Source organism: Falco biarmicus, chromosome Z, assembly GCF_023638135.1.
Source record: "Falco biarmicus isolate bFalBia1 chromosome Z, bFalBia1.pri, whole genome shotgun sequence".
Taxonomy (NCBI): Eukaryota; Metazoa; Chordata; class Aves; order Falconiformes; family Falconidae; genus Falco; species Falco biarmicus.
The window spans coordinates 12,268,388-12,524,773 of record NC_079311.1 but is presented as its reverse complement, the minus strand read 5'-3'; the positions used below and the strand labels follow the sequence as shown (position 1 = coordinate 12,524,773).

The 256,386-nt window shown below is 43.2% G+C and overlaps 3 protein-coding genes across 3 annotated transcripts; 2 read left to right on the top strand and 1 right to left on the bottom strand.

Annotated features, from left to right (window-relative positions):
• Positions 1-47,686: 47,686 nt before the first annotated feature.
• SVEP1 (sushi, von Willebrand factor type A, EGF and pentraxin domain containing 1) lies at positions 47,687-176,428 on the top strand. Its single transcript, XM_056325171.1, has 50 exons — positions 47,687-48,362; positions 63,850-64,105; positions 65,272-65,448; positions 90,180-90,338; positions 90,584-90,763; positions 95,659-95,838; positions 100,126-100,323; positions 102,826-102,944; positions 104,390-104,519; positions 105,185-105,292; positions 105,524-105,655; positions 107,018-107,212; positions 108,292-108,413; positions 110,304-110,412; positions 112,308-112,496; positions 112,828-113,061; positions 113,580-113,741; positions 114,483-114,644; positions 115,503-115,664; positions 116,305-116,399; positions 117,562-117,658; positions 118,321-118,434; positions 119,302-119,415; positions 120,270-120,471; positions 121,503-121,660; positions 122,840-123,041; positions 123,658-123,833; positions 125,158-125,282; positions 129,444-129,567; positions 130,094-130,264; positions 132,333-132,506; positions 135,501-135,620; positions 136,353-136,529; positions 137,331-137,415; positions 137,719-137,910; positions 139,930-140,097; positions 142,015-142,687; positions 144,085-146,864; positions 148,073-148,298; positions 149,399-149,554; positions 151,463-151,526; positions 152,220-152,393; positions 153,472-153,645; positions 155,582-155,755; positions 157,466-157,642; positions 158,530-158,700; positions 163,717-163,812; positions 168,921-169,016; positions 171,787-171,880; positions 173,903-176,428. The coding sequence occupies exons 1-50, from the start codon at positions 47,838-47,840 to the stop codon at positions 173,931-173,933; spliced, it is 11,079 nt and encodes a 3,692-aa protein (XP_056181146.1). The 5' UTR covers positions 47,687-47,837; the 3' UTR covers positions 173,934-176,428.
• Positions 176,429-211,376: 34,948 nt separating this feature from the next.
• Positions 211,377-219,672, top strand: LOC130142752 (thioredoxin). The gene is made up of 5 exons (XM_056325106.1): positions 211,377-211,557; positions 216,351-216,455; positions 217,129-217,188; positions 217,882-217,947; positions 219,466-219,672. The coding sequence occupies exons 1-5, from the start codon at positions 211,534-211,536 to the stop codon at positions 219,526-219,528; spliced, it is 318 nt and encodes a 105-aa protein (XP_056181081.1). The 5' UTR covers positions 211,377-211,533; the 3' UTR covers positions 219,529-219,672.
• Positions 219,673-224,762: 5,090 nt separating this feature from the next.
• Positions 224,763-251,200, bottom strand: PTGR1 (prostaglandin reductase 1). Its single transcript, XM_056325108.1, is given in 14 exon segments — positions 224,763-227,948; positions 228,883-229,022; positions 230,046-230,101; positions 230,103-230,146; positions 231,712-231,793; positions 231,795-231,853; positions 232,132-232,241; positions 239,488-239,491; positions 242,215-242,330; positions 242,333-242,376; positions 243,603-243,662; positions 244,342-244,387; positions 250,550-250,586; positions 250,588-251,200. Coding segments are annotated over 14 exon segments (972 nt in total). The 5' UTR covers positions 250,657-251,200; the 3' UTR covers positions 224,763-227,843.
• Positions 251,201-256,386: the final 5,186 nt, after the last annotated feature.

The following is a 256,386-nucleotide window of genomic DNA, read 5'->3' as shown; positions in this document are numbered from 1 at the left end:
TATACCTTGGGAGAAAGGGAGAATTTAATTTCAACATCAGCAGAGCCCAGGGTATTTGGGCATAGATAGAGGCATTGCTGTAGGGAAATATGACTGTTGGGTACTGACATTATTGAATGCTCAGAAATATATTTTCCACTAGGTTTCAACCTAAAGTGAAAGACTGAAAGTCAGAGCTCATTTCCTAGGAAGATTTAGAGGACCATCAGACTTGAGGCGATCTCCTGACTAACTGTGTCTTGCCCCATCCTAGCACAGCAGTCTACATGACATCATCTTTTTCAAAAATTTCATTTGTACTCCCTTTTTTTCAAAGTAAATATTTATACGAAAAGTGTTTGCAATCAGTCCTACCACCATGGAAACACCAATGTGGGGGCAACACGTGCATGAGCAGAAAAGCAAAAGATGAAGAATCATGCTGAGGAGGATTAAACTGATGTTGAAGCCCTGGGATCATGACTCCAGATACTTTTCATCATGTTATCAGAAGAATGGATATGAGCTTTGCGCTAAAAGGCATGGTTTGAGGAAAGGGAGTGTGCAGTCATAACATGTCACGGTAAAAGATATTTTGAGATCTCTGGAATTTCCTTTATTTGCTGAACCTCTCAGTTCCAACTACTTCTTAACAGTCATTTCTGCAGTGAACATACATAGTTCGGCAGTGCTTTGTCTGAGGAGCACATGGAGTAAAGCTGGGCAGAATTGGGTGAATCTCAATGGTTTGGCATGGTGTGATAATTGCAACGGGGACATGCAATGGCTGATTAGGAGCAAAGAACCCTAGACAAGTTCTCATCTGAAGATGAATAAAGACAGAAGCACTCACTGAACATATGTTAAAGATCTTCCAGGAATTCTGGAGCTAGCAACAACAACAAAGCAAAACAACAACACAGCAATTGAAACAATAACCTTACCAGGGAACAGAGAAATCCTGACTTACAGCTGAACTCACAAATATTTTTTTTGTTTTGTTTAAGTCCAATCACATCCAATTAATCTGTTCCATAGAAATGCAACTTTGTCTTTTAGGGTAAATTTCTCTCCGTGGAGGGACTTGACCAAAGATCTCTGCATCACTGTATTCCTGCCTGGGCTGTGTTACAAGGACGTTGAAAATGTACCATCCCATTCAAGTAAGAAAATTAATCTTTCCCTTTTATTTTCCAACTACAGCATTTAGAAATTACACTGACAGTGATGACTGTTAAATGTTAATAATTCCTTTGCATTTTTAGGATTAACAAACTACTCCTAACCTGTAATTTCCTCTGCTTTGTGATTTTTTTTATTAAGGACCACAGTGAGTTCACTTGCTCTAAGCTGGAAGAATGTAAATTATATTATAAATCGGAGTACACAGGATACACATGCACAAGGTGGTTATTTTGTTCTCCAACCATACAGCTAACAAACAATATATATGGGAAGCTGGTGGTGATCATCTGTGTCCATCATGGAAACATGTTTCTGTATAGAGTAGAATCAGTGGAAATGAAATACTGGTGACACCAAATTTTCAATGAATCCAAGCATTCTCCAGATTTACCTTATAAAAATAAAATACTCCTTTAATTTTTACTTCAAGTAGTTATGAGTTTGCTGTTTGTTGGTTGTTGGGGTCTGTTTTTTCCAACAAAGCTGAGATGCATGCGGTTTACAGCTAATTGTTATTTAAAGCTGTTGTTACTTGTAGTCATGCCCCAAGGCCTCTGCCAAAATGAGGTCCCAGCAGCCTACACAACTGGTAAGAGGAAGCAGTCTCTGGCTTCCAGGCAGGCAAAGTTTTGTTCTTACAAAGTCTGTGCATCAGCAAACATCTCCACAGAGGCTGGTTCATGAAGTTCAGTGCACAAAGACAAGGTGTGCTGGAGCATTCTCATTTTTACCCTTTGCAAATTATTTGCAGAGTGAGTTTTAAAAAAGAACATACTTTTTAATAAAAGCATAAATACAAAGAAGAGAAAGTTAGATTATATTTATGACATTTTCCTGAATAATTTATATAACTGTCTTCCAGTTAATTCATTGCTTGGCATCTCCCCACCACGATGAGGGAAATGTTGCTCCTCACTGCAGGACAGGAGCATGTGGGACCTTTTCTCTATACACCTCTTCTCTTCCTCCTTCTTCCAAATGTTCTACCTGAGGCTGACAGTTTTACACACTAAATGCAACATGGTTTCACCACTGGAAACTTTGAAAACTGCCTTTTGCCCCTCATCACCATCTAAGATGTCTTCTCCCTATGTACTCCCAGATGTTCACCCATGTAGACAACCCAGGGCAGGTATTTCCAGCAGAAAGCATCCAGACAGGGAAAAACTCCTTCAGGGGAGGTACCCAATGAAGTTGCTTTAGCAATGACTCCGGTCACCCAGCATGTGCTGATTCACACAGAAATATCCAAGTCACGACTAACCCAGCCCGACCAGTGTCTTTTTTAATGCAATGTTGTGAATGTTGGTGCAGGTAACCTACGTAAGCAAATACAGGGGTCACCACTTTTCAACTTTGGTGCTGCTGGTACTGCAGTTACCCTTTTGAATGCAACACAGACATAGTCTCTGAAGCATGAGACCAGATCTGCAGCCTTATACAACAGGCTATTTTATTTGCTTCTCAGAAGCAACAAGAATCCCTAAAAATGACTACTCTATAGTATTCAGGTCAATTTGTATATGGAACAATCAAGCCAGAAAAAGAAAAAGCCCTAACCTGCAGAGGTAACAGAGGAGTACAGACACAAAAGACAAGTGGTCTTCAAACCTCAAGATCCCACGTCAGAGCTCCAAGCTTCTTCCAGTCAGCACAGAGCCCAGAAGGACATATACTGTGCGGTCTTTCCCTGAGATGTATGTACGCACATGCCCTTGCATGCACTAACCTTGTGTCTAGTGTGTCCTTGCTGCTCCCCTCCTCAAAGCTGCTTACCCTCAGATACAGGTGTCCTCACAAAACATTTGACAGTGAAACCCATCTGACCACCTGGGCCTGCATGTGTGCCTTCCTACACAGAAATATATCAAGGTCACATTACTGTAGGGTTATGGGCTCATCAGTTCTCACAGTCCACCCTGCCCACATTGCCAACAGTGCCTAAATGCGACACACACCTCTGGGTGTATGCCATGGAAAAAAGCATCTCTGACAATGCATGCCAGCATTTGGGGAGGAGGTAAACATCATTTTAGCTCTTTGTTACACATTGCAACTTGCTTCTTTGCAATGATCCTGAGTGGAAGCAGCTGTTGCAGCCACCAGCTCCAAGGGATTTAACCAAACCTGCAACACACATATGGCCAGTAAGGTATAATTGCTTCTGTCAGTAACAGCAAATGCTGCATTCAGTGTAAAGTGTGAGGGAATAAGCTATGCTGCTGCTGTTCTTTACCCTGCATTTATGGTTTTTTTTGGGGGGGTTGGGATTTTTTTTGTCAAAATGAAGGGAAGACTTCTCTTTGAAGTCCTTTAAGAAACACAGACCCATCCCAAAGCCCCACTCATCACATTTAAGTTGCAGGGTTTCAGGCACACTTAGTTTGACCTCTGCCCACAGCCATCTGGACTAGTCTCTGATCTTCTACTAATATTTCAATACTCACCCAGCTCTGATGCCTGAATCTAAAATGGTTCCCTTTTCTTCTCTTGAGATCTTGTGGGTACTGAGAAGCCTATGATTGGCATTAATTTCTTGCTATCATCTTGCTGTAAAGTTTCCTGTAAGTTTTCAGCTCACAGGATCTGCCTGTACTGACTAAGGCCAATCTAATCTGCTCTCCTGTGAGGCGGGGCAAAATTACGTGGTATTATGAGTTGTAATTACTGTAGTGAAATAGTGTAAATACTGTAGTGAAAGAGCAAGATCCCTTGTAATGTGGCTAGCTAACTGTGCACTGGTGTCTATAGCACAGAGTGTGAGCTGAATGCAGGTTTTTCATAATATATAAAATTAATTGCTCTACAGAGAGATCAGGCCTCTATTTCACCTCACTGCCCACAGCAGCCAGCCCCATCCTGTAATGTGGGAAAAGCTCCCACCCTCCATAGCCCTCTCCTCTCTGCAACAATAATGCTGTTGCTATGCTGAGCTGGGGGGAGTCTGAGATGCCCATGTTCAGCCAAACAGGGATGACAAAGGCAAGCACACCCTTTGCTCCCCAGCCTCTGACTTCAGACCTTTATCCTCCAGCTGCCATCAGAAGAGTGCAGTCTGTGGGGCCAGGGTGGCTGCCGACACATGAGACCTGCTCTCCATCACATGGTATCACAACCTGGGCAAGCAAGAAACAAGACCCGTATTTGGAAATTGTTATAGCAGAGCCCTGAGTGAAACCTCCAAGAAAGGTGTGGACTTCCAGGCCATAGGGACTGTGCAAAGGAGAACATCTCCCTACAGAATCCATTTCTGCAGAAATGAGGAGGTGCTTCAGGACAGGAATGTGTTAGGGATATAACATACCCTGTTCGTTTCGACCTCAGAATACTATACCTTGTTAAATCTCACTCTCACCAAGAAGTAAATTCAACTTCAGATTGATCCAATATAATGTTAGCAGTTACTACATGAATACAGGCACTACAAAATTGAATCTATTTCACACCAGAACTCCTGTGAGTAATATTTCGATTCTTGTCAACAAATCTTTAAAACAACCAGAACTAAAACCAAGGGAAATCACAATGAAATAAATCTATGTACTGTGATGCCTCATCTGTCAGGTGACTGAAAAATAACCGATTTTCAAGTCTTGATCATCATTATTTGTTGTTCCTGATTGCTGTTTTAGAGTTTGTAGGAGCAAAAGCCAAGAAGAAAGAGTTTATAGGTGTGCCACAAGCAAACAACTAGTTAGGTTTCAAACACACAGCCTCTAGCACAACTGGCTTCAAGTGGAAGATTGTGGCCCTGTACACAGCGTACAAATTAGCTTTGCTAAGTGATTTGTATTCATAGGCTTGTAAATACCTTTCCCACCCATCACTATGGCATCTCTGAAATGCCACAGCATCTGTCTGGAGCCAAATGGGATCTGGGAGGTGTTACAACATATGGGCGTGATATGAGGAAACGCTCAAGTTTCAAAAGTACCTGCACCCATGCAATAGAGTGTCTGCCAGTGGAACAGGACACCTGAAACGGAGCTGCCATGTCCTGCCAGCTGATGGCGGGTTGCCATGACCGGCTGCAGGAGGTGGGCAACACACAAGTCCCAGGGGCATCCTATTCCCTTTCATTTTACTGAACCATGCACAGCGTGCTGCAACATGTGAAACAGCTCCACAAGCTTTTTCTGGATGAGATAGTCTTTTTCTGTTGCTGTGATAGGAAGACGAACTTTGCAACATGTGTAGCGCAGGAGTAACTGGTGACGTTTTTAGACACTGTACCATATGCTGAAAAACATTTTGGGGGGCTTCAGCCATATTTATTAAAAACAAGGAACTAAATTCTGCTCTGAGTTAACCCCAGGCAACCCCGCTGACGTCAATGGAGTGTAACTGAGAGCAGAATGTTGCCTGTGATCTTTATTTCTTAGAGTTCACCTGCTGCTCATTTGAAGCCATAATCCTTGGTGACATCCCAGTCATTCCTATGAAAGAGAGGCTTGCATTGCAGAGATCAGGTCCCAGTGTGAACTTCACTCAATGCAGCATTCTTGGCTATAGCGTTTTGGACCATCCCAATACCTACCTGCTACGGTAGTCTCATTGGCTGCTATTTAAACACTGCTGCCTATTATTTGGAAGCACCACAGTTAGCATGGCAATATGTGTGGATATGTCTCCTTAGTCAAATGGCAGGTCTTTAGTCAAAAGGTGCATGGAACACGCTCAGCACATATAACAGCAAACACTGCAATAGTAACATGATGACTGACATGAGGCAAGAAATGAGAGCAGAACCAAAGATCCAAGCCTCAGGAAAATGTCCCTAGTGATGCACAGCCCTCCGTGGACAATTGGTCCTGCACCAGCTGAGGAGGGAGTGCAGCCGTGGCACTACTTTCTGCAGGAACCACAGTGCAGGGTTTCCTTAGGAACTGGTTTGGTTCTCAAAAAGAGCTACAACATAGAAAATCTGATTCTAAACACTGGCATATCCACAGGATTAGTCCTTTTAACTTCAGTGAACTTGGCCTGAGGCTCCTGTCTTTGCCTGTTGTTGATGTAGCATCATTAAACCTGTTTGAAACAAGGGCAATGTCTGCAGTTTTGGTGTCTGGCCCTACAGCCTAAGTGTTTGGCCAGCACTATGTGCTTTTGACACTTTAGATATTGTGAATAATTAATGAATGGTGGTGTTGTGGTTTAACCTCAGCCCACAAGCTGGCTAAGCACCATACAACCTCTTGCTTACCCTCTGCCCTGCCGGTGGAATTAGGAGGAGAATCAGAAAAAGGTAAAGCCTGTAGGATGAGATAAGAACAGTATAATAGTTGAATTAAGTATAAAAGAAATAATAATAATAATAATAATAATAATAATAATAATAATAATAATAATAATAATAATAATAATAATAATATAATGAAGAGGAGAGGAAGAGAGAGGAATAAAATCCAAAGGAAAAAAAAACCCACAAGTGATGCATAATACAATTTCTCACCACCTGCTGACTGATGCCCAGACAGTCCCAGAGCAGCAATCGGCCCCCTTTGGCCAACGACCCCCACTTTACATACTGACTATGACATTCTATGGTATGGAATATCCTTGTGGCTAGTTTGGGTCAGCTGTCCTGGCTCTGCTCTCTCCTGGCTTCTTCTGTACCTCCTCACTGGTAAAGTATGGGAAACTGAAAAATCCTTGATTAGTAAGCACTACTTAGCAACAAATGAAACGTCAGTGTGTTATCAACATTGTTCTCATGCTAAATCCAAAACACAGCATTGTACCAGCTATTAAGAAGAAAATTAACTCTATCCCAGCCAAAATCAAGACAGGTAGATCAGCAGTACAGCTGGTCAGGAGATGAGGGTCAAGGGGTTGCACCACAACCTAAACTGAAATTGCCTTGTGGCTAACTGCTTCACCATTCAATACCCACCTGTTGGGGAGGGAGTGGCAAAGGACAGAATTCATGTTATGCTCTGAAAAGATGGTCATAAAGCAAAATACCTTGACTCAAAAACCATACAGGTATGTAGCAGAAACCACCCTGGGTAATTCTGTGAGAGGTTGATACTCCAAAGATGGGCTAAGAGCCCTTCCCAAGAGCCACAGCTGCTGCTGCCAAGGGTTGAGTGACTTCTACATACACCTGCCCTGATGAGCTGTCCCCAAAGGGCAGATAGAGGGGGATGTTTTTCCAGGTGAAGATCCTTTTTCCCCTTCACCTCCTCCATCCCACCCTGGATGGAGAGGGGGCTTTGGTTGCTGCTTCAGCACTTTTCCACCTTGGACTTTCTTCCCCACCAACAGATTTGCTGCAGGTGGGTGGTCTCTGGGAGAGGAGGTCATGCTAGGGAAACCCACATGGGTTTAAGCAATGCAGATGTTCCCCAGGAGTGGTAAGATACCTGAGCATCTTTGCAGTGGTGGCCAAGACTGCCTGTCCCAGATTTCACAGCTGGCAAGGGAAACCAGACTCCAGGCCTCAAAATAGCTTACAATCAGTCAGCTGTGAGTGTCAGTGCTTCCATTTTTTCTGGGACATTTTCATAGTATTTGCTTTTTTTCCATAAGTATCAGTGGCAGCTCTGGAGAATCTGGATGAAAACATGCATCAGGCCAAATTAATCTCTGAGGTGTCTCCTCTGAACGCCACAGCAGGTGGGCAGCAGGGCTGGATTGCTGAATTTTTCCCTCCCCAGAGCTGCACTTATTGCACCACAGCAGCCAAGCCGTGCCTGCTGGCATGTCGGGAGCAAGCAGGAGTTTTGCCACAGTGGGCTCCTCATCTCACTGCAGACCAGGTCCACCAAACTGCAATATTATTCATGCACACTTGGACAGGCCACACAGGTCCACAGGGTGCCATCAGCTGTGTCTTGGGGCCCCCCCTGCCCTACATAAAGGGATGGATCATCACATACCAAATCCATGATTCTTCCCCAGCTGTTCAGGGACACAGAAGATGGTCCACAAGGGGTGAGCAAAGACCTGGTCCTCCCTCAGCAGGGCTGGAAATCCCGCTTCCACTGACACCAGAGGCACAATTCTTACTGTTGTCGATAAGACAGTTGATGTTGCAAGACAGAAAAAGCAGGATGGACTTGAATTTCCACAAAACATCTGCAGACTTCCAGCTGATGTAAATTGTTATCATTCCCTTGGCAATAGTGGAGCTATGCCAGTTTGCCCTTGCTGCAGAACTGGGTCTGTAATTCATATTTGATTAGTATCACTGAGACTTCAGCTGTTTGTCTTATCTGCACATCAGAGGTTCCCTGTGCAGCTGCTGTGCTCTTTAAACTGCTCTGCTCTCCCGAGCCATATCTCCAGCCGCAAAAAGAAGTATTTTAGCCTATGGAGACATTTTAAATTAAGCCGCTGTGAAGATTGGTGCCACAGAGGCTGTGTATAGCATCTAAGTTACAACTTCAGTGGATGTATCTTCCTACTTCAACCAAATCATAACAGTCAGATTCTGCATTTTGAATGTGAAGTTTCTGTTAAAAGTCTGAATCTTTTATAACATGTTAAACCCATGTGTGAGTGTGGTGGGTTGACCTTGGCTGGATGCCAGCTGCCCACCAAGCTGCTCTACCACCCCATCTTCAGCAGAACATCGGGAGTAAAAAATAAGATGAAAAAATCTTGTGGGTCAACATAAAGGCAGTTTAATTAAGCAACAGCAAAAGTTGTGTGCTTGGAAGCAAAGGAAGACAAAAGAAGTTGCTCTCTACTTCCCATCAGCAGGTGACGTTCTGCCAGAACCCTGGAAGCAGGGCTGCAGTACACATAGCAGTTGCTCTAGAAGACAAATGTCATAAATAACGAATGCCTGCCACTCCCCGCCCCCCCCCCCCCCCCCCCCTTTCTCTTAGCTTTTATACCTGAGCAGATGTTATATGGTGTGGAATATCCCTTTGGTCAGTTTGGGTCAGCTGTCCTGGCTGTGTCCCCTCCGAGATCTCACCCACCCCCAGCCTAATGGGGGCGGGGGGAAGGCTGAAGGGGCAGCCTTGGTGCTGTGCGAGCGCTGCTCAGCAGCAGCCAAAACACCAGTGTGTTACCACCGCCTTTCCAGCTACCAGTGCAGGCACAGCACCGTGAGGGATGCTGTGGGGCTCAGCCAGGCCCAATACAGTGAGGCAAAATGCAATTTCTCTTCACCAGGTCAAGAAGTGAGAAGTCTCTGTCTTATAACAGCAACCGCCACCCACCAGTTTATATCCATGCTGTTGAAACACGAGGTGGACAAATGAATGACTGACTGCTGGTTAGGGTCTATCCTAAAACCCAGGCCACCCCCGAGGACTGTTTTAACAAGGCCCGAAACTGTGCCAGAGTTCGTAAAGCATCAGATAGTATGGACCTGAAGCTTCGAGTGCTGGGCATTTCCTGTTGATGTGCAATCTAAGGTGTACACAGGGCTACAACATCCAACCAAAGACAGAGACCCCATTTTAGTGCAGCAAGTAAAGCCTAGTACTTCAGTCCAGGCAAAAAAAAATATCTTTGGAGTATCTGTTTTTTTGGCACTTCCCCAGCCTATATGGACCCTAGAGCTGCTCTCCCACTCATGCCAGCGTGCTTTCCACAGCAGCAGGAGCAAATCTAGACAGCCTTTCACAAACACAGTCACTTTCCTTTCTACTCCCAGCTGAGTTGGGCAGTTATTAAGCAACTGTCTACAGCTCTCTGTAGAGAGCCTAGCCCTAGCTCTGGGGGCTGTTGTCACCAGTGCCATCTGGCAATGCTTGTCCATGCCATGCACTCATCCCAGTAAACCCCTCCCAAACACTGCTGCCTAACCCCTTTAGCCTGGAGCTCTAGCACAATAATTCATGGTGTCACATTTTGATTGAAGCACTTCTTCCCACCCAGTTCTCTCCTTTGCCTCCTACAAAGGAGAAGCATTGCACAGTCCATCACTGATTGCAAGTGGCAACACCACCCATCAGCACTGTCAGGCGTCAGACATCAGGGGATGCTTTTTATTCCAGGAGCCACCTCAGGGTAAGGAGGACATGCTTTTGGGGCAATAGACAATACAAACTCCCCAGATACTGGCCAGCAAAAGAAGGAATCAATTGCAACTGTAAAGTCACAAAAGCATGTGGGATGGCTGCACATAAAGTCAATGTACCCATACATGGTACTTCACAGCTGTTGTGTCTGTGCTTTCGGACACTGGAAAAAGAAAGATCACTATCAAGGATGATAGAATTTGCATTGTGAAGAAAGTTTCATCATGGAAATTGTGCCAAAAGTGACATATCTAGCAACCACATTTTTGCAGACAAGCATGATTTTGAAACAATAAACGTGTAGTAGGACATTTGTTAAGGCACCTCCAACAACAGACTCATGTCAGAGGCTCCTGGGGGCTTGCTTCTGGAATGTCAGAAATGCATTACAGAGCTACAGCATTCAAAACATTCAGAGAAACAAAAATCCTTGAATTAGGTAATGTTGCCAGGCTGAAGAAATAAGAAATCTAGCCGAAAAGCTGAACAATAGTTGTACTTCTGAAAATGCACTAGGGTCCCTCAGGCATTCAAAAATTATGAGTCAGGTCTTAAAAAAATCCTAGTTGGTTTAAACTGGGGGGGAGACGGGGGGAACGGGGACACGGGGACACGGGGTGTGTAGTAACCTTGCATTGTCTGCACTATTGAGGGTTACATTTCTAAGTTCTCCTGGAAAAGCTAGAAAATTAACTTTATTTTGCAATAAAAGCAGAGATTCATACATAATCTTATAGCCCTAGAGGCTAAGGCATTAAGCAGAACATCAGATAATGTGATAAAATCCCAATGGTTGGAAATGCTGGAGCAAAACTAGCTTGTGTAGCCCTGGCAATAGGTTTGGGACCTGGTTCAAGAACCCACATCCACACGAGTAGTGTGCTCTGGTAGAGTGATTCACAACCATAATTTTTCCAGGGTGCAGTTTTTGGATGGTGGCTGTCAGAAAGTACATGACAGCCCTGTTCCAGTCAATGGAAAAAGTCTATCTGAATAAAAGAAAAGAAAAGCCCACAAGGGACAGACTTCTGCAGTGACAAATTAAGTAGCACAACAAAGTGTCGAGTTTCAAAGGACTTTCTGAGGTTTTAGGGGCTTTACAGGGAGAATGTGTCCCATTGTATTTCAATAGATGCACTGGGCTCCTCTAAAACTTGTCTCCTGTGTTTCACATTATGGTGCCATTTGTGTGTAGCATAAGGTTTGGCTCAAACACATTTACTTATTTGCTAACAATTTGGCTTTTAAGGGGACCTAAAGTTTTGTTCAAAAGCAAGAAAAATTCTCAGGTTCTGACCATTCAGCAAACCCTTACAGAAGCCCAGCCTGTCCTAGCACATATCAGAACTCTTTCCATTAACCAGCCCCTCATGCTGAAAGATGGCCTGGGAACCCTGAGTCTCTACCATCACACTGAAGATGGACCTGGAATGAGGTCCCAGTCCTTAAGGATGTCACCATGCCCTTTGCATGGGGAGGAACAGTTCCTATATTTGACTGGGAACAACTCCATATTTAGAAACAATTGCAGCATGGACTTAGGCTGAGAATCACATCCTCCACATTTGTTTATTTTACTAGAATATAGGTAACTATAACCCTCTGCCAAACCTTTCATTCACCCCCTCAAATCCACCCACCTTCAGTTGGCTAACATATGTCACACAGTGACCAAACATACAGCATGGTTTTTTTTTTTCAGAAAGTGTGTATCAACATTTCCAGCAAGTGCACTTCATTACAATTTTTGGTGCTGCATCTGGCCATGGCTCTGTTATAAAAGACAGAGTACTATATTTGTTTGCTAAGAAAAGGGATGCGGCTCTTCCTTATCAGACTTTGCCTTTAAAAGCAAAGGTGCTGCCCGTAGAGCACTTGCAATGAAGCCATCCCCATCTGCTGCTCCCTGCCTGTCAAAAGCACAAAATTACACAATTCTTTTCTGTGCAGCTGGTATTTGAGCAACTGTGGTAACATCTAGACTCTCTTCTGTCTTACATGGTCTCAGAGGCATCACAGACACAGGCTTTGCCCCAGTTCAAGTTCTTGCAAAGCTTGATAAAAAGGTTTGTGGCCCTTCTTGTGTGCCAGCCAAGAACTTACACCCATCAATCCTATCCTCTGGCATAGGAGTCTTTAGACTGTCACATACAGTACCTCATATTCAGTTAGGTAAGAGAAGTTGGTGGAGGTCTAAAGAAGACCTCTCTGAGGCTGTAGTACCTGTCTGTGGCAGTGCACAGCCTTCACTGATGAGAAGGTGGAATGGGAAACACTCCTTTTGTCTCCATCCTGCAACTACTTGACCTCAACATCAGTGTTGGGGGAAAGGAACAGGGACACGTAACCAGAGATGAAGCTAGATATAAAAGTGCAAAGACTGAAGTAACTCTAGCTACTGCTACTGCCAGTGGCATACACAAGCTACAAACAGCAAGAAAGGAGTTAGTACAGGCAGCAGTAAAAAAAGCAAGAGAGAAACAATCCCAGCCACAGCAGACAGAAAGGGAATTTATGGATCCTAAAAGATATGGAGTTGGCCTGGGGTGTGGGGTGAAGCAGAGGTTGGCCTTGCAAGATGGAGACACTTGGTGGGCTGGAAGTAGGTCTTACAGACCAAGGAGGATTGTGCTAGTGGAGAGGATCAGTACTTGGTGATGTCTGGCAGAATGAGACTTGGTGTGGTTACCCTTACCTCACCACTGCATGGAACCTGCCCGCTGTTTGGAAATTGCATCCCTAGAATGCAAGCAGGCTCATATAGACTTTCCCACCAAGTGGCTGCACATTGCACATTTCCAATTCTATCTGCATTAGGAAGTCAGAAACCCATGCTGAACACCACTGTAAAAAGAGCAACTTAATTTCTTCTTATCAAAAGTTCAGAGGGTGATGAAGAGAATTCCCTTGTTTGTTGCACACAAACTAAAAAGTATAACCTAGGGATCTCAAATAGAGAAACTAAGGACAAATCAAGGGTGCAAAGACAGTAAAAAGTCCATTACAGAACGAACTACAATACACCTTGTCCCTTTCTCACCATCTTTGTGCTGGCAGTCTAAGCCTGCTGCCAGCCTGCTGGCTTAGCAATAGTCTTTTAAACCCTTGCTCCTGTATGGAGGCATTAATCTGTAAGTATCCACACCAAACACTGGGCACCAGCAACAACCAAGTGACTGTACAACCAGTCAAAGAGGCAATGATTAAATCTTGCCAGAATAATAGCTTCTCCATTTGTTAGCAGCTGTCCTGTAATTCACCTTGTGAGAAGCCATTTTAGTACTAGACAAAGAGCATGGAATAAGAAATCTAGCCAGAAAATCCCTGCCTGCTGTGGCCCGATGCATTTCCCTAGCGGTACCCAGCAACATGAGACAGCAGAACCAGAGGGCGCAGGGAGTATGCATCACACAAGGGTCACACAACACTAGGTGGGAGGACAGAGCAGCAATGAACAGGACCAGCAGATTTTAGCCCTGTTGGAGTTAACTGGTGACCTGGGAGCCAGTGTAAGTGGCTTGTACCTCTTGCAAGATTTTCCAGGGGACACCCTTCCCCCTCGCAGTATGGCCACAATGGTATGAAGCCTTGCAGTGCTACCCAGCATGGGAGGAGCTATATCACATAAAAAGCACACATAGTGAGCAAACCCTGAACCTGGACAAAGGGATAGTCCTAACATGATTGCCAAGGTGCAAAGAATTTTGTTCTAGTGATGCAACTTAATTCTAATATCTTTATTCATTGTGAGTATATTGGAGAAGTTTAACACCTGTAATAAAAAAAGGATAAGTTTTTGCTCAGAAATGGATTACAAAGATCTGTTCCACTTCTTTTGCAGAGATACGCATTAATTTCAAAAGGTTTTGAATTACAACTAGAAGTCATCTAGAAAAACTTTTCCTACATAAGTTTTTCTGCGCATTGAATATTGGTCCTATAGATCCTCATATAAAGAATTGGTAATGAATGAAAATGTAAAGAAAGTCTCCAGATTTTTGGTTGGATTCTTAGCCAATCTTCAGATAATCATTCTTTAATACTGTGTGAAGTGTCTGATTTTATCTAGATGCTATTACTTTTTTCAAGTCAGTTAATAGGGATCATTGAACATGGACAAGTTAAACTCTCCCAAGCACTAGGAAAAATAAGTGAGGACTTAAAAAGAAAAATGCAGTCTGGGACTAATTCCCAGGATATTTTTGGTATACAAAGCCTCTATTACCATCAAAGTACTGGTAATTCACAGGAATAAGCAATGTATAATCTTCCTTTGAAAGAATTATGGTCTGATTCATGGTAGGTCAAATCTGAGCTTGGGCTACTAAGCATCTGCAGAAGGGTTTCACGTTTGAGGAAAAGCAACACAAATGGGATTCCGTGGTGCAGTGCCCACTTGCTAATATGAATAATACCCTTACTTAGCACAAAATGCAACATCCCTTGTGGTATGGTTTTAAAACTTAGTCCCTGGCAATTGCAAGTGCAAAGGCTGAAGTAACTAACTCTGTGCACCACAATAAGGCAGCACCACAGGAACGTGCAAGCTTGCTGTTTCAGCAAGAAACTTCCGTGGTCAAGGCATCTGAATTTCCAGGGACAGAGGTTTGTAAGAGCAGTAAATTGGAGATATGCAAGTTACTGAACTAAAGACCATTTTAATAAGCATTGAGTTGGAGCTTTTGAGCACCAACTCAAAAGCAGGTGAGAAGTTCAATTGTGCAATAAGGTCATTTTGAAAGGAAAATTCTGTCTATAGCCACAAAGAGTCATTGCTGTGTGAGTTCCCTCACGTGTGCCTGTGTTGGCTAGACACGGACACGGAATAATCTGCTTCCTTTGCACATGCCGTCCACTACAAGGACAGGAATAGGGCTTGGATGTCATTAAATATTCATTAAACACCCAGAGAGCAATAAATTCATCTCCAAAAATGGATCAAACTTGGTTGAAGACATTTAACAGGGAGCGCTCAGACTCGGTCATGGTTTTGCCCTGTTAGGCATCATAGTCCTTAAGAAATACTGTTCTGTGATGTGAAATTACATATAGTCTGATGGGTGTTATAAATGTCTCTTTTGAACATGCAGTCTTAAGACCCTCCAGTAGTCCTAGAAACCAGCACCTGGCGACTGGATACTATTGAACATCCACAATAAAAGGATTAAATTTAAACTATTAAGATAATTGTTCTGGGGCCCTTTTGTCTCAGAATTGGTCATTATTACGAATTTTCATTAAGAAAGACTGTTTTCCTATGACAATTTCTTTGTCAGGGCATGTTCTGTTTAATTTCTTACTGGATGATCCTGAATACTCTGGTATGAAACCACAAGGAAACCCATCCACAGGCTCCAGCAGATAATTCTACTCCTCACGGCTGAAAAGACAGGGCACCAATGGCACACAAAATTGTGAAAAATTAACACAATTCAATAGGTCTAACAGGAAATAGAAAATCTTGGCTGTCGGGGCACCAGTTTCCCCCAATTTGCCATTGTAACAACATACAGGAAAAAACAGAGAGTTGACTTGGACTGCATGGGACTTTTTTGGGGACCTACTCTTGCAGTTTCCATCTGCGGTGGGCCTGGCAAAACAAGACCATGGCCTTTCTGACACTGAATTAAATGCTGCTGAAAACCTGGTGCAACTCCTTACTGGGATTTTTCATGAGCTGATTTCATGTCTCCATCTCGTGATTTCCTTCACATTCACAAGGCATGATTCTGGCATGGGCACAGACGGGGAAGAAGTCCATTCTTTCAAAAGTAGAGAATCTGGTGTGTTTCTATATTGCTGTTTATTTTATAACAGTGGAACAAAGCCTGTAAATGCTGTTAAGCCAGAGACAGTATTAGCAATGGAAATAATTACTACCACTTTAACTGACGTTTTGTTAATGTTACTGTAGTGCTGTCTCATGAGTCATAACAGGATGGAAATTAATCTGTCACTGCTGTAGGTCTCTCTACTATAGACAGTTTCTCCTCTTACATTCATCTGCTTGAGTGTCTGTAATAGAACTAATAAACCAAAAACATGCTTGAACATCCCTGTACGCGCTGCCTTCTTTGTGGCCAAGGCATTTTAAATGTCATTTTGCTTAGGTAATGGAACAGTGAAAACTGAGGCCCTGGAGAAGGCACCTCTGAAATTCATGGAAAGGCTCTGGACCCCTTCAGGCTTTGAAAAGATATATCTTTACAGTCTTCACGAAGAAAATTTGCTTCTGAAGACTTTGTGGAAAAAAGTTGTTCCTCCACAAAATGGAACTCATACTCTATCAGTTTACAGCAAAGCCAGCTGTCCTCTGCCCAAACTCACCTGCCAGCATGACAGCACATGAAGCCTATGTGGTCGCCTTGGCAGCTGGCAGCAGTTCTACATTCCTTCACATTCTTTCCAAGATGCTTCCTTCTTGTGATTCAAAGCCTTCTTGAAAGTCCAGTGAAACTGTATATAAAGAATAAGCAAAAAGCAAGGTGTGTATTCTACCTGGCGACCACAGGAAGTTCTGCAGTGGTTGGGGCTGGAGCGTAGGGCATATGAAGGAAGGTAGAGGGTGCTGGGCTGGTTCAGCCTGGAGAAGAGGAGGGCAAGGACAGACCTTATGTCAGCCATTCCATGGTACACAACAGGCAAGAGGACACAATTTGCAAGGGTTATTTTGATTTAGTTATTAAGGAAAGGTTTTCATCATCAAGGTGGTCAGTCACTAGTAAAGGAACTTGGAGATATTGCGGGATCTCCAGCCTTGGAAATACTCAGATTTTGGCTGTACAAGGCACAGAGCAACCTGCTTTAACAGTGCCTGTTTTATGCAGGTGGTTGCACAGCCAGAAGTCTCTTCCTACCTCAGATATTCCATGAGTTAATGAAGTCTTTGGAAGGCTTGCTGGTTTGTTTTTTATTTGAAGAACTGGCTTCTAATCCCTGTTTGGTTTCTCTGCCTTGAATTTAGCAAATTCACAATGTTTCAAACAAAGTCTTTGACCAGCTTTTCATTCCATATAAGGGGTTTTTATTCTAAAACATCCAGTAAGAGAAAATAGGTAGATTCCTAGACAAAAAATATTTCAAGCAAAAATTCCTCTTCACTTTTATTTTGCCTGTTGAAACAGGAACTTGTTCTATGTGTGCATCCATTTTGGCATTACCTGTGGATATGTTCAGTCCTTTCTGCAACACACCCAGACTTCAGCAGCCTGTTCAGTCTTTAGCTGACGGCATAACTTGCATTTCCCAGTGTGGATTATGACTGAGCCAGCTCCAAATGTAGCCGACTTCATTTGGCACCCTCCAGATCTGTTTCCAAACTCTCTTTCTGAAGAGTGAATAAGTAGGAGTGCTAATGTTAAACTGTTTCTACTGAGGAGCTTTTTCTTGGGTTTGGAGCCCAAAGAAGCCTTTCTCTGTTCTTAAGTGATTTTATTTCATATATTAAATTTAGCCCTAACTGAAACTTGAATTTGTTGTAAGTTGGAGGAGCATACTTGTGGGGGGAGGGGTGGGTACGCATGGCATTTTAATGTCTGAAGTGATGCAGTCAGAAAAGCTGGAAGAAATTAGACTTACGATGAAAAACAACTTTCTTGAAAAGAAACTCCAGCAGTGAGGTCGGAGGAAGCCTGAGGCTCTCGTCCCCACGTGCAGGAATCCAGCTTTGTCCCTGGAAAAGTATGTCTACTTTCTGTGACCAATAGCTTTCCTGCTTTACACTTAAAGGGTAAGACCCAAGTCCACAGCACACCTCCATCTGCTACCTTCACCCAGGCTGGTGCACTGCTCCATGGCCCAAGCATCTTTGGGAAAATGATAGTTTATTTTCAGCACCATGCTATACTCCCCTAGCAGCTTGCACACAGCACGTACACATCCGCCTGTGAAAGGACCTGTGGACATAGGAAATGTCAGACTTCTTTTCATTGCTTCAAACATGTAGTTTAACACTTAAATGTTTCATTAGCCCAGGATGTGCTTTGACAATACACAGAGGAAATAACAGTGGGCTTTCTGTCTGCAAATTCCATTTTTCAGGTGAAATTTCAGCTCTTGAAACCAGATCCTATTGTGAAATTCCTTCCAAAGGGCTTTCTGCAAGACTGATGCATATTCCTTAAGTTCTGAAACAATACAATACCTGCCTCATGACACAGATAAACTACACCATTTTCCTCATTTTACCATGGCTGTCTGGTTTTTAACACTGCAACAATACAGATGCATATTTAAGACTTGAGAAAAAACAGAACCTTGATAGTCAGCACAGTATATTGGCCAACAACAAGGCTCTCTCTTGCATCAGGCAGAGCAGTCTGATCAGAGAAGGGCCTGAGGAGGGGAACACACACTAAAACGTGCCAAACACAGCTGCTCACCTTGGGGGTTAGGAGAAGCTGGCATGACTTCTTTCTATCCCAGCGGCAGCTTCATTTAATTCAGTTCTACTGGAAGATGTTTGGGGTTTGTTCCCCAAATTGCACCGTTTCTCTAACCACAGCCTGAGAAAAGCATGACCACACACAATGCCAGTATGTTATCCACAGCTTTCACAGCACCCACAAATTAAGACTCGAAAGGCATTTTCTCAGATTCGCTGAACAAGATCCCAAACAGCTGGTAGCAAACTTGAAAAGGCATCATATCTAGGCTGTTTCCTATCTCCCCCTCCATCTCTCAGACCTTCAGTCTCTTGACCCATAACTTTCACAGCATATACCCACATATCTTTTCCTAAATGAATGGATCTCATCATTTGGCAAAACAACACGTAGCAGAAAGTGGAGGAAAGCTGCAAATGTCTTTCAGTAGATGGTGCATTTTAGCATCTGGACTCATCACAGGTCAAATGTTATGCTGCAGTGCCAATGGAAGCCAACAGTGTGCCCCCATGAACACATGAATATTTGCTTAACTAAGTAAAATGAGGAAAGCTGAATTCTTCCTGTAGATCATAGGTGATTTCTGTTGACTTGGCACGAACTGCAACAAAGAGCTTTAAAACAAACAGGATTTGGCTCCTGACAGATTATTCAGGAATATATTATCTTGCCTCCATTAAATACAGGGAGGCTTAGCCACTCACGTATCTAAGCAGTATAGCTGAGCACATTCAGTCTGAGATCATTCCAAAAGCTCTTGAGATATCTGTTTTTCAGAGGTGCTTTACTTTTTCATGGGTGTATAGATGCTATAGGTGAATGACATATGGAAATCCGTCCAGTCAAGGAAAGCTCTCTTGCAAGTTTGACTAGACAAAATAAATAAGTCCTATTTGTCATCCTCAATTTTATCAACTTGGAAAATGTTCTCCTGGGTGAGAGAGAATAGGAGGACTGCCTAAGACATGAACAAGGTCTGCAATTGTCCCTATCGCTTCCTCAAGCTGCCTGTAAGCAAGCAGCTTGTTTTTTGTGACTGTCACTTCTTGGTTTCTTTGACACACTTGCTTTGGCTGTTTTTAGCAGCATTGATTTATGAGATCGGGGATTTCTGTTCACAAGGAATTACATGGACGTCTTTAAATCAAAGGCACAAAACACTTGTCAAATGTTAACAGTATCCAATCAATAAAATCTGATACAGGAGTGAGCCAGCAACCTGGAGGTCACAAGCATTTTCAGTGAAGACCAGATCTGATTTTCAGCTCTTCTTCTGGTTTCTCTTTACTTTCAGCCTTTTCATGGAGTATGAGCTATGGAGGGGAAGCAAACTCTTGTATTTTGGAAATAGCATAGCCACTGGTTGACCTTGTCCCTGGGTGAAAACACAGGTGCAGTTGTGCTAGTAGCTTTCCCATGCGAATACTGAACAATTTTAATTCTCGAGAAAGAGTACGTTCTCTAAGACATGTCATATATAAAAGATATCATGCTAATACTAAACTTCTCAAAGGAAACTAAGCATCTGTTTCTTAGGGGTTTCTGCACTGCTGTTTGTTCCTTGTGAGCATACTGACATCTCCTGGTTGCATCTGAAACTGTGACCAGCTCATTTACAAAAGACTAGTTTCTGCATGGATACTCTTTTTACATAAATTCCATTGTTTTGGCTGATTTCAGGAAGACAGACCATTAAGAGGGAAAAAATTAGATGTGAAACTTGAAAAGGAGAAGGATGAGTTTTTTAAAGACAATTGTTTCCAAAGTGCCTGAACAGATTCTGAAGCCTGGAGTACTGCAGTCCAGGGATTCACAGTTCCTGGCAAAGCCACCAGTGGCAAGACTCAAATCTGTTACCACCCTTCACTGTCTTCAGATAGAGATAGGTGAAGTGATTGTCTGGGGGTTGCTGACTCAGTGTGATCTGGCTTTGTCCTTCTCTCCAGACCCTTGCAAAGGCACTTACGCGTGCTCTGACCCAGACCACTGGCGTGATCATGCATGCCTAGAAGATCAGTTCTGTTCATGCCAGAGAGCATTTCCAAAAAGTTGGCTGAATCGAGACAAAGGACAGCTGAGTAACATGCAAATTTCAACCCACAAATTATTCCTTTTGTCACTAAAACCTGAACTTCTCCAGACAAGGAGCTTTAACAAAGTCTGTGTTTGGTATGTAGATGCAATTTTTATTGTGGTTTTGGTTTCAGGAAGTTCCAAGCAAAACCAAAATCCCTTAGTGTGAACACCTGAAATATTTCATCAAAAAAATACTGAAAGAAGATAGTCTGAGTTTTCATCCTTCTTCTCTCTGTGTTCCTCATAGCAGAGCTCATACTGATCTTTAACTGCTTTTCTGGTAAGTAAAATGTCCAGACTTTTCAGCTGCTTTGTTATATTACTTTATTCGATCAGTAAATATACTCAGCTTCTCCATAAAGCATTGCTTAGGTCTAAACCTTCTAACTATGCCTGTCTTGGTTGAATTTTCTGCAATTCTAGTTAATGAAATCCTATTATGCAACAATTACACTGGAAGTGAGAAGAAAGCAAGAAATGTAATTTAAAACCCCCCACAACTCTCTGCATATAGGGGTAAGTCACATTCATGTAGCTAGTTCCCAGCCATTCTGTGTAAGATAAAAAAAGCTTAGCAAGCAGGCTGACTCTGAGCTCACCAAGGCATATTCACCACCTGCCCGGTGAAGGGCACTGTGGAAAACCTTCTTGAGTCTGACTTTAGTTACTTAATCTGTTTCAAGCAAATGTAACCATGGGAGCTGGTCCCTGATCATCTCCCATATGTCTGAGGGGTGGCTCTTGTCCTTCTTGGGGTCCCAGTGGTGCTGGAGGCTTGTAGAGAGTGAGAGAAGACTGAGATGGCCATATCTCCTCCCCCCGCAAATCCAGAAATAAGCAGAGCTGGAACACTGCGGAGAGATGAGGAGAGCACTGGCACTGATTTTGAGGCTGCAGACAGCTCAGTGAGGGATTTTTCACCAAAGACCTGAAGAGGAAGGCCTGGTTAAAAGGCTCTGCAAGAAGCAAGCCTGGGAGCTGATACGCTATGTGTTAGTGCTGACCCTCCTCTAGACCTAGTGCTGAGAGGGGCATTCCCACCGAGCAGCGACCCCAAGGGTGAGTCCCACAGGGATGGCCAGGCTTCCCTTTCCTCCCCCCTTGGCAGGAGATGGACTCCACAGCAATAACAAAAGCCAACACAGGACTGGCATCAGTGGAATCTGTCATGAAAGGGAATAGACAGGGATATAAGGAGGAAGCCCAGCAGATAGGATGCTTGGCTGTGAAAGTTATTCACACGCTATTCATTTGTCATGGAGCTATTCCAACTCAGCCATGCAAGGTGTCTCTTGTGGACTTCATGGAAAAAGACCTTTTTCCCCATGAGAGTGGTACTCACAGGGAGTGGAGGAAATAAGAAATAGGGATGCTCTTAACACAAGCAAAGATGACCAATTTCCAAGACTGTTAAGCAGTAAAAAGTGGATTAAGTGTTCACAAAACAGTCATACAATATGCATGCAGACATCGTATAACAACAGCTGCTGTGTCCATGTGTGGAGCTTGTGGCTGAACAGCAGCACTTGGTAAAGACTAAGCCTGCGGAGGCTATAGCCACCCACCATGGGGCACAGCACCTCCCTTGTGGAGGAATGCCAAGCAATCAATGCATGGTTAGTTACATCTTTCATTAGCTAAAGGATATTGCCTGCCTCCCCAGAAAAGTGTATTCCAGCTGCACACAGTTAAAATTAACTATTCATGGCTGGAAAGGTTAAAGTATTTATCCCAGAGGAAAAGGCTGGATATTGTACCTCTGGTCATTCCTATTAGTGCTGAGGGTGTGTTGCTCTCAAGTCCAGCCTTTCAGAAGTTGTGAGGTGTATTGTACTCCAAGGAAGAGGGTTGCTGCAATCCCCAGCAAGATCTGCACAGTGCCTCAGATCACACCATGTCTGTTGCATCTTAGTTACTTTGTGATGAGTTCTCCTCACTTGCAGACTTGGAGAGATGTGAGCAGCCTTTAGAGGATGGGCAGGTTTCCCTCAGAAACATGTATCTTCTCTGTTTAAAACCCATGTTTATAACGTGTCACAAAATCCACCCCAGCCCCTCTCCCCAGTTTTCCTTCCCAGCTTGGCTGAACCTTAAAGATGCCCACACAGGAGAGGCTCTGGCAGGGTGCATGGCCACCCACAGCAGATTGCCATGTGTGGGCTGCTTTGATCTGGATGGTGGGCAGACTTTGTGACAGAGGGAGCGACAAGCAAATGTCAAGCTGTCAGCTCTGGCCAGAAATAAGCCTTGTGGGGAGTGGAGTGCGTAGCTGGGTGGAGAGGCTGCCCTGCAGGTTTGGCCTCTCTCGGGTCTCTGAGGTGCTCTCCCCAGCTCTGTAATGTAGTTTCTCATCCTTCCCTAGGCAATCTTACAGGCCTGGGGGGTAAGGAATCAAAGTAAATTTACTATGAAATGTTTCAACTCATAGTCCCTGAGAAGGTGGAAGTAAGAGCAGAAAACAGAAGTGTTACCAAATTGGGACTGGGAAATGATCTTATCTGTTTCAATGGATTTTGAATCAGCTCTTTAAAGCCCTTCATAACTAGACTTTGTCCTCATCGCTTTCAACATAATTACACCTAAAACATTGTGACACTACCATTTCTAATGGATATATCTGCTTGTTCACCTACCAGGGCCTCAACTGCAAGGCCACCTCCTGTGGCTCAGTTGTCATGCAGTTGATCATGGATGCTGCAACTGGACAGACAGAAGAGGGGATGAGAAAAGATAGGTATAATGTATTACTTTCTACCATCCTGAAATGGAGAGGAAAAGATCTCAAACTTACCATAGAATCACAGAATGGTTTGGGATAGAACAGACCTTAAAGATCACCTAGTTCCAACCCCCTGCCATGGGGGATTGCTCAGGTTGCTCAGAGCCCCATCCAGCCTGGCCTTGAACACTGCCAGGGATGGGGCATCCACAGCTGCTCTGGGCAGCCTGTGTCTTCCTAACACCTAATCCAAATCTACCCTCTTTCATCTTAAAACCATCCCGCTCTCTCCTATCACTACAAGACCTTGTAAAAAGTCCCTCTCCAGCTTTCTTGTAGGCCCCCTTTACGCGCTGGAAGGCTGCTATAGGATTTTCTTGGAGCCTTCTCTTCTTCATGTCGAAAAACCCCAACTCTCAGCCTGTGTTCGTAGGAGAGGTCCAGCTCCCTGATCATCTTCATGGCCCTCCTCTGGACTCCCTCCAACAGGTCCATGCCCTTCTTATGCTGGCGTCCCCAGAGCTGGACACAGAACTCTAGATGGGGTCTCACGAGAGCAGAGTAGAAGGGGAGAATCACCTCCCTTGACCTGCTGGCCATGCTGCTTGTGATGCAGCCCAGGATTTGGTTGGCTTTCTGGGCTGCAAGCACACATTGTCAGGTCATGTTGAGCTTGTCCGTCAGCACCGCCAGGTCCTTCTCCTCAGGGCTGCTCTCAATCCATTCTCTGCCCAGCCTGTATCGATACTGAGGGTTGCCCCAACCCAGGTGGAGGACTTTGCACTTGGCCTTGTTGAACTTCATGATGAGTTTCTGAAATTTCTGAAAAACAGCAATATTGAGCTGAAACAGAAACAAAACCTTACTGATCTTTGAATGGAACTTAGCATTTGCGGAGTCAGATTCCCTTTGCATAAACATAATTTATAAAGTGCTAAAGTGTCACAGTCTGGCATTTCAAACAACAAGCGTTTCTGGGGAAGTTGCTTTAAACCATCTATTTTCTTGCTGTCTCAAAACAGGCTAATCTTTCTGGAAAAGACTTCGTTGTCAAACTGCCACTTATTGTTGTCTATTGGTCAGTGCAGGGCTCTTTCCTGCCTCTCAAACAATGAGGAGACATAAGATTATGCCTGCAGGCAGAAATGACTGGCTGCTTGGTTTATTGACTTCCTTTTCCTCATTTGTGCCACTTATTTCAAATCACTGGTGGGTGGAATAAAAATGCTTGAAAATCTCAGTAACTGGTGGGTACTCAGATTGTGCTCAGAGCTCCTGAGCCCTAGAGCAGTTTCAAATGTCATTATGTCTATAGTATGCAAATATTTGTAGCCTGCATAATTTTAAGCCTTTCTTGTATCCATCTCCACACCTTGAGTCCTGGATATGCAAAAAGACCATACAGAATGCAGCAATATCTTTAAAATGCCTTTTGAATTTATTTAAGTATATTGCAAAGCACAGCTTTGAATTACTCCTTAATCAGTCTTCACCAGTAGATTCAAGCACACTCTGTTGCACAGAACCAGATGGGCAATCACATAAATTGGTCTTTTTCAGGTCTGGATCACGTTTTAAGTGAGCAATTGTGTTTGTGACCGCCCGAGAAACGGCCGTTGTTTGTAAATTGTCTGCAGTTTCAGCAGAGCATCACCAGAGGGTAGCACGACACTTCGCCGAGGTCGGCGTTCCTGGGGTTTGATACAGCCTTTGCAGCGCTGAGCTTGTACGGACCTCCCTTGCCCTGCATTTGTTCTCTTCATCCACGAGAGATATTAATTTCCTGAAACAGTAAACGTTATTTACTGTCTTTATTCTTTTGAAAGACAGCAAGGAAAATCGGGACAGAAATCCCCACCAGGAAAGTCTTAGTTGTCACTTCTGCATGGTAATTGTGCAACACCACTCAGCTTTAGTGGGTAGACTCAGTCTTCTCACCCACTAGCAACAGCAGTTACTGTTTTGTGAACTTCTAACTTCAAGAGCAAAATCACTGAAATAGGACTCTGTCTTCTGCACATTTCAGAGTTGCCTCTATGGAAAGTAGTTGCTAAAATGCTGGTTTCCAGGATGCAGTTTGCTACAGCTTTGTACAATTGCTGCTTAGTTGTGAGTTCTTGCAGGACCCAAGGTGCATGCATCTACACAACAGTGCAGATTTGTTTTCTTCTTGGCATTGACGGTCATTGAGGGCTTTCCAGCTAGGACCAAAGCGGTTCTTTCAAGAGTAAGAAAGCGAGCAAAAAAAGAAAGTCATGTATGTCCCTCAAGAACCTTAATGCACTTAAAACACTTTCCTCCCATTGGAAATAAAGAACCAAGGTATTCACAACTGCACTGGCATGTTTTTCTACACTGCTGCCTTTTCAGGCTTAATTTGGGAGTGTCTTAGGAACAGCTCTGCAGAAGGAGAGGACCACCCTGGGTGGAGATACTCACTTGATGTAGCAGCTACTATACCAGGCTGTGTGTGGCTTGGCTGGACCAAGTTCTTGGTCCTGCTGTTCTTTATAGGTAACCTTTTCTTCCTGGAGGAAAGGGGACAGTATTTTCTGCCCCATGTCAAAAATGCTATGTGCATGAGTTGATGTTTGACAGCTGGATCATACAACCATGACCTGAATAGTTTTGGTCTGGTTTCTATTAGATGCTACTGTAGCCACTCTAGGAAACAGAGGCCGTTCCTGTTACAAGGAGGAAAAATACATTTTTAATTTAACTACAAATATAGCTGAAGCAACTGTTTCTGCTCATCAATTCACATCCAAACCCTACTGTTCAATTTTATCCTTAGGGTACTCTAAAGTGAGGTAAACAACAGAGGTTTCAGCCCAGATGACCACCCAGCTACTTTACACTGAGGATAACCAAGCTTGTGTGGCAACAGACTTCCAGTGCTAGTCTGCAGTTCCAGCTGTCTTTCATCTTTTTACTTCCTTCTGCATGGGACATTATCTAGGGTATCCTAACATCAGAGCTTGGTGGTCTATTTCCATCTTATGTCTGTCTGCAGCAGCAAAGCAAGGCAGATGTAAAAAAATCCCGCCTCATTTAGCTGGAAGCTGAAATTACTATTCTGGTAAATATGTGATGTAGTAGCAATGGTATATAATAAATAAAAAGTAATTTTAGGAAAACAAACCCAAATTGTCATCTTTCATGTTGTAGTGGTTGGGGAAAAAATGAGAGGGAGGGGAGTTGTGCACACAGCCTCTGTGGAGTCACTTTCTTAATTACATTCTCATTAAGAGTGACTTCTGCCAAATGCTGTTTACTTTTTGCTGTCATATCTGTCTGAATTAACCACAAGAAACTCGACTTGAAAGTGAGACTTGTTCTCCACTGCTTGCTGAGTGACACACAGACCTAGTGTGAGAAACTGCCTGCCAATGGCTCCATCAGGCAGCCTGCTTCAGTACAACATCTAAAAAATAAAAGATACCTTGTCAAGTCTCCACCTTAGCTCATGATCTCTCCTACTGCCCTCCCATGGATGCTGTTACATGACAGTGGTGTGGAGAAGGCTTTGGTCTACAGAATTCTCATCTGTGGAGCTGGTATTGCACTGATGACAGGTTCAGAAGATAAATAATGCAAGAATATTATGCCAGCACAGACTGGTCACACACATCTTAGGAATGAGAGAAATCAAGACTAGATGGCAATAGGGCATGTGAAGTCACACTGATGGACTAGGAAAGTATGAGGGAGTAGTACACCAGATTACATTAATTGTGTGTGTTATGAGCATCACAAAAACAGTTACAGGCTTTAATGCAGTGTATTCATGGGGTAGCTGGACTCCTAGAGAAGCAGACCTCGGGTCTCTCATCTTGTGACCACTACCCTTTTTCTACAGTATCTGGTCAGTATGTATTGGTGGTATTTACTCTGCCTTTACATATTAATTAAGGAATTATTTCTACCACACTTACTTACACTTACATCACAAAATACAACTGCCCTCTGAAACACAGGCTGTGGCTTTAGTTTCCCCTTCTTTTCTCAAGACATCTGAGATTAAGCCAAATGTGCTTACACCAAAGTTGACATGTCTGATTTGTCCTTGGCCTTCCAGGTACTTCACGGGAAGTAGTCAGATCCAGAGTTGGCCAGGTCACATGGTCAGTACTGTAACTTTCAGGGTCTGGTTACAGTGGTGAAGATCTTAGCTGACAATCCTCGATGATGTACAAACTCTCTGCTCTTGACAAAATAGATGACTTCTTGGTGCTCCAATTCACACAGCTGCAAAAAGTGAAGAACTCAAGTGAAAGCAAACCACCTTCTTTGAGCTAGTGGTCCCTGGATAAACTGTTGACAAATGGGAAGGAGATACAGTATTTTAAAACTGTGAACACAACAGGAGAAAATTATCATGGTCAAGTGACGTCAGATGTTTCCACATGAACAGCCAAAGCAGTGCTCAGAAAGCACTTGGTTTCCCCTGTGGTTACATATGTCCTAGTCAACCACCATTGCTTTTTTATACCCACCCACCCCCCATGCACCTACAGCATAGAGTTCTGTGGATGGATGAATAATAGGAGAGAAAAGCTTTGGGCCAACTTCTCTCCACTTGATGCCCATGGGGAGGACATTACTATCTGTGTGCTGTCCCTTCCCTACCTGCCTGACTCCTTTCTTTAAAAGAAAGGAACAAAGAAACTTCATGAACTGACATGTTAATCCAGAAACATTGTCTCTCCATCAGGTATGTTACAGTCAGCAAGAAAATGCACACCTGTAAAAAAGGCTCGGGAGTATGTGGTCGAAAAAGAATTCCTAGCAGACAGAGCAAACAGAAGGGAAATATCAGCATGTGTCTGCCTGCAATTAATTGAATCACACCCTTTATGCTATTGCTTTTACATAACAGTGATATGGTGGTAGTAGTACTGCAAAAGTGCGTATAATACTTTGCTCTCTGAGCTGAAAAACAACTGTCCTCGTGCTCTGTGTCCTCTGGAGAGAATCGCCAGCCCCTAAGAAATGCCCACTGTGAACACCATGTGTTTTGTTTTGCTGGGGGTTCCCTCTGTGCAATTTGGCTTCCCTGATGTCTAATAGAGGTTAAACTTGTACAGCTGTCTTCCCTTCTTCAGGTGTCTCATTGTTCCCATGAAGCTTACAGTAATTTAGTATCTGTTAGTGTCTTTGAGACTCTGTAGTACTCTATCATGAAGAGCTGTCCTCAGCTTCAGAGACTATGTGTGATGCACGCATGTTGTATTCACCTCCACTTAGTTTCCTTATGCTGAAAAGGTGATAAACAACATGTTAGAAGTAGTTATTGACTTCTTTATAATCAGAATGCGTGCAGTTCAGTTCCCAAGGCTGTAAGATGCATGCATGTGAAAACAAAAACCTGATCTTCAAAGCTGCTCATGATACAAGAAGTTAGTCAGAAGAGCTGATTATTGCTGTTGTGGCCCAGGGTGGAACATGCGATCTACATGTGTGCATGCTGGGAAGGCAAATGGACTAACCGCTAGTGAGGTATCTTAACATATGGCCCTGATTCTAGGCTGCAACCACACCACACCTGAAGTTTCACTGTCTAAAGTTGATAGAAATGGGTGTAATTCAAGGAGAAGTTTGCAATAGATGATGGATCATTTTTACAGCCAAACAAAGGAACTGTCCCACAAGCTCCTTTGCTTAGGTTGCAAATGAAGGGGGCTGAATAGATTGCAGTTGGTAGTCCTTGGTTCTCATCATGGGGATTAACTGTATCACAGTCTTAGAGATCTAGGGGATTTTGCACAGCCATCCTCTGCCTTAGTGCTGCTAATGCTTTGTCTAAAAAATCCTTCTCAGTCTGACAGAAAGAGCTAATTCTATGCAAAGTTACTTTATGATTTAACTGACGCTAGTATGGTGAAAATCTGTTCTCTGGCACCTCAAAATCTCTAAGCCAAGTATCATGGCTGTGATCCAGCAAAGTCTTTAGCATGAATGCTCTCTCTAAGCACATGCATTGTCTTATCAGATGCAAGCACTAGCAACAGAGCCATCATAACATAAATTGATTGCCTGTATAATAATTCACCTCTTCAAAATGGATGTTTAATATCCTCTTCACATGTGCTTTTCATTTTTCCTCATCTTGAATAGAAAGCTTCTTCAAGATTTTTTTGCAATCAAGGAAGTGGGAGCAAAGCTAAACAGATTAAGAAATGTTCCTGCAAACACGAACAATGACAATTTCAAGTTACCATGAACTTGTACACAGTCTGTACAAACCTTCCATAAGTTTGCATATTGAGGCTTGTTCAGTATTATTTTTGGAAGCTGGGTGGGGTTCCTCCTCTGTCAGGTATTTCCAAATCTCTTCTGCTCTCTGTACAGGGTTCTCAGGCTATCTCATCTCTTGGGTGGTATCTCTAGGTCTGTCTTCTGTCCCAAGGCTCTGGCCTAACAATTGTTATGTTTAAACAATGCCTCTGGGAGTGAGCTTTCCCCCTCTGCCTGTCTTTAAGATGGGTGGGAAACAGACTTTGAGCTCTCAGATATGCACTGTGCTCTGTCCTTGCTGACTCTGTCCAGGTTAGCAAGATGCACAAACACACTCAAGAACACAACTCCTGCAGCAGCAGCTAGATATGGCTTACAACAGAACATGTCCTGCTGCATTAGTAAGTGACTTGCTCTCTGATAAATTGTAAAGCTGCTTTGTCATGTTTGTTGTACTTTGAGGTACCTGAAGGAAACAAGATTTTCCATCTTGGCACTGTTGAAAAGCCATGATAAAAGTATTGACCTGCTTACAAGTGAGGAAACATTCCAGTTATGCAAACAGCAGAGAAATTTTTTTTTTTTCTCTGCATTCCTAGAGTAAGCTGGCTTTAGCTTAGTCCATAACTTCTGTGTGCTGTTCTCTTTGCTGCCTCCACACACATAAACTGATTTCTTTAGAACCACAGGCTGTTGGCTCCTGAAACACGGGGTTTCATTGCATTCTTGTAAATGCCAGCAGAAGATCTTGAAAAGATCTCAAGTGTCCAGCCCTGAAATGCATTTCCAAAAGATGTAAAAACTACCATGCTGGGTGAGGCCAAATGCTGCTTTGAGGAGCATTCGTTTCCAACAGTGGCTGCTAATGACAGGTTAAGAAAACCATACAAGAGGGAAAGTTAAAACCTCTTCTTTTTCTTCTTCTTGTAAAAAGCCTCAGCTTCCAGTGTCTAACATTGTAAGAACTTTCTGGAATGGCAGCTACGGAGTTTAGACTTGAAGTACTGAGTTCAATAGAGTTTAATATCCATATATAATTATCTTCCTTGGATCTATTGAACCTATTTTAACCCATTCATATCACTGTCCTCTACAATATTCCATGCTACATGAATTTCAGAGTCTAACTTGTGTAGTGTATATAGCAGAGAAGAGGTCGAAACCCAGGGAAGGAACTTATGTTTGTTGGTTTAAATTGACTGCCTCACATTTCAAGTCTGTTGCCTTTAGCCCTTGAATTATTAACAGTAGTAATTCTCAATCCTCTGCACTTAATGCTTCATATAGTTGCATTCTCAATCATCGCATTCCCCGGAGCAAAGAGTTATTTCACACATTTGACATTTTTTCTGCTCTTTTGTTTAGTTTGACGTTGAGATGAGGCAAGAGAACAGGCATATAATAATATTGGTGTGGCTACAGGACAGGTCTATACAGGGCTGCAGTGCTTTTTATTCTGTTCTCTCTATATATCTACAAGAGGAAGCTGAATGGATTCCTTGCCACACACACCCCAACACATATAGGGACTTGAAATTAACGAAGCGCAAGAATATTGTCACAGCATAATGCATAGTGGGCTCTTTTTTCCGCTTTTCTTTCATTTGGACTGGACCTCCATCTGGACCACAACAGCAGAAGGCAGGTGGAAATAACGCTTGAAGTAAAAATACAAATCTGAGAGTCATCTAGATTTCCATTTCTTCTGCAGCTCAGGCTCATTTCTTTACTCATCCATTCAGGAATGCTTTCTGTAATGGACGCTGCAGCCAGTCCAATTCTACCTCCATCCAACTAAACTGACTGCACCCTGTTAACAAAGATGTCAGAAATTTTATGGTTCGTTTCCTTTTGAAAATCAGCTTTAATGAACAACTGCTGGACTCCTGTCCTGCAGTGCAGCTACTTCATCTTGTCTTCATTCTTTCAGATATATTTCAGGCAAAAGACAGAAAGCACAACAGACAGCTTAATTCACCTATTTGCTAACTAGCATCAGCACAGTCCTCAAACTAAGACTGCTCTGGAATGCCAGAGATAGTGAAAGCCACACATAACTAAACAAACAGCTCAGAATAATAAACTGATCCACGCAATTTCCTGCATTGTCTCTTTGGAGTCAGCAGGATCATGCGGCTCCTAAGTGAGCAGCAAAAGGACAACCAGCTCAGCCAATAAAAGAGGTACTGACATAAAGCAAACACTCTGCAAGAGCTGTGTTAGCTGCAGTGGGTGTTACTTCACCTTTTCAACCTTCAAACAAAATTGAGACTACCAGGAAAAAGCAGCAGTTCAGGAAGTTTGGTGGATGTGGGTGTCAGATCATGCTCAGAAGTAGCAGTTCTACTTTAGCCCCAGCATTAGCATTTCTTCTGTAAATAAATGTGGACAATACATTATGAAAACCTACTTTTCAGGTGCAGACCAGAGGTTCATTTGGCATAAATGTATGAAGTGGGGGACATGTTCTCAAAGGTTAAATATTGCCCTCTTTCTACTGAGGGCAGGGAAAGCTGCAGTGGTGGGTGCATTACTTCGCGTGATGGAGCTTAGCTGAGTAGCATGTAGCATTATATATGCACCTATTTGCACTGATCATTGCAAAATTCCTGGATTTGTGGAATCGTAGTGAGATGCTTCCTCCCTATGTCTCTTCTATTCCTGTTGGATTTTCTATTTAAAATAATTACATGACAAAAAAACCTGATCCCTTTTCCAATTTGGAGCTGAAGTCTGACACTTTTTAAAATTAGTAGTAAATGCTCACTTTCTACAATGTGTTCAGCATTTGGGTGTAAGAGTAAACCTCATCTTCGGCTTAAGCTGGACATCCAGATAAGGCTGAATCTTCATTAAGAGTAACTTTCTAAACAAAGTCAGAAGAACAGCACGAAACCAATAGACCTGCAAGCCCCATGATCCTGTTTCTATCCACAGGCATGTTTGTTAATTGTTTGGTAAGCTACTAAGAATATTTCTTGGTTCATTTGAAGAATCCAGCAATATTTGTAAGGAGTAGCTGGCCATGTGAGAGGCACAGACTTCATTCAGACTCATCTGGGTGTGTGCATGTGTGGAACAAAACTAATTATGTCAGCACTCCCTACTCATGCTGCTGCTGCTGCCTTGCTCAATGCAAGCAGTTGTGTCCAAAGGGTCAAAAAGACAACATAGTTGTGTTATTTCCCAGCCTCAGAGTAACCACTTTTGCAACCTGAATGTATCCCTCAAACTTTTCAAGTGGTCTTAAATATAGGATTAAGGTAACAGACAGAGATTGCATGTTTCCCATGACTCTCTGGCAAAGTGGTGTGCTAGGCACAATATAAATTTTAAAATATTTGGAAAGCAAAAGTAGCAGCACCTGCCAGTGGATGACTGTTTCACAACAGCTCTCAAGGTTTCAAAACTTGTTTTCAATGTTTATTAGAGGAAAAACAAAGCTCTTCCAATGCTTTCAGGAAGTGGAGTCATGACAAAATGGCTCTGCCCAGACACAGAAGTCCAGGACACACAATTTCCACCTCTCAGCAGCAGATCTGTCACTTACAGTTCAAGAATCCTCTCAAATTTTATGTAAGACTTTATAAAAAATTATGTTTTGTTAAACGAGGACAGTATTTTCCTTATTTTGAAAGCCTTTGGGTAAACCTAGTGGATCTATCAGCATTAAAGCAAGTGTCACCTTGTGGATCTGACAGAAACTGAATGTTCCAGCACACAATCCCTGACCTAAAGGCCAAAGTGACAATAGAAACACAGTAACTTTTCCAGGTTGTGAATTTTTCTTGTTATATTACTTTAAGTCTTAGTCACACATTCTGTTTCTTTTGCTGAATAAACCCCAAATCCTGTGATGAGGAGAGCATATAGAAAAATCATGTCAGAAGAGCAGAGCCGTAAGTTTTCCAGAAAGACACATGCTCTTCATGCTGCTTTATTAGTACTTGAAGTGTAGGAGCACAGCAACACATACATTTTCTGTGTTTGTACATTCATCCATTCTATGCCAGAACCTTTACTGGTGAACCAAGCATCTTGCCATTCAACCTTTTGCAACAATCATGCAGACTAACAATCCAGGCCAAGTAAGTTAATGGTTCTAGGCATACTTGTACAGTGATCTTAGCATTTTAATGTGTAAGTGGTCAACTCCTTCTATATTCAAAACCCAGAAAAATAAATGAGCTTTCCCATTTTGCTTCATCTGACCATTTAAGATTGTTTTATGAAACAATAACCAAAGTGACTTTCCAAGGTCATTTGCATGTTAGTGACAGAATTCAAATATAAAATGTCAATGCACTCTTAATTAGGTCAAGATGTCTGAGCAATATCCCTTCTGTCCAAAGCATCCTTTTTTTCCATGTGTAGGATAATTAAAATAAATTATGTTCATGAGAAAAGCTATGCTCTAACATCAAAATCCCATTTATCTAGATAACCTTCAAATCCCTCCTTGTTTTGTTCCGTTAAAGTTCATCTGTCTTTATTTTTAATTGATCTGACTTTCCTTAAGATTAACGCAATGGTTTGGGGGTTTTTGCCTCTGTAGCCTCTATGATTGGGTTTACATCATTGAAAAAAGGTATCCTTAGTCCCTTCTGTTTTCCAGCTGCCCTCACACTCTTCATCTTAACTCTGTTAGTGACCATATAGGCCTCTCTATTGGGCTATCCTTAAGAAGCAATAATACAAAGTGCCATCATCAAGTCCTTCTTCACCCTGATGTTATAAGGTGAGGCAATAGTTGATGGCAGGGAAACACCACAGTTTTCTCAAAGGTATAGCAGTGGACAGCCCACCTCACTCCAGCTGCACACTGAGGAGAAGGCTTGAGACAGGCAGCTGTGCCAGAGACAAAGGAAGAGGATTAAATGCTCCAGTATTTATTTTTGCAATAGATCCTTCAGTTCATGTTCTTCCTTTCCAATATTTACATTAGAAAGCCCTATTGCTTTCTATGGGATAGCTCATGAGTAGTAATCATATCCACACATAATGGTACATTCAACACCAAAAAGGATGGTTGGCCCTAGCCTTTAAAACTAGAAAATCATCGTCCCCTTCTTCACTATCACCTGGAGCAAGAAAACTAGCCTCCACACCTAAGGGAAACTGTTTCCTTTACCCTTCACAGCTTTCCAAGAATTCATCATCCTTCTACTCTGGATCTTTCTGAGCTGTTCTCTGTGGTGACTTTTTCCCCTGAGTTTTAACACCCTAGAAAAATGTTCCCTTACTGTAAACTTTTATATGCGCTTGCAGGAGAGAGAAGTAGAAGTAAATAGAGAAGTGAAAGGGATGAAACAAAGAAGAAAAGATATTTTCTTCCCTCTGTGTCAGGGGTCCTCAAACTACGGCCTGCGGGCTGGATATGACCCCCCAGGGTCCTCAATCCAGCCCCCGGTATTAACAGACCCCCCCGCCGGGGGCTGGGGGGAAACCAAGCAGCCGCAGATGGCTGCCTGCCACTGCATCCGCGCCGGCCCCTGGTTAAACAGTTTGAGGACCCCTGCTCAATGTAATGGAAGGGGGAAAAATTCTAATGCTCAACTAGGTCCTAGCTACATTTGTTATTTTAAAAGGTTCTTGCTTGCTGGTCTGCAACATAGGCAGCTGGTAATAATAAAATTTAGAACATGAAATTAGCAAGTTTCAAACCTCAGACGATTATTTTATGGAAAGGAACATTTTTGTATTCTGTTACCCTTTCATTAAGGATAAAAAGCGATTTCCACTATTACCTCCCTCTCAGTTCTGCAGACTTTATTTTGGGAGTTGAAACTTTCCATTCTTTTTCTAAATCCAACTATTTAATGACTTCAGTGTGAATCTGAGCTGTCACAGAACTTGACTTAAACTTTGAGCTTTTTATCATATATGTCTTTCTTGACCAGGGTTACATACCTGAACTAGAGAATCAAATGCATGTCAATTTCTTCATGACCTTCTGTAGGCATGCTTGCAACTCCTGCAGCTGTGAGCTACAGATTGTACAGGACAGAACAAAGGAAAGAAGAGAAATTTATAATTTTGGTCTTCATCAAGCTACGACAGTTTAAGAAACATGTGCAGTACCATAAAAAATTATTTTTTTAAGGACACCACAGTAGTAAAACTCACTTTTAGACCTAATGCAGCATTAAGTTTCCTCTTCCTTCTTGTCTATATAGCCTTTTTTTCAATATTTGACAAAAATCAGGAAACTTTAAAAAAATGTATGTGAATGTACTTTATGCTTCATTTTTTAACATTAAACTTTCCCAAACTGTAATAAACAATGTAGATTTGTGATATACTGTATTCCTTTTTCTTACATTTATTTAAACACAATAATGGTACACTGCTAGTCAGTTTATTTCTGCAAGTGGAACACAAAAGCCTGCAAAAGTTCCTGGTCATGGTAACTGCAAAATTCTTAGAAGGAACAAAATACTTTGACTTTTCATAGTTCCTGAAGGGCTTATCACCTAATGAGAAGAAATTTCCAGGAAAAGGAAGAATTTTTTTCCACTGATTATGGTAAGAGGTCTGGAAATATATTTGGCACTAAACTGCCATTTTTTTGTTCCTCTAATCTTAAGTAAATAGGATATGTTCTGAATTTTTTTAGCTAAATCACCATGTCTCCTTGGAAGTTAAAATTCTTATCAACACTGATGAGAAAGGGAAAGAGAGAGAAAGTAAACTTCTGCTAGCATGGCTCTAACACACAGAAGCTGAGGGGAAAAAGTGAACTTATCTTTCACAAAAAGCAACATTTTATGGTGGTGTCCTAGTGAAGCTGTTGTGCTTTAAGGTGATTAATTTACTTAAATGACCAGCTGCTACAAATACCAACTCAGTCAATTATCTTTGAAGAGTTTACATATACTGTGCTAATTTGGAAAGGTGGTGACAGTCACTGCTGGGAGTCTGCCCATTCTTAAAGACATTGAAGATTCTGTGTGGACCCATTATTTTTATTAATAAAATAATCGTTTTTTAAAATGTCACTCTTTCCTTTTGAAATTTTTTGATGTGATACAACTTTTCAACACCTCAACCAGCTGTACCAAACAGGAGTGACCCTGACCCTATGGGCTGGCACTTGCACATGCACAAACAAAACAATGTAGCAATGAAAAGAGAAGCGATTCTTGTACTTCCAGACAAAAAACTCTTCTTTCTGGAATAATTTTAAAAGTATGTGCAAGTAATTGTAAATAAATAGGCAAAATCAGTGTTCATAAACAAGCAGCTTTGAGTGTAAAAGATACTTCAGTTTGGGGTGAAACAAGCCATTGCTTCTATTCACTAATAGAGGATTCAAACCAATGGCATTCTCTTATGACACTTCTGGTGGTGTCAAGACCAGAAGTGTCATAGAAGTGTCAAGAAGACATTTTAAGGACTGTATCTAACAAGGAATTCTGCCATTTCATTGGCTCCTTCTGTGAATAATGGTGTCTTAAAGGTATGAACAGAAATTGTCACCATCTGCTTAGTGTATAAACGAGAATATTCTGGGTCTACTCCATGTAGAAGCCTGTACAGATGCCATCTGGTATTTGGAGACCTGAAGGAGTTCTTCAAAAGATCAGAATACAATCTGGTTATTATATACTGATATCAGGGTATTACACTAATATGTGTAAAGGAAGAAGTAAAGTCTAGAGTGTGTGTTTTGTGTGTACATACAAATGATGAGGAGGGAAAATACAAACATTAAATTTGGAAGGAGAACTGAAACCATCAACAGGCAGGAAAGAAAATAATGAAAGAGGGCCAAAGTGCCTCTTTACACACAGCGGATGATCCAGGACTTTCAGTTCCTACCTAATGGCTACTAACAAGTCCTGGTGTTTCCCTCCCAACGTGTCAGTAGGTATTTATAAAAGCTATTTATATCCTGTTGGATATAAACAACTTCTCCATACTGCCCTAAGTGATTCCATCCCATGTTTCTGGTAAAAACATGTGCTTAAAGCTTCACTCCTATGATTTTAAGAGGCTTGATCTAAGCCAACTTTAAGTTGATTGACTCTTAGAAGTCCAGGAGCCATGGTACTTTTATCAGGATCCACCAGGATATTATAACTCACCTAAAAAATAGGGCTGTGACATCCCTGATGATGAAGACTGCAAAGTTGCAAACAGCAGTAGATTCTAGTTGAAACTGAGCTTGGTCATGCAGTGGTATTTAGTGCATGGCCCTGACAACAGCTCAGTAACCTCAGCTGTCTGAGAATGAGACACTACTGAAGTGTGAATGAAGGTTCACTCTACTGGCTATCCTCAGCCAAAGCTTTTCTGAGGAGATCAAGGCACGGACTCCTGAATCTGACCAGAAGACCCTTTATTAGTCCAAAACCCATGCTTATATATACTTGTTTGATGTTCACGCGCAACACTAAAATATCATTGGTTAATCAATACTGTTCACACACGTCTTGACTACATATAACTGGTTAATTAATAAGATACAAACACACTGAACTTGTATTTTTTTTTTCTCTCTTCTTTCTTCCCTCTGTGAGTTTCATGTTCTCAGCCAGCTGCCGACGTGGCATCGCGCATCCGCTCCAGCCTCGCTTCATATCCCATTTTTCTTCCAGGCGTTCAGCCAACCTTATCTTACTTTCTTTCTTCTTTAGCTTTCAACATCCTTCACAGGCATTGTGGCCTCCAGCACCTGCCACAAAGCTCTCTACACTCTTCCCTCCCTAAGCATCTCTTTCCTTCCCCACAGCACTTGGTAAAGAGAAGGTCTTTGCCTTCAATGGTGACAGAGACTATATCACAGCAAGAGAATGGAGATCCTTAGACAAAATCTATTCAAAAACCTGGTGTCTAATGCAAAGTAAATCATTGGATGAAGTCACATAAGCTTCAGTGAACAAAGGACTGAAGGCCAAAATGGAATCATAATTTCTTTAAAGCATAGTTTCAGTTAACTGTGCCTAAAACAAGAACAGAGCACCAAGGTACAGGTAAGTAGAACAGCCTTATAAAATGGAAGAGTACTAGCACTAAGTTGACTAGACATGACTCTCCAACATGACTTAATTCTTGCACAGCTCTAGTAATTGCGGCGGAGGGTGGGGGTGGGGAATTCATTTATTCTTGGTTAGGACAAAAATAAGCTTGTACAAGATACAGTAAAATATAAATAAATTTATTGTATGTCTTTTTCCCAAGATTTGTCTATGAGTGGTGATAGTGCCAAATTTTTTTCAGATTTTTTCAGAAATTGTTTCAAAGTAGTATGCGAGCTTTTAGTACAAGTTGTCTACGGACAAAAACTTCACAACAACCTTCATCTTCTACCATACACTCTGTAAAGAGGTAGTAATTAACTTCATTGTTTGCTTTTCTGGTTATAATTATCCTTGCTTCATCCCCTGTTACAAGAAAGGATGAAGTCTACTTCTTGGATTAGGAAAAGTTGGGATCATGAAGAAAAAGAAAGATCTGAATGTCCTTTAATGGAAATTACAAGAAGCAGAGGTAGGCAGGTTTACCAGTCACAATATTCATTAACATACTTCTCTGAAGGTTGGAAATACAGGCAATATGTGAGAAACTCACTGTGTAACCCTTTAGAAGACATTTTCCCTTTATGTTTTTATTAAACTGTAAAAGTAATCAAATCTTACAAACTAATTCCCAAGTTTATAATAGTTCATGAAAAAGGAGTTGGTAATAAAATGTAAGAAACCAGGTATTTGTAATAGAATATAAAACCATGGGAAGCAAATTTTTAAATGGTCAGATTCTTCTTTTATTTCAGTTAAGGATCATGCTTTACTTCTTGAGAAAGTTCATTTAATGGCAAACATCAAAAGTGATAGAAGTGAGAGCATATGTAACTGAACTAGGTTCATCTAACTCCCTCTTCCTTTATAGCATGCAATACTGGTCTGCTGACACAAAGCAAATCTTTGTGACAATTAGACAAAATACAAGACTATGGAAAAGGTAAATAGCAAGATACATGATTGCCGTACAGAGTCCAGACAATGAGAGAGGGACGCACACAAAGCATCATGGTTCATCATGGTGCTGATGTGTCTTCATGTACCAGGCAAAGAGCCTTAGGGCCATCACTTACATGGACATACGCATGTCAAGACAGAAAGACAGCTTTTCCACTACACATCAGAATGAAGGTATAACATTAAGATGATATGCTTCAGACTCCCATTTGGGATTCTGAAATAGTGTCAACTATCATGGCTCCGCTGATTTCACTGATTTCCAGAGTTAGTCCAGATTTTGGGGTCTTTCTTAGCCCTTTCTCTGTCAAAATTTCCATTGGTAAAAATAAATGGGAATTATGCTTGAATATGCATGGAAGGATTAGGTCCAGGACACTCAGTCTCAGTTTGAATTCCCTGATGTTTATTTTTGGTTTGCTGAAAGTTCAGTATTATCTAGCTTTTGTTAAACAGACAGAGAAGGAGACGCTTTGGACTGTTAACAATAAAAGGATATAACCTGGATGTCACTTCAACCGGAAACAAAGTCTCATGAACCAAATGGGTCAGACTGCTAAAAGAAGCACTAAGTTTAACCTAAACACTTTTTTGATATAACTGCTGCAAATATATACCATTAGTGTGATTTCAAGTGGGCAAAGGAGCCAAATCCAAAACACAGCACATCTTCCTTTCTGTTTGCCTTCTGGACACGGCAGGGTTGTATGTGTGACTTCAAACAAGTGTTTGTAAGCCCTTGAGGTGCTGAGTGTACCTGCTTTTAGGACCAAAAAGATGCAGCAGATGTCTGGAAAAGGAGACGATGGAGACTGATGCTCTTCCAGCTGTCCCAGTATCGTGACATGACTGTTGGCTGGGATGTCCCAATGCTGTCCTAGTTAATGTGCAAAGGAAGAGGTAACTGGACCTTCCTGCTGTTCTAGCTCTCATTTCAGGTTTTTCATGCTCCCATGTTAACATACTGAGCTCAGTATTAATTATTTCTGCTGTCCCTGAAGCTACTGACAGAATTAATACTTTTTTCTGCGGGAGAAAAGAGAGCACATTCTCTTCCCAATCTTGTATATTTTCTTTCTCTCAGCACTGTGTTTTTAAGAGCTCTTTGTCCTAGATGTGCATCACAGCAATTTTGAAAGCATTTCTACTTCTCATGTCTTCAGTCCTGGGTTGGCTTGATTTCAAAATAATATTTTGAGTAGCGTGTATGAACTCTCATACAGAGAGTGAGATTATATGAATATAGTATGAGCAACACCAGACTAGACTAAGGATCTGTCTATGTTTAAATCTTTTTAACTTCTGCATGTTAGGAAACATTTTAAAGCTAGGCAAATGTAGATAATACTCTCTTAAAATCTGGGATATGCAACTCCAAGTTGTCAGAGGTGGAAGAGATACCTTTGTACTGTGTTAAAACATTGGATGGACTTTTTTATCCACAGTTTTTCTGCATACTAACTTTTAGTAACCACTTTATTATTATTATATGGCTTGGAGTTCAATTGCTTATGTACACACCATTGTGTGAAGTATCTCCTTTTAAAAGGGGTCCCTGTCATTTTCACTTAATGGCATGTAATCTTTGTGTTGGAAACAATAGGGAAGTCACTCCGTACTCATCACCTCTTGTTTTTCTTCATGACTTACTAACATATTCTTTTCCGTATCACATTTCTTTTCAGTTATCTCTTTTCCAGGCTGAAGATAATTTCCTGTCTGAGAGTAGTATTTTCATCGTAATATCCTAAAGTAAAATATTTTCTACTCATAGGTGATACTAAAACTTGTGTGAATTTTAATGAGGAACCTAAATCCCTGGAGACTGGAGTCCTTTCTTATCCACAGGCAAAAGTCACATTTCTCCTACTTGCAAGTTTCAGTTGCAATTGGGAAGAACTGTTCCACGCGCCCCAAACCTTCTCTCCTTGACTCCTTAAACTTTGGTACCTCTGGAAATGACAGAATTGAAATCCTCATTCAGAAAAGGACTTTCCAAACATGCTTTTCAAGACTGGTTCTTAGGTTCTTTGAGAGCTTTTTCATATAGGGAAGAGAGTTTAGAAATTTAATCTTATTATTCCAGAGCACCGTTCTACTTTGCTGGGTTAGAGCAGAACACCCTGTGAAGCAGATACTCACAACTGTGAAGCAGTACCTGTGCATTGTAAGCAAGCACAATCAAAAACTGCCAGTGCTTTTGTGTTTCAAGGTTACAATACACAGTAAGTTTTGAAAAAGCAACCTGGAATGGCCTGTCTACCAAACCCGGTTTTTAATTGCACCAGATTATTCAGGAGCCAAAAACACCCTAAACAGACTTCACCCTATAGACTTTGCCTGTATCCTCTGACCTACCACACCAGAGCTTTCAGTCTCCAGTTTCCCTGCATTTTTTGATCCCTGACTTTTATGATCAAAGAAGCCTTCCACAGTTTTCTCACATTCAATGTTTGCCTAGATCTTTACAGAAAATCGTATAGCACATACTTTGGGGTGTAGAATATGGCAAAATATACTCACTTTATCATTAATATACTAGCCCAACGACAGACTGACTTTGTGCTTATGGACAAAGTATGTTTCATGAACTCACATGAGCTTAACTTTAAAGTATATTCAACATCTGCTGTGCAGACAGTGACCAGCAGATGTTTTGATTTTGCCTACCCTTTTTTTTCATCTTGGAAGCTAGCCATATGATACTCTTAGTGTGCACTGGGCTTGTCCACAAGTGAAGATGAAATTCCTATGGCTAAACTTTGTCATTGTCTAAATACTGCAGAGCAATATGAATCTTGTTTTTCTTTTTTATAGCTTGAACTAATAACCCATAGCTTGGATCATTCAAATACTCGTTTGCTCTGCTGAAGACTAAAACACCCAGACCTCTGCCTGGAAGAGGAAACTTTTGGCAGAGTGACTATTCTCCTCCTACGTAATAATCTTTTTCCAAAGTCATGTGGACAGACATTTTGCTCTCATTTAAGAGCCATGTACTCTCTTCAGTCTGTGTCAGAACTCCCAGAGGTGTCAATGGGATTTGTATGTATAAATCAAAACTGACTGGTCTCAATTTGTGTGTGTTTAAACAATTTATGTGGGAAGTCTGAACTTCAAGTTTCTAGCCCTGAACAATTTCTCTTAAAATAATTAAAGCCAATGAATTATTGCTATTTGAAAGGATTGCAAACTACCTATCCTAGCTTTTAATGATGAAACAAGTGATAATTTCAGAGATTAATCTCCTTTTTTTTCTCATTTTTGAGAGTACTCTTTTTTACAGAAAATTCTTCATTTCCTCCATGCATGTTGCTTCATGTTCTGTTTAAGCCAAGAGCTGAGACCTAAAAGGGCCAAAAAAACCCACTCGTTTTTTATGACTAAAACCTTGACTGCCTAGCTTTGGTACCTCAATACCAAACGTAAAATACATCCTGATCTCTCCTCCATGCTCCTTTCGCTATTGCCACTAGAAAAATATTAATTAGTCGGAAACTGCTGAGGCTGCCTGTTCCAGCAACACATCCTACTATAGGAAGCTTTCAGGGGCAGACTGCTCTGCAGCAAGACTGCAGTCCTGCCTGGTCCTGGTCATGGTTTGGTGGCAGTGAATGAAAAGCGAGGCTAGAGCTGCAGGCAGGTAAGGCACTGGCAGCGCTGGGAGGTGAAGGTTCTCAGGGGTTAGGAGATTAACTCCCATGCCAGGACTCAGGAGCTGGACCAGTTCTCTCTGCCCTTCCTTCCAAAACATACAGGACGAAAGAGGAAGAAGCAACTTCCCAAAGCCCCTTCTTTTTTCTGAGGGCTGGCATTTTCTGAGAATGGAAGTATTTCTCCTCCCACTCTAGAAATACTATTCCTGCTAGCTTTGCTCCTAATAAAGACTCTTAAACACCCCAAGCTGAAATACTGCCCGATGTCTGCAAAGCGCAGTGGACAGCACAGAGCAATCCTGTACCCTGCCAATAGCTGAAATGGAAGAAAGAACTCTGGCTTTGCTAGCTCCGTGTTTTAGCTCTCTGAGGTTTCCCCAGATGGATGCTCTGTGCTTGAGCACAAAGAGAGGCTTAGAACAACCTTAAGTAACATCAGGTTCTGATTTCTGTTCTTAAGCTGTCGATTTATCTCTAGTTTAGATAAAATTTAGAATGCTGCAAGATCCCTTCAGAAGACTTAACATTTCAGTTGCAGCTGTGTTTCCAGCGTGGCATGAAGTCGCTAACAGAATATCTTTACTGTAAAAATAAAAATGACCTGCATTCCTTCAAAAATTGTAGGGTATGTGATACTGCGGCATTGTCTCTGCAGGCACAAATACTGTGTGGGTTGAGTACAAGGATGTATTCTGTCCAGCTGTATTTGGGGGAACACGAAGGGGAAGGAATATAATGCTTTTCTTCTCCATATTTGGAAAGATGCTTGGCCGTGTTTCATTGAGTAATTCAACCAAAAAGCTATTTGGCTAAAGGACAACAATCTTCAGACTGTTTGTTTGCAGAAGGGTTTTTAACCAGGGGTAAAGATTTCCCTTTTGTTTAGTAAGCAGGGTGGTGTTAGATGACCATATGATCTTGCAGGGAGACAGTAAAGAATTACTGGAATTTGTGAAGTCTGTGGATTTTAATAAGACAATTAAAGAGATACAGCAGCGCGATTGTAAAAGCAGTTGAAGTACTGCTCTTAAGCTTTCCTTTTCAGGACCAGTCAGCCCTTTTCTGTCACATGCCAAAGGCAATTTATTCACAAAATCTAGTGAGTTTTGTTACCCGCCGTTTTGTAATGGAATAGAGTCACAGTCCAGCACCACCTTCTGGTGCACACTGTCATCAGAAGCCACAAGAAACCTGCATTTTCTGTTCAAGTAGCAAAACCCAGGGCAGATATTTTCACCTTCAGGGATGCCTGAAGTGGGAAACACTCCTTCTGCTCTCCACTTCCCCATCTGCTACAGATCACTATGAACCAAAGCACAAATAACATGCACGAATACAACAGGGAAAAGACCATCAAAAGCAGAGGGCTTAAGCGCATCAACATGGAAAGGATTTGTAAAGAGCTGGCAGGCAGGTTTGGAGAAGGCAATTTCATTACAACAGAGATTTACCCTGGAAATGCTGCTTTCAGAAAAGCTTAGCAAACATACAGCAAGCAAAATATTTGCTGCTTACACACACACACACGACCTCCACCATCTGAGAGATGACTGTTTCTCTTGCAAGCACAACCCCATGAATAAAATACCTTCCTGAAGATTTCACAGGCTGAATCAAAGCTTTTTAAGTTTCAGTTTATTCCAGAAATTATTCCATATGTTTTTCAGATCACATTGGGAACACACTGGAATAGTTTGGATGCTCTCACTCTTTCTCTCATACCATTAGATAATGTTTATTATGGGTGCTGACACATATTTCTCATAGTATCTTGCTTATTTACTGTCCCCTCTCTGCACAACTAGGTTGAATGCCAACGATGTTAAAGAGGGCTACCTGTGTTGTACACAAAGGAGAATATATGAGAAGAGTTAGACACTATTTACAGGTCACTGATTCTGTTTTAAGTCTTTTGCACACTAATAATTTATGGACTGAAAGGGAAGTTCCCATCACTACTTCAATTTTCCTGGATTTTGCTTCACATCAGTACCACACTAGGGTCTCAGTCTTGCATCCACAGTCTGCACTTAGCTGTTCACCTATTTTCTCCTTTTCTACTGTGAAGTCCCTGTGTGACAGATGTATTTACATCTTGGTGACTTCATGCTGCTGCCCTGACACATACAAATACAGCTTTCTGTTGAACCAGGAAGAGCTTCTGTGCATCATGACTGCAGGGCCCGCGTGACCTAGAAGAATATGCATTTTCACAAATTGTGTTAGTATCAAGGACTAGTTTATAACTGCCCTGTTATTTTTTGCATTCACAATTGTGATAAGATCACTAAGACTGAAATTGACTGCTGTATTCTCACAGTTAGTCATACCAGATTGCGGCCTCCCACACTGGCAGTACAGGAGGCACATAAGAAAATTGGCCATTGGCACGAATTGTTCTTCTTTTGCTAAAAATGTTTCAAATTCATCCTGCTTTCCTTTGCTTCTGAGTTCTCAAATGTGTGGCATTTACAAGTCTAGGTCTGGTGTTATGAAAACATGGGGAAAACAAGGGAACTGACAGCTTTCCAACAAACTAAACCAGCCTAGAGAAAATGACTTTTTATGACCTGGACATTCAGGAATAACAGCAGCACATCGTAACTGCAATGATCCACTTCAGTTAGGAGCACCTTGCAGAAACCAAGCATTTCCTCCATTTCCACCTTCTCTTCTTGGCTATACTTTTCCATTCTTTCACTCTGGTCTGTGCAGAGACTGACATGACCTCTAGCCCAGCACAATGTAGATGAAGAGCATTATTAGTATACTACTGGCATCACTCAGACCCCAGTGAATGCAATTATGGCATCATTTCTTTAATCCTCCAAAGACGAACAGTACAGATCAAGACTGAGGACCGTGGTGGTTGTAGCAACTTTAGTCTACCGCTTTCAAGACAAAAAGGTTACAGAGTAGCCCAAGTATGATGTTGTAGCCTTTATTTCACTGTCACACGCATGAGCAGAAACAGGTTAACTGATCCAGCCCATCAGCTGCCCATCCTCCAATACCAAAACTCTTCAACATATGCCTCTGAAAGTGTCTGATCGCTATCTTCTCTTCAAACACCAAGTGGCAAAGGTATACCCAAGAAACAGATTTTTGTGAAGCACTTAGACTACTACATAAATATAAAAGCATGCTGAAACTGTTTATTAAATACATAATTTCCCTAACTAAATAATATCTTCTATTACTTAGTCTCTTGGTATTTATCATGGAATTTGAGTATTCCTGAGAAGTCAAAGGGACAGTATTGGATCAGTTTTCCACCAGCTGACACCTCAGTGAAGAAAGAGTAAATAATTCAATTAGATGTAAATGTGGGGTTTGACTTGCAAATACATCAATGTACTCTGTATTCCATGGCACTGTGGAATGTCGCCAAAAGTAAACTAAAGCAGAGATGAGGACTAGAAATTCAATAAAGGAAGGAAAAATACCCGTGAAAGGCAAAAGTTGCAATCAACAGGTTTACACAGCTGATCTATCCCAAGAGAATTTTTCTGAGACATGAGTTATTCCTGGAAATGGAGTTGACCAGCTAAAGAACTGTTTAATACTAAACTAGTGGCTAAAATGAACCCGAGTTATTGCCTCACAACAGTCTAGAGAATTAAATCTGTACAGAGGTTGGCTGAAGGGGGAGCGGGTTCTGAATTTGGGCAGGAGGTGTCTTTGACACTGTTTCTCACTCCCGAAGTGATTCACAGCCAGCCAGCCAGCCAGCCAGCCAGCCAGCATGGGAACCCTTCCAAGCAATACCTTGTAACCTCACGCTTGGCTACCCTGAATTTTTCACAAGGACAAAAGATATTGTCACTGTTGATACATTCATGCATACATGTGTTTACATATACATGTAGATGTACGTATGCAGGTGCTGTCACTGCCTTTCATGCACCGACCCTTGTGCACACTCTTCCTATATATCCAGACACCTCGCCATTGCTTCAGTGAGATGCACATCAGTAAGGTATTGCTACATCGTCAAAGCTGGAAAACTGAGTCCACAGGCGGATGAAGTGGCCCCTTGAACAAGACAGGGAGACGGTCACAGAGCCAGGAGCGGGACCAGCGCACACCCCCCCGCCAAACAACGGGCTAAATTAACACTGATTAATGTAGCACGTGTCAGGACCAGCCCTTGCTCCGTCCCTGGGAGCAGCAGCTCCGGCTCCCGCGGCGGGGGAGCGGAAAAGCCGCTCCTCGCTTTTGGGGTTTCTTCCCGCCTACCCCCACCCCCGCCACCCCCCCGGAGCCCGGCACCGCGCCGCTTCGGCTCGGCGCCTTTCCAGCGACCGCCCCCCCCCCCGCTGCCGGGCTGGCCCCCGCCGGCCGTGCGGGACCCATCGGGGCGGGACGGGGCGGCGGGGGGCGGGGAGGGATCGGGGCGGGGGGGCCGTTACCGAAAGGCGAGGGGCCGGGGGGGAGGGGGCTGCCGAGAGGGGGGCGTGCGAGGGGCAGCGCCTCAGCCGTGGGGGGATTAAAGGGCGCGGGTACCTGCGGGGGCCGGCAGGCGGGCGGGCAGGCAGGCCGGCCGCCCCTCCGAGCAGAGAGGAGGTGGGGCGTCAGGGGGCGACCAGCCGCTCTCTTCCCGCGGCTTGCCGGCGTCTCTCCGCGCCCGCCGCCCCGCGATGTGGCCCCTGGTGGCTCTTTGCTGCTGGGGGGGGCTGTCGCTGTCGTTGTCGCTGTCGCCGTCGGCGCCGCAGGGGCGGGCGGGCGGCCCGCCGGGCGCCCTCTCCCGCGCCCCCACCTTCGCCTCGCCCGCCCTGGCGGCCCCGCCGCTGCCCGACACGACGGAGAGCAAAGTGGAGAAGCTGGGCCGCGCCTTCAAGCGCCAGGTGCGGCGGCTGCGGGCGCGCAGCGGGCGGCTGGAGCTGGTCTTCCTGGTGGACGAGTCGTCGAGCGTGGGGCCGGCCAACTTCCTCAGCGAGCTGCGCTTCGTCAAGAAGCTGCTCTCCGACTTCCCCGTGGTGCCCGCGGCCACGCGCGTCGCCATCGTCACCTTCTCCTCGCGCAGCAACGTGGTGCCACGCGTGGACTACATCTCGCGGCGGCGGCCGCAGCAGCACAAGTGCGCCCTGCTGGGGCGCGAGATCCCCGCCATCGCCTACCGCGGCGGCGGCACCTACACCAAGGGCGCCTTCCAGCAGGCGGCGGTGAGCCCGGCGCGGCGGGCGGGAGGACGGGGGGGGGGCGCCGCGCTGTGCGGAGGGCTGGGGTGCGTAGCCGCGGGGTGCGGTGAGGAGCGCCGTGCGCCTGTGGCTGTGAGGGAAGGGGAGCGGTGCCGGGTGCGGTGAAAAGCGCCGTGTGTGTGCGTGTGTGTGTGTGTGGCCGTGAGGTGCGGGGTGCGGTGAAGAGCGTCGTGTGGCCCCTGAGGTGTGCGGTGCCCCGTGTGCCGGCTGTGGTGCAGGCCGTGGGGAGGCCAGGTGTGTGGGGAGGGCCATGCGGTGGCAAGCTCTCAGCGGCCAGGCCTGGTGGCTCCGTGCGCAACATGGCAGGGTGGCTCCGCGTGCCGTGCGGACAGTGTTCACTGTCAAGGGGTGTAGGGCTGTGTGGTGGGATTGAGACGGCATGGCATGGGATGTGGGATAGCCCAGTCAGAGCAGCTAGTCACCATCTTCCTGTGCTGTCTGCGCCAGCGGCTCCCATGTTTTCCACTGCCCTTAAAACAAATGTGTGAAATTCACTCTTTGAAGGGGCATGGAGCCTATGTCCTGATTTCAGAAGTGATATTTTTGAGTCAAGTTTGGCATCTGAAATGCCTGCCTTGTTTCTTGTCAGCAGGACTTGGGTGCCCGATAGCTGTCAGCAGTCAGAGATATCTACATACTGTCGCCAGGTGACTCTTTTAATTGCTGATGACAAAGCATGCACAGCTATTGGGCACCTATACCAATAAATAGAAGCATGTCCAGGAATGTTTCCAAACACTGGAACACAGTCATCTGCTGTGTTGTTGCACTGTTCCAAGGCACAAATTTGATCTGGGCAGCTCCTGGGCACGTGTTAATACTTGAGCATGCCATCCCAGTAGATGGCTTATGGACAGCCAGTCTGCTCTGGAACGTTTTTTACAAGGCTAGACAGACAGCTCCTTGCCATTTGGCCACTGTGTGTGGGAGCATTCCCAAAGCAAATACAATCTTCTGTTACTTTTATGTGTAATTTCTAGTCATGTGCTATAGCTGAGCATTGGGTGTACTTCTCTTGAAACATCTTACGCACTCTCATTTGGAGCTGATGAGTGAGACAGCAAGAGGTGTGTCAGTGCTGGGCATATGAAGCTGGCAAAGATTGCTCTCGTCTTTATATTTGGCAGAAAGCAAGACCATCGTCTAATGTGCTCAGAGTTGCACATGGAAAACCTGCTTTAGGAAAACACATCCCTGTATTGGATCTTCCACTGTGAAGTCGGGTTTTAATATAGATCCATCCCAGGGGTGCTGTGTGAAAGTTATTGATACAAGTTTAAAATAACAATTTCAAATAAAACATAAACTTAAGAAATACTGTTTGTTTTCTTGATATGGAGTCTTGACTAATCACATCTCTCAAATTGAATAAACAAAAATTCACTTCAGAAACATACAATTTACTTTCACAAGCCCAGCTAAACCTTGCGGCTACCACTGCATCACTGTCATTTTACACTGTGGTCTCATAAGAATGCAGGAAGAAAAATATTCTCATGGTGGCAGGGCAAATTGCAATAGATGACAAGGTTAAATTTCAGGCTGCTTGGTGGCTCTTGGTTAAAGATACTCTGCTGTGGTTTTGTTCGGTATGTCTTCTTCATGTGAGACAAATTACAGCTTCAGGGAATACCCTTCTTTTTTAGAGACTCTTCAGAAAATGACTTATAAGTAGTTATACTACTACTGGAATAAATCTAGAGAAGTATTTAACAGAATTGTCTCCTCTGGACTCTTAGGCTGCTGTCCTCTGTTTTTAACTGACTTTTACTGAAACTGCAATTATTTCTTCTTTCCTTTCTCTAAAACATCTTTTCTTTCTTCTTACGTTTTAATGTGGGGTTTCTTCTGCTTCTAACCAGAATTCTCTGCTTCTTTTCCAAAACCAAAAGTGTCTACAAAGCATGACAAACTCCCAGGAATAGTATCAGTTATGTGTTGTAGTAACAAAGTGAAGGAAAGTGTGTTGTTAGAATAATCCCAGCACTTAAGCTGTCTTGCAGCACTCTTCATGGGTAGGTCTCACAGTGATTAATTCAAGTCTGTGACAGTTCTACAGAAGCTATGGAGGCAGAGAGATAAGTGAATTCTGCAAGGTCATCAGGCCAGTCAGTGGCTGACCTGGAAATGTCAGTGAACAGGAGCAGGATTTAGTTAGCAGTTACTGTTTTACAACCTGTGGCAGTAAAAACATCCTCCTAAAAGAAGAGCTACTCAGTTTGTCAGGCTGTTGCACATCCATGCAATGCCCATCTTTTTTGAAAAAACAAGTTAGTTCTCCTTGGCACTGCAGTTTTGCATTGTTTCCAAAGGTGCTTTGCAGAGTGGTTTACTGTGGAGTTTCTGTGTTTTGTCAAAGCTGTCCATGCTTACCTTTGCCCCAAGGAGCACACTTTGACATTCCTGCCCAGCAGCTTAAAGATAAATTATATGAGGTACACAGAAATATAGAGGATGCATGACAAGAGACAGTGGCAAGAGACAGCGCCCTGATGAGGAAGGCTGAACTGCTATCAGTGTTCAGTTTTGTGACTCTGTTTTGGTATTTCATGCCACAGTTGAGTGAGGAAGTGCTGATGTTCAGCAGTCTTTCTTTTAAACACTCTTAGATTTGTAAACAGCCTAAAAAGGGGGAAGAAACTAAGCTCATTTATTCAAGACTCTTCAGCTTCAATTTTTCACAGAATGAGTTAGTGGGACAGCACAAACTATATGTATTTTATGTTGAACAGATTGCTTATTGCATTATGGAAAGCTGCAGAGCTGTTGTGACAGCAAGCGAGAACTGAAGCAGAACTGAAGAAAGTACAGAGAGGTTTGAGCAAGCATTGCTGCTGATGATCAAGGAACTCATCTAAAGCCCACATTGCTCGGTAGTGTGAAGTGCTGAATTTTGCAGCTGTAGGCACCTGGATTGGATCTTCTGATCCTGAGAGAGAACCATAGCACCCCATTGCACCTTGTGAGAGGGATGTGCATTCATTGCCAGATCCATAATAAAATAGAAATGAGGGATTGTCATACAGCAGTGGAAATTTAATGGTGTGTTCTTGTCTTGGCACCCAAGAGTCATAGTTATACATGTGCCAGCACTGATGTGCCATCTTTGTTGATGGACAATTTAAACATCCTGAAACTGCAGTGATGGTTGTGGGGTAAAAAAGATGAAAATATAAATTATTTGGACTACTTTGTGTGGCAGCCTCTTGACAAAATAATAATGGCTGCTTCTAAGAAGACTGGGTGGTTTCTGTCTTCCAGTGGGAAGACTTTTCTCAAATGGGAAGTGTTTCTCTTCAAAACTGAACTTGGAAGTCGCAGGTGTGCACTACTCTTGAGCTGAAGTCAGAGGTAGCACGCAGGCAGCCTTAAACAGACAAGTCAGTAGTTCTAAATGACTTGGCAAAGCAGTAGCTGAAGGAGGCTTTGGGAGTTGCTCTGTGTTATTGTAATAATTGTTGTATTAAAAAGCCGGTCTTTTTGTTTTTGTAATTCATCTTCACTCCATTGAACTAAGTGATGTATTTAAGTGGAAAGTCTGTCTGTCCCAGCATCTATAGTGCTATGTACACCTATAATGTACATAGAATCAGGTGATGCGTTTTCTGAATATCTGGTCTTTAAAATCTGGCTTTTGTATCTAATCTGATCTTGAGGGACCATGATGAATGGCCAACCAACATGTTAGATTCAGCGTTCTGTTGTCGTCCATTTAACAAACATGAAAAAACTGGCTCTCAAAAGAAGCTAAGCACATACCAATTTAGTATAAACAGTTCTAATGCTTTTATTTAATGCTTCTTTAAATAAGTAATTATGCTTTTGTTTCTTCTGTATGTCAAAAGCACAGAAGTGCAAGATGCATCATTGTTACTCACTAGAATAACCAGCTTTAATGTCAATGCATTTTCAGATTCAGAATCTCATTTTGAAATAAAAACAAAAGAATAGTTGAAACAAAATTGAAAATCTTTTCTTACCATCTAAGAGGTCTAATTATTTTTATTTGAAAATGTAGTACCCTCTTACTGAGAAGATGGGCATTTAGCATCGTGTATGTTGTCTGTTTATCAAGAATGTGTTTATGGAGTTTTATTCCTATGATCTCTGCAAAATCAGCAGCTAATAATAAGAAAGCAGCAGATTCTAGCCTATCTCCACCATTGTGCTCTAAATATCTGATGATGGCTTAGGTCAGTCAGAGCTAACTGGTTAGTAGAAGTGAGCCTAGGTTCTGATATGGCCTTGGAGTTTGTATTAAAGATTACGGTGAAAAAAAATGAAGCCAACCTGATTTGCCTCTGTGGTCACCTTTGAAATTGCAGAGCTGGTAGCTAACGATTACTGAGCAAATTGAGAGTGGAGTTCCTGTCAACCACCATTAGTGTCAGCTCTGAATCACCACTTTTGATCAGCGTAGTGTTTGTGAAAAGTTTGTCCTGCATGCCGCAGTCCTGCATAGGATTTGCTCACAAGATTAATACAGGAGGGTCAGAGGCAAGGTACACATCTGCACATTGTTCATTGTCTTTAAACCTAGCCTGAAATAGGGCTTAAGAAGTTACTAAGTAGTTCATTTTTCTGCAGCTTTTTGGCTGGGACAGACAAAAAGTGGTCTGTTTAGCATCATATATGGGGCTAAGCAGGGTTAAGATTTTCTTTGGTTGAAAAATCTGGAAATTGATCTGTTTGTGCTCCCAAAATTGTGTTCTGCATTTTGGTCTAAGCAGAAGTGTGTGGTTTGGCAGTCTGGTATTTAGCAGATTAGCTATTTACTATCTTCCCTTCAAATGAAGTGTAATTTGTGTTTAAAATGCTAAAATACTTGCCTTACAAGAAGCACTGTAGGATATAGTCCTGCATAGCCTTTTGCCTCATTAATTCAGCAAGGCAAACTGTGCTCATCAGTGTGAGGTACAGAAGAGAGACAGCCTGGCTTTGGGAGACTAAAGTGCCTCATCCTGGGAGTCTGTATCCCAGTGGAGACCACTGGTGGGGTCATCCCCATGTGCAGTGCCTCTACATGGCAGTTCTGCATTAGGTGTGCTGAAGTCCTTTATTCTGGTGTCCCGCTCTCCTTGAGTACGTAGGAAGCTGTGCATGCATAGATACACCTCCTGACTCTGTCAGGGGTCCTCAAACTACGGCCCACAGGTCAGATACGGCCCCCCAGGGTCCTCAATCCGGCCCCCGGTATTTACAGAACCCCCCGCCCCTCCCCCCGCCCCCGCTGGGGGCTGGGGGGGAAACCAAGCAGCCGCAGATGGCTGCCTGCCACTGCATCCGCGCCGGCCCCTGGTTAAACAGTTTAAGGACCCCTGCTCTAGACCCTGAATTAAACACCTGCTTCCTCTCCCTTACTGATGTTCTTTCTCCAGTATCCCTAGAACCAATACACTTGGTAGTTCTGATTTTAAAAGGGCAAAAATACCTAGTGAGTATTTGGTTCTTCATTTGTTTTTAAAGAATTGTTTTCCATGTCTTGAAAAAGTCACTTGTCAGTACTCTTCAACAATTTGTGCTGCGTGCCCTCCCAAACCATAGTTTTTCTACCTTTGAATATATTCCAACAATATGTTCATGCTCACACTAGGGATAAGTACCAGCAATGCAAAATGTTGTATAAAAAGAATTATCGGATGGAATGGTTTACAATATTTTCATGAAGAGTTTATGGATTACTAAAACTTGGCTCGAAGGCATTCGGATTACTGTCTATGCTTGTGCTTTTGCACAATTCCTGGCCAAGCAGTTTGCTCATACCACTTGAGAGCAGCAAATGAGCCCACAAAAGAACTTGAAGTTACGGTTCTTTTTTCGTTCTTCAGGTTTTGATGTGCTCATTTTGGCATATAGTTTATTGCTTGTTGCACTACTGTGAGTTTGATCAGCAGTATTCAAAGATGTTTGGTTTTAGGCAGCAGAAGGTAGAATTTTGAAGACATGTTAGATTTAATGCATTTCCATGAAAATCTTGGAAGTTCCATGGAAAGTGCATCAGGTCCTATTAGTTTCCAGTTGACTGACTGTGCTTTCTGAATGTCCTTCATGAAGTTTTAAGGCTGAAATGATCTTTATGAGTATACTGTTTGATCCTGTGCATAACTGCATAGAGTGCTTTATGACTTCCACCTGTAAAGAGTACCTGTTGGTGATGCTGTGTAAGACTAGTTAAATGGTACAGTGATGAGCTGATGTTTTCTGACTTTCCCATTCACTTTGAACAGGGGATGCCATATGTGCACTGGGAGCTGTTCAGGAGACTATTACAGTGTTTAGGTGACATCCCAAGGGACTGTGCAAATGGCCAGTACATTTTAGTAATGGTGTAGGTTGTACTAAAGTTTTGGAAGTCAATCATCTGAAGTCTTGTTTTCCGTTTCTATAAAAGACCATTTCATTTTGATCCATTCCACCAGTGTTAATGTATTCTAGCCTTGCTGATGTTCTGAAGTCGTTGTTACACATAAAAAGGAAAAGAACTATAACTTTCTGGAAAAAGGGGGTAGTTGTAGGAGAATATGCTCCTTTCAGCACAAAGAGAATGTTCTGAAGAGCATTCTGTGTGTCCCATTGCTGAGTTGGGCACTACCAGTAAGGAAAGTCATATTACTGGGTAGTTGTTCTGTGTCCTGCCATTGTGTACCTGTCTCAGCCTGTTTCCCTGGACTACAGGGAAAACATGAAAAAAAAAAATCATCTTTCTGTAGACATAGTCCATGAAGTTGATGGGGACTAGTTAAATACATGCACTGCATAGTGTATGGCAACCTTCCTGACCCGTCTGCTGTCAAACATCCATGCACGAGCTAAGGAGGTTTGGGGATAGAAAGAGAGGTGTTCTACCATCCACGGTGTTGCCTATCTGCCAAGACAGGCCTCCCTTAGCTGGCACAGTCTTTATTTACAGCATAGTACCACGAAGGCTTTAGCCATTTCCCTGTGTATCATACAGAGGCAGAGGAAAGGTGAGAAACATGAGACATTGCTGCAGGAATTAACACAAATCTTACCGATACAATAGCAGAACTAACAGTGCACTGAATGAAACCTTTCATCACTATCCTATCTGGATGATGTTTCCATAAATATTTCAGGAATAGAGATTACTTTTCCTGAGAAAACCAATTTTTTTGTCCTCTTGTCTCAGAGCCTTTGCTGGAGGGGTCTGACAGTTAGTCCTTTAGAGTTAGCACCTTCGCAGAGAAATAAGTCTTAGCACGTGCTTTGCTCCAGAGATACAAAGACAAACCAGAAAAGCCACCTGGCTTTGTTCCAAGAGTAGGAAATAGAGTCCAGGCATTAAAATTCTGAATAAGGTAGGACTAAAGAAGTTGTTTTATTTTTAGACCATTTCCTGGACTTAAGAGAGGCCTTACCAGCAAAATACACCATATTTAGCAGTATTTCCTGACATGAACCCCAGCATTAATACTCTGTATGTAATAGGTTTTGCACATTCTGTGACACATTTTTAACATTTTTCCTCCAGTTCCACTTGTTACTGGAATTTGAAAGTTAGATTTTGCAGGCGAGACACAATGTTTGTGGTATTCAGAATTTTCTGACTGTCCTAGGTGCAGAAATTAAAAGCATTATTGCTTGCCTTTAGCAACAGGTACACTCTTTGGGTGACCAGGACCCTGTTCAAATGTTTGAGCTACTTACTTCTCCATGAGGTTAACACAATTCAAAATGGAAGCTCCTGTTAAAATTGTGATGTTCCCTCTGAGTCTCTCTGGTAACCTCACCCAGTAAGAAGAACCTCCTTGAATCTGACAGGCAGTCTGAAAAAGCTTTAGCATTCAGAGCTGTGGCGCTCTGCTGAGTGTGTGCAGCATAACTAGTGAAGCAGGGAGTCCAGCTGTCTGTCCTATTTCTCTCCCAAATGCTCCCCCAAAGCCATTTGATGTGGGACAGTTGTAATCAGCACTAACTATAAGATTGTGTTGCTCAATTCTAACAGTTCTGGAGCAAAAGAAGATATTCAGAAAATAACTGAGCAGTGACAGCTGGCAGTAGACAGGTCAGGTCATTAATTGTGTTTGCCCTTTTGGAATTCATTATTCTGTTAAGCTTTTTTCCCTGCTTTTTTGAAGTAATGAATGTTTAAAACAAACACAAAAGAAACAGATATTTGGCAGATGCACTGGTCAATAGTGGTGCGAGTGCTTGGTCTGAAAACACATGAAGATTAATTACATATTTGGTAAAATATTTTTTAGTCCCTTTTTTATTATTAGGCAAAGACCAGGGCAGTATTGGAGGAGTAAAGTAAAGTCTTGGTTATATTAATGATGGAATTTGCTCACACACAAAGAAAACTAGGATGAAGGCAAAGGATGAACTTCGCAAAAGGATTTAGCATTGCCGTTTTGCTTTGTGAATGACATGCAGGTTCACTTCTAAAGCCATCCGTAAAAAATAAAGACATACTGTTTAAATATTCTGCTGAATATATAGATCAAATCTATGCAATGATTTTTGTAATAAAGTATGGTTTATTTTAATACACATTTAATAGTGATTATATTGTATTATATGGTTATATTAATTCTGTAATATTGTAAGATGGGAACTGTTTCTTTGATAATGAATAAGTGATCGTCTGGGAAAAAAGAGTTGCCTTGTTCTACTCAGAGCTCATCCCATGGTGTGGAAGTTTGATGTAATTCCTAAGGTGAAAACAAATTCAGTGTAAGTGGTCTACTGGTATAGCAGACCTGAATGGCTCTTTAATAGAGGGCCTTCTGGTTTGCTTCTGAGGTGCAGAGATGGTTCTTCGTGACCTATAACAAATAATACTCCCTTTGTAGCCCTTTGATAGTGTATTCCCTACAAGGTATACAAGGAGCAGTGTAGTTTTTGTGATGAATGCTTGGATAATGTTGTTTTGAAAGCTAGATTCCAAGTTAAACCTTTTAAGGCAAGCTTCTCCTGGCAAGGATCCTGGGGCTGTCTGATGTTATCTAAGGCTTAGTTTGTAAAGTGAGACAGATTAACCCGTTTCAGTTTGTTTCCCTTTAGACAGATATATGAATAGCTAATTCTGTATGGTCATAATCTTCTTTAAAAGCCAGACACTGAGTAAGATCAGGCCCAAGATCAAATGTTTACAGATTAGATGTAGAACATGTACTGGAGGCAGTAACTGAGAACCTTTGATGGCATCGTTGCTGTGGCTAGCAAATGGCTGAAGAAGTTTTTGGTCTTGGATGCTACTCCGCCCCTGATTTTGTTTTACAAACTCAATATTAAAAACACAGAAGTTAGAGGTTTACCTGGTTTTGTGACTGTACTGATAGGATTTCATTTTGGTTTACAATAGTGAATTTCTAGAGCAGGATTTTGTACAACTTTTTTGTTGCACAAGACTTCATTTTTTAATTCTAAGGACAGTTATTGGCACAGAGAAAATGGCGAGTCTGCCAGATATTTGTACACACTAAATAGAGACTGAATATAATACAGATGTTAATAACTTTTTGCTAATGTGAAAAGAATGTTTTATTTAAGATCTGGTAGGATTACCTACCAGATTACCAGTAGGATTGACTATCTATCACTCCCATGAAAGAAGTATAGACAAGAGAATAGGTTCTAAAACAGTCAAAAATGAGGTATTTCTCATGGCCTCATGCATTTTTTTGCAATCATAAGGAGCATTAATTGTTTTGTTTTTACTTATCCATTATTATTAATTTATAGTAGTGATCAAATAGGCTGTGTTCTCAAACAGGTCATTCAGCCCCTTATTTTGAGTTATGTCTGGTGCTTAGTTTCATTTGATCGTAAAATCGGAAGCAGATGTGGATGTTTATACCAAAGAAACAGGTTCTCAGAATTTTTTCAACTTCTAAGCACTGTTTAGTGGGCTTCTAAGCTTTATTTATGGAAGAACCTGACGATTTACAAAAGGACTGCAGAGTCTTGTCATGAAAAAAACTCATCTTTATGTAGACATAGTCCATGAAGTTGTTGGGGACTAGTTAAAAACATGGAACCACCTCTGTATGTGCTTGCAAGTTTAGGGGTTAAGTGAAGAGATGTTTTTAAATACATTAAATTTCTGTTGGGGAAAAAAAACGGCTTTCAAAATTACTTTCTGGAGAGGGAAGGAAAGACATGTCTTGGAATAGAGGAATGTGAGTCAGGGTTAAAGGAAACAGAAATGATGTGAAATGCCACACAAATGTTGGAGAGAAAAGGCAGAGCAATGCAGACTGTTACTTGGATTGTCTGCAGCTCTGGATGTTGGCCTGTCCCTTATGTCGCTGTGATTTCACAGAAAGAAGCAAAACACTAACTGGACCACTGGACATACACAGATGATCAGATAATTTAAAAATAGGGTTACGTCTTCACCCCCACCCCACCCCAAGCGTTGGTTTCTTTCCATTGTTCTTCTCCTCTGCTGTTATACAGCAGGGATTCTGTGTCTAGGGTTACAGCTGCAAGACATGAGGGCCAAGCTGTTCAGTGGCTTTGTTTTGTTTTGATTTCTAGGAGCAATATGTAGCAATCTTGTCTGTTCATCTGTTTCTCTACTGAGATCCACTGGTGCCTGAATATTCAAGTCTATGAGGTAGCAGGAAGACAGCTTCGTGCTCTCTTACTTGTTCGCTCAATTTGTGTCTGTGTGCCGCGAAGAGGAGAGTGCCCTTTCAGATGCAGAGAACAAAAGAGCTGTTGGCTGCTTGTCGTATCTCAGGGTCATGTAGCTAAGGGATATTTGCCCCTCTAAAATGGTCTTTTCCTGATGCTTCCCACTTACTCTAACCGATGACCCACATTTTTAAAGCAAACCAGGTAAGCTGTTGTTCACAGGACCCTGCAGCCAGGGAACCTTTCTCGATCTCACAGAAAGCTGGTGAAGGGTTTGTGTACTCTGCACAGCAATTTCAGAGGGCATTGGTGGAGTCTGATTTTGTAAAGCAGAGATCCCTCCTGATTTGCTGATCAGAATTAAATAGTCTGTTCTGAGATGTGTGCTGTCCTGGATAGACTACTGGGGCTTAAGATTGTTCATTGGCCACGCAGATATGTCCCTGTATTTAGGGAAAATGTAGAGATTTGATGGCTACCTATTATGAGTATTACTTGCTGAAAAAGCAGGGCAGTGTGTAATGATGTCCACTGCCTTCATCTGCAAAATTTGTGCATCTTTGTGCTATGCAGAGGGAAACAGTGCTGAAAGGGTATTACTGAAATTGCAAAGCTATGTCCTGCAAAATTAAGCTTTGTTCCCCCTTCTGTACATATTATGACATAATTGCAAATTGAAATCATGTTCTGCTAGACCAAGCTGCGTGCAGGTGGGATCTTCAGAGAATTGCATTGGCAATCTCTGTTATGTCTTTTAACTCTGTGCAAGTTGTGATTTCTTCCTCAGTTACACAAGTTCCACAACTTGCATGTACTTGGGGCATGTTTGTCTCCCTTTATTACAAATGTGATTTGCAGATTGAAAGTTCCTTGGGCAAAGCTCGGAGATGCTAAAGTTGTGAAAATCAAGTAAGTATGGATGGAGCATAGGTTTTTCCGTGTCTTGTTTTTCGAATTAAAAGCTATTTTCACTGAAACAGCTTGAGGCAAATATCCTGAGTGTACAATTTCAGCCTGGATACTTAAGAAGTTGGATAGAAGTTTGTTGCTTACATTCTATTTTAAAATAGCACAGTTAACTCTAAATATGTTATTTATGCGTGTTAATTGTGAATACCTGCAGTGCCACTTGTCTTGGAGCATCTGTTTCAGAATGCATTTTGAAATCAAGCATTTTTATTTTTTGGCTACTGTTTGTCAGCATATTGTCTTTTGCTTTGTATTCTATCTTCCTGATTCTTTTCATTCTAGTTTACCACTTCGTTCTGGTTTTCCACTTACAACTTATGCAACATGAGGAACAATAGCTTTGGTTTGTGAAGGGTATTTGTGTCTGCAAGAGAATTCGGTTTCACTCCTTTTGGGTTTTGCATACAAGTAATAATAAAATCAAGCCCAACAGCAACACATTGCTTGGCAGTCTTTCAAACCATGGTGCCAATGGTCTGTGCTTTGGTTTGTGATGTGTGTGCTTGTTTTTGTTTAGTATCTACCTGAAATCAATGAATTGCCAAATCAAAATAAAATTGTCTTAATATCTGGCCTGGCTTACTGAGAAAGTCAAAAGAACCTGCAGAGATTTTATAGCCTGGGCTAACTTGCATGCTTTTGATTGAGCTGAAAGCCAGACAATGTAACTGTTTTAAGTCTTACTTCGAGGTTTTGTAACAAAACTACTCAACTCAGTTCATCTCCTTTTTGGAATTTGTTGAGGGTGGCTTAAATATGTTTAGTTCTCATCATACAATGATCTGATTTTTGCAGCATCATTCAGAGGTCTGTTGTACTGATTGTAGCATGGTGCAATCTATTATCGAAACAAACATGGTAGTAATTTGCCTGCTACCAAGTTGAAAATCTGCATCTAATTCTTTCTACATAAATTCACAGAGGAATGAGAAAGTACATCTTCACAATCCCCTCCTTTAGGACCATCCCTATTTACTCACGCTCGGACAGACTGTGGCCAATCATGAGTGCGCTAACTCCATAGGGTGGTTTCTAGTCCACAGCACGTTAACATCACACTTTTGCAGGTGCTTTGCCTGTTGGCTAGTTATGAACATACCCGGGGAGTAGTTAGCTCTAGTGCACTGTCGAACTGCAAGAATGAAATGGGCAGGAATCTGTGGGGGTTATCTTCACTCACGCACTACTGAGTGTTGTCACAAATGTTTTGTATGAAGTATTAGAAGGAATGACCCTTAAATCTGTAAATGGCAGCAGGATGGAAAGGACTATGGGGCACTTCTTGTGGTCAGGACAGACAAGCTACAGTGATCTTGGAAAAATGCTGTAAGGGAGAAAAGCACAATTCAACAGGGACAAATGGGGAATGGCGTGCTGGGGTTAAAATAACCATAATCCAAACGCTTTTGGGGAGGAGACTAGCAATAAATAGGAAGTGTGCCTTATAATTTAGTGGGTCAAAACATAAAGTGAATTAGAATAAGTTAGATCATATTTGTTACCTCAGACTTGCAAGAAAAACAAGAATGTTTCACCAGCAGAAAAGTGGTCACCACCGTAAGGATTTTGCTCTTAGGAGCAAGCAGTTTGTGCGCAATAAAGAAAACTAAGTGTTCTTTTAGTCACTTTTTTCTCTTTCTTCAACTGATTACCTCTGTTATCCCAAATCTGGGTTCTTCACCTGTGTGCAAGATCCAAGTCACACACAAGAATCAATACACTTGTTTGTTGCATGTCTGTGCAGAGGTGGGTGCTATGTGGTAGGTCCACAAAGCTAGCACACCTCTTAGCATACAGTAGAACATTTAATGCACTCTGAACAATTGTTTATAATTACGTTTAGTCATAGTTAATTGTCATTGTCTCTTACCGGCCTCATCTCCATTTAAAGGTACAGCATTCTTTTTTCTCACTGGCTTGTTCTGTGGGGAGGGGGCTTTGTTAGTAGGGAGCTTTCTTTGCTCTAGAGTGAATCTTTTAGTATGCTAATTATGACAGTTCATACATAGTTCCAGTAATTTTTGTTTAGTGTCATTAACCATTTGGTTCTCCTTGAGCTTGTCTTGTGCCCCACCACATATCTATGGTGTCTATTCCTTCACGCACAGCCATGTGTTGTTAACTGTTTGTATGGATTTAACTAATATCCTCTGTTTTTCAAATTATTTCTTGTTATTCACTATAGATATTTATATTTTTCCCTCTCTCTTTTTCTCTTTTTAAAGTAAATAATTCTTGTACCACCTGGTTAAACCTCCTAACTGTTGTCTCTGATCTGACAATCAATCCTTGAATGCATGGTACTATAGGAAACTAATGATTGTTGTCACATTTTGGGTTTTGTTCTCCATGCAAAAAATTACCGGTTTGAGGACTTCTTATTTTTCCAGGTTCCAGCTTCCAAGTGCAGTTGCGCTGGCAGCAAAGATTCAGTAGCTAACTGTAGGAGGCATGCTGAGGGTGCGTTTAGGGAAGCAAGTCACCCTGCGCATGGTCACTCTTTTGAAGCTTGTTTAATAGGATATATACCCAAAGTTTTGGGGTTTTATTTATAATTTACTATCCTGGCAATTCGTAGGAACTTGTTTCTAACTGATTGCATGTTCTCATCTGTTTCTAAAACCTGTTCAACTTTCCTTCATAGTGAGGCTTATGACTCCTCATCGGGCACAGCTATATTTTTGCATTACCCATCAGGTATGTGAGATGCTTTTTTTTTAAAGACTAATGTTCCTGACAGAACCTCTTCCATCTCACCAGCTTTTCCTTCATACCCATACAGATGTATGTACGTGCTCTGTGGCATGTTCTCTGTCTGTGCATACACTACTACGTTTCTTGTGGTCTTACTGGGTAAAAACACTTTTTTCCATTTGCCTTACATGGGAAGAAAATGACACAGCCACAGTTTTGTTTTCCAGAGGTTCAGTATATTTCACCTTTTAGAAAGGAAATGTTAAGAGGGAAGGTGGGAAGGAACATGTGTAACTACAAAAGTTGTGGGCTTGTGGTCAGATAACCACACTGAAAGCTTTAACTGCTCATGGATTCCTCATAAAAGTTGACACTGTGTGTGAGAGCTGTTTTCAACATAGCTATTTGTGGGTTTGAATGATTCTTCACATTTCATTGATCTGTCAGTCCCTACAATTTTTCCAATAGATCTGTGGAATTTTTTGAGTAAAATAATCCTTAATAAAATACTTCTTGTTCTTAGTTGACCCTTAGAAGCCATATAGGATTTGTCCATAAATGACATACTGAAAGACATGATAATGAGAGCAGGTGTGCCACCATTTGTAGGTACATTTGTAGCGCATATTCTTGGTGAGATTTGCTAAGTTTTTCACCTACCTGAATGGTCAAGCAAGTTTGGAACTGAATGTCATTCATGTGCTTGAATGGAAAAGCAACATGGACCGAACTGGGAGCTGATAGGTTTCCATATCACTCCCATGGCACTGAGACAGTTGGCAGCATCTGAACTTTGGTCCCACAGATCTTGCACTAGATTTTCAATGTTTGTATTACCTGTTCAAACTGCAGTCTGAATGAAGTTGCTAAAGCACTGATGAGGATCATTGCTGTCTGAGGCATGGGTGACTTTATCAGTCCGTGTGCAAGTGTCTCATTTCAGATCCTGTCATGATTTCTGTGATTGTGCAGACTGACCGTCTGAGGTGCGACTCAGTGGTTGGCCGTGTCTAACCAGAGGCTCTGCTTGCAGGTGGTTGATCTTCATTACAGTGGGTGGTCTTGCAAGGACTTAGTCTAGCTGCATAATTCAAGGAAAAGGAGCCACGTCATGGAGGAAGTAGTGTACAGATCAACGACTGCTACCCTTTGCTGAGGTGTACAATTTCATTTTCTCTTCCAGCAAATATTACGGCATGCCCGTGGAAATGCCACAAAGGTGATATTTCTCATTACTGATGGATATTCCAATGGGGGAGACCCAAGACCCATTGCAGCATCCTTGCGTGAATTTGGAGTGGAGATCTTCACCTTCGGGATATGGCAGGGGAATATCCGAGAACTGAATGACATGGCGTCCCATCCAAAAGAAGATCACTGTTACCTTCTTCACAGTTTTACTGAGTTTGAAGCTCTGGCACGCAGGGCTCTTCATGAAGGTATTAATGTACTAACCTTAGAAGTCTACAGAGAGCAGAGAGGTCTGCACAGAAACATCTCCAGTACTGGCTTCTAATTACATTTCATGTAGTGTTGATTCCTTCTTTCATATTTCTTTTATTTTTCATCTTACTTTCTAGCAGAAGTGTTCACCCTTCAGGTAAAAGGATAAACTGTTTGTTTGACTAACTTATCAACAAAATGGGAGCCAAATTCTCATCCTGATATACATTCTTTCCATTTTGTCCACAAAGAACAAGATCATGGGCTTGGCCTAGTGTAACTCTGCTTGAATGGATGAACCTTGTAGTCAGATATATGGTTGTCCAGAAGAGGTGTATAGTACATACCTTAGGACTAGCCTTAATACGTGTTGGTATTTTACACAGCAACAAAAGCCAGCCTGTTCAGAACTGATCTAGATCTTTGTATATAAGGGTAAATACAATTTATGTTTATAACATAATACCTTCAGTAAAACTGGAAAGAGCAAGGAGTGGGAAGAGTTTGGACTGTTGTTTTATCCTTTTTTAAATCTACCATATACTAAAAAAAAAAAAAAAAAAAATTCTTCCTGAAAAATAGAGTAATTTTAGACTAGCAAGTGAGGACACATGACTAGACTTTCATTTGTAAGCCAGTGCATCAGACTAGCCATTAGTATTTATTTGCTATATTTAATTTTAAAAAGCTTACTTTTACATAAATGGTGTGGTTTGCTGACATTCTGTTTGTTTCCAGTAAGGTTTAATTGGTCTATGTGAATGTGCCAAAGGAAAGATTTTTTTTTTAAATATAATGAACTGGTTACACATGCCATGACCAAATGCGCTCCTGATGCCAAAGATGGCATCCACCAAAGCTGTCTCAGCAGCATCTGTTGGGAGTGAGACTGCATTCTGGCGGTGTTAGACTCAAATGAAGCTGAGTGAGAAAATCTGAGGATCTTTGCACCATGGATTTCGGTGACCTTTTTTCCAGAATAAGAACACCAGTGTGGTTTTTGTCACACTACAAGTGTGGCAAGGCTCTGCTTCATGCTGCCATTACAACTGCTTAGAACTGTGATGTACGTTTTTTAAGAAACATTTCACTAGTCACATAGTATGAGACTGTGGGGGGAAATTTGTTTGGATTTTTTGTTAATAAATTGATACTATTTCAGATCTGCCCTCTGGCAGCTATATCCAAGAAGATATATCTCATTGTTCCTATCTCTGTGAGGCAAACGAAAACTGCTGCGACATCATGGCAAGCTGTAAATGTGGCACTCACACTGGCCAGTTTGAGTGCATCTGTGAAAAAGGATACTATGGGAAAGGACTACAGCATGAATGTACAGGTGAGTCGCACATCTCAGTGCTCTGCTTTCTCTTGGTGTCCTGAATACACGGTTGATCTATCTGAGAGTGAAAAGTTCTGTTTGGGTTTATGGCTATGAACCTGGATCATAATGCATTTGAAGCTGTTGAAAACTCTCTAGCTGAAGACATAGAATAGCTCTAGCAGTCAAACTCACGTCATACCTTGTCTCCAAGGTATGGCCCAAACTGATGCACAGAAAAGAAGTAAGAATAGGGCAAATGTTCTGACACAGTAAAACTTCCCTAAAACACAGCTCACAAGTAATTTGTGATTAGAGTTTACCAAGTATGAGGTAATGACTTCTGTTTTTAGTAAATTTTCCTTCATTGGTTTTGTTGATCGCTAGTTGAACTTCCATAAACTTTCTTGTTTGGAGAGGGGCTGTGTTACACAGGTCTCTGCAGGATAAATCCTTGGTGAACCTTACAGTCAATTAAATGTTCTTTAATTCTCTTTTGTTGACTTTCTGTTGCTAAAGAGAAAGAACACATTTGGATCACTAAACAGAAACTTGTCACATTTTGCTAAGATTGTTGTTGTTGTTACTGCTTTTTGGACGTTTTTTTACTAGTGTGCTTTCAAAATCTACAGTTGAAATAACAACAATATACAGTTCTTTATTGTCAGAGAAGGTATGCAGGTTTTATCCAACTCCATTGATTTTTCTAGGACAAAAGTTTCAAAATTGCTAGAGCATATCTGAACTCTGTTACATTTGCTTTGTAAGCTGGACAAAAGGAGTATTTATAATCAAGTATTTATCAACTAAAAACAAAATACAGTATTTATATTAATCTTGTTTGTATTTGCATGTTATCACTTACATTATGCATATCACAGTTCTCATGGGATGTTTCCCCATGAGATGTGAACCCAGTGTGCTGGATATATGGATTATGGTTGTACAGCTGTTTATGAGGACCATGCTGCTTTTTTAAATGTGATTTTCATTACATGTAGGGAGTCTCTTGATGTAACTTGTAAAGAGTTGATAGTTCTGTTCAGAGAATAGACACAGGCAGGTTTATGGCTAAGAAGCTGAAGAATTCCTCCAGGGGAAGGTGTGATGGAGATTGTGATGGCTGTATTCCTGCACAAGGAGGATTATAAGGATACACTGAGGGATCCAGACTTTACATAAGCACATGACAGGGTAAAGGTGTTGTCTGTCACCAGGGCAAGAAAGGTCTGAGATACCCCAGTGTTTGTGTTGGGAAGTTGACCATTATACTCCCTACCAATTCACAACTTGTAATTCACGTTGTGCCCTTGGAGTATCTTTCTATTGTTCTGTATTAAGAGAAGTAGGTAAGCAGGAATTCGTTGGGTTTTGAGTGCAACATGAGTAAAGGAAAGGAGAGTCAATCTCAGCACTGACACATTGGATCAGATTTCTGTTCTATGTAAGTGGGTGCAGCTTCCTTGTGTGCTTAATTAAGTCTAAATGAAGATAGACTGTTCCATTTTGCTTATTTTCAGTTGTAATTGTTTCAGACAAAATAAAATTTTCATCATAACTTTTTCTTTTGTATTTCAAGTAATTTCCTCCACCTTGAGTCCTCTAGTAGCCTATTGAACAAAATAAATGCAGCACTTCTGCCTTTGTCAGTAGTTTGTATCATTAAATATTGTTCCGAGCTATTCCTAAAGATAGTGGGCCTATCATTTTAGAGTTACCCTTTCTACATGAAAGGATGTTTTGATGGGGTGAGCATACCTTTTCAGTGCCATCAAAAATGATAAAAGTCTGATTTCTTTAAGTGGGTACTCTGCAGCTGCAGAGGAAAGTTTCATTTTGACAGGTGCTTCTAAACTAATTTTGTAAAAGGGGTTGGTGCTAGATACACAGCAAATAAGCTGATGATTGCAGCCATCTGTTGTATATTTGAAGATAATTGAAGATGCATACATATATTTTAGGGAAAATACAACCTGAATAACTCCAGCCCATTCTTTAAAATGTGTCTGCTTTGCTCAGCTGTTGTATTCTCCTTTAAGACAGGCAGAAACAAAAGGTGTTCCTTAAACGATAAACAGCATATTTTGAATTATTTTATTCTGAAAAGCATTCCAACCTTTTTTTTAAACATTTCTCAGCTGAGCATATCTGTGGATTTGTAAAGCATGAGGAATCTTAAGAATGCATCTTAACTTATCTTCACTATATAATGTGCAGGATGACTTTTGGCAAGTTAACAGTGACAGGACTTACATTTTAATTGGACTGCTTTTAGCTTTTGATTGATTAAACTGTGGTTTACTATGTTTACCTAATATAGTACGGCTTTTTTTAAGGAGTTTTCATTAGGACAGGAGAATGTTCTTCTGCAGTGTATCTGTTGTTTTTGCTATTTTAGTTATTTTCTGTATGCTCTTGTGTATACCACCTTACTGTTTGTGGTTTTGGATGTGAGGCATCAGGGTAACTATGTAAAAATCTTAAACAGTTTTTTAGTTTCCTGATTACTTGAAAACATTGTCTAGAAAGCCTCCATAAAATAAACAGGAGTCACATACTTTGTTTAGTGATCCAAAAAGCAGAAATGGTCTTCAGTGTCCCCCTCCTGTTTTTTCTAATATTGTTGTTGATGTGCCACAGAAAGAAGAACAGACTGACTGTTCTCTACTTTAAAAAAGCAAACCATACAAAAACTTCTTGGCCCATGCTAGGAGCCTCATGCAGCAAGAAACAGCTGTGACAATGTGACAAAGGAAGGGAGGAAGAGGAAGAACAGAGGCAGTGTCAAAACTGGTCCCAAGTACTGTAGAGTACATGAACACCTCCTCTTCAAAACCACTTTTTTTGACTCCTTCCTTTCCTTGATTACAAATGTTGACTGTCAAATTAGAGACAACCAAGTAAAAATAAGTCTGTGATTTCCACTAAGACTTTGTATTCCATTCCACCAATAAAAAGGTGGGCTGCTCAAATCAACTGCTTGTTCCATGGTAAAGTAAAACAAATGTCCAGATCTCCGTTTATATCTTCTTCCCTGTCTTAGGAAGTTAAGGAATATGTCTTTAACACAGCCCTTTCACAATTTTTTTTCAGCAAGATTCCAGAGAAAGTTCTTTTTTAAGTGGGCTCTTGGCTTTTGGATGGCCTTTTAGATTCATGATGATGCAACTAAAGGATGCACATTGTGTTTCTCATCAGTTACATCCTAAGCAGAACAACAGTTACTGGGGAGTTCAGAAAACTGTTGTCTTACAACCACTTCTTCTACAGTTAACAACTTTACAATCACTTTCTTTTATCTAACATGTGGACCCCATTTTTTGAAGATGATGTGCAGTTGGTGGGGCAGAACTAATACATTAAATGCTTGTAGTCTATTTTAGTTATTCCTTCTATTATTTATTTTTGTTCCTCTACCTGGGCATAATTACTCAAGTGTAGAATTTCACCATATATTTGAGTATTCAATAGGTTGCCTAAGCTTTGATTTAGGAGCATGCAGCATACCAGTTATCATCTGCACAGCCACTAGGGCAACAGTTTTGTCTACAAAACAGCACACAAAGAACCTTTCCAATGAAAACTGAAATAACATGAAAACTTTTACGAATTTTAATTCAGAACACATTCACTGAAAAGACTTTAAACTCTGAGGAAATTTAGATCCAGCAAGGCAGGGGAGATTTGCATTTTGTGGTTTGTTGGATTTTGGACCCAATTTTCAGCTGAGCATTTTATTCCATGAAATTTTCAGGATTGTTCCTATGGAGAATGCAAAACAAAACCTGATGTTCATGAGTTGGATAGCTTTCTAGTTAGAAAAAGAGTATATAGTTTTTTATTTAAGATACTGCTGCAAGTTCTTTTCTTAGTCAGACAGGAAGCACTTTAATTCTAGGGGTGATTCTAGTGGCCTAATTAAAGAAAGCTAAACATCTGTTCTGCCATGCTGTATCCTTCCTCCCTTTTCATAGGAGGTTCTACCCCCTCTGAGTCTGGGTCACCCTTTCTCAACACTCTGTTTCAGGAGGTGTTTCTTTAGCTACCCTATAGGAATTACTAGCTTAATGAAGCTTTGCTAACCATCCTGAACTTGTCATAGTATATGTGGAAATTCTTCATAAGTTTACAAGATCTCTCCAAGCCCCAAGGCATCCAGGATTAAGAACACATACCATAACATACACTATGCTCTTCAGCAGGTGCCTGTCATGGATCTGAAGGAGAACCACCAGGAACACTCTGAGATTCCACTAGTAGTTGATAGACAGGGAGGGGAAAAAAGAGCAAGAAAGGGAGTGTGAAAAAGATGGTGTATAAAGTTTCTCCAGCTATGGTAAAATCTTAGGCTAAATTTGCCTGTTGAATGTGAAGGTTTGAATTGGTTCACAGAACCGCACATTTTCAAGCAGTAGAACTTAGTCTTGCTGTCTCACAAGGCAGTGCCATTTCATGTTTTCTTCTATTGAATCTGCATCTTAAAACAGGACAGGAGTTTGTTTTAGTTTGTCTTCTCTCATTTGTTTTTAATTTCTAAATTTTAAAAAATACTTTTCAGTTTTTGCCTAGCTCTCACAAAAAGAAGGCTTCTCCTGAGACACACAGCCATTAAAAACTGGCTAAATCAAAGGAGCATCTCCTTGAGGAAAATGTCAAATGGTTGCTAATGTGTTTTGTGCCACATCAACCTGCAGATCTTGATAACCAAAAGAAGAAAGTAAATAAGATTTTTAAGCAATTAAAATAACTTTGATTACAGCTGGACAAGGAAGCTGGGATGTACACACGTAAGGAAGCATTAATGCCTATAAAACCTGAGCAGTTTGGAGAGACTTGGTGTTGGACTCACCTACTGTAGAGACAGAAAAGCTTGACTGGAGAGTCTTTGCTCTGTATACAACACCTGGCAGTCCATAATTCTCCCCTTTTGCTTAACAGCTCTCTAATAATGAACGCTTTCTGTAACCCGTTTGGAGGATGGGATACCTTTGTATATGTTACTGTTTTATTTTTAATTAATTTTAAAAGTGCTTCTCCCAAGTGGAGCCTTCCTCTGTTACAGCCTCTCTTCAGTGGCTTTTTGTTTGTGATAATACGCACAGGTTCTATTGTGAATATATTGTGTTAATCATGACTGGCTGTCATGTAAGAATAAGAGAAAACAAGAAAGCAGGGATCAAAACCAGAAGGAAGGATGCAAAATACCCATGACTAAGCAACAGTGAATGGATGTTTAATTAATACTGGCAAAAACATTCCTTACTGGCATTCTGTATAATTTTTCTTTTTCTTATAAATCTTGTTTGACTCATTATGGGCAGCAATTTGAGCATAACATCGTGATGGTTAAATACAGAAGAAATATAAATAAGTGTGTTTTTCTAGTGAGGTTATCATAACATCAAGAGGGGTAAGTACAGGAGAAATGTAAACTGATCTGGTTTTCCACTGAGGATACTGGAAGACAAGTAGATGAGGAAGGTAGATATAGGAGGCAAGTGCTATAGAAAAAGCTGTGGAGATTTATTAGGTTAATTATCCTTAAAAAAAACTTTTTAAGACTCCAAAAAATTATGCAAGAATATTCATAATTGTTGTTTGCACAAAGACTAAAGGAAATGGCTTTTACAGCTATTTTGTGTGGAAAATAAGTGAGTCTGGAAGCATGCAGACATACTCCTCCAGACATTTTTACATTGAAATCTGCTTTCTCAAAGATTTCTTCCTTGAAGCCCAGTATTTCCTGTTTTGCTTTTGAACATCCAGGTAGAGATTCTCCTACTTGTTGCTATAGGAAGCAAAGAAAAGGCTGAGTGAAAAATGGATTTGGGTGCTGCAAGATTTTTCAAAGAGGAGCACACAAAGAGGAGAGAAATTCTTTGTTTTGGTAATTTAAAAGTATGATGTCCATAAATTCTTCATGTCAGGAGGGGTTTTTTGGTAGGAATGACTGACTCTGAGGTTTACGTTAGCTTGCCTGATACTACGGTAGTTTTGTTTGCATTTTAAGTGGCTTCTGGCACCAAAGTATTTTGTTTCCCACCTGTACAACCTGCTTGATGAAGATGGGACATTTCTGGCAGTGGAAGCTTCTTTTGTTCCTTGAAGCCTTATGACTTTATACCCACAGAGTGATACTGAAAAGGTTCCTGAGACACAGTGTGTATGAAGCGATAGATTTTGTCAGGTACTGAAGTGTTTCTTACTGCACTGTGAAAACCTCAATGATCTGCTTTCCCCATGTGAAGCCTGTGAAGTGAAACAGTAGCAAAATATTTTTTCAAGTATATGTTTTATAAATATAAGTAGGAAAAAACCTGATGAGGTTGGGATTTTATTTATCTTTCTTTAGGGATCTAAGTATTCACAACTCAGGTGGAGCAAATCATGAGACTTGCTTGGGGTTTTTCCTTCATTTTGGTGGAGTATTGTTGTTTTGTTTAAGATTGTGAAGCTCATCATTTCCAAAATGGAATTTTAATCCAGATACAGTCCATCAGAAAAACTCTTTAATAATCTCTAGAGTGAGGCAGGGAGCTTTCCAAACCATCATAGAAATGTTGAAGTTTTAAAATCTAACCAATGGCATTGCTTGCAAAATTGTAGAAAAAGAGCTTTTCTTCATCAGTTTGGTACAAGTTTTTTCACCTTAACAAATGACATGTCCAGCTACTGGTGTTTTTTAACCGTATCCATGTTTTTGATAAGCCTGTTGAAGTAAATGAGTGCTTCCTCTTATAATACTGTTAATGAGTTTTGGATCAAGTCCTTGGAAAGGAGTGACTCATTTTTCTGTCTTCTTCAGGCTTGATGTGTCAACTTATACATATCTTCTGTTGCAAAAATAAATATTTTAAGTAACATGATAAGTAATATGGATAATTATTATTTCACTGATATATGATTTTTCTAACTCTGCATGATATAGCTTGTTTCCTTTGCATTTAAAACTGAACTGTCATGAAGAAAGAAAACCCTGAAAACCTGTGTATACAGGCACCGTTTCTGAGGAAATCCTTTCAAAACAAAGTTATAGGTTAGAGATTAAAACCCAGATTCAATTTTGACATGTGCAGACCAGAAAAGGAGAGGTGTAATTTTACATCTGTATACAGTATTGAAAAACATCTTGTCCTTTGCAACTAGATGTCATCTGAGGCTTTAGAAAATAAGTCTCTGTGCTTTCTTTTGTATTCAGTACAGAGCTATTTCTGAAATAAATTTGATGAAAAGTTGGAAAGTGATGCACAAGTTACCCTTTTTTCCTTATCTTGGAAGTGACTTGTCCTGGTCACCTCAGGATGAAAATAATGCTTCTGGCAAGTATATATATATACTTTATATATATATATATATATATATATATAAAAATACATATATAAAGTATCTGGCAAGTTCATAGGTGCAATTCAAGGAGAAAAATCAACCATGTGGAGGGCTTGAGAGGAGCAGAAACTGTGCTCTGAATAGAAATAGACATGACATAGGAATAGTCTCTAGCTTTGTGTGCCTTAGGCACAGACTTAGGCTTCCCCTTGAGCGCCTAAGCTTTCCTTTGGCCACAGTGCAGCCATTGCAGGTGGCCATCACAATGAAAAAGGCTCCAAGTGTAAATACAGCACCAGCTAGGTTTAGCCGTTAGTTAAATGACTGTAAAACCTCTACCGTTAAGCCTGGCTTTGCCTTGAGTCTCTAGACAAGATAAAAAGCAGGCTGTCTTACCTTACCTTGAGATTTTACATGGTTTGAAAACATCTTTCCTTTTCCAGCTGTGCAATCCTTTAATAAGCCTTTGTCTGGTCTTGCAGATTTGGAAATCATTTTCAAGATTAGGACTTGCATCATACCAGGCACTTACTGAAATAATTGTATGTCCATGGAATCCCTTAATTAAAAGGTTTTTACTGCAACATTCTTTGGTCACCCCTATGGATTACATGGTGTCATCTTGCCTTCAATACCTTTTCAGGAACACATAGCCAGGATGTTTTCACAGGCACACATGCACACATATTATTCCTGAACTTGTGCCAGTTTTGCAAATTAAAAGCAGACATTTTAGCATTCTGTGAACTTCTAAGTAGCTTTTGTCCTGGAAAAGGAAAACCAAAAGTACTTGAAAGAGTGCATCACGGATAAAATAAGATGGCAGTATACAGCAAAGGGTGTTAATTACTGAAATGAGGAGAGAGGTTAAGAGACTTAGAGCTTGTTTTAATTAACTGTTTGGTTCCTAGTGGCTCTTCAAGGCTCCAGAGCATCACCTTTAAGTACTTAAGTCATTCCCAGGATGTAATTTGCACTACAATTAACTCTAAAGGTTTAATAACCTTAGTGCCTGTGCCTCTGAGGTTGTGAATAGGTATCAGGATTCCTAGCTTCTTTAAGTTGCTCACAAAGTCTTGTCAAAGCTGATCCATTTAACCAGAATGGAGCACAGCACTCTTAAGGTGACAGACTCGTGCAGTCACTGTGTCCCTGCATTTGGAGTTTGATGGATTGCACATGGTGTGTTTGTCATTTGGTCAAACAAATTTGAGTCTTAGCTCCCAGGATCAGTTTCCAATTGAATGTGGAATGTAGGATTTTTTTTAATTTTATTTTATTTTAAAATCTTTGCCTTGATGTGTGCTGTGATAGTTACTCAACCCAGGCCAGTGATTATTGCAGAGTGTGTTCTCTGTAAGAATGAGTACTATTCCTTTCAGCATTATAAGTAAAATTGTCTATTTCTCTTCCAATAGGAAGCAAATACTTTGTATGAAATGCAGCTTGCATAATTTAGCAAATGTTCAGAAATGGTCATTTGTTAATTGCCGTGGGTTTGCTGAGGGGGAGAAGAAAAATGTAGAAGCAAAGGTGCTTCTACACCTTCTATATGTTCTACATGTAGAACAAAGGTGCTTATCAGGTCATAACCCACAGCTAAATAAGTCTTTGGAGATTTTGACCTAAAGAAGGTCTTTCAAGGGATATTTACCCAAAAGGCAATATAGATGTTGCTTCTACTACCTTCTATTTGGCTGCCACCATTATAAAACAGTAAAGACAGTAGCAAGAAGGGGTATGATGGCTTTTCTGTTGCCTCTCCTATTCACTCCTGTCCAGCTGCCCTGTGCTCTGTATGGAAGATTGGCAGGTTCCACAGATCATTTCACAGTCAGTTCCCCGGGAAGAAGCCTTCTCTTTGTCATCTGCAGCTATGCTCCTCACTTCTCCCACTGTGCAGATTCTATGTTTCTCCATTCTCAAGGGTCCAGAAGTACTTCAGATGCTGGTACCAGTCCAGCAAAGGCAGCAGGCAGCCAGTAGAGTATGCTGGAAAAAACACCGTGATGAAAAGATGGCAAAAGCCTACTCAGCTTGGAGAAGAATTAGGGCAAATAGATTGCAGACATTTTATGATAAGCTCAATCTATCTGCCAGATATTCAACAGCCAGAATGGACAGGAGCAGTTTGGTCTGCTGTCTTCTAATCAGCCTCATTTTCTTCTGTCACTCTAAAATCTACTGCAGATGTTCCAGCCTTCTCACCCAGAAACAGTGCTGACTGCCTGGTGGAGTGTGACCAGGTTCCTTGAGAATGAGAGAGCAGCAACACAGATCAGTTTCATCAAACAGGAAATTGGTTTCTTCTGGTTCTTGTTGGTGTTTTGATGAAAACAGAAATCAGGACTTTGCACAGAAATGGGAACGTCTTCAGGCCAAAACCCTAGGGTTTAATTTGTTACCATGCAAAACAAAGCCAGACCAGCAACTCACACTTCCAGTGCAGATGTTTTAGTAGGGCTGACATCTGAAGGTAGTTTGAGGAGTTGAATTTTTCTCCCTGTCTGAAATCTATTAAGTATAAATTGTTTTCCTCCACAAGAATGGGAAGAATGAATGGACCTTTTTTTTTTTTGGGGGGGGGGGGTAGGTGGGGTAACATTGGGGTGGGGGTGGAGTTGAGAAACATTGATTTTACAGAAGTGTGTGTAATATAATCAATTGGTCTAGTTATAATCATGTTGTTTAGTTTGGACCTGACAGATCTGAAACAAAACCCAATACAATTAAGCACTAAGTTGCAGTTTTTCGTTGTTGAAAAGCATAGCGGAATGGCAAAATCTCCATCTGTGTAGGTGTGTGCAGCTGTATTGATTTTATGCAGAGTTGCACCCTATTGTGACAACCTAAAATCTGGCTCCTTCTCTTGGCCATGAGGCAAATCTGCTGGGTTTTTCTCCATGAGAGCAAAAGAGACATTCTGAGGATAGATAAAAAAATAAGCAGATTTTTGGCCCCAAAAGTTCAAGCAAAGGGTGTTCCCTTGTAAATGCCATAGTAAATACCCATGCAAAGTTTCCATCTTCTTCTGGTGTGTAGTTTGTTTCTCAAAAAAGAATGCCAGAAGATAAAGTACAAGAACTTTCCTACATTGGGGCTGCTAATGCTGCATGGTTTTTTTCTCAGATCATTGCTATTAATTCCAGCCTGTTTTGTTGGCTGGGGCTTCATGGAATAGTCTAGAGTATAACATTCCTATTACTATTCTCAGGCTTCTCTTCAGCTCCAGTTTTTGTGATTTTATGACAGAAAAGTGCTTGCTGTATTCTGACTGTGTTCCCCTAGAAAAACTCTTTTATCTGGAAATACACATAGGTGGTATTAAAAACGGCTAAGAGATAGAGACAGGAAATGCCAGTGTTCTGGTGAAATGCAGAAACACCTACATCTACACAGGCTGGGAATACTCTTTAAGTCACATTAATTTAAAGGCATATATTTATATTCTGAGTTTAATGTCTGTAAAAACACCTGGAGCTTTGGAGGAAAATGTTGACCCGTTTTTTTTCTTCCTGTGCCTTGTTTCACACTTTGCCCATCTGCTGCCCACAGAGCATCCCACAAAGCCTAGTAGGTCTGGGAGCAGCAGTCTGCTAAAGCCTGCTGCAATAACTTTAGCATCGTAGGAGACAAGCCCAGTGGGTCTTAACAGTAGCGACGGTGTGTGTACTCTGGGGAGTCCAGGCCAGTGTAGCGGTACTCTAGTACCTTTAAATACAGCAGCTAACTAATTTAAATCTTATGTATCTTTTTTATATCTGTGGCACAGAGGTGCCGTAGGTCTCAAGACAGACGGTATGGGAGAAAGGGTTGCATGCAGGAATATGAAGTGCTGCAGAAGATGCTCTTTCAAGTAATTGAGTTCACAGGACTAGGTGTTTCGAAGTGCAAAAAGGAGAATGGAGGGCTTAGTAGCCTTATTCTGAGGAGTCTTGGTATCAACACAGAACATAAGGAATGCTTGCCAAACCTTGTGATTATACACCAGAAGAGCTACATGTAGTTTCTTTTGGACTTCCATTACTATCTGTCTCACAGAAGCATTACTTTGTACACCTAAATATACTCTGGTCCTTTAGACCTGTCAGCTTAGCAAAGAAATATCACCTGAGGTGCAAATACATAGGTTCCCTCTTTTGAGAGTTTATGTCTCTGCCTCGGCATAGTGAGGATCAAAACATGCTGTCATTTGCAAATTCCTTCACTTCAATTTTTATGTCATAGTGAATTGTAGAGGAGTAAAACACGTATGTAAATATTGCTCTTTTATTTCTGAGTGGAAATTCAAAATATAATGCCTTACAAAATACAACACCATTTTTAAAACATGGCACTTCTCTGAGTACCCATATTCTTCCTGGTTAGCCAAAAACACTTCAAAAAACTGTCCCAGTGGCAGTGCAGGGTGGTGGTTAGGTCATGGCATAGGAGTACACAAAGGCAATGGCAGCTGGTCTTCACTAGTGACTTGATTTCAGCAGTGGGAGTAGCAAAGTTATATATGGCTTTTTTAGGTGGACCAGTAGCCCACCTTGTGTCCACAGTCCCAACTCATGAGAACAGAAGTAATGTGATTACAAAAAATGAGGAGTATATCAGACTCGGACACTGAGGCACCATCTGCCAGTGTCTCTTCAATGTAGCAGTAGCTGAGGGTTACCTACATTCCTATTTTTTCCACCACTTAGCACTGACGCTCCTTTTCAGTACTTATCCATGATAATGGTTGTCCTAGCCTAGGTGCCAGTTTGGCCTAGAAGCAGTACTAAGCTGTGCTATGGCCCCAGGAGCACAGTTTGCATGGCCCTCAGTTCCATTTGACAAATGAGATGTTACGTTCTGCCAGCCTCCAGGATTCTGCTGTCTTCACTGTCCTAATAGCTTTTCACCATCACCAGCAGTTCTTCAGCAGCTGCCTGAGCACTTCCCACTATGTCACAGGCAAGATGGCAAATTGTACCCTGAGAACATAAGGGAAGCCCCTTATTGTACTTTGGTTGCCTCACTCCTTTTTAACTACCTATCCCTCAAGATGCAGGTAATAATTACAGCTGTTACTTGTCTGGTTTTTGCCTCAAGGCTGAAGCACAGACAAGGATGAAAGCTAACAAGTTCAAAGTCTGTGAATGTGATGCTTCACAAAATTGCCTGTAATGCCTTAAATTTCACTCCCAGTGATGCTGGTTTAATTTATTTTCACTGCTTTTAAGGTCATTTTTGGGAGGCCTCCTGTGTTGAAATAGAAAGTGCAGTGCCTCATACATTCCTACATCAGAGAGATAGTTTGTCATCTGTTGCTTGCATCCCTCACTGTTTCACAGTCTGCAAAAGTGCAAGAAATTAGCCAAGAATTTGGCTCCAGCTCAGGAGAAACTGGGGTATTTTTAGACAGCGTTAATTATCTGTGAACCTAACTAATTGGAATCAAGCGCTGTTTAGGAATAGAATTTCTAGTTAAAAATCAGTGGTTTAATAATCATAAGTCCTAGGTCCATTACACAGTGATTTAATTGTTACTGCTGCTTGCCTTTTCTTCATTTTTTTTTTTTTTTTTTTTTTGCTTCAGGTTGCAGTTAAGAATGTTTCTCTTCCTTATTCTCCATCTCTGCAGGTGTAGATGGCCTTGTTTATGGCAGAGGAGATCAGAAAAAAGGCATGCATTTAGAAACAGTAGGACCAGAAGTGTGGCAGACCTTTTTCCTCCTGAAACATACAAAGGATCTCTCACTGCCCTTTAGAAAAAGAACAGGTGATTCTGCTTCTCCAGGGTGTAAAAATACCTTTGAAGCTGCAAAGAGGATACAGAAGTGGGACACAAAGCACAGTTTCACTTTGTTGTACCTTGGGAGTTCTTGAAAGAATCTCACTCTGCTGTTTCTCTGCTCCCTTTCTGGCAGCAGCAGCAGACTATTTCGTTCTAGTTTAAACAACTGAACTTCACTAAAGCCTTCAGATGTTACAGGTTGCTACTTTAGCAAATGTTTGGTCAGTACTGATAGCAAGAAGAGGCCTTATGAACACATGACTCACAAGCCAGGGATACCTACTTTATGAGAGAACTCCTGCATTGCAGAAGGTTATTTGCAGAGAGGCTAAGCAATGAAGACCAGGTCAGTGCTCTTCAGTGTGGGATGCAAACATGTTGTTCAGAAATGTTTTAATGGAGGTTCTTGACGGAAGGAAGCTTTGTTAGACAGAGGAGTAAGGCTTTGTGTAAGGTTGTGGTACTGCAACGTAGTATTTTTTGCCTTTAATCTTTTTACCATAGCTTTTGGAGTAGCAAAGTTCACTTCCTTGGCAGGCACAGGACTTAGTACTTAAAACATGTTGCTTCAGTTCAAATCTGAGATGACCCTTTTGCTCGCAGCTGACTTGCTTTTGCAAGAGTCAGATCCATCCTTAAGAATTTGCTTTATGGCTTGCAAAGAAATGAGAGAGGAGAAGGAAAGGGAAAATGGGGGAAATGAAGTGAGAAGCAATCACTTTTCCAAATGTTTCTTAAGCAAGCAGCAGTTAATAGTGAGCACAGTTATCTAGTTGTTCTCTCAGTGCTCTTGCTTTCTGTAAACAAGACTCTGTTTTGATCTGCATATTGAGATAATGTTGAAAGAATTCAGGAGATCCTGTCAGTTTCCATAGGAGTTTTGCATGAGGAACGGAGAATGGGATTTATGGCATTTTTCACAGTAAGTCATGGGTATCAGTAGTGATTCCAGGAATCAAGTAGAAACTATAACATTGAGATTACAACAGTTTACTGAACTCTGCATGGGGATAGCTGAGCTAGTTTCACAATATGTAAAAAAAAAAATAAAAAAAATTGGCAAACCAACCACTTTTTATTGTCTGATTACTGGCCTGAGCCATTGCATGTGCTTCAGTTCTCTTAAGTTAATCAAAAACTGTCTGACTTCTACCCTGGGCTGCTAAGTAAATAAACGTGGAAATAGTGACATATGTTCTCCATCTGCACAGTCATGTGCTATATCTTCAGTGCTCAGAAATGTTACTTAATAGGAGTATAATCACTGTTGTTGAAAAGTATATTTAATGATAAAAATAAGGGATGTGGAAAAGAGGCCAAGTTTGGCACCTAATGCAGTAGTGACAGTTTATTGAGGGTCTGGCAGAAATGGCTTCACTTTCCTGTTTATAATAGATTTTACTTGCTGCATTCCCCATCTGTTATTCAGCAACTGGAACTACTCTGATCTGCAGAGAAAGGAGACAGGAATAGGTATCTTTTTTTTTCCTTTTCTTCATGATCATATATACTGACAGCTGGTGAGAGTGGGTGTTGGAAACAACAGCAGAAAGGGAGCATTTCATATTAGACTAGGAAATAATTCAGGACCATACAGGGTTCTGTTAATATTTTGCCAGAGAGCATATTCACAATTTGTGCTTGGATGCGAAAATCTGAGGATGTGGAGTCTCTGACTTCCTGGATTCCTCATGCAACTTGCAGTTCTCAGGAAGGCCAGTTTACTGATTCAGTTTGACCAGAGAGTCATTTTTAGTTACACTTTTAAGTTCCAAGAATCATTGAACACAAAACTGTTCAAGTTGCTGAGCAGGTGAACACAATGGATATGGATCTTGAACCACCAGGCATATTCTTTACTGCAGAAACCTATCAGTGTTGTGAAGCTTGGGATGCTTTTGTTGACTTCTAAACTCTAGTCCCTAATAATTACCTTTCAAGGTGTCCCAGGAGAAGGTGATCTGCTGAGTTATCTCTGTAACTCGAGGCTGTTGCTCCCTGCTTCTGGAGTAGAGTGTAGGCTGTGCTGAGCAAGTGCTGCCTGAGTTGTGGTAAAAAAAAAAAAAAAGCATGTCCCAAGAGTTGTAGACAGTGGAGCAGATTCTCACTTCTGTCCATCTTTCTCTGGGTGTAACAGATCAGGAGCTGTTAACCAATTGTTTTTTACCCAGCCCCATCTCAGATGTCTCTCAGATCTCCAAGTAGTCACTCTTCCCAGTTGTGGATAAAGGAGGACTATTTCTTGCGTGCCAGTGTGTGCATCTAGCTCACGTGAAAGTTAACCAAGCAGCCCATAGCGCAGCCCAGATGGAGGTTTTTCACTTTTCTGATGCATCTAACTAACATCACTGGAGATTTGGTCTACCAATAATTTTGGCTCTTTGGGCATCTAGTCCAACCTGTTAGGGAGGTGATGGACTGGTGGATTTGTTGGTACAATGAGTAGTAATGAGAAAGTAAGAAAAAGTATGACATGACTTTGCTCCCTGCATCTGATTTGAATCCCTACCCTGCATATTCATCGTTTTCTTGGCCCTCCCTTTTCCTCCTTTACCCAGAATCCTTTTTGTCAGCTGAAAAGAGGAGTTACTTGTTACATGGTACGATGGTTGAACCAGGCCTAGAGAAAACTGGGCCTGCAGTGCCTTCATATGAGACAGGTACTAGATCTCTGAAACAGCTATTTGCTCATCTCTGTGTAGCACAAACTAATTAAGATTTTGGGGTTCTTTTTAATGGCACTGGCTTTACTTCAGCCTGTCTGTATTTTTTTACAGTTTTGTAAAAGCAAAAATATAACTTCACAGCAAGTATATTAAAATCGCAAATAAGTGCACCTAGGACAGGATGGTGATGTTCCTTTTCAGTGTTGATGAATTTAAATAGCAGGAAGCTATCCAGAGATGCAAGTAATTTTTAACAGTACTAGTTAGAACAACATGTGCTGTCACATCAGCAGTGATCAAGGTTTACTGAGGAATGTGTGTCTGTGATTATGGTGAAGACCATGTCCAGAGAAGCCTACTATATAGTAGTTCTGCTCTGAGCAAAGCATTTTCAGAATTTAATTTCCACTTGTAATTAAGGGTCTGATGGTGTGCAAACTTTTGGACCCAAAGTCTTCACTTGCATGTAAACTCATAAATAATCTCTAGTTGAATGGCAAACTTTACACAATCAACTAAGTTTCCCAGAAGGACCTTTTTGTATTTTCAGAATTCGTTGTACACTTTTAGCATGATAGGTTTTAGAAATATGCAGGGACATGAGGACATAAATAAGTATCCAAGCTCTAAAATCAAAAGTGCTGGTATAAGCTGATATCCACAGCTAATAAGCATATTTATGTTTGTGTTGGGTATGCCCTCCGAATGTGTCACTAAGGCTAGATTTGATGTGTATGCAAACAGCTCACCTATAAACACTATTTAAAATGCCAGTGAAATTTAAGCCAAAATAGCTTCATTTTAATTCAGTACATGAATGCCATTTGTGTGTATACAAATTGCACAAGTTGTCAGGATATATCTTGTAAATTTGTGGCTTGAAATGAAGCATTGGTAGGCTTCTTTTTAAATTACAATACAGTACATGGAATCAGAATTTTCTTTTTTTATTCCTGAGTAAGCCCCATGCTTTGGAGACAAAGAGAGAAGTTACCTTCTGTAAAAGTGTACATGGTAGTCTTTATTTTTATGTTTGTAAAACATTTAAAATAGTTTTCAAAGCTCTGTGTCCTTGCAATGGACATGTGTGGGTGACTGCCTTAAACAGAGTCATCCTTCAACATGTTTTTAACATATATTAGTTGGTCTGCTTTTTATAAATTTTAAAACTGGGCATAAATGGTTTCTTTATACATTCCCAGTACAACTGGTATTACCAAGGAGGATATTTTGTAGTCAGAATCATTGCTTTGCAGTGATCCTGTCTAAATATGCTAGACCAGGGGTCCTTGAACTATGGCCCATGGGCTGGATATGGCCCCCCAGGGTCCTCAATGCGGCCCCCGGTATTTACAGACACACACACCCCACCCCCCCCCGGGGGCTGGGGGGGAAACCAAGCAGCTGCAGATGGCTGCCTGCCACTGCATCCGCGCCGGCCCCCTGGTTAAACAGTTTGAAGACCCCTGTGCTAGACCCAAGCCTACTCAAGGATGGTCAGCACAGTTGCGGCTCACAACCAGATCTCCCTGTGAAAGAAGGTCCTTTTTGGCATCCTAACTTTTACAAGTTGTCATATCTTTTGGGCTTATATACTTCAGCAGGCAGATTGTTCCCCACACTGGGTATGCTTCAGGTACTGAGATAGGATGTTCACCCAAGGGACTACATCTCCTTCCAGGCAACTTTGCAGTTCTGTCCCATGGGAGAGGATCCAAATTTCTCATTTTTACTGTGAACAAGTTATTGCTGCTGAAAGTTTGTTGTGATTGTTCAAATTACTTAAAGATCTAGAGCTAGATCATCTGAAAGTGGCATTCCAAAAGCTGCAGCCTACTTGGTAGTAGAATGTTACAGTTTTGATACCTGAAAACTCAATAAAAAGATTTGAGTGAACCCTTCCCTATGTATCATATCTATAGCTAAACTTTGGACTTATTTCAGCCTGCTGTCCCCAGTGAGAGGAAATTTGTAAATCTAATAAAGACATGGAGTAAAATACATGTCTTCTCTGTTCCTATTTGATGTAGCTTGTTAAATTGCTAATCATGTTGCTGTGAGAAGGGTGTTTAAGGAATACTGACAAAGAGCAGATGGATGAGCAGGTTCAGTGTTTGAAATTAATGCAGAGCACATGCTGGGGATAACAGGAAATACTAAAGACTTAGCAAATCCTTCCCTGATCTCCACAACTTAAAGGCAAGCACAAGGTTTTCCTTTACAGTTCCTTTCTTTGTACAAGTCTTACATGTCAAATATTTATTTAACTAAAGCCACATCTTTGCCTATTTTTTGTAATCCTAGCATGCTCCTGACTCATGTTTTTTTTTATGGCACCATACATGTTGCAAACTGCAGAAAGGTGGATTACAGCATCTGCCAAAGGTTTAGATTTTTTTTCTCCTTAGCTTTCTGAAGGCATTTCATGGGCACAAAGTGCCTGTTCTGACAAAACTACAATATAGGAGATTTAAAAAAAAAGTACCTTCCCAGATAATTTAAATGTGACAAGAGCTGTAGCTTCTGGAGGCAGTCTCTACACTAGAGACCCAGAGCGTGGAAAGTCTTTGAGAAGCACGCTTAAAGATCTTCATGTTCAGGTCCAGTGAGGTACATTCCAGAGGCCAGGGTGGACTGTTTTTCTTCTGGCCCAAGCTGAGTATTTACTGGCTTGTTTAAATTCCAGGAGAGAAACCGACAACTGGTTGATTGTTTGGTTTAGTAGAATAGACCTGAAAATTACAGAATCCTGTATTTTTGCAGGTATTCGCAGAATACAGTATTTACAGCAATAGCCAAGAGTTATCACTATGAAATACATGGACAGGGCAGGGACTGCTGAGTTTCGTGCAGTCATGGTTTCCATTATGCTTCCCATGTTATTCATGTTCTTCCCTTGCAGAGGCCACTCGCAAATGAACTGTGCAGCAGCAGAAGAATGTTTTTTTGAGGCAGGAAGGAGGGTTGGGCAGCACTGCATGCTAGTACTACAAGACATCCCGAAGTCTTTCTCATCTGCAGCAACAGGTGGAAAAGCATCAGGAAGTCTAGCTGCTTGGTGTGGAACAGGGACCTCTATTTCTTCCTTGACACCATGCATTATCTTTGTAAAGCGTATTCTATTTGGTAGGCCATTGTCACAGGGAATACATAACAGCCCCTTGTTCCTAGTGCTGATTCTATAGAGGGTACATGCAGGCCTTGGACAAATCTGATTGTGTAGTACATTGTCATAATGAAAGACACAGATACCAGGGTAGAAAGATGCAGCATACGGTAATGTACTGTAACTTCTTTGTACTTCCTTCCTCGTGAAAGTTTTTTACTTCTATTTAGTCAAATAACTAAGCTTTATATAAAGGCCCATTCATGGTGGCAAATCTAAAGCATAGCTGATGGCAAATACACCTACCACAGCCCTTTTTTCACACACGTGAAGATCAGAGTGACATATTTTCTAATTTTCGTGTTATTTTTGCTGTTGCCAAGGCGTAAGAATCTTTGATGAAGTAAAGCAGAGGGAGAAAGAGCCCTCATCTTCAGGCTGTAGTTCTCCTCCAAGGGCATAAATGTAAGTTGATTTGAGGGTTTGGTTGTCCTGATGTTGTGGACTATAGTTTGAAGTAGTTCTAGGCACACAGTGGATCTTCCACATAACTTCCAATGAATGAATGAAAGTACAAGACCGCATATGCCAGGTCAAAAGATCCACATCAACAAAAATCTCCTGTCCTAGTATGTTGAGTAACAAAAACTGAGGAAATAGGGAAAGAACTGAATACAACACCCAGTAATTGTTGTTCAGAGATTCTGTGACCTGTGGATTAAATCATTTTAGTAGACACCAGCAAACCAAAATAAGAACAGATATTCATGGTATACTCTCTGACTGTGGGACAGGTTTACCGCTTCCTTAGGCTGAATGTGTATCCGTGTAATCAGTGTCATAAAAGTAATTACAGTAGCGTGAAATCAGTTTGATTAAATGGAAGACTAGGCTTTCTTCCTCATTTATAAAGTTTGAGGATTGAGTTATAAAGTCTATTTATATATTTGTAATTTGCATCATGGTGTCATTTCATTTAGGCTTTACATATATGGGGGGAAAATGAAAATTAGAGACTACGGTCATCACAGTAGCAGTGTATGAATAGAGCTCAGGTTGATGCAGGAGACAGCAGGATATTTTCTATGTGATTCCTGCCATATCCCACAAAAGATAAACCATTAATCGGATCCTTCATTAGCATCAAGTGTAGAAAAAAATGCTCATGCCAGGGATTACTTAGTATATGTAGTTAGCGGGAGAAATTATGCACCGAAGAAAACACAAAATCCCTCAAATTAATCTTTGAAATACATGGAGTTTGACTCTCCTCTGTCTTACGCTGGAATCAGTGAAGAACAGTTCCATTTCAGTGACTTAGATACACCAGAGTAGTTGGAGAGGAAACTGAGCTTGCCTGCTCTCCCAGGATTTTACAAGATTTACATTTTTAAATACATACAATTTGTACTTGTACATTCAGAGGAATAGTTGTGGTCCTGTGTCTGAGTAGAATCCTTTGACACATGATCTCTACCTGTTTAAATCCAGACTAGAGTCTTTATGCTGTCGAGTGGGTTCAACACCGCGTGGCTTAACTTTGCCACTGGCTTTAGTATTTGCAGTCTAAAAAAAGCCAAACTGGATAATACAGGTTAAGTGTTTGGTGAATCTCTGAAATACCCTTTGTTTTATGTTGTCACTTTTACGATACTAAATTCTTCTTGCTTGAAGATTATAATATGAGATTTGTTATTATTGTAAGCAGGCAGAGCAGAAGAATTTCACCTGAATTTGAAAGTGTCCTTTGATGTTTGGTGGACTCTCCTAATTTCCCATGTCTATTGTTCAGCTTCAGGCAATGTCTTAAACATACAGTTAATGCTATCAATACATATGTGTTGACTGAAGTGTTTTTATGTCTACCCTTTGGGTCTTTGTTTCTAGCAGACCTGTGTCATATTTCCTTTCTAGTGATTTCTTTTGTACACACAACTTAATTGTTTTTGATAGATAAAAGATTAAGAAAGTGTATTCCATTGGTGACCTAAGAAGTCATCAAGCCCTGTAGTGCTCAAAACCAGAAGAGACCTGCTGGATTTTCTTCCATTTTTTCAGTTAGTTGTATATCCTAGGAGAGCATAACCGAGGAAGAAAGTGCAGGAGGCATGCTGAAGTAAGCCTGTATTATTTCTTTCCCCTTTCTGATCAGAGGGTTATTGTACTGTCATTAACATGGACAACAGAATCTGCATGTTGGTGAGTATCTACCATTTCATTAGAGCAGGTTATTGTTGATGACAGCTTCAATGTGAGCCACCTTTGTGTGCGTGGGGGAGTTTGGGGCTTGTGCTTGTTTTAGTTAGCACACTAATCCTGCTTCCAGATATCCTTTCATTCCTGTATCAAAGAGGTAATCCTCTGGTGTAGCTCAGTGTTCACTATTCTGGTCTCAAGAGGAGAATTACGTTAAAGAATAAGCATTTCCTTGCGAACAATACGGTTCAAATACAGGCAGTATTTAAATCTTTTGTTGAGAAGATCATACATGCAGATATACATATAAGTGTCTTCTCTGTTTAAAGGCTGATACCGTTTCCCCATTTTAAGATTCTTGCCTTTTTTGTCATTCTTGACAGTGCTGGATTGATGCTTATTTACACTGGGGTTCATTTGTATGTGTTTTGAGCCTTTTTATACCATTGCATTGTTGGCAAGGGGAAGCGAACCTTGAAAAAAAATTAAATTGTTTTTACAGATTAGCACTGGAGAACATGATCTCTCCCTGCAGTCAGGTTTTGTGGGTATAAAGGGATGTTAGTGAGTGCAAACCGGTGACTAGAATGCAATGAAAATTTGGCACTGCTTGATTTTCTGAAGACACCCTAAGGAGACACATGTATGATCAGTCATGGATATGGCCATGTGTGCTTTTCAGAGTGCTTGCCCCTCAAGTTCTTTCTTGCCTCTGAATGCATCGCTGTCTGTTGACTTGGGCCATGCTGTAGTATTTTCTGGAGCAGGAGGGGATGGGTCTGCACTCTGACTGGGTCAGGTATAGACAAGTGCAGACTGCAGCAGATGACCAAAGCTCTGCTTTTCCATCAGTGATTTTGGATGGTTTTAACCTAAGCTGTGGCCATGCTAACCATGCTAATATGGCTCTGATGAAAATGCACAGAGGTCAGCATGCTTATGCTCTGTTCTAAAACCAGTCAGGATAGATTGTGTGATCTCACACACTTAGAAATAGTTCTGTAACCGAGTGTTATCTTGTGGAAATTCTGAATGTAGGTTGCGTAGAGTTTTGTAGCTAAATATATCTAAGGGATAGGTAAGGTCAATGAGGAATTCCGGAAGTCAGGCTTGGAGACAATTCTACATAAAAAGCCAGGATAGGATGTAATTCGACTTTTTGGAAAGGCAGTGGGAAGCATTTGAAGCATACAAGAAGAGTCAGGACATTTGCGGAAACTTGTCTTTCCCAGCAGACATAACCATTCTAACAGTATTATTTGCCTCCTGTTGCTTCACTGGAAAGAAGAAATTGTAAGTGTAGTTTCAGAATGAACAATTTTTGTCAAAGCCAGACTGATTCAAAGCCCTAAGTATATTACAGGGTTTCTTGTTAAAAATGCCCACATCATAGAAAGGGTGATTATTTTTATCCCATAGTTTTCAAAACAGAAACAGAAAAGAGCTGCTGCTTCTTCATCTAAGGTGAGGTTGCAAGAAAGAGAGAACTTAGGGGTTTTTTTTTGTTGTTTTGTTGGGTTTTTTAATTAAACACTTCTTTTAGGTGTCATTTTTTATGGTGCTTATAGAACAGAAGAGACTGATTGACTTCAGCTGGCACATGGAGAGCCACTTTGTCATACAGTAGGTCCCTGTATGTACTTCATCACTTTGTGCTAGATAGAATTGGTTTTTAGCAAGCATGCACAGAGACTTCCACAAAGTGCCACAGGGAAGTATTTAATACCTCTGATATTTAGACAGTTTGGAGGTGATCATCTGAAGCATGAGAGAGTGTTTTGGAGAGATCTAATGTCCAATGCGGGATTTCTGCACAGAAGAGAACAAAGAAGCGGTAGCAGTCCAAAAGGAATGTCTTGGGTGGGAAAAGCAGATGAGCTATAGGAAAGGAATCTTTTTGCAGATGCTTTTCCAAAAGTCTCAGAACAAAAATGAAAAATTCCCAGCTCTAATTCTGTTTGGATTTTTCAGCCCTTTTTCCTTCCTGAAATGCTTTGATTTGTACTTATATCTTTTACTGCCTAGCTTAGGCATTTTCACTGTCTTTTTAAACATGAAATCTTTTAAAAAAAAAAGATTTGTAAAGCCAATTTACAGCACACAAAATCACCTTTTAACTGCTAGCCACTCAGTTGCTTTCTTCAAAATAAAACTGCAAATTTTTCTGAAAATGAAACAAAAATAACATCTCTGGAAGCCTTTTGAAAGAATCTGCTCCTTCTGGAAAAAAGTACTAACTGTTCATATGGGTTGATTTTTTTTTTTAAGGTTTAATTCATAAAATTTGGCTTATGAAAGTCAATTCTCCCATGACAGGTGAGAAAAAGGAGGTTAAGGTTTCTTTTGGTATCGTTTTTTGGTTGGATTTTTTTTTCCAGTTGTCTAGAAAGCAGGAAGTTGTTTCCATTATTAAGACAAGAGTTAGAGTATGTTAGCAGTCACAGAACAAACAGAGCTGGCCCAATATCTACCAAAGAAAAGACTGATACTGCCAGGATCTCTGAACTCCAGGAAATATGCCTCAACAGGAGAGATTTTCTCCAGAAGCCAATCACATCTGACTATGTAAGGAGGAAGGCACTTGAGAGTGTTTACAGTTGGTCAGTTCTTTATACCACCCAGAGCTACACCAGATGGTACAAAGTGACTGTACTGAGGGGAGGAAATAAGAGGCTGACTTGCAGTCTGCAAGAGAAAGTGTGGCCATTAGGAAAATGCATAGACAGTGAAATTAATGAAATGAGAGCTTTTTTGGCTGGATTTCAGTGTTAATATTGCATAACCTTCTCAAAATATTTCCTGAACTTTCCTTACATCAGGAGGTCCTTTTTTCAACCCAGCTGTCTTTCAGTTCTGTTTCAAGTGGTAACCTGATCAAGCAATACTTCACTTTACCAGCACCTGTTGATTAGTCACTCCCCTGTTTCTTACATCATCCTTGTGAAATAAACGATTATGGTGGTTTCCTGAAGAATAGAATTCAAGGCAGAGAGAGATAAGACTCAGACTTATCCAACCAATCTGAAGTTCTCAGGTGAGAGGGCCTTTTCTCTATGCATTTTCCCTGTCTCTGAAGACATCTCCTGAATCTCTTTAGGGCTTGTGCGTTAACAGAGTTAAAAATATTAAATGGGATATAAATGAGTGCAAAATCTTCAAGGAGCAGTTGCTTTGATTAATTGCTTCATTGTTTGTGGTTTCATATATTTTAGCAAACGTAGTGTGTAGATCATGTATAATCATGATGTATAAATCAAGGGCAGGGTTTTTTGCTAGCTTCTGTTAGCTTGTTACTAGAATTTGAATGCATTAAATGTCAGTGAAGTTTTAAATGGCAAGGATTTTTTTACACCTCTAAATCAAAAATCTCTTCATGAGGTCAGCACAGCTTTTATTAATGAAAATCTGGTGTGTGTTCTGGGACTGGGCTTCTTTTCAAGAAGATTAATCATGGACTTAATATTGAGTCTCCAAGACAGTCACTGGAGGGACCTCCACCAACGTTGGTGGGCTTTATTCAACCCTGTAAGCATTCTGCAGCACTTCAAGCAGAGAAAGCTCCTGCCCTAAGTAACACTGGACATATTAGGTAAAAAAAGTAGTAAAACAACACACCTGAAAAATTATGCTACCTGCGAAAGTTGTCTATCCTGAACTCCTTTCTGTCATGTTTTCTTTTGCTCAACAGCTTGCCCACCAGGAACATACAAACCTGAGGGTTCACCAGGTGGAATCAGCACTTGCATCTCATGTCCTGATGAGAATCACAGTTCTCCACCAGGAAGTACCTCTATTGAGGATTGTACATGCCGGGAGGGTTATCATGCTGTAGGACAAACCTGTGAAGGTAAGCGTTTCCATCTAGGAACGGAATAGCCCGGGAACGCACAATGCAGTACTGGGACAATGTTTTTATTTGTGTTTGCTCTGTGAAGTACATGTCAACTTGCGTGCAAGTTTTCTGTGTCATTCCAAAACAACAAAAGTACCAAGATGCAAGTTGAGTTGAAAATGAAAAAAACTGTTTTCCTTCAGCAGCCTATTGCACTCCAGCTAGCATCATAACTCTGTTGTGGTTGTTTAATTATTTAGTTGTTCACTGCCCTGAACTGAAGCCCCCTGAAAATGGTTACTTTGTCCAGAATGTCTGCAACAATTACTTTAATGCTGCCTGTGGGATCCGTTGCAAAGCAGGATTTGATCTTGTGGGAACCAGCATCCGGCTTTGTCAGCCAAATGGCCAATGGTCTGGATCAGAGGCTACTTGCAGAGGTATGGGTGCTGGGTGTTTGAAAAGTCTTTTTCTATTGGATTAGTTTGTTCTTAACAGTGGTTTTCTCTGCTCACTACATAGTTGGGCATGCAGATCTGATCCTGTTAACTCCTGTGTGAAAGAAAGTTCCAAAGGTAAACTCTCACTCCAATCACTGTTTCCCTCCTTCCTAAAATGGAAGGCAGACATCTACAATAGAAAATGCAGAGTGGTATTTACTAGGCAGACAGTTTTTTGCAAATGAATCTTCATTCTCTTTACGTTCTCCTTCTTTAAACCTCTCTCTACCTAATTTCTATGAATTTTGTATCTACATTATGTAAATCCAGTGAACCTACCAAGCAGTCAAATATATAACAAGACCTTACCACATGGATGTTTTAGAGTATCCACCAGTCTCCTGGCACAGATGGGCATTGGAGTTGGGAGGCAGTAGCAATGGAAGAATTCCATCTTGCTTTCTTCCGATTCCTTCTTTGGGATTTGGGCCTTGAGCGCAGTCTTCAGAAGAATTGAGTGGAGTTTCACTAGGGAACAACTGGTAGTATCCTAGAAGTTCACTGTAAAAGACTGTCAGCTGGAAAAGAAATAAACAGGTGTGAAAGGGAGGAGACAGGGGAAAGACCATCCTGAAAAACATTATTTCTCAAGCTTTTACAAGTACATAGGAACACACTTTTGTTATCACTTGTCTCTGCCTGAGGTTGGGTTCTTGGTGATTTAGAAGGGGAGCAGCATCCCCATGTAGTTCTATCGGGTATGTCTTCCAAGGAGGGCCTAAAAAAACAGGTAGCAGCCCTCACCTCCTTGGCAGCTACAGGTTGTAATTCAACATGTTTAACTTGAGTTGAATGCACTTGACATTGGTAAACTGCACTGGAAGCTAATAAACAAGAAGTTTGTTTGAGTTCAGGGAAAGAGTCAGGATAGATCTCTGGAGGCATTAGCACTATATGCCACTACAGCAAACACTGAAGCCCTTAAAGAAATAGCAAGTCATGTTTCTGAAAGGAGGCATCTGAGATAAAGATCCATTGCTCAGGACATTCTTATATAGCAGTTCACTTGTGCTTACATTGCAGGACTTTCCTTCAGATAATCCTGGAAAACTTTTATAACTTCCAGTAACAGAAGGCAGGAAGAAGCTTTCAGTAGGAAATTAAATGGCTGGCCAGTACCTTGTGGGTGTTGAGAAGCTAGACTTCAAGCTGTTGACATTCCAGCGGTCAAAACATAGACTGAAGTTGCATGCTAGTTTAGGTAAACTGGGATACTGGGGAAGAGCACCTGCCTGTCAAATCTTGTCTGACAGGAGTCTCCGGTGCAAAAAATCTGGGGAAAGCTGCAGTCAGCCACAAAGAAAGGATCCTTCATCCTCGTTTTCTGTAGAGAAGTGGAAGATTCTAGTACTTGGAGAACTTTCTGGAGCACTTAAAAATATTCACCTATTGGGTGTTGGTGCGCGTTCTTCCTTTAACAGGGAATTTGTCTGGAAGTTTGGGGAAAAGTCTGTCTTGATAATGAGTTAATATCCTTTGAAGCACTGAAAGGATAAGTTTTTGCTTTTCTTCTGCCATTCTTCATCATACTGAAGACTTCCAGTTAAAAAAAACACATTAAAAAATCCTACCTTTACATTTGCTGGATCTGCTCATCTCAATTCACTCAGACTGCGACAGGGAGTGAGATCAAAGCCACAGTTTATAGCTTTCTTGTTAATCCCAGGAGTATTTTATCAAATAAATTAGGAATGGAGAGTGAAGGAAAATCCCTTTGCACTGCTTTGGATTTTGACATTAAACACTCCTCCGTTGTTCTGCTAGCTGGAATCTGCTTTGTGTATTGGAAAGTGATTAATGCGGTCGTGTCATGCAATTAACAGTGACCCATGAAAAAAAAACAACTACAAAGCATGTATTTAATCCAGAAATATTTATTAAGACGTCTTACACCAGAGGAGGTTTAGATTGGATATTAGAAAATACTTCTTCAACAAAGGAGTGGTCAAGCATTGGAACAGGCTGCGCAGGGAGGTGGTGTTATCACCATCCCTGGAGGTGTTCAAAAAATGTGTAGATGCAGTGCTTAGGGACATGGATTAGTGGTGGATTTGGCAGTGTTAGGTTAATGGCTGGACGTAATGATCTCAAAGGCTTTTCCAACCTGAATGATTTTATGTTTCTAGGAGAAAACGCAGAGCAAGCAGAATATACCGTTGTTTTCACTGGCTTTATGGAAATACTTCTTCATCATGGAAAATACCTTATTCACAAGGGGATGGTTTTGTGTTTAATACATGGAACCATAACCAGAATGACATGGGCTCAGTTACAGGTTCCTTCCAGAGCCATACTGAGACACTGAGTGTTTGAACACTGAGGAGGCAGGAGCACTACAATTATGCATATTCTGGACCTTCCAGAAGAGATGGCTAGACTTACAAGGTAGTGGAAGGAAGTGCCTTCTCTGTAAGCACATTAACATTTCTGAGAGCCTACTCAGTGCTCTTAATTCATTCAGCCTTCCTCAATAATGCCATAATTTGGTAGGATTTGCTTCCTTTTACCACAGATTGCGTATTTAAAGGCTTCCATAGAAACCATAAAAGAGAAAGCCTATTCTCGTCTGTATAAAGCATGTGTGATTCAGCTGTAAAAATGTTTTTCTTGCTCGTTCTACTACAGTTAAGATACAGCATATTAGGAAGCTGCTCTGATGCTCAGAATGCCTCGTGCAAGATGGAAGTTTCAAGTACACTTCCTAGAGGATGCTTGTGTATATGCAAGCACAAGAGGAATAGTACTTTCAGAGAGTAAATGTGAGGCAGTGATAATGCAAAGATATATGAGGTACATCTGAATGGCTTTTTTCTTTCTTTCCTATCCAATACACATAGGTTAGGTTTTGCTACAGACTTTTTTCCATTCAAGTGCCACTATACCTGTTTTCAAAAAAGACATTACTTAACGTGTGGGGATTTTGTAGCTTAGAGGGGTGTGTGGTTATTGGCATTTATACAGCTGGCTTTCATTTGAGGAGGGAGCACTCAGGGTATCTACCCATTTATTAGTTTGAGGGTGTATAGGGATCAGTTCAGTCTGTGTGTCCACTTACAGTTGTGTCCTGTCTCATCAGCATGCAGAGTAAATAACTGCTAGTATATGTAGAGAAAGCTGCCAAGCTGACTTACTTCCAAATGCATTTGGAGAGGAGCTTGTGGTTTGCCCCCTACCTGGCAGCAGCAAGGATGGGTTAGTTGGTAAATCTGGCGTCCCAAACCACAGTGGAGAAGTCATCCAGATCTCTGAAGCCACCTGTCAGCAAAGCTTGCCCTGCTGCCAGCAAGGTCAACAGAAACTGTGAAAAATAATCCTGGGAGAATAGAGTTTAGGGAGCTGCAGTCTTCTTCATTATGCGTTTGAGCGGTTACGCTGTTTGCCATTGTGTGTTTTTTCTCCCCCTAATAACTATTGCGTATACCGAGCAGTATCTACCAGCTTCAGCTGAGGGCAGGGTTTTCAACCATACGAGTTTTCCGCTGGTTTTAGAAAATCAGTAGCTGGTTATTGAAGAGAGGCACAAATTATTGAAGAAAAAGGTGCACTAGGACCCCAGCAGGCATCTACACATTTGGGCTTGCTATCAGCCAGTTGTCATACTTGTATTATCATCTCATAGTCATGACCAGACAGTAGGTGGGTACAGCTTAGCTGTTGAAGGGACCCAAAGGCCAGGCAGTGTCTGTGTAGCTGAGAGTCTTGTCCAGAGGTGAAGAAGGGGACAAATGCGAAACCATACTGGCTGAAAAGGAGAGGTGGAGGCAGTGCAAAGGAGAGAGGTCGTAGTAGAAACCTTGAGGTTATGACTGAAACAAAGAACACAAATCCAGGCCGTACCAGTGCTACTACTTTTTTCTTCTGTTTTGGTTTCTTCAGCTGTTTTGGTACAGTCTTAATTACAGTATAGCTTTTTGTTAAATTGCAGCTTCAGGATTCAGTAACAAAACCATAAGACCATCTTGAGGATCACTGTCTGTGCCCCACTTCCCTTTCTGCACACCTGTCCTGCAGAGGACTGCATTCTCCTTGGCATCACACTGCTTGCAGCATTTGTGAGACATATCAGGAGAAAGACCTCTGTGCTGAGCAGCGGCCAAGACTGTCTCCATGGGAAGCCCAACACTTGAAGGGTGTTTTTTGTCTCAGCGACAGCCTAATTTGTTCCTTTTCATCTCCTGTGGTCCTGTTGTCTATATCAATACCTTGTAGTCCTTCTTCCTCTCTCTCTCTCCCTCCTACCATGATGAATGCTGCCATTCTGATTTGTGGAGGCTCACGTGTGTCTGTGTCTACATCGATACACTCCAGAGCACCTGAAAATGTTCTTGAGCACTGGGACACTGTCATCTGCCCTGTTAATAAACTTTTAGCTTCTTCCCTGTGCACTTAGTCCATATCAGGCTACTAGCTGGAAATCCCCCAAAGAAGTCTCAGGCGTGGCTGGGGGATTAGAAACTTCCAGAGACAAACACTTTTCCACAAGATTCCATTTGCCTGTACCTATCCCATTTTAAAGGCTGATAGACATTACTAGCACAGGTCACACATTGTGTGCCAGATGCCTTCCATGGCTAGGAGCATTTCTGAGCACAATTAGATTGCTAGCCTGGACTTATGTGAGCTTGGAAGCGTGTGTATATAAGACTGCTTCAGGAAGAGGAAGGCATCAGCTTTTGAAAAAAAATCAGCCCTGTTCCAGCCCTGTTCCGTAGATCTGTACAAACTTCTGTAACTGGTGTACAACCCAGTAACTGTCTCACCCCTGAAAACCTGGGAAAACTAGTGCAACTCCACAGTACTGAAGAGTTAACTGGTGGGTTTTTTTTCCTTTGCAGTTCGAACATGTCCCAAACTTCAGGCTCCTGAAAATGGACACATTAATTGTTCAACAGCTGATATCTCCTATAATACAGTATGCTTTGTGACCTGCAATGAGGGCTATGAAATAGAAGGAAACACCAAACTCACCTGCCAGGGAACCTCACAGTGGGATTCAAAGGAGCCAAAGTGTGTGGGTAGGTATCTGATCACACTCTTGTCTGTTCGTGTCAGTGCCACCTATTTTGACATGCTGTCATGAGTGAGAAACTCTCCCTTTGGTAAAGCTGAGATCAGGATGAGGATTTTTCTGTGGATGTTTTATACAGGTCTTAGAAGTTGGGGAGGGGCAAAGAAATTTGTGAGTGGAGAAAGGGGACATATTGTCATTGAAATCAAGCACAAACAGCTGATAACTAAAAGGTTGTTGCATCTGGTGAGTGTTAAGACACTGTCACACAATGCATTGTAGGAAACACGCAAGTTGTCCCTCTATAGTGTGAATTAAATGTGAACAAGCAGGAGTTTCAGTTACCATCTTAAAGCTAAAGTTGACCTCCAAACAAGGACTAAGGTATGTTAGCCAGGCACTGTGAATGCCAAGCAGAGATGTGGTAGTTGTCCCTTTTGCTGAACTGCCAGCAGGAAATAAGTTTAGGCAAGTTAAGGACCAAGCACCTCTAAATCAGGATTCAGAGGTCACACCACCTGTGCAGGGGTAGGTAAGCATATATTGCTGTTCCAGAAATGAAGGATTGTAGATTTCAGAAGTACCCACTTAGAACTATTGACAAGTATTAAATTAACTTAGAAAGGTAAGAGGAAAAAGTACAGTCGAAATAATTCCAAGGGTACAGAGCAAAGAAATAGCACAAGCTTGAAGTCCAGCAATTTGGAAGCCAATGCAGCACTGACTAAAGTCAGGGTGAAGTATATGTCACCTGGGCCAAGTAAATGTGATGCCAGTACAGTGACTCAACTTGAACCTATGGCTATGTTTTACTGTTCTACTGCAGGCTTGAAAATGTGGACTTTGTGTGAGACAAGAATAATTTTCTAATGGTAGATATTTTCTCTTAAATGATGAAAATAATCCAAAAGTATTAATTTACCAAGAGAGTTTGTTAAGAGATCCTAATCTTTCTTCTCTTGAAGTCAGTGGAAAAACTTCAATTAACTTCAAAAGGAAGGGACTCTGAAATCCTGTTGGAAGATTATAATTGGAAGATTAACTGTATTCATCAGTTGAATTCATCCTTCCTAGCTTAGCATTTTGATTATTAAAATCCAGCTCTACTGTGTATCAGAAGATTTCTTCACACCATGGAATATTGCCTCCATTCCTGGATTACCCATGGCAATAGCTTATTTTTGCCGAGTCTGAAAATCTAGTATAAAAGTTACCTTTCATTGTCACAGAGGGAAGAGTGTTAGCTGGAAAATGTCTCTGATGCTTCTTCTTGTGGCTGGTGTTTAGAACAGGCTTGCTGGGAGTCTTGTTTAATATAGATGTGCTGCAGAATTTTATTCAGGGAAGGATGCAAATCAGAAGACTAAAACTGTGTCCTCAAAAACTACCCTTTGTACTCTTTTTCTGAATATTCATCATTATCGTGGAGGTATTCTCCATTTATTTTTAGTCTGTTCCGCTCAGATTATTTATCATGTGCTACATGACAGATAGGAGAAATTCTGCTGTATTTAAACATTTGTAATTGAATATTTATTAATTTACTACCCTTCTGTTACAAAAATGAAGTGGAATTGGATGCAGTATCTTACCTTTAAACAGATTTCTTGAATGAATCTCAGGATACTCTCCTTGCTCTTTTTCTGAATGCTAAAAGTAAGCGCATTAAGACTACTAAAACCATCTGTACTCATATAACTGACAGTGTATCATAACATAGCTTGGAATGTTTACAGTCACTTCTGAGAGTTCTGTTGTCAGTCGCTTCTGTGAGTTCTGTTGTCATATGCATCTTTTTCCAAGAGACTAGAAGTTAATGCAAGTTTGGCTATTACAAATTTTTACATTTTTTTTCTTTTCATGAGAGATGCTGTTAGCAGAGTTGCTTTTGAGCAGGTTACATATGTAACAGATTGCTTACAAACAAAACATCTGCTGAAAAGGGATGCTTTGTTATTTGTCGAATTTGGGGAGGGGGGGGAACCCGCCAAAACTCCACAGTCATGTTCTTGTGTTTGCTACCCCATTGGCAAAAGACTAATATCCAGCACGCTAAAATCAATGAATTTTGCAAGACTGTTCTTGCTTTGTTCAGGGATCGGTGAAGAAAGGTAAAAATACAGATGGCATCCAGGGTGTTGATGCCATCTAGTGCTGAAAGAATTAATACGCCATACGTCTGAGTGCAGCTGGCCAGTCCTTTCACTGAAACATTGTGTTTGCAAAGGGATTGAAGGAAAGAAGCATGATTTGTTTGGTAATCTTTTCATTTTTTACAATATTGAAGGCCCTCTTGATGTTGAGAATTATAACACGATGTTGTAGATCATCACAGGCAGTTGCAGATGAAAGCAGATTCTTGTCTTTCCTTAGAACGACTTTTTTTTCCTCTTTCTTTATTAATTCTTTATCCATGTGACTTACATGGAGATCACTCTGCTCCTCATGAAGTCCAGACTTCCTGGGTCAGCTTGATCAAATTCTGGAATTGAGCACAGTTAAAAGAGCTAAACAACACTGTCCAAAGGGGTTTTCTTTCTGGTAAAAACCTGTCCCACTTAGAAGATATTCCCTCAGGCTAGCTATATCAAAGGTTATCTTGAATGTTTGTCTAATGTTTCAGGATTGTGCTCTACTAGGGTTTTGCTAGTGTAGTTGGAGGTGTCTCAACCAGGAGGGCTGTTACTGATTCCTGAAGAGCTGTAGTTTTCTCTGGTTTACATGCTTACACCTTTCACAGCCTTTATTCTACTTGTTCCATGACCAGTATACATTTCAATGCTTTTACCTTGCCTTTTTAAACACTGCTTTTCCAATTTCTGATATTTCTGCTATTAGTCAATTACCATCCTGTGGAGAGCAACCAAAAGTTAGGGGTTTGGGTTTTGTTTCTGCTGGAGCTGTTTTACATTGCATAGCCAAGTGTCTGCCTGAAGCGAACAAATGTGTGAAAATTTGTGATCTTTGCATCCTGTTTAAATGAAGTGCAGTTATTAATTGCTTGGACTTTAAACACAATTTCAGTATTGATAGTTTAAAAGGCAGGAAATACTTAGAACGTTTAGACTCTTCAAATTTTATTTCACGCAGAAGAACCAGTTTTAAGTTACTTACTCCATATTTTGGGGAATGAAAGGAAAAAGATATTACATGTTCTATATACAAATCACTTCCGTGTCATTAAAACATTGCTAAGAGATGAACAGAGCTTTCTCTTCTCTAACTAGGCTGTTCTTTTTGTTCCCTTTGTGTAAAGACCTGTCTGATTTCTTCATTTGACTAGCTAAAGAGATACAAGTCTTCTCATTGGCTAGAAATAACGATGTATTTTTCTTGTGTGTTTGTCTATTATCTGTTGTAAGAAATACTGCTGAAGGTCTATGAACTGCATTCATGGGATATCCCTTTTTGCCCTGTTTAATGCCTCCATGTTTGAAGTAAAAATAACATTCTTTGCTCACATGCTAAAAGCAACAGCTCAAAAATGAAACAAAGCTTTTGTGACATTTGAACTTGTTCACATATATTGTGGTCTTTGAAAGTTCACACTTTGCAAATGGTCTTCACAGTTTGTAGTGAATTCTCTTAATAAAATTGTTCAAATCTTCCATTTTAAGCCTGTAAGCAACCATCAGCCATTCCTGACTTTACAGAGGTCAGCTGCCACTTACAGTGGCCCTGAATCTTTGCATCTGCATTTGAACATAGTCAAGCCCAAGTCCAGTTTCATTCAGTTTGGAATACGGTAGGCAAAATCATATGCCATGTCCCTAACCTACAGTGAGCTTATGGCAGGATGTCCTTTTTCTTCACTCATTATTACTTCAAGAGACAGTGCAAAAGCTGTAGAAGTCAATAGATACAGGACTATCACCTCTCTCCTCCTATGAAGGTCTGGTTTCCATAGAAGGCAAGGGAATGCGGCTACAAAGCAACCATGAAAAGTGAAGTTATAAAGGAGAAAAAAAAAAAAAGAAAAACCACCCAAAAAATGGAGAGACATAAGATACAGTGGAGCCACATGAAAAATACCATCCTTCTGTCCCAGAGAAAAGTGTGAGCAAGAAAATAGAAGACGTGATATCCTGGGTGCTGTTCACTTCAGTCAGCATTGGAGTACAAAGCTTCACCAGGTCTTACTCTTTTGATGATGCACTCATAGCACATGCAGACTCATTAAAAAGTTTGTATATTTTGTGTTTCCTCTGAGTTGACATATAACTTTATTTGCAGGTTTTTCTGAAAGTATACTTCGTGTATGTCAGTTAAAAGACGTCTTACTGGTCTCTCGTAGAAATGCGTTGCCCCATCTTCCAGAAACCAGTAGGTGTAACAGTTCTCCCTCCCAGATGTGGGCTGGAGCCTGCCGTTCCTGGGACTGTGTGCCAGCTGAGCTGTCCTCAAGGATTCATCTTGTCTGGAGCTAGAGAAGAACTAAGGTGCATTTCATTTGGGAGATGGAGTGCAAACATCCAGGAGGCTCTGTGTAAAGGTAGAGACCAGCACAAAATCATTTCTGTGTACATATGTGTGCAGGGTTGAAGGGAAGCACACAGCAAATAACTGAGTGAAGGAGGACAGATCTGAACTGCAGAAAGCATGATTTAAACAGCCTGTAAGAAGTGTTGCCTATACCATTATAGCTTGGCCGTCAGGCCTACTTGTAGTTTGTAAAACAAAAAAGTGGAATTCAGAGGTTGCTTGGGTGCCATCTTACAGTGCACATCATCAACTGTCTCTCCATCTCATAAGTCTGTTCTTGGGAAGCTGCCTGCTAAAAGGCCTGATGTGCAGGTAAATTTGAAATTTCAGAGTAGAAGTGAAAGCTCTTGGCTTAAAGATAGTCAAAGTGGAAGTCACACTGCTGGTAAAACGATGATAATACTGGTTTAGCACAGTTTTATGTAAGCCCTTTAGTCAGAACAAATCTGTAAACACTGTGTAAATTCTGGCTGGTAGACAGACTATAGAGGGATGATTCATTTCAGTTGTCTTTGAACTGACTATAGCTGTTGACATGCCCCAAACAACAGTGCACAAGTCTTAAGGCCAAAACTGGCTGACATAAGCACACAGAATATAAAGACGGGCAGAAGATGGTTATGTGCATTTATGTATGGTTCTGCCATGTTCACCCACCTCTTCTAGTACTATTAGGTTATTTGTTCCCTTACACATACACGTACACTGAATTGTAAGGAGTTTGGCTTTGGATTATAGGAGGATATAAGCAAAAGTGCAGTTTGTCTGGGAATATGTTACTTGCCTCTTCATGAACTATTGTGCTGCTAGAGCTAATGCTTCCACCCCAAACTGGGGCCCTCACTGGCCACTGAGTGAAAGAACAGTACAGTTATGGCAGTCATTGTGCCAGGTCACTAAAGAAACTGAGGTGGGAACTTGTTTCTCTGAAATGATGAGTAAGATTTTATCCCTCTCTTTAAACATATTATTTCCCACTCTGTGATGTACCACATTGTTTTGCTGAATCTTTTGTGTAAACCTGTGCCAAATCACAGATTTTAATATTTGATGGGATCCCAGCACAAGGCTACAAGCTGAAGTGTTTGGATCAAGATAAAGCAGCATGGCTTGTGTTCAAGCTTTTAGATATTACCAGTGCATAAACCCCTAAAATAAGAGGCACCAAGAAACTCTGAAGATTATTCTTCTCTAGTTAAAATGAACAGTTGCATTCCGCTTGCTTTCATTCTTGTTATTGTCTCCCTTTTGCTGCCAGCATATTTGGCCAGTTCAAAACAGCCATTTTCTTTCTGACTTATTTATTAGTCATTTTACAGAATTTCACTTTTAAATGGAATTTGCCCCAGCCTGAAGGTTGTGGTCAGATGAGTGTGAACCATAACTGGTGGTTATCTTATAAAGTGCGTTCTAATACAATTTTCATCAGAATGAGTTCAGAGGAAGGCAAAATCACTTGTATTTATTGCTTTGCACTCTTAATTACAGAGGTTTAATTGCCTGAGTTATGTCTTTACTGGAACTATTTAGTAATAAAAATATAACTGATATCAGTTCTGAGTTGTTTTAAGGCCTCCTGGGCATAGATGAGTTCAGAGCTGAATGCCTCCTTGTCTCATGAGTCTAGAGAACATTTATCAAACAACACTACAGCAATAAAACAACCTGACCACAGATGTTTTGGGAGGCCTTGTGCCAGGGAATGAAGTATTGTAAGTTTGTCGTACAAACTTGAGGCTTAAATTTTGGTGGTGGTGTTACCCATATTGTACCACCAGTCCTTTGAAACCTTGCAGCATTGTCATATATGTCACAAGAAGACTCCATTTGTCCTACATAATCATAAAATCATAGAATGGTTTGGATTTGAAGGGACCTTAAAGATCATCTAGTTCCAGCCCCCCTGCCATAATATCTTGTAGCAGTAGTTTATTAAAGAACTTCTCCAGCAGCTGCTGCCAGGAATCTTGCCATTGTTTCCTTCAGATTGGTTCCATACCATGCTCCAGGGAACTTAAGAGTCACTACTGTCTTTTCATAGTATATATATCATGTCACAAATACTTTTTTTTTTCTACATCACTGATAATCAGAAACAAGTGTTTTCATCTGTATGTGTCATGTGTGTGGGCAGTGAAAGAACAGAGAAGCCATTCCTTCTTAATGAAGGATGTGTGTAATGAAGGGATAAATAACAAGAGAAACAAATTCATTCTGTCTTATTTATCCCTTGTTTTGTGGTTGCATGTAGAAACCAGAGTCTTATTGTGCTCAGTGATGTACAAAAATGCAGCAAAAAATAGTCCTTTGCCCAGGAGAATTCACTGTTTATGTGTGAGCCTGTAGGCAAGAACGGAAAAGGGGCAGAGAGAGGAAGTTTGCAAAAATATGTGCATTTGTATTCCAGGCAGCATAAAAAACAGTGGTTATAAAAAAACTGCAGTCTAACCATTATAGAGGTTTTATTTCTATAATCCCACACATAAAACTAGTTTGTCTTTTTCTGGATCAGATATTGAAGCTCCTCAGATCCACTGTCCAGAAAATATTGAGACTGAGACTCTGGACCATCATAACTCTGCTAATATCAGCTGGCAGGTACCAACAGCTGAGGATAACTCTGGAGATGAGGCAAGTTAAAATCTATACACTTGACTGGAGGCAGTCTTTCTGTAGCTAGCTATCTCATATTAGTTTTATGATATGCTAGAATTTCCTTCTTCTGATAAGCAGGAATAGAAGAAAAAATCTGCTGAAAACTTTATATCTTGAGAATTCAGCTTTTTCTGTCTTGGTTAGCATTATGCAGTCACAGGACATTCTGTATGGTGTTTAAATGCATAAAATCTCATATGGTTATGTGGTCAAAAGAAAGAATGTGCCCTTGTTTACAAGATGGAGACAGCTGCTTTAAAAATGAGCTCTTAGAATGTGAAGAAGTTTAATAAATTGTTCTCAGAAGGAAGTAAACCAGTTCATTAATCTAAAAGACTAGCAAGAACACACTGTGATAAGTAAAAACTCATTTCAGCTTCTCAAGTGAGAAAGGAAAATCTCATTTTCCTATCCAATGCAAAGATCAGACATGGGCCTTTGATTACTATGGGTTTCAGCAGTCTGGAAGTGGAGTTACACGGAAAATTGCTCCAGAGCTGTTTCATAAAGACTAGCATTCCCTACACAGGCTCAGACATGATCAAGTTACAGCAACAGCTTTATCATGAGTCAGCAGAGGAACAGTGACTCTGTGTGTGCTTGTAATTTGTTGCAAACACAGGAGATTTGCACTTGGAAACTGTGAGGTATCCCAGTAAAAGAGGTTTAAATTCACACTTTTTTTGCTGTAGCGTAGCCTTGGTCAGGTACTGTAGCTCTGCTGACACAGGGTCATTCATTGACTGTAGAAACCAAGTGCCTTAGCTCTTATTTGTAGCTGGTTTGTTTAAGCCACAGTTGTCAGGTAAACTGCTTTGTTCACATGAAACCAGCTCTTCTAAAAAGAAGTTCCTTCAGACAGTTTCAACCCATATGAAAGAAACACAGAAAGCATGCAAATGTGATTTACTCCAAATCTAGTGTTTCCTTGCCGTGCCAGAATGTTTTGAAGTATTTTGTAGTGGGCGATTGACTTATAAACATACATAGATTAAATCTGGATATGTAAGTACTTATAGCTCACAACTGTCTGCTCCAGTTATCTCCCAAGTCTGCTGCACTTGCATCTGGAGAGCTGAACTGCAGACAGAGCAGGTTCTGAGCCGGTGTAGTGTGTGATCAGTTCAATGAGACAAACAACAGTCAGTCTTGAGCTTTCTTAACGTGCAGTGCTGTAAGCTGTAGCAGGTCAAGGTCCAAATCTTGACTGAGTAAATCCCTGTTGGTATAAAGAAGGCAGTCTTGAGAGAAGGGGAGCAGAGCACTCTGTTGTGAAGTCTGCCCTCATTACTTGAAGGGGCCATTTGCATTGAGTAGGTTTGACATTGAAGGATACTGTTTTGTGCCCATTTCTTGAAACATGAGTGTCATGATCAGTAACCAGCTTTGTTTTTTAAGTAACAAGTGTTTTCCTATAAAAGGTCTCAGTTCACGTTACCCCAGCTTTCATACCACCGTTTCTTCTCCCAATTGGCGAAGTTGCCATTACTTACACAGCGACTGATAAGTCGGGCAATGAGGCAAGCTGTACGTTCAATGTCAAGGTTATTGGTAAGTGCTGGTAAAAATCTGGGGAAGAGTCTGTCGTGGTTGAAACCTTCTAATTCTGTGCAGAAAGAGACTGTGAGTCACTGTGACCTTTGTGTGTGTCAGTACAAGCCCAGGAGTAATACCATCTCCGTAAATGCTTTCCTGGTCTTGGGTCACAGTTTGCCTAGTACGCAGTCGTTGCTCTCAGATGTTCAGTTTGGGTTGTGTTTTGTTCTGTTGTTCATTCTGAATGTTAAGATTTCTCCTCACGTTGGTAGATTGAATGCTTTATTGTGTTGTCACTTACTGCCTTCATCTCAGATATGTTTGGGGTTTTTTCTTGAAAAACTCCAAGAAATTTCCAAGGTTCCCACACACTGCTGATGCAAAACATTGTTCAAGTATTTCTGTCAGTCAGTTGCATTACTCAGTAGTCCCATTAAACAAAGTTTACTCTGTAGAAAGCACACAGAATGCAGAAACCATGAGTTCAGTGGAAGAATTAATCTTGTCCATTCCCTTAGCATCTACCAGTAGCAGCATCTTAAGTGTGCACCTAATTTTGTTGTATCTTCTGATGTGAACTTAAAACTGCTGTTTCCTTGACTTCTGCTGACCACAGATTTCATTTGAGTGTGGTGGCAGTTCAGTAACATAATGTCATGCCATCCCTTCAAATTCTGCAGATGCAGAACCTCCTGTAATTGACAGGTGCAGATCTCCTCCCCCCATGCAAGCAGTAGAGAATGAGTACCCAGCGACATGGGAAGAACCTCAATTTTCAGACAATTCAGGTAAGATGGTACACCCCAAAACATGCATGCAACAGTGGAAAGCTAGGGAACTCCAACCCATTCACCCTTGATCCCTTGGAGTTTAGGACTTTTTGAGGGGATTTTTACCTATTTATTTTTAAGAACACATGATTTGGAAGATATGCCATTTCCTTCTCCATTTGTCAAGGTTGGGTATGAGCAACCCTCTTTTACTTATTGATGTTTTAGGTTGTCTTTTAACTCTTCTAGGTGCTCCACTGACTGTCACTAGGAGTCATGCACCTGGAGATCTCTTTCCCAAAGGAGAGACAACAGTTCAATACACAGCGGTGGATCCCTCTGGCAATAACAGGACATGCGAGATCCACATTGTCATCAAAGGTTTGTTGTCTTAATTTTCTGGTCAATAGTGTATGGCATATCATATCATAAAGGATGCAATGCTACTCCACTTTTTCACTTAGTCTCCACTTTTAGTTATTCCCATTTTATATTGGAGTAACTTGAAGGCAGACAATATTTGTTAGTACCAATGAATAAATCATCTAAGACTGAAGCAGCACAGCAGTGAATTTGGTCCTATAAATTCAAATTAGGTGTAAAAGCACTGAAATTATGATTCATTACACAGTAAAATTTACGGTAACAGATCCATATTTTTTTTCTCACCAACAGATGCCATGAGAAATGAATTAATAGGTGTTACTGAAGTCTTGCTTCAAATCTGTAGTTAAAAAGGAAAACTATGGGAATATTTCTGTAATGCCCTACAAAGATTGTAACAGATAGCAGAACACTCTTCAGATTTTAGAAGCTGTCTGTACCTATAGATATACTGATGCATTGTGTTTATTGGAGAGACACCTTTTCTCCACACTTTACTTTCTTCTTTAAAGGCTGAACAGTAATTTGGCAGATAAAGTATTAAGTATGAAAATTCTATTTCATCCCTGAGCTCTAGTGATTATGTCTTAGTTAGACATCTGTGTAAAAAAATGTTAGCAAAGAGATAATTTAAAATCATGCAGACTGGAATTTTGGTAATAGCTTTTAGAAAAGGTAGGTTACAAATGGATGTGCTGACTTCTCATTTACTATAAATGTTAGCAGGAGCAAGCCAATGTTTAGCATTATTTCAAGTTCTACATCACCTCAGACTTTAGTGACTCGGTGTTTATAACTATGTTTTCAAACATTCATAATCTCCTTCACAATTGGCCTGTAAAATAAATCATAAGTGAGGTTTTGCAGTCAGTTCCTCCTAAGGTGATTCTGACAAGTCATGTGTTGTTGCAGTAGTGCGGAATGGATGATACTTTCAGAATTCAAAATGTATTATAGTTTACTAGAATTGATTGCGTGAAAGTTCATGTAAAAATTTAGGTTAACGTTTTGTATTTTTTTTATAAGTACTTGCTTGAGCCATGCACCTTTGCAGAAGATGTACAGAAGGGTTTGGGGTATGCATTTCTGAGGTTTTTTAATTTCTCATATGTATTACGAATAAATTTTCTTAAGTCTTCACATTTCTGGATTTCAAAATCCAGTGGCTACGTTTGAGAATAACTACTGCTGAAAGTAACCTGCCTTTACGGAATTAACAAATAATACTTCCACAGACTTCAACAGAGGCAAGATCAGGTTGATAATAGGTACTTTTGGAAATCCTATCAGTGCTGTTTTCCTCTGTGCTTGCTTACTTCACCAATTTGATCATTATGTAAATTTTTGTATTTTTCATAGGTTCTCCTTGTGAAATCTCCTTTGAGCCTGTGAATGGTCATTTTACATGCATCTCAGATGAAGTGGGAGTTAATTGCACATTGCACTGTTCAGAGGGTTACAGCTTTTCAGAAGGATCAAGTGAAAACTACTATTGTGCATATGAGGATGGTGTCTGGAAGCCACATTATTCTCCAGAGTGGCCTGGTTGCTCTTGTAAGTCTTACTGTTACTAAAATGAAACTGAAATTCATCAAACACTATGTTTAATGAAGAAGTAAATGAAAATATCTTAGAAATTATGACTTCTATTTAATGATAACAAATCTTCTCTGTCCTCTGCCTCCAAATTGTTACAAATGCTATGAAAGAATGCCTGGAAGTCCCTAAATGTGTTATTTCAGAAGCTGTCTAAAACATAAAAATGGCAGTGAATTTTAATCCTGGGAGTCACGAAATAGCAAAGATGGCAAAGTAGACAAGGTCTGTCATTGTTTTGAATCAGTATTTGAAACTGTTTACAAACACTGTATTTTCAATAGGAATTTCAACAGTATTTGCAACTTACTGATCTAAATGCACAGTGCATTCTGTACTAACATATCTAATTATCACCAAATCAGAAGCATTTATCTATTTTCTTTGAAGCGGACGCAAGCAAAACTTCAACTGTGGAATTTACCAGCTTTGGTGACATCTTAATAATAAATGTTTTGGAGTAACTTACAAAGTCAATCTTGGCACCATGTTTCATCCACTTCCATCAGAGCAGATTTCTTCATTTCAGCAAATGAGAGCAGTGGTTCAGCTAATAAGCAAATGAGAGTTCTGTTTCAGAGCTATCTGTCAATTCAAAATCTGTAACTTGGACACTTAGGAATGTTGATTTAATTAAATCCTGGATGAGAATTTTTCATATTTAGCCTAGCAGCATTAGTAGTAAGATTTTAAATCTTAATTACTTCTCTCTCAGTAAAAAGCAAGCATGGAGTTTAGTTGACAGTTCACAGGTTTCTTCCATTATGAAAATGCTGAAATAGATATATGACAGATTTTTTTTGATGTCTGTTAGCTTTCCGAATAAAGTTGATGACTAACAAGGGTTCATATTCAACTGCATTGTCTGAGGTATGAGTGATCCATTTTCAGGAACACAACGCTGGAAAATTAGGTTGTTGATTTAAAGGCAATAATTTTTAGCTTGGTATATTCCAGTTTTAGCCTGAACGATTGTGCTTTTAGCTCTGAAACTCTTGCACTGATCAGTAAAAATGTATTTCTCCAACATTTTTCAGTAAATCGTTTTGCAAACCATGGGTTTAAATCTTTTGAGATGCTCTACAAAGCAACACGATGTGATGACAACAATCTTCTAAATGGCTTTACTGATGCATTCCAGAGTGCACTTGGTAAAATGGTAGGTTAGTAAATACTCCTTCATTTTATGTACTTTTTAAAAAATATACCTCATTTTGCTTTTCCTGGCTGATTTTATTTATATAAGGAAAATACAACAGAAACCCATAAACGAAGTGTGTGCTTTTTCAGAAGATGACAAGTCTCCTTTAAAAATACAGATGGGCATTTTAGTGTAATTCAGTCTTCAATGTGGAGTTATATAGGACAGAATTTACAGAAGCACCCAAGTAGCTTAGGGATGTGGCACTCAGATTTTCAGTAGGCTTTCAAAGAGAACCTGTACAGTTTTGAAAACTCTAGTTGTGCCCTAACCTCAGCTTTTGAAAGTTGGATGTGATTATAAAATATACATATTTTAAGTAGACTACATATAGCATATAATATATATCAATACACATGTATTCAAATAGATAAATTCCACATTTGGTGCCTAAGTCCAGGCACTTAAATGCTGTAGCAGTGATTTAAGTAATTTCCTTGAGTTTCTGAGTTCACAGTCATGGTAAGAGCTACGTGGCACTGAATTTGAAGAGGTACTGTGTTCCTTCTCTGACATGTCTCTTGCTTTCCACTCCAGTATCACAGTCTGCCTTTATAATCCGCAAGTCTGTCCTCAGCTGCATATCAGAAGCAGCAGGACTTTGAGTTGTGGTCTTAGGAGTGGATGTCCAGGCTTAGTATGATAGAATTGCATCAGAAGAGAAAGTGGCCATTTACAGATGTTTTGCAGGCCAAGGCCCATATGCTAAAAGCTTCTCTACTAACTAAAAATCATTGTTAGCACATGCAGCTAATGGACAGACTTCTGCAATTTAGGAATATATGTCAGTATCCCTTGTCTGGCTGAAAACTTACTTAGCACTTCAGGCAATTTATGACACTTGGACCTAAATATGTATTACTCACTTGCCTGGCTTCAGTTTTGTTCTCTTCCAGTAAAGTAATCTTGCCTGATTTTATTTCTGTTCCTTTCCCCTAAGAGCCAGCTACCACCAGGTTCCAGTGCTTAGGCTATTATTAGCAAGCAAAAGATAATGAAAAAAAGTTTAGTGACCTGCCGAAGCAGTTACATAAAAATGCAACAATCAGGGAAAACAGTCAAAAAGGCTGTTTTGAATAGGCCTATTCCTATTCACAAGAATTTGAAATTCTAGCAGAGATCTGTGAAGTGGGGAGGAATCAGCAGGAGCCATCTTTCCAATGGAAACAGATACAGAAAAAAGCAAAGAACTCAACTTGCTTGAAACCTTTCCGGAAAAAGCAAGAAATACAGATTTTATAAAAGATCATGCATTCATCTGTTCTTATCTAATCTCCACTGCTTTTGTAGACAGAAGACATCAACAATACCGGAAAGGTTTCTGTCAAGTTTTCTGTTCTGTGGTTTCTGTCCTTCTCAGATGATTTTCCCTGTCCTGGGAGGGGGAGAGGTGGGTATGAAGAAACAAGGTTTGAAAACCAGAAACAACGTAACAGCATTGTTGTAAACATGACAGAAATGCAAGTTACATGGCTGGAAAAACCAACGTTTTCCAACCTGTGAGCTCTGCTGATAATCTTCGGCAGAGAGAAACAATCCTGAACTTACTTCTGTATTTTGGAATTCCACATGCAAGAGTGGTTAACTGAATGGACATCTTCCCTTATAAAAAACCTTTTCTCTAACAGAGAGCTTTTATGCCTACAAGTTGCCTTCTTATTTCCCAGCTGTTATCAGTAGAACATACTTCTTTCAGCTGACCTTGCCAGGATTATAAGAGACATGAAAGTTGAAATCTAGTGGCACTGGCAGGGCCAGTGCTTTACATTGTAACTAGAAATCTTTATAAATTGCGGAGAGGGCTACCTGGTTTTATTTTTTTAATGTTACTTTTCTTTGTGTTGGAAGGTCCCATCATTCTGTAATGATGTTGATGATATTGACTGCAGATTGGAGGACAAGACACAGAAACACTGTTTGGAGTATAATTACGATTACGAAAATGGATTTGGCATTGGTAATTATTGATTGCATAAATTCTTAGCTATCCAGGTTTAACGCGACATAATTCTTTTTGTTCTGAAATACAGAATGTCTTGTGTGAAACGTTTTTTAGAAATAATTATAGAGCCCTTAAGATAGTAAGCAATTACATAACAGGTTTTATAACAATAGATACTATTCGTAGTCTGATTATGATACTGCTTCCCATATAGTGTAGAGGAAAAGTTTACTGAGATGACTTATGATAGGGAAAGGGAAAAAAAAACCACACAGAGAATCCTACAAACCAGTTTGGTTAGCCTGGAAGAAAGCAATTTTGTAAAAACACAATGTTTTGAACGAAAATACTGAAAAGGTACAATACATGATTCTGGAGATTGTTGAGAAAATGAGGAACATCCTTGATGCTGGTTCAGATCAGCACAAAACCCCCACAGTGTTAAAGCTTAAGTTTGCCCATTAGCTGTGCAATTACTTCCTGTATGCAAGGGCAGAATTTGCAGGATGACTGTGGCTATATCAGAGTGAAAGCCGTGACAGTCCTAGTGATTGCTCCCACTGTGCTTGATGCCAAGTAAGTTGTTGTTTTCAGTCCATTTTTGAACAGGTTAGTGTCTGCGTTGTACTGCTGTTGTCCTTGGCATTTCTGAGTCCATGGGGGTGCCCAGAGCATAAAGGCTAAAAACAGGTAACTTAGATTAGCTGTCTGCAGGAGGCATTTTAGCAGATCAGCATCAGAATATGTACCCTGTCATAGGACTGTGGCTCTTTTACAGGTTTATAGTGGAGTTAGTTGGTTCCTACTTATTCTTACCTTTTAGACACGCTTCACTGAGTCTGAGAGCACATTTGTTTGGAATCAGACACAGGGGGCTGCGTGTTCAGTTTGCAGTTGTCATCAGGGTAGGGATGAATACTGACGACAGCTGGATCTGACTTGTAAAGGCACTTGGAGGAAACAGTGTTGAGGCCATGGGATGTATGATCCTATTCTGTTGTGGTTCGTGTCAACCTCTTATCGGAGTTACGTTGTTGCTATTTTTCTGGAGTTTCTCGTGATTTTATACTGGAGAGGCAGAAGAAGAGAGAGGACTCTCCTCAGGTCATAAGAGACAGTTTAGAAAACTAGTTGTGGAATACTTGCACAGTATTAACCGCAAAGCTGTGGGGTTGATTTGCCCTAGTTTCCACAAATAAAGTGTAGGCTAGGTGACTGCTAACAGATAATTGGCAGAATTCTTTTCTGTCTTCATGTTTTCTTTGAAAAGAGCTAGGTCATTGAAATAGACCATGCACTTCTACATTTAGTCATTATGAAAAGGTAGATTATGTGCAATTGTTTAATTGTTTCTGGTTGAAATAGTTCTGGTGTTATAGGTGGAAGACATTACACAGGAGGTGAATTTGACTCACTATGTGTAACAGGAAATGTCTGTCAGGGTGATGCTACCAGCTTTTTCTGAGAGGGCAGATGATGGTAGAACTATTCAGGAGTTGTGAGAAGAAGATGCAGTGGGGACATGCAGCATAGGCAGTGATTTCTGTAACTGAGCAGGAGGAGGAAGAGAGCAGTATGAAGATGTTCCTGGGAGGTGAGGGTCCATGCAAGACAGGAGAAGAGAAAGACTTGCAACCTGTATCTTTTGTAGAAGTATTTCTTTAATGTTTCAGCTAACTGCATGAGATTCAGGATCTCTAGGATATCAGTTAAGTGTGAAGCTGGTTTTTTCCTTTTTCTTTAGTCAAAGAACTGGTGCAGTAGGCACTTGTGCAGAGGCAAAGCCAGCACATATCATCTGGAGCTTCAAACAGACCCCATGCTACTGGGCATGTATTTTAGAAATAAGTACAGCCTATTCTTTTCCACATGGCTTGCTTCTCTTTTTGTTCTTTCTTAATGCCTCACAGGACCTGCCGGCTGGGGGACAGCAAACCAGCTGGATTATTCCTATGATGATTTTGTTGATGCAGCGCAAGAAGAAGACTTATCCAAGCATTTCTCTGCCTCTGTAAAGGCAGCACCTGCTCGAGTCAAAAGGCATAAGCTGAATGTTCCAATGACTGACCACAAAATCAAGTTAATATTTAACATCACAGGTGAGAAAAGTCAAAATACCCTCCTTTTCCTGTTCCTTCTTTTTAACAAATGTTTTGAATATCTCAGTAAAATTTAGCCTTCAGTTCACAAAGCCTGCTGGAGATGCAGGTGATAGTTTTCTGGAGACATTCATAGCCCCGTTTCATCACAGACGTTCTGCTTGGGGGAAAGATCACAGCCTCATGCTCAAGGAGAGCATTGTGCGCATGGCCTACTTTCCACTTTCCACTGGCAAGTTTGAGTGTTGTACTCTTGATATACTCCAGAGTATACTGAAAGTGCTGACTGTAAAATCTGTGTGCTTTTTTGTATTTTCTGTTTATATCCCAGCTAGCGTGCCACTGCCTGATGAAAGAAATGATACACTGGAACTGGAAAACCAGCGACGGCTCCTTAAAACTCTGGAGATGATCACAAACAGACTGAATAGGACTCTCAATAAGGAACCCATGTATTCTTTTCAGTTTGCATCTGAACTCATTGTAGCTGACAGCAACTCACTGGAGACGGAGAAGGCCTTCCTTTTCTGCAGGCCCGGTTCTGTGCTGAGGGGGAGGATGTGTGGTAAGCTAGATTACTTACTCCTTACATGTATTCAGAATCCTTTGAAAAGCAAGGTTTTGGAGGATGTTTGCAGAGGGTTATGGTTTGACACAGTCCAGTGCTTGTGGTCTCGCAGAACAATAAACTGCAAAAATGTGCAGTTTGACTTCCAGAAGGTGTTTATGTTCCTAACCAAGGCCTGGGGAAAAAGGACACTTTTGTAACCAGGATTCCACTCCCATGGGTTAATCAGGCATATAGACACATGGTGATACACAGGAAAACAGTGCTTGGTATGCAGTCTTTTAACCCTATTAGTCTTGTGGGTGATGTGTAGCTGAGATAGGGAATTGGATTCCATTTCCTGTGTGAGCTTTGCAGTGTTCCAGAGAAATACAACATTTGCTGAGGAGCAGATCCACATTTCACATAAACAAGGTTTGACTAAATGGGGACTCCAGAGGCAAGACAGGTATGTATGATTGTGCAGTCTGAGGGGAACCCACTCTGAGGGGAACCTTATGTTTCCAATGTTACAGTCAACTGCCCTTTGGGTACCTATTTCTCCCTGGAGCATCATACCTGTGAAAGCTGCTGGACTGGATCCTACCAAGATGAGGAAGGGCAGCTGGAATGCAAAAGTTGTCCATCTGGTAGCTATACCGAGTATCTACACTCTAGGAGCATCTCTGAATGCAAAGGTGAGAACTTGGTCTACTTCATACAGCCACTTCTGTATGTCTGGTGACATCCTTTTGGATCCTGTGGTGGGACGATTGGAATGAAGTTAGCCTGTGAAATGAGGAGCAGTCCTAACTGCCCCTTCATGCATATGCAAAGAGAAAAATCCAGGTTTTCATCAGTGCTGTGGCATGCAGGATGCCTGGTAGATGTTTTAAGAAGAGTTGGCCTTTGAAGCTTTGTTGCATTTCTGTCTTCATTCTATGAGATTGTAAGCCCATTTTACAGGGACTAATACACTTAAAATAATGCCATTCTTGCCTTTGCCAATCCTCTTCCTACCTCAATCAAAGATAAAATGTTTGCATCCTACACTACAGTGCTGGGACACTGAGCACCTCAGCACCACTACTGTGACTTTTTCTGAAAAAGCAGTTGCTAGTTTTATTTCCTGTTTATTGTCTTTTCATTAATTTTGTTGATTAAAAATGAGTAACTGAGTTGCAATAAATCATCTGTGAAGCTGATTGGAAGATAATTAACTGGTTAATAATTCACAAGTGCACTATCTGTAACTTACCCCAATTCTTTTTTTTTCACTCTTTTGCTCTTTGCACCCATGAAGTCCTTCAGAGTAGAGTAAACTCTAGAAATAAAAGTTCTTGTGATGTGTGTTGTTATTTCAGCATTACTTTCAGATGTCAAGAGCCATGTTTCCTGTTGGACATTGCTTGATATTTATGAATTCTTCTGCCTTATAGCTCAGTGCAAGCAGGGAACGTATTCACCTAATGGTCTTGAGACCTGTGAAACTTGCCCACTTGGCACATATCAACCAGCATTTGGATCCAGAAATTGCATCTCTTGCCCAGAGAATACATCAACAGTAAAAAGAGGTGCAGTGGATGTCTCAGCTTGTGGAGGTTTGTAACAAAAGGGGCTAGACTTTTTTTAATCCAATTCTAAATGCTTCTAAATGTTGCTTAAACATCAGCTAGTGTAATCCAGTTCATCTGTCTGAGATTGAATTCTACTTCTGATTGAGTGTGGACCAAGCAGCATTTCCCAGCAAAATGATAGGTCATTCCCTGGTAGCTTATTTCAAATGCCTTCCTTCTGATGTCCAACATGGATTCTTTTCTAGACATGAATAAAATGAGACATGTGATGGTTACCTACATGAAAATGAAACTTTTTTTCTTACAGAAGAGAAAAGGAATGACAGGATGTTTCTCACTATTATCTCCAGAAGGGGCTTCCACATCTTCTGTACAAAAATAATGAATTTTAACAGTATTTGTTCCATCACATTTTTCAAGAAATCATCTTCAGCTGTCTTTGGGAAGCTTTGTCAGAAAGATTCCTAGAGGAAATAGTCTGCAGGGATTAATGTCCAAAAATCACTTGTCTTTCATCCTTTACTCCTTCTTGAAGGGAAAGGGGAAAAACGAGAGAGGGTGGGGGGTAAGTGTGGGTAAGGTAGTGATAAACGGGAAAGGAAGTTGCATTTGAAAGCTGCCCCCAGAGCAGCACAACAGCAAAAGGAATAGACAGAAATACTTCCCAGATATTTCCATAGTCCTTTGAAAAACCACTTCACCTAACAGCACAATTTAAATAAGCTTCTCCTAGAGTTGTGAATTCCTGGCAGGTTTCATCCTATTCCTTTAAGTCTGAGGAGGGACTATGAGGGGAAGAGAGAAAATGATCTGAAAGAGTTGGGGGCAGGTAGGGTGGCAGTGCAAGTGATCACTCCAAAAAATTTCCTTTTTTTCTTGCAGTACCATGTGTTGCAGGGGAGTTCTCTCGTACAGGTTTGACACCTTGCTACCCTTGTCCCAGAGACTACTATCAACCAGACCCAGGAAAGTCCTATTGCTTGTCTTGTCCCTTTTATGGAACAACAACTGTCGTTGGTGCCAGATCCATCACAGATTGTTCAAGTAAGCCAAATTATCTCTGCTGGAGAAAGTGAACAAACGGAATATCTAAAGGATGACTGCCAGTAGTCTTAACAGAAAACATCCCACTGACTCTCCTAACAAATGCAGACCTTCCATTTCAACCAGTGAAGTTCACAGATGGTTTTGCCTACTGGTTGTTGCCTCTGTGTTATGTAGGAGTGACAGTGTGATACATGCCAAGGCTCAGTAACGGTGTATACATATACAGAGTGTGGATACACAGACACACACACACAGAGCATATTTACTATATAGATACTATACAGAGTTTTATATATATACAAGTATGTATATGCATGTATGTGTGTAAGTATAAATACATATAAAACATATTTTATGTGTATACCCACATGTATGTGTCTTAGAAACATATGTGCTTAAAAATATATATTTGTAAAATATATATATTCATATATACTATGAATATATATGGTATATAATATAATATATATATAAAATAATACTATGGTTACTGTAAAGTTTGCTTTTTATTCCCATAAATTCACTTTCTTCAGCATATCTTTAGATACATTACTAACATGCAATTATTATGCCTTCACAGAACAGGAACATTGCCACAGAGTGTTGTTAACAACACTTTCATATCGTTCCTCTTTAGGTTTCGGCTCTACTTTTTCAGCAGCTGAGGAAAGCGTAATGATGGTACCAGCCTCTCCAGAAAATATCAGCAAGCAGTACAAAGTCAGCAGTCAGGCAAGGACAAAATATATTTTCCGATGTTATCTCAAATGAAAGAAAGAGTGTCTTATGCAACAGGATATGGCTATGGCCTTTTTAAATGTAGTCATTACGCTGACTATTTCCTGAAGAGATGAGAGCGATGATCATGAGGGGAACACTTAAACTCTCTTCGTAATCATAGAAGCACTCTCACTGAACAGAGGAGACTGCATCAGCTATTAGCAATCTTAAATTCTGGACTTGAAGCCTTCACCTGATATATGAAATATTTATCACACTTACAAAAGAAATGTAAACTCCATGGAGGAAGTTCAGCTAGTCTATAAAATGTAGGTTGACCACACTCAGTCATCCAATGTCTTCCATATGCTGAATTCCAGAAAAATGCTACCAGGCTTCTAAGTCCCGGTTGTAGAATCTTTGTCCTACTTACTGCAACACAGATACACTTGAGAGGAGGCAAGCGGAGCTCCCTTCTGCTGCAAGTACCCAATTTGAAATACAAGCAAGTCCTGATGAGAAAAAACTGTAGTGACATTTGCCAGAGATGCTCCCTTACCCCAGCCATCGCCCCCCCCAGCCTGTAACTCTGGCAAGACTGCTTTGTTTGAATCTGAAGTTAGGAGATGGTATAAACAGAAGCAAAGTTGACTGATGATAAATTTGGCCTGAACCATTATATAACACATGGACAAGTGACAAACTGATCTCCTGTGGCTTTAGTTGACCATTTACTGAAGGGCTTTGGTGAATTCAGATTTGCTACATTAGAAAAAACAGTGAAGTTTGCCACCAGCTCACCTGATGACTAGCAGCAGGAAGTGATGAGCCAGTGTAAAAAGATAAGAAGTGAGAACTCTCATAGAAAAGCATAGTATAAAATGTCACCTGTGAATCATAGCTAAGACAGTTCTAAAGAAACAACTGTGATGATCACATTTTGCTAAGTAAAAGGTCATTTTAAAATAGTAATTCAGATTCCTGGTATTTTTCTGTAGAAGGAAAGAATGGTTGGTTTGCTGAGGAGGCAAAGAGGAAGAGCTAGAAGTTAATGCCAGTGACTTTTTTCCCAGCTTTCCAAAGTGACTATAGGGCATGCAGTTTAAAATTAGAATATTTTGTTCTACCTGTATTTCCACCTTTACTGCAATTGCATCGTTCTTGCCTCTGGCAGGTCTTTCATGAGTGTTTCCTGGAACCATGCCACAATAATGGGACATGCAAACAGTTGGGAAGTGGATATATCTGCATATGCCCACTTGGATATACAGGTAAAAAATTGAGAAGCAGGTGGAGGAGCTAACATGTCTCCATGCCCTTAACATGAGCAAGCATAAAGGAGCAAAACATTTCAGTGCAAGAATATAGCCTAACTAATTGGAATCTCCACCACAGATTTAACATACATAAGCATTACAAAAAGGAATAGTTTCTCATGTTCTCACTGAATTATATTGTGTTTAGCAGAAAAGGATTTTGCATGGGGTTTCTGTTAGTGGAGTTAGTGGGTTTGAAAATCCTATCACTTGGCAATATTTACAATTAGAAAAAGCTGGGAATTTGCACTCTAAATGGCTAATTCCACCAGATCTGTCTGTACTCCTCTTCAGTGTTAACTTCCCAGTTGCTTCAAAGCAAACAGGTGATTTATTACTCAGCTACTATCAAGAAGTGATCTCTGTTACTTGTGATAAGTATTAAGTGCCACTGTCTGGAACTGGTAAGTCAGTTGCCCAGTGTGCATCATACCTTTCTAATAACATTTTATCTCAGGTCTGTGTTAAAACACAATCTAAAAAGAAGATATTAAACCTGAATGTCTGGTAGCGTATGCAACTAATGCATCGTGTTTTCCTAGTAGTCATGGATTCTGTGTTTCTGAATAATTTCAAATTTTGTCTCTCTATTCTCAGTCCTTTATTTTGCATTCTAGGCTTGAAATGTGAAACAGAAGTTGATGAGTGTAAATCATCTCCTTGTCGCAACAATGGAATGTGTAAAGATGGCATTGGGACCTTTGTTTGCCATTGTCAACCAGGCTATTCAGGTAATCTGTTTCACTTCATAGCTCTTCTTCAGACAGGCATTGTTTCTATGCCCAGTAGATAACAAAAAACACAAGGGCTGTATAATTCCACAGATGTGGAATTATAACAGGAAAGCAATCTCATTTACAGGTTAGAGCAAGGTTCCACTGTATGTGAACAGGGTTTGAAATAAAAGGATGAGCATTCAAGGACAGTCGATGTGCATGTGTGTGCCTGTATGGCTTCTGTTTTGTGACAGTTCTGGAAAGAAATGAGGTTTGGGGAATTAGTACATACTCACAAGCGAAGTGCTTATGAGACTGAATATGGCCTGACTAGACAGATCATTTACACAGTTGCTTTACGGCAGCCCTGTGAGTGAGTGGAATTTTTTTAGCTTTTTTCTCTCTGTTTTTAACTCTCACTTGTATGTACGTTGAAGGTATTGAAATCTGTGCAAAAACTGGCATGCTTGAGTACTTTCCCAAAACAGCACCTAATTTCTAAATGTTGAAATAAACTACTGAGGAGATAACTTCATGTGATTAAAAAAAAATCTCTATTTTTTCCACCAGAAATGGTCTCCCTCCCCTCATTTTTCGTGTTTATGGCTATACATTTGTCGACAGCAACCCATGCTGGATATTTTTTAAGCTTGAAGGCAAACTATGAACTTCACATCTTTCACATCCCAGCATCTAAATAACACAGCTGATCTCTGTAAATGTTTGTAGTAGTGCAGTTAAACATGGAATTTTACCGCCTGCTCTTGGAGGCATTTTGTTATGCAAGCAGTATGGTGCTGTTCTGTCTTCCACGTTCAGTCACTGCACCATTCAGACCTTGACTATGTCTTGATCATGCCTTGTAACCCTTGCTGTTTGAAGGTCTCTTGTGTGAGGAAGACATAAATGAATGTAGCTCCAGTCCATGTTTGAATGGGGCCCATTGTGTTGATGGCAAGAACAGTTACCGCTGCACTTGTGCAAAGGGGTTTGCAGGTACACATTTCTCTGTTTAAGTCAACCCTCACTCTTTCAGACCAAAAAAGATGTCTTCCTTCCATGTCTAGAGTATTTCAATCTCTTTGCTATATATTACAGTTGATATGGATGTCCTAGATTCCTTAGGTTGATCTCATCTCTCAGAGTCCCTGTAGCGTAAGTGTGGCTTCAGAAGTAAATGTCTTTCAGACATTTCAGACTTTCAGAAGTAAAAAAAATTTAGTAAATGATTGATCTTACTGATTTTGTCATGAACATACTGTGTGATGTTGAGGAAAGAATAAGGACATTCATACGGGTGCAAATTGTTATGTTTAATTTTATTTGGAAAAGAAAAATACTATTACAGTAAACAAGACTATTTATATTAAAACTACTCTTCATCCTCATACTCTGCTTCCTACTGCTTTCCTAGATTTATGTAACAGCTAGGCATATCCATTGATTATCATGTTGCCAAAGAGCTACACCCTAAAATCACAACGCAGTTTTTTCATTCTGCAGTGCTTGTAACATAGAGCCTCTTGTACAGCAGAAATCCCAGAATCATGTGTTTTCTGGCTTTCATTTTCTGCCTTTAGAGTTAAGGTTCCAGCTAAATGTCTTTTGTAGTAGCTTTTCATTAGTAGCTCAAAACAGTTTCTCAGGGGATTTCCTGATTCAGCCCAAATTACTCATATAATGGACAATATCCATTTAAATTTGCCACCATTTGCAAAGTGTTAATTTCTACAATTGCAAAGATTGTTCCTGTAATTCTTCTATGACTACTTAACCTCAGTTAATGAGTAAATCCCAGACCTGCAATGGCTATTCAGAGCAGAGCTGTGACTTTCTTCTTTTCTTCTCAGGTGCTCACTGTGAAATGGAGGTCAATGAATGCCTTTCAAACCCGTGTCTTAATAGGGCTATTTGTGAAGATCGAGTTGGCAGTTTCTCCTGCAAGTGCCTCCCAGGTTTTACTGGTGTCTTATGCGAAAGAAACATGGATGAGTGTCTCAGCAGACCCTGTAGGAATGGAGCTACATGCAAAGATGGTATCAACAGCTTCAGGTGAAAAACAGATGTATGATTAATGTAATACAATGTGGAAAGTCAGATCTGTTGTGGTGCTTCAGCCTTCTTAGATTTCAGCAAAGCATTTGGCAGGCTGATCCAGTATGAATTGTCCCCTTACGGGCACTAAAGGAGATTTTAAAATGCAGGAAAATAAATCCTCATGTCCTCACTCTTAAAAAATTCCAAGATAGACAGCAAAGAAAATATACAGAGTTTGAATTGTAAGCATGGTAGAACTGCATGGTTTTAATAATCATCTTCCAAAAGAAATCCACTTTCCCAAGCCTCAAGGGCTTGTCTTGCTTTCCACTAGAAGAATATGTGATGATGAGTTATGTATCTGATAATATTACATTTCTATACCCTAGAAGACAGGGATATCTGTACATATTGAGAATATAGAGATTAAAATACGAATGCTGATGTAATCTTCTGAATATTTATTATATGCTTTAGGGTATCTGGACTCCAATCAGAAGTTACAAATACCAATAGAAGTGTCATATCCTAGGTCACTGCAGAGATAGATGTACCAGCTGTTACTGCCTGGGGTTAATAACTCTCTCCCTCCCCAAAGCCCCAGAAGTTGTGGTGCCTTTCAAAAACCTTGGTTTTCCAAGTACCAGAAGTTTTGGTGCCTTTCTACTGCCTTGGTTTTCCCTCTATGTAAGCATACCTGCCTGAAAAGTCAAGTACCTCTTGTCTATAATTCTGTGGACCTAAAAGGCATGCTTCACTCACGGGATTGCAATGATTGCCTCTCCCAATTTCATATGAAGAAACTCAGGCACTTTGTTTAAATATTGTATTGTCTTTATCAAGAAGAACTACTACACAGCTAATAGAATACAAGCATACTTAAAGGATCAATGAGAATAAAATGCCATTAATTCTGTAGTATCTCTGCTGTTGATATTTTATTTTTTTTTAAGTATATGTCATTCCCATTGGCAGATCTGACCTCGTGGCCAGGATTCTTTGTCATGACAGTAGCCACCTTTGAAGTGTGCTTTTTTCCTCTGTAGGTGTCTGTGTGTGACAGGGTACACAGGACTAAACTGTGAAGTGAACATCGATGACTGTGACTCCAGTCCCTGCTTAAACCAAGCCACCTGTGTGGATGCCTTGAACTCGTACATTTGTAAATGTCCCCCTGGCTTTACAGGCAGCAGGTGTGAAACAGGTACACAGGACCAAGTGTCAGAAAAAGGTGGCTTGACTAAGTCTCTGGGCAAGATTTGCACTGGCTGGGCTGGTTTCATACAGCTTTGCCAGAATACAGCTCGGGTGGGGGGACTCTCAGGGGCTGAGTGGAAGCTGTGTGACAGCAGTGTTAATACATGTAATTGCAGACTAGTAACAGCATGTGTGCTATGTCATATTTACATTCATTTTTCTAAGGAACAGTTCTTGCTTTTATTACCTGGTGGGTCTGTCAAGTTTTATTTGTATTTGCCATGTATATTTGAGTTAATTAGCTCTTTCTGTTTCATGTGTTCCATGTAGGGGTTTGCATCACAGGGTCAGAGATTAGTATGTGGTAGTCTCGGCTTTAGAAGTTGAAAAGACATAAAGTTCCCTATGGTTGAGCAAAGTAGGTCACAACTACTGCAACTTGCTAGATGATGCTGGAGTTATGCGACGCAGCCACAAGGCTCAAATCCATTTGTCCTTTAGTCACTCCATGAAAATGATGAAGTGTTACACTAGTAGCTGGTGAATCTTTAAGCAGAGGCTGAAGAGCCCATGTTGGTTTTACAGAGACAGTGGAAGGCATACAGGTCAATTAGACTTGCTATCTTGTTTTAAAGTTTAATAACACCCAGCTTTCAGGAGAGGCTGCATTTGATAGGTGTACATGTAGTATCCTTGTAAAGCATGTCACTCTGTATTGAAGAGCAGCACAGAAGTCCTGTTCCATACCAGTGCAGTGTATTTCAGTAAGTCCAGAACAGGAAAAAATCTTGTGGGTTTGGTGTTTTGTTTTTTTTTTTTAATTAGACTGTTGTGAATAAAATGGAACCAGCTGATCGCATCTCTTTGGGTTATTGGATGGCAGGTGGATATGTCATTTCATTGATAGTGTACTGAAAAGCAAGGTTCATGTTCTGTGTTTGTTAGATAATCAGCTTCTTTTCCAGTCATTTGTCTTCAAACCCTGTGTGTTTTCTAGACTCAGAAAGTTCTATATGCTGGCTGATGTTAGACTGCTATACATTCTGTCTACATCTGATCAATTTAAAGTGAATAACTTTTACAGATGGGTTGCAATCCATTTTATTGCATTTTCTTAGATTCAGTTTGATTCTTTTTTGTAGGTTTTCAGGAATATAGCTCTGAAAATTCTTTGTCTTTGTTGCAGAACAGTCCTCTGGTTTCAATCTTGATTTTGAAGTCTCTGGTATCTATGGGTACGTCATGCTTGATGGTGTTTTCCCATCTCTTGGTGACATCACCTGTACATTCTGGATGAAATCCACTGACACTACAAACTATGGAACTCCCATTTCTTATGCAGTGGAGAATGGAAGCGATAATGCATTTCTTCTTACTGATTACAATGGGTAAATCACAGTTTTGCTTTTCTGTAGCTTACAGATGTGTTGAATTGGTAAAGGAAGTGTAGACCAGAAGTCTGAATATCAGCCTTGCCTACTTTGGAGTAAAAAAACCTGCATCCAAACTCAATGGCTGGAGTTGTCTCTCTGTTTTGTTTTTCTCCTTCGTTTCCTTCACTTTTTGCCAAATAGAGTAATGGCAAGAAAGAGAAGTTTAGAAAGCCTGGCATTTTTGTCTGGACTATGTTTACATCATATTTGAATGACACATTGAGACAATTATTTGATAAAATGGAGCTCAGCACTCAGAGTACTTGTAATGTGACTCCAGACACAGGGGTGGACCCAAGGGGCAAGTGTAAGAATCCATTATTCAGCTGTGACTAGAGTCTTGGTATAAAAACACATTACTTATTTCACCATGCTTTGGATATGATAACCGTAACTTCTAAGTTCTTTGAGAGACACATATCTTGTACGATGATCTTTCAAGAGATATTTCTTGTATAATGTAGACAGAGTTACTTCAGCAAGTAACATTTCTTTTGAGTCATGTGGGACAGGCTATGCTTTTAAAGTTGCTGTGTGCAAGTGAGTATGCTTTCATCTTCCTTCCATGCAGCTGGGTTCTTTATGTAAATGGTAAAGAGAGGATCACAGACTGTCCTTCAGTGAACGATGGTAACTGGCATCACATTGCAGTCACATGGACGTGCACAGATGGGGCATGGAAAGTGTACATTGATGGAAAACTGTCTGATGGAGGCAGCGGGCTCTCTGTTGGCTCAAAAATCCCTGGTATGCTTTATTTATATTACACCAGATCTGTTGCCTTCATTCTGTTTTTATTGCAGAATTTGCTGTGCCTGCAAGGAAATGTTTATTTTGGTGGTTTTAGTATGTTTTCACATTTTCAAAGTTTATGCAGGGCTCACGTTTGCTGTTCTTGTTTATGAGAACAGTTCCCTCACTGAGCCTTGCTGAAGGCAAAGTGCACATTTCTAAGGCAAACTAGTAAGTAACTTGTTTGTCAGAGTTTAGTCCAAAGGAGCCTGTGCTGAGCTAATTTTGGAATGCTTTGTGAGAACAGGTTTATCATGCAACAGACTTAACTGGCATTTCCCTTACAAATCTGTGCTCAGAATTGATTGACTTAGCCTTCTCCTGTCACTTTCAGACATGTTTTTAAAGTTATATTTGCATTTTTTCCTAACAAGGAAGATTTTGCTATTTCATTGTTTCCTGTGATCAGCAGTCTTTCCAGTAATATCAAAGGTATGAAACGGGATACCTTCAGCACTGAAGAGTTGTGAAAGGCCTGACATTAGATTGCTGCAAAGAAATTCGGTTTTGACAGTGTTTTCATACTACCACCATCTGGATTTACATAAAGTTTCAGAAAGCTACCATATTAAAATAAAGAATAAAATAGTGAAGTTTTAGTCTGTGTACTTTATGCTTGCCCCATCTTTCCCAATTATATTGGATTTATCTCTAGAGATGAGGCCTAAGTCTGCAGTCTTGATTACTTTTTGCCCTTGTCCACACACCCTGTGACATACAAAATGCATGCCCATATCATCTGTGCTGCTGGTTGAGGAGAGGAAATTGAACCTGTGTGGCATGTCAGAATGTTGACTGTCTAATCACCAATGTACTTCTGAGGATTTTGAATCAAATTTGTCCTATCTGACTTTCTACATTTTTGTTTAAAGCTGGAAGTGCAAGCTAGCATTGTAAAGTATGCCCCGCCTGCTCAAAACTGCATTTGCATTGCTCTGTAATATGCTTCAAATACTGAGCCTAGAAGTGGTCTCTTAGAGGCAATGCCATTCCTGAAGTAGCCACGTGAATTTTCTGCTGTCATCGGTATGAGTTTAATATTAATGTTTATTTGAGAATCACTTACAAATTGTTACGCTTACTTACCTCAGTCTAGTATAAAGCTTCCCAGAGGTTTTTTCTGAGACAATTTGTTGAAGGTGCCTGGTCTCCTGCACTACAAAATCTTAGCAACATAGAGTAGCAAAAGTTTGGGTTTGCTTAGTTTTTGATCTTCCTATGGAGTTCCCTGCTGTAAGGCTTTGTTTCCCATCCCTGGTCTCATTCTCTCTGAGTCTAGGTGGTGGTGCACTTGTACTGGGTCAAGAGCAAGATCAGAAAGGAGAAGGGTTCAACCCAGCTGAATCTTTTGTGGGCTCCATCAGCCAGCTCAACATTTGGGACCATGTCCTGTCTCCACAGCAGGTAAGTGGAGCTGGAGCACAGGGCTCTGAGTGTAGGATGATTCCAGATTAGCATACTGGATAGACCTCTGTTCCCACCAAAGTGTGTGGGGACCAGATGAAGCTCTGGTTTAGGGTAATAAGCTTAGCATAGTAAGTAGATAAGATACCTTTAAGCAAAACTAGGTGTGATAAAATAGCAGTCACCTTCTATTTTAACTGAGCCTTCCTGCATTATGTAACTTTGAAATGAAGGTGTGCACAAAAGCTGTCAGTCCTCTTAAAAGAGGGAGGAAACCCAATGAAACAAGCTAAGGGCTTATTTTACAAGTTATGGTTCCCTCATCCTGCTGTGTGAAGTCACCTGTAAAACTTCAGAAGAGAGGCATCAGATTTTCTGTCAATGCATTAGACACTATGAAAAATCAGACCTGTATGGTCCCAGGAAAAGTCTGAATGGGCAGCTTAAATGACTGTCAGGCTACTTTTATTCAGGTACCAAGAATAAAGTTTGGCACTAAATTTTCACAGAGGTAAAAGACTAGTGAAGATCAAAAGATGTGTGTGAGTGCAGTGATCCCTCAGCTTCTCTGGGAGACAAGCTTCAATGTCCAGCTATCTTCAGAATGAGGGTTTTTTTCATTGTAACTAGTTGGGTTCTCCCACTTCTACTGATGACTACTGTTTCTGGCTCCCACCATGCACTGCTGTGAAGAGCCTGACTATATACTTGCCTACCTCTCCATAGGTACCAGGGACTGCTGTTAGGTGTCCCCAAGGCTTTCTCTGCTCCAGGCTGAACCAGCTTTTTTCCCACAGTCTCTCCTCACAGTTTAAAAGTTCCAGCCCATCATCACCTTTCTGGTACCCTCCCCTGAACTTGTTCCAGCTTGTTAATGTCTTTCTTGTACTGATGAGCCCAAAATGAAATTCAGTACTCCAGATGTGTTCTAATAAGCACTGAGAAGAAGGAATAATCCCATCCTTGGTTTTCTGGTTGTGACACTATTCACACAGCCAAGGATGCTGTTGGTTCTCATTATTGCCAGGGTGCACAGCTGGCCAGTATTTAGCTCACTGCCTGCCAGAGACCCAGGTCCTTTTCCACAGAGCTGCTCCCTCTCCAAGCTTTCCCCAGCCTGCATTCCAAGCTTTCTCCTTCCCATTTGTTCTTGTTGAATTTGATGACATCTATGTTGGCCCATTCCTCCAGCTTGTCAAGGTCCCCTATAGATGCAGCTCTGTCCTTAAGCATATTATCACCATTTGTAATGCATGATTCAAATATGAAATAATGAAATTAATAGACAATAGAAGTAAAGCAGAATCTTTGCTGCCAGCATCCAAATGTCTCTTCTGCTTCTCTTTTTCTCTGCTACTTTGGCTTTCTGCTACATTTAGAACAGCCCAACAATCCACTACTCTTCCTGGCTTTTGGGGTTACAATTGTTGCATTGCCAAGTCAAATCTTCAGGGTTTTGTTCCCTAGCAGTTCTGAAGCTGATAAGCATGCATGTGATCTTACAAGACACACTGATGAAGAGGTTAAGTGTGATTTTCTGAATCTTTCTCAGTAGTCACCTGTCTTTAATGACAGGCTTGATTAAATTCCCATTTGCTTCAAATGCAGTACAGTTAGGACAAGGAAGAAAATCATGCCTTTCATTTATGGTATCTGTAGTACTCATCTGAAAAGACAGATATGAGACCAGACAGGGAGCTAAGCCAAGTAAGCGTCCTATTAAATTTTTACCTCACTCTTTTCAGTGCTTGAGATAGTAAATCACTATCATTATATGTTATTACCAGTTTTGTTGTGGCCACCTGGAACTATTCAGTAAGTCTTACATTCCTCTTCTCAGCCATAAAGGAAAGCAGGGTGATAGAATATGTAGCCCAGTGAGTAACATAAAGACAAAGTCCGTTCTTTAAGATTTTTATTTGTGTACTTTCACTGCTCATGCACTTGCATATTGATTTTATGTAGGTAAACCAGCAGTCTTGTTGGTCTGTTGCTGAGTAGACAGCAGCAGAAATATGAGTTGTCTATATGGGACTGCAAGGTCCTTTCTGGCCATCCATTCTCCATCATACGGCTGGGAAAAACTGATTCCCAAACCTACCTTTCCCACACCAAGGAGGTTTTCCCTGCAGATTCCTTGCAGCTTGTTTGCAGCCGTTGACGTAAGCAGTTTCCATCAGTACATACTGTTGAAATGAGATCTTCGAAAAGGCCTCAGAGTAAGTAAAAGCACGTTGTTGTCTTCTCCAGCTAAGCTGGCTCTAGAGGAGTCTGATCCACCTCACTGAAGTCGGGGGAATGTAAGAGCAACTCAGTCTGAGGTTCATGGCATACCTTCCTTCTCACAGACAGTATAGCACGTTATTCTTATAGTTGATTTCATCCACTAGAGACTTAACAGAAGCCAGGTCACCCTTTTAAGAATGGCAGTTTCTCAACTGTTTGGCATAAACTGGGCACACCTGTGCTTTCTTAACCAGTTAGCTGTGCCTTGAAGGCATGCTACATGTATTGTATGGGTAGGCTGACTGTGCTGAGATGTACACAGCCCACTGGGCTGCTCATCTTTGTTCTGAATTAATTTTTTCATGCTGATGAGGGAAACATTCTCTCTGCCAGGGAATTACTGGAATGACCCTCCAGCACAGAAGAGCCAAAGAGCAAGAAGTAGTCTCCGTAGCCCAATTACTAACATGTTCTCTTAATTGAATAACCATCTTTCCTCCATAGACTACTTCCCTCTTGTGATACCTTAAAAGAAAAGAAAATCCTTAATTATCCCTTTATTGCGCGTTTATCTTCCTCAGGGCACATATAATTTCTTCCAGCAGTTCATGGCTGAGATACGATTGCATCTACCCTGATAGGGAGAAACATAATGGGGAGTACTGTGCCAATAATCCACCTTCGTCCCAGTCACCTCTGGGACTATGTTTCTATTTTCCTGGAGTTACAGTGAACAAAGGCAGTGCAGAGTGAATCCAAAGCCCTGGTCTTTCATTTGCAGTTTTGAAACACTTTCACGTAGCAGAAATCTCCCTGAGCATCCAGCAGAACTGGGAGGCTGCCTTTTTCACAAATGTTGGGGTCAGGACATCCAGGCTCTTTCCAGGGGACCACTATGGAATATTGATATGACATCCCACCATTAAGGGTCTGTCTGTGTATACTTACTATTGCATATAATTTACACTGGGGTCTGAATAGCTTCCAAGTGCTGTGCCATCAGGGACTGTCATCCCCAAGTTCCTTGTATTGGTGGCCAGACAGAAATATAATGATGTTACTATGTTTACTAGATTCTGAGACTCAGTGAAGAACCTTATTGAAATACATACTTTTTATAGTAAAGTACAGAACTGAAACAGCTTAAGAATTCCTCTTTGCATTTCAGTTTCTTGTAGTAAGAATGCAAAATAAACTTCTAGTGGTGCCATTAAAGGAGTTATGTTTTAAATGGAAAACTTTTCCATCGAAGGTATTTGACTAAGTCTGTTCTCAAGATACTGATCTGCTGTTGATCTAACAGTGTGTTGCTTTCTCTCTCCTATCGTTAGTTTGCCCATGTAATTCTTGTTTCGGTACCTGGTTAGTTATGGCCCTGTCCTGCTTTGGTGAAGTCCATGCCAATTCTATTTTTAGTATTGTTGTGGCTAGGCCTTGCGTGCAGTGTTTTGACGAGCCTAGTGCATTGAATTCACAAAACTCATTTGTGTTTCTGCTCCTTAAATGCGGTGCAGTGCTAGCAGAGTTTGTGGAATGCAGATCTTCAACATTAAGTTCCTTTTGGCTCCTTTTTGATATTTTTCTGCAAATACATCAAGTTTTCCGATTGCATTCTTCTATCTGCCTTTGTCTGTGACATAATTTTCTTTCATGCTAAAAAAATCAATTGTGTTTTAAGAACTATGTTTTATATTTTGCTTGTATAACAAGTATTCCTTCAAGTATTGCCTCAGTACATGCCTGTCCACAGCTAGCTGGCTTCTAAGTAAGTATAACAAGCAGTTCAACCAGAAGCCTCTTGTGCTAGAAAGGATGAATATCGCTTATTCAATAATTTGTTGTAGTGTTGCATGCAGACATGGAAGGAATATTTTTTTACATTCTTCTCCTACATGGTCCTTAAACAGCACCTAATCAACTGTTTTAAATCCATAGGTAAAATCTCTGGCTACATCCTGTCCAGAAGAACTCCAAAAAGGAAATGTACTAGCCTGGCCAGATTTCCTGCCAGGAGTTGTTGGAAGAGTGAAGATAGATTACAAGAGTATATTTTGTGCTGGTTAGAACTTTATTTCCTAGAACCTTTTTTTTCTGAACAGTATTATTAGACTCTTTTACGAGGTCAAACATGCTAGCTTTCAGCCTTTGCCCTACTAACCTTGAATAAATTATTTTGATAATTTGACAGTTAGAACATTCAGTCCTTCATTCCTTGAATTCCAGGGTTTTGTAACAAAAGTTCAATGGAATCTCTGACAGAGATTTATTGCTTCCTGAATTGAGATGGGGAAAGAGTGAAGATGGTGGTGGGTCAGAAGGAAATTTTTCTTGTCTTTTATTCTAAAAATAATTGAATGGTATTAAAATAACTACTGCTTCTTCACCTCTTTTCCTATGCATTCCTTTTCTGATGGTACATGTTGATGATTCTCAAAACCCTTTGAACCCGAGCAGGTTCAGTAACATACATAACACTTCCCAAAGCTTTCTCCTGGATAAATACAGGATCAAACAGTCAGATAACAAATTTATTCATTTCAGCACATAGCTGTATCTCTTACTGTATGCATATATTTTGTCCACAGACTGTCCATCTTTGCAAGGATCCATACCACATCTGCGGGCCTCTTCTGCTGATTTAAAGCCAGGGTCAAAAGTGAGCCTTTCCTGTGACCCAGGCTTCCAGATAGTGGGAAACTCTGTTCAACACTGCCTTAACCTGGGACAGTGGACACGGCCTTTTCCCCGCTGTGAAAGTGAGTTGTCTCAGTGGGCTAGCAGGATTAGGAAACCCTAGCTTTTATTTGGACTCTGTCACTATTTGTGGCCTGTTTATCCCTGCAGCTGTGAGGCACTTGAATCCATCCATGTTACAGCATATACATACATGCTTAAAACTAAACTTATGTTTTACTGAGCAGGAACTACATTCTGCCACCTTTTTCAGTCAGTTTCTAATGCTCGTGGCAGAAATTAGTCTATTTGGATCAGCAATCTGATATTCCAGACTTTCCTCCCTCATGGCACCAAGAGTGTGGAAGATGCACAAGAAATGCTAGAATATTTCTGTGATTTTTAAGTGTAACTGAGAACATCTGGTTTGAAGTAAAATGTTATAATTTCTTTAAAGGTAGGTAGTAGGTATTTCTGTCAGGACTTAGAAGTGCTCCAAGACTTACAGAATTTCTTAAGAAACTGGGCTATATACATTCAGGTTGCCAAGGTTCTTTGATTCCTGCTCCTGCCTTCTCCTTTCCTTTGTTTTTTCTCTGCTGTGACTGCATAGGTGACTGCAGTTGCATGTGTTGGAGCTGACTAGTAAATCAGGTCCCAGAGTAGGCGTGGCATGATCCCAAAATTGATCAGTAGTTAGGGGGAAATCATCAAATTAATTATAAATACCTTAAACCAGTTTGATCTAGATTTGATGCAATGTTTGTGCCTTCTTCTTTATTCAGTTGTTCATAGCACAAATCCAGGATCTGTCTCCTGTTCTGCGTAAGGAATAGCATGCATGTGAGGATTCACCCAAAAGCAAGTCCTGCTGGGCAGAGCATGAGTTCACTGACAGAGGCAGATTTGCTTTGCCTTGCTTTGTTATCAGTGACAAGCTGCCAGAATCCTGTTAGTATTGTCATCTGATTTCTCTGTATCCAGCGAGGCAGTTTCACCTGTTGAGCACAATGCTCAGACAGGACAGGGTTGACCTGCCACAAATGTGCTAAGTGAACTAGGGCCAGACTTGCCCACTGGCCTTGTTCAGCCTGTTCCACAAGTACCTGGTGAATGAAAGTCAGTCGGAGATCGCTGTTTCCTGCAGAAAGAACTACAAGGTTTATGGTAGAAGGTATGGTACAGGAAAGGTTCTTCTACGGACTGAATCAGGCTCATTGTAATCACTGCTTTCACCCACCAGGATCGTTTTCTGCTTCCTGCTACCAGAAACATCCAAAACCACAGGGCGCCATCCCATGACAGCCTGTCTTTGTTACAGGCTCTTCAGTTCTATCACTCTACAGCAAGTACTCAGCTCCTATTACTAAACATTTCACAGTGTCTTACTGTGCAATCCTTGCACATGGCTGATTAGCAAGGAGTTGCTACGATCCATGTAGTCGCAAAGATGAGCTATGTAGCTGTTGCATTAAATTCATGTAATGTTGATTGAAATGAAGATGCACAGAAGCAGCTCTCCTAAAATAAATGGCAGCCTCCGCCAGGCGGGTACGGTGATGCCTTCTGCTGGCATAGCTGGGGTCAAAAGGGCTTATTTACTATATTTGAAGTCAAGGTGATGCCTAAGGTTGTATGTGAGATCAGTTCCCATCTCTCCATTGTTAATGCACTCTCTGGTCTCATACCAGTACTGTAACCTCTTAGCAGTAACCTGTTTCCTAGTTTTGCAACACTGAAACAGTTACATTGAACTTGTCTTTCAGTGAAGGGAAATAACAGGAACTTCCACGGAGGCAAAACTTACTTTTCATTTTTCCTTAAAACTCACCAAGGATCATTGATAGTTAGGGGAGGTGTCCTGTGACTGAAGTGCATCTGCTCAGATCTTGGTGACAGATGTCTCCTCCAGAGCTAGCAGAATAGTGGGAGCTGGAGAGTCCGGCTCAGTCTCTGACTGACAAGTGACCACAAAACAAGGCACTCCACAGGACCTGGAATTAATTAGCAACTTCAGAAATGGTCTGGGCCCTCTTGCAGATGGGATTCCACAGTTGCAGACAAAAAAATCTGCAGTGCTGGCTCTCATGGAATTACTTGATCTGTGTATTCTCTGCTAACTTCTGTGCCCTCTTTTCACTCATGTTGCAGGAATCAGCTGCGGAGTGCCTCCATCTTTAGAAAATGGATTTTATTCAGCTGAGGACTTTTTTGCTGGCAGTACGATTACCTACCACTGCAACAATGGCTACTATTTGTTGGGTGACTCCAGGATGTTGTGCCTGGACAATGGGAGCTGGAACAGCATATCACCATCTTGCCTTGGTGAGATGTGCCATACATGTGGCTGCGTGGGCTGGCAGTCTTGTACTTCTCCTGTGCCCTTGGGTTTGGGTGGGATTTCATTCTGAATTTGTGAAGGCTGACAAGAGTCTCAGAAATCACACTCCAAAATATTCACAGTTTTGAAATACTGTGCTCAGCATTATGTGAAACCAGAACTACATTCTGGCGCCTTTCTCTGTCAGTCCTCTTGCATGCCCCACACTCTATACTTAATAAGCCTGCATTGTACTCCCAGCCTCTCCCCTTCCAGGCTCATTTAGCCCTGGAGTCCCTGCATTCTCTGCTTCTAACCTGTGCATTTTCCTGTGCTTCAGCACACTGTCAGTGTCCCATACTGTCTGACCAGGTTCTTTTAGGAGTTCATTACACTGGAGGTTGTAATGTTTAATATTAACTTTACTTATTTGAAGATAGTTGATGCTGCACAGAATTTCTGATTCAGAAGAGCGATACAAAATATTCTGTATAACACAGCACAAATAATTGCAAGTTACACTTAGCAAAATATAACAATTTCAGTACACAGTTCAATCACAAAACCGATGTGTTTCCCATTACTAGTCTTTATAATATACTCACCACCATGACACTGGGAATCCCCAATAGCCGGGAATGAGTATGTGGCTTGAAGACAGCTCAAGCCCATTGCTAGTTGTATGGTTTTTATACACCACGTTGGCCTGAGCCATGTATTCAGTTCCCCCCTCCTCGGTGCACTGGCACTGGTCTGGCTGATTCGAGGAGACATTCATACTCTTCCAATGAACTCGGGGAGAAGCATTTATACCACCAGTTGATCCACTTAGCTATTGATAGCTGTTTACCTAAAACAAAGGCCACCTTTCTGTCAGCTTCTTTGTAACACCAGTGGTCAGTCACACCTCGTGTTATTCCCTGGGCTTCATGGGCAGGTCACCTTTGCCCATCTCCTCTGAGCCTTCTTCCGTTGTGAGGGTTTATTGGTCAGTCACACATGCCTGTCAGCAAGCAGCTGCAGCGGTGAGGGGTCTGGGAGTGCACATACCGACGCAGTTCATGTAGTTGCCACACTATAACTTACTTCCTGGTCACCTGGGTCTGATGTACCAGATGCAGCTGCAGGAGCTGAAACGTGAAACAAGCCAGCATTGTGCTGTGTATGGGAACTGGGTGTGACTGTTCTTGTAGGGCCATGTCTCCAGCAGGCCCCTTCTGGAATCCACTAGCTAGTTGTACTTGGATTGCTGTTTAGTCATGGGTAACATGGGAGTTGTGGGGTGACAACCTGGCAATGCTTGTGTTTGGTTTGACTCTTAATTTTAAGTAGGTATAGCACATAATTTTTTCAGTCAAGACAAGTAAAAGAAAACCCAAGTCTTTTAGTTCTGACAGAATTCACTTTGGAGTAGGATCCATCTGGTTTCATAGTGTACTGTCTATGGGGACTCCATCAGAACCTCCAAAAAGACCATCCATTGTGTTGTTCCTCTCTTTGCTTTTCTCCTTTGCACTTTACACCAAGGCCTAAAGATAAGCAAGCTCAGAGCAGATGCTGCAAGGCTCTCCACATAGTTTGACATCTGTTCATCAGGAAGCATGATGTTGAGAAGGAAAACCCCTGTGCCTTACCTTCCAGCTCACCTTGTCTCTCATGCAGTAAAGTAGTAGACTAAGGGGAAAATGAAGACAAGAATGGCTTTGCTACCGTGACCCAACCTTTACCTTTCTAATTCATGCTCCAGGCAGGTGCTAACAAAGCCTGGAACACCTATGCTCTGGGGCGTTCCTTTTGCCCTGTTATGGATCTGGTTCATATTGTCCTTCCACTGTTCCTTACCTTACAAGACATTACAGGAGAAGCAGTCATTCCAGTTCTGCTGTGGTAGCACTTTGCATTCTCCTGATGCTTGTGTAATTGGCAACTGGTTTGATTTTTACATGCAGCTTTCATTCTGTATGTCAGAAGGAAACTCCTTTTCAGAACACTGTTGTGTTCTTTTCATGCTGGCTGGACTCATTCAACAGTGAAGAATAAACACACCAATTCAGGAAATTTTGTTGCTTATTTAACCAAGTTGCTTTTTTGCTTGGAAATGGGCAAAGAAGATGTCTGCATGGTATACCTAGTTCGACAACTGCCCTGTAGCAGGGCTTTTAAATGAAGAATTGTTCTTCACTAACAGTCTGGGTTATATAAAGAATAATCCCTGAATCTTTCAATTAGATACTTGAAAATGACCCTTTGCAATTTATGATTCATTGTTTACATACCAAGGACACTTCTGTAGAGTCCGGATTTGAAAACTGATATGAAGTATTCTGGAGTGAGGGATTATTTTTTTTTTTGCTGTACAGTACCAAGCCCCATGGAAAATAAATCATCAGTTGGCATTTCTAGGCACAACTGTCATGGAAGTAGTTAATTATAATAACTAATATATTTTGAACTAATTTTAAATTTTGTGGCAACTGCAGACACTTCTCATTCCTTGTCTAATATATTTCTCTTCAGCAAATGTGGGGTTGTAATCATATTTTATATTCAAAGTGTTTCCTTTCTTGGCTAAGTTTTCAAGTCTTACAGGTGGGAGGTTTGAGATAAAGAGGTTTTCCCAAGCAAGCGTTTAATGCAGAAGTCTTCCCTTATAGTCTCTGTCCAAACTAGTAGTAACAGCATATGAATTACAATATCTGTTCTTTTACTACTTGGAAACAAGATACTTTTTGTGGAAGTACTGACTGAAAGTTAGTAGGATTTGTCTCTAATTTTCTCACATTTCACAATACTATATAGTAATTTGTATAGAAATCATAAATATTAAATAAAATATTCGATTTTTAATAGTGCATCAAAAATGTGATTGAAGTAAGAGTGATTTTTGATTATACTAATTAAAGCAATTCCTCTTGAAAGTTAGTGAGACAGAAATCTAAAGCGGATTCTTACTATAAATAATACCCTATAGACACCTTTTTTGCATTTCTTTTTCATAGATGTTGATGAGTGCGCTGTTGGATCAGACTGTGATGAACATGCATCTTGTCTCAACACAAATGGATCCTATGTTTGCACTTGCATCCCTCCTTACACAGGAGATGGTAAAAAATGTTCAGGTATGGATTAAAAATCAGGCTAGAGTTTCCAAGGTTCTGTATAGGCCAGTATCCTGCCTCCCACTGTGGAAGACAGTTGCTGATATTTAGGGAGGGACAGAGCAGGCATGCTTTCATCTCCAGATCACTTTGGCCTTGAATGAGGCTGTGATGAAGTGTCTCCTTTTGTTTTTGGGAACTCAGCTCTCCCTGCAGAGACAGCTGTCATTGGGATTCTGCTCCAAGACATAAATACATGCAAAATCCTCTTGCACATGGAACATGTGTGCTGGAGACCTGGGAAATGAAGAAATATTTTAATACAGGCATCTGAGTAGGGCTTGAGCTGCCTGGAAACATTAAGCAAGGTAAATTTGCTTGAAGATAACAAGAAAGTGGCATAGGCTGCAAGAAAAGGTAGCTGAGCTGTTGTAGTGTTCAAGGCTGGACATGCTGGAATGGGCTTTCCCTCACAGAGGGAAAAATGACTATGAGATCTGTTTGCTTCTGACAATGAATGCAGACTCAGTTACGAAAGACTCTTCGATATCAAGATTAGCTTACTTGCATAAGCCTTCAGTGCCTGGCACATACAGAACAGAGACAAGCTGGTAAGGCTGTAAGCTACTTATGAATGTTTTCCACATGCTCTGCCTTCCTACTTTCAGAAAACTCCTGAGGATATCTCCTGCCACTTGTTTATAAAACCTGGTACTTAGTTATGTTATTGATAGTTTCTCTCTTCCCTCCCAGAACCAGTGAAGTGCCGTAACCCAGGAAATCCAGAGCATAGCCATTTATATGGGGACAGTTACAGTGTTGGCAGTGAAGTAACATTTTCCTGTGAAGAAGGGTTTCAGCTGACAGGAGTGGCTAAACTTACATGCATGGAGTCTGGAGAGTGGAGCCACGCAGTACCGTATTGTAAAGGTGTGGTTCCTGAGGAGTGGGGAGATTACATATTGTAATGTGTGTTGTTAGAGAGACGGGAGGGGGAAAGTAGTAGTGTGGAGCCTTTAAAGACCATGGCAGCTAATGAAAACCTGTCCTAGCAGACATGGGTCTCAGTGTAGAAGTATCTGTTGTCTTAAGAGATACAAGCCCCAGTTGAAGCTTTTCCAACAGTTATCATATTCATAGTAGTATTCTCTTATGCAGATTGTCTGAAGTGTCAAAGGTGTAGACTCACCTCATTTTAATGCAAGTATTAAAAGTGTCTTTCTTTTGCACCTAGCTTCCCATTTGCAAGGAACTTGTGGGAACATAATGTCTGTAATGGATCATTAACTGTGTTTCAGTGGATAAAAAGCAACCACAGAGGACAGGCTATTGCATGTAGATATATATATGATATAATTGCAGAAAATTTTTTGTTAGAAACCCAGAATTAAGAAGATGAAGCAACAGGTGACAGGTGAATGAAGGGGTGACAAAAACAATGTCAAAAAACAATTACTTTGTCCATAATGGGGGTTGTGGTGAATATGGAGTCCTCTTGGTAGTCATGTGCTTTGTAGAACAGTTCCAACTACCTGTTTCCAGTTAGTCCAATTTCTCAGTAAAGTCAGATAAAGAGCCCTAAATGTCAGTTATAGGTTAGTCAAGGATCCAGTGTCATCTAGGGCTTTACACCTCGTCAAACCTATTTAGAGAAAATAAGGCAAATCCTGATTTTCTGTTCTTTTTTGTTTGTGTTGTATCAACCTCTCTTCTGATCCTGTCTTTTTTAAGCTATATCCTGTGGTCGTCCAGTTATTCCAGAGAACAGTACCATTTTGGGCTCAAATTTTACATACCAAAATAAGGTGCTATACAGGTAGGAATTCAGTAAGTTTCAAGTGCTGTATTAATAATCGCTTGAGAATCTGGCAATGAGAGTATGGCTGAATTGAGAGAATGGTTGAAATGAAAGAAAGGAACCAGATGGGATTAAAGTAATGGAAAGACGTTTGGTTACAGCTGTGGCTATTCACTAGCAGAACATACTCCAGTACTGCTCTCTATGCCCTGCAGAGTGAGGTGTTGTATGCAGGTGTGAATGAAGAGAGAAAAAGGGTGGCTGATTACGCTGTGCATAAAAGGCTCAGTGTTTGATAGCAGTTCTTTTCTTTTAACTCAGATGCCATGATGGATATAACTTAGTGGGTGAAAAGGAAATTCTGTGCCTTGCTAGTGGCATTTGGAATCATCCTCCCCCTTCCTGTGAAATGGTGACTTGTCCTAGCCCACGGGATATCAGCAATGGAAAATACACACTCACTGGCACAACCTACCTTTCCTCTGTATCTTACACCTGTGAGAATGGATACAGGTAAATGCAGGAACGTTTCTGAACCAAATGCAGGCGGCATGCCTGCTGGCAGGTCTATCTTATGTCTGAAAGAGATAAAGCTGGGATCACTGCTCAAAGATAAAATACTGAAATGGAATTTAAAAAGATTTCTTTATATCTTGAAAGTATTTTCTGTATTTCGTCATAAATTGGAGCAGTTCAAGAAGGTAATTCAGGATTTTACATAGATATAGATATAGATGCAGATGTGCAATGCTTTCATTTTACCATTAAGCTCAAAGACTTATTTTGGATATTGAGAAAAATAGTTGTCATTTTTGAAAGCTCTTATTTGTCTTTACAGCTCTTATTTGTCTTTACAGATTGTCATACTCCTACAGCTTTAGTACATACCCAGTATTCTTTTTGCTATTGTTCTACAATGTCTTTGGTGAAAGAACCTTCTAGAAGTTACTAATTTCCTCCTTGAACTCTTTGTAGTAGTAATCTATTCTAGGCTTTTATTCTGTTTTCCATTTGTAAGCAATTATATTGGAAACACGTTTTTAATATGCTGCCATTAAAAATACAGTAACGCTATATCCAAGGATGTGGCTTTAAGTGCAGGTTTCTGCCTCTCCTGGTATCTGCTTGTACCTCTAGCAGATTTACTCTGACATAAGCGGTCTCATACGGACCTCTTGAAGTCTGAATTTTTTCTGTATTTTCCTGCTGCAAGCATTCCCTTGTCCAGATGAAGGCAGGTAGGTGGGGTGTGCTCATTTGGTGAATGTTTTAATCATGTTAATACAAATGCATACCTTGGCTGCATACAATGTACTGTTAAGACATAGATCCACAGACCCACAGTGTGAGCTTATGTGTACCCCGCTAAACCAGCTAGTGTTCTTAGCAATGTCAGCAAGTTTTTTGACCATGGACTTAGGACATACAGGCAGCAAATACCACATCAGTTGTGACTCTTTCCCTTTACCTGTCTTCTATAGCTTGGTGAGAGATGTCCTCTCTCCTGTGGTGACCACTCCAGGGGAAGCCCTCCCAAACAGTGTCCCTCTTATGCATTATTTCTGGACCTAAATGTGGAACCAGTCTCTTCCTTCAAGCACCTCTTATGTGCTTTTTGTCTTAACTTATTGCCACAGGTAGGCAAAGCCCACTGCCCTGACAAGGGCTGGTGCCATATCTGTACGGGCTTTACAGGTCAGTGTTGTTCTCTTCCATTAACTCCCGAGTTCATTTCAGTCAACTAAACATGGGGGTCTAATACTATTTGAGACAAAATTGTAGGAATCAGAGACACCTGTGTAAGGCTCTCAGATATGACATGGGATCTACTGGGAATCCATAGCCAGATGACAGCAGCTGGAGGCCAAGGCATTCACCCTGGACATCTCAGGGTGGTGTGGAATACCTGTTTAGACAACTGAGTGACACCTTCTGTACCAATGCTTTGCTGTTTCCTCAGCTAAGGAAACAAAAAAATACCATCAACTTCAAATGTATGTGGTCATTCACTTAAGCAATCCTTTACCTCCTGAAGGAACCAAATGCCTTTTTGTAAACAAACCTGAAAACTGGAGCATTTCCTTCAGTTTTCTGAGAGAAGACAGTGTTTAAGACCTTGAGTGAATCAGGTCTCAGGCTGAGGTCTAGTTGCTAGTCTCAAGATTGGCATGGTGTTGATGGCATACAAGTCAGGCTTTAAGCTTAAATATTTCAGCACCCAGTGAGTTTCTTTTGTGGATCAAAGATGGGCAAAGCTACAGCAGAAGTTATGTCTTATCTGCACAGTGCACTGAGGCCCCGCATGAATTCCACCAGCTCTCTCTTCAAAATCTGAAGACCAGCTTTTTTGACAGCATCAGCAGTGCTTTTTGATGAACAGAGGGTGAGATTCTGGCCTTTACTGAAGTCAGTGAGAGACTCCCCTTGGTTTCACTGGGGCCGGGAAGTCAGTGAGAAGCAAAGCACCTCTTTCCCTCGCTGTTCTTCACCTGGACTGAAATGGCAGCCTTAATAATGGTCTTTGTGTCTCAGCCTTCAGGGACCTTCTGTACTTGTCTGTGCATCTTCAGGGAACTGGAACAGCACTCCTCCAGCTTGCAACATTGTCTCTTGTGGATCCCCTCCTGCCATCAAAGATGCGGTCATCAGTGGAAATAACTTTACCTTTGGAAACACGGTCTCTTACACGTGTAAGGAAGGGTATGTAGATTAGCACTACTGAACTAATAGTCAGGATGAGTAAAACCGGTCCATTGCTTCGCAAGGCCTTTATAACTGCACACTAATTAATTTTTACTGCTTCTGTCTTAACTTTCTGGAAATTAAATATGATGGAGATGTTTTTTGTGGACCGTCAAGTTAGTACAGGACACATAGACGTGCCTTAAAGTAGCTTCACGGCAGCTGAATACACTCTAGAAGAGAAGAATGGAAAGGAGTTGTGGGGAATAATAGACCAATTCAGTAGGAAACCCTCTCCCTTGAATTTACTACAGAAGTAGTACTTCTGTGATAAATTCAAGGCCCTGATCATAAAGAATTCCTTATGTCTCCTCAGGCTGTAAGAAAGCTGTGTGGTGTGTTTTAAGAACTATCTGTTCTAGTGTTATAAATTCAGCTTCCTTAAAACTGACTCCTCATTTATTGAGGTGAATTATTTTTCTTTGATTTCTGTCTGCTCAGTGTAGTGATCATTTCAGACCGTATTCCATCGAAGATGAGGCTCCGTTTTGATGATTTCTAACGTGAATGTAATGCTGGACTCTGATCCTGCAAGAACCTTTGCACATGCTTATCTCTACAGCCTGTGAGCGGTCCCATAGAATTTCTTGAAACTGTTCTGTCCAGAAGGCAGAGCAGGTATACAGAGATTTTGCCAGGTCAGGCCCTAAGCGACTGGAGGATTTTCGGCTCCTACTTGCTGTAAAAAGCTAGATTGATAAGACAGCATTTTTCTTATAAATGGGCTTTGCAGTATTATTTGAAACATAATTGAAGCAAAGCATCCTTATTCTGTTTTTTTGACTGCATTATGATTTTAAAAGCTGCTTCTCTTTCCTATAAAAGCATTTTAAATGGGATAAGATAGCATCATTTAAAGAGGGTCACAGCTGTCTGTGTCAGTGAATAGAGTGGATCATATTAAACGATGACACATAATAGGCTCTTTTTCTGGAGTCCAGTCGTAAGGCTTTGAAAACAAATCCTGCAAACAAGCCAAAGCACTTTTATAAATGTTGCAATCAAAATCTGGACAACCAGTTTCCAGCTGAAAGAGTCAATGGGAATTTTGCAGTAGTTACTGTTTCTTTGCTTTTTGTGAGAGCACACCACAGAGATTTCAAAACTGAGGCAGGTAGTCACAGGTACTGTGACTCCACTGTTGCATGTTTAAGCAGCACGGTTCCAAGTGGGGTGGTGAGCAGCTTGTAGTAATGCTGTCACTGTATCCAAGAGACAGAGAAGTACAACTACACTGACAGTAATCATGTGGTAGAATTTCATTGTAAAAAGTGATACTTTTTTTTCTACTCAGCATTAATCTTTTTTATTGACTTTTATAACAGTTTTTACAGTGTTTTTTTAGGAAGTTGTTATAAAAGAGCCATGTGCATTATTGGCAAGAACATCTCTGGGTAACTCACTAAGGAGTTTCTCATTGCTTGCAAGTATGAAAATAGATTGATAGGGCTGATACAGGAACCCAAAAGGCCTTTACGGGCTTTTCATCTCTTTCTTCTCCATTCAGCTCTGCTGAAAGGGAAGAATTTGTTGGTGGGATCATTTCTTTGAGGATTGTATGGACTGTCACAGCATAATATTAGGTTTGTTGTAGTAGTTTCAACCAAAATGGAAGTTCAATAATAGTAATCAGATGGACAGCTGAGAGACAAGCAATATACACAGGTGTGCTAGGCTACCCCTAGTTGTGACACCTCACTCATGGACATGTAGGCCCTAGAATTTTCCTTTTGAAGTTTATCATAGCTTTTGTAAAGGATCCTGTTCTTCTGGGTGCTAGCAATTAGGCTTGTACTGCAGGGGCTTCAGGAAACTGTAGGTAACATTAGACAGTGCTTGTCTTTTTGACTTCCTGTGTGGTTTCCTTATCCACAGTTACACGTTAGTTGGCCCTGCAACCATAGAGTGCTTAGCCAGCGGCGAGTGGAGTGTGAGCCACCAGCAGTGCCTGGCAGTATCCTGTGATGAACCACCACATGTGGAAAATGCATCACCAGAGAGTGGCCACCGCCTCTTTGGCGACGTAGCTTATTACTTCTGCTCGGATGGCTACAGCCTGGCTGATAACTCTCAGCTGCTTTGCAATGCAGAAGGGAAGTGGGTGCCTCCAGAGGGCAGGGAGATGCCCCGTTGCATAGCTGATTTCTGTGAAAAGCCATCTGCCGTCTCATACAGCATCCTGGAATCCATTAGTAAAGCCAGGTTTGCAGCTGGCTCCATCGTGAGCTTCAAGTGCATGGAAGGCTTTGTTCTGAACACTTCTGCCAAGATCGAGTGCCTTCGAGGGGGCCAGTGGAATCCTACTCCTTTGAGCATCCAGTGCATTCCCGTTCGCTGCGGAGAGCCTCCCCACATTAGCAATGGCTATGCCAGTGGGGCCAACTACAGCTTCGGAGCAGTGGTGGCTTACAGCTGCAACAAGGGGTTCTACATCAAGGGAGAGAAGAAGCGGACCTGCGAGGCCACTGGCAACTGGAGTGGCAGTTTGCCCACATGCCACCCAGTGTCCTGTGGAGAACCACCACAGCTTGAGAATGGCTTTATTAAGGTACAGAGTAAGTTTTCTCATCTGCCTGGTACCATAGCAAACCAAATGTCTGTCTTCATAATTGTTGCTGTTGGAGTTTTCTTTCTTCTGTTTTGCTCTCCTAATAAAATTGAGGAAGTATGTGGCTGGATGAAATAAGCAAAGGGAAAAATGGGTGGATTTCCAGCAGAGCCATGTCTGGAAAACATGAAGACCTCCAAGGAATTTCCTGTCTTAAAGTGGGTTTTCAGTTAGGAGACTCCAGATGCCATTTGACAATCAGCTGATTTCCTTAATGTCTTCCTTTTCATTTTTTTTGGTTCATGGGTGGTTTTCCGGTGCCATCTAGAGGCATTTGAAGTACCATTTCCAGTTCACAAGCCTTGCTGTTTTCACTGCTATGAAAAAAAATCTGATGTGCGACAGAAAAATCACCTTGGGATAATTTCTCTCCTTTCAACGCAAGCACACTTTACTGAAGCCCCTTTCCTTATCAGATTACATTGCAACAATGCCTGAGGTCAAAAATCTCCTTGTGGCAGCCCAGACCTGTAACAACTACTTAACCTATGTTGTGCTTTGATGCACAAGGGTAATACTGTGGTAAGGATGATCAAAACCACTATTGTAAAAATTTAACTTTGAATTTTTAAAACATTATTCTTCTGAATACCCCCCCTCGTTACATCTGCAGGGAATCGGCATTTGCTGAAGGTTGGGGGTGGGGGGTTGCATCCCAGTTCCTCCATTGGTTTCCAGCAGTAATAGCAACAATTTCTGTTCGGACTTCCACACAGGTACATCCTCTAATTAATGCATATCACTGTGTGTTGTCTTTCTTAGGTAGGATCACTCCTCCAGATCCTCCTTCCAGTTAGAGACATTTTTTAATACCTCAGTCAGAGCTCAGCCGCAACTTTACGAGGCTCCTCAGCTGCCTGCTCAAGACCCTGTGGCTGCATATGTGGCACTTCTAAATGTCTCTTAGTGGCAGTACATCTGGGGGCTCCGGCCTTGAATACACCTGTAAGCTAAAGAACCACAACAACAATAGGCCATTTCATGGCAGCTTCTCCTGAGCCGTTTTTTACTTCCTGTCTACACAGCTTTTGGCCTCATATGTCAATGTCAGAAAGGGGTAAAGCAGAGCAAATATTTTCTAGCTTTTACCTTTTAAGCCCTAAATCCTCTATTTTGTTTTGATAGTGCTCTCGGAATTCCTAACAGCAGAGTGCATTGTTTGAGGGAAGACCTTCTGTGTAAGTTATTTGCATTCATTTCTTTGCAGACAGCCTTTACTGCTGTCAGGGATGCAGCTAGAAGGTAGACCAAGAGAACACAAGGAGCTAAATCAGTCTTCTATTGCCACAATCATGCATCTTCATTTCAGACATGTCCCCGTCTTACCTGTTTTGCAGGAAACAACTGGACACTTCTTTGAGAATCAAGCAAATTATCAGTGTGAGTCTGGCTACCAGATGGTTGGGAGCTCAGTGTTTACCTGTCAAGCCAATCGGCAGTGGTACAGTGAATCACCTCCTTACTGCATTCCCCTCAGCTGTGGAAAACCACCACCCATCCAGCATGGCTACTCCAAGGGAGAAACTTTTGATATGGGATCCAAAGTTGATTTCTTCTGTGATGAAGGCTATGAGCTGATTGGAGATGTTTCTTGGACGTGTCAGAAGTCTGGGAAATGGAGCAAAAAGCAAAGCCCAAAGTGTGTCCCAACAAAATGTCCAGAACCACCCCTGGCAGAAAACCAGCTGGTCTTAAGGGAAGTAACTTATCAAGTTGGTGTTGTACAGTTCTCCTGCAAGGAGGGTTATGTTTTGCATGGCTCCTCTGTACTGAAGTGCTTGCCTTCCCAACAGTGGAATGATTCCTTTCCCTTCTGCAAGGTTGTACAGTGTCCTGCACCTCCATACATCCCCTTTGGTGACCCCTTGACTTCATCCCTTCATTTTGGTAGCACTGTGAAATACATCTGTGTAGATGGGTTTTTACTGAAGGGTGAGTCTATCATCAGATGCCAGGCTGATGGCTCATGGAGCTTGCCTTTGCCAGAATGTATTCCTGTGGAGTGCCCCCACCCAGAAGAAATTCAGAATGGCATTGTTGATGTCCAGGGCCTCACCTTCCTCAGCACAGCTCTCTATACCTGTAAACCAGGCTTTGAACTGGTGGGGAACACAACTATTCTCTGTGGAGAAGATGGTCAGTGGCTTGGAGGAAAGCCAGCTTGCAAACCTATTCAATGCTCAAGGCCTAAGAAGATCCTCAATGGCAAATACTCATTCACAAACTTCCATTATGGGCAGAGTGTCAGGTATTCTTGTGACAGAGGTTTCCAGCTCCAAGGGGAGGAAACGCTGAGGTGCCTAGAGACAGGGGAGTGGAGTACAGAGGTTCCCTCCTGCAAAGCTATAAATTGCCAGCCCCCCCAGCCCATTGAGAATGGCTTTGTGGAGGGTGCAGATTATAGCTATGGGGCCATGGTCATTTACAGCTGTGTGCCAGGCTTCCAGCTGTCTGGCCTTGCCATGCAGACCTGTGAAGAATCAGGCTGGTCCAGCTCCACACCAACCTGCCTTCCAACAGACTGCGGCCTGCCTCCTCACATTGACTTTGGGGAGTACGTGCAGGTGAGACATGGGGAAAGACGTTCTGACCAGGAGAGTGTTACAGAGAGTTCCTCCCTTTCACATATGTTACTGGCTGACAATTTTAAAGACTTCAAAAGTTCCTTGAAGGAGGACAGTGCAGTGCAGCTCACCACTTTCTTATTTGGAACTATCATTTTATACACATGTTACTCTGGCTATGAGCTGCTGGGAAACCCAGTTCTAGCTTGCCAAGAAGATGGGGCTTGGAATGGCACTGCCCCTGCCTGCGTTTCAATAGAGTGCACCTTGCTGTCACCCCCAGAGAATGGTTTTTTACATTTCACTGAGAACACACTCGGTAGTGCGGTGCAGTACACTTGTAAGCCAGGGTTCACGCTTGTTGGCTCCAACACACGACTATGTTTGCCAAGTCGGCAGTGGAGTAACACTACTCCATACTGCAAAGCAATAACATGCAACTCGCCTACCCAGCTTATGAATGGGAACATAAGAGGGGAAAACTACACATATGGGAGTGTTGTCTACTATGAGTGTGATCCTGGATACCAGTTAAATGGCCCCACAGAGAGGCGATGCCAAGAAAACCAGAAGTGGGATGGCAGTGAACCGATTTGCATTCCTGTTTCCTGCAGCCCACCACCAGTTTTGGAAAATGGTCGGGTGACTGGAGAGGAGCACACATTCCAGAGACACACAGAGTACAGCTGCAATGAAGGTTTCCTGTTAGATGGAGACAGGATTAGAGTCTGCCTTGCAAACGGAAGCTGGAGTGGAATTGCTCCAGTCTGCAAAGCTGTGGCCTGCCCTGTGCCACCGCCTCTTCCCAATGGGAGAACTAGGGGCTCCGATTTTGGCTTCAAGAAAGAAGTGCACTATTACTGCAATGAAGGCTATAGCCTGCAAGGAGTGTCAATGCTGACCTGTCAGAGTGATGGTACCTGGGATTCAGAAGCTCCACACTGTAAGCCAGTTATTTGTGGACCTCCTGAAGACATCTCCCATGGCTTTCTGAATGGCTCAGGCTTTACCTATGGGGAATTTGCCGAGTATGTGTGCTTCCCTGGTTATGAGCTGCATGGCAATCCTTTACGGCAATGTTTGTCCAATGGCTCCTGGAGTGGAAGCCTTCCATCTTGCCTACCCTGCCTGTGTCCTACACCACAGATTCAAAATGGGGTGGTTCTTGGTACAGATTTCAGCTGTGGGAAAAGCGCCCAGTTTCAGTGCCTGGAAGGCTTCAAACTGCTAGGGCCTTCTGAAGTCACCTGTGAGGCAGCTGGCAAGTGGAGTTCTGGGTTTCCTCGCTGCGGGCAGATTTCCTGTGGCTCTCCACCCATCATCCCCAACACATTTATCAATGGGAGCAGCCCTGCAGATGAGAACACCATCATCTATACCTGCTTGACAGGTTTTGTCATGCGGGGGAGTCCAGAACTGACTTGTGTGGAGACTGGTGTCTGGAAGAAGCCATACCCAAGCTGTGAGCTGTTAAGCTGTGGCCCACCACCTTCTGTCCTAAATGCAGAGGTTCTTGGGAACACTTACACCTATGGGAGCAAGGTCCAGTACAGGTAAGAATGCTGCTGCCATTCTGTTTCCATCAAATCTCTGAAGGAAAGAAGATGGAAGGTGCATGCACCCTCAGTGCAAGTTTTCAAAAGGCCTGGAAGAAAAATTACGCCCTGTCACATGCTCAGATTCACAAAGCCATGTTCCCATGTACCCTAAATATTATTTGGTCCACTGTCAAAATTCCAGCAAGGTATTTCAGCCTTTTGGGCTGCACTCTTCCATTGCCTTTAATTTCCCATTCCCTTTTGCATTCCTCTTCTCCTCCTCTGTAACACTGTTCAGGACATTCAGGTTTTCTTTGCAGATGGCAGCAACAGTCGGCAGGATGTGCGATTTTTCGCCCCTTTTGGCACCCCATTTACATCTTCCTACTTCAGGTGCCTGTTGTAATACAGAAGGGCTGATCTCCCTCTTGTCCCATTTTCTGCACTGCAACACTGCACTGTCAGCAAGTGTTGCTGATACAAAGTTACTCCTTTGTCAGATACAAGAGAAAGGGGGTTTTGTTGATTTCCTGAAGTGTGCACACTGGAGATCTTTCTCCAAGGTGACTTCTTTGGCAGAAGGGGAGGGTTTTTTAGCAGTAAAAGCAAATGGTAGTATGGGATAGAGTCTGGACATGGCATGCAGATTAATTTAGCAGTATCAGTCATTTCCTTGCATCTTTAACAAGGCAAAGGGGTGCTTGAGTCTGCCTTTTTACAAGTGAACCCACTTTTGCGAGCCAATTGAGTTGCTCTTGGTGAAGGTCCATGTGGAACAGAACAAATCAGCCTTAAATATCTTAAGTAAGTGCCCTGTGGTCAGCATAAGGCTTGGTTTGTTCTTGGAAGAGAGTGAGATCATCTTTAAATTGCTTGGCAGTCACATACTGTTTACCTAACCAACAGCACTCCTTGCAAAAGGGCAGCACAGGAGCTACGCTAAAGCGTTCAGTACCCTCCCCCCACTAAAAGCCACCAACTCACTTTCCCTTGTGGTGCTGCAGCAGCATGAGGCAGCTGGAGATGAAGTCTGAAGCTTCGAGCTCTTGCAACAGAATAAACTCAGTCCAGACATGCTTCTGGGTTACCTTGAAGTAACAGAGAAATCCCAACGTGTGCTTACAAACAACTTGTGCTGAAAAATGGCTGTCTGACTTTGTAATTTATGGGTTAGCTTATCCCTAGCTGTGTGTCTGTGGTCAGGTCTTCATGCTGTGTTGCAGATGCCTGGAAGGCTACACAATGGTGACAGAGGTGGATGTATGCATTTGCCAGGAAGATGGACAGTGGTCTCCTCAAAATATTTCCTGTTGCCCCAGAAAGTGTCCCCTCCCAGGAAATATCACCCATGTAATCGTACTTGGGGACAACTTCACTGTGAACGCAAACATCACTTTGTCATGTGTGGAAGGCTATAATCTGGTGGGAACAAGTACATCTGCGTGCAAGGTATAGTGTTATTTGCAATCTTTTGTTTTGCCAGCTTTGTTGAATTCAAGAGTCCTCCTCATGCCCTCATTAGCTTTTGGCCCTTAATTGCACACAGCAAAAAAATTTAAAGCATGCCCTGCAAAATATAATGTGCTTCCTTGCTGTCCAGTAAGAACAATTACTAGTTTTCAGAACTAGAAATTACTGATTCCTTCTTCCATTGAAAATTAATGTTGTCCTTTAGAAAAGCATTCCTTTTTTCACATTTCAGGGAGTAAATCATGTCCAAGAATTTAAAAAGATGTAGCTAAGATTTCTAATGTATTTTGAGGGTTGTGTGCAGAGCTCTTTTTCTCCAGAATAACAGGCAGCACACATTTTAATCCGCTTTGCAGCTGTAGAAACTTGAATCTACAGTATGTTAAAGCGCAAACATCTTCATCAGTTCTGCTACTAACCTGCTGTCACATTAGCTGTGGACAACCTTCACTTAAGCTTGTAAATAGACTCTTTGAAGTCACTAAGTCCGCTTGTATGAGAAAAGCTGAGCATGTGTGGTTTTGCTCCATCAGCACTTCATAAGGAGAAGTTTTCCTGTTATTTTGCTGTTTCAAAAATCTGTGGAAGTAGGAGTAGGTGCATTTGATGAGTGTCTCTTCAGGTATCGGACTTCCCTTGGAGAGCCTGGGAAGGCAGCTGGAGCACTTAGTCATGCTGTTAGACATGCAGCCAGGGGACAACTACAAGTCCAGAACATGGTATCAGGCATCTGTAATTTCATTCTTCTGGTGTGTTCCCTGAGCTATTAGGTAACCTTGTACAAGTGAACTACCCTTTCCAAGCTTCTGTTACCCCATTTACTTTTTCTTCCTTCTGTCTTGTAACTCTAAGCTGAATGTTTCTGCCAAAGCTGAGCTCCTGTCTATGTTGCCATCTTAAAAGTGTTGCTTAAATTACTGAGTTTTATTAAGGATTGCACAGATAATATTACATTACCCATATCTGTACACCCACAGCCATTGGATGCTTCTACTATGATTTTCCTAACTTTTTCATTTAAACATGAATTAAGCATATAAAGTGGTGCCTTCACACTTCAAACTACATCTGTTTTTCAGGAGAGTGGATTTTGGGTGCCACCATTTTCTGATGACATCTGCATTCCTGTGTCCTGTGGGACCCCAGAGTCTCCAAAGCATGGATTTGTGGTTGGCACTAAATACAAATACAAAGATGTGGTTCTTTATAAATGTGATTCTGGCTATGAATTACAAGTAAGCAAGCTCAAATCTTCAGTGCTCTAAACCTTTAGTTGTCATTTTCAGTTCTTATGTGATTGCGAGAATGTATTATTTCTGGTCTGTACTGATATATTCCCTTAACTGCCGCAGAAGTTAGGTATCTGCTGTTGTTGTTATTGTCTGTAGAAGGTTCCTGGTATGTCTGGGAGAGTACTTAAATGACTTAAGAGTATATTTGAAGCAAATAGAAGCATCCTGTTCAGAGATACATGTTCAGCAGATACCTTTCACTGTTGTTTTTTTTAAATGGAAAGTTGTTTCAAGCCCTTTGCAAATACAGCATTATATATGCTTGTGACCATAAACCATGGAAGAATTAGTTTTTCATGTATTGCTCTCTTGAACGGGTTCTTTGGCCAGAATTAGATTGCATTCTTCCCTCTATTTCATAATGTCCCAAGCATTATTATGTCTGCTGCATTGTGCCTTTCAGACACAAAGCTCCTGAAAAACTCCGCTGCCCTCAGTTCTATGACATAGCTAGATGGTACCAAAGTGATATCTCTTCTTTTAGTAAGGCAAAGGGATTCCAGTTTGTTCAATGGCAGCTTTATTCCCTGACAGAGAAAGGAACAAAGTTCGTTCCTGTCCAGTACTTTTTATTATGAGTATTGGGCTCTTATCCCCACCTGAGCCCTGGATCAGCACTGCAGTCCCATTTCAGGACTCAGGCTAGCCAATTTAGAGCTGCCTCAGGTGCGTTTTCAAAAGCTGCAGTGAATTCAGAAATGAAAGTATGTTGCTGAGGCACAGCATGGCCTCAGCCATCCCCAGGTGATGGCAGAGTACAGCCCAGTCACATCCGGAGGCATGAGGTGGTGGAGGTGTCACCAGGACAGAGGCTGGCTCTTAATGCTATGTTTTGTGAATACTAAGCAGAATGCAAGTCTGCTTCCTTTGTGCTGTTGTAAGACCAGTAATAAAGTGAGTACTTCGTGAATGGGAATTTACCCAGTCAGGAGGGAATTCACTCAGTATAGAATAAAAAAGAGAGTTTAGAGAATGCTTAGGTAACAATAAATTTAATTTGCATTTTGTTGCCACGTATGTAATATCACTGAGGATGGAGGGGCGGGTTGCTATTTAGACAGATAGGTAGAATTGTTGTTTCAAGTAAATTTTGGAGGTAATAAGCTAGTGCTTTCATACCGTAAAAAGTCCTTCCAAGCTTTGTATTCCCGCTTCGCCACCTAGCGTCAATCTGTCTCCTTGAAGTCCTGATTTTTTTCCTTTGGGAAGCAAAGTCCATTGGGTGTGATGCCATATGATCCTCATGTCAAACAGCTGCCCTTGTCAGTGGGTTTGCTTTGTAATGAAAGTACATTAGTTCAAGGGACACATTTGGATGTTGTTCTCCATGTCTTGGAATAAAGTAAGAAATCAATTCTGGGCTATTACACTGGCTATAAAACCGGTACCTAAGAAAGGTTATTTATAAACAAATTTAAAGAATTGAGTGTTTGGGATGTGGTTAAAATCAGTAGGTTACATTTATAAAACACAAGCTTGTGCTGTTATTGAAAAAAATGCTAGTTAGATTTTCTGTGAGTGAGTCCTGGGAGGAGAAAATCTGTCATCATAACACATTCCTGGGAACAAGAGTGGTAGAACTGACAAGAAAGATAATATACCAGGGAGAAGGATGAGAGAACTGACTAGCTGGCCCCACAAATTTTTGATTTATAAAAATACCCATCACTTTGCAGGAAAGAGTGCTACCCTAAACTCTGCTGATAGACTTGGGCGGCAGCAATTAGCTGTCTCTTTTTGTGGGTTGCACTTGGAGGGAAAATGTCCTGGCCTTGCTGGGTACTAGAGTTGATGGGAGAAAAGAACGGACTAGGTAAAGTTGTTCTTTGAGCATTCTCTTTTGTTTCACAGGGTGACGCAGAGCGGACTTGCCAAGAAGACAGGCTTTGGAGTGGCTCAGTGCCTGTGTGCAGAAGTACGTTCCACCTCAGTTTATCACTTAGCGTTGGTCAAGGGTGATTTTACACAACAGAAAACACTAATACTTACTTTGCTTTATAACTCATACGGTCTGCATTTGCCTAAAAATTTTGGCAAGTACCACTGATAACATCCTCGTAGAGCTGCAGAATAGCTGGTGCGTGCAGGTAATAGTGTGAAGGAAATTACTACACCTTGCTGCTGTATCCCTAAGAAAGCTGTGCAGGCAGCTTCCAAGTTGAAATAGGTCTGACAGTTGATGTTATGATTTCTGGGGTTACTGGGGACCTCTGAACACGTTAGTTGCTAGCAGTCACAGGTACTTAGCATCCTCAAAAGTGGATACTTGTTCCCAAAGGTGCTTCACTTCTGTGAGATGTCTGATGCCCACTGACTGCAATGCCAAAATAGAAGTTGTCTGCATAAGTATTTACCAGCTGTTGGGTGTAAGTGGCAATAGTGGACTCTCCCAAGACTTCCTGCCAGCATAGCCACAATAGATTTTTGTCTTTTAGTAGGAACTGGAAGCAGAAAGTATGATACTGTTCTGCTGCTCGGGGGTAAATATCTGGGAATGCCCAGATACATGCTGTGTTCTTTGCCCATTTCTCAGAGTAAAACCTGTGGAGGTAGGTCCTGAACAGGGCAGGACATTATGGCTGATAGTAACATATTCCTTGTGTTATAGGAGTATCATGTGGACCCCCAGACATGATAGAAAATGGATCAGTTCAGGGAGAAGAGTTCCTGTTTGCCAGTGAGGTTTTTTACAGTTGTGACCCTGGCTTTGAGCTGCAGGGACCAAGCCGAAGGATTTGCCACGTTGACAAGAAGTGGAGCCCCTCCACCCCTTCGTGCACCCGTAAGTAGCAAGAAGAGCAACACGGTGGCAGTTTTCCAGGACATCTTGGGAACAAACAGAGTGCTTTTGCTGGCTTCCTCCCAGTCTCCCCCTCCAGCTGGAGGGCTGTAACAGGAGGAGCCAGAGGAGAAGCCAGCAGAGAAATTGTCATTGGCAGTTCCTCTCTGGTCTGAAGGGAGCTCCTTTTGGCACATTAAAATGGCATAAGCATAGAGTTGTGCTTAGGTCGGTAGGGGAGGAGTGTGTCTTGCTGTATTTGATTTGCCTTGCATTGCAGTCAGGGGCCTTGGACATCATGTGCTGTGATGGTTAATCTCTGCCATGCCAAGGATGCCAAGGCTAATATATCCTGGCCACTCTGTATGTCTGGAGATGGAAGACTGTGCTCCCTAGTAACAAATCTTGGCTGTCTGTGCAGCAGAAGGTCATTAATGGTAGGAACATGGAAGGAAGGATTTATGACTTATTTCATACAGGTTATAAATAAAATGCTAATATTTTATAATCTTTACCAATAAATCATTTTTCATCTTCTCATGGTGATGTCATAGTCCTAATCTTTGCATTCTTCTCTCTCACCTCTCACGAATTTGCCTTGTCTCCACAGTAAGTGTGGGACAGGGGGCAAGATCCTTCTTAACCACTGTCATTTTTCTTGAGGACATCTTGCGATCACCTTCAACTGTAGAGGGAGCAAAGGAGACTGCAAATGCAACCTCTGGCCTGCTCAGAAGAAACAATCTGGATCGCTGATTGAACACACCTCATAGCTCACAACACCATCAGATACATTTGGACACGTTCTCTCTCAGGTGTCCGAAGCCTGAACCCCAAGAGAGAGGGCAGGCAAGGCATCATATAACCCCTCGCCATATAATACTTCACTGCTTCTTTCTTCCTATCTTTCCATTAATTCAGTGTGTGAACAGAGCTGTCAGACAGTGTGTAACAGATAGAGAGAATGGCCTTCATTGTCTGTAAAAAAACAAAACGTTTTCTCTTCTAGGAATTACTTGTGGGCTGCATCCCTCAGTAGAAAAAGCAGAGGCCATTTAAACCAAAACGTTTTCTCTTCTAGGAATTACTTGTGGGCTGCATCCCTCAGTAGAAAAAGCAGAGGCCATTTCTACAGGAAGCACATATAGAAGTAATGTAACTTTTGTGTGCAACTCCGGATACCATCTTGTTGGGCCCCAGAATATCACATGTCTTGCCAATGGGAGCTGGAGTATACCCTTGCCATTGTGTGAAGGTAACCGTTTCATGTCTAGCCTGGCACGTTTCATGACCTAGCACATTCCAATCTGGGATAAACAATATCTCTTCCTTCATGCCTGCATATCATATGATCCAGGGATTGAGCTGATTTTGGGAAATCATTCTGTAATGTGCATTAAAAATGGTGCCTGAAAAATGAGATGTGTCACCATGAGCACTGCCTGTTACCAAGCCAGAAAGAGCTTAGACATCATTTTTCCTAAGGTTGCAATCTGCAGTTTAACAAGTTTAATGAGAGATGAGTTTACTTGCCATCTCAGAAAATCAAACCCCTACCAAAGGTAGTAGCTGCATGGACAAGTGACTTTTCGCCCAGCGGTCTCCTGTAGTCAATTAAGTTGATACTCTTGTTTCTGAACTTTGGGCCCCAAAGACAATCTCAACAGCTCAGCCTTTAACCTCCACTCTCCTCACATGAACAAACACCATGAATGTGTACCATTTTGCAAATCACCACTTTCAGGTGCTCCCTCAGCAGGTCCTGTCACTTGTGTCACAAAGCAGAATGAATGCCAAGTGAGAACTGTCTGTGTCACATGGAGTGTGCAGTGGTGGGTGGAAACAAGGCTGTCAACACATAAAGAGAACAAAAACTTAAGATCACGAGTTTGCATAGATAGCCAGTGTTGTTGGGTGATTGTTCAAAATGTAAAGCATATAGAAGCTTACTAAATTGCAGTGTCATTAACTTCTGAGTGCACTTCATTCTTGGCCTCTTTGCCATAAAAACACAAAATCTGGGCTTCGTGCTTTTCTTTTCCTCGAAACACACTAACTTGTTTCCTGCCCATCTACTTCCTTTCAGGCCGTTCTTGTCCCTGCTGCATATACCTCAGGTCTCCCAGGCTGAACTGTAGACCCAGCATCCTGCTTGCTTTTCATAGCTGCTCTTGCCACTTTTACATGGGGCTGACATGATGATGTCTCCACGCCCAGCTGCACACACAGATTCAGAGGCAACCAACATGTTGTGACAGCTTCACCGAACTAAGACAGATAATGATCTTCCACTCAAGACAGGTGTTAGGTTCCTGTCACCAGAGCCATGAAAAGTGCATGAATGCTAGGGATCATCAGGTGTGCAGTGTTGGGCAGCCACACAATGCACAGATCACTGTGCGCTACAGTGCCCTGATACTTTACAGACCTTATAGCAGCAACCTGGAAAGCTGATAGGGGACATCCACATCAGAGAGGAGGTCTCTAGCACCTAGCCAGCCACCTGAGAAAAGTCACACACTAGCAGTGCTGAAAATACATCTTGAACAGGGTTGAGCACAGCCACTTCACCAACTCCTGTCTTCCTCTCCTGATGACCTTATGTCTGTCTGATAGTTTAATCTTCGGTCATCCCATTACACAGACCACCTAGGAAAATCAACTGGAAAATGGGATGCAGAACAGAGTCTCTTTTGTAGCAGTGGTAACCCAGCTTGGACTGTTAGCCTGACAGTGTCAGAAACACAGCTGAGATTCTTAAGGGGAGCGATTGGTAATGTCAGTGTTGGCATCTTGCACCAAACCCCCATCCTTCATCTCTCTGGTATTGTCAGATGAAAAGGAAGGTGCAAAGGGCTGCAAGTTTCTGGGGTATCTCTCAGTGGCAAGAAAGAACCATGTCCATGTTCTGCGCCACTTTGATATGAAGTCATAAATGTGTCCTCTGCTCTCCAGCACTGCCACATTTTGCTGACCTGAAAAACACGCGGCTGTGGCTTTTTTCTGTCACTGGGAGGAGCTCCTTTCCTAGCTTGGCTACATTTCCTTCCCAGGGCTACTGAACTCTCCTTCAATGCTCTTCATGATTAATTGTTCTGTGGCTGCTACTTTAAGCATACTGTGTAATGCAGGAATTGTTAGAAGTCCAAGTCTAATATCCAGCTGTATTAATGTGAGTTCTTCCTTTGCAGAGACCAGATGCAAAGTTCCAGTTTCCTTACTGAATGGGAAGGCGACTTACGAAAACAATACAGTTGGCAGTACAATAGCATATTTCTGTGAGAGGGGATACAGCTTGGAAGGGGAACCTGCAGCAGAGTGCACAAGAGATGGAAGATGGAGTAATCCCTTGCCTCTCTGTAAACGTGTGTGTTTTCTTTGTGATGAAAAATTGGTCTCAATTTGTAAGCACTGAAGTCTAGGCTGCTTTTCATTTAAACTGACAGAAAGAGAGAGCAACTTCTGCAGATCTCTGTGGAAATGTACTGCAATTTTCTTCTGGAGTGGCCATGAGCGGATTTTGTCACTTGTAGTTTAAAAATATGTAGTTTAAAAAATTGGTTTGGCCTACATGAGGAGATTTGTTGGTGTGCATTCCATTTTTACGGAGGAACAAAGGGAGCAGTTACTAAGATACGTTAAAGCATTAACTTGTCTGAGTGCGGTTTTGTGACAGTAGAACAACAAAGTGTGTTCTGCCTGGCTTCCCGTAGTTGGAAGGTTGACATAAAATGGAGTCAATTGTAGTCAACCACTCGATATATAAGGAGCAGATGAGATAAAAGTTTGGAGGACAAGGCAGAAAGGCGACTTTATTGTTGTCTATAGCTGACTGTTGGGAGGGTGTAAAGAAAAAGAAGCCAGACTCTTCTCAGAGGTGCACAGTGGTAGGATGAGAGGCAATAGACACAAGTTGCAACAAAGGAAATTCCAGTTAAGTATTCGAAGAAACTTTTCACCATCATAGTAGTCAAACACAGGAACAGAGACCCAGAGAGGACACGAAATCTCCATCCTTGGAGATACTCAAATCTCAGCTCGTCAAGTCCCAGAGCAATCTCTGACCTAGTTGACCCTGCTTTGAGAGGGAGGTTGGACTTAACAGCTATATAAATGATTCTGTGATTCTGTGAAATGGCACCTCACATACATGTGCGCTGTGCCACACACACACAGTAGCCTTCCTTGTTGCTCTGTGTCTGTAACAAATTTTAAGATCTGCTGTAGTTTTAGGGTGGTTGATTTGAGATACTTATTTTTTGTATTACAAAGGACTCAGGATTTTAGTTTTCAGGAAACTGGCCTCAATGTCTGCTGTATATAGAGTCCAGCCTTTTCCGCAATCATAATGAAATCAACGGACTATGCAAAAATAGCTCAGCAAGCTTACAGCCAGCAATAAATAAGATTATCAGAGAAATTCTAAACTCTAATGCAGGGGTCCTCAAACTGTTTAACCAGGGGGCCGGCGCGGATGCAGTGGCAGGCAGCCATCTGCGGCTGCTTGGTTTCCCCCCCCACAACCCCCAGCGGGGGGACGGGGGGGTCTGTAAATACCGGGGGCCGGACTGAGGACCCTGGGGGGCCGTATGCGGCCCACGGGCTGTAGTTTGAGGACCCCTGATCTAATGGATGTTATTGTTAAGTCTCTGCTCAAACACCTGGGTTTTTGCTGCTCTTCCTTGACCCAGCCCCTCAGAACAAGAAATAGGATAGGTCTGGGTCTTTTTTAGAGTTACATTAAACAGGAAGGACATGAGCAAATGGTTTGATAGTAACAGGTAGGATATTTCCCACTTAAATACTTGATATGTCTTCTACTGGCATCAGTAGAGTATGGTGGCAAGCTATGTGACAGCAGAGAATCAAACAGTAATAGTAGCAGTAGTATTTTATTACCTTAATCTCATAACGTTACATCGTTATAAATTGGACTTGTGTGCAGCATCTATTTCTATTGCTTTTCATATTATTTGATTTTGAAGTTTGCAGAAACTATTCTAAAGTATTTGCTTCCTTCCTTCCTTCCCTTTTCCCTCCCTTCTCCTTTTCCCTTACACCCTTTCTTGGAACAGCAAACCCTTGTCCTGTGCCTTTCGTAATCCCAGAGAATGCCCTTCTTTCCGAGGTGGATTTTTATGTTGGTCAGAATGTATCCATCAGGTGCAGGGAAGGCTACCAGCTGAAAGGGCAGTCTGTGATCACCTGTAATGCTGATGAGACCTGGACTCCAGCAACAGCCAAGTGTGAAAGTAAGTAGCTGATATACAGTTCCACAGGGGTTTGGTACTTTCCAGAGGGCTGGTGACCACAGGTGTATCACACAAAAGTGTGACAGCACAGATGTGTCAGCAGAGCTCTCCATCTAGATGCAGTTATTCTGGAAGCAGAGAACTTTTGTCAGCTGTTGCCATTTGGAGAGGTGGGTTGGTCCAAGAGATCCTGACACATAAAGGTGACCTAAGAAGCTCCACAGAAGAGCTATTTGATTTTCTTTCTGACAAAGTTGTTTCTTTAAAAGGATCCAGAATATACCTATGTGGGTTGATACCCCAACAGCATTCATCCTACTGTCTACTAGGCCCTACTGTAATTTTATTTTCAATTTACCTTTTGCAAGCACTGGAGCTGGGATTAGCTGTTGTATACACTAAATATCCTGAGAATGATTCCTGTGAGATTATGGGTGATGATGAGGGTTGTAGGGACATGCTGCCTTTTATTATATTTATTGGCACTGACAGAAGGCATAGTGTCTTTTTGCAGACATGTCTGAAAGCTTTTGGCTTCTTGCAAGCAGTATTGATTAATTTGAACAGTGACATCACCTCACTCTATAAATCCAGTATTATGAATATCCTGGGACCATCTGAAAGTTTCTGGTCTATGTGGTGGATAGAGCCATTGTTGCATTACCTGAAACTGCTGTTTCTGGCCATCTCAGTGTTCACTGCATGTACGTACAGGTTCTCCCTGTGAGTGTCTGCACCATGAAGAAGTCCTACTCACTAATTTCCCATTAGAAGTGTCTCTCTGGCACCTCGCAGGTCCTTTGTGCAAAGTGCTGTGTCCATGGTTAGAAACTGTATCGTGTAGGCACTGCAGCTTACCAGGCTCTGGGTGGTTTCTTTTTGTTTAGAGATATCTTGCGGCCCCCCAGCACACACAGAGAATGCTCTGATTCGTGGTAGCTTCTATCAGTATGGAGACATGATCACCTATTCATGCTACAGTGGGTACATGCTGGAGGGGCCCTTGCGGAGCATTTGCTTAGAAAATGGAACATGGACAACACCACCTACCTGCAAAGGTAAGTCTTTTTTATGAACAGAAGCATATCTTAACTTGCCATAAGGGCAGACTTATCATCCTAACTGCAATAAAAATGAAAATGAATTTTTGCTAGTTTCAGTGCAGTCACAATTTCACCCAGGGCATTTAAAGTGCAGAGTGTTGCTTTATTTCCAAGTGAAACAGAAGGCTTCCACAATTTTTCTCTTTAGTCTTTTCTAACCTTAGAGTTTCTTTTGCTACAGTGTTGTATCCCACACCTAAGATCCTCTCTCCTCACATCTTTTTTGAGAAAGTGATGGAACCAGTCATCTTTCTTACATGCTGAGCTCTTTCAGATAAGCACTGCCACTCAGTCATTCCCAGTCAAAGATCAAGCACTGCCGAAAACAAATGAGATGAGTGCTTAGTCTCTCACTGTGTCTAGAGCTTGGCAGCTTCTGAGAATTGTTTTGCAATATAATATTTAAGGATATGTTGATCAGCTCACTAAATAACACACACTAAGTACTGCAGAAAAAATACCAAAGACAAAGTCTAGCCTTTCCACCCTTGGTATGCTGGCAGGAAGATGTCACTTCTTGATTTGCTGAGCTAAAATTCACCTGTTTAAATTACAGAATTAACTCTTCTACACAGAAGATTGAAATAAATAAAAAGTTTTGAGCAGAAGATGGGGGAAACTGTTAAAAACATATATGAGCATCTTCAAACAGTAACTTAAAACCAAGGATGAGGCATAGCAAAAGGGTTCCAGGGTCACAGGGCTTTGATGGAAGAGACCTTGCTATGTGCCATTTCTGCATCAGAAGCTTGACTAGCCTTCTGCCATGAGGTAGCTATAAAGCTGTGAGTTACCTTCACCCTTAGGTCTTACCTCAGATGGTGTGACAGCAACCATACTACAAACTGAGCCTTAGGTATTTTGTTTAGAAATTTAAGTATTAAAAGCAATGAAACCTTAGGGCAGATCTGTGGCCAGTCATAAGCAGCCCCATTGCCTAAGCTTGAGAACTCCCACAAAGAGGAAAGGTGCCAGAATGCTCTGGGAACATTGGATCCATCATCAAAGTTGTCTTCTCCTTCTCCTGCAAGTCTCAGCTCCCTGTGTTGAAAATGGAAGTGACAGTACCTCCTGTTGGAGATTCTCTGTTTAGGTTAGAAGCCCTTTGGAGATGGAAGATTCTATACCGTGCTAAGCCTGACTAATCAGGGTCCTCTCGTCAGTTTTTTAATATGAATTCTGTCAGCAGAATACCATAATGTTAAGACATAGACAAGCTGAGTTGTCCTACACTATGAAAGCACACACTCTGTTGAAATGCTGTATCTAATAGTTATAATGGCCTTGCCTAAAAATCATGGATCAGTAGATCATTTTGAGGAGACTCAAAACCAAAGAAGTGGGCTCGTAACTCCTGAGTATTTCAGGAATAGAAAAGCTGCTCCTGAAAAAGAGGTTTCTCCTGGTTCTGTGACCATGGCTTGCAATTGCCATGAAGAATCACCTGTCAAGTAGCCAATTAGAGAAGATTTACAGTAAAACCACCTCAGTTACTTCAGATGTCAAGAGGTATCCAAAAGTTATGCTAGAAATTTACACCGCCAGAGCACTGAGACCTTTCTGAAAAGTTTGCCAAGTATCTTGTCATGTCTTTCTAAACTGTGGTGGCTGCAGGATTCGAGGGATCTCTGGATAATAGCTACTCTATCTAGCTAGAATTCATTAGCAAAATTATTTCAATATTGTCTCTTCAGATTGTAACACTTTTGATTCTTCAACTGCCCCTTTAATATTGCTAGCTTTACTTTTTATTCTTATTTAATATTTCTTAGTTACACAGAACCCTACTTTATGCCAAAGGCTGTAGGCTTCTGCTGAGGAAGGTTCTTGCCACTGGTTACTAGGAACCTGGAAGGGCTGATCTGAAAAGCACTGTCAAACATGTGTCCTGTCTGCAACACCATGGAGTCTACTGGGACTGTTCAGAGGAATAAATATTAGGGAAAATCATTTCAAAAAATGAAGTGGTGAGGTAGACAGATGATCAAGGTGTAGTGTAGGAAAACGAAGAACAAATAACGTGCTTTTTTGTGTATTTGGGGAGAGGAACAATTTCCCCCACTCTTTTTGCCTGAAAGGGGAGCTAAAAAGGACTAAAGATGTTTCTGAGAGGACAGACCTGTGTTTTCATGACACATGTCAAAATAATCTTTCAAAACTGCTTTACAATTCATTTGGGGGATTTGCCTAACAAAAGGCCTACAGGACCCAAGCCTTTGTGGTCTACATCAGAAGTGACATGAAAGCACTCTTTGTAGTGACTCATGCTGCATTTCTTGTTTTTGGCTCTGTGAGTTGATTATTAATGCGTTCTAAACCTGCTTGAAATGTTCTGGCCCGGTTGAACAGGTTAGTTAATGCAAATTTTATAATTAAAAAGCAGACTTCGTTAGCTTCTTTGGGAGAGCTCTCACCACCGCTGCACTTGCCTGAATCAGTGCTGGTTAGAGGTTGCAGACCAGATTCTGATCTGAGTTTCAGGGGTGAGAAGTGTTAGGCTGGATCTGCCAGTCATAAACACCTGCAGGACTCAGCAGGCTGCACGCAGCTTGTTTGACACCAGTTTTTTCTCTCTGAAATGCTCTAAAATCTGTGTTGTCTGCACCTTGCTGACTGGGAATGGTAGTGTGGGGACCTGCCAACCAAAAAGTTCATACCCCATCATCAAACAAAAGCATTGCGAGAGGGCAGCTGAAGCATGGAGGAAATTGTTCACTTGCAACCACAGGGAAGATTTTTGGCAAAGCTGAAAACAAATATCAGAAATTATTTCTTCCCCTTATTACCGCTGTTTGTCTTGCAGCAGCACAATAATTTTGTGTCCTGTGGAGATAACTCTCAGGTATGGATTTACAAGAGGATCTCAAAGATGAGATTGATACCATGGATGTGAGATTTACTACTACTAACTGAAGTCATGCTTAATGGTTCCCGTTCTCTCCCCAGCACATCAGGACTGCATTTGCCATGCTTGCTTTTACAATAGCAATGAAAGAGAATGAGATCCCAGCTTAACTTCCCACCCCAAGCCTTTCTGTAGTCTTATCTGTTGAGTGAAGAATAATCTCCACAACTACAGACACAAAGTCTCTGCCCGCCTAAATTGGTGTGTAACAGGTGCACACGTAGTGAGATACTGTCTTACTCGTTTTCACAACCAGGGCCTGGGCAGTAATCCAGGAAGAGCCTACCTCTGCCCAAGATCCTGGATCGCTGAGCGGGATGGAGTTGCCATCCAAAGCAATTTCTGTAACTCATGAAATATCTACATCTTATCCACTGACAGAGGGAGAGAAAATACATTTCAGAGACCATGGGCTTTGAATTTAGGGTGGGATATCATCTATACACAAACCTTTTAACTCCCATTCCTTTATACTTTCATGGAATATTGTTTCAGTGGTGTGGATCACATAAAGCTTTAAATGGTTTTTGATTAAACTTTCATAATATTTCATTGCACAAAGGACATCTGGTTAGCACACTTTTCTACTTTAGTCAGCACGCGGAGACAAGCTCTCTGCATAGTCATCGCTATCTTTACAACAGAAATTGTTCAAAACCTGTTAAAATATTGCAAGTTCTCTGAACCTGCCAGGGTCTAAGGTCTCTTCCCATTCTTATTATTAGCTGATGTTTGATGAGAAGGCTCTTGAGACTGAAAAATAAAATGGCAAAAGCTTTGACCTCATTTCAACAGATCCAAGCTGCAGCTCGCAGCTTGGATCTGTTAGCTGCAAGAGTGACTCGAGTTTGGCTCTGTCAGAGGAAGATTTGCACTCTTTCCAATGTTGAGCTCAAGTCTGAATGGTGTTTCCATGTGCTAAACCACTGTTTGTATTTAATACTAACACTGAACAAGATATGAAACACTCAAAGCCTAAACTCACATTTTGCTCACCTAGTAACTAATTAAAGATAGGATGCAATTAACAGTTCAGACTGAGTTTACTGTGGTTACTCTGTGTTCATAGCTACCACTAATTAGAAGTTAGTCTGATTACTTACTTGTACTGTAGTATCATCTCGAAGCCACAATTTTTGATCTTCTGTATATATTATGTACACCAACATGACAAGGATTATACTTCCTCCAGTGATCTTTAAGTCTACCATGTTTGTACTTAGCTTGCCACCTGATTTTGTAAAGTCATCCAGGTTTCCCTGCATGTAGTAGCCAAGATGCAGTGCAGTGTTATAGAAGCAACAGTGAGTCCAAAGCCTGTCCAGTCCAGGCAACATATTGGGCTAACGTGACAGAGTCCACTTCAAATTCCTCACTGCCGTGATCGGAGGCTTATTACAGGTGTGCAAGCCAAGGAGCACCAGTCAGCGTGAATGCTAACTGAGGTTTATAATCACACTTTGGGTTCCACAGGTGAATGTTTCACTGTGCCACTGTTGCACCCTGTTGGTCACTCCTCCTTATGGTGGATGATAGTGCAGTAAAAATTGCTCATTTTACCACAGCATTTAATCTTACTTTTGACGAACCCTATATTATGCCAGATGATACTATCTTGGTGTTTCATACCAAGGTTAGAAGAAAGCTTGATTTTATTTTAGAGTTAATTTAGAAGAGGGAGGAAGAAAAGCTTAATAGTTTTTGTTTGGGGTGGGTTTGTTTGTTTTGTTTTAAAATATGAGTGGGGAAAAGCAGACAAAGGATAGCATCAGCTTTGAAACATCATGCAGATAATTTACCCGACTGTACTAAAAACTTTTAAGTTTTCATTCTTGCCATGGACAATTTTTGATTCTCTTGATATTGTCATACTCTTGCTCACAGTACTTAGACACACAGAGCCAGAAAACAATGTAGCCCTTGAAATCACAGCCATGTTTCTATAATTCACTGCCTTTGTTTGTTCTACTCTAAACTTTACAACTGCACAGATCTGTGCAAGATACTGAATTATTATGCTTCTAATGAACCATCTTGAGTTTGTAATGAAATTTTATTGTTTTCAGCTGTCTGTCGGTTCCCATGTCAGAATGGTGGCATCTGTGAGCGACCAAATGCCTGCTCATGTCCAAATGGCTGGATGGGTCGTCTCTGTGAAGAGCGTATGTACATCATCCCTAAGCATAGTTTTAAGTGTGTTGTAGGTAAGACAAGTGAATTTAGTGCAGTGAACCAGGTAGGAAAATTACAAAGGCATAAGAACGAAAAACATAAAAATCATTGCTTTATTCTGCTTGATGAATTAGAGGGAGTAAAAAGGCCAACTTCTTGCTTGTTTCTAGACAAAAAACCATCACCTGACATCTCCAAACCAAAACAAGCACTTTTTTTAGTTGATGCAATTTTGTTTGTGGGTGCTCTTTCACTATGGTTGAAGAACAGCCTGCTTCAGTGCTCTGAAGTCTGGTTCTAATAGCAATACATGATAGTTTCAGGGGGGAAAATGGGCTGGAACAGAGAAGATGTGTGTTCTGCTGGTGACTGCATTTGTTTCTTGGCTTCCTTTTCTATCAGTCTCTGGTTATAAACCTGATCAATTAATGGTCAAATAATACAGTTGTGTCACCTTTTCCATGCTGTCCTTCCTGACCTGTGTACCTGTACCCCACAAATTCTGGCCTGGTCTTGCCTCGCCTGGATCCCTGAATAGTTAGAGAACTGGATCTATTCTGATTGAAAAGAGCCAAATCTGACTCTTGAGTCTCTCTGAGATTTCCTGAGGAACACTGGGGATGCGGGTTTGTGCTGTGTTTCCCATCTTCTTTGTGATGGTTTTAGTACAAGGAATTTGAGAGGGCTAACCCTTTCATGCTGCCATAGCTGCTGTATGAGAAGCCTTATGACTGCACACATAGTTAGGCATGGGTCTGTGTGGATAGAAAAGTATTTAGCCTTGACATAAAGCTTTCGTGTGTCCAACATGTAGCTGAGGTGGTGTCACTGTCCCTGGCTGTGAGTGTACATGGAGATCTACAAAAATATGTGGCACCTCCTCCTGTAGTTCTTGGAGAGGAATGTGGTTCAAGCATTTTGCTAGGTAGATGTATCACATCTGAAAATGGTCCTCTGAATCTGCCTCTGCAGCTTTCAGGTCTTCTCTGTGGCAGTGTCAGTTCCACATGGCACAAGTTAGCTGTGGATACAGAATGAGGAGAAGAGATCTGGCAAGTTTTGTCCTTCTGCATTTACAGAAACTCCACCTACATGGTGCATTCACATAGCCCTTCTTTTGCTGTTCCTATGCCTCTCAGTACCACCACAGCCAGACATGCAAGCGCAGCCCTGTATGTATCCCAGTGTCAGCAGAAGAGGACTGAGCCCTGTGTCTGGCAGAATTGTGGGTTTTGTATGCCACCGTTGATTTCCTTACCTTACCATTAGTAATGATATTCTAATGTATACTTCAGGACCAGAGGATATATTTTATGCCCCCAGCCTTTTTGTTCTGTCAGCCCATTTCAGACCCTGTTTTCCTGTATGAGGAAAGTGAACAGACAGCTGACAAGCCAGATCACTCTTCATGCGGATACAGGCACTAGCTCTCTCTTTTTTTTTTTTTTTTTTTCACTTTAGCATAGGTATTGAGGAGAGAGGAAAAGGATTCCCACAACTGGTTAGTGCCACCTCAGTTTTCCAGCATTATTTGTCAAACAAGGTGCACCAGTGAACAGAAAAGATAAGTTTAATATTTGAAGTTGAGGACCTGCTGTGGAAGTCAAAGGGATTTTTGAGTCCTAGCATTGAGCACAGATCCAAGTGTTCCTTCTGCAAGTGATAGAGGAGCCAACGAGGAGAGGTGCGATCTTGGACCTTGTTCTCACCACCAAGGAGGGGCTGGTGGGGAATGTGAAGCTCAAGGGCAGCCTTGGCTGCAGTGACCATGAAATGGTGGAGTTGAAGATCTTTAGGGCAGTGAGGAGGGCACACAGCAAGTTTGCAACCCTGGACTTCAGGAGAGCAAACCTTGGCCTCTTCAGGGATCTGCTTGGTAGAGGGCCCATAGGATAGAGCCCTGGAGCAAAGAGGGGCCCAAGAAATCTGGTTAATACTCAGATTTCTCCAAGCCCAGCAGCGATGCACCCCAGCAAAGAGGAAGTCGGGCAAAAACACCAGGAGGCCTGCATGGATGAACAAGGAGCTCCTGGACAAAGTCAAACACAAAGAGGAAGCTTACGGGGGGTGGAAGCAAGGACAGGTAGCCTGGGAAGAATAGAGAGAAAGTGTCCAAGCAGCCAGGGATCAGGTTAGGAAAGCTAAAGCCCTGATAGAATTAAATCTGGCCAGGGATATCAAGGGCAACAAGAAAAGCTCCCACAGGTATGCTGGTGATAAAAGGAAAACTAAGGAAAACATGGGTCCTCTCCAGAAGGAAACAAGAGACCTGATTACCCAGGATGTGGAGGAGGCTGAGGTACTGAACAACTTTTTTGCCTTGGTCTTCACCAGCAAGCTCTTCAGCCACACTGTCCCAAGTTGCAGAAGGCAAAGGCAGGGACTGGGAGAATGAAGAACCACCCACTGTAGGACAAGATGAGGTTTGAGACCATTTAAGGAACCCGAAGGTACACCAGTCCATGGGTCCCGATGAGGTGCATCTGTATGTCCTGAGGGAACTGACAGATGAAGTGGCTAAGCCACTATCCATCATATTTGAGAAGTTGTAGCAGTCCAGTGAAGTTCCCACTGACTTCAAACAGGGAAACATAGCCCCCATTTTTAAAAAGAGAAGAAGAGAAGACCTAGGGAACTACAGGCCAGTCTCACCTCTGTGCCCAGCAAGATCATGGAGCAGATCCTCCTGGAAACTGTGCTAAGGCACATGGAAAATAAGGAGGTGATTTTTGACAGCCAACATGGCTTCACTAAGGGCAAGTCATGCCTGACAAATCTGGTGGCATTCTACAATGGGATTACAGTATGGGTGAATAAGGGAAGAGTGACTGATGTCATCTACCCGGACTTATGCAAAGCATTTGATGCTGTCCCGTACAACATCCTTGTCTCTAAACTAGAGAAACATGGATTTGATGGATGGACCACTGGATGGTTGCACTCAAAGAGTTGTGGTCAATGGCTCAGTGCCCGAGTGGAGACCAGTGATGAGTGGTGTTCCTCAAGGGTCTGTGGTGGGACCAGCGCTGTTTAACATCTTTGTGAGCAAGAGGGACAGTGGGATGGAGTGCACCCTTAGCAGGTTTGCTGACAACACCAAGCTGTGTAGTGCTGTTGACACACTGGAGGGAAGCGTTGCCATCCAGAGGGACCTTGACAGGCTTGAGAGGTGAGCCTGTGTGAACATCATGAAGTTCAGCAAAGCCAAGTATGAGGTCCTGTACCTGGTTCGGGGCAACCCTCAGTATCAATACAGGCTGAGCAGAGACTGCATTGAGAGCAGCCCTGAGGAGCTGGCGGTACTGGTGGACAAGAAGCTCAACATGACCCAGCGATGTGCGTTTGCAGCCCAGAAAGCCAACCGTCTCCTGGGCTGCATCACAAGCAGCATGGCCAGCAGGTCAAGGGAGGTGATTCTCCCCTTCTACTCTGCTCTCATGAGAACCCACCTGGAGTTCTGTGTCCAGCTCTGGGGCCCTTGGCATAAGAAAGACATGGACCTGCTGGAGGGAGTCCAGAGGAGGGCCATGAAAGCGATCAGAGGGCTGGAGCACCTCTGCTATGAAGACAGGCTGAGAGAGCTGGTCTTGTTCAGCCTGGAGAAGGGTCTGAGGAGACCTTATAGCAGCCTTGCAGTACCTAAAGGGGGCCTACAGGAAAACTGGAGAGGGACTTTTTACAAGGGCTTGTAATAGGACAAGGGGGAATGGTTTTAAGCTGAAAGAGGGTAGATTTAGATTAGTTATTGGGAAGAAACTATTTACTGTGAGGGTGGCGAGACACTGGCACAGGTTGCCCAGAGCAGCTGTGCATGCTCCATCCCTGGACATGTTCAAGGCCAGGCTGGATGGGGCTTTGAGGAGCCTGGTCTAGCGGAAGGTGTCCCTGCCCATGGCAGAGGGGCTGGGACGAGATGTCTTTTCTAACCCAAACCATCCTATGATCTGTCAGGATCAGGCCACACTGAGACCACTCAGCTCTGACAAAATTCGGTCACCTAGTAGTTCACAGTGCATTTCACAGATAGCAAGATAGATTCATCTTCCTGAGAGAGGCCTGACCACTCTAAAAAACAGGCATTACTAGTTTAATGACATAGATAATTACTGTTGATATGGCTTAGTCCTGTGAGCTCTGTGGAAGTCCGCTATTCTTTTCTTATCCAGGCTGACTGTACCTGCTCAGCTTGACCTCTGCTATGCAGCAGAAAAGGAAGAACCCCTGCACCGGTCCCCCACAGCCCCCCATCCACCCTCCCAGTATGAAACTCCATTGGAAGTGCTACTTAGGGGTCCAAATTTGAGACCCAGCTCAACTGTTGCTCTTCTTAGAGCATCTTCACACAAGTAGTACTTCATTCAGTTAGGGTAGCAGAGGTGGCAGTTTTGTAAAGGTGCTTAAGTCGTGAAATTGTGCACATTGGACAAGTGTGTAGATCTGCTCACAGAAGCAGTATAGCTTGATTGGTGCTCAGTCCAAAGGCCATCAGCTGCTTGGTAGCTGCTTTGTTCCCTCCCCAGAGTTTCCAGCCACAGCCAATCTGTTGCATCCAAAATGCCTTATACCAAAGCTGTCTTTCTGTGGCAGGCTTGTGGTGTCACCTGTCTCAGCATGTTTTCATGGGCCCAGATCAAGTGCTTTTCTATGGGTAGTGCATAGATGAACACGTTTTGCATGTTACATTTTGGGACCCCAGGGAATCGACAAACAATCCAGTTTTTTGTAATTAAAGCATGAACTGGGTTTGTTAGCCACCATCACAGAAGTGGGTAGTGTCTGTGGGCATTATGCATGAGAAGCAAGCAAACAGCTCTGCTCATTTCCAGTGAGCACAGAGCCTACAGGCATCTGAAGGACTCTAGCAACTGCACCAGTCTGTGCATTTGTTTGTCATCATTCCTTCTCGTTTCTGGCAGTTATGCCAGTTGTATTTGTTGCTCGTGCCTTGTGGGTAGATGCTACTCAGCTCTGCTGATACTGCATGCAAACAGTCAAGGGACAGTAAGAGTTTCTAATTAAATGTAAGTTCTTTTCTTGCACACTTTATTCTTTGTTTTCATGGAGGTAATTCTTTTCACTGGTTCTCTTCTCCCCTTAGCGATATGCATTCTGCCATGTCTCAATGGAGGTCGCTGTGTGGCCCCTTACAAGTGTGACTGCCCCGCTGGATGGACTGGATCACGCTGCCATATAGGTAAAACTCCTTTCACCTGCATTTTTTTTCTCGCTTTTTGTGACTGCTGTCAATACCTAGCACAGTTCACTAAGGACTCTGTAGAACTACTAAGCTTCTCATAGGAAAACCCAGGCCTGCAATAATATTCCTGGAGGATTTACTGTCCCCAGCTGCAGACTATTTTCCAAGTAGTCCCTGATGAGTCTTTCAAATCCTCGGAAGAGTTTGCTCCCAGAAAGGACAGACAGCCTTCACAGGAGTGCTCTCTGCAAAAAGCAGAGAGGAGAGTATTTCCAAACAGAATAAAACTAGATTGTCCATTCCAAGAAGAGTTTGAATTTTATTTTCATCTTCAGCACATGCAGATCACCACAACTCACAAACAAGCTGCAGGTACTATAGAGGTTTTTCACCGCATAGCTGTCTACTTTGGGGGCTTCCCACATACTGCTTGAGTTCTGAGCAGTGCAAGGATTTGTTTAAAGATGTCTGAGTTTAATGGGTACGTGGTACCCATGTAAGGTACTGTGTACATGGTATGTAGGTACCTTACATCAGGTATCATCTACATTCTCTGAACAAACGCAACACGCTCTGCATTTTACTAGATCTCTCACTTGCACCTAACCAAGGCTGAAGGGCATGTAGCACACCAAAACAGCGAGGGGAGTGATTCTAGGCTCCAGACCTGTGTTCTGGCAAGTCAGCTTGTGTCAGATGAGGCTGGTTTGCAGTTAGGGATAATATTTGAACCCAGGTTTGGGATATATGGTTCCACATCAAGACTAACCAATTTTTGAAAGGCTTGTCCCTCTGTAAATAGACAGTAAAACTCATAGTATTTGAGTGATGATTGAAATGTCTTTCCATCATTATCTAATCTCATATTAAATATTTTTTAAATTGTTTTATGGTTTGTGCGCTGTATTTTTATTGTCCAGGTGCACCTTAACTGATTGTTGACAGGACCTTAACGTGAAAGCCCGGTTTTGCCTTCCCGCAAGACTTTGGAGTGGCTGGTTGGGTGAACTGGAGGAGGATTTCATGCTTTTGTTAATGAACGCTCATATTATTTGTTCATCTGATAAGAATAGTGAGTCGGGGCGTTAAGCTCTGTGACACACTGCAAACCCAACTGTCCTTCAGCAAATTGAAATTCCAGAATGAACAGTGCCACTCAGAACTGCTGTCTTTTAAAGGGACACTTGCCTAGCACGTGTATCATTTCTTCTCATATTTCACAAACTTTGCAACTATAACAGCATAGGTAGTAGAGGAGGATAAATGACTTCTTCACTTTTGGACCAGCCATTCAAATCTGTTCAGGCTGATATGCTTTTCAGTTGCTAAAGAAAAAGTTCTAGTGAACAAGTGCATCTGTGCCAAAGCCTGTTCATAATAGCTCATAGCCACTGCTTATGAAGCTATTAAACCAGTTCTCATTTTACTTACTGGGTTTGACCTTTTGCCATGACAGAGCAAAGTGAAATGAGAAATATTTGGATTAACTACTGGTCCCACAGGAATAATGATGTGCATAAAGAAAGAGCTAAAGATGTTTCATTCACATGCTTCATTCCAGAATCAGAAGTCATTTTCAACACAGCAAATTTGGTGCACTTAATGTCACAGGGATGGTCCATCTCTATAACCTCCTGCCATTGTTTGTTGATGTTTGGCCCGGAGGAATGAGAGTAGTGTATTTCCGTATCCTTTCGCATTCCTGTGGTTGTTCAGTTCCGTTTCCTGTAATTCCATTTTATCAGTGTTTCCTGATAGATATTCCTTCGAAAAGTATTACGCAGCATTTGTCCTCACTGGTATCTTTAGGTCCATTCTCTAGATATAACATTACCTGCTTAAAAGACTTAACGTATTTCAGCTTTCCTGTGATACAAATGTCTGCATTTGAAGGACATCACTAAGTGTTCTCTAAATCTGTTCTGTAAATTGTATGATGCTTTGTCTTCCAGTCTCAAAATTGATAGGAAGACTTGAAGGTTTGACTTTTGTTTGGTTACTTGATATTCTTGGGTTAGGCTGTGTGGATGTGGCTGTGCAGATGTGGCCATTTCACAGCTGGCATGGCACAACCCTATCAGGCAGGCTAGTGTTTGTTCTCTAGTTCACATGTCCTGTTCCACCTAGTAACATCTCTTATGGCTATCCAGTTTCTTTCAGGAATGTACTGATGTTCTGTGCTTCCTTTCCTTGACTCTATACAGGTGCCATTGTGTAAAGTCTTACTGCTTGCCTGCCATTGACCTGTAAATGGCTTTCTGACCTTTACTTTCTCTGTTTATGCTGCCACTCTCTGTACTGTTTTACCATGCCTGGTGTCTGCTTGTCCTGAGTACGCTTAGCCATCACATTCCTTTCAAATAAACACCCACATTTTCTTCCTAGAAATAAGGCCTACTCTCCTGTTGGTCTTCTGACTCTGCTTTTCTAGTTCCTCCACTTGCTTCAACTTGAGACAGAAAGAACAGAGTTTTTAAGGCAACATAAAATAATATACTGTCTGTTTCATGTGGGTTATACACTGTAGCAGGTGGCAAAAGCAGCAGAGAGGGTCAAATGACGTACAGCAGAGATGTGCTTCTAAGGCTGCACTTTCCAGAACAAACTGTCTTTTACGGCAGACTGACAGCTGATGTTTATTATTGTAGTTTTGAGAGTAGTTCATTCTTAACAGAATAGTGCAGGCTGGATTTTCAGTGCTTTGTTCCTTAGCTTGTTGTGGGTGTGCTCATTAATGCGTCTCTTACGTGTGTGTATTTCTATGCAGCTGTTTGCCAGCTGCCTTGCTTAAACGGTGGGAAGTGCATACGACCAAATCGGTGCTATTGTCCCTCATCATGGACCGGACATGACTGCTCTAGGTAAGTGTTGCTGAGCACTGTCCCATAGCTAGGCTGAATCACACTAAATCTGAAGAATATGCAATTAATTTTGCACATTTGGAGAAAAATGTAGATCCTATAAATCAGTAGTCGTTGGATGGCTCGTCATTTGTGGACAGCCTGGAAAGACCTTAAAGACTACTCTGCAAAATGATTGCCAGACTTCTAGAAAGCTCAGAAAATGGTACATTTATATGTAAGGAGACAGGCAAACCTGCGAGGTTTAGCCTTATTTCTAATGATGCAAATGACAGTGTTTGTTGTGGTGTAATACAGAATGTTCTTCAGGAAATTTGGGTGGCCTACTGTGTACAAGTGTTCTTTCTGAACTGCATGTACCTCAGGTGGGTCCAGGTTTAAGATTAGGGTCATGCCACAGATGTTATAAATAATAGTTCATTTTACACCTAGTGTTGAGTGGTGTAATCACTTGAACACAGTGCCTCTGAGTCGAGTCCCAGTTCATCTGGCGGTGCAGTCCATGTATCAAGAGCCCCAAGGACTGGTCTTAGATCTGGTTCATATGTGCTCTCTTTTAGAAGAGTGTTACCAGTGCTTGTGTTTTGGTTTGCTGATTCATGTCTAATGCGGCAAATAGCGGACTACGTTTTCAAATCAGTGAGCCCCATCAACATGCAAGGCAGCATTTATAAGTCTTAATTGTAGCTTTGGTTTTTTGAAGTAAGCTTGTGAAGTTTGGGTGATTGGCTTCAGGGACAGTCTGAACAGGACTCAGTTTCTCTCTGGAAACCTGTTTCATTTCATGCTGCCATTAAGACCCACTTACAACCCTGAAGAGGGGAGGCAGGTGGAATGGTGATGATGTTGTTGTGGTCAGGAATCAGACACAATAACAAAATATACAGCATAAGTTCTCCTGCTCCGTGTATGAAATATTAATGAAGCTATGAAACACATGCTAATAAAAATATTTATACCTCAACTCACATAGGCTCCTATTGAATGCATTGGTCATTATTTTAGAAAGTTAAATAAATAACAGCTGAATATTAGTGTTTTTCTCTGGGATACAGACAAAGCCTGTTAAATTGTACATTTTTTCTAGTCTTCCTTCTGGACAGGTAGTGACAGACATTCTTCCCTGTCTTTCTGATACACTGTGTATCTTAAAGCTGCAGAAAAGATGCTTGAGAAATTACATTGTCCAGAATAGTTTTCATTTGTCAGCTGTGATTATATATGCCTAACTGAAGCAACTTAAATGTACTAACAGTATCCTGCTTTAGACTGAAAGCGACACATCTAAAGTCTGGTAGTATTTCCATTTAGGACATGAAGCAGAGAAGCCCAAATCCAGTGGATTTAGCAGCCAGAAACAGAGTTTATCTCCGAGGCAAAGTAAAGTTTCAGTCTGTTACCAAACTGAACTCATGTTGGTTTTGGGGTTCCTTTGTCCAAATCCACAGCTCTGTGCAGCATTGTGAAGCCTGAAAGAAGGTGGATCATTAACCTTACAGGCTTGCAGTCCAGCAGCTCATCCATCCAGGAGCTGTTTGAGAGGAAGTTTTCCACACAAAACTGGGAGGGTGGAGAGCAGGGGACAGAATCAAGCACTGAGATCTGTTTGGTGTTTTGTTAAACTCTGGCTTCAGCACTGGTGGGCCTTTGTGGGGTACAATACTATTCTGAGGACTCAAAAACAATACAGCCAGAACAGGAGTAGGTGCCATGATAGCAAAGATTTGCTGTTGCAGGTTAACTAGGTGTAATTTATAAGGGGAAGCTGAAAGGGCCCAAAGCTTTTATCAGCATCCAGGACAGGATTAGCTCCAAGCCACCCTGTGATGAGTCATGATTTACATTAAATGCAAGGTATCTCTATTCCCAACACCCCCCCACTTCCCTTCTCAATAGGCCGCCTTGAGCTTTTGCACTCTAATCCTGGTGTACTTCAGACACCATCCTCTTGTGCCTCACTGTTGATCTTGTTTGGTATGTTCAGTAATATGATTTTATTTTCTTTGGGGTTTTTTTACACAGGAAACGGAAGGCTGGATTCTACCCCTTTTAACATCAGAGCAGCAGTTCTACATTCAGATATCTTTCTTCAGCCTAGGCACCAGGGCTTGGAATCTAATGCATTGTAAATCAAATCCATTGCATACCTCCCCCCAGCTCCCTTGTTTTGTATTTTATTTTGTGATACACTTTTACTATACCTTTTCATTTTTAAAGAAATCCTCTGTATTTTTCATTTACAAAAGTATTATCAAATATATGCTGCTACACATGCAACATACACATACAAACGTTAAGATTTCTACTGTCCACTGAGGAAGTGGTTGTGTAAAGTGAAGTCCCTCCCATTTCTTACATGTAGTAAGCTAATTAAACCATATTATACTGCCAACTGTGATTAAACAGAATGTGGCAATTCTGGTTACCATCTGCCAGATCATACTGCTGTCCAGCAACTCAACAGTAAAGAATAGTTAAGCAAGGCTAACAGAGCTGCTAAACTTTGCAATGGGCCTGTTTCTGAACTCATGTTGATGTAAATTAGAAACACATGTGATAAAGTCCATGTTGTAACTACAGGTTCTGGTGGGCATAAGAAGAAGATTCTGTAATGTGTATTATGTGACATTAACATCATTGGTGAGTGACTTAATAGAAGGCATCAGAATGAATTTTACCTGAGATTTACCGGTAAAATAGTCAAAAATGTAAAAGAGATAAGAGAACTTCATGTCATTTAGGGAACGATGGACAAAGTTGAGCCCACAAGGCCTTTTGGATTATGGGCAGTTCAGGTGTAGCTCTAAAGCTGAATAATCCAGGATCCAGCAGTGGGAAGCAGGCAGACAACTGAAACTTGTGCTTCCCACTTGCTGTGGGACTCACCACCATCCTTTTCTTGTGTAAATTAAGAAATACATGTCTAGCAGCTGTCAGCTAGGTGAATGTTTTTGATACATAGGGTTTGAGTCCCAAAACTAGACTGCCCCTAAGACGGAGAGAGAAGGCACCAGTTATGTTTACAGGTGAAACTTTGCTATTTGCCTACAGAAAAGTTGTATTTGTTTTATGCAGACCCCTCAGACAACTGGAAAAGGCCTCTTTTGAGTACATGCTTAGGCAAAAATGCTTAGCTGAGTGAGAAACACTGAGAGCACACAGGCTGTCAGATTTCTCTTTTCTCAAACCGTTGATCCCATTGCATTTGAGGATAACACACACCTGAATGCTGTCATTAAGTCATGCACTAATGAATTGAGATGCTAAGATTTACCTACAATTAAGCAGCATGGTGGGATTACAAGATGGAAGTCACACACATTTTTTGAGGTCAAGTGTTTGGTAATTATAGTCAGTGAGCAAAAAGTCTGATCTATAAGAGAAGATGTTAGAGTGAGAACCTAAGAGTCATTGATCAGAAACTCCATTTTTCCCAGTAATAACAGAAAAGCATGACTTGCAGGCAGCACTGGGAAGAAGGAGCAATAAATTTTACCTTCTGTAGCATTCCTGCTTAGTTACCCTGCAGATTAAGAGTGTGCACAACCTGCCCAACTCCTCCCCCGTTATAGGTTTACCTTCCTTTTATGAATGCATGAACTTGGACACAGGAAAATGGGATGACACCAAAATGAGCCCACACCAGGGCACTAGTAAACACTGACACATAATTGATGGCTGTTAGCCCAAGACCAGAAATGCGCAAGAAAGAAACAAGCAAATTTGTGAGTCAGTAAGAACTTTCAGCCAATTAAAAGAAAAACAGATAGGTAAAGAATAGGAGTCATTAGGGGATCAGATTAATGTGAATGTAGAATCCTTCCCAGGGGGAGCTGCAACAATCTGGTTGTTTCAGCTCCCACAACCTTCTTTTTCTAATGGACTCTGCTAGCACGTAGCAACAATCTTCTTGTCTCCCAGCTCCACAGCCATCAATGTTTACAGCTTTGACTGAAGTTAGTGTTCATTAAATAATGTCTGCATTTCAACCTGTAGTCACCACCATTTGTAGGCACTTTGTTCCTTAACCTCATTGCTGCCTTAACAGCAGTGAGCAACACAGGACTTCTCAAAGGAAAGAGTGCATGGGTGAGAAAAGCAGATCTTTGTTTGTATGTCACTCTCGTGTTTTGGTCCCTTTTCCAGTGTGCTTCCCTGGTGTGTGCCCTCAGTCTGCCCTGGTGATCTCCAGAGCAGAACACCAGTGGTGATGACAGTGCTTAGAGCTGGCAGGACATTTTTGGAGACTTCAGGGCTGCAGAATGTCTTTTAGCAGTCCAGCTTCACACTAGTGACTAGTACATGGAATCCTGGGACCAATCCAGTCAACATGTTTCATAAGGAGATGTGGTGGTAGGACAGAGTAGCTGAAACTAGAGGCTGTTACATTAGTGCTGTTTATGATGTTTTGATACTTGCTGGAACACTCTCCCCTCCCTACCCAGTACTGTATTGTCATTTATGTCACTGCTTGTTGTGTGTTTTAAACAACTTCTGTGTGATGCACTTTACACTGTAAATAAAGTTGCACCGTGTTTAGTACCCATATAGAGGCAACATTGCATTCTTAATGACTTGCAACAAAAAATCTTGACCTGCCCTTCAGGACCTGCTGGCAAAGCCTGAGTATTAGGGAAAGGGAACTCCACTCAAGGGAAAAGACAAAATAATTGCCAGGAATCTTAAAAGGATGTGCTGGATTCATCCAGGTTTGATCTTCGGGTAAGAATGCAGTTAGCACGTAATTTTTCAAATTCTTTCTGCTGCTAGAGCATATTCTAAAACCTATAAGGGCTAAATTCACCACTGACATAAACAGGTACATTAAAACCTGTTTCACTCACTGCTCAGACCAGATGAAGATACGGCTTGTTTTATTCGGCACCCATACTAGAATTTTTAAAGCTATGGAGACACCTATATTCAAAGACAATTGAGGTGAGAAATGGAGTACTGCAGAAAGAAAACTTTGTAACTCAGCCACCGCTCCTCCAAACAAGGAGCATATATGACACAGCAGTCAAAATATTTAGGGTATGGGAGTTTTGAAGGTAACATTAGTAAGCCTTTCAATGTTTTGATAGACAGAGGTGACTTCGACGTTCAAACAGCGATCAGTGTCTCAAAGCCTCCCCAAAAGCCACCAGCCCAAAAGATGGTGTGAGGTTACAGACAGTGCTGTTAATGAAGCCCTGAAATTTGATGTGCGTGTGATAGAAAAGATGCAAATTTACATCTCAGATTTACAATCCTGCAAATACTGGTAATAATCCTGAGTGGAAACATCTGGGCTGCCTTTGCACGTGGACTCAAATGTTGCGTAGACTGCAGAAACACAGAGCCCCGATTTATTTAAGAGAAAGCATGGTAAGAATGGGGCTTTTTCCCTGGCCCTGTCCTTGTTGCCATGATAACTGAACAAGCTGTAAAGCTGAAGGGAGTCTGCTGACATCTAAGTCTCTTTGGTCTTGGAAGTACAGTGGTAAAGGTACAAGTGTCAGCTCTGATCTCAGGTGATCGCTGGACAGGGTTAGTGTGTGACAGTGGTTGTTACTGTGAGGAGTTACCTTTCACTGTGAGGACAGTTTGAGCACTGATCTGTTTTGTATCTCAGTGCAAGAACAGTTTGTGCATCTCAGGCTTGTCTTAGAGCAGTTTGGATCTTCACTGCAGAAAAGATCCCTGCTGCTTTTACTGCACTGCAGATGCTTTTCTGGGAGAACATACCCTGACCACGCATGCTAGCACTGAAGAATGCATTACAGTACCCAGAGGCAAGCCAGGTGGAATATACAGCACCATTATTGATCTCTTTCTCCAAGGTTATTTCCACTCGTGCACATGAAGCAGAGCACTTCACATATCGATTCCATGTACAACAAGCTCCTCTCCCAAAACCAGGACTGCACTTCTATTACGCTTGCTTTCTAGGCTGATGTGTTGCTAGTGCCTGCCAATATCAAGGTCTGTGTGCTTGTCACCTCTCCTAGATGAGCTCAAAGCACTATAAAAGCTGATTCTTTTCACAACCTGATTGATAAGGTTCTTTGGTGCAAGCTGGTCCATCCTGCTGGACATTACTCACGTGAATGGACCAGCATGATCACTTTGTGCTACATGAAGCACCATACATGGCCTAGTGGATAGGACACTGAGTCTCTCCCAGCCAGTGGCAGTCTGTCTCACTGTAAGAAAGTCACTTCAAGTCTTCCTATTTTATGGGCCAGTTGAGCCCTTCCTTTTCCACCAAGGTGCTGCACATGAAAGCAGAGAGATGAGATTTAGGTCTTACCATCATTATTAATGGTAGCCCTTCTGCAGATGTCATCCACAGACCTCATTGCTAGCCCAGTGGACCAGCACTACCCTTAATCTTCCCAGTCAAGTCTCAGCTAAAGGTAAATCTTCTTCCTTCATATTGTTGTTTGCAAGCAACAGCTGCTGAGTAGATCATCCTGGAAATGTGAATCCCCTCTTTATCTCCAGAAGATTTGAGGCTATGACAACGTCAGCCAGCCCAGACCAGTGCCAGTGCTGGTTGCACCCAGAGCCTGCATGCATGGCTGCATGCACCAGAGCCTTCTGGGGAGGGATGGGTTGGCTCTGTGATGCTCCTCACCTGCATCACCTGGCAGGCCAGGAGCATGGTGAGGACTGATCATGTGCCGCTGCCCAGCACTCTTCTCTCCTTGATGATGATTTTACTGTATTTCATCCCAGCAACCTCAGGAAATCAGCCTGTCCTTATGCAACCAGGTGGCAAAGAACAACCACTGCACTTCCTCCTCATCCAAGCCCTGTGAACAAATCCAGGGCTTTCCCAGTTGGCCCTTGGCCATGCCTTCCCCTCCTTTCCCCTTCTTTCCCCTCCTAGCTGCTTCCTCAGCATAGTCCATTTATTTTGCTTTGTTTTCAATATCCTGGCTGTAATATTTAAGTTTCTGTTGGAAAAGGAGCCTCAAGATTTTTGCAGCCAAATCAGAAGTGAACTCATTTGGCATGAAACCAGCAGCCTCACTGGCAGGGAGGAGGCACAGTGTGCAGAGTGATTAAGCTGTGCAACTGCTGGTGCAGGCAGGGCTGGAAGCACACAGCGGCAGCCCTGTGGAACTGAGCACTCCTCCAGCTGCTGCTGCCTTGCCTTGCTGCCCCCTTCCTCTTGTACTCCCTGACCGTGCTTCTTAGTTTACAGATACAGGCAATGCTTGCAGCTGCCTGGGATGGAGGCTGGCCCTTGCATTTTCCAGGCAGATACCTAAAGCATGGACCAGAGGCGTATCCAGATCAGCTTGCAATAGGTGGGGAGAAGATGCTGCTCCCTCTCCCCCTGTTCCGCAGCAGACTGGGATATCCCTTTTCCCTGGCACCGGCTCCACTGGTATGACTCACAACGGATTTCTGCATCTGTGCTTGCACAGCTCCGAGCACAGGGCTGCTGCCTGATAGATATGGCCATGAGCAGAGTCCTGGGCTAGTACAGGAGGGAACAGGAGTCCAGTGATGTGCAGACACCCTGCCCACCTCGTGCATGCACGGTAGGCTGGTCTCAAATATTGCTGAGCACCAAGGGAATTATAAAGGGAATTACTGCTCTTGCCTGTTACTGGAAGGCTATAATGTCAACTGGGAGCTTCCAAGCCACACAGAGCATCAAAGCCAGGCTGCACGGCCATCCCCAGCTGATTCCCCAGGCAAACTCCAGGTTTGCAGCACCCTCTGCCAAAACCAAAACCTTGCATTGGGGCCTTGTCCTGGCTCTGCTGCTGCCTGTCCACTCCAGGAGAAGAGGGGTGTAGCCAAGCACTAATGGCAGGCACCAGGCATAGGAGCCCAGGAAGGGTCATCTCCCACCCCCTGGGAGAGAGGTGGGGGAAAAAATGCCTGCAGTTGTTACTGGCAGTGTCGAACAGGAGCAGCCCCAAAGCTCTGCCTGGGGAGAGCCTGGGCACATCTCCAGACCCATGTGACCCAAGACAGGGCATTTGAGGAATTCTGGTAAGGGGAGCACCCTGCAAATACCCTTTTGCCATGCTGGAAAAATGGGATGGCAAAATGGGAGACCATGTGGTATGACAACAACGGAAACATCAATAAAGCTGCAGTTCAGAAAGCACTTAAGTATATATTCATGTCATACAGCCATTAAGAGTACTTAGCTGCACCTATGCAGTTAAAAACAAGTTTAAGCGCTTTTCTGGACTGCAGCCTTAGTCATTATGGGATTATAATAAATACAAAAAACTGTGCCTGCCCTGCAGACACTGGTGAGATGGCTACTAAGTGCCTGGCACTGGGTATTTGCTGTCACCTGAATGCAGAAGGTTGATAAAAGAGGCAGATGCCCAGTCAGGTGTTGCTAGGCCAGATGTCTGATTTGATTTTATTAAATAGCTTGGTTAACAATGTGGGGTAAGGGATAAACAGCTCATTAATTAATCCTGCTGCTAATAAGCAGGGAGGTGCTGTAAGCACCTGTGGAAATAAATTACATAACAGAAGGATAATCATATTAAGGGAAATGACATGAAATTAAAGTTAGAAATGATAAGTCAGTGCTTCCTGAGCAAAAAACCCAAAACAAATGTGCCCCTGGGGAGGGAGGGAGGGAGGGAGGTGTGAAGGCATGCTGGTGTCCTAGCTATTCCCACCCTCACTGGGTGTGGGTTTCCTGCTTGGGAAGAAGCAACACTGGCAGAGTTCGAGGCATGAGAGAGAAGAGCAAAATAAAGACCAGCCCGCAGCACAGCAGTGGTGCAGCAACAGAGCCTGTGTGGGTTTTGGTTCATCTCTGTTTTGGTGCCAGCAAGGTTATGATTTCTGTCTGGCCAGCACCAGTGAGATAATGTTGCTGCCATTCCTGTGTGTGCTGGCATATGAAGCAAGTGGCTTCTGGCAGCTGGCTTCTGCACAGCAGGAGGAATTGGCTGGAGGTGCAGGGCTCTGAAATGGCAGATAAATAAGCAAAGATAAATACAGCCAGGCATGGGGAGCAGACCCTGCTTGTGCCACCAAAGATCATGCTGCACAGCACAACTCGGAAAGCCTGCTTCTGTTGAGAGCCTGGGCTCTAGCTTTTCCCTCCTGCTCAGAGTGCAACTTTGCAACCTAAATGTTCTGAAAGTATGGGGTGCTCCTGATGTCATGCCTGGCAGGACTGCCCAAGCCAGACACAAGTGGCTGTCATGTATAAATGCCATGTCTGAGAGGAGTCGCTCAGTGTGCCTCTGGGGATATATAAAGAAACAGGACTGAAGACAAGTGAAGCAGGTATTCCATTGCACCAAAAAGCATATGAGTTTTTTGGGATACCTGTTAGCTAGGCTCTCTCTGAGAAAATCCTGGAATTCATCAGTTTACTTAGTGTAAAACTAGGTGTGATACAGCATGATGAACACATTGTACAGTCCAGAGAGCTTGCTCCAAAAAGTTTATTTTATTTCTGTTCTCAAGAAACTACCGGAGGGGGGGTGGGGCGGGGCGGGGCAGGGGGAGCAGCAGAGGGAAGGGCAGTTGAGTCTTTCAGGTTATTCACAGAAAGATGCAAAAGTAGTGAATGCAGACAGTCTGCCTGGGGGTATGTGACTCAGGCTACACTGACACTGGCACTTTGGAAACCACCAAACACTTAAGCACGGAGGATTAAAACAAGGAGCCATATCCATCCACCTACGTTTGCAAGAAGAATTAATAACAGGGCCTTAGGGCAACAGAGATAAAGCTGAGCAGCAAAAGTGAATCATAGAATCATTTATGTTGGAAAAGACTTTTAAGGTCATTCAGTGCAACCATTAATCCAGGACTGCCAAGTCCACCACTAAACCATATCCTTAAGCACCGCATCTACATGTTTCCTAAACAACTCTGGGGATGATGATTCCACCACCTCCCTGGGCAGCCTGTTCTAATGCTTCAACACCCTTTCAGTGAAGATATTTTTCTTAATATCGAATCTAAACCTCCCCTGGTGCAACTTGAGGTCATTTCCTATTGTCCCGTCACTTGTTACTTGGGAGAGGAGACTGACCCCCACCTGCCTACAGCCTCCTGTCAGGCAGCTGTAGAGAGCAGTAAGATCCCCCCTGAGCTGCCTCTTCTCCAAGCTAAACAACCCCAGTTCCTTCAGCGGCTCCTCACCAGACCTGTGCCCCAGCCCCTTCCCCAGCCCCGCTGCCCGTCTCTGGACACGCTGCAGCCCCTCTACGTCCCTCTTGCAGAGAGGGGCCCAAACCTGAACACAGGGTTCGAGGGGCGGCCTCAGCAGTGCCCAGTGCAGGGGGACGGTCACTGCCCTGGTCCTGCTGGCCACACTGCTGGGGACACCAGCCAGGGTGCTGCTGGCCGCCTGGGCCCCCTGGGCACACTGCTGGCTCCTGCCCAGCCGGCCGTCACCCAGCACCCCCAGGCCCTTTCCCACCAGGCCCTTTCCAGCCGCTCTGCCCCAGCCTGTAGCGCTGCGTGGGGCTGGTGTGACCCAAGGGCAGGACCCGGCACTGAGCCCTGCTGAACCTCACACGACTGGCCTGGGCCCATCGCTCCAGCCTGCCCAGGTCCCTCTGCAGAGCCTCCTGCCCTCAGGCAGGTCAGCACTCCCCCCAGCTTGGTGTCATCTGCAAACTGACTGAGGGTGCACTCGATCCCCTCATCCAGATCATCGATAAAGATATTAAACAGCACTGGCCCCATTACCGAGCCCTGGGGAACACCACCTGTGACCAGATAGCAGCATGATGTAACTCTGTTCACCACCACCCTGCGGGTTCAGCCACCTAGCCAGCTTCTAATCCAGCATACAGCACACCCATCCCAGCCCCGAGCAGCCAGTGTCTCCAGGAGAATGCTGTGGGTGACTGTGTCAAAGGCTTGACTAAACTCTAGGTAGACACCATCCACAGCCTTTCCCTCATCCACTAGCTGGGTCGCCTTGTCATAGAAGGAGATCAGGTTCGTCGGGCAGCACCTGCCTTTCATAACCCCATGCTCAGTAGGCCTGATCCCCCAGTTGTCCTGCATGTGTTGTGTGATGGCACTCGGGATGATCTGCTCCATAACCTTCCCCAGCAGCGAGGCCAGGCTGGGGTTCCCTGGATCCTCCTTCCTGGCCTTCTTGCAGATGGGTGTCACGTTTGCCAACCTGCAGCAACTGGGACCTCCCCAGTTAGCCAGGACTGTTGATAAATGATGGAAAGTGGTTTGGTGAGCAGTTCCACCAGCTCGCTCAGTACCCTCGAGTAGATTCCACCCAGCCCCATACACTTACGTGTGTCCAAATGGTGTAGCAGGTCGCCTGTCATTTCCCTTTGGATTATGGGGGCTTCATTCTGCTCCGTGTCGCTGTCTTCCAGCTCAGGGGGCTGGCACCTGGAGAACAACTGACCTGTACTATTAAAGACTGAGGCAGAGGTGGCGTTAATTACCTCAGCCTTTTCCTCATCCTTTGTCATTGTGTTTCTGCCTGCATCCAGTATATGATGGAGATTCTCCTTGGCCCTCCTTTTGTTTCTAATGTATTTATAGAAACATTTTTTTATTGTCTTTTACAGCAGCAGCCAGGTTAAGTTCTGGCTGTGCTTTGGCCCCTCTAACTTCCTCCTTGCATAACCCCATGACACCCTTGTAGTCCTCCAGAGTTGCCTGCCCCTTCTGCCAAAGGTCATAAACACTCTTTTTTTTCCTGAGTTCCAGCCAAACTTCTTTGTTCAGGTGCAGGTGAGGGTGCAGGTTTGCACAAGAGCTCTCCTTCACTGATGCCAGATTCAGGCTCCCAGTTTGACAGGAAAAGACTCAGCACCCCATCATTTTTTTGAGGTTTGAGATGTGCTCAGGCACACCATCTCCCTTAGCCCTGTTCTCATCACCAGTGGGTGTCTTTGGTCCCAAAAGCAGCTGCAGATATTTCTGGCAATTGGTGTTTGGAGTTGGACAAAGACCCTTCTGTGGGATTTAATGAAATTCAAATTAAACCCAGGATCAGATTCCATATGAGGCATCAGTGGGCTGGAGCAGGAAACAACACCCGCAGTGAATACCTGTCGAAGGACAACAAAGAGCACAACTGGATTTTCCACATTGCCCCACACCCCAAAAATTCCCATTGGACTTGGGCATCACTTAATCCAGAAAATATCTGCTATGAGAAAACCTTCATGGCTGATATATCCCATCACATGAACTATTTCACCACCTCAGTTGCGCACATGCACATGCACAGAGGCACAGTGTTTGCCGTGTGTGGGGAAGCAGCACCAGTGCTTGTGCTGGCTCTGTGTTTCCCTGCTCTGTACTGAGGCATGGATGGAGTTGCTGCAGGGGACAATCCAGATCAGCTGCTCATGATTAAAGTTACTTCTCCTAATTTAAAAACAGCCAAAGCCTGTTGGTGGGAGCTTTAGTCGTGCCCTGCCCATGCAGGCATGGTGAGGCAGGCATCTTCAGGGCTGCGAAGCACTGAGTCAGACCCAGAGCAGCTGGTGCCCTGCAGCCTTGCCCTGCTCTGCCCCACAGTAAGACCTCTTCCAGGGGCAGTGCTGCTCTGCACTGCAGCCATATGGAGAAGCAATGCCCAGCGCCTTGCCTTGACTGCCTCAGAGGACCTGTACAGGATGCATATCCCCATAGTGCTCATGCACAACCAGCCTCTCCAGGGAGGTGGTTTTGGGCCAAAAGTGAGTGCCATGCAGCCTGCAGGCATGCACCTGGCAGGGAGCGGGGCAAGTGGAACTCCAAGCAGACAACCTGATGGGCCTACAGAGGAAAGTCAAGAGCTTTCCCTGGGGGAACAAAGTTGCTGTCCCTCTGCAGGCTGATGCGGAGCTGCACTGACCCCTGTCTCGAACTAGCATGTGGCAGCTGACCCAAGGCTGGCCTCCAAGAGCAGTGCTGTGTCCTCTGTCGTGTCCTGTTGCCCCATGCTGGGACTACAGACCTCCTTGGTCCCCCCACACTCAAAGGTAGAGCCAGCTGCTGCAGCTGCAGTAGCAGCCCAGGCTTTTGCATAGGGGTGCCAGGAGCTCTGCCTCCTCTGCCATCTCCACCTAGATGTGCTGGTTAGATGGGATGGATACTGCTGCTGCTCTCTGTTACTGCCCAAACATTGCTGCAGCTGGGCTGGACTGACACTCTTCTGATGCCAGTACTATGCGTGGATGTCGCTCATTGCAGTGCCAGGCTGCAGGTCAGACCTGCAGATGGGCTTCAGCTTGGCCTGTTTGCAGACCACAGCTACATGTGATTAATTTCTGTAGCAAGGCTTGCAAGTACTGATGTCACCTACAGAGACGGGGAAACTAAAGTACAGGCACTGAGTAATGGGCCCAGCTGCGCACAGGAGATGGAGAGATACAGTCTAGGACTGGAGCTGGGACTTTCCAGCTCCTCTCCCGAGCTGTACTGCTGCCAGCCTATGACTGCCAAGCAGAGCTTGCACTCATCGGCTGCTGAGGCTCTCAGGGGTGTGGTGGGGTGTCTGAGGATGCAGAAGACAAGTCCCATGTCACCATTACCAGGGTACCCTCTGCTTCAAAGGCAAACAGAGGAGTATGCAAGAAACCCTGGGAGAGCCACATGGTCGATCACATAGGGGATCACCTGGATCCTAAAGGCAGCAAATAACTGAAAGCAGGGAGTAATAAGAAAGCTCTGCAATAAGTAGAAAAACCTGAGTTTTAGGATGCACTGGGTTTGGGCTTTCAGGCTAACCATTCCCTTGTGAAAGTTTCTAGAAAGTGGCAGGATTTCAGGTTCCCTCCTCCTCATTAGTCACTGCATCAGCAGCATTGGCCATCAGATCAATCTGTGAGACTGGTGCAACCAGACGGGAAGTACTGCAACTGCTTATCTGCTGCTGAAGAAGATACCTATTAGAATAGAAGAAGGAGAAAAAAACCTCAAAGGAAGCCAGCTGCATCAGAAGTTTGTTTCATGATGTTCAGGCTTGTCTGGAAAGATCCAGGTCAGACTTGACATATTCCTGCTTGCTGGGAGGAGGCACTCAGGCAGCAGCCAGCCTTGCCTCCACCTGCCCATCCTGGGGACAGAAAAAGTGGCAGGTATAAGAAAAGGCTGTTGGCTCTGCTGTCATTTCCCATAGCCACAAAACCCCATTATTTGTCTAGTGGGGGTCCCAGCAGCCTGTGTTTTGCCTGCTGGTGCAGCTCCTGTCTCAGACCAGACTGGCAGCCCCATGACAGAGGCCTCCTCACCCTGTTCATGGAGTTTTTTGGTGGGAGATTGGACCCTGCATCCTTGCCAAGCAGTGCACTGCTGCCACACCACTGCAGAGAAGAGAGGTGTTCAATGGGCAGCTCCTCTGCCTTCCCCCCAAAAGCGGTGCTTGCACATCGGCACTGTTTGCAAATGGACTCCCCAGGGAGCTGCTAGGCTGCAGTTACAGCAGGTTGCATCAGCCCCCAGGTGTGAGCATGTTGCTTGCAGTTTTGCAGTGGGTACCAGCAAAGCAGCAACCCAAGGGCAAATGCCTAAACACCCTCTGCCTGCAGCGCAACCAGCTGACCCTGGAGAGGCCCAAAGAGGGACACCAGGGCTGGGCTGGGTCCTCCTGGACCAAAAGGGGACCCTGAGGAGCTTTACTACCTTGGATAAAACAGTCTTTTGAGAGTCCTTTTCTGAGGCATTTTTGCTCTGGCCTTGGTGAAAACGGTCTGACATATAGCTTCTGTTTTTTTCCTAGGACAGCCTGTTTTCAGTGCTTTTCCTTCAAAGTGTCCTGTGGGAGGAAGGAGTGCTTTTACCATATGAGCAAAGCAAGAGCACACATCTCCAGCTTGGCCAAAAGAGTCAGATGAAGATAGCACTGCTTCCCTGACAACCCTGTGATGTTTAGGCCGGGTTTTGATGCAGTCTGACTGACATGTCCAAATGAAATGCTCCTGTGCTGTGAGCTGCTCACATTCCTGGACTCTGCCTTCAGCCTCTCAATAGGGCAGTGACTCCCATGGGAGCCCAAAACTGCAGCCTGTACCCTGCCACTCTCTGCAGCATCCCCTTCACACACCCCTCCCTCGGTCTGTCCATGCCAGAGCCAAACCGCCCTTGCAGCACAACACATGGTTTCGCTTTCTCTGTGCTGCGCGCGGCTGTACATTTCTCCTCATCTCTGTAACATCTCATACACCTTTTTTTTGTTTGTTTTTTTTTTCCCCCTGCCTTTATCCTGTTTCTGCTTTTCTTTCCCCATAAGACCCAGCAAGTGTGCCCAGCTGGAACTTTTTTACATGTGGTATCAACACCTGTGCATTGCCACTAAATGCTTCAGGTGTTGCTGTTCAGGGCAATAACACAGCCCAGCAAGTTGGACCAGAGCTCACAAGACTCCTGCCAGCCCTGCTATCGGCTCAAGCACGTGCGTGGGCAAACCCCTCGTCCCCCATCAGTTTCTGTGTGGACCTTGGGCACCAGCTGCCTTTGACAGGCTGGCACAGACATATTCATACCGAAGTGTGGGTTGCGTAGGGACTTGCAGTGGGGGGAAGCCTTTTCTCTGTTGGCAGCAGGGTCCCAGCTGAATGCTAAAGCCTAATCCACACTCCCAGTCTGCAGCTCCATCCCTTCCACTGTCCCTGACAGTGCCTGCAGTGCTGGTGTTCCTCCATGGCTGCCATGACCAGAGCATACAAGCCCTTGTTGGGATGTGCCATCCTGTCCTCAAAAGCAGCTATAAACACACTTCTCCACTTTCTACTATATTTTTTCTGCAGATGCCAGAAGCCTTCAATACTCTAAAAGTTTCAGTGCCCCGGCCTGGCGCAGTGAGTCTCCCCCACCATGCTGGTCTCTGTGGGAAGGAAGATATAGCATAGGTCCCATGCCTTCCAAAATAATCTATGTTATCTATGTTTGCAACATCCCTCCTCTTTATCGTATCTGCCCATGGTCCCTCAGGGTGGTTTGTTTTTTTCCTGTTTGTCTTAATTTTGATTACACAGAAACAAGAAGAGCAGAAAGGAAGAGATTTGAGGAGGCAGTGAGAAGGGAAACATCTCTGATCTTCCCCTCCCCAGTGCTTACCTCTAAGCCCAAGCACGTCCAGTGCAACCCCTCCAGGGTCAGATCGTCTCAAGACCACCCAAGACTCAACATCCAAAGGCATTCTTGTGTCTTCACTTTTCACAGCTGAGCACCCACAATGGGAACCCTCATCCCCCGAGCCCCCTGCCCTAGACCACTGTCTGGACCATCTCCAGCCAGCACATACACACAGTATGAGACACCGTTTTTTCATGTCTTGTGCTGATAAAGGTGGGGTTTGTCTTCTTCCTTTTCTACTCTATGTGCCCAGTATCAGCTTGTCAGCCACCAGAAGGGAAAGAAGTTTCCCAGACTTGCTGCATGGATGCAAAGGAATTGTTTGCACAAATAAGTGTTTGCACTTGTGCTTTTTCAGAGTAATTCCTTCTATTTTCCAAACCTCTCTTCCAATTTGCCAAAATATTCAGTCCTACTCCTGTTCTCTCAGTGCCTCCCAGTTTAATGTCATCTGCTGAGGTCAGAAGCACATGCCATAGTCCAGCATCCAGTTCAATTATAAAAATACCAAGTGGGACCAAACTGAGAGAAAAACCAACCAAAAAATCCTAAACCTTGCTTGAAGCACCTCTGCAATGTGCAGATTGGCACTAGATGCAATCACCCAACAAAGTCTGCACCCACCTTGTAGCAATCTTATTCAAACGATGCTGTGGAGAACCTCACAGGAGATGTAAAAAGCCTTGGTAGTGCCAAGCAAAGTGCCAAGTATCCTGGTACTGCGTGTCAGCATCACCTCTTAACTTATTATAGGAGAAAATCAGGCTGGTGTAGTACAATATTATGACTGCTGTGCAGGTGCCATGATGCACTTTTTGAGCCTTCTGCCCTCTGCAAATTTTCAGTGGTAATCACAAATAGTAATTTGTATTTACTCAGCCTGGGACTGACTAAGCCAACTCTTGTATGGTTTGAAGATTAATTTTGTTAGGCCATAACAACCTGTAAGTGTCTAACAGCTGTGGGATTTTCCTCTCCTCGATCTTGTTGTTTGCTACTGCTATTTAACATCTAGCTCAAAAATCCAGCATGTGCCTCAAAATGAAGACTGATGCAAATACAACATTAATCAGTTTGGCCTTTCCAGCACCAACAGTTCCTGCCTTTTTTTTCACTTTGAGTCTCACAGGAGGCTACCACTATATTGACTGGGACTTGCAGTGGATCTGCTTGGACTGTAGTATTTGAAACCACATACGTACTAAAGATGAGAAAAAAAGACAGAAAAGAAAACACAAGCTTTGTTAGCCTTCTTGTGCTGGTGCTCACAAAATTTCCAGCACAAACAGGACAGGAGCATAATGACCATGATGCTGCATTTCTGGCAGAGAAGGTACTGTCATTGCACACTCCAGAAATAGCTGGCAAAACCATTTAATGAAGTAGGACAGGATGTGAACGCCAGGGTCAGAGGATGGCTCTGGGATTTGTCAGACATTCAGAAGTACTTCAAACATGTGGTACCACCAAAGTACACAAGTGGGATGGCTAAGATATTTGCAGAAAGGCCTTTTTGGCAGGTCAACAGCACTGCCATGCTCAGCAAACTCCTCCTTAGCCAGAGTGGAAGGAAAGGTTCATATAGCCTTCACTCTTAGCTGGTTGTATTGGGTTTGCGTGACAAGGGTTTTGCTAGCAGCCGGGCTGTAGGGCTGGCTTCTGTGAGGAGGTCCCAGAAGCTGCCCCCGTGCCCCACAGAGCCAACACCAGCCGGCTCCAGGCCGGACCCGCCGCTGGCCGAGGCCGAGCCGGCAGCGAGGGCGGTGGCGCCCCGGGGGTGACAGCTGGGGAGGGGGAAAGTCGCTGTGCAAAGGCGCTCGCAGGCAGCGGGGAGCGAGAGCGTGAGCGCAGCCGCCCTGCAGGCACCCGGGCCGGGCCGGGCAGGGCAGGGGCAGGGGGGGCTCCAGGCGCCAGAGCAGAGGTTCCCCCCCAGCCCGTGGTGAAGCCCCCGGTGAGACGGGCTGTGCCCCCAGCCCCTGGAGCCCCCGGGGGAGCAGCCCCCCCCCCGCAGCCCGGGCAGGGCCCCACGCCGGGGCAGGGGGACGCCCCGAGGGGGCTGTGACCCGCGGGCAGCCCGCGCTGGGGCAGCTCCGGGCAGGGCCTGTGGCCCCGCGGGGACCCGGGCTGGAGCCGGCTGGGCCGGGGGGGCTGCGCCCCGCGGGGGGGCTCACGCTGGGGCAGGTCGCGGGGAGCTGCAGCCCCTGGGAAGGCCCCGTGCTGGAGAAGCTTGTGGAGGACTCTCCCATGGGAGAGAGACCCCAGGTTGGAGCAGGGACAGCGTGTGGGGAGCCTCCCCACGACAGGCATCAGGCTGAATCCAGTATATACACATTTTAAAGGTCCTTCACCCTAACTCGGCAATTACCAGGTTAAAACAGACAGTGGTAGCAGAGACACATTGGACTCTCCTTTCGTTCTTTTTCTGACAAAGGGCAGCACTGACATGAAAAGCTTGTGGGACCTTAACCGCCTGTCACCCCCTCAAGACCTTCAGAAGATGCTTTTCCTCCAGACTCCCCACTGTCAGAGGCAACGAGGTCCATCCTCAAAGCTCAGGCTGCAGGTGAGGGCTGGGATGCATCCTGATGAACCCTGCACCTGCCCGTTTCAAGGGGCATTGGTACAGTTATGGCAGCAAGTGAAAAGTTTGTCAGTGCTCCTTACAAACATGAATGACACATCAAAGCCACAGAAAACCTGCGGGCTGTAAAACAGCTCTGCGGTTTGCCTGATAAAGCTCTTCCTGAAGCTGTTAACTGTGCTTCTGGTCCTGTTGTTAGTAACAAAGCAGTGGAGGTGATGCATTCAAAAAATTAACTGTGTGTTTCATTTAAAAAGCCTTTGTCCCCATCAAGCTACATTTCTTAAGCCACTGATCCTCCAGAGAAGATGGTTTTCAAAGTCTATGCAAAGTCACCTCCCAGCTGCCTGGAGCTCTAGTCTAAGTGAGCTGTTAACACTGATTATGACTGCTGGTCAATGTTGAAGACTACCTAAAAAACCCTGCTAAAACATTTGGAGAGATGCTGTGCAATCAAGGCTACTTACCTGGAAAGCAGCAGTTTTATTTCTTTTAAAACATGCAGAGCACTGTCCCCAGGCAGCCCAGCTGTTCACCTCCTGTTGGAGCAGTGAGTGGTTCCTGGGACAACAACACTTGCTCCCAAAGCCTTCCAGGGTGCACCCCATGTTTCCCACACACACACACAGAGCACACCTCCCACATGTGTACTTTCCACCTAACAGCATCATCACTCCTTTTCTGCTTCAAAGGTCCCAAGTATGGCTGGCTGAGCACCGAAAGGCAGCCCCCCATGGGGATGGGAGGGCAGCCCTGGGAAGAGGTGGGAGCCAATGGGCCCACAGATGTTTTTACTTTTGGCTCCCAAAGCCAGCTTAGGCCATGCAGCATACACAGACCTGACAAATTTAATTGAGACCCATGAATTTTAACCCCCTTAGTGCCCAGTACATCTCAGCAGAGGACTCCAAGTATTTGAGATGCATTTAAAACCAATAACGGGCACAAGCCAGCCAGTGTTTTCTGAGATGCCAGCCAGCAATTGCTCCCTGCCAGCCAGGTAAACTGCACAGTTAAACAAAAGTTTAACCCATGTGGCTGCACGGTGTGAGTAGGATGTGCTTTCAGCTGGCCGCTTTCCTGAAAACTCATCCCTGGGACTTTCAATGTGATGAACCACACTGCGAGAAAAAGGGTTTGCTCAGGAGCATACACAACAGAAGCACATGTCCAAAACCATTACCTGTAAAATAATAGAGATTCACAGAACTTGGTTGTTCTTCATACAAAGGAACTGCCTTGTTGTCTTGTGCCTGTACAAGTAGAGTAAGGTGACCCAGGCTTACAAGGAATTTGTCATTGAAGGATAAAGATGTGTTGCTACATTTGACAGACATTCAGATAACTATATAAAAATATAGTGATGGTGTAACTGTGGGTAATGGTGGCACTTTATTGCACTGTCAATTATCTGTAAAGTTAGCACAAAGTGAAATTTGTACAAAAGAAGAGAAAGAGGTTTGTCTTTTTTTTTTCTTTTTTTTTTTTGGTGGCAAAACAGCAAGAAATGCAGGTGAATATGGATGACAGGAGGGAGAAGAGAAATGTTCACCATCTTGGCTTTAACTTGGGGAGTTTCTACTGAGAAAAAAAGGAGGATGTTGAAAAGCATCCCAAATATTGAGTCTTACCTTTTCCTCCAGCCTCATGCCCTGTTTGCTCAATGCCCAGTTTGCTCGCCTGTACAGTCTTCTGGTTTTGTGGCTGCATCATGAAAAGACATTATTTTGCTTGCTGATTTTCATAATATGTGGCACTTTCCCTCCTCCATGCATGGCTGGGCTGGCCTTGCCTCCTCACAGGGATCTCAGCAAGGGCCCCGCACCTTAAACATAAAATGCAAAGAAGGGTATTTAATTTCTACCAAAAGCTGGGCACCTCCACTCAGACAACATCAACAGGGCCAGTGCTACAGGGAGCTCCAGTGTCACCACCCATCCCCGCTGGACCACTGCTCCCCTGCCAAAAGTGAATGGGATCAGCTGTAAGGATGAATTCTGGCACTGCGGTCCTGAAGACCGCCTGATGCATATGGCCACTGGGACCCAACAGCTGGCCTGAAGGCAATGAAGAGTGCTGCCCTTTACTGGCATCTTGGCAGATGCAAAAACAACAAGTGGAGTTTAAAAAGAAGAAAGCAAAGGACCTCAGGTGCAGTAAGCTGCTGAGATGCTGCTCCCAAGCAAGGGGATACTCTACCCACCAAAACCTAACGTAGAAAAGCTCCTGCAGAAGAGAGGTCTCCTCTCCACAGGGCGGGGTAGCTGTTTCTTTCTTAACGTGGAACCGTGGAACCGTGGCTTGAGCTGCACCTTTGGGCTGACTTAACCTGCCCCGTGCTGGGCAGTGGGAGCGCCAACAGGAGAGAGCAGCGTGCAGCCACCTCCAGCAGCACAAGGCTTAGGGGCCTTCACTTTTGCTGCCAAAGTCACAGGGGCTAAGCATCTCTGGCAGTCTGATGGGCTCCTTCTTAGTCTTTGCTAATTGCTCTTTTTTGTTTGGTTGGTTTTTTGTTCTTGTTCTTATTTTTTATGTCTCTGCTACAGGGCTTTCAAGTCTCCACTCTGAAGTGAATTTCAGCTGGGTGGTCACCAGGGAGTTTGCTGCCTGCAGACCCAGGTGGACCATCCTGTATCAGGCCTCCATGTCTGTTAGATCTTGAAGGCTTGGTGTTATAAATTAGCTTTCACTTTTGGTGCTGCAGCCTTGTGCTGAGGGGACAGCTGGCCAGGCTGCAGCCATTAGACAAGGCTGCTGCAGGTAAACTCCTCTTATGCTGTGCTTGGAGGAGTTGACTTCAGCTGATTTTTCATCTGCCTCTGCACCTCAGGCACAGGGAGAGGTCCCTGTGTGTGATCCACCCCGCATCTGTCTAGGCTGTACCAGGAATCGAGCCTTTTCCTGGATGACAGCTGAAGCTGCAATGGCTAATCCAGCTGAGTAATGAAAGGATTATTTCCACAGCTGTCATGCAATTGCAATAGCATCCCCAAGGGTCTATAGAAACCCACAGAAATACCCACAACTGCAAGGCTGGTCCTGTACCCTACCCCTGCTCCAAGCACAAGCACAGTCTCATCCTGACCTGCTGAAGCACCATTGCACATCCCTGTCTGGAAGCACCACTGGCCACTGCTAGCAATAAGACTTCAAGGTAGCTGGACCTCTGATCTGGCTCAGCATGGCCATTTCTGTGCTCCTACCTCAGATAAGGGATTGCTGCAGACATCAAGTCATTCTTACAGCTCCATTTGAAATCTCCCCATTTTTCAGTATCTTTCTAGGAACTCCTGGAGACGGAGAAGCCACAGACAGTTTTCTAGGATAGATAATCTTGTGCCTTTAGTATTGCCCTATTTAATACTCCCAGTGCTTGATGTCATGGAAAATACATCTTTCTTGCTGAAGAACACATCAAAGAGCCAAGTATAAACAAAAATATCGACCCAGCACCTCTGTCTTCTGAGTCAGTTAGCGATTTTCCATCCTTTAGCTCTTTTCCACTCACAACTCCCCCATCTCTGTGTGACTCTGCATTTAAGGAGTCTTTCTCATTGTTCATTTCCTGCTTGCCAGAGATTTTGTTCATGAGTTCATCAGTCTTAATCAAAGAGCAGCTTTCCTAACTCCAGCTCTGCACTTGTAGTTGCTAGTGATCCTAGCTTTTCATTTGACTTGTACTGGATTGTTTGTAAATGCTGTTTTCTTTCCCTTTCGCAATGAAATTGGATTTCCAGGTAAGGAAGCCCCTTACATCAATGCAGCACTAGAGGACATGGTGGAGTCTCAAAAGCCCTTCCTGGTCTCTCTTCAGCCAGCACCATGCTTAGTTTCACATTTTCTTTCATGTGAATTTGTGATGTGACTACATACAGGCACCCATACATACATATGCACATGCACATGCACATGTACACACACACACATATGCATATGCATGGTCAAATGAGGACAAGGGAAGATACCCACCTGAAGAGCGCCAGCCCTCCTGAGCCTGTAATTCAGCAGAATGCAACACCCCAGACCTGGAGACCTCGCAGCCCTGCGTCCCAGGCCTGACAGGGGTTGTCAGGACTACATCTTGCTGTGGTGTCAATGAGAAAGTGCAACACAGAAAGGCTGGTGCCAAAACCACAGAGGCTTCAGGGAGTCCTTCTTGTGATTGCAGGAACTCTAGGAAAAAAGTCCATCCAAGAAGCCAGGAGTTTGGCTTGCCAAACCCTGGGTACAGCCAGCTCCCAGCAGACAGGGCAGGTTGCCCCCAGTTCTAGGACACCTGGCAGGGAGCACCTCATCCCCAAAATCAAAGGGGCTGCAGGATGTACTATGGATGTGTGTGTCAGCACTGCAAATGTTTTACTGTAAAGCCCTCATAAAAGGGCTTCTTTAATACCTGAGCTGACTTCTTGGGCTGTCAGTCACAAGAGATTTCAGTGGTGTTATGGCAACCAAAACTGGAATAAGGGGAAGAAAGATCAACCTTATTTCCCTGCAGGTCTGTACTTTCCTGTGGTTGATGCAAGTTCCTCTGGTATCTCATCACACCTTACTTCACTGATCCTGACCTACATGTCAGGTGGGACTCAATGTAAAAAAGGTCTGAATAATTTATTATTGACCCAGCATGGGAAAAAGTAAATAATGAACAGATTGTTATCGAGAAGCCTTTGAAGTAAAGGAAACAGAAATGTCTCACTGCAGATGAGACATTCTTTCTGCTGGTAAATGACGACCAGCTGTGACGACTGAAAAAGCCTTGTTCAGTCCAGTGTCCCAGCTCCAGGGCTGTCATGCAGTGTTGGTACAGTGGTATTTGTGGCACACACCACCACACACTGGATAACCGATGTGTGCAGAGAGTCACACGTGGAGGCACACCAAAGCACAGGGCATGCCCACTGGTGCAAGGAGGCCCTATGTGCAAAAAGCCTTGCCAAGTCCTATTGTCAAACTGGGACTCATTTTTTAGTGTTGACAGCTGGACAAAGTGCCTCGCTTGCAGCAGGAACTTTCCTGAGCATGGGTATCAGGATTTGTAGCATGGGGTCCCCATTAAAGAAAACATCCCCAGGAAACTTGCTAAACAAGAAAAAAAAGTGTTGAACTGGATCTGTTTTGCTGAGTCTGGATGATGCAAAGGTGCTTGAAGGGGACAAACACTTCTGAGTCATCTGATGAAATCATATACTCAGACTATCTCTTAACTCTTCTGGTGACTTAAACGGAAAATACTCAGTAGTTTTGTGAATTCCAGGCTTGAGCAGGCTGTTGGAAATACACTAATTGTCTGGTAGATGGGTGTGTGCTGTACATTGTTCCTGTGGATTTACTCAAGCCTTCTTTCTGACCTCTCTCACTTGCAAAGGAGGAGTGCCATTGCACTGACAATAAAGTTGAGCTGGTATAAAAGTGGGGTATGATCAGAGCCAGTCACCTGGGGTTTTGCAAAGCCCGGCTAGCGCAGAAAATTTTGTACCAGGACACCTTTTTGAGATATTGGGGCATTACCTTAGGATTATGCTACAGCTTGGTAAAGGCAAACTAATCCTGCAAATAGAATCATAGAATCATTTAGGTTAGTCCAACCATTAACCCAGTACTGCCAAGTCCATCACTAAACCATGTCCCTAAGCACCGCATCTACACATTTTTTGAACACCTCCAGAGATGGTGACTCCAGCACCTCCCTGGGCAGCCTGTTCCAATGCTTCACCACCCTTTCAGTGAAGTTATTTTTCTTAATGTCCAATCTCAACCTCCTCTGGTGCAGCTTGAGGCCCTTTCCTCCTGTTCTGTCACTTGTTATCTGGGAGAACAGATGGACACCCACCTGCCTACAGCCTCATTTCAGAGGTTCAGAGAGCAATAAGGTCCCCCCGAGCCTCCTCTTCACAGACTAAACAACTCCAGTTCTCTCAGAAACTTGTGCCCCAGACCCTTCCCCAGCCCTGCTGCCCATGAGGGGCTCAAACCTCAACACAGGATTCGAGGTGCAGCCTCACAGTGCAGGGGGACAATTCCTGGTCCTGCTGGCCACACTGCTGGGGACACCAGCCAGGGTGCTGCTGGCCGCCTGGGCCCCCTGGGCACACTGCTGGCTCCTGCCCAGCCGGCCGTCACCCAGCACCACCAGGCCCTTTCCCACCAGGCCCTTTCCAGCCGCTCTGCCCCAGCCTGTAGCGCTGCGTGGGGCTGGTGTGACCCAAGGGCAGGACCCGGCACTGAGCCCTGTTGCACCTCATACAAATACAGCAAGTTCCTGAAAAACCGTTGGTGTAGACTTAACAAAACCCTTAGGTCAGCAGTGTAGAAAGCAGGTAGAGGCTAGAGAGCCATCCTGCACACCCTCAGCCAGTGCCCAGGAGATCACTTCATCTCTTGAGGGCAGGTGGGCAATGCAGTCACATCAACAGCACTCATACATGTCCTGCACATCTTTGAATAAGCAGCATGGATTTTCCTAGGCAAACTTTTATGAGCCCTCCCCCCAGCACATGCTGTCACATGATTTTTTCTTATAACGCATTTCGTTTGCATTTTCCCTGCTTTGCTGTTTGCCTCTGTGCAGAAACAAGCCATGGGGTGAACCCATGCATTCATCCCTACAGCAAAGGCATGTCGCTGCCAGGAGTGGAGTCTTTTTATCCAGGCTACAGGGTGGTTTTGGGGTGGTATTGCATTGCAAGGGATAACATTCCACCAAGGTTTGTAGGAAGTAAAGCAATGGCTGTGGTGACTGCCAGGACTGTATCCACATGGGCAGGGCTTTCAAATTTGTGTCCTCAAGTGTAGAAGGATGTCTGTGTCCCTAACTACATATTACTCAGTTTTTCCCAGACCAGTATTTTATCTAAAGTGCATTTGCTAGCCATCTTTAGCCGGGCAGCTACATCAGCTTTTAGCACCCTTTTTCCCCCTCATGAAGAGTGCTCATCTCCCAGTGAACATGAAGGCTGCTGACTCAGAACAACCTGCTGGCTTCTGCCCTGGGAGCAGAGCTGAACTGCAGCAGGGAGGCACCCAGCAGAGCCCCGCCACAGACACTAGCCTGTGGGAGCAGAGACCCCCAACCCATCAGTCTCAGGGCATTCGTCAGAAACTGCTCTTGCTGCTTAGGATGAAAGGTAAGCAGAATTCCAGCTCCTCAGGGTTAATAACCAGCTGCAATAAAGACAACTAATGCTACAAAATAGTAAAACAACCATCAGTTAGGCTGAGAATGTCACTAACGGATATTTTTCCAGCCCTGCTTCAAAGCACAAAGATGGGCTTTCAGCAGAGCAATTAAAGCAATGCTCAGAGTGGAAATATCTCACATGCACCAAGTCCCTCTGGGTGGTTTGGCTGCAAATTGTACTTATGCTTAAGGTTCAAAGGATGTAAAAAGGGTTTAAATATTTGGAGAAGGGGGATGAGGGGAAAGTATGCATACTATCGAAAAATACCCTCTGGCTCTTCTTAAGAGGGACAACTCAGGGCACATGGTGCTATGGCATGCCGGAGAGGTGATGTCACCTAAAATCGATCCTCCAGAAGGAACAGATAAAACTACTTCATCCTCGTCTCTGTCCCGGGATGTTGCTTTTCTGTGTTACACCTCCATGAAAAAGGAGACTCCTCCAAGCAACCTGTAGCTGGTTTGGGGTCCCCTCACCTAACCAGCAGGTAGAGAGCACCAGGTGGACAACCCAGATTCCTGGGAGCACCTTGTGGTGCTGGGATGCTGTGCTGCACCATGTTCATCTGCTGCTGCGGGATCAGGCAGAGATCTGCTAATGCACAGCAAGCAACAAACAAAACATGTGATCAAGTGGAGGGAATGCCATTTTCTGGGGAAACCTCCAAGTCCTTGGGAGCTATGGCATCTTTCCTCCCGCAGCTGCTCTTTTGCTTCCACGCAGGTCAGACAAGAGCTGAGGGCTCCTGTGCAGTATTTAAAGCAGCAGTAGAGGAAGCTGACAGGGCAAATGCTTTTTTTCCCTGCTGTCCATCCACCTGCATTGAGCTGGGAGGGCCATGAGTGGTCCCCCCCTCTGCAGGAAGAGGTCAGGAGAGGGGACTCCAGCCCTTAATCAGCTTTGACCCCAGAGAGCAGCCCTGGCTGCCCACACTGCTCTGGGGGGGTGAAGGGGGAGGGCACTGTGCTGCAGTGCTCATCCTAGCAGCAGCAGCGGGAACCCTGATGTGGGGCGTCTGATCCAGGCACAGGCACAGGCACCTGGGGTTATTGCTCATCACACCAGCTGTACAAGGTACCCCAGTCCCGGTCAGCCCTCAGTGCAGCATGGGTCTGGCTCTCTCGTGAGCACTCAAGCCAAGCAAGACTGTTTTTGGGGCTATGGGATCAGATAAAGGGAAATGCAGGGTGAAATGCAGCACCTGGATCCAGGAGCAAATGCTGAAATTCCCCAAGGCTTGAGGGAATTTGCTCCAAGAGGTTTGTCTCCAGCTTTCCTCTTTTCTTTGCCAATAATCCCTGCCCCCCCCCCCCCCCAGCCAAAAGCAAGACAAGCATTTGTATGGACCCAGCTGTATTGCTTACAGAGAAAACCATTACTGGCAGCACCACAGACCTGCAAGGATCCTCTGTCTTCAGCAAGCACAGTGCAAGTGGTGTCTGAAGAAGCTTTCTAGCTGTCTCACTAGCTAGCTTTAGCAATAACCTGCCACAATCATGTCTTTCCTGGGGAGCAAATAAAATCCAGCTTTCAGCTCAAAGCAGATCAAAAGAATTTACTTCGGAGGAGGGTCTGGTTTGTAATTGCTATGGTTTAATTGCAGCAGAGCGGCCTGTCCAAATGCACCACATCCGAGGAGACCCTGCAGTTCTTCTCTGCCTAGGAGTCTATGGACTGAAGACAGCATGCTCAGATAAAATAGCACAGTTCCTGTGCTGTGGAGTGCTGGCAAGTGATGGGTTTATTACTTGTCATTATGGCAAATCCATTTATTCTACTTACTCCAAAAAATAACAAGCAACACAATGTTCTGTAATTTTGAAGTCAGTCTGGCGGTAGTTAAGCAACGGAAGACAGAGACTGAGTCACCTTTACTTGTAAAGTCCAACAATAATAGATCTTGGACATAAAAACCAAACTAAGCCACCCTCCCCAGACTGCAAGAATTTAAAGCATCACCAATTCATCCAGGTAAAGCAGTCCCGTTGACTGCAAGAGGATGCATTTTCAAGGGTCAGACTAACAAGCAAACTAAGTTTTGCGCATAATATTTAGTAACTTGAGTGTAAAGGAGATATAAGGGGTGAAAAAAGAGGCATTTCCATGGGCTGCTTCCCCTTCCTGAAGTTACTTGTCTGTCCTCCAGCCACTGAGCCTTGCAATAAAATGAAAAGGGAATCAAACTGCTCCTGGTTTTGATTCTTGCAAGACCAAAACTTCAGATACATTGGGATGTAAGTCGAGCACTAAATGCCCCAAATTATCCACTGATTCAGGTTTGTTGGAAACACATACTGGGCATCTAACGCAGTTCTTGTTTCACATCCCTGGAACTTACATCAAAGTCAGGCCCTACTCAGTAGAGATCACTCCTGGTACAGATATGCATAACAAAGAGGGGGTTCAATGTGCACTGGTAACGTTTTTGCCAATCCTTGTCCCTTTTGTTTAGTGGTAACTCAGTATACAGCAACTAAACAGTTAACATTAATATACCAAATGTAAAACACACCTTTCCTTTGGTGGAATAGAACACACCCTGTTCTATTCAAGTCACCAGATCCATGTCAGCTAATAAAGATGACCAAGCAAATCCAAATCAAATACAGGCCATGATCTTTTATTATTGACAACAGGAGAGGGTTTCTGGTCAGCTGCTAGGAAGTTAATGTAGGATTAACTGGGTGTTTCTTGTTTCAAAGACCTGACCTTCTATCGCTGTTTGAATTTCCACCTTGGTATATGTCTGGGAAACGTGGTTGCTTCTTGCAATGAGGAAATCTCTTAATTGTGGCAAACAAGTAAAACAGGAAAGAAATCAGGAAATGGTAAGTCTCCTACTAGGAGTGGGGAAGCAGATTCTGTAAGACTGGGTGTGGACAAATCTTGTACTGGGGGAAGGTGGTATGTTTTCTCCAAAATACGCTTCACAGCAGCCTTTCATGGTCTCTGCATTTAGTGGGCACTTATTTCTACCTGTGCCAATGAGTAACTGAAGCCTCAGCTTCTCCAGGCCTGCATCTGGCTGTCTTGACAAAAACCTGCCTGCAGCTCAAACACACCTCTTTTGCCAATATTTCAATCCTGGGGGCCCAAAAAAGGCAGACCATGGGGGAAAAGGGCAGCTACCTTTTAGACAGATGTAGGCCAGAAACTCAAAAGTTTACACCCAGGGTCATGCATGATCTTGGGGTGTCCTGCTACAAGGGTGGTTAGTGTTAAACTCCAGGACCAAATAGACAAAGGCATCAGAGTAGGAATTTTCTTACCCAGTTTTTGATGAGACCACATCCCAGCAAATACCATTTTGCTCCTGAAGGCTTCAGCTACAGTGTTGAAGCATTACTAGTGTTTTGGTTTTAATCTATGTTAAAAAGAAGAAAAAAAAAAAAGAGGACTGAATTGTTTTTGCGTGGTCCTGAATGGCTTTATATTGTGTGAGAGCTGCAGAAATGAGAACCCTGAGCAGGTGTTAAAGACTGCCTGGCACCTTTCAGCCCAAGGTAATATACACCAGCTGGTTTCCAGCCTATATAACAGCTAAAAGCAACATGAGCTAGCCACAATAAAAGAAGAGGTATGAACAGAAAAAAGCAGGGTGCAGTTCAGTAGCCTTTGCCTCCTTCCCTGGTCATGCCCTGTTCAAAAAATGAAAGGCCAATGACCAGTCAATGTAAACTACGGCCAGAGGTCCTCTTGGAAACACCAGCTTAGTTTTGAGTCAACAGGCATCAGGCAATTCGCACCAAGTGGCCAGGGCTGGTCCAGAGATTGTTGAAGGCTGGAAATACTCCCAGGTATTGCGATCATTGGAGTTGGTTTTTATACTGGACATGTACCAGCCCAGGTCTGGGTGCCCTCGCAGTCTTGTTCTCTCCATTTCAGCTGCTTTAGCAAACTTCCTTTGACGTCCCTCAGCCAGCCAGCCACTGGCCTCTCTCTTCGGCAAAGCAAGCCTAACCTGGGCCCACAGATCCCAAAACCCAACAGCAGACCACAGCCTTGCTTTCTGCCCACACCTCCAGCTGCCTAATGAAGTGTGCTTGCAGTGACCCACCAGTTTCAGCACTTTGCTGAATTACAGCCTAAAACCAGTGTCCCAGACCACACTGTGCAAGCCTGGTGCCTAGAGCATTGCAAGGCTGGAGGAGCCTGGTTCCTCCCTCCTGGTGACTTGATTTTCATCAGGACATTAGGAGAAAATCTGCCACCACCATTTGGGAATGGGGCCAGCTTCCCACTGCATGAGCAGGGAGTCCCCACTGAACCAGTTTCTTTTTGCATAAAATCCTCCCCCAAAAATAAAAGAGTTTGCTGCAATGACAGCATTCTCTCTGTAAGAGGCTGTTGACAAAAACTGGGCCTTTATTCCAATACTGAAAAGAGAAGTGAGTCAAGAGAGCCCTTAATCTTCTTAAGAGTTCAGAGGACTCCGAAACATTAATTGGCCTGTCTAGACCAACTCCGTGTCTGGACACTGTTATTGCAGTCTCTCTTGCAGATGTTGGAATTAGAGTGTGCGACCACACAAAAAACTTTAAATTTCCTTTCTTTACATTGCATCACCCTATTTCCTGCCTAAAGCCTTTTCTTCTTTCATTTCTTAACAAAAAAGAACAAACTTTTGCATTTCTATTAGTCTTTGTATTGCTAAGTTTCTGTGCTTTGTAGCTGCTGGGAAAAAGCTAGAGCTCTGATTGCATTAAAAGGAAAATACATAAATATGATGTTAAAGGGTTAGCCTAGGACAGAGTGTGCTCGGCTGGCACAGCTGCCATGCTGGTGTTGTGCAACACAAATGCAAGTGAGGAGCCCCTGCTAAGTTCCACAGCAAGATTAATGTTTACGACTTGAATTTGGGTCAAATCTGAAGAAAACCTCCAAATCTTAAAGCAGTTGTCACTTGTCACTGAGACAGGATCTCCCCCAGGCCATGGTGAGGGGGGATTCTTTTTGGAGCAAGGGATGCTTCATCTGTCCCTGTGGACTGGTGCTTGCCAGGTGCAATGCTGCAACACTGACAGGAAAAGCCAAGGTTTATCAGAAAGCTGATGACCATGCTAAAACCCACCAGCCCACATGGACTTCCAAGGCGGCCCCCCTGCAGAAATCCCTGCTGCACCAATGCCATCCACCAACACCAAACATGGGGTGGCCATGGAAGAAGTCAACGCCTATCCCTGCAGCAGGGCACTCACGCCCAGGTAGGGTGTCCAGCCCATTTGTCTCTGGTGGCAATAGCATTGCCCCCACCCAGAAGCATCTCTCATCAGGCACGGGGGGCCCTGAAGGCTGTTAACTGGTGTCACACTTCTCAGAAACTTCTCATAAGTCATTCCAGCATTGTCAGGAGAAGAAATTGCATGGCAATAAACCAGAATTGTTTGGTTCCTGTTAATTAGTCAGAAAGGTGGTAAACAGTAACTACACATGCGAATCATATGATGCATACAGGTGTTCAGGACCTGTTCTCAGCTGAACACTTTTTATTTTCATTTGGAAATTTTTTTTTTTTCATTCTGGAGGTGGGCTGTCTCATGAATCCTATAGGACACAACAACACACCTAAGGGGAGTCAGATGTGCAGCATGGGAAGGGAAAGCAGCAGCTGCACCTCCCTGCATCATTAATTGATGTCACATCCTTTGCCCTCCAGCAGGTCAGAGAGCTGGTACGACAGCTCTGCCCACAGCAGTGTTCACCTTTCCAACAAAGAAGAAAATGAAGGGGAAGTCCACACGTTCCCCTGCACCTTGACTAGGCATCCAGGTGCAGCTTGACTGGGCCCAGTAACCTGAAAGCCTCTGCCAGTCAGTGGCTGAGGTTCAGCCCGGTTATAGAGAGGGTGGAGAGTGACCTAGTGCTCCTCTCTCCATCAGGCACTGCCATAGCTAGGACGGGTCCCAGCAGAGAACGATGGCCTGCGCTATGCAGCTCCACACGTGGTGGGGAAAGCCAAACCAAAGCTTTGTCTTCTTAACACCCTGTGGGCTGCCCAGGAGGAGGCTCCCTGTCCTCCTCCACACCTATAAAGACACCTGATGCTGACCAATGCCTGAAACACATTGCCCACGTTTGCATGACCTGCAGCCAGCTGTGCACTTCGGTACCTTCTGCGGGTGGTCACCTTGCCCCGCAAGCCCCACACACACATTCACCAAGCAGCTGTGAAATCCTTATGAAAGAGATGTCACCGGCCACCAGTATGAATGTGACACCATTTACAGCATATCTTCTGTCCAGATTTAGTAGTGGCTTGAGATGGCCGATGGATAAGTCAGACTAGAGGAGAGCCTCCCCCATCCTGGGACTCTGGCTGTGTCATTCCTCAAGCTTTCCTGTCATTGCATCAATCACAGCCACCTCCGAGCATGTGGAAGAGGCAAGTGAGCAGATGCATGTGTCATGAGGCAGCAAGTTAGTGTTGTTTCTTCCTGTCTGCTCTAGGGCATCTCAGCACAAGACAAGTCTTCAGCTTGTTTTGATCTGGCTAGCGATTTTGATTGCCCTGGTTTTCAAATGCTTTATTATAGGTACCTTCAAGCAGCCTAAGGTTTTCCAGGATGTGGTGGCCATCTTCCCACCCATCCCTGCACTCTAAAACTAGTCACAGTTGGACACTGCATAATTTGCACATCCAAAAATATAATTGCTTTGAAAACTGTCAGCTGGAGCGCTTCTGCAGTGTTAACAGGGGCTTTTCAGCATCACCTGCTCAGACACAGAAATGCAATTAAATATGTATTTTCAGAAACTGGAGCCTGTGCACATCTCACTTCAGTGAGGATTACATTTCCATTAATGAGCCTCTACAAAATCACAGACAGTATGTTTTTTAAACTTAGCTCCATGCCCACACACAACCATCCCCTGACCTGAGCCAGCATCAATAGTTGGAGTGCTCTTGGTTTTGGGTAAGGCAAAGAGACACCAGTGCTTTATGGATGTTTGAGTTTGCATGGCAAGGTTTTGCTAGCAGCCGGGCTGCAGGGCTGGCTTCTGTGAGGAGGTCCCAGAAGCTGCCCCCGTGCCCCACAGAGCCAACACCAGCCGGCTGCAGGCCGGACCCGCCGCTGGCCGAGGCCGAGCCGGCAGCGAGGGCGGTGGCGCCCCGGGGGTGACAGCTGGGGAGGGGGAAAGTCGCTGTGCAAAGGCGCTCGCAGGCAGCGGGGAGCGAGAGCGTGAGCGCAGCCGCCCTGCAGGCACCCGGGCCGGGCCGGGCAGGGCAGGGGCAGGGGGGGCTCCAGGCGCCAGAGCAGAGGTTCCCCCCCAGCCCGTGGTGAAGCCCCCGGTGAGACGGGCTGTGCCCCCAGCCCCTGGAGCCCCCGGGGGAGCAGCCCCCCCCCCCGCAGCCCGGGCAGGGCCCCACGCCGGGGCAGGGGGACGCCCCGAGGGGGCTGTGACCCGCGGGCAGCCCGCGCTGGGGCAGCTCCGGGCAGGGCCTGTGGCCCCGCGGGGACCCGGGCTGGAGCCGGCTGGGCCGGGGGGGCTGCGCCCCGCGGGGGGGCTCACGCTGGGGCAGGTCGCGGAGAGCTGCAGCCCCTGGGAAGGCCCCGTGCTGGAGAAGCTTGTGGAGGGACCCCGGAGCGGAGCAGGGGCGGTGTGAGGAGCCTCCCCCGGGGCAGCGTGTGAGGGACTGACCGCAGCCCCGCTCCCGGCCCCTGCACTGCTGGGGCGGGGGAGAAGGTGGAGGAAATGGGGAGTGAAGCTGAGCTGGGGAAGTAGGGAGGGGTGGGGGGAAAGTACTTTAAGGTTTGTTCCTATTTCTCACTATCCTAATCTGACTTTTGGCCGACAATAAATTAATTTCCAGAAGCTGCAGCTGTTTTGCCTATGACAGTAAAAGGTGAGCAATGTCCCTGTCCTTATCTTGACCTCCAGGCCTTTCACCATGTTTGCTCTCCCCTGTGCAGTTCAGCAGAGGAGTCATAGAGTGGGTTGGTGGGCGTCTGGCCTCCAGATAAGTCAGCCCACCGCACCCGGAAGCAAAACAAACACCAACATGCTTTTGTCCTCTAGTGCAGAAAACAAACGTGCACTTACTCCTTGTGGCTTACTTCCTCAAAGACATCTCCACATGTGCACCAACAAGCTTGTCCTAACATCCCAGTGTTTGCCTATGATCAGGCAAAACCAGCACATATTCTTCCCCAGACAAAAAGTTATAACCATACAAATGTCCTCAAGAAGGCAAAAATCTCTCCTTGCCCCCTCTCTAGGAGTCTCTTAGTGCAGCCCTGATGCCTCACTCAGCAGACACCCAGCACAAGCACAGCAACCACGAAGTGCAAGATTTCACCTTATGCTTTGGCCAGGCCTTGAACTCTTTCTCGCTTTGGATACTGCTGCGCTCCAGCACAAGCACTTTGCAATACTGCTGGGTGTTTACCCTCCTGCCCCACAAAAGGGTCTTGCTCTTTTGGGGGATGTGTGGTGCAGACAGATCCAGCAGCATCCCCTAGGAAAAACACAGGGGCCTTTAGAAAAAACACAGTGTCTCCTAAGCAAAATGCAGATCTGCTTGCTCCAGCCTGCCCTGCTCCCTGTTGAAGTGCAGAGGCTGTGAGGATGGAGGAGGTGACTGAAAATCACAGGCTGACTTGAGCTATTTAAGGCAATTACACAACCCGTCTAAGTCTCTCAGCTTGAGACCAGAATGCATGGATGAGTGTTCCCATGTTTGCAAATATCATGTCAGAAGTACCTTCCTCTCTGGAGACCCAGAGCATGCCATAAACCCAAGTGAGCTCAGAGGTTTATTTAAAAACAAATGAACAGGTTAACTCTAATACAAGGCCCAAAAGTACCAGCTTCATCAGCTCAGGAGTGTTTTGAGATTCCCTTATCCAAAGAACTTACTAAAAATGGAGTGACAATGAGCAGGAATGAAAATGAGCACGCATTTTGTTCTTGGCTGTAGGAGGAACTGCTTGGTTAATCAATATCCCCCCTCGGTAAGGGGACATGAACTGTGGCCAAGATTCTCATTTTCCTTTTTCTTCCTCAGCTTCTCCTCTCATCTTTTAACCAGACGTGCTACACCAAACATTCAAAAGACTCTGGGTAATTAGGTTGGTAATACATAATCTTGGGAGAGAAAAGCATGTTTGCTCTGTGACTTATGCTGGCACAACACCAAGCACACCTATCTAATTATTAAATATTTATTGCATCCTTAATAGGTCAGTTACAAGAGCAAAATCTTCTAGAATAGCAGGCTGGAAGGAAAGGGAAAGTACAATTCAAGGCTGCTGCTTTTTTTCCGGTGTCAGGGCCAGGTGTAACACCCCTAATTTACATTGTAAGGCGCTGGCAAATAACGTGGCCGTCCTGTGATAAAATCTTATGCAGCTGTTCCTGGAGTTGTTGCCTCTAGCAGCTTGTTCATTTCTGCAACTGTCTGCACCATTGCTTAATACTGGACATGAGTGACCATCTGTGCCATGGCTGTAGTAATATTTTGCCTGTAGCTGTCCCTTTTACTGCATCACACATTTGAGAAGTCAGGTGACAGTGTTTTTGGGAGACAGAAGTTTGTCTTACTTATGTTCACGGGAGCTTGGAGGGGTTAACTTCTGAGAAGTTAGCACAGGCTGCTGGATCTGGGTCCCTGCTGTCTTTTCCTTTGTTCTTCCTCTTTTTTCCCCCTTATTTTTGGGTTTCCTCACTGTCCATCACAAGCCTGTAGGGAAATGGAACATGAGTGACCACTGTGTGCCAGAGCCCCAAGCCTGCAAGAACTGGCTTTCTGTTGGTGAACATTCAGCAGTGCCGCCCTTAGGATGTCTGGCTGCAGATCCCCAGCCCACCTTGAGTCTCACTGCTTGATGGTGTTTCCTCCAGCCACCAACATGCACTGGCTCACAAAGCAGAAAAGACAAAAATGAGCCCTGGAAAGCAGATCCATGTCTCCAGAGCCCAGCAGGTTTGTTTGCCCTCAACTGCCAACAGAGAGATGCTGCTGGAAAGCTGCTGGCAGAGGCACATGTGAGGTTACAGGAGCATCACACTCACCACATTCATACAGATGGATACCATGATTAAAGCCCTACCTAACTGGTTGTCCTGACAGGTATCACTGTTGCCCACCTTTCCCACCTCTCCTAGCAGCTTGGAAAGAACTGAAAACATAATTTGTCCAGCCTCTCAAAACTCCTATGGGCCTGACCCTGAGCACACTGAGGTTCACCACCCGCTATGGGCAATGCCCTTCCTCACTGCTCATGCATGTTACTCTCACCTAAAGAGGTGACAGAAATCAGCACAAGCTGAGTTTAAAAATATGGATGCCTTCTGTCACAGGAGCTTTAAAGATGATTAAAAGAGGTCAAATTTTCATGGTTTACCCAACCAGATGTTTGTGAGGGTCATGGTGGGCATGGGCTGGTCAAAATACAGACCTTTTTACTGGCCTGCATCTAAGTGGTGCTGATTAATTCAGCTGAGAGCACCTAAACTTAGACCTGCCAACTTCCTCTCCCACAGTCATTCCACACATCAAAGAAGTGTAGCAATTCATTCTTATAGTGCACGGATGGTATGAGCATTCTTCAATGTCTCCAGAGCTTTTGTAAGAGAAACTGTCTAAAGACTGATTTTTGCAGCATTTGCTGTATTTCTACCCTGTCCTTCCTCCAGCCACATTCTCTGACTTTAAGGAGCAAGCAAAACCACGTTCCTGAAGGGCAAAGACGTGTCTTTAAAAGTGCTTCCTGGTTCCTCCATGCGTTTGCCAAGAGCCTGTCTATTGGCTCACCATCCTATCAAGTGACTCCTGCGTGTGACACAGCATACAGCAATCTGCTGAAGCACAAAATTAATTTCATTTCCAACCTCCCCACAGTCGACATGCATATTTTTAACAGCCACCTTCCCTCTCCAGCAGCTCAGGGGAGAGAAGTGTGTTGCATTTATGGCTGTGAGAAAGGCGGATGGGAGTGAGGGCACATGAGAAGAAAAAGCCTCCATAGTTGAGTGACTGTGTGCATGGTACAGCTCCAGCACTGTTGAGCTAAACTAGAGACACTCCATAGTTTACAAAAAATAATTAAAAAATTTTGAAAAAAATAAACTATGAGACACTCCATAGTTCACAAAAAATAATTAAAAAAACCACCAAAATAATAAGAAAACAGGGTGTGTGGGTGGTTGTTTTGTTTTCTTTTTCCAGCCAGAGGACCCAACTCCCCTCTGTGATTTCTACTATGTTCTGTCATGACAGTAAGTAGTACACTCTAAGGACCAAGTGCAGATCACATAAATTATATTACTGTCCAGTTATTTTAGGCATTCATACAACAATCGCACAGCAACTTTTCAGACTTCAAACTGCCACATGCCTAAGCTTGTACCTGACTGTAAGCACACCAGGAAGCAAATGGTCGTAGACGGGTTCTGAGGACAGGGGGCATGCAGGCACCTCTCCTTCTAGTTCATAGCATTTATCCATCCATGCTCACTTATAGGAAGCAGCACGAAGGAATTTACTATCTGTTATCTAGGTGAGCTGTTTCCTACTGTTTGCACTAGGTTTAGTGAGAGCTGGGAGATGCTGAGCTGAGCTGGGGTGCTTGGGAGCTGGGTTCTGAAAGTAGTCTGGGTTTCTCTTATCGTTTCATCCTGCCTGGCAGCAGGTTTCAAAGCAAGGTGCCTTAGCTAATAAGGGTTTCCTGCTTTTCCTCTTCTGAGTCAGCCGCACCTCCCTCAAAGCAGCACCAGGCACATGCACCAAGCTGCCTGCCTCTGTCTGCCACAGGGGCACACAGACAACAGGAGCAATGGGGACCAGCTGGAAGAAAAAACAAAACCCAGCAGGAGCTACCAAGCTCTCATGGTGTTGCTTCTTACAGACTTCCTAGGTCCTCTGGTATTGCCACCAAAGGAAAAAGGGGATGCTCATGGCATGGGACAGGCAGGGGAAGGAGCATGGAGAGCAGGACCCAAAGTGCTTCAGGTAGGTAAAACCAGGGCTAGAAAGGACTAGGTGGGAGGTGACCCATGATGGCACACACAAAAGTTGCACCCACAAGCAGGAGGAGGAGCAAAGGGGATGGCACTGCAGAGTTGGAAAAGAGCCTAGTGGTTCTGCTGCTGTAGTAAGCCACACACTTTAATAAACTTCCAAAATAAAACCTGACATATTCTTATCACAAATTTCCAATGTATGAGATGTCCAGCACAAATCTCATGGGGCAACCGTTGAGGCTGTGAGGGATGTTACCATTTTTTCAGTGTCTACCACAAAGCAAAGCAACGGATCAAGGTACATCCTGTTGGGATAGATTGGTACCTGTACCCAAGCCAAGCTATCTTTTATTTGCTTTTTTTCTTTCTTTTTTAACGAAGAAACATCTTTTTCTCCAAGATGTCCACTAGTCTTCCCATCCTCTCTGCTCAGCTACATCACAGAGCAAACCTTCCACAGGCTGGTAGCCTGGCTGTGAAAGCCTGCAGGAATGCTTCATTCAGGACATACCCAGCACCAAGTATTCCAAAACCTAACATCACCTTTCCTGTGTCCCGTGGAGTGGGAGCTGGAGTCAGTAGCCCCATACCCCAAAATGAAATCTTACCACCCCAACAATAGGAAAGGAGGGCTGTGACCACTCCATTTTGCACTCTTGCACGCTGGTGCAGCCAGTAGAACAACGGACTTCTCCAAAACAGGGAGAAATAAATGAGGTAAGTGGAAATTTAACTTTCTGTGACAGTCCCCTCTGCTGGGAAAGCTGAAAGAGTGTGTTTCTTAAGGGCTGTTTCTGATCCTGGCTGACTTCCTGCGAGAGGTGAGCCACACCAGATGGTCACGGTGTCTCTAGTCATCTACACTGGCTTCAGGGTTTGCCACCCGGCAAGGACCGCTCGTGTGGGCGAGCACTGCTGTGCTGCAAAGCCTGCAAAGCACAGAGAGGCAGAGCTGCTCTCCTGCCCTATCCCGCGCCTTTTTGTTGTTTGGGGTTTTTTTTTGGGGGGTGGGGGGTGGGGGTGGGCTTTGTGGTTTTTTTTGTGGTGTTTTTTTTTGTTTGTTTGTTTGTTTTTTGTAGACTGGGGGGAAGGAAGGAAAAAAAAGGCAAAGGCCCTCCCGCGCTGTATTCCTCCAACCTGGCCCTTCCCTGCCTTTTAGCTTTGCAACAGCCCTGCTGCCTGGGCGCCGTGGGCAGCGCCCCGCGCTCCGGCTGCCACGTCAGAGCCCGGCTCTGCGGCGGGGAAGGAGGAGGAGGAGGGGGAGGGGGAGGCGGGGAACCGTGCGAGCCCGGGGGACGGCGCCTCCGACACACTTCCTGCTCACCGTTACACAGCACTTTTCCCGGCGTCCACAGGCGGCTCGCTGCTGCTTCCCCCCGGCTGCCGGCAGGGACGCAAGGCGCGCCTTCCTCGCGTGCTCGGCCGGCCGGGCGGGGGCGGGGGGCGGGGCGGCGGGAGCTGCGCGGGGGGGGAGGGTCCTGCGGCCACGGCCTGGCCGCCCCGCCCCGCCCCGCCCCGCCGCTCACCGGCCCGCCGCCCCCACCGTGCGCCCCGGCGCAGCCCGCGCGCCCGCCACCCCCCCTGCCGCGCGCGCCGCGGCGTCGCCCGCGCCCGGGGGAACTCGAGCGCCGCGCCATGGGGCGGGGAAGGCGCGGCAGGCGCATGCGCAGCGCGGCGCGGCGCGGCGGCGGGCATATAAGGGGGGCGCCGGGGCGGTGGCGGGAGGGCGCTGAGGCGGCTGGAAGGGGAGGAGGGCAGCGCGAGCGGAGCGCAGCAGAGCAGAGCAAGAGCGGCGCAGGGACAAGGGCCTCGGCCGCCTTCTTGCCGTTTCGCCGCCGACCCCGAGCCGTCGCCCCGCCGACCCTCCTCCCCAGCTCCGAGCCGTCGCCATGGTGAAGACCGTGGGCAGCCTGGTGAGTCCGTTAGGCGCGTGGCGGCCGCTGGCGCCGCGCGGACCGGCCGTACCCCCGCCCTGCCGGCGGCCTCCTCCGCCGGGGGGCCGCGGGGGCAGCGCGCTTCTGCCCTCGCCTTGGGCGTGGCGGCCGCTGTCCCCGGGCGGCGCGGCCTCGTCCTTCCGCCCAGGGAGCGGGCCGGGCCGGGCGGCGAGCGGAGCGTTCCCTCCGCGGCGCCGGGGGAGGGGGCGGGTCTGCTGGGCCGGCCGCTGGGGAGGCCCAGGCGAACAGGTGCCTCGCCTTGGGCCGCCGCGCAGCCCGGTGGGGCTTGGCCGGTGGAGGCGGGCGGGTGGGAGCCCCGCGGGGGTCGCCGTCAGTGTCCCGGGCTTGCCCGGGCGGCAGCCCGCCGGCCGCTGCGGGTGGGAACGGGGAAACGGAACGGAGGAGTCGCCTAGACCGGAGGGAGGGAACAAATAACTGTACGGCCTAACGCTTCAGATAGCCGGAATGAGCAGGGAGATGATGTGACTGCATAGCACGACACATTGTTGCTCGTCTCCACTTAAAATCGTAAGAAAATGTCATGGTTTGTTTCTCAGGCTGGTAACACTGCACCGCGGTACCCTCGTGTGGAAGTCCCAGCTTGCCTTAGGTGCTCTGAGTGTGAAGGGGGTTAGGCAATTTTCTTAGCAGAGATTGGCCTAAGTTGTGGTGTGTTTCTGGATAGACATTCATGGAAAACATGAATACAGCTTTGCTGACTTGAAAGGAATTACTAGAGCCTATTCCTGTACTTAAATAACCAGAGTTGCTGGCATAAGAAGCATTTCCCTCGTTATGTGCTGACTTGCTCAGTACACTATTGCAGCACCTCATTGTTTGGATGGCTCTATGAATACAAACACATCTGTGGCTTTGAGATACAGAGTAGTAATAAAACTTAAGCCAACACATGGAGAATACGCTGCTGGTGATGAAATAGTGCGTGGTCTTGTGCACAGCGGCTGATGCAGTTGTAGACAACAATAGAGTACTTGTTAGCTGTAAAGTTAGTCTTTTAAGTTTTGAACTTGAAATTCCCTTGAACTGCCAGATTAATCTGATTGTGAGGGGTTTGTAAGTAATGCTCTGTGGCATCCAACTCTGTCTTCTAGGCTATGCTCTTCTGCAGTCTGCTGTGTAAGTGAAAAAGCATGGCAGACTTCCCCTGTTAGACTGCTATGGTGTTAACATCAGATGCACGAGTATACTAATTCTTACGACCGCAGCTTAAATACCTGTGAATACAGAGAGCTCCTTAAAGTTAAGATGAACAAAATTTTTGCCTTATCATTCAGGTCCTGGAGATGGCACAGTGTGTGAGTTCACCTGAAATTCTTATTCCAGTCTGCATCTCTTCCTTTTCCCCTTTCTCTTATGGAGTGACAGAAGGGGTGAACTTTTGGAGTTAAGGTGTGAGATTTGTGATATAGGCTGGAACAGCTTAAAAATGGAGAGTCAATAAACCTGGCTTTGGAGGAAAAGCCTGCTCTAACTTACGTGGTCAGACTTCCACTGTCCTCCCAGCTATGAGCACTGATTAATAGTCTGCCACGGTTAAAGCATGGTTTTGTTGCTCATCCATGGAGAGACAACAATCATGCTGACAACAAGATTTTAACATCAGCAACATCCAGAGTATTCAAGTACAGTGCAACTGGGATTTCTGGATTAGTTCTGGTTTTCAGTAAAGTGGGTTTGTATTCTTATCTGATAGAAAGAGGAAGACCTCTTCCTCCACTACCTGCAGAAGATTCTGTGAGTGACAACTGTAGGGCAGTGTGAACATGGCTGCTAGCTAAATGTGGCCCATTTCCTAACACACCTGTTCAGAAACTTGACTAGCTTCTGAAGAGTGGCTGCTTTCAGGGTGCTTTACTGGTCCCTCTCAAGTCCCTGCTGGTAGACAGAAGGAGCAATACTTGAGCTGGTTTAAGTTTGTGGTCTTGAGATGGGTGACTCATGTAACTTGTAACAGGGTTTGAGTATGGGACATAATGCCTTTTATAGCAGAAGTTAATGGGGTATATGAGCTATTAAAAAGCTAGTGTTGCCAAAGTTTTCCTCTTCACACTAGCTGCCTCTGTTATTTGAGTCAAAGCAAATATTGTAAAATTGCAACTTGGGATGCAGGTGATAGTTTTAGAAGTGGTGTCTGCTAGAGAGTTCAGGCAGTTAGACCTGCAGTCTGTTTATGCTGGCTTCTGTATTTAAAAACTCTCAGACTACTAAATTATGTAGTAATGATTAGAAATCACCTGATTGGGTTAATCAAAGGTTCAAGGGTGACTTGATATGTGTTGGAAATCATGTTTACAACTAAGGTCCACACCATCTGGCAGATTTGATTAAAGCCATTTTACTTGTTGCTGAGAGCCGTAGACATCTTTCATTACTAGAGCCTTTTCTCTTACTTGGCCCTTGGAAACAGAGGCCCGCTACCAATGTGTTTGTTGCATTCGGTGTGCATTTTTCTGTTGGAGGACAATACAAGCAAAATGTCTATGCTCAGAGGGGTTGTAGTTAAATCTTAAAAAACCCAACCAGCTAACTGGTAAGAAGTGTTCCCCAGTAAGGTGCTACCTGAAGAAAATACTGGTTAACAAAGCTGTAAGATCTTCTAATAGTGTGGCCAAATGGTCTTGCGGTGGGAGGTTCCCCTTCTGTTAAGAAAGATGTTTGGTTTTTATAAGAAAACATGTCACTTCACAGTTAACCCAAGTCAACTATGGAAGTTGATCGGACAGGTCAAGTAGCTTGTTTTGCCTCCACTACTGTCTTCGTTACTCCAGGGAAATTAAGTTATCTGGGAAAACTTTCAGGACTTGCCCCCTGGTTCAGTATTTCTTAACTTGCAATAGTAAGCACCTTTGGACCCTCTATTTCTTCTCAATCTCCCACAGAAATTTTAGCTGATACTAGAGATGACTTGCAAGGTAGCACCTGATTGTAGTCAGGACCAGGTCTCCAGTGATGTATGATGCATAAACAACTGTAGGTATCATGTCCTCCCACTTACTCCTCATTCTGTGGAATAGCAAACCTGAGGGGTTTTGCCATATGACACACACATCCCAAGGCTGAACTTTCTTTTGCAGAATATGGTAATTATGCAGCTGCACAGAAGACTTTAGGGTAAGAAGAGGATGGTCTCACTGGCAGGTGCAGCAAGTGGAATTGATAAAGAGCTGGTGATGTTACAGAGCAGACATGTGAGCAGCTATACCAGAAAACAAGCTGTAGGATGTGAAGGTGGGGAGGAGCGAGGCTTGACTGAGGAACTTGTGGTGTGAGCATCTAATGTGGGTTGCTGTGTACAGGGACATGGAACTTCAGTGGAAAAGGGGTACTTCAGGGACTGGGACCCGGGAATGCATACTGTGTCAGCACAGGAGTTGGGGGAATGTGGGGAGACAGGAAAACTTACTGTTCCCATCTCTTTCAGACAGAGTAGTTGATGTGGAGTGTTAGCTACTGATCTTACAGCAGAGTAGTCTATGTGAATATCCAAGGTGCAAGCATGGAAGAGCTCATCATGTGGAGGCTGAGCTTCTGAAGATAGCTACATTGGGAGGGAACATGTCTTACTAACAGGGAGACTTGGTGGTTTTGAAGTTACAGGAAGCTATAAAGACTTAAAGGTTTATATATATACTTATATATGTATATATCTATATAAATATTGCAGAAGCTGGCATTAGTTAACTCCTGCCCTACAAAACTAATGACAGTGTACATGTGGCCGTAACCGTGTTGCTTTCAGTTAGCTTCTAATGCTCTGGTCTGTGAAGCTGGGAGGAGTAAAGCAGCTACTTTTAATATGCATAATCTGAAATGAAGTTTGTATTTACAGCTTCCCTGAAGCTTGCATTGCCATGAGGACAAAGTTGAATGTTGAAGTAGCTTGTACTTGCTTTGGAAAAGACACTGTCAGGAAGTAGCTGATTAGCATTTTCTGCTTCTGCCCAAGAAACTTGTCTTTTGCTAGCTTGCAAGTATTTATTGCTTTTATTGTCTTTCAGTTCTGCTAAAACATTCACTGTTGGACCAGAAAACATGGTTGATGGCATGTAAGGACCTCTAAATTACAAAGAACATTGTGTAAAAAAGATTGGTGTGACAAAGTGCAACAGATAGACTCAAAGCTCTAAATAAATATTGGGTGTTAGATGTGTAGCATTGCTTTGGCTGGTGATGTTCCATGTGGGTTCACTTGGCAAAATAAGTAAAATAACTATCCTGTGAGGTTGCTTTAGGAAACATGCTGCAGAGTAAACAATACAACATCATTTTGATTGGAAAAAGCATCAAAATGGGGGAGTGTTACAAAGGTTTGTGTCCTTTTCAAATCCTACAGAGGAAGGTCTGTCCCAGAAGAAAATGGCAGTCTTCCTGCTAAGCGAGAAATGAGAAAATGGATTATTGAAAACCATAAGGATCACATTCAGGGGGTAACACTAAAACAGTTGGCAGAGTTGAATATTGTAGGCTAGATTCATTTCTAGTTTGTTTCCACAATTCATTGAGTTGCGGTGACAGAGCATTGTGGTCTTTCCTAACTTAAGAGTCATAATACACTGGCTGATCTAGCACTGATGAAAACAGTTCATACTGAAGCACTTGCATGACGGTACAAATACCCCAGTTAAGCAAAGTGTTTAAAGAGAGCTACCAAAATGGTTAGTGTCAAGGCTGAGAGCAAGCTAGCTTTGTGATTAGTCTAAACCATTTTGGAAAGGAGGGGGAAAAGCATCAATATGTTCTTTTTCTTATAGGTTCAGTTTGAGGAAGAGCTGAAATCTGCTGGTGACAAGCTTATAGTAGTTGATTTCTCAGCCACATGGTGTGGACCATGCAAAATGATCAAGCCCTTTTTCCATGTAAGTAGCCTTTCTGTTTTTATTGGTAACTGTATTGGAGTGCATAGAAACATTTTTTTGTGCTGCTTGACAGTAACATGGAGGAAACTTCTTTTTGCCACATGTGATTGCCAGCATTTTCTGGAAAAGGGAGAAGTCACAGAAGTACCTACTTTGAAACTGTCAAGTTTGATATACTAGCCTTTAATATAGCTTGGAGCTCCAAGGTGGTTTAACTTCTACTGTCCTAATGCTTACATGTATCTCAGGTCTATAGGGACGTAACAGTTGCATTGCCTTAAGGGGTGGGATATAGAATGGAAACAATGTTTATCCTTCTGTACACAGTTACTGTAATCACTCTAGCTGTGTTTAGGTGGCAATATAATCTAGTAAAATATGAGAGAGGCTGTAGCATTGTTTGGTGATCAGCTGAAGGCTGTAAGACAAGACCTTTTACCTATGTCTTTGGATATTTAAGTCTTCTCTGTGGGGAGTATGTTTGAACAAGTTTGAAGAGACTTCCAGGTACTGAACAAAAAAAAATATTTTGCAGTGGTCAGTAAAACAGCTGCTTTAAGCAGGCAAGTTTCACAGTGGGTAAGCAGCACCAGCTTTATAACTTATATGAATGTGTCTTTTAAAAGAAAGCTTTCCTGGAACACTAACTGCATAGTTTCTTGTTTTATTCTAGAGTTTGTCTGACAAGTATAGTGATGTGGTGTTCATTGAAATTGATGTGGACGATGCCCAGGTATGGTCCAGGGGGATGCTGAGAGAGGGCAGCTAATGAGTTTCACACAAGTGACAATGTATATTTTTTTTAATGTCCTTGCACATACTGAAACAAAATGAGATATTACTTCAGCTTTGAGAAGCAGAGGGGTTTAGCACTTACACTGGAATGAATTATTTTTTCTAGGGGACACCTGCATAGAACAAGCTGTCTTGGTTATTTGCGCACTTGAAGCCTTATGGCATGTGTTAGATAATTTGGGAAAACTGACCCTCTGCTTTGGGAGGAAGTGTTAGTCTAAGGCCTTAAGCTGCTTTGATGCAGTCTTCCCTAAAACTAGTGGCTCGCAACTGTCTGCTGGTTAGTCTGGTCTCTCCACTGCTCTCGGCACTGTTTCCCCTTTCATGTCTTGCATTAAGTGCAATAAAATGTCTGCTGTACAGCAGTTCAGCAGCGTCACATAGGTACTTGAGCAATGTCAGGTTGAAACACAAGAGTTGCCATAGGGCTCTGAGCCTTACAAAGAGTCCTGTCTGTTTTGATTCAGAAGTCAAGCTGTTCTTGCTAGTGCTGGACTACCAGAAGTGCTCTTGCTTCAATTTGAGCAGGATCAGCTTTGCCCTATCACCTAAACAAAAGGCAACTTAGTGAGTTCCAAATGCAGCATCCTTCAGACATGCACAGCTGAAGACTGTTTTCTGTCTCTTCCAGGATGTTGCTGCACACTGTGATGTGAAGTGCATGCCGACGTTCCAGTTCTACAAGAGTGGGAAGAAGGTAGGCTCTGCTCTTTTGGAGCTGGAGCAGGCAAGCTAAACACTTGAAGACTGGGAACGTGTAGCCTGCTTTCTGTTGATAACTTATCTGGGGCACCCCTGGCATTAAGACACTCCTGAGAGTGAGTTCATCTTGGTGCTGCAGCAAATGTAATGTGGACCAGCAGTTAACTGATGAAGTTGTTGTTCACAGGTGGTGAACTGAATTAGTGTTACAGGTCAGTCTTACAGGCAGAGCTTTGTGAGGTTAGTGGGGTTAGATGTCTGCCTAGCACCCTGCTTTTTGCTGATCTTGTTTAGTATTTGTTGTCTGGATGCAGCTCACATTCAAGCAGAGACATGACTGTATGTGCCTATGGAATCTCACCCAAACAGAAGTCTCTAACATGGTTGTATATACACATGGCTGCAACAGCTGCTTGGATGCTTTTACACAGAGGCTGCATAACCTGTGAAGTGGTGGTCCTGTACCTGTCAGAGGATTCAACAGACATTGTGCCTGCTCTGCCAAGAGGTCAATGAGATGGCATGCAGACCATGCTCTGGCAGCATACTGTGCAGCCTGCCTGTGCAGAGTAGTTGTGAATTGCTTTCTGCCTGAACTAAAGAATTGCTGAATTGCTAAGAATTGATAAAATGTGTTCTCTCAGGCTTTTGAGTTTGCTGAGAAGGCTGAAGGTAGGCTTTTATAACATGAAACAATGCCTGAATGGAAGTTTCATGGCTGCAGGCAATGGAATTGTGCCTTGAGTGTCAGATGCTGGGTGACTTTAAGTTCAGTTTAATATGAGACCGAATCTTGATTAATAGTGAACCATTGACAGCTTTTGCAGGGTCAGCTTCCACAGCTTCATAATGTAATTGGAAAGAATTAAGGTTATGGTGTGACAGTGTGAAGGTGATATGCCTAACCCTGTTGTGTGGCTTTTTGTTTTGAGTGACCTTGGCAGTTCTGTGGACACATGACTATCAAGCAAGCAATTTCATGGCCCATAGTGTAGTCCAGCACTGTAGGTGCTGGAGCTGATGTTATTGAAACATTAATGTTGTCTTTCTCTTTCTGCTCTGTAAGCTGCAACAAGAATAGTTCTCACAGGAGAAGCCAGGCTCAGGGACAGGTGATTTGGAGCAATCCTTCCAGAACTTGATTGGTAGGGGACCTATGCAACTCAAAAGTAACTGTGAGCTACCTCTGCTGTGCGTTGACTTCCAGAGTGTCTTCAAGCCTGTATTTGAGTCTTACACAGCATTGGTTCAGGATCAGTTGTCCCTTTTACATGTAGAAGGCTCCAGCGGTGGTAGTTTGGAAGTGATTCTTGATAGCCTGCTGTCCCAGTTTCTGTAAGGGTTGAGTGGGAGATGAACAGGTGAAAATCTACAAAATGCTTCCTGTTCTGGGAGTGAAAAAATTTTAGTTGTAGCAGGGTTGAACAGATGTATGTGTTTGGATACTATGCAACTAATGTTATGAAGCACTGAATGCAGAATGCAACAGTTCTAAAAATCAATTTCTTTACAGGTGCAGGAGTTCTCTGGGGCCAATAAAGAAAAGCTGGAAGACACCATTAAAAATCTAGTCTAATCTACAGCTGTGGAGACATTGAAGCATGATTGCTTTGGCCTGTGACTTTTCTACTTAAAAGATCTAAACAAGGTAGCTAGGTTAAGTGGTGGAAACTATCCTCTTGATCTATGTAAATGAGTACAATAAAGTGTAAGTTCTTCACTTTTGGATATTACCCTGTGTTTGAATGAAAATGTGAGGAATGTTGTGATGTCACCAAGGTGTCAGGTTTTGCTGTGTTAAAGGCATACTGACTAGATACAAAGGCTTGTCAAATGCAACCTGATCTGTTGGTGTGTTATTGCTGTGGGTGGAAAATTGTGTTCCCTGGGATAGCAATGACAGATGCTTTAGGAGAAGTCTGCTGCCCTTTGACTCCTCAGGTGGTGGTGACCAGGCTATAATCTGAAGAGTGGCAGTCTGGCTTGCAGATACAGAAAGGGGAGTTTAGTTGTTGAAAAGTGGGTAGTCACAGGGTGGGATAAGTTCTTTCTTTTGTTACCTCTTCTTAACTAAAGATTCTTTCAAAATTTGTCAGGCTTCATTTTAGATTTCAAAGCTAAGGCTTGGCTTAACAGAACATAATACCAATCCTACCATGGAATTGTAAGGTAGGACTTGGAGCTGATGCCCTTTTACCCTTCCAGTGTTGCCTCGCCACTGGTATGCCTTCTGGTTCTATTAGTAGCAAAATACATTTAGTCTCTTGAGTTGGGCTGCTCTGTTCCTAGGCAGTAGTCTGGAACGTGTGACTGAAGAGGCAGAACACATAGTGTCTTAAGCCCAAGGTACTTCAATTTATGCGTTCTTGTCATTTTAATTTGACTGCACTATTGCATTCTGAGAACATACTGACTTCCACATGCTGGACAGTAAACTGGATTCTGCAGTCCCCAACACCTGCATAAGGTTGTCTAATGCTAACCTGCCAGCCCCTGTGCCATTCAGCTGCTCTTTCTGGTGTTGCTGAGAACTGCATTGTTTTTCCACCATATCAAAGTGGCTTTCTTGCTGGCTTGGGTCTTACCTGGGATAAGAACTCTGTAAATAAGGAAGCAGGGCTGTAGCTAGCAGCTATGCCTAGTGCTGTGGTTGTGGCGAAGGTGAGCTGCGCTTCTCCTTGAGTATCACTGATGAAGAAGCAAGACTTCCTGCTACATAGGCAGACGACGTGGAATGAACAAACCTCTTGTCTCTGTGGTAGGGAGTTCATGTATGACTCAGCCTAACACTCATTTCACCAGCATGCATGAATCTCCTGGCTCTTGAGGATTGGGGGCCTTTGCCAGCTTGCTATGCATGTTCTGCATTGGAAACAAGATTTTTCTTGTCCAAGAAGTGACCACACCCTTTAGCTGAGGATGAGCCATCAAGGATCTTGGATGTAAGCTCTGATTTGTTTGTAATCATGCAATGAGAAGGACATGCAAAATGTTTTCTGCGTAGCTCTAGCTGTTTGACTGGGAGTGCAGCAGGATGTTTAAAGGACTGTTCACACAGGTGAGAAACCACAACCCCAAGTGGTACTGTGGACAGGTTCATGGGGAGAGAATAAAATGAAGCTGGAGCAAGAATGCACCATTAACATTACAGCACCTGCAATAAGCATTGCTTTTAAAAGCAGTTTCTGGGTGGCCTACTTATTCTGTCTGGGTAGTAGCTGGGAGCAAGAAAGTGAAGTTAAGTAGGAGGCTCTAACACATCCAGTTTCATCTTTAAGAAATAATGAAGCTAGTAAGATGTGTTGCAATATACAGTATTTCTCCTGAGGTGAGGCCAGACCAGGTTGCTACTGATTACAGCAGGGAGAGATGCAGTTAATGGGAAATGCTCCTTGGGTGTCGAGTTTGACTTCGCACTTTGTTTACTCCCTTAATAAGATGCCACTCTGCAGTAGCCTGGAAAGATCCAGGTGACAAGTGACCATACGTTAAGGATAGGATTGGGAAAGATCAGAAAGGCTGGATTAACAGGATCTTGTGCTGAAACCAGGGGTGCAGAGCAGTTCTTTCAAGTGCAGTGACTGGTATCCTGTGCTGCAGTACCTTCCTGTTCCGAGAGCTGGCATGTAGGTATAGCGTGCCTGCAAATAACTTGCATAGCCTTGTTTGGAAGGAAATGTTCTTTAAGGCTAGGCTCTTTGAGGAACATACAGGGAGGATCTGTGTGTTAGGTAAGCTTTCCCTTCAAAGGAACTACCAAGTGTATTACCTTCAAATGTGTAGTTATGCCAGAACCCGAGTGTGTGAAGGTGGTCGTTGTCGTTACAGGTCATTCAAAGCAAAGCCTAATGATTATACCTAGTTGAAGTGCAAGGAGTCCTAGTTCCTACAGCAACAGTGCCTCTGCTGGGAGAGAACACCATTTTGGGATGGGAACCGGCCCGAGTCTTGCAACAGGAAAGAACTTGGGGTTTCAGCAGTTAACAAAGCCTAGATATAGTAAATAGGTGCTCTGCCTGAAATGGAATGGGTGCAAGTAGCCTTGCTAAAAATTTGGGCTATATGCCCTGCCATGTGGCCCAGGTTATTAAGGAAAACCCTGGAGGGCTCTGTGTGTGTGCTTTTTGGGTTTTCTTGCTTGCTTGTTTTTCCTGTGAAGGACTGAGATCAGTATTGCAGTATGCCAGACAGTAGTGCAGCAGAGTCACTCTTGCTGAACTCTGCTGCTTGCATGAACAGAAACGACTGCTTTGACCCAGTAACCTGGAAGGATGCCTGCAAGAGGGAGGTGGTAGATGACCAACGGACATAATTGTTTGGAAACAACTTGATGTACATAGCAGAGAAGAAATAACATACAAAGGTTTCTTTGGGAGTAAGGGCTTCAGGAAGAAGTTCCCCCCTCAGGTAATGACTGCAGTCTCATTTGGCTGTGAAATGGTTGGGATCTGTCTTTTGCTGTCAAACCAGCAGAGCAAGATACTTCTGTCTGCAGGCCTGTAACATAGCTTGCTTTCTTATAGTGGGCTGGCCAACTGGAAGAGAAGTACTTCCTTGAGTACAGCAATTGGAACACATGGTTAGAATAACTAGGCTTAATGAGAGAGGACTAATGATCATGAAGGGGAGGGCCAAGGAGTCACAGTGAGTGGATGAGGGAGCTGTGTGTGATTAGATTGCAGTGAAACAGTGACACTCCTTAACTCCATCTACATGTTCTGAAACTGCTGTCCTGCACTTGGGCAAGGATTCTCATAGCCACCTGTATATCTCTTCGATGTATTCTCTTGTAGCAGTCAGCCTAACTTCAATTCCCATTAACCATCTGTTTTCCATTCTTTCCTTAACCTGAATGAAGTTAGACTTGGATTCTCCCCTTGAATGATTCCAATTTAGAGTATTTATAACTGTAACATTTAAATTTTTACTCTTCATTCATCAAAACTAGCTGGATCTAGTAAGGCCATGAAACAACTGTTGTTTTACCAGTGCCAACAAATGGTGGCATAGCAGCTCTGTGCTATGCTTTGACAAGCAGCTTCAAGCCACTCAAGGAACAGGCTTGAGGAATAAGCTGGTGAAATCCTTGCTAAACTAACTCTGTAGTGCTGACCCCTTACCCCTGCTGAGGGGTGGGAGAGGTTGACTGATGTGTTGACTTTGGCTAGCTGCCAGGTGCCCACCAAGCCCCTCTTCACACTTACCCTCCTCAGCAGGACGGGGAGAAAATTACAGAAAAGCTTGTGGCTAAATAAAGATGGGGAGATCACACAGCAATTACAGTTGCAGGCAAAAGAGACTCAACTTGGGGAAATTAATGTATTGCAATTAAACAGAGTAGGATAATAAGAAATAACAAATCTATAAACACCTTCCCCTGTGTCTCCCTTCTTCCCAGGCTTAGTTACATTTCTGGCTCTTCTACTTCTCCACACATTAGCAGCAAGGGGGGATGGGGGTTGCCGTGCATTCATAACATGTTGTCTCTGCTGCTCATCCCTCCTGACACTCTTCCCTTGCTCCAGTGTGGGGTATGGCCCTTTGGGAATGGGCTGTTCCAGTGTGGGTGCCCCATGGGTCCATAGGTCCTGCCAGGAGCTGGATCCTCTGGGCTGTAGCTTCCTTTGGACACATCCACCTGCTTTGATGTGGGGTCCTCCATGGGCTGCAGGTGGATATCTGCTCTGGTGCCTGGAGCACCTCCCTTTGTGCACTGACCTGGGTGTCCGCAGGGCTGTTGCTCTCATACTCCTTCCTGTCCCCCTGCTGCTTCTGTTTACTTTTTTCTTTTTTTTAAACCCTTTCTCAAATATATTATCACAGAGGGTTCAGCTTTGGCCAGCAGCTGGTGTCTCTTGGAGCTGGCTGTCACTGGCTCAGTCTGATGTGGTAGTAGTTTCTCATGGAATCTGACCCCCAGCACCACCCCACACCAAACCTTCCCATGTAAACCTGATACACTGACAAGAGGCAGTGCAGGACTGTGAGGGCACCAGACTTAGCAGTAGCCTAGCCATGGCACGGAGTCTCTGCTCTTCATCTGAAGCAATAACTTGTATACAGACTGCTACAGCTGTGGGTCTTCTGCAGTCAGAAGACCAAGCACAAAGCTAAGGCAGGAAGAAGAGTCTTATAAGGAGCTCTGGAGAGGCAGTGGGCACGGTACTCAGTTTAGCTGTGCTGAGGTTGAACCATACTGTGGCATCCTTATTTTCAATGGAGGTTTCACACAGACGAGAAGTACACCCAGCCAGGTGCCTCCAGATCTGGTAAGGATCAACTGGGTGAGTTAGAGGAACTTGTGGGGGAAAAAACTCTTCTGGAGATGTTGAGGAAGTGCATCCATGTGAAATGTGGTTTTTCTTCTGGAAAGGGAAAGATGGTCCAAGTTGGTAGATAAGAGGTGGTGAAGAATGCATGGGGGCTATATGAAGCCTTGGCTCTAGCTGCAGCTGGTAAAGACAAATTTGTGACAGATGCAGGTCTCCAGAAGGTGGCGGTGACTGTCTACGTTTATACATACACTTAGACACACACTGGCTGTGGGGATGCCTTGTGCTTTTCCCTCTAACAGCACTGGTGTCATGGTAGTACCTCTAGGTAATGGGCTAGAGGAGAATGCATGAGGGGTGGGTTCCTGCTATCCATGTGGCACCATCTGCCTGGCCTCCTGGAACTTGAGCATCGAGGGTGGGGTGGATGTGGCAGAGGTGTGAACAGACTGTAGTGGAGTGGAGAAGCCAGATATTGGGTCCAACTGTATCCACAGAGGAAGAGTTTTAGACCAAGTTCATCTCCCTTCCACCTGAGTCAGTTGATGGCATTTCCTCGGGGAAGCAATCAAGTCTGGTTTTTCACTTCACATCTGTTTTTAGTTCCTCTGGGAGAGGAGCCTGGGGGAAGAGCAATGGCTGGCACCACGAACAGTCCTCAGAACTGTGAGGCCTGCCGATAAGGGAAATGCAGTGGTTAGTTTTAGCACCACCTAGCCCGATGGCCCCAGAGGCTTTCAGCTAACCAGGAAGCAGAGCCCGTGATCAGATAGTGATGAGGAGCTGAGGATATGGGCAGGAGGAGTCTCCCCATGCTGCAGGTAATAGCCAGCAGCAAGCTAAGCTGTGAGGGAGGGATGTATTTGGAGCTGATGCTGGGGGGGGCTGGGGTGTGAGCGATTAACAGCTACAGTCAGGGGACATGGGAATAAGGTGAGGGCAAAGGATCTGAGGTATGTTTTGCTTGCTTCAATACAGGCTGCATCACGGGTACACCTCTGATGCTGGGGGGGGTTTAAAGTTGGGTTTGATTCAGCTGGGGAATGGGTCAAATGAGAATGGATGCTGTGGCTGGGCCATGTTGTCTTGACCCATCCTGTGGACACCTGTCCTGGATGACCATGAGAGAAGCTCAGCCGACATCAATGCACTCCAGGAATAGCTCCTTGGTATCAGCAACCCACAGCTCTTTGCAGCGATTTCCAGGGCTCCCTGAGGCCACCCTTGGTGTGGCAGGCCATGGAGAGCTCCTCAAGGCTGTTCCCCACTGTGTCCTGAGCTCAGGCAGGTTAATTCCACCAGCCCCAGAACAGGAGACAAAAATTGCAATATTTATTACTGGAACACCTCTAACCTAGAGCCTGTTTCATTTTGCACAAGCAAGCATAAGGCATCAAGTGGTTAAACCACTACTCTAGAAGTAATGATACGTATAAATAAAGAGCTATTTAGTCAACAGATGATGAAGCCTGCAGCTGTTTACGTTTAAGATTATGAAATAAACTCTTCCTCTTGCTCTCATACATTACATCCTCAATGAATTGGGACCCTAAACAGTCTCAGAAATCCCACTGTCAAGCCTACTTCCTAAGTAAGTGTAACGTACTTAGGTAGTGGAACAGATACAGCCACGTGGACTGAGGAAAAGCAGCACAAAAAGACCAGAGGTGGCTATCGGCACAGCCCCAGCTGCAGGCCCTGCAGCCTAGGCAGAGCCTTTTCACCTTTGCAGATGCATGCAATGGAGGACCGATGCAGTGCTGGGGACCTAGCCCCAGGCAACATCTTGCACACCTGACAGCCACTGGGGCCACCAAGAGCTCACTCTTTCCCGGAAAACCTTTAGGCTCAGCTGCAGAGTGATAATGTTAGAGGAAGGGTGTCGGCAGCCAGTATTTGCCACTCACAGGCCTTGTGCAACTGGCTGGAGGATTAGCTTCACCTCCACAGCACCACCAGTGCTCTGCCTAAAAGCACACATGATCATGTATTGGCAAAAAGGGCCTGTCCCAGCAATACATCGCTGCGCCTTTGCTTGCCTTTGCTGGGCGTTGGCACCTTGTTCAACTTCATTACACCGACTGTACTCGTAGAGTTAGCTGCTTCTCTAGAGGGGAAAAATACAAAGGGTTTTTGTGAACTTCATCCTTCCTTGTGCTACCAACACTCACTCCCATGACTGTCAAGGAAAAAAGAAAACAAACTATGTTTTTAATACTCCCTTTTTGTTTTCATCAACACTGTGGAAAAATTCAGCTGTCTCTCCATAGGCTTTAGAACTTAGAGAACAACCAGGCTCACAGTGAGAAACTACTGCAAGACCTCTAGACAGTGGCAGACAATAAGGGATATTACTGTCATTACTCACATGCTTCCAGTGTTTCCAGTGTGTAATAAAGAACTTGGATTTTCGGGAGGAAATAGCTACCTTCCCCAGTGAAGCTGAGAGGTTCAGGGTGGAGTTTGGTTTTACAAAAAAGTTATATTGTGAGCATAAAACAGCCTTGCAAAATCAGCTACAATTCATGAAGTATGAAATCTATACACAGTGAGGGGAGCTTACAGGTCAGTATTTTACGAGAAAGCAGGCCGAGCCAGGATTATTCTGACTGACATCTCTCTGCAACTCATTAAGGCCACTTGGGATCCCTCTTCACAGATTGATAATGAGACCTAAAAACTACCAAGAAGTCCGCCACAGTCGTTGAAGATGGATCACCTTCAATGCCTGTCTATATCCCCTGGTAACAGGTGCTTGTTCTGGCTTTTTCAAAAAATCTAAGGTATTTATTGTTGCTAATCTGTTTGTCTCCTTCGCTTGGTGCCGTGTGGGTCCTGGACACCAATTTAGCATGGCTAGGGCAAGCATATTGATCTCACCTTCCAGGAAAGCCAGGGTGAACAGGATGGCAAAATCAACTCCAGAGTTGGACACCAGTGGCCAAATTACTCAAGGAAATAAGCAGCCTATCTATATCACCTGTACTGGGAGACCTGCTGGGATAAGTAAGTGCTTGTAATATTTTAGCCACTCTGTGTTAACCACAAGGTAGTGGAGGACATTCCACAAACAGGACTATAACACAAGGAAAGCATCCATTAACAGAGTTATTCTTTCTTCCCATAATCTCAGAATAACTGAGATATGTGCATTTCCTGATGAAAGGGGGAAGGGGAGGAAGCTGGGAACCCCCCAGGTGGTGGTAGCCTGTTCTTTGCTCCTCAATATTAGTTAAAAGTCCCTCTGGGCCAGGTTCTGGGCCAAATCAGTGGTTAAACATGAGTCATGAGATGTGCCATCTGCTGGCAAAGCCTTTAGAATTTTTTTCCTTTCTACAAGCCAACTTGTGGAAAGGTTCAAGCTACTATTAAATTTGTTACAGTTCTGATGAAGTTCAGCAGATTTAAGGCACTTTTTTGTGTAGCTTTGAGTAGCAGCTTTTAAGTTCTTCAAGAGCAAAGCAACGGGCATATACTTAACCCCTACTAGCCCAATTATTAACAGAAGTTATCATCACCAAACATCCAGCAAAAAGACTGAAAAATACCTTTCAATCGGTGAGTTAAAAACACTTAACAGAATCGTATTCTCCGCCAGTCTCCCAGGAACATGTAATCTTCAGACATTTACAATGGCTTTTCCCAGACTTTCTCCCTTTAACATTCCAATGAAAGCCATTGGCACATTCTCAGATCCTTCAGTAACTTGTTCATGGCACTTTCACTTTGCCCTGTCAAAAGTAAGACAGGAAATTGCTGAGTTTTCATTCCCCAGATGCCTAGTTTTTACCATCTTCTGGGGACTAAATTGCAACCAGATTTTCTCCAGCTTGTACGTTTCATCTGAAACATGCAAGCTGGCATGCACCAGGGTAACTAAAACTAGGTAGGCTGTTGTGAGGATCAGCTTTTGTTGCACAGCTTTCTACTTGGAGTCATAACAAGGAGCAAAAGTCACTGCTATAAAAACACACCGAGACAGATACACTGCTACTTGGTCCCCGAAGAATGGATAGGTAGGGGATTATTGCCACAAAGCCAGACCTGTCTCTACCTGTAGGGAAGTATGGAACTGCAAACCCAAATGGTCACAAGCTGAGCCATCCCAAATCCCCATGTTTGTAAAAGCTAGAGCCTCTTAGCCTTTAGTGTTCACACCCACAAGCTTTTCACAGCCATGAATCAAGTGTTAAACTCAGCATCCATTTAGAAAAATAAAATTTCAGAAATTCCCCATTAAGTCCCTTTAAAGCCCAGCTCTCAATTCCATAAAAACATCCATTCTTGTCAGTAATTTCAGCACACCACTACAATGGAAATCCTTGCTCATACCACAAATAGAAGGAGACTTCTGAATGAGAAATAGAGGCACTGCTCTAAATATGACTCTTCATTGCTAGAGAAGTGTTTTGAATTACTCTGGAAGCATCTTTTTTCAAAGCCTACATGTCTTCAGGAATATATCTAAGTCCACAAGGCAAAGTACAAACAAAGCAGAAGGGATCAGGCATGTTCACTATGGTTTGAGTGACCCCAAAAGGCTCAAAAATTCAATCAGGTGGAAGCAAAGTATCACACTGGGACCTCACCTCAACAGTTAGGACAAGAGAACGCTTGCAAAGAGGCAAGCTGTGATGTGAGTACACCTTACATAAAACTACCCCTTCCTCCCTTATCTCCACAACCCATTTTAGCAGCGCTTTCAGATTTTCCTCCCAGCAGTTATTCCAGTGGGTCACAATAAACCCTTCCATTCAAAGGTCTTTGAAGATCACTGGAACCTGCATGGAAGGCCCTGCAAGAGAAAGGAACCATCACACCATCTGTAATATCAGTTTCATTTAAAATAAGACCCAATGTATAAAGTGATATTTTAGCCAGTAAAGACTGCTGAATCACTGTTCCAGCCAGAAGCAACTGCTGTTTTTTCCAAACAGAATTTCCAGAGCAAAAACCCAAGGATTCATGGACAGGCAGCCACCCAGGGAAACAAAGGCCTGATCCATAAGGCTGTGGGACCAAACACCCAACAATTCTGAAAATAGTTTCATTTAGAAGTGGCCTGAGCTTCACCTGAGGGGCTTTAGCTGAATCCTGGAAATCCTATTTTGACAGCTTGTTTGATAGCCTGCCAAGCTCTCATGCTCTTCCTAAATCTCAAAAAAAGTTATACACATTAAAAAACAGCTCCCTCAATCATAAAAATGTGTGATAGACTCTCCACTCTCAAAAGCCTGTCCCATTTTCAAACTAATGTGGGAGTCCAAAGCCAGTCAGTTGTCAAAGAGAATTCAGACCTCCCATTCCTTCTAGAAGGCAAATCCGGAAAACTTGGTGCTATTGAAAGTCAATAATTCATCTCAGCCACACTTCCCAGCAGTTCCACCAGTAGCTGAAATCTTAGGGGAAAAAACCCCAAAGCCTAAGATGCCTCATCTAAAAACCCAAGGGAAATCCATCCTCTCATCTGAAAGTACATACTGCGTAAATGGCATCATGCCACCACACCTGTCTTCTACTGATCTGTATCTGCTTAGAGCCCTGGGGAGTGCTGTTTTCAGTAGTTCAGTCTCCTTCATTTCTAATCAGCTGATGTTCTCCATCTGATATGAGTGTGCACAACGGAGGATGAGTGCATGCACACACAGGGAGTGTGGCCACACTCCCACTGTCCCAGAGCAGCGGCAGCGGTTAGTCACCCAAATGTACACACGTACATATATTCAAACGGCATATGGAAACAACCAATAAAATGTCAAGAGACACCTATTACGTCTTTCTTTCTGCCATCACTGAACAGGAAATAAATTTAGTCACAGGAAAGCAGGCACAGCGTCATAGTACTGAGAGATGGCTCCACAGACTGCAATCCTTCCATTTCTTCCTCTGGTTGATAGCAGTACTGGCAAATTCTCCACCCACCTACAAGAACAAGAGCATATGCAGTGTTACAGACAATAAAGTGTGGCATTGACTGCCAGAACCTGCCAACCTTGCATTGTTGCACCAACAGGTTCAGTCAAGAGGTGAAGAGGTGAGTTCCACTACTCCAAAGACTTGGTGGTTGCAGAAACACTTACACTTAGTCAACACCTGTGAGGGCTAGATCTCACTGTTCTAAAAATTAGTTATGGACACAGGGAATCAGTCTGAATTCCAAATCTGCTTCTTCACAAAGCTTGGATTGGAAGCATCGGGCAGGACTTGCCCTTAGTTCCCTTCTCCTAAGAAGCACCCACCACCTCTGCTTTTCCCCCACAGCGTTCTGCACTTTTACCTCTTCACACCATGCTGATGTCAAGTTTTTACTTAATGATTCTCTTCTTCCAAATAGAGATACGCTTGTGCTCAGAAGCTTTTAATAGAGAAAAGCTGTGAGAAAATTTACTGCTGTGGAGGGCTCTGCACAAAAATTGGAAGTGAGAAGGAAGGGAATGGATGTGATCATAAAACCTATTTAAGACCTTAGCAGCACAGGACATGAATTTTGGAAGGGTAAGGCAAAGCAACCAGGAGTTCCTGCTGCAGGGGCAAGCGCTTTGCCCTGGCACCTTGTGCTCACATTGATTGTCAGGACAAGGCAAGTGTGTTGCAATCCACACAGAACTACAGTGCCATTGCCCATGGGTTGTTGAAAGACCTATTAAAGGGGTGATGATGGATGCCCTTTAAACCAAGTAGCTAACCAGAGAATTTTAGGCCAGTGTCTCAGCTAATACCCCTGCGCTATATTGTCAGGTATAATGCATACATTAGTTGTACTAGAAAATTCAAAAAGCCAGCACTTGTGTACTGGCTTGAGGGTGAACTGACACTGTGTGACTGCATCCGTACTGTTAAACTCTCTTAGCCTCCAAAACAGGATGATCACATTCAAACAGCCTGTTGAGAACAGCCCACAGTCCCCATAAACCCCAGCCGTACTTAGGAGAGCTCAGAAGCCACTCCTCCGATTTTACAAGTGTGCCTCGCAACTGTTGTGTTTACAGGTACTGGTGTAGCCACCTAGATCAGGTAAGGTGGGGCTGTCCACACTCAGCCCCTTCCAGCAACAGCAGAGAACTGCCTGTGGTCCAAGGTGGGGCCAGGAGTGGACTGGAGCTCTCTCTGTTCAGCATCAGGTAAATGTTCACTGTGACCCTCACCTCCATGGTCAAAGGATTATGACAGACCAGGGACTCATGACAGTATGTGTCATACTTTCCAGAGAGTGAAGGTGAGCTTCTCTCTCTCCATTCACAAACAAGGCCAACAGTCCAGCTTTGCCTTTGCACCTTTGTTCTGCTACTGCCCAAGTCAGCTGCAGAAGTAAGTGTGGGAAGTGAACAGGAGAGCAGCACACTTGTGGAGGCCATTTCTCAGCTAGATGGTACTCCATAATAAGTTCCTGGTGTAGTCTTCAATTAGATATATACAGTACTGAGTTCCTGCTATAGCTTAAGGAAAATGATGGTCTACTCAGGGCAGGACCCTCTCTCTGAACTCACATTGTCAAGGAAACAGTCAGAGCCATCAGAATCTTTATGCAGTGCTTCATCCAGAGATGTAACAGTCTTGTAATTAAAGGCTTATTCTTTTCAGATAAGCAACCTTGTCATCTGAGCTAGCACAGCCAACCACTTTGCAACCCTGCAAGGAAAGAGGAAAAACATTTCCAAATAACCCCTCACAACACAGGCTGACACTTGGAGAGTGCTGCACCCTTAGAGTACTCGCCACACAAGTTTCTGAGCTCTAGGAAACATTTTAACTAGCTTTGCTATGACATCAGCAGCTTGTCCCATCTCAAGACCTTACAGTAAGGCATGCCTTCAGGATGCTTACCCTTCTGATCACCCATGACCTTGTTCCCCTGTCTCCCAGGCAAGCCTTCTGAGGAGCAAGTATGAGCAATTCAAGCCACTCACCCCAGTTTTAGCAATCTGCCCCACCACAGGGCCCACAGCGCCAGCTGCAGCATTAACCAGCACCGTCTCTCCTGGCTTCATCTTGCAGACCTCCAGCAGACCAAAACATGCTGCGAAGAAAGGAATAAAAGTGAGGAATAAAAGATACCAGACACAGAGATGCAACTTGACCACACTGAATTAAAATATCGTCACAACCAGAACAAGATTCAGTTTTTCTGATTCTTTATAAAATAAAAAAAATAACCCAAACTTCTTAATCTGGCTTTTTTACAGTCATCCCAGAAAAAAACCCAGATACACTACTGGGAAACAGTATGTTATGGCAGAAGTCTGCTTTAGGTGAAAACAGTTTTCTAGCTGGAAGAGAAACACATAGAACTCTAAGGTGGCAAGTCAGTTACACACTGGAAAAGAGAGTAAATGCAAGCTAGACAGAGGTCAGTAGCCAGCTGGCATCTATCAGATTGAGGCAAAGATTAAATGATACTCATCACAAATCAAAGCTGGCAGAAAAAATGGTGGCAAAACCTTGCTGAACTGATGGACACGCTGCTCCTGGAGACTGGATGAACGGTAATCGGTTTTAGGAACCACTGAAGCTCAGCTCAGGCATGTTTCACTGATGGCATAAGTACTGAATGACATCAGGCTCTGCAAGCTTCCTGAAGCAATTTGATCAACTGGAACAGAATCCAAACAAACTTTTCTTCTAACTTCTAAATTCAAGCTTAGAGCTTCCCACGTGGTCCAAACTGAAAGGGTGAACTGAATCCATTTAGCAGCTGTCTGGGAAAAGATGCATGAAATTTGAGAAGTTCTACATCACACGCAATACTGCAATCATTTTGAAAGTCTTCCATGTCAACAAGACTGACCAAGTCCAGATCTCCTAATACAACCTACAGAGAAAGAGAGAAGAAACATAAGAAGATGACAGACACTGCAGCAGCAAGCAGGAATTCTGAAGCACTGCAGCTCTGTCTGCTGCAGTGCAATTTAAAGGACCTCTATTTTTGTCACAATACGACAGCTGTCTTTTGCCATTTGGGGGGCAATTCTGGAAATATGGTGACAGCAGAAGAGCCCAATCAGGAAAAGCAGACTACTCCAGGTGCCAGTGAAGTCTGAGTCTTTCTACTGAGGTTAATTCAGATTAAACTGGATTCTTTCCAGCCCCTCCTGGATTCTCTTCCTATCTTATTACAACTTCTGAAGCAGAATGATAACATAAAGTCGGTCATGGAGAGAAACCCTCTAAGACTGGATTTGAAGTTTTAGAAGACAGGCAGTCTTTATTACAGCGCTGGGAGCACGGGGGAATGTTTCCCCCAAGCGTGCTCTGCGAGTTACTCGAGGATACACGTTATACGCAGCAGAGTACCTGCACATTGCTAGTACATTACATACGCATTTCCATTCACACACAGGGCTGGTTACGAGTTTCTCGCCTCTAATGCGAACCGGCGTGCACCCTCCGATAGCGCTGCTGGAGTTTGTCACCACCTGCACGTGCTCCCCAGGCCGGGGTTTGCCCTCCCTCGGGGGGGCTCTTTGGGTCGGAGGTCACGATCTCCCACCACCACAGCTGCCTTTGTCCCACTTTCAACCAGCTTTCTGTGGGTTGCAGCGCTCCATCAGCCTGTCCCCTCTTGCAGCCAGACCTCCCTCCCTCCCTCGGAGGCTTCTTTCTGCAGAGCTTCAGATAACGGCACTCTTTTCGCCATCCACTGTCTTTCTCGTCCTTCCCCGGGCTCGCTCCCTTGATGGGAAGTCCCTTCATCTGTCACTTTTAACAGCTGTAGGGGGGGGGGGGGGTCAGATTGCCCCAAACCTTAGGCACAGGTTTGTTTAACATGCAGCTAAACACTGAATCAGAGTTTTGTAATTCAGGAGTTCAGACATCTTGTCCCTCATATGGCAAAAGTCCTTCAACGTAATCCTGAGCAGATCGAAAGGTTAAGGCCTTTTGCTGAGCCAGCAACCTTCCCTTAACAGAATACTTTGGCATAAATGCATATACAGTGGTATCTACACAGTGGCATCATTCAGCTCCCCACCGCCACCACCACCTTTTTTCTTGAGGCTTTGAATTTTTTCAAAATCAAAAGCCTCACTTAGATCAGATAACTGTAATATTACGTCATGTTACAACATAGTTTTCCAGGGAGGTTCCATTTTATATAGCTACATGCTATGAACAATACTACAATGATTGTTATAACAATTACAGTTTGCAAGAGATTAGCTAGCCATCTTCTTATTAACCACCCACCTAATTCTTGAAGCAGCTCATCAAGCCAGATTCCTTCTGCTGTTTCCTATAATTCTCATCTGGCCTTTGCAAAACTTTGCATCTCCTCAAGATGTTTCTGGAGACCCTCAGTGTCATGTGGGATATGTGAACAGCAGTGTTCAGTGTCTACTTTTAAGTACTCACATACTCCATGTTCTTTGGCTAGTAATAAATTTAACACTATCTGATTCTCTAAAGTATTTTTGGTATTTGCTTGTACTTGTTTATCTATCAGTTTGAATGCTCTTTCAGTTGCTTTAGCTAGTGTTTCAACTTGCCGTGTTAAACTTTCTAGCAAGTATCTATTCTCCAGTGCCATCAAGCTCGGTAAAATCAAGTTCTCAAGTCCCCAGATCACTAGTACCAAAGTGGAGGGTCCATGCTATGGCTCTTCTGCATTTTGAGCTCTTTTAATTTTTCCTCAATATTTAGATTTGACTGATTTCTCTCTCCGTGTGGGGCACAAGGTCAGTAAACCTAAGGTTACTGGTCGAGTTATTTTTGTAAGCTCTGGTCTAATTGTCCAATATCCATCTCCACTTGCCCATACTAAAAGTCTTGGAGCAGAGAGTGCTAGGGAACAAGATTTTTGTTGATTTTGATTTTGCTTACAGGTATTCATTACGCAGAATCCCTCTTGAAAAATCATGGTTTTGCTTTATTAATAACCTTAGTGCAGTTCCATTCCAGCAGGGTCACACTATACATGGTTTAAAACACCATTGAACATACGAGATGCACTTTATTGCCCTTCAGTTTGTTTAGACCATGTTTTGAGGACCTCTAAGTTTTCACATCCTGGCAGGCTGATTTTACTTCCTTTGGTAGTCTTTTCTATACAGAATTTTAAGTTGCACTATATCAGTGCTTCCTGAAGCGATTCCTAAATCTAGGGGTTGTGAATTGAGCAGAGACTCACCAGTTCCTGGTGAAAACAGAGTTTTATTTCCTTTGATCAATGGATCTTGAAGGACTTTGCTTCCTTGCTGTTGACACTGGCCCCTTCTGTCAAGAAAATAAGATACCGCAGCTTTGCAGGCCTTGTCGGTGACATTATCTACCCATTCAAAATTGAACACTGCAAGGTACTGGGTCTCCCACAGCCTGAGGTACAGGAACGCAAGCAGTGATGCTAGTCAGATTTCTCATTCTTCCGAACCCTTGCACCAGTTTCCTAACCAAATTTTCCTGTATTTCACTTAGGCTTATTCTGATCAATAGCAGGATGAACAAAACTTGTTAGTAACTACTTAAATAGAAAACACTATACTGTGCTACAAATGCCTATACCTGTTGATTTAACAATTTATATATAATTCTCTGTTGTCTCATTGAACTTCATTCATTAATCCTGTTTCGTTATTTTATTCATTTGAGAGGGGCCAGCTGTTCTGCTGTCCATGATGGAGCTAGTTGAATTCTTAAATGATGTATCCAGGGTCCTTTGCCCCAAACCTTGACTGCTATACAGGTTGTTAAAAGAATTTGATGTGGTCCTTTCCACTTTTCTGTTAGAGGTTCCGCATTCCATGACTTGATATACACCTAATCTCCAGGCTGGAAAGGATGAGCCAGTGTATTGAGTTCTAAGGGTCTACTTGTTGTCACGTACTTCTGACGTTCCTGCAAAACATTCCCTAAAGACACTAATAAGTTTTCAAAGTTAATTCCCCCATTATATGAATATCACAAGGTGTATGTGAAGCCTGATAGGGCTGTCTATACAATTCCTATGGGCTCAAATTACCCTTCCCTTAAGGCTGGTTTCTTATTCTTAATAATGCCAGAGGCAGTGCCTGAACCCAAGTCATAGATGTTTCCCAACAAATTTTTCCTCGTTGTTGTTTAAGAGTACAGTGCATACGCTCCACTTTACTGCTAGATTGTGGTCTGTATGGAGTGGGGTAGTCCCAGGTTATGAACAAAATTTTACTCAACTGTTTTGTGATTCCAGCCAATAAAATGGGACCCATTAGCTGATGACATTCCTAAAGGTATACCAAACTGGTGAATAATTTCTTTTAACAGGATTTTAGCTACCTCCCTTGCCTTGTTGGTTCAACAAGGGAAAGCTTCAGGTCATCCAGTGAAGGTATTGAGTAAAACCAAAATGTATCAATATCCTTCTCTTCTGGGTAATTCAGTGAAATCTATTTGTCAATAGTCTCCAGGAGAATTTCCTACCTTAGTCCCCACAATGATCAGCTTACTAGTAGTATTTGGATTGTTTCTAAGACATATTTCACACCTCCCTGTAATGGATCTGATAATCTCTGCCATGGCTCTATTTATAATTGTCTTCCAGAGGTTTTTCACTAAATTTCGAGTTCCTCAGTGTATGTTCTTATGCATGTCCTGGGCTATCTCTCTCATTACTATAGGTGAAACAATTGTTCTGTGGCTGTAACTGCCCATTCCTTTACCCATTCTTTGGCCTGCAACTTAGTTACTAACTTACTATCCTTTTTATCATATTTTAACAGTGCATCTGGCAGGACTATTTCCTTTTCAGGTAATAGAGTTAGGATACCTTTTTCTGCAGCTGCCTTTGCAGCCATATCTGCCAATTGGTTTCCTAATTGCAGAGAAGTTTTACCTGCCTGATGTGTTTTGCAATGCATAATTGCAACTGCCACTGGTTTTTGAATGCTCTTTAATAATTCCTGGATCTGAGGTGCATGTTTGATCACAGTTCCTTGAGCAGATAATAGTCCTCTGTCTTTCTTAAATAGGTTCATGTGCATGAACCACTCCAAAGGCATACTATGAATCTGTCCGTACGTGGGCTCATTTCCCTTCGCTCAGGTCCAGTGCCCTGGTAAGGGCAATCATTTCGGCTTCCGGAGCAGAGACCTCTGGGGGTAAAGCTTGTGATTCTGTTACCTTGTCAATAGTAGTTACAGCATATCCAGGTAATTGCTTTCCCTCTTGGACATAGCTGCTGCCATCAGTATACAGCTCCCAATCTGGTTCTTCTAATGGAGCAGCCTTGAGACCTGGTCAGCTGGAGTAGGCTTCCTCTAATAGTCCGCAAACAATCACGTTCTGGGGTTCCTTCCGTGTGGTCAGCCAAAAGGAACACAGCAGGGTTAATAACTGAAGTAGTTTTAAGACGTATGTCATTTTGTTCTACTAATACCACTCGATATTTTAACATTCAGCTAGGGGCCAGCCAATGTCCTCCTTTTTGTTCTAATACCGTGATTACCACATGTGGTACATACACAGTAATCTTCTGCCCCACGGTGAACTTATGGGCCTCCTGAATCACTAGTACAGCTGCTGTTACTGCTTTAAGGCATCCAGGCCATCTCGAGATCACATAATCCAGCTGTTTGGAGAAATAAGCTACAGCTCACTGCTGAGGCCCTAAAAATCGCGCCAGAACTCCCCAGGCAATACCTTTTCCCTCATGGGTAAAAAGTTCAAAAACTCTTTGCTAATTCAGGTAATCCCAATGTGGGGGCCTCCACCAGAGCTCACTTCAGCCACTTGAAAACAGCTTTTCCATCCTCTTCTGTCCAGTCAGTATACCCACTGTGGGAAGTTTTCAACAGTTCCTGCAGAGGGGTCACGAACAATCCGTAATTTGCTGTCTGAAGGCGACACCACCTGCCCACGCTGAGAAATGCCCGTAACTCCTTGAGAGCTTTAGGCTCCAGGAGGTGGCAAACAGCCTCTTTCTGTCCAGATCCCAATTGACCTTTCAGGATTTCAAACCCCAAATACATAACTGAATCCTGGATAATTTGAGCCTCATCCTTTGACACTTGATATCCACTAATTCCCAAGGAACTAAAAGGTTTAGGGTCAGGGAAAGACTCGGTTCCCTAGTTTCTGCTGCAATCAGAGTATCGTCCACAGATTGTAGCACTGTTCCCTGATTGTTTTCTTTTCTCCAAATTTCTAACACTTTTGCCAATTGATTTCCAAAGATTGTTGGGCTATTTTTAAAGCCTTGTGGTAAAACTGTCCAAGTGTATTGCATTTTCCTTCTTCTTTCTGGGTTATCCCATTCAAAAGCAAAAAGCTCCTGATTTCCGATGTCCAGGGCAATACAGAGAAAGGTAGCCTTTAAATCTAAAACTGTAAACCATCCCTGTTCCCCTGTAAGGGTTGTTAACAATGTGTACAGATTTGCTACTACAGGGTAAATATCTTGAATTATTTGATTTATTGCTCTTAAATCCTGCACCAATTGGTAATCTTTACTGTTGGCCTTTTTGAATGGCAAAATAGGGCTGCTGTACGTCAACTTGCATTCCACCAACAAGCTGTACTTCAAGAATTTCTGAATTATCAGTACCAACCCATTCCTAACTTCTAGTTTTAGGGGATATAATTTAATTCTTACCAGGGATGATCCAGGCTTTAAGTCAATCCTTACTGCTTTTGCCCTTTTGTATTTTCCTAGGACCTCTCCAGCCCATGCAATAGGAATCACAGCATCTTCAGCCTCCCGGGCTATCTTGTTCCTTTCAGGGGACATATCCTGTAACAACAAAGCTGCTGCCTCAAGATATTTAGTTTCTAGAATTAAAATTTCTATTTCCCCCCTTTTAAATCAGATTTCTGCTTCTAGTCTTTCAAGTAGATCTCTCCCTAGTAATGGTTTTGGAGAATCTGGAAAATATAAAAACTGATGAGTAACCCACTGTTTTCCCAACTTCATTGTTAAAGGTTTAAAAACTGGCTATTTCACAGGTCCCTGGCGCACCAACAATGTTTATGTTCTTATGGCTTAGATCCCCTTCTAAAGTGTTCAGAACAGAGTAAGTAGCCCCAGTATCTACCAAAACCTCAATTTCTTGATTTCCCAGAAGCAGAGGTTCTTCTAGGAGAGACTCCTCCAGTTCCCCTCATTCCTGGCTTACTGGGAGCAAGGTTGCAGCGGGGGTCCGACTCTTAAGAGGACACTTCTGTTTCCAGTGTCCACCCCTTTTGCACCATGCGCACTGATTATCACCTAGCCAAGACCCAGGCCAGGGACTGCCTCTTGGTGGCCCACCCTGTCCAAGGCCCCTTCCTCTGATCCTAGTATTTTCCTCCAATACCACCACCAGTCTAGTATTTACTCTTTCCTTTCAACCGTCTCTATTTCTATATGCAATCCAAGCAACATGCAACAACCTTCCCCAATCTCGAGCATCATTTCCTTGTCATTTTTTAAATTTTCTTCTAATATCATCTGGGGACTGCCCCACAAATAGAGGGACTAATTGACTTTGTCCCTCTTCTGATTCAGGGTCAATATTTGTATATTTGCAGGTTACCTCCTTCATTCTATTCAGGAAATCTGTGGGGACTCTTTCCTATCTTGCCTAACCTCACGCAATTTAGACATGTTTATTGCCTTAGGCACAGCATTTCAAATTCCAAACAAAATCCATTTCTGATATTGAGTCAAAATTTGCCTGAGTCTGTTAATATTCTAGTTCCAGTTCAGATCAACAGAAGGCAAATGATGCTCCACAGTTCCTTGTAAGGTTCCTGAGTTAACCTGAGCTTCCACATGTATTCTAGCTGCTCGATGAGTCATCTCCTTCTCAGTACTACCAAACAAAACCTGCATTATCACTTCTATACTCTTCCAGTCTGGATCCTGTGTTTTAACCATCATTTCAAACACACTAACCACTTTCTTGGAGTCATCCATGTAATTTCCAGAGGTTGCTTACTGGTTATCCAAGACTGTTATTGAAAATGGGACCCTGACTGTAATGGGTCCTTCACTTCCCACGGCCTGGCACAAGGGAGCCTGTGTAACTTCTGTTTGGCCCTTGTTTGACCTGCTACTGGGCTAAAACCTTCTGCCCCCAGCCCTTATCCACTCTCCTGATCACTACCCATTAGTGTTTCCCTGCTTCGCCAGGCCCATCATCTCTAGGTCTAAAATGTCTCTCAGGAGCATTCATTGATTCAGTATCATCCTCCTCCTCTTGTTCATATAAACATCTCTGTCCTATCCAACAAGCAGAACAGCACCTTTCCAAAGACCTGTTCTTATCCTCTTCCAAAGCTAAGACAAAAGGATCACTGGGAGCTAAATTTATACCATGCTCTTTTTGCCATTCAGGGTGGTTCTTTAAAGTGAAAAACAAATCAGCATATATATGAAACTTCATCTGACTTCATTTCTCGCCTTAAAAACAGCATCAGCTATAACATTGTATTATACTTCCAAGTGCCGTTCATCGGCCATTTTTCCTTGTCATCCAGTTTATACAACGGCCACCACTGCCTACAGTATTTAAGTAGGTTGCTTTTAGTTAACATTTCCCCCAGAGCAATCCCCTGTTTGTTTCCAGTGTCCCAAAATATATCCCAATGGAGATTTCTGTAAAATACGCCTTTTAGACTGACGGGTGCCCATTTTCTTTTATTGTGCTTAAAATCTTATAACAATATACATGTATATAAATATATTCAGAGTGCGCTATATCAGACAGAAATATATATATATATATATACACTTATGTATGTCAGGCAGAAATTTTACCAGACAGATTATTTCCAGGAAAGCCCTCAATAACCCAGCTCAGCGGGGTTTTCAGCTCGCCTTATGGGCAGGTATCCCAGCCCAGAAATAATGCCTTACATCTTACCAGGGAACTTTGCTTTGGAGCCTTTGGTCCGGGGATCAGAGGTCTTCCCTGAGAATCCCTAACTGGTGCCAGCTGGAATTCCTGTGATCCCACAGATCCGCTGATGCTCAATAGCAGTGTCCCATCTGGGTCACCAGAAAATGAAACCATAGTGTTGTTCATGGAGAGAAACCCTCTAAGACTGGATCTGAAGTTTTAGAAGACAGGCAGTCTTTATTACAGCGCTGGGAGCATGGGGGAATGTTTCCCCCAAGCGTGCTCTGCGAGTTACTCGAGGATACACGTTATACGCAGCAGAGTACCTGCACATTGCTAGTACATTACATACGCATTTCCATTCACACACAGGGCTGGTTACGAGTTTCTCGCCTCTAATGCGAACCGGCGTGCACCCTCCGATAGCGCTGCTGGAGTTTGTCACCACCTGCACGTGCTCCCCAGGCCGGGGTTTGCCCTCCCTCGGGGGGGCTCTTTGGGTCGGAGGTCACAATCTCCCACCACCACAGCTGCCTTTGTCCCACTTTCAACCAGCTTTCTGTGGGTTGCAGCGCTCCATCAGCCTGTCCCCTCTTGCAGCCAGACCTCCCTCCCTCCCTCGGAGGCTTCTTTCTGCAGAGCTTCAGATAACGGCACTCTTTTCGCCATCCACTCTCTTTCTCGTCCTTCCCCGGGCTCGCTCCCTTGATGGGAAGTCCCTTCATCTGTCACTTTTAACAGCTGTAGAGGGGGGGGGGGGTCAGATTGCCCCAAACCTTAGGCACAGGTTTGTTTAACATACAGCTAAACACTGAATCAGAGTTTTGTAATTCAGGAGTTCAGACATCTTGTCCCTCATATGGCAAAAGTCTTTCAACGTAATCCTGAGCAGATCGAAAGGTTAAGGCCTTTTGCTGAGCCAGCAACCTTCCCTTAACAGAATACTTTGGCATAAATGCATATACAGTGGTATCTACACAGTGGCATCAAGAGGCACCATAATCTCCAAGGCAAATCTCTGATCTAGAGGATGGGCCAAACTTCAGGCCCTTCACAGGGTAAAGGCATTCAGAAGCACACTTTTTTTTATCAGAGTGACCAGACAACACGCTGGTGGAATGAGATGAGGGGGGAAAGGTCATACAGGTAGGCAGAAACATCCTGCACAGCAAAATCCAGGGGATAGTTGCCTTTGCATCTCCAAACTCACCCTGGCATGCCAACCACCCCAACCGTCAGAGATTTGGGGAGTGATTCCAGCCAACTGGAAGGAAGGAGTTGTAGGTCTTTCCCATCAGAGATGAAATGAGTCCTCCAGCCACAACAAAGGCCCCCACGGTGAAAGCAGGATTCTTGCTCTTTACAATCTTGTTTAAAAGAAGAAACAAACAAAAAAAAAATAATAATACCTTGTCAGAGACAAGGTATTACTGGCTCTTTCCTCCTTTATTCCTGTTGCCCTGTGGTGCAGGGGAAAAGAAGTATTTCATGTCAGGACATCTAGCCCATACCTACAGATGCTGAAGGCTTCAGATGTCTTTTCTAGAATGTCCACAATCTCCCATCACCAGGGGGATATTTGACAAGATGATTCTAGACTCAGCCCTGCCCACAACAAATCCAATGCTCCCACATGGATGCTGACTTTTTTTTTACTAACACTGGTCTGGTATGAATTCAGGCTAGGTTTCTGTGAGTTAGAAGGCAGGAAAGGGGATGCGGGATTAAAGGGTGGAAAAGAAGGAAGTCACAGTTAGGTTGTAACAAGCAGTTCCCTTCTCAGACACCTGCACCTCATTTAAATGTTGAAGATTCTGAAGATGGAACCTCTTGAGGTAACAAAACCAGACGGAAAGCAGTATCTAAGAATAGGGAGAAGTTCATACTTGCCGTGTCTCTATTCCAGATGAAAATTCAACTCTCTTAGCCCAACAGGAAAACTACATCGGGAAGGGGTAGGTAAGCAGCTTTGAAATGGTGGAAACAGTTGGCCTTTGTTCAGAAGACTTGGTTGGTTGTTCATTTTTCCCAACTCTCAGTGTTACTGCAGGGAAACACAAGAGTCAAAGGCCACAGAGGTTTCTGGGAAGAAACCTGGAGGCAGCACAGCAGGGACAAGCTGAAAAAGGCAAACATCTGTGTAGCTAAATAACCACAACCTCAGGAAAGGATGGATTTAAGGTTAGATAACTGTTTGGCTAGAGCTGTATCTTAGGTGATGATGAGGTATTCTCAACTGGGGTAGGCAGCATGCATGGTTTAGGGCATGCAATTACTAGCACATCAGATTTTAAAATATGAAGCTGACACGGCAAGTAAAATAGTCAGACCTTCATACCTCTGCTTGTAAAAATTTCTCTTATTATTGCCAAAAATAACATATAGTTTGTATCAGAGGACTTAATGCTCTCCAAGAAGGCAAAAGAGGCTCTTAGGGAAAAACACATTCTAACCAATTACAGATAAGAATACAGAATTGCGTGAGTATGTAAACTCAAGCCAAGAATAGTCAGTGCAGGCTGCAGATGTCTCAAATGTCAGTACATTCCTTTGAGATCTGCATGTGTATGGATAACAAGAACTGAAGCTCTTATCTGGCAAGCTGTGTGCCTATCATTATGCCCCCTTCCTTCATGTCTCTTTGACTGTAACACAGGCAGAGATGGTTTACTGTAAGCAACTTTAATGTTGTTCCAGATACACTATGAAGTAGTAGCTGACCTGGAAAGACAGCATAAATAGTGATCTTTGAACAGATTGCAAAGAGCTTGCCATTGTAATGACATACCTGGATGCTTCCCCTAGCCAGCTACTTGAGCACCCTGTCTTGACCAAATACAAGGGTCACAGTAGCACTAATCTTCCCAGCATGGTCCACCACTACAAGAAGGCTGAGACTTCAAAGAACTATCTCTGACACCAATGTCCACCAGGCTTCTTCCTGTCTACCTGTGCTTGAACTACCACCTACCCATTAATATGGGCATATCAGCAATTTCCTACTCAGAATATGTATCCTCACATACAAGCAGCTACTGCAACAGGGCTGCAGTCTCATTTGACCCCATCGCACTCCAGTGGAAGAAACATGACAAGGAACAACAGCAGGGTCCAAGAAAAGTCTAGGGCTGCAGCCCTGTTATCCCAATGCCTGGCTAAATCTGGCACAGCTCCATACTGGGAGTCGTGTAATTTACACAAGTTTTATCAAAAGCAGACAAAGGCACCAGGGACTCTGGCATCAGGGGGTGCTCCCAGTACGTGTTGTTTTGAGGTTTAAGTGGGGGTTCAAATGAGGTATCTTAGCCAGCAATTTAAAAAGAAGAAAAATACCTCATGTAAGTATCAACACTGAGAAACACCTATTTAAGCAGCAACTCTGCAACAAAAGACAAGGCAAATTCCTGGGCATTAGCAGTGCAGTAAAGCATAGTTTCTGTAGGACAAGGCCTCAAGGACAAGAGTCCAAGTACTGATAGCCTGATGAATAGAGACTTGTTAGAACTTGTAGGGCACAAGCCCTGGGAGCAAAGGAACAAGCTAACTGCAGACCCCTGAGCCGTCACAGTTGAGGAGGCAACCAGACGGACAGAGAAACAAGTAGCCAGATAAGGGAACGGATGGCGCCGATATGTAATCAAGAAAGCCGCGTAGAAAGAAACTCCCTAACCTTGGAATAGAAATTATTGCTAGGTCAAGATAAACTAGTAAGTACCTATTGTTCTAACGGTGTGCCTTAAATATCAACCAATCAGTGTTTTTTACGCTTAAGATTTAACCAATCAGTGTGTAATATGTAGAAGGTAGAAACATATATAATTGTAAGAAAATCACTAATAAATGGACAACTTGCTTGCATCAAGCTGCGTCCCGTCTCTTCATTCGCCGCAAATTGGTGACCCCGACGTGATCCGTTTAAGGATCTAACGTGAAGGGCTCTGGAATCGCCTAACTGAGCGACATGCAGCGAATCCCACAGAACTTTGAATGATCTGCTGAAAGGAAGCAGGAGCCGGCCTGAAATCCCTCCGGAGTTGAGAGGTGAGCTGTGGGAAATCTGTAACGGGGAATCAGGCTTCGTCCCCAGAAAGAGACGTATATGGACTCATAAAGGGTCTTCTAGTCAGATCCGGGAGTCCGTGCCTCAGTCTCCTCAAATGGTGACCCCTATGGTGGTGTTCCGAAACCTTGGAAGAATAAGGACGGAACAGGTCGTTAAAAAAGACAGCTCGTGGAAGAGGGCTGCGTTCTGGAGGAGACGGCTTGGCTGAACGATCGTCTTGCTGTCTGGACCAGGCGGACAACCTAAACCCCAAGGATAACACCTGTATTCATCGAGACAGGTGAGCAGCCACGAAACCTTAGAGATTTTAAATATTTGAAGAAATTTTAAGAAGCTTTAGAAACCTGTACTCATTGAGACAGGCGAGCAGTCAAGAAACTTTAGAGACTTTGAAAGAAATTAAAGCGGTCAGCAGACAATTGTATGATGCTGCCGCAGAGGGGAACTCCGTGTCGGGAATGCATTTAGCACCTTGGTGGCAAATTCTGACTACGCTTTGCCCAGTGTGGACTAATTCTACTAACGGTGCTAAACCAGAGGAAGCTGTAAATTCCGCCAACAGTGTAAGCACTGAACTAGAGGAGGCTGTAAATTCCACCAACAGCGCGACTCAACACACTGTCAACGATGCCGATTCTGTCCACACCTCCTCTGCCCCTAAAGCTTCTGTCACTGACTGCAGCGACCCTCACAACACAGGACCAAGCATGGGAACAGGACAACTCGGACAATGATTCCATTGACACTGATAAACCTTTTGATCCAGGTCCTATAGATCTGGAAAAGGAGCTAGACCTTTCCCCCACCCCCTTGTCTCTCCTGATGCATTGATTGTATTTTGGGGGAGGGTGAAAGGGGGTCTGAGGGATTGGTGGCAGGAATGCAAGTGGGAAACACTTAAGTGATGGGTTTTGGGAGTCACTAGGGCATGTTCAGTATTTTGTCAGACAAATCAACCTGCAGAGTGGCAGCCTGTGCAATACGAGGCTGTTAAAGGGTTAAGCAAAGCAGTGCGGGAAGGGAGGATTTATAATACATTTGCTATGTCCCTTCTTGAAGCGATGGCAGAGCCTTATACACTCACACTGCATGATTGGAAGTCATTGCTTTGTATGGTACTAACTGATACAGTATATGATGTGGTTATCTGATTTTTGTGAGCTATGTGTAGTGGCCTTGACTGAAAACCTTAATCGGGGAATTGCTGTTAACTATGAGCAGTTGGCTGGAGCAATTAACTGTGCCGATTCTGTGACTCAGGCAAGGTATCCCAGGGACAGCTGTTTGCAAATGAAGGAGATGGCTATTAAGGCAGTCAGGATGCGGGAGTCTTGCCACAGTCTTGCAGGGTCCTAGAGAGTCACTAACTTTAATACTAACTTGATTGATTGGCTTCAGAATATTTTGCAACAAGTCGAACATCAGGAAGCTCAAGGGTTGCTTTTAAAACAACTAGCTGTGATAATGCCAATGAAAATTGTAAACGGGCAACTTTCACAATCGCAACCCCAACATGTGTCAAATGATTGTAACGCAGAACTCACAGCAGACTAATTCTCAGGCTGAGTTCTGGAATGCAGCATAACAGATTTTTGCTTCTCTAATCTCTTCTGTAAGAATAGTACATGCTTTTAACTTGCTTAGTAAATTAGGCTGCTAGCTTGCTAAACAAAGTAATACTACAAATACTATTTTTTTTCTGGCTTATTAACAGATGTTGATTCTGTCCATCATATGTTGCTACAGAACCGAGTTGCTATTGATTTTTATTATTAGCACAGGGACACAAGTGTGAAGACGTTGATAGGATGTGTTACGTGAATCTGAGTGACCACTGTGTATTAATTTACAAAAGTATACAAAACTCAAAAGCCTTAAAACAAAGATCTGCAACAGAGCCAGGGGCGGGATGCCTTTGGTCTCTTCTCACGGCTGGGAAACTTTGGGCCATGACTCAAAAGTATTACAGGATTTATTATAATTATCTTTAACCACCTTATTGATGTTTGCCTTATGTCTCCCATGCTTTTTTTTTTTCTGTATTCAGTGTTTAGTTGATTGTAACTTAAAGCAGGTCATGGTCACCCAGCTACACACACCCTTTGCCTCCTCGCAATTAACAAGCAAAAAAGAGGAGGATAGAGAATGTCTGAAGAGAGATAGGAGAGGAAACTGGAGAATTATTTGACCTAACAAGAGATGAGAGAACAGCTGGGTATTGTGAAGGAGACTAGGAAAGATAAACATGGTTATCTAGTGTTTAATAGGTGTCTGCATGCTTGTAGTGATATATAGCTATGTAACTGCATGAATGATTTCTGCCCTGAGCCTGGTGGAGCATACAGCTGCGGTTTGGGTCCGGGCTCAGAGATGTAAATAGGGGCTTCTCTGTTATGGTGAAAGTGTTTCTCTTTGCATAAAAAAGAGAGGGAATGAAGGGAATGACCCCAGAGGTATGTTCAGAGAAGGCATGCGGTGTTTCAAACTTTTTGACTGAACCAGTTCTTGTTTGGTGTGCCCTTCCACCTATGTATAATGTTAATCCAAAAGAAGCTGATATTGTTTACACTTTGTCGATAATTGTCTTTCCGTAGATACTAATGTAGTAGGAGGCTATGATGGGAACGTGTCGCAGCGGTTCTTCTCTTACCCAGAGTAACAGCAGGGAAAGCATTAAAGAGTTAAATCACCTTGTTTGGTAGGCAGTTAAGCATGTGAGTCAAAATTGCCGCTGCTTTTTGTTGTTGGTTCAAGGACATGGCTGTGAGGATTTTGATGGTATGTGCTGCGTGGATTTTAGGCGCCCCATTGCAGCAACATGTTATCAAAATCTGATAAAATGTCAGCCTTTTTGGCATCCATTCGCTCAATTGGCAGTATTGTTTGTTTGCTATTGCCTTGGTTGCTGTCATGTTTGCAAGGGCCCTGCAGAACATGGCAAACCTGGTACTAGGTGTTCAAAAACAAAAAGGGGAAATTGTAAAATTGTACGGAACAGAGACAGTGGGTTATTTTGACATTGATAATATGTCTTAGTTGGTTTTTTATTTGTTCTATTACTTGTGCCTTGTTTTTGCTCGATTTCAGAGGTTCTTTTTGTGCAACAGGAAGGGGGAGATGTAGGACAAGGCCTCAAGGACAAGAGTCCAAGTACTGATAGCCTGATGAATAGAGACTTGTTAGAACTTGTAGGGCACAAGCCCTGGGAGCAAAGGAACAAGCTAACTGCAGACCCCTGAGCCGTCACAGTTGAGGAGGCAACCAGACGGACAGAGAAACAAGTAGCCAGATAAGGGAACGGATGGCGCCGATATGTAATCAAGAAAGCCGCGTAGAAAGAAACTCCCTAACCTTGGAATAGAAATTATTGCTAGGTCAAGATAAACTAGTAAGTACCTATTGTTCTAACGGTGTGCCTTAAATATCAACCAATCAGTGTTTTTTACGCTTAAGATTTAACCAATCAGTGTGTAATATGTAGAAGGTAGAAACATATATAATTGTAAGAAAATCACTAATAAATGGACAACTTGCTTGCATCAAGCTGCGTCCCGTCTCTTCATTCGCCGCAAGTTTCCACAAGTCAGTCTTTCAACAAAAGCAACAGGAATTCCTGACAGCTCAAAACCCCTATATTCATTCCATCATCCTTTAGGGAAAAAACTACCAGAAGCCACTACTATGTTCATCAGCTTTGTCTGGATCATTGCTGTGCTGTTACAGAAGACACTTTCTGTAGTGTCTCTTTAGGAGGCTAGCTTCTTCTCAACCCCATTTTTCTTTACCTGTCTCCTCTCTCCCCAGAAGGCTCAAGAGGCCAGCCCCTATAAGCAAATCACTAACTTACTTCGACCCATATATAAAATGCCTTCCCATGGTTCAGCCAGCAGAGGGCGGTAAGAAACCTTGCCACCGGTCAAATAAAACCACGACTGTGGCTGCTGTAACAAAGCATTAGGCTCTTTTCTAGGTAGCCTAATCCACCTTTACTGTCTCTAATACCACTACTTCTTGTGAAAGACATCGCTAAACAAATTTTAATTTAAATTCTCATTCACACAGCAGTTTCAGCTGTTCATCTCCACCTAAAAATACTTTCCATTGCCTGTGCTGCAGTGGTCTAGCTAATACAAGCTAGAAATATATTCAGATATAAATATTTTCCCATTATTCAGAGTAAGCAGGAAGCATAATCAAGGCAATGTAACATAACAAGAAAGGCCATCTCCTTTAACAGTGTTGCTCTAATATGAAGTTTTGCCTTTTCTTGTAGTAGGAATTAAAATGGGAAGGAGGAAATGACTCCATGCTTTTAAATACCCACAGGCATGAAATATTTAAGTGCATCTGAACACTATAGAAGTGTACATGCTACACAAACACTTGAAAGTATATATATGAAGAAATCACCTTTCAAACCTTTAAGTTGTAAACAGAACTAGTACTTCAATGCAATTTCTTTGGCACACCTGCTAAACTGGAGTAGATTTTGTAAAGGACAAGTGGTGGGGTGAGGTTCAAGACAGCATGGTATTGAATGCCCATGTGAAGTCAAAAATCAAGGTTCATTCTTTTATCAACAACTCTTGCATATAATAACTTACCATATTCCCTACCCTTTTCAAAAGAGAGGAACACAGGATGTGCATTTCTTTCTCTTTTTATTCATTCTCTCTTGCTGTCACAACAGGTCAAATATAACAGACAAGCACTGGGGTAAAAAAAATAGATGTTGAATATGGATAGCAGTCTTGACTCGTTGCTTCTTAAAATGAAAGACTGACTTCATTGCCAAAGCTTCCAAGATGCAGGCTCACTCCCACCCCAGTCATTCTCCTCTCCCCTGGCACTATCCTCAATACCTTCCCTATCAGCATGGAAAACTCCGATGAAAACCTACTCCCAGAGGCTGATATCTTGCCCAGCTTTCTCCAAAGGATGAAGTATATGAAAAGGATGAAGTATATGAAAAGCTTTCATCAGTGAAGCATGTTTGGGTTCTACTACAGTTACCTTGTTTCCTCTGTGTCATGGTTCACATCTCTCTTTCTAAATTAAACAAATTCTGTTTCCTTGTGGTGGTCAGTTTCAGGGGCCTATTGCTTCGGCAATTTTCTCCAGTAAGCTTTATTTGCAAACACATTCTAATGCCTTTGCTACCGAGCACCATGTGTGATTAGGCACTGTGAGACTGTGAAAAGCATGCTGCAGCTGCTGCTGCTTGAGTTAGAAGAGCTCAGACGCTGTTTCTAAGGGTATTATTGGAAGTCAAGTGCCTTAAAACCCAGCAAACCCATCAGCACACATGTTCCTAAGCATTCGCCTTTCTCTGCCTAAGGTGCATGGCTTGTCACAAGCTGTGCTAACCCATTTTTGAAAATCCAAGCCAGAGAAACATACAAACAGTTCTACAGACGGACAGCCGTTCCTCATCAATCAACAAACTCTGGAAAAAAACCCAGGTGGCACTCCTCTCACCTCCATCCTTTAGGTTTGACAGCTCTATCTTTTCCAAGGTCAAAGTCGCTGGTTTTGGGGAAACCCTCAAAATGCTTCTTCAGAACCCACACCTTGGCATTCACCATCCTGCACAGCAAACAGCACAGCCAAAGAGATGCCCAACAGTGCTGGGCTGCTCATGAGGGCTAGTTTAGATTTCACAAAGCAGAACGGTATCTTGATAACATGCCATCACACAAGACAGCCTTTGCTTGCATCCTGTGGCAGTATTGCCAGATCAAGAAAACATTTGAAAAGTCCTTTCATTGTCCAAACAACCCACAGCTTCCTATCACCTGCTGGACTGCCCTGCCTGCTGGCAGCAAGCCCTGGTGTGTGAAGTCAGCCCCAGGAAGATGTACAGCTCCCGCTCTAAAGAAACTGAAGAGGGAAAATTTACTAGTTTAAGGAGATTAAAAAAAAAACCTGGAAGGAAAAAAACCCAAACACTTAAACTTACTCTTGTGTCCCAGTTACATGGGATGAGTACTGAACCTGAACTTCGACAGGTTTTTTTACAGTGCAAGTGAGAAATACAAAGGAAAGAAAGACCTTTTTTTGTGACACCCTGCTGAAAGAAAACGCTTCTCCAGTTGCTAAGCTAAGGGCTTGGAGCTAGGAGCATATTGTCACCAGCATTTTCCATACAGGATGGAAACAAATTACTTGCATTTGTTTTACCCTTACAGACCCTTTTTCCTTCCTATAAGCAAGCACATGAATAAGGCCAAAGAAAAATAAGTTTATACTTAGAGCAGGCTGGTGGGAAACCATGCCTTCTGCTGACAAGGTCAGTCAATAACCTTCTGCATTTGACTCAGTGGCTGGAGTCCCCCAGCCACACAGACCTCCTAAAAGGTGAAGATATCTGCTTTTATCAACAGAGCAGGTACTGCCTTCAGTCCACTTCCCCAGGAGCAAGTGTAAACCCCTAGTAAACTTAGTACAGAGCACACCCAACGTGATTCACCTTTCTCCTATTAAGATCTGAGATCATCCACACAGAGCACTCAGCTCTGCCCAGCCATTTGCATAGGAATGCTCTACAATATGCCAAACCAAATACAACTAAAACCCACAGTTCTAGAAACCACAAAATACTGGAGTCTGGAGACTAAGATTATCTCCCAGAGCATCCATTCCTTCAAATCGTATTTTACCAGTCCAGCCCTAAAACTCTTATAGAGTTCTGCCACTGAAGAAAACATATATAATTAAAAATTAACATAAAATTCACAGGTCAGTCTGTTGCCTAAACTCCCTAATTACTGAACTCTGATTTAGTTAAACAAACCTGTGCCTAAGGTTTGGGGCAATCTGACCCTCTAAAGCTGTTAAAAGTGACAGATGAAGGGACTTCCCATCAAGGGAGCGAGCCCGGGGAAGGACGAGAAAGACAGTGGATGGCGAAAAGAGTGCCGTTATCTGAAGCTCTGCAGAAAGAAGCCTCCGAGGGAGGGAGGGAGGTCTGGCTGCAAGAGGGGACAGGCTGATGGAGCGCTGCAACCCACAGAAAGCTGGTTGAAAGTGGGACAAAGGCAGCTGTGGTGGTGGGAGATCGTGACCTCCGACCCAAAGAGCCCCCCTGAGGGAGGGCAAACCCCGGCCTGGGGAGCACGTGCAGGTGGTGACAAACTCCAGCAGCGCTATCGGAGGGTGCACGCCGGTTCGCATTAGAGGCGAGAAACTCGTAACCAGCCCTGTGTGTGAATGGAAATGCGTATGTAATGTACTAGCAATGTGCAGGTACTCTGCTGCGTATAACGTGTATCCTCGAGTAACTTGGTTACGTGTACATGTCAGGAGGAAGTATCTCCCATGCACCTAGTGCTGCAATAAACCAATGTCGGCTTTCTAAACTATCAACGGATTTGGAGAGTTTTCCTGGTTACGATTTTTGGAAAGAGAATTTGGTGACACAGGTGGGACTTGCTCTCTGGAATCTCAACGGACCAGAGGAGTCATAAGGACTCCAAGCACACACCAGAGTGTTTTCAAGGAGTGTCTCTAATTCCCTGGCCAGGTGAGTTGCTATGACAGCTCCCTCTAATATTAACAATATTGGTCATAAATCCTTAGGTTGCTTACAAGTAGGTTGTATTGGAGAGTGGGTAGAGTCCCACCAGAATATCTGAATACATGTTGTTAAGCTGTTGGTATTGTGGAGGCAGCCTGGGCTGCAGTGATCATGCACTGGTGAAGTTTTGCAATTCTGATAGGTCAGATGAAGACTAAATTCAGGATCCTGAATTTCAGGGAAGCAAAACTCCAGATGTTCAAGGAGTTAGTCAAGAGGACCCTCTGGGAAACTGCCCTCAGGGACAAGGCAAGCAGAAGAGAGCTGGCAATTCTTTAAGGATGTTTTCCACAGAGTGCAAGAGCTCTCAGTCTCCAGGTGTAAGAAATCAGGGAAGGATGGCAAGAGACCAGCAGGGCTGAGTCAACACCTACCGGTCAAACTAAAGGGCAAGAAGGAAATGCACAGGCAGTGGAAGCAGGGATAGGTATCCTGTGAAGAGTGTAGGGATGTTGCCCAGTTGTGTAGGGATGGGGGGAGGAAGGCCAAAGTGCAGCTGGAGCTGAACTTGTTAAGGGATGCAAGGGATAACAAGGAGGGCTTCTATCGGTGTGTCAGCCAGAAAAGGAAGGTCACAGAAAGCGTACCCCCTTTGACGAATGTGACTGGCAAGCTGGTAGAACAGATGAGGATAAGGCTGAGATGCTGAACGACTCTTCCGCCTCAGTCTTCGCTGGCAATCTCCCCCAAGGCAGGGACTGGGGGGAGCAAAGCCCCTCCCGCTGTAAAAGAAGATCAGGTTCGTGAGCACCCAAGGAACCTGAACATACATAAGTCTATGGGATCTGATGAGATACATCCCAGAGTCCTGAGGGAAGTGGCTGACGTAGTTGCCAAGCCACTCTCTATCATATTTGAAAAGTCATGGCAGTCAGGTAAGTCCCTGGTGACTGGAAAAAGGGAAACGCTGCACCCATTGTTAAAAAGGGTAGAAAGGATGACCCTGGGAACTACTGACCTCACCTCTGTGCCTGGGAAAATCGTGGAACAGACTTCCCTAGAAATCTGTGGTACGGCACGTGGAGGACAGGAAGGTGATGTGAGACAGCCAGCATGGCTTCACCAAGGGCAAGTCCAGCCTGATCAACCCAGTGGCCTTCTACGGTGGAGTGACTACATCAGTGGACAAGGGAAGAGCTACGGATGTCATCTATCCAGATTTCTGTAAGGCCCTTGACACAGTCCCCCACAACACCCTTCTCTCTAAATTGGTGAGAGATGGATTTGATTGGTGGACTGTTCAGTGGATGGCCACATCCAGAGGGTAGACAGCTTAATGTCTAGGTGGAGACTGGTGACAAGTGGTGTCCCTCAGGGTTCTGTACTGGGACTAGTACTGTTTAATTTCTTCAACAATGACAGACAGTGGGATCAAGTGCATGCTCAGCCAGTCTGCAGATGACACCAAGTTGAGTGGTGCGGCTGATGCCCCTGGGACAGGATGCCATCCAGAGGCACCTGGACAAGCTGGAGAAGTGGCCCCATGAGAAAGTCATCAGGTTCAACAAGACCAAGTGCAACAAGGTCCTGCATGTGGGTCAGGGCAACCCCTAGTATCAGCACAGGCTGGGGATGCAGGGACTGAGAGCAGGCCTGCAGAGAAGGGCTTGGGGGTACTGGTGGACGAAAAGCTGGGCATGAGCTGGCAATGTGTGTTTGCAGCCCAGAAAGCCAACTGTATCTTGGGCTGCATCACAAGCAACATGCCCAGCAGGTCAAGAGAGGAGATTCTGCCCCTCTACTCCATTCTGCTGAGATCGCATCTGGAGCACTTCCAGCTCAAGAGTCTTCAGCACAGGAAAGACACGGACCAGTTGGAGCAGGTCCAGAGGAGGGCCACAAAAGTGATCAGAGGGCTGGAGCACCACTCCTATGAGGAAAGGCTGGGAGACTTGGGGTGGTTCAGCCTGGAGAAGAGAAGACTCTGGGGAGACCTTATTGTGGCCTTTCAGTACTTACAGGGGGCTTATCAGAAAGATGAGGACAGGTGTTTCACTGATAGCACAAGGGGTAATGGTTTAAAAATAGAAGAGGGTAGATTCAGACCAGATATAAGGAAGAAAATTTTTACAATGAAAGTGGTGAAACACATTGCCCATAGAGGTGGCAGATGCCCCATCCCTGCAAGCATTCAGGGTCAGGTTGGAAGGGGCTCTGAGCAACCTGACCTAGCTGAAGATGTCCCAGCTAATTGCAGAGGGGGTTGGGCTACGTGACTTTAAAGGTCCCTTTCAACGCGAACTATTCTATGATCTTTCCCTCCTGCTTTCTTCCTTCCCTCCATCTATATGCTTGCTTGCTTGCTTGCTCCCTGGGAAAATGTTCTCCTGTGTCTCATATAGCCCATATCATCTACCATCAAGGCACCTGCAGGGCTTCTCTTTCAACCCTTTTCCTGTATGCCAAATGTGGTTTGAGAATTGCACCCTTGCAGACAACATTCACTTCAAATGAAAGGCATACACATATAGCTTGCACAGCATGGACCTTCCTCCCCTATAAAAGCAGAAACACGGCCCCTCGCTCAAATTCATACCCAGCACAGCACAAGAAAACTTGGGAGAATTAAAGCAAAGATTACATCCATCACAGCAGTTTAAAACACTGTATCTGCGGGATTGAAAAAAAAATATCCTCGAGCTCCCCACCACATCACATGTTCTTAGCCTGCCTGCCTTTCCTCCGGTGCTTTGTGAAGATCAGCACCTCTCCATGTGTGCAAGATGGAGAGCTGTCACAGTGAATCTCAGAGGGAAGCTTCACGGAAGCTTCGCGCGTTTTTTACAGAGACAGCTCTTCTCCAGTGTTCCGGTTTCTCTGACTAAAGCTTTTCCCATGTGAGAACCCCAAGCACACACCAACCTGCCGCCCTTGTGTACTGAGGAAGATTGCCAGACTTTTAGGGTCCCACCTGTCCTCCAGAACCCTTCTTTCAAGGGCTGTAAACCCTAATGGGAATATCAGCTCAAGAGGGACAGGCTCCAGCAGATACAAACCTTCAACGCCACAAGGAGAATGAAGTATCATCTCACAAGGAGACTGCAGTATCACCACAAAAGAAATGACATCCAGTGAGTATTCAGCTTGTCTAGATTAGAAATTTACTTTAGCCTCAGTTACCTGAGAGAAGGAAGGTCTGAATTTCTAAACTGCCTGCTTAATATTTTGTCTGGTATTTAACCTTTGTTCTTGGTGCCATTCTCAAACTGCAAGATTACTGAATTTCAATATGCTAATCAAGCTTTCAATAACTTACAGGATTTGCCAGTTCACCTGTGGTCCCAAATTTCCCAGGAAACTGAGTCATAACCTGCATTAGTTGATCTCGGATGCTACTGATTGGTGCAAAGAAAGTTGTACCTGCTTTAGGTTGAGACAGGCATGGTTTTTCACGGGAAGAACATTTAAGCAAATAAAGCTACACAGACACAGCAAAGAATCAGATAGGAACAGGTCACTGACACAATTTCTCGTAGTATCCTCACAGCCAAACGGGTGAGATGAATTGGTGCATAAGTAGGTTTGAAGGTACAGGATTGCAGGATTGTACTCAGTGGGACAAAGCCCAGTTGGCAGCCCATTATTAGTAACCTCCCTCAGCGGTCATGTTGGGCGCCATAATGTTTGATGCCCTTACAAAAGACCCGGACACTCATGACCTGGGAGGACAGAGACTTTTCCACCACCCTGAACTCAGACCCAGCTGCATCCAGAGCACTGTGCTGAGTTCTCAGCTCCC

Bases quoted from the DNA above. Each gene is read 5' to 3' on its own strand.
- SVEP1 (XM_056325171.1), top strand. From the start codon at position 47,838: ATGTGGCCCCTGGTGGCTCTTTGCTGCTGGGGGGGGCTGTCGCTGTCG. The intron at 115,665-116,304 runs GTAAGCCAAATT...GTTCCTCTTTAG, and splicing joins ATCCATCACAGATTGTTCAA to GTTTCGGCTCTACTTTTTCA. The intron at 142,688-144,084 runs GTACAGAGTAAG...CCTGTTTTGCAG, and splicing joins TTGAGAATGGCTTTATTAAG to GAAACAACTGGACACTTCTT.
- LOC130142752 (XM_056325106.1), top strand. From the start codon at position 211,534: ATGGTGAAGACCGTGGGCAGCCTG. The intron at 216,456-217,128 runs GTAAGTAGCCTT...GTTTTATTCTAG, and splicing joins TGATCAAGCCCTTTTTCCAT to AGTTTGTCTGACAAGTATAG. The intron at 217,948-219,465 runs GTAGGCTCTGCT...ATTTCTTTACAG, and splicing joins TCTACAAGAGTGGGAAGAAG to GTGCAGGAGTTCTCTGGGGC.